We start from the raw sequence: 288358 nt of genomic DNA, 5'->3' as shown, positions 1-288358 counted from the left end.
TGTTATGTTACCAATTCTGTTTATGGTCTACTGATGCTTGGCAGTCTTGATGAACTAAAAGAAAAATAAAGTTAGCTGTTGATTTATCTCTATTACATATGTTATATGTTGAACAATATGCAGCAAGAAATCACTACTCATTATGATATACATAGGAAGCAGTGTTGCTTACAATGAATACTTGTAAAGAAAACTTTCAGAGTTGTTTTTGTTATAACAATTTAAGTCTTTGCTCTGTTTTCCAGTTTTTTTTTTTTTTTAAAGAAATGTTGAAAAATGCAAAAATGATTTTTATTCCTGTTCCTGTCATGTTGATTTTCTATATGCATTGACTCCATGCCTATTTCAGTCATCTTTCATTAGTTTTTAGGACTAAACTTTGCATAATAATTCAAATAATTTAAGAATGCTTTTATACATATTACAAAAAGAGGATAAAACATATTCTGTACTTTCTAGTTTTAATTTTTAAAATAGTCAACAAATTCATGATCATAGGGGTCCATTATAATGCAACTCTATGATTTTCTTAAAATTGTTAATGAAAATGCAAAACTAAAATGCTTAGAATGTTATCTTCACTGTTATGATCACTAATTTATAATTTGAATTATAATTTAAAGAATAAAAGTTAGCTCTGTCTTGATGATAGTAAGTTAAACGGTTTGTGCAGTTTATTACTTTAATATAGGGCACTGAAGATTTGACTCTGCTTGTGTAATTTTAGTGTGCCATATTTGCATGCTTTTCTGCAGTAACAATGCTATAGATAATAATTAAAAAAAAAATAAAATAAAATAAAAATTCATATTTTAAAAACAAAAGAAAGATGACATGATATTGGCAATACATTTATTGCATGTACCCGATTTCATGAAATCAAGAAATTATCAGTTCACCTTATAGCTCCATTAGATTATGAACGTAGTATAGTTTTCTGTTTAATTTTCATATGCAAGATGACAGTTGTTAGTTTTATAATTAGAAATGAAATTGTATTTGTGCATTTAATTATTTACTAAGTAATTTAAAGTTTTCTTTGCAGGAACATTGGGTAGATCTAGTGCCTGAAGATGAAAAAGATGTATTGGATTGGGCAGCCTGTGTTAATGGTGACCAGCTTGTGCTCTGTTATATTCATGATGTTAAGGTGTAGATAATTTTATTGAAAGTTAATTAATTTTTAATGATTCCTAACTAAAAGTATTTTGGATTGTATCATAAAAGGAATTTTGATTAAATGTGCAAAAAATGTAGATTAATATATTTGTTATCCTACCCTGTGCTGTCATCACTTAATGTTTGTGATGTATATTAACTGGTTTTCTTGAGCTTCTTTCTAGTAGAATCCATATAGAGCAGTATTTTTAATATTGCTAGTAATTAGTAATTCTTGAAGTCAGAATAGGTTCTTATTATAATACCCATACAGGCATTAATTAATAGCATTTAATTATATAAAAAATGTATTTAGCAATGCATACTACATAAAAAAAAAGTTGAAGAATGTAGCCAGTTTCCTATATTTTCCCTGCTTGGTCATATCAGAAGCTAGATACCTTTAATGTGTTTTTCAGATTTCTTACACATTAAAGATCTGCAATACGTGTTCACCTGAGAGAAGAAAGCTTCTCCCAACTGCTTCCCCTTTTGTCAGAGATATTTATGTGCATGTTATATGCACAATCTGCTGTCTGAAATACATGTTCTCTGGCCTGTTTATCTATTTGTGGGATAGAAAACCTGACTTTCCAGGAGGAAATGCTTCATTGCTGAATGGTTATTATGGAGATTCCTTGCATCATAGATTTGAATGAAACTGGCTGAGTTATAGGGGATTTTGTCCAGCTATCAGTTCTTCAGTCATTGCAGCACATCCACTCACACTATGTGAAATTCTTTGTCCTTCATTAAATGAATCTTTTGTTATTGTGAATACTCCTGTCTTGCATGATAACAAATATTTCTTGCATTGCATTCAGGTGTGGCACTGATTTCACACCTTTATATCTATAGCAGTAGACCATTTTCTGTTTAATGTAAATTCTAAAATATATTTAGATAAAACATAATTGAAACAAGTTCCTGCATAGCCTGGTGGTAACTTCCACAATACAAGATTGGTAGCAGAAAGACAGAAGTTGATTTTTGCATTACCAAGTTGGAGAACCTATTCTAGAGCTTTTATTTCCTAAGCTTCTTTCCAGGTTAGTTGTTCTTTGATACAGATAACATTTTTCTTTCTTGCAAAAGGGGAACACTGATTTTTAATCATACATTTTAGACAAATTAGAATCATCAATGCCCGTCGGCACCCGATACAGTTTTCACTCACTTCTTTCATCCCTTTCTGTTGATTGCTAAGCGACTCAGCTGTCCATTCCATCCTTTACATCATCTAACCACTCTTGTCTTGCCCCCCCTCTTCAAGAAGGTTTATACTGTTCATTTAACCAAACATCAAGCTTTTGGTGTTCCATCCTGCAGATATGTCCAAAACAACTTTTAAGTTTTCTACATTAGATTCTCTTTCCAATTTATTGTTCTATAGAGTTCTTCATTCATTATATTTTGCATCCATCCATCCCATTTGTAAAGCCTTTGTATAGTGCATTCTTTTGAATGCTAGTATTCACTTAACAGAGTCTTTGTCCATGTCTCACACTTGGTGTCTTTTAAATACTCTACTGGTTTTTAAAAGAAAGAGTTTTTTTCATTCTCCCTTTGGAGAATGAAAAAAGCATTAGAAGATTTTTGAAGAGCATTTATTAGAATTTAATAATAAATGCTCTGAAATGCTGCATAATATATATTCATATTTCATAAAATAATTAATAAACTATTTTTTATTAATTTTAATAAAGTTTTGCTACAAAATGTTCGAACTAAATGATTAAAATAATTTAGACCCGGTGAATTAGGCACTCCAGAAAATGTATAAACTGGTTGTATGAATCTTAATGTTGGGCAGATAAAAAAAATAAATAAATCTTCCACAGTTTGCTGATTATTTGTATTTTTTTCCTACATTATTATGTCAAGTTTTATAGGAAGGAATATTTCAAAGGTTGAAAAGTTGTCATTTAAATGTTAAATATATTTTGTTAATGTTGTTTTTTGGGTGTCAGGATGTCTTAAGCCGGTCTTGTGGATGTCTTTATGGTAGACAATTTTTATTATACAGTGTGAGGCTACTACTCTGTTTGTTTGAAACTTGAAGTGGCTTCAAAAAAGTTCATGTTTAGGCTCTAGAGCAGGCTCCCAGAATGTCTGATATGTTAAATATATTTTGTTAATGTTGTTTTTGGGTGTTAGGATGTCTTAAGCCGGTCTAGTGGATGTCTTTATGGTAGACAATTTTTATTACACAGTGTGAGGCTACTACTCTGTTTGTTTGAAACTTGAAGTGGCTTCAAAAAAGTTCATGTTTAGGTTCTAGAGCAGGCTCCCAGAATGTCTGATATATTAAATGTTAAATATATTTTGTTAATGTTGTTTTTGGGTGTTAGGATGTCTTAAGCCGGTCTAGTGGATGTCTTTATGGTAGATAATTTTTATTATGCAGTGTGAGGCTACTACTTGTGGCTTCAAAAAAGTTCATGTTTAGGCTCTAGAGCAGGCTCCCAGAATGTCTGATGTTTAGTGCACTGGCCTCAAAAAAAAAAAAGGAATACTACTGCATGTGTTTGCTTTAACTACACAGATACAATACATAAATTATTTATTTAAAGATTTCCCAAAGATATAACTTGATTTATGCAAGCCTATTCTGTTTATTTTGATAGAAAGAAAAAGCAAATTCAATTTTCCCACTTATTTTTAGCATGAGAATATCAATTTTCTTTCTTTCTTTCTTTCTTTTCTTTTTTTTTTTTTTTTAAAACTAGCACTTGGAATTTAAGACAAACAGCGAAAATGAGTAATATTTTACAATGAGTAATATTTTGCCTCAAATCTAGGAAGGATATAATTTTCATTGGGAATATGATATTTCCCTCATCACCATGCTTATTCGATGCCTAAAGTTCTAATTAATTTAGAATAATTTATGAATAAATTTAATAAATTTGTGTGCTCTAGTTTGTAAGTTTGGTACATCTTCCCTTAACCTTTAACACTTCCAATTAATACTTTTCCTAATTAATTCCTTTAATACTTTTTAATTTTACTATGTTTGTTGCAATAGTAACAGTGATGCCATATTCAGTATTTTATAATAGATTTTTCTAAGAACAAAAGGCTCCTTTCATTTAGATAATTATAGGAGCCTTTTAAAATAACACAGCCAGCAACAATCTCTAAAGACTCAACCAGTGAAAGCAAGATAAAACATGAGACAGTAGATACTTATAATAGAAAATAAATCAGATAATTTTTTGAATTTTTCGGAAAGTAGTTTTATATTTTACAAATGTCCTCTTTCTCAGTTTCCCCTAAATGATATGAGAGTGGTTCCATAAGTTTCTTGCCTGACTAACTTTTAAAGGTGATAGAAAGAAAACAACTGTCACTTTTCAACATAATCTCCCTTTTCTTCAACACACTTTTCACATCTTTGAATTAACATTTCTATGCCCTTGAAAAAATAGTCTATACTTTTGTCTGCAAAATGGTCTAAAATTGCATCTTTTGCATCATTGTCATCTGCAAATTTTCTTCCTCTCTTCAGTTTTGAGAAGAGGTAGTAGTCACTGGGTGCTAGATCTGGGCTGTAGGGTTGTTGTGAAGCAAGTGAACCATGATTCAGCATTCCTTGTCTCTGCTCCTTCATAACATTGCACAGTTTGTGCAGGAGTGAAGCATAATATTCTGCATTCACGGTAGTATTCCTGTCCTTGAAGTCAATCAAGAGAATTCCCCAGCAATCCCAAAAGATTGTTGCCATGATATTGTTGGTGGACGGAGTGACCTTGGCTTTTCTCGGTGGTGCTTCACCTGATTTGCGTCACTCCATGGATTCTCGTTTGGAAAGAGGATTATAATAAAGGACCGTAGTTTCATCCCCGGTGGCAATGGTTCCAGCATGAAGGAGTAGAGATGAGGAATGCTGAGTCATGATTCACCTGGCATGATTCCTTGGAAAACCTCTAAAAACTTGCAGGAACAGGTCGCATGATGCCCCAATTTCTCTTTTCAGTTCAAAAGGAGCATCATGTGACCTGTTCCTGCAAGTTTTTAGAGTTTTGCCAAGGGAATCATGCCAGGTGAACCATGACTCAGCATTCCTCGTCACTGCTCCTTTATGTTGGAATCCATAATTGACCTTTGTGAATGATGCAAAAGACAGTTGTTATAGAAAGCTCCCAACCTTGCTGATGAGATTTCTTTGAGCCTCAGCCGTCTGTCATTGAGCAGTTCCTCCTCAACGAGAGACATTTTCTTCAGTCATCGCTTCTACAGCTCAACCATTACAAGGATCATCTTTGATGCTCTCTCTCTCTTCCTGGGCCCAACTGTTCAGCCCATTCGTTCATGGTGGAATATGAAGGAGAAGCTTATAAAGACCATAAAGCCCATAAACACCATCCAATGTTTGATAGCAATTTACTTGATTGACACAAGTAAAGAGTTGAAACTGTTACATTAACCTCCCCATAGATGGTACTATCTGTCACACATGGCATTTTAAAATTGGCACGAATTTTGTATGTCAGATCAGAAACTTTTGGAACCTACCTCATAAATTACTGGAAGAAGGGGAATGCCCATAGTTTGGAAATCATTATCCCAATCAGAATAATTAGCTTTTTTTGCATAAATGTGTTAAACGGTAATCGGAAAAACACAAAACTATTCATAAAAATAAGTAGTTCTAAATAGTTTTTAATATAAATAAAATTTTTATAATGTATTGTTGACAATTGATTTCTTCTGTTTGCAGAACATACTTCAACTCCATGAATTGAAAACAGGCATGAAAATAACAGCATTTCCTCTGGAAGTTGGAACAGTTACTGGCTATTCAGGCCGTAAGAAAGATACAGAGGTGAGAGAAAAAAGTGCTTAATGCATTCTTATACAGTGCACTCATCTTTTAACTAATAATTGTTTGGTTATTATATCTGTATATAGATACAGGAAAACCTTGCTTAATGCAATTAATTAATTCATCAATTAATGTGTGCTGAGCGAAATCGTGTTAAGTGAATACAATAAACAATAGAAATAATTATAATTCATCCATCTGTTAGCGTAAATTTGGGGGAAAAAATTACAATATATGCTATATTAGAGGATAAAATCATCAAAGTTAATAAAAATCAATTGCTTAAATTTTTATTTAATGTCTAAACATTTGATTGAGCTCCTTTTTTTATAAACAAAATTAAAGATGTTTGAATCGTGCTTGACTTTTTCATCTTGTCATGCAATTTGCGATAGTTGGTAATTGCTTTATCAAGATTTTGACAGATTTCGAAGCTTCATTCCATATCAGGATCACCATCGAATAAAATTTCCATAGCATGCTCAATGTGATTGAAAACTAGTGGAAGTTCTTTTGCAGTTAGCTTCTTAGTCATGACATTCTCTTCTTGTTCACACTCCTTATCTTCTTCTTCATATGCATGCTGTTCTTCTAGTTGAAGGAGATCATTCTCACTTAAATGTTCTGAATGGAGTCGAGCAAGTTTCTCACATCTTCATTATCCAGTTCATTAAATACAAGTTCTTTTCCAATTGTGATGATTTCTTCAGTTAATGTTAGATCTTGGATTTTGCACACGATAAACTAATATAGGCTTGAGTTTAAAGTTGTCTTTTGCATTGCTTCCTAATAAAAGTGTAAGACAATCTTTAAATACTTTGTATCCTGGTTGAGATGCTTCAGTTTTAGCTAGGAAAGTTTTTATTGGCATACACTTCCAAATGAGACCAATTTCATCGACATTGAATATTTGCCGATTGTCAGCAAATGAACCCGATTAATCACCCTCCTGAATTATCCTTTGGAATTCTTCAGGAAACTTGGCTGCAGACTCTATATCAACACTAGCAGATTTCCCAGTTATTCTTAGGTTATGCAGTCCAGTTCAATTTTTTAAACGGTCAAACCATCCTAAACTCAAATAAAGCTTTCACATTCCTCTTGAAATTTGGTCTCTTTCAATGCCTGAATATTCCCTGTACTAAGAGGTATTCTTTTTTAGTTATAATCCTCAATCCAGAGTGAAAGAAGATGTTCCATCTTGATCATTAAATGGCTTCTATTTTGAGTGATCTGCATGCTTGAAGAAGCAGTAGCAACTTTTCCTTGTTTTTTTTGTATTCTTTGTTCTTATTTGATATAGTCCAAACTGTAGACTCGCTGTATCCCAGGTCTTGCACGATCATTGTATTACTAGCACCACATTCATGTCTTAATGACTTCCAGCTTTTCCGCTTGCTGCAGATTGGCGACAAAAAATTGTGCATAATGTATAAAAATATTGTGTTAACTGATTAATCATTCACTTAAAGCAGGAAATAGTATCATTTCACTCAATCGCACTAACTGATTATCGTGTATATCGAATTTGCGTTAAGCGAGGGTCAGAAAATTTGTATTTTGATCCGTCTTTCTCTCATCCAGAGATTTTTATTAATAAGATTTAGCACCTTTTGGCTTCTTGTATATGAGATATATATAGCTTCTGCATTACTTCAACCTTGGTATCTCTCCTGGATCTGGTTCCCGCTGATGAGATCTCAATAAAGGTCGAAACTGGTGTAGGTAGTTGCCCTTTCCATTATGCATAGCATTTTACATGTCCAGAAGGGGATATTCTTTGCATTTAGGGATACATACTAAGGCAAGTGATATGAAGTCATTAGCCACTATATACAAGTAGCTCAGACGTGAATATATTTCACATGCAAAACATTGTTTGGTTTCTTTGGAAAAAGTATTAAAAACAAAGTGCAGTAAAATCTCAATTTAATGGACCCTGATTCAACGGACTTCGGATTTAATGGACATAATTTGACAAATAAATACAGATAATGAAATAATTAGTAAAAAAATAAATAATACGATGGTTAATCAGAAATGATCGGCAGTTTATAAATTACATCTTTGAATATGTTTGCGTATATTTGTGATATTTCGTGCACATACGTATGCTTTGGTTCGGTAACATAGCGTCAGTAACATTACTAGCACAAAACACGTGGTGTTTAGGCTGTTGCTGGAGTAATTTTTAGTTGAACCGTTATTAATCATTATTAATATCAGTTAATATGGGTTAAAAGAAAACGAGTAAACTTGATGATAGCACAGAAACTTGAGTTAATAAGTAAGTTGGAAAGTGGTGCATCTGTTGCTCATGTTTGTGAACTTTACTGGGTGAAAAAGCAAACGGTTTCGGACATATGCAAAAATAAAGAGAAATTTACTCAGATTTTGCTAAAATATAGTGTTGAGAGCTCCAAAAGTGGTTTCACTGTGGCAGATAAGAAACATGCGAAGTTAGCCAAGCATAACAATTTAGAACAAGGAATTTAAAGTGGTTTGTTCAACAGCAATCTAGTGGCATTGTTGTTCGTGGTGTTGAACTAAGGTCGGCCACTGAAAAACTGGACAACACATGGGCATACAGTTCCAGGCAAGCGATGGGTGGCTTTGGCACTTTCGTAAACACCATGGCATTACGAATAGGCAAACATGTGTGAAGCACTGAGCACAAATATTGAACAAGTCGAGCCCTTCAGAAAATACATCAATGAAGTCATTGAAGCTGAGGGTCTTATTTTGCCTCAAGTTTACAATGCAGATGAGACTGGCCGGCCTGTTCTATCCTGCTGTTCCCGAAAATACCCTTGCAAACAAACATGAGATTAGCACGCCTGGCCACAAATTAATCAAGCAGCGCATTCAGCCCTACTTTGTGCTAATGCCGATGCCATGCATTGCCTCAAGCCGATGATAGTCAGAAGAGCACAAAAGCCTCGCCCTATGAAGAATATTATGAACCAGTTGCCTATCATCTATTCCAGCTCAAGGAATGCCTAGTTTACAAGTGACATTTTTTCTGATTAGTTTTTCAATGCAAAGTTACCAAGAAGAGTTCCTAAAAATCTCTCCTGAAGATGTAAAAGCTATTTTACTTCTTGATAATGCATCAGTCCATCCTAATGCTGAGAAGTTGGTTGGTAGGAATGGAAGAACAAATGTATCTTCCCTCCAAACACCACTTCTATAATACAGGCTATAGACCATGGAGTCAATATTGCCTGCAAGAGGTTGTATAAGAAGAAGTTTCTTGAAGACGTTATGGTTGGGAGAATGAAAACAATCCCAAAGAAGATACAAGAGGAGCCAGGACACTTCAAAATTTGTGCGCACACAACATCAGTCCACCACCACCTTTAATTTTGCTGCCGTTTGGAAGGAGATAAAGACTGCAACATTGGCTAATGGCTGGACCAAGTTATTGAATGGGAGTGAACCAGAATATGATTTCAGATGTTTTGAAACCTCTGATTTCTGTGAAACTTTGATGCAAGCTGGTTATAATATCAGTGGGAATGACATTGAACAATGACTAGACATCGATGATAGGCGACCCAGGCTACCAAATTCTCAGCCAGGAAGAGATTGTTGAAGATGTTCTACGTGGCGATCAGGAGGTCAACAACGAGTAAGAAGAAGAAGTGGTTCCAGCTGGTCTGAAGCTATCAGTGGTTAGAGAACACATGGACGGCATCATTTCGTTCATAGATGCATCTTCAGATCCACAGGTGATTGCTTATTACGAGCATTTTCGACAATTTCGATCGTTAATTATTAAGAAACAGTATAAAAGTGGAAAGCAACTGAAATTTGATGCTTTTTTTCAAGCCCAATCCTCAGTAAAATGGTATTTACATAAAAATGTTCTCATTAAAATATATTAATACTGTACCACTGAAAGTGTTTTGTTTTCAATACTATTCCTAAGATTCGAAATTTAACGGACTTTCGATTTTACGGACAACCCTTAGCCCCTAATGGTCCATTAAATCGAGAGTTTACTGTATATAATTTCTTGAGTTTTTTTTTCTATGTATGAAGGTGTGTTGCCAGTATATTGTGTGAGCACTTTGGGTAAATGTTTGGCTTATTTTATGTGGGTGAATCCACTGGTGCCGACTATGATAATTTCGCATCCCAGGCAGACTATATGTGTGATGACACTGTTTTTTTTTTATATACATAAGTACTTTCTAATTGTATGTTTTTTTTTCAAATTATTAATAATTTCATAACTTCATTATTTCTACTATCATTTTTATTCACTCATATATGCTATATAAAAAAGAACCAAATAAAAATGATTACAAGCAAAAATTATTGAATTTACACTAATTTTAATTTAATCAGTTATAATTTAGATTTTTTTTCTTGATTTTAAATCTGCAAAAGCTTGATTTTAAAGCTGCAAAAATCTCCTCATTGTCGATTGCAAATATGTTTTGATAAGTTTTAATTTGCTAAAACTTCTTTCAGCTGTTGCTACTGTTATAGGAATTGTTAGCAAAATTCTCAGTGTGACCCAGATATTTGGAAACTATATTCTGCAAATCGCTTACATTTAAAAATTGTAAACTTTCTAATGGTGAATTGATATTTTCCAGAAGCAAACTGTCATTTTTTAATTTGAAATTTGTGAATCATTATTTTTATTATTTTTGGAAGGAGCGCAGGCTCTAAGAACCTAGTGCCAGCATTAGTTTTGACATCCTGACGTTTGGCAAAACCCTGGGCAGGTGCCTGATCAGCCTGCCCCTTAATCCAGCACTTGGTGAATCAATGCCATAAACAATGGGACCTAATGGCACATTTTGTTTATTGATTTTTGGTAGCCCATACATTTGGGTGTGTGTGTGGGGGGGGTCTTGCATTTTATGGTTTTAGTTTGTAACTTCCACAAGCCAACAAGTGACCCTTTTAAGGAGCCTTTCCAAACCTCAATAAATTTGGATGCATGAGACTCCCCAAATTTGGGAAGCACTTATTCTTAGATCTCCAGCCCAGTGGCAAAGACTACTCAATTAGTCCACTGAGAGGGTCCATTTAGAAATCTAGATCCAACTTTGGTTGCCTTTCTTTAGTCTCATTTGCCCAGTGTTAGTCCCTTTGTGCACATATCATTGTTCTTGTGATTCCTGATAATGATAATGTAACATTGCCGAAATATAGGAAAGTATTAATTAAATTTAATATATTTAATACAGTAATCCCTCGATTAGTGCGTTTTCGATTAGTGAATCATTTTTTTTTTGATAATCAAATTTGATTAGTGCGCCTATATACATCTTAAAAATAAATGTTACAGATTTTAAAAATTTTCTATCTATACATTTTTATGGCTAACTATTTAAAAAATCACTCACCAGAATGAAATAATTTAGTTACTGATTTAAAACATTTTACAAAGTTATTTTTAATGGCATACTACGCTACTTCCATTTACACTATGTATACCATGTTCCAAATTTTTACCGCCAAAATTTATGTCGTTTGCTATAGTACGTCCACAGATTCGAGACCTTTAGACACTTCTGTGCATGTCATGAAAAGGAGAATCCATTCCGATAATAGGGTAATCAATCTGTCTTCTGGGATGAATTGTTTATTATTACACATCAGAAAATTAACTTCTCTTTTATGATCATTGTAGTTTTTAAAGTGATAACTATTTTGCTTGTATAACAGTTGGGAAATTTTATCTATAAAGCACGTGGTTTCTCGTGTTGGCGACCAATTCGTATGTCCTTCATTTCTTTCTCTCCTTCAATGATAACTTCCAAGAGTTAATTAAATCTCATTCTGAAGAATTGAGTGGTTCCGACCTGCTAAATTTAGATGCGCAGCGGAAAGATCCCGAAGAATATGAAGAAAATTTAACCACTGATAGTCAGCCAAAAGAGATTTCACAGAAACAATTTGAAAATATTTTTCGTACAATTGAAGTTTTTAAGCAGCAATGCTTAAAGGCTGACCCTGATGAAGAGAGAAGCAGTAAAGTTTGCAGAAGAGTAAAAGAGGCAATAGGACCATACCGTCGGTTGTATGAAAAAAAAAGAAACAAAATTCCCTCCAAACTTCATTAGCTCACTTAAGTTTTAAATTCGGTTTTAAAACTATGCGGGATTTAATATCCCCTTAATTTAAGTAATTCATTAGCTCAATTCTTTTGTTAAGAAGTAGAATAATAAAATTTATATTCTGAATATGTTTTATTGTCTTTCAGCTTCATGATTTTCCTTTAACTAGGCCTTGAGACATACCTTAATTCTTTAATAAAAAAAATGAAGGTTCGAAAAAGAAATTTGAGGAACGAATTATACTTTTTCCCATGGGTTATTGTATTCGATTAGTGCATTTTCGATTAATGCGCATGTTTTAAAGAATGCATTAAGCGCACTAATCGAGGGATTGCTGTATTTTATATACATTGTTATTTCCTGAAAAATAATAGTTAAGTAGCTTAATTGTTGAAGATACACATACCGGCCACTGAATTAGAAATCTTTATGCAGATGTACATAGATGTCTTACAGCGTACACCCAAAATACTTGGTCATGTGTGTCACCATGTGTTCTAGGCAACCATTTAAGAATGCTGCTGGTTAGTAATTGTCAGTAGTGTTGATCACAATGGGAAAAAACAAATGATCTTTTGAAGTTCGATAAAGGGCTTATTGTTGGTGGTTTTCTGACTGGAGATGTGATTTTGAAAACAGCAGAGCTGATTGGTTTCTCAAAAGTGAGATATCTTAGGTGTTTAATCAGTGGAAAAATAACTACGTTGTTTGTCTGAGAGACGTAGCTGTGGTCCTAAGATAGTCTGTCAAGAACGATGTCACCATCATCTTGCACAGACAAACAGGACTTTCTCTGTGCAGCAATTGACTGAAGCATTTAATGAAGACTGTTTCCAACTCATATCTCAAGGAATTGAAGCGGATTCCATATAGGCAGTCTCATGCCCATGTGGAATCCATTGATTTATGCGAAGAACTGGAAACTCTTCTATAGTGATGTCAGGAACATTGTGACTGGACATTAGAAGATTGGAAAAAAGTGATGTGGTCTGATGAGTCACGGGCATGCCTTGTTCTGTACTGACAGCAGGCAGAGAGTTTGGTGACCATCACAAAATCCAGATCTGAACCCCATTGAGAATGTAAGGGACATGTTAGAAAATCAGATCTGGGAGCAGTGTTCTTTTCCATCAAATCTGAGCCAGTTAAAAGATTGTCTGGTGAATGCCTGGTTTATTGTAGACATAGGTGCAGTCTAACACCTTGTGGAATCTATGCCAAACCGCATATGTGCTGTTTGGAGGCCCAATATGGTATTAAATAAAAGTTTCTAATTCAGTGGCCAGTATGTGCACTTCACAAGCAAACTTTTGTTTGCTCATATCTGGGTAAAGAATTAAAATAGGAATATAATTTCTTGTCTAGTAACTTACTTTCTGGAAAGTGAAAAAAAAAACTTCCATAAGAATTATCTATGTTTGGTAATTGTTTCATGTTTAGTTTTTCAAGCATAATTTTATGGCTTTTTATTTGATAATGACTAGAAAACATTTTTGGGGGAAAATAGTTTATAATTTAACATATAATTGGATTGGCCTGCTCTGCATGAAAGATTTTTTACAATGTTTGATATGAAATGATTCAGAATTTCGAGTTTCTGTGATCTTCCATTTTGATATTCATGACTTCAGATTAAACTCTAAAATATATTTTTAGTGTATCATGTAAACATGTGTGTATGCGGATATGCACATACCCTTGAGAATGTAGACAAGTAGGTATATTAATGTGTATTTTTTTCCATATTTTTAATCTCTAATAAACATATTTGATATACACTAACAATACTTTTGGATATAAGTAAAGTTTTTTTTTTTTTTTGTATAGATTTTTTATCAGTTCATGTCTTTCTTGACACCAGGAATTATTTATCATTGCGACTTATCCAGAGATTCTCTACAACCAAAGGTAAATTATTATGTGTAAACTAAATATTCCATCTATGGTATATGATTAAAAAAATTAACATTTGTATACATAGAGGAATTGGCATGTGCATGATTCATGTTAGAATGACAAAGAATGAAAATTTAAACACACATTTTATTTTCATTCAGTGCTCCAATTAGTTCATCATCATTGTTTATTCATAACTTAAAAGTATGAATAGCAAAATATACAGAAATATGGATGTAACAACTCTTGGTGGAAATAAGTATTCAGTGAAGGTGAGCTAGGTGCAGTACCTTGGTGCAGTTATTGCCAGTTGGTAAATTTACTAATACGAGTCTCATTGTTTTCATTTGTTGGTCTGTAGGGAGCAGAACTGCTAAGTGATGACCCAAATACTTCTGTTGGTTTTTCTTAATTGATTCTTATAGAAGTATTTGCTTGTTTTCTTCAAGAATGAATGACAGTATTGGGAGTATGGTCTTGTTACATGTCCTAATACTGATCAAATGTATGTTGTCCCAAAGCTCTTGATGATCGATTGCATATTGAGGGTGGTTCAAAATTCCATGTACAAACTTTGAGGGGAAGTAGAGAACATCAAAATCAACCATATTCACATAGGAAAGCATGACCAGAAACACCACCTGAAAGTGATAGGTGGCACTGTTCGCCAGCACTCCAGGTGAGCAATTGGGGAATCCTCGTTCAAGCTTTCGGCATCATACGAAGAACATGCGTCATTTTACGAATGCTGAGATGGCAGACATGCACCTCATTTATGGGTTAGCTGAGAGTAATGGACAAGCTGCTTCATGAATGTATCGCGAAAGGTACCCAAACAGATGTGTACTGCATCACCAAATGTTTGCACATTTGCATCAGAATTTGTGTGACTATGGATCATTCAGGGATCACAGGCATGATGGTGGGTGGCCACGATTGACGTGAAATCCCACCAATGAAGAGGAGGTGTTGCATGCAATGGACAATAATCCAGAGATAAGCACACATGCCATTGCCTCTAGGAGTATCTCGATCCAGTGTATTGTGCGTTTTGCACTCTGAGTCCTTATATCCATTTCATCTGCAATGGGTCCAGTTACTGATGGCCGGAGATTATCCTTGACATGTGGAATTCAATCAGTGGTTTCTGCAGAAAAGTGCCATAGACCTGGATTTCTCAACTTGTGTTTTCACGGATGAAGATTCATTTACTTGCAAAGGGGTCTTCAATCACCACACTGTGTGATTACATGCTGCACAACAATGCTTTGCCATTAATGTATGGGCAGGTATTGTCGCTGACTGTTTAGTTGGCCCATACCTGTTACCACCTTGACTGGACTCCTAGAAGTATCGGACCTTTCTGGAAGAAGTTCCTGGATTAACTGAACAATGTTTCAATGACTGTGCATCAGCAGATGTAGTTCCAACACGACGGGGCTCCAGCCTATTTTGGCATTTCTGTGCGTCAGTATTTGGATGTCTCGATGGCATTGTGGACCCGTCACATGGTCCCCATGCTCACTTGATTTATCGAGCATTGATTTCTTTCTGTGGGGGGGACCCTTAAAGCCATGATGTACGAAATGCCTGTTGCCTCTGACATGGACCTCGTGGCAAGAATCGCCATCGCCGCTTCTAATATCTGGGAAACTCCAGGTATTTTCGAAAATGTATGGCAATCAATGCGTCGTTGGTGTCAGGCATGCATCACTGCTAATGGTCGTAACTTTGAGCACCTGATGTGAAATCATATTATGTATCAAACTACTATTGAACTGTTTAGTTATGCCTAATAAAGTTTTTTACACTACATACTGTCTTGTGTTATTTCTGTATCTTTGTGTCCCTGGTGGTATTTCCGGTCATGCTTTCCTATGTGAATATGGTTGATTTTGATGTTCTCTACCTCCCCTCAAAGTTTTTACATGGAATTTTGAACCACCCTGTATATGCAACCTGACTGGTGGTTTTGCAGACAAAATTTGATGTTTATTGGTGATGAGTTTAATTTATAGATACTAATTATGAAACTGAGCAGCTTTATACTTTTTTTTCACCACATCACTTAGAATGATGATGTACAACCCAAGATATTGAAAATCTGCTTTTTCCACAATATAGTTATTTAATTTAAGGTGTTTTGAATTCATTCACACTGCTTGCATTCACCACCTCCAGAAGCAAGCTTATGTGATTGGAATGCTCCAGATTCCTGACACCAGATGGGTTCTAGCATTATAATGTAACCATAGAAAATATATATGTTTGTTTTTTTAATTAGTGCTACTGTGTAATTTATGTTAGAATTTCTTCATAATATAATTTTAACTCAGTGTACAGTGTCTGTTTGAGTTTGTGGGTGTTAGTTAATGCTATATTGTTATATATTATTATGGTGCAGCTAATGGCATCAAAGTGTAACAAAACAGTGACAGCCATGATATCAGTGTTCACGGAATTTAGTTTTGAAGAATGTGCATGCAACCTATTTGCTGTTGATCATGAGATGTTATGAAAGTGAATAGTTTAAGTGTGAATGAACATTCTTCTTGAATGTTCATGAAAAAGTAAGTGTATCATAGAGAATAAAGAGAGAAATGTGAGGGTGAACAAATTATGAATGATGGGAGTGTGAGCGGGAAAAAAGATAGTTTAAGCGAAAAATGAGAATGGTGAGGTTGCCATAATGAATAAAATATGAGGGTGGTCTGAAAAGTTCTTGGCCTAACAATGAAAAAACGAATTTATAATTTCAAAATTGTTTTTATTTTTCAACGTAATTTCCCTTAAGATTAATGCATTTATTCAAGTGATGCTCCAGCGTCATTATCCCGTCCCTGTAGTTGTTCTCAGTAAGATATGCAACATACCCCCTCTACAGCTGCAGTCACCTCTTGATTCGAAGAAAAACACTGACCAGCGAGGAAGAGTTTTAGTTTTGGGAAGAGATAGAAGTCAGAGGGAGCCAAATCTTGGAAATAGAGTGGATGTTCCAACAATTCATAGTGCAGATCTCTTAATTTTCCCATTGCCAAAACACTTTTGTGGGCAGGTGCATTGTCCTGATGAAAGATGATTTTTTTTCTTCTGCAAACCAGGTCTTTACTCACGAATTTTTTCATCTAGTCTGGTTAAAAGAACAGAATAATATTTATCCTTTTCAAGATAATGAATAAACAAAATGCCTTTAGCATCCCAAAACACCGATGCCATGACCTTTCCTGCTGATGGAACCGGCTTTGGCATTGAACAACCGGCTTCTTTCCACTGTTTTGACTGCTGTTTGGATTCTGGTGTGCAATGGTGAATCCAGTTTTATTCTTGTTAAAATGCTCCAAGCACTGTTTAGAGATTTTCGTGTGAGTGCGTTTTTGATCTGCTGTGGGCACCCATCTTGCACAAAGCTTTTTCGTATGCTATTCTTCATGCAAAATATATCCTACACGTTCTTTTGAAATGCCTATAGTCTCAGTAATTTCAGGCACTGACTCGCCGGTCATCCAGTACCAAATTGTGCACTCGATCAATGATTTCTGGTGGTGTTACACTTTTTGGGCATCCTTCACATGGATCATCTTCAAGGCTGGTACAGCCACGTTTAAACGCGGCAGCTCATTTCTTAATTGTCGAAAATAATGATTTATTTGATTTAATCATTTTAAATCAAATCATTTAAATCATTTTGATTTTAAATGATTTCTGGTGTTGTTACACTTTTTGGGCATCCTTCACATGGATCATCTTCAAGGCTGGTATGGCCACATTTAAACTCTGAAGCTCATTTCTTAATTGTCAAAAATGAAGGAGAAGAGTGCCCATAAACTTTTATGAACTTCAGACAAATTTCTTTTGCCATTAAACCTTCTTTTACAAAGAATTTTATAACCACATGATACTCAATTTTATCCATTTCAAGGGATACAGACAGCTCTAAAAACAAACTACTTGATAGAATGACTTACAATTTCACATGGATGCTTCTTGCCGATAGTGTTGCCATCTATGGTCGAAGCTGAGAACTATTCAGACCACCCTCATAATGCACTTTCATGGAGTCCTATATGCTACCTGAAGGTACATATTAGGTATTTGGTGATGCTGATGATGACTTCATAGGACATGAGCTAGAGTGAGTGGAGAAGCATTTGGTGATGGTGTAGGAGAAAAGAGAGGTGAAAGGGGAAGAGTAAGCAGGACACAGAGTGAAAAGGAAACATGGCAAATGCTGTAAGGTGATTTCATGATCAATAGTGTGTCTGATGAGTATCATGAAATTACTTTTGTCTTGCAAAAATTAAAGATGTCAGTGATGCCGTTGGAATGTAAAGAGAGCATATGAAGGAGTTAATAAATTTTGGCAAGTATGAAGAACTTGAAAGGTAGTAAGTATGAAAAGAGATATGATATGAAAGAGTTACTATGTGAAAAAAAAAAAAAAGTGAGAAAGTAAAGTTTGTGTGTTGCCAAGATTATATTAGTGGAATATAATGTGTTTTTAGTAAGGATATAGAAAATAGAATAGAAGAGAGTGGATATTGCCAATACAAGTGAATTGAGAAGGGTGATGATTGTAAACAGTTGAGGCATAGGTTGTTTAGAAGGAATGGTATTTTTTAGCTATATGGAATGAAGTTGGCGAATAAAAGGACTTCTGTATAATTGATGGACTGCACTTGAATGTTTGGAGTAAGTTGTCTGAGACAGTTTTGTTCAGTAAGAGAATGGAAGTACACAATTAGAGGGAACTAAGGTGTGTGTGTGTGTGTGTGTGTGTGAGAGAGAGAGAGATGAAATGGCAGGATGAAGGTGAGCATTCAGCATTCTTTGGGCAATCATTGAAGTGAGTGAATCAGTGAGAAAGAGCATTTACAGTTTGTAAAGTCTCAGTTCACAATAGGGATCTAAAAGATTTCAAGGTGCATGTGTGCCTAAGGGAAAAATTGCACTTCATGTATGCCTCACCCTTCTTCCTAATGCCAGAAGCATTAGGAAGAAGGATGTGGAGTTTCTGACATCAGTTAACATGACTTGGCAAAAACATTTAGGCATTAGTGAGCCATGATTGATGAAGTAAGGAAAATATTCACAATTCAGAAATCATTTTCCTTATCTCCAGACTTTTTTTTTTTTTTTTCCTATTCCTTAGAAAAGAATGAATTGAATTGCTTATTATTAGTGGAATATAATGTGTTTTTAGTGAGGATACAGAAAATAGAATAAAAGAGAGTGGATATTGCCGATACTAGCAGTACATTGCATCCAACAAGAGTAGAAATTAAGCAGCAAGGTAGGATCAAGTGAGGCAGTGCTGAAGCTACACTGTGTTGACAAAAGTATTTGGGCATGTAGTTGTGGTAAAAAAAAATGTATTTTAATTACATTTCTAGTACTGAGTGGGACCCACCTTTGGCCTGAATGACAGTAACTATCCTTTGGGGCATGCTTTCAACCAATTTCCCCTGATACGCCGCAATGGGAATATTCTTCCATTCCTCACGCAAAGCTACTCCCATTGCTGCGACATTCTAATGCATCCCAAAGATGTTCAGTAGGGTCGAGGTCTGGACTCTGAGCTAACTAATCCATTACTTTAATATTGTTTTGTGGAAACTAGTCTCGGACATGCAATGCAGTATGATATGGAATAACACTGTCATACTAAAACATGCAAGGGTCACTGCTGAAGTACTTCCACAGCATCAAAAACATGAAGTTCTTCAGACTGTCCAGGTAGCCTGAAGTACTTCAGACATCATGGTTTTGGGCACATCCACCAATGGATCAAATCCCATCCAACCGATACACCCCCCCCCCATACTAATTACTGAACCTCCACTAAACTTGGCAGTTGAAATGATGCAGTCTTGCAGGAACCATTCCCCGGGTAATCTCCAAATCCAAACACGATTATCAAAGCAAACCATTTGGAAACAATGTGAAAGACACCAGTCCAAACGTTTGACATTGAGGGGGGGGGGAATTGTTTGCAGCAGTTCTGCCATGGTAACCTAAGGCATGCAACTCTTTGCAGACAGTTCTAGCACTGACAGATGTCCCTGCAGCATTTTTCAGGTTAACTGCGAGATCTGCCACTGATTATGAGCAGGATTCTCGAACATTCTGAGACAGAGCTCGTTGATCTCAGTCAGTGAATGTTGGTGGCCTTCTAGGGTGTTTTCCTGCTGTGGTAGCACCACCAACTTTCCTACAAATGACATAAACAACAGGGGATTTTGGTATACTGAGACAGGTAGCAATGTCACGGACAGAAAGACCACTGATGTGACACCTAACAACCCACATTGGAAATCTGTCAGTTTCAGCTGAACGTGGCATCTAGTACATTGCAAAACATGCTGCACATCCCACCTTTTATTACCATCCTTACTCAGATACTCCCTAAATATTTGCATGTAGTAGGATTTGAAATTTGCATGGCATATAAGGTGTTCAGTTCCTTTTGTCAGCTTAGTGTATATTGTTACATCGTTACTTTCTGCTATTTTTATCTATTTCATCACTCTAGTGCCTTCTAAGATTATCTATAAACTAATTCTCTGGGGCTGTTCCCTTTTTCGGCTCTGACAAAATTTGTTTGATTTGCTGCGCTAGCCAGAGCCTAAAGACAGAAATCTCTTGTCCTAAGGAAGTGTCACCAAATTTGTAAAATAAATTAGGAAGCTATAGATGTCTTAACTTTGCAGTCATGGCCTATTAACTCTAAAACTGTTTGTATATTCCCCTTACGCATAGGTCCGAAATTTAATGATTGGTGAAGTCAGTCTCATGCTTAGATCACACACAGGCTTACATAAGAAAACATATTTATTATATGTTTTATATGGCTAAAAGGATTACAATAAATTAGATACAATACGAGGTTAGCATTCTACCTCAAGCAAAGCAATACTAAAAGGAATGATCTAAATCTCATGCACAACATTCATACTTCAGGCATATAATTCACTATTATATACACAATTCATCTACTAAGTATTTAACATGTTAATCACATACAATTTGGTACGCATATAGTACAAGACTCTATTCTAATTCTGAACTTATGAATTATTAACTAACAATCCCTTTACAATATTCTTGGAACCACACAATACTTGGGTTCTCAGACTACTAGTCCAATAAGGTTAGAGAGTCCCTGAACATGTATTATCTTTTAAAGTTCTCTTTCTTTCAGCCAGGTTCTTATTCCTTCCCTTTCACAAAATTCTTATCAATATAAAGCAAGAAAAGTTGCAGTACGTTACCACTCTGCAGTATTGACGTTGGGAACCTTTCCTCCATCCTTTGTTGTGGGATGTCACTGCTGCTGCAAACTGCTACAACGTGGAGGTCATGCGCTCGTTTCGAAATGGCCACTCTTTCCTACTGGACATTCGCTTATCACGTAGGTCGTTACCGCTTAACTCGACCTTCTTCAAAGGGGATTCCTTTGCTTTCATCGGCACAGTTTCACCAATGGCCCGCGTTTGGGATCTGCCATCATCTTGTGCATAACCTTGCCAGACTTGCGTTACTCAGCCATGGGAGAGTTGAAACTGGTCATCACCGTCTGCATCGCTGGTCTGTACAAGGGAAACAGGAATAGAAAAAAATGTGGGGATACCAGACCTGCGTAACCGTATTTATCTCCCCTATTAGCAGCCTCTTTCCATGCTGGAATCTTATTCACTGGATCCTCCCTATTTGTCCCGACGAGGTGATGTCACTCTGCCGCCTTACAGTGTCTGCTCTTTCGGGGAACACATGCCCCATTCGCCTTCTACGAATACTCTAGCTTCGGGTGTTACGTCACCGATGGTTCGTTAGCCCGCAACCTTTGGACTTTTGTTGGCAGTACTTTCTTGCATAGGACACAGTTTTAATACTAATATTTAAAATAATATTATACTAATCCAAGCATATTATTTCAATAGCATAGTTTCAGATGACATATTCAAATCTAAGACTTATTATCTCATTTTCTATGTTAAACATGACATGCTTTCTGATAAAATGGGCTTGATTGCTAGGAGCATAAGTATGTTCTTATTCAGTGTTGTGCTTCCTGTTAAACTTGTATGAGTGACTCTTTTGTTGAAAGAGTCCTCCATTCAAGATCTAACAATGGTTTGAGATACACTAGGCATTAGGACAAACTTTTTAGTTAATGAATTGTAGTGTCAGTATTTAACCATAGTTTTTATATTTTAAATATTATAAATATGTAATATATAAAATATAACATGTATATATATATATATATATATATATATATATATATATCTATCTTATGAATATTTTTTACTTGATAGTAAAAAAAATATTTATTCAGACATTTGACTTGTTTTGAGAAATAATTGTTTTGCATCATCAATAGTTTATAAAATAAAAAAATTAAGCTAAAAGCAGGCAAATACAATAACGTAAATATTTGAAAAAAGAGAGAACTGAGAATGGAATTCATGCATGTGTTACGTGGATGCTTGATAGTTGTGGCATTATGAATGCAACTGGCATCTGTGTGCACTAGATATTTTACAAGGAGAGGTCCAGTTTAGAGTATGTGATGAGTTTCATTCCGATACACTACATTTTTATTTTTTTTATTAGGTGACTTATGTCTAAGTCATCATTATCTATTCATATATGAATAAGGAAAGATATACAGAAATAGTGATCCTCAAAAAGAAGATTAAGCTAATCAATGAAAAAAGAAAAAGACCAAGTAAACAGATGCCAAAACTGTTTCCTTGGTCTTCCTGTGTCCATTAGTTAGTCTGTAGAGAGCAAGAGTACTGAAAGTAGATGAAGGGTGAAATTGGTGTCCTCAACCATCTCAGCTGACTTTTTTTTTTTTTTTTTTTGATTGCTTCTATTGTATGGCACAAAAAAAAATGAATCCAATGCTGAACTTCGACACCCCTTTCAGTACACATGCTATGGGATATGCCATTCAATTCCATACACATTAATAGAAGTGCACGCGTGGAATTGATTACATTTAGCTATAGCAATGGTGTTGACGTTGGAAGAAAAGACATTGTTGAACATTATTTTCATTCATACGGAGTGGGTAGAGCAAATAGTCCAAGTCTATGACATATTTGTGAGCAGTTTGTTCATCGTTTCCATAATCATGCCCCAAGCAGTAGTGTCACATTGCCTTAATTGAGAGGTTCTGGCATACTGGGAGTGTTCTGCAACAATGCAAAGGGCATTTGGGGAAACCATGGCCTGTTAACACAAATGAGAATCACGGGCATTCGTTGAGGCAGTCACTTCAGAGAATCCTTAAGGAGCTGGGTTTCTTCAAGAATGACAGTATTAGTAATGTATAGCCTATTATTGTTAGAAGGCATGTTGTATCAAAGCTGTTGATATTAACTGTTCGTTAAGTGGTGATGTTCCATGTCTGAGCGCCATATGTAAATATGACTTGACAGGTGGTTTTGTACAGATGAATTTTGGTATTTGTTGTGATGAGATTGGAATTCCAGATAGTAGTTAGACTTTTATGGAACTGAAAAGCTTTGTGTTTTCTTTTCACTATGTCAGTTATTGATGCATGAATCGATGTACTGAAAATCATTTGCTTCTTCAAGAATGATCGTTTAACCTAATATTTCCTTCTATCCTATTCTTTAGTCAGTCAGTGCAACATCATCTGCAATATAGACTTCTTATGTGGGCTTGTCCGGCCAAATCTTTGAGGATGCAGAGACTGAGAAGGCAATCAGGGAGGCCTTCACCTGATTGCAGGGGGATTTTTTTTGCAGCCTGTTTTCTACCCACTTCACCCTGAAGTGGGTAGAAAACAGGCTGAACAGCATCAAGGATGAGAGGAGCTATTAAATATATGAAGAGCAAGCCAGAAGAGTATTGTACAAAAAGCAAGTCAGTTTGTGTGAAAAGAAATTTACCATATAACCCAAAGGCAACCAAAGAAAATTTTTTCATTATGCTGCAATTAAAAGGAGGAATGGAAGTTGAAGAATGACTTTACTGATGCAGATAGTATGCTTTGTAGTTGAAGTAAATGCGATTGTTCAAATAATGAGTGCTCACTTTGCCAAGATCAGTCTTGTGTATGCAACTTAGAACATAGTGCTACCACTACACTGGATGAAGAGAAAGAGGCATGAGAAAGAGTTGCTAGATCTGTTGCATAACCTAAAAAATTTAGCAATAGGAACAGATGGAATATCAGCACATATGCTAAGGAATGCTCAGCTGAACTAGTTAGGTTCTCAATCTGGTTGTATAATTGGAATATTATCTCAGTAAAGGAGCCTCGTAGATCAGTTGGTATAGAAGAAGCCCTTTGATCGGAAAGACCTGGGTTTTGATTTCCCACCATTGAGGAAATTTTATCTGGTCTCTTTCAACTAAAGGTGAGCTAGCTGGTCTCATACTGAGGTGGAGGGTTTTTCACCCTGAAACTCAGGTTTTCCTTCCCTCAGAACAGACAAACTGGTCTCATGAACACACATGGATTTACAGCCATGAATACTTATGACAATATGTGGAAAAGATAGGATCCTCACCAAATGCCGTTACACTCATAGTTAACCATGAGTCACGTCATGGTATTCAACCTCCTAGATAGGAGATGGCACATGAATGGGGTCTCAGTAAAGATTGTACAAGGGTGTTGCAGAAATTGATGTAGCTAACTGCTGACTTATCACTATCTTTAAAATAGTGAAGATGTTAGAAAAGCTAGTAAGAACTTGCATAATGAAAGATGCAAGTTCTTACAAAGCATCACTATACTTTGCAAGGAACAGCATATGCTTATTAATGGTAGGTTATGTCTGAGTAATTTGCTCATAATAATGTTATGGCTGAGTTAAGTAAAGGGTACACCATGCTGCAGTTGGAATTTTCCAAGGCATTTGACAGGATACCACATGAAAAGCTGTTGTATAAATTAGAGGATATAGGATTGGAATATAAACTGTTGGTGTAGATAAGTAGATAACCATGATTACAGCTGTTGGGTATCAGAAAGTAGTATTGGGGGGCAGGATGAGATCTGTCGGTCAGATTTAAAGTGCTCAGTGGTATTCCCCCCAGAGATTAGTCCTTGGACCATTGTTCATTCTCTACATTAATGCTATTAGGATGGATCTGACATGCTAAAATTGTTTGCTGGCAGTGCAAAGATAGGCAAGGAAATTAGAAATGCTCTTAATATGCATCACTTACAAAGTGACTTGAATTGACTGAAACTGTGGCCAAATTATAATGGTTGTCAGTTCACTGTTAATAAGCGTAAAGTTATGCACTTTTGTGAGATTTCCAAAGCATATTATATTGGATTATATGTTTGGAGAAATTGATGAGGCTAGAGAACTCAGAGTTATGATGGATAAGAAGTTAAAATACAAAGGGGGTTGCATAGCAAAGATTGCAAGTACAACTCAGAGGATAATTGTGATGCTGAAATGAATATTGACATGTAAGTACAAAAAAGGCATTTTGCCTCTTTACAAGGCAGACTGATATTACTGCATCTGGCCCATTGTGTGCATATTTGGTCTTTCCTGGGTTTGGAGGAGATGGAGCTGTGGAGAGGGTGCAAAGAACAGTTACAAAGATGATATTAGGATTATGGAGTGTAGATTATGAAGACAGATAGAGAGTATGTGGACTGCACACTTGGGTAAGCAGAAGGAAGCATCATGTTATAGACCTATAAACTTCTGAAAGAATACTCTCAGATGAAAATTTTCATTTTATATTGAATGTGGGAGAGACAAACAAAGATGAAAGTTGAGTTTCTGTGCATTTAAGGAAGAGATGAGAGCTAGATTTTTTTCTCTCAGAGGGCAAAGTGAAACAGCTTGTCTGTTGAAGTAGTGAGTGAATCTAATGTGAATGAGTTGATATTTCTTTAAATTAACACGAAAAACAGGGAATAAGTAATACTATTTATTTAATGCAATATATTTCAGCCTGAATATTACTGGCCATCATCAGTGGTGACAATAGTTAATTACAAATTACAAAGTATAATGCAAACAGTGGATTGATTTGAAAAGTAAGAGCCATGTGATTTTATACATAAAACAGTGCAATGGTATAACTGAAGAAATATTGCAATATTAATTGTTCATTATCTATTTAAAAAATAAAAGGCTTCTTTCAATGGCTTCTCAGAAAGGACCATTCAACAGCTTTTTAATTCCTATAATCCTAGCCCAAATAACAAGGAAACAGTATGTCGAGTTCCAATTCCTTATATTTCTGGCATCTTGGAACCCATTTCCAGAATTCTTAAGTACAATTTAGTGACTACTTTTCTTCCTATCAACAAATTATCAGCATGAGTTTTCATCTTCAAAAGATAAATGGTCTCCTCTAGCTCTCTCTCTTTCTCTCTGGTGTCTACCAAGTTCCTTGTGACTGTCATTCTACTTTGGATGAACTGGATGATCTGTAGAAAAGAGAACATAAGAACACTAATCTTATATCAGCAACAGTAAATCTGAGGAATCTAGCTTGGCACAGCACCGAATAGATACAGACCACATTATCCTACAGTCTGGAACACACTTCATCAATGTTGGTATAAAGTTGAATTTTTGTTAAAAAAAATGCGCTGAGGCATTACTTCACCGTCTGAACTTAAATCAGAATGACTGCCTCTCTCTGTCTAAGATATGAGAAAGTCTTATTCTAGTCACACATCAATAATTTTTTTTTTTTAAATAGCTAATGAATAATTAATATTGCAATATATCCTCAGTTATGCCATTGCATTGTTTTATGTATAATATCAATAAAACCTTATGTCTGGCCTATATAGACTATGAAAAAGCATTTGATTCAGTTAAAACATCTGCAACACTAAAAGCACTTGAAACCCAGGGAACTGAGAAACCATATATTGAAACACTAAAACATATTTACAATAATGCAACTTCTGTAATTAAATTATATAAAAACAGTGAAAAGTTCCCAATACAAAAAGGCATCTGGCAAGGTGACACCATATCTCCCAAATTATTTACAGCTGCACTAGAGGAAGTCTTTAGAAGCCTTGATTTTGAAACAAAAGGAATAAACATAAATGGAGAAAGGCTGCATCATCTGAAATTTGCAGATGATATTGTCCTGATAGCAGATAATCTTGAAGATCTGGAAGAAAAGCTAAATCAGCTAAACAAAGCCTCCAGAGAAATTGGATTAAAAAAAAAATAGAGAAAAAACAAAAATAATGATGAATAAATACATAAACCATAGAACTATCAAAATTGAAAACCATGGAATAGAACAAGAATAGAATATGAAATAGAATATATTTGGGCCAATTGTTATCCTTTGAGGAGTGGCAAAAAAAAAGAGATTGAATGAAGAATTCACCTTGGATGGATGGCTTATGGGAAAATGAAAGACATATGCAGAAGTGACATCCCTATGAGTCTAAAAAGGATAGTTTTCGACCAGTGCATACTTCCTGTCCTAACATACAGAGGAGAAACATGGACTTTAACAGAAGCCCTAAACAAAAAGCTGAGAACAATACAACGTCGCATGGAAAGAAGTATGCTAAAAATAACATTAAGAGATAGGAAGACAAATATCTGGATAAGATTTCAAACAGGTGTCATGGATATTGTAAAATACATTAAACAGGCTAAGTGGAGATGGACCGGCCAGATTGCCAGATGCACTGACAGGAGATGACTAGAAAAACAACAGAGTGGGGACCAATGGATGGAGCAAGACAAAGAGGAAGACCGAGAAGAAAACGAGTGATCTGGAAAATCATGAGGGAGACCTTCGTCCAGCAGTGGACAGAACCAGAAGGTTGAAGAAGAAGATCATGTGGCTCTTACTTTTTGAAATCAATCCATTGTTCGTATTCTACATTTTAATTAGCTATTGTTGCCACTGATGATGGCCTGTAATATTCAGGCTGAAATATGTGGCCTTAAATAAATAGTAGTACGTACTTATTCCTTGTGATTTTTATGTTAATTTAAAGAACCTTCTCATGGTACAATTATCTCTTAAACAACGAGTTGATATTACTTCATTGTATTTATTAATTTACCACCAATTCAAACTCTTGATTTTATCAAGTCCCACTGTCCCAGTGGGCATATTTGAATTATTCAAATTGACAATACATTCAGGATATTTTATGTGGAGGGGGAACATTTACAAATAAGTGCATCTGCTATGGGTTTTCTTCACCTTTCATGTTCTTTGGCTAATTTCTATATGTAACATTTAGATTTTTTTAAACAAAAGTCTATGTCTTTGACTTGTGCCACTATGTAAAGACAGGGAGATCTGTTAACATCTGCCTCAGAGGATACAAGAAATACCTTCTCTATATATCATTCATCATCATCTTCAATTTCCTGATGTGTATCCCCCAAGAGGTGTTCAGGTTACTATGGCAGCACTACATGATTAAATTTACATTATTATTAATCTCCTACCCAAAATTTTCCTCCAAATTAATCTATTGTCAGCACTCCAACATGGTCATATCTAACATTTCATGCTTCTAAGCCACTTCTGACTGAATCAGTCCACCTAAACCTTGGTCATTCTCTGGGTCTCTTTCTTGCCATCTTGTCATCAAACCCCCTGTTTTGCTAACCTTTCCTCACCCATTCTATTTAAATGGCCATACCATCTTAGATTAACATGCTGACACATTCTTGAATGTCACTGATGCTATCTGTTCACTCTACTAATGGTTCTCAGGACCTCCTATCTGTGGTCTCTAGTCTTTGATCAAGTGCTTTATTCTAACCAACTTTCAGATCCATAACTTAAAACTGGTTTGATCTTGTATATTGCTAGGTTAGTGTTTTGGCTAATTTCTCTTTTATTCAATACAAATTTATTCAGCTGGCAACTACTCACCATACCAACTTTGCTTATTCTATTGTCTATTTTCAGATTTAACTTGTCATGTTCACTAAAACTGTGCCTAAACAGTGAGAAATATTTTACTTGTTCTATAGGATCTCTATTCAGATTATAGCTTAAGTTTTTTAAGCTCCTACTTATTTTCATAGATTTGGCCTTTTTATTGCTGATTGTCATGCCAAATTTGTTACAACTAGTATTCAATTTAGTTAGAGAATCCTGGAGACTTGCACTAGATATGTTTAGGAGTACGACATCATCTGCATAAAGCAAAGAGCTAAATTTGACATCTCCAATTCTAATATCAGGCATAATGCCACTTTCTTTCATAAAGTGATTCATATAGATGATGAATAAGAGTGGAGCTAATGTGTATCCGTGTCTTAGCCCTGATTTAACATCAAGCCATCTTCCTGTATTTCCTTCAATTCTAACTGTTGACTGACAGCTTAAATATAGATTATGCATTGCTTTGTATGATGTTCCATTCACTCCATGCAATTGAAGTGTTTTGAAAATCTTTTCTCTGGGCACCTTGTGATATGCCTTTTCCAGATCTATAAAACATAAGTAAAGATGCTTGTCATATTCCCATGATTTCTCAACTATTTGTCTTAAACATGTATTCAAAAAAAGATATTTAATTAGCCAAATATTTCGGTCTGAAAATTGCAGACCATCTTCAGTGGCACTACAAGAACAATTTAAAAAGTACAAGGTGGAATACTAACAATAGATCATTTATAAATAGAACAAGCCGCGTGATGTTATATCACTAAGTATTTTAAAGGGAAATATTTTTAAGCACAGACTTGATTGAATTGAAGATATTAATTAATAATTAAAAAAATTTTTAAGTAACATAAAAATAATGTGAATTAATGAGTTATCCTGATTAGACTTTCCCAGATTTTTGATACAGATATACAGTCATTCCGATTCAGGTTAGGACGATGGAGTAAGGCCTCTATGCTTTCTTTGAATAAACGTTCAAATTTATAGTGGGATCTATGTAAGAGGCGAGTTTTTGACCAAAGGATGTTGTGGTTAGTTTCTATCCCGTGCTGACCAATCCAGATTTTTCGGGTTTGTTGTGATGAATGAAGGATTGATGTTCTTGGATTCTTTTTTCTAAAGAGCATCCAGTTTATCCAAAATAGGACAGATCACAGTTGCAGGGAATTTGATAAACTCCAGGAAGAGACATAGTTGAGCGTTTGTCTTTAGAAGAAGGAAAATGGGAAGATAATTTATTAATAGGTGAATAAGTAGCTGTTAACTCATATTTCTTCAGAATTCTTGAAATAGGTTCTGAAATCCCGGAGATGTATGGAATTGGAACTCGACGTATTGAATCTTTGTTGTTTAGAGGTGGATTATAAGAATCGGGACGATGTTGTGTACTCTTTTCATGTGCTGTTGGATAGTAGAAAGTTCTTTCTGTAGAAAATTAGAAGTAGAACAATTAGTTTTGGCTCTTCTCATTAGACATTTTATGATTCTTTTTTGACAAGGATGATGGGCAGATTCTTTAAGAATATAACGACCTGTGAATGTTGGTTTCCTATAAACTGTAGTTGTAAGAGTATTTGAAGGTGATCGGATGAGGAGAACGTCTAAAAATGATAACTGGTTATTTTTTTCCATTTCCATAGTAAACTTTATACGATGATGTAAAGAATTGATACTGTTTAAAAAAAGAAGGTAAGGAGTCTTTCTTGTGAGGCCATACAGTAAAAATGTCTTCAATATATCTTACCCAAAAGGTTGGTTGAGGGAATATAGATGAGGACTCTTTCTAGATGTTCTAAATAAAAGTTGGCTAAAGCAGGAGAGAGAGGATTTACCATGGCCGTTCCTTCTACTTGGCTGTAAAATTTGTTTTGACAAAAGAAATATCCAGAGTGTATTACATAATCGAATAGAATCTGCCCATCATCAAAAAACAGGAATCATAAAATGTCTAATCAGAAGAGCCAAAACTAATTGTTCTACTTCTAATTTTCTACAGAAAGAACTTTCTACTATCCAACAGCACACGAAAAGAGTACACAACAACTTCTTTTCCGAAAAGAGTACACAACATCTTCTCGATTCTTATAATCCACCTCTAAACAACAAAGATTCAATACGTCAAGTTCCAATTCCATATATCTCTGGGATTTCAAGAATTCAGAAGAAATATGAGTTAACAGCTACTTATTCACCTATTAATAAATTATTTTCCCATTTTTCTTCTTCTAAAGACAAACGCTCAACTATGTCTCTTACTGGAGTTTATCAAATTCCCTGCAACTGTGATCTCTCCTATTTTGGACAAACTGGACGCTCTTTAGAAAAAAGAATCCAAGAACATTAATCCTCCATTCATCACAACAAACCCGAAAAATCTGGATTGGCTCAGCACAGGATAGAAACTAACCACAACATCCTTTGGTCAAAAACTCGCCTCCTACATAGATCCCACTATAAATTTGAACGTTTATTCAAAGAAAGTGTAGAGGCCTTACTTCATCGTCCTAACCTTAATCGGAATGACTGTATATCTGTATCAAAAATCAGGGAAAGTCTAATCAGGATAACTCATTAATTCACATTATTTTTATCTTATTTAAAACTTTTTTAAAATTATTAATTAATATCTTCAATTCAATTATGTCTGTGCTTAAAAATATTTCTCTTTAATACTTAGTGATATAACATCACGCGGCTTGTTCTATTTATAAATGATCTATTGTTAGTATTCCACCTTGTATTTTTTTAAACTGTTCTTGTAGTGCCACTGAAGATGGTCTGCAATTTTCAGACCAAAATATTTGGCTAATTAAATATCTTTCTTGTGAATACGTGTTTACATTATACAATCTTTATGTCACAAGTGTCCTTAAAATATCATATTTGTCTTAAAGTGAAAATCTGATCTTGATAACCTCTGTTTGTCCTGAACCTAACTTCTTCTCTAAGTCTCTCTTCCATAATCTTTCTCATTATCCTTTTTTCAAGTATGCTTGCATAAATCTTACCTGGAACACTTAATATAGAAATTCCTCTGTAATTCTCACATTCAGTTTATTCCCTTTTTTATAGATGGGTACTTTGAGAGCTCTACTCCAATAATTGGGATTTTGACCTTCTGACCAAGTCTTCTGAATTATGCAGTGGAGCCACTGTATAACTTTTATACCTCCATACGTAAGCATTTCTGGTCGAATATCATCCACTCCTGCTCTGCATTTCAAGTGTTTGACGGCTTTTACTACCTCAAGTATTGATATACACTCTTCTTTGCATTCCTCTCGAAAATTTTCTAGTATGGTTCTGTCACTGCTTGGTTCATTTAACAGTCTTTCAAATAATTACTCCAGACATCTGGATATCCTTATCTTCGGTTCATGTCACCTTATCATCTTCGATTTCTTTTTCAGTACTATGTACTCCATTTCTGAACTTTTTTAATAGCCTTCAGAACATTTTACCATCTTCCTGATATTTATTCTGTATTCTTATCAAAGTATCCCCATGACTTTTGTTCGGTTACTTTTACATACAGCTTAGCTCTCCTACATTTTTCTCTGTATTCTTTTAGGGCATCTGATGATCTTGTATACTGCTGACAGCTTATTTGCTAGGAACTTTTGATGTGCTTTCCTCTTTTCCAGGACTGTTTCTTTATTTCTTGTGTCCATCATAGTGTTCTTATTTTCTGGTTGGCCAAGTGGTTAGCGTGTCTGCTCTCCAGCAAAGAGGTTGCGGGTTCAAATCCCACCTAGGGCATGGGTTCTGAAATGTTCTGAATTCTTGTGATTGTCTTTCACCTTCATACATTCATCCAGACAAATATGTATACACTCTTCCAAGATTGAGTTGGTCACCATGGGAGTAGAACTAACCTCCCTCAAAGGGAGAGGCCTTCCAGTAGTGGGGAAGATACAGGCTGTTTTCATTCATTTATAACTTAGCTCTCTTACATTTTTGTAAGAGAGCTAAGTTATAAATTGGAACTTTTGGTATGCTTTCTTCTTTTCCAGGACTGCTTCTTTAACTTCTTGTGTCCGTCATGGGGGAGATTCTTATTTTTCCATCCTTGCAGACAACTTCACCACAGACCTCCCTAGCTGAATCAGTCTGTGTCTTCTTGAGTTTGCCACTGAGACTCCAAGGTTTGATTCTTGTTTTCAATTTGTTTCATTTTTTTTTCAGTAATGTTTGTATTGTTGAGTCTACAATCTACCTATAAAAACTGCTCAACTGTAATTCTTTTTAAAACTTTCTCACATACTGTTCTCTTCATTGTGTTAATCATTTTTATCCTGCTTAGTACTAAGTAATGGTCACCTCCAATTTCAAATCCTCTGTACACTTTTCACACTCCTGAACCAGCATGCTCACTATGAACAATGACTATGCCATTGTTCATAGTGACTTCTTTTTTGTCTTCTTTCCATGTGAATTTTTGCACATTTTCATGTTGAACATGGTGTTAATGACTAGTCTGTCCTGAGCAGAAGTCCAGTAAATACTTACCATTATTATTAGCTTTGCCCTTTTTTTTCCAAATTTTCCCAAAATGTTTCTATATGCCTGGTGGGATTCATTTCCTACTCTGATGTTCAGATCTCTGAGGACCATTTTTTCCATTATCTTTATATCAGCTTCCTGTTCTAATGATGTGAAAAATTCTTTGATTTCCTATTTAGAAGAACCTTTTGTGAGACCATAGGCACAAATAAGTTTCATTGTTCATTTCCCCATTTTGAAGTGCGTCCACATCGCTCTACTCGAAGCTGCCTTCCAATCAAGAAGTTTTTGGTGTTGAATGCTATCGCTATTCCTTCCTTTACTTGATCATTATTGTGTGAATATAACATCCTTATACATATCATTTAGTAAGATATCACCTGTTTTTAGCTTTGTCTCAGTAATGCCAATTATGTTCAGATAGTACTTCTCCAATTCTTCTGCAAGTTCAATTTCTTTTCCATCAATATACTCCTTATATTGATTGTTCCTATCTTCAGTACTTTTGATGTTGGGTTTATTGTTCTTCTTTTGGATGTTGGAGCTTGTTCTAGTAGTTGATTTTTCACTGTTCACCCTGATTCCCTGATGAAACCAGTGGGGGCTTTATTTAACTGGGTGACACCCCAACCAGCATGAAATCTTGTCATGATATCCCCTTATCTTCAGTTTTCATGTCACCTTTATCATCTTTGATTTCTTTTTCAGGATGCTTTACTCCATTTCTGAGCTTCTTCAATAGCCTTCAGAACATTTTGCCACCTTCCTAATATTTATTCTGTATTCTTAACAAAGTCTCCCTTTTTGTTCGTTTGCTTTTACATACAGCTTAGCTCTCCTACATTTTTCTCTGTATTCTTTTAGGGCATATTCATTTGTGGTTTAAGTCAATTTAAGTTAGAGCACAATTTGATTGGCTAAGTTCCAAATTGCCAGCCCATCTTTTGTTCATTCAGTACCCAGTAGATGCATACTAATGAGGTGCACCACGTGAAGGTGAGGATTGGACGTTAGATCAGAATCCTTAGTCAGTTCTCCACATTCCTGAAAAGTGATGCAAAAATCTCCTCTCATTGTTTGGCTTTGATCCTTAAGCAACCTCGGGGGAAAAAAAAAGAAAGAAAACTGAAAATTGCTTAAATATATGGTTAGCAAGAGTATAAGGACTAGATTTTTTGTTTGGAAAGTGGTAAATGAGCAGAATTGGTTGTCAGGGGCAGTTGTGAGTCTTTTGTTGGTGAACAACTTGAAGGAGAGATAGGCACTGTCTTTTGACTCCATGAAGAATATTCTTGTATAATAATAATTATGGCAAATCAGGACTACCAGACCATGCTTTGGACACACTTCAGGTCTCCTCTTGGAATGGGATGGACACTGATGCCAGAAATATCAAAATAAGGTTGTGAAGTTTTGCCATTGCATTGCTTAGCTTGACTTAATCAAAAATTATAGGCATTATTCAGACTTGGTTGCTGAAGGAAAATATTGTTGCAGAAATTTCAGGAATATTTCAGAAAAGATAGAACACAGTGTTGTGGGGTATCTGATGATAACAGTAGAATGACACCTTATGAGAGTAGAAGTTCAGTAGAAGGCAGCTCAGATATAAAAGCTAACAGTAACAAAATATCTAGTCAGTTGCTGCTGCTATAGCCTAGGAATGCAAAGGGAGACATAGATGATATCCATCAGCAAGTTCTGCTATGGTGACAGATTTGAAGTAGAAAAGATCACATTCGGAAAGGAAATGGAACTACCACAGTAGTGAGAGATAATTACCTTAACCAGTCTATCTAGAGTGTAAGTGTGCTGGACCAGGTAACTACTTTGCCTCTAAGTCAGGAAGGACTGGATGATCATGCAGTGTTAACCTGAAATATGACTTAGCATATGGAATTTTTAGTTCAGGAAAGGTTATGGAACCACAAAGCTTGTGATTATGACAAACTAAGGAGGCAGCTTGGAGCAGTGCCATTCTTACAGTGCTGTTATTCCTAATGAGAAAGGTAAAAAGAAAAGCCAAAAACTCATCATGTACATATTTATAAATATGATGGCTTTAATCTTTTGTATGATGATAAAAACCCCTTGCAAAGCACTTGGGCGGGGGGGGGTCTTTCACACAATAATTAGATGTCATTTGAAAGTACTAAGAGGAAGTTTCAGCTAATATACATCTGGTGGATATTCTTGAAAATAGGATTTTCATTTTTTTGAATTGTACAGGAGTTGTTTTGAATATAGAAAAATTTATCTACAAGATTGATATTAATATTGCGTACCTGTTAGTTTAGTCAAACTTATGACGAAAGGTATTAGTTCATTCTGAATTAACATCATAATAAAGGATAAAAATGTTTAGCATTAGAAAAAATAAGTTGACAGATTTTAAGGTAAGGAAAAACTTGCATAATAATAAAATGATACTTTTCTCAGTTGTATTGAAAATTGGGAATCGCAAGCTCTTGATGAAGAACTTGACCTTCATTATAGGAAAATGGGTTTAATTTTTAATGTGTCATTGAGAAATACATTTTGCTGGATATCTGGGGAATGCCCTGTATATTAAAATATGGAGTTATATATTTTAGCATGATCATTAACAGTATTAATCTGTTTTATAAAGGTGTTCAGAGAGATAAAAGTAGATGGTTTTGATTCATCCAAATTCACCACAACTCAGGTCTTCTATTCCAGCAAGGATGGAACAAAAGTGCCTATGTTTATTGTTCATAAAAAGGTAAGTTTGTTATAGGATGCAGCATATTCACAAAAAAAATTTAAAGTCAAGTATTTCTTGATGATACCCAAAGAAATATCAGAACCGAAGTCAATATAATTGTGTGATTGAAGATTAATAAACATCTCATCTAGTTCTTTGTTATATTATGTAACTTTACTTTTCTTTTAGGACTTGCAACGTGATGGCAAGTCTCCTTGCTTATTATATGGATATGGTGGATTTAACATAAGTATTCAACCATCCTTTAGTGTAGCTCGAATTGTTTTTATGCAGCATGTGGGAGGAGTAGTTGCTGTGGCCAATATCAGAGGAGGAGGGTAATTTTTTCCTTTAATGAAACAGCTAATTAATATGGTTATATACAAATTTCATTTGGTGCCAGCTTATTAAGTACACCTATTTAATAGAGATTAGCTTCAGCCTTGACTCTTGGGCCTCATGATCATGAACTCCATGAGGTGTTGAAATCATCTCACGGGGACACTGTCTCTTTCAGACTTGGTCATATTATGTAATTGCCTCATATTTAACTGCAGCAGATCCCTGTTTCCAACATATGTCTGTTTATCTCATAGATTAAGTCCAGTTAAGTTCAGTTCCAGTGACTGTCCTGGGACATTCCTGAAAATTTAGGTTGTAGATGAATTTCAATACCCACTGTGAGACCGTTACCACCATTCTTCTTATTGGAAATCTGATGTGGCTCAATAAAAAGATTGTGTTCAATCCCTAGAACAGGTATTTCTGGCTTACCTAAAGTAGTAATGGTTTACAACCTTTCTTGGGTGAGATTTACATAAATAAATTAATACCTTGGGATGTAGCACTTATACTAGAAGTGACTATTTTTAATGGATAAAATTTGAGCATGAAGTTGACAGTAGTATTCAAGTAGGCTATAGCATTCATATTTCATTCTAGCCATATGGGATACCTCAACAAGTTACCAATAAATATATCCTCCATTTTACTGTCAGCCAGTAGTCTTACTACCAGACATAAATGATCATTGGATTCATGTGTTGTTGCTGCACTATAGCTCTCTATAACATCTGGAATTGGGATCCATTGGACCATGCAACCTTTTCTACTCTGTGTCCTGGCCATTTCACTGTATCTATTATTGCTTGTGTTTTAACTGACTAAAATGGAATTTGATGCCTTCTTCTATACCTTATCCATGACAAGGTTTGAAGCACTGTGTGTTCCAGTATTATTTAATTATTTGGACATGCATATGCACACGTGCAGAATCCATCAGTATCTGCCTACCTGCTTTCATAGCCTGGTATAAGCATGTAATTGGTGGATAATGGAGGGGTGTACTTTATAAACTGGCCAGTGTGTAAACTTTTCTTACTTTTTTTTTTGAATATATCATTATGGATGAGCATTTTATTATTATAGAGAATTTCCCAAAGAAATGTGCCATACATTTCTTCTAGAGAAGAAATGTAATGGCACTTTTCTATGGGAAATTAATTTTTTTTAATTTAATTAAGAATTTAATTAAAGTAAATTTTTCACATCTAGTGAAAAAATGTCATTGAAAATTTAAAGCATAAAAAATATCTTTCTTGTATGAATAAGACTCCTAAAAATGGAAATTGTGTCAGATAACAGAATTGACATAATTAAATTTTACAAATAATGGCCTTAATAGTTCATTATTATTAAGACACCTCCAGGAAGTCAAGGACCTCATGGGAGGCAACATATCACCTGCACCAGATGTCTTACCTTTTATTGAATTCATGCACACTATCTCCACTCACCTCCAAAGTCAATTCATTTCACATACCACACTATGAGAGAAAAATCTAGTTGTCACTCTCTTCTTCACTGCATTCATTCTCAACTTCCATAGATGCCCTACTGGTATTCTGCATGACACTTTCGAAAGGTTGTAAATCTCACTCATATTACCCCTCTTTCTCCTGTTTGCTAATGTCTACATTCTACAAATTGTCTTCATAATCTGTATTCCAGTGTTTTACATCCTTAACATTCTCCTTTGCCCTCTCTTCAGTGTATCAATATCACCAAGGAAACCAGGAGACCAGACCTATGCACAATAGTCCAAGTGATGTTGTTATCAATGGCAAAATGACTTCCTTATCATTACCTGTCAAGGTCTGTTTCAGCATTGAAATTACCCTCTGAATCGTATCTGCAATCTTTGCTATTATATGGACCTTCAGCTTCAACTTCATTTACCAAGACTCCAGGATCCCTAACGTGTTCAGTTTCTTCTAGCATAATCCCCAGTATAATATGAAATTGGATAAATTAAAGGTGCCAAGAAATTATATTCTTGTTTTAATCCTTTATCAAAGTGTAAGTAAACTATTTTCTATTTGCATCTGAACTATATTCTGGACTGGGCAACTCGTATATAGAGACTAATCACCTTCTGCATTACTTCAACCTTAGTATCACTTATGGGTCTGGCTCTTACTGATGAGACCTCAATAAAGGTCAATACCAGTCTGGGTAGAGACCCTTTCCATAAGGCATAGCATTATACATATCCATAAGGATATATACTTTGCATTATGGGATACTAAGGCAAGTGATGTGAAGTCAATAGCTTCTATATATGAGTTGCCCAGTTTTCTGAAAAATTGTTCAGGAGCAAACTTTGCTTACACTGCGATAAAATATTTAACCAAGAATATAATTTCTTGGCATCTTTAATTTATAAAAATGAAAGAGTTTGAGAACAGGAACCAAACCTTGGAGATTCAGTGGCAAGCATTGAAGAAAACGCTGATTGATTCAGCAAGAGAGGTATGTAGTGAGGTTGTCTGCAAAGATAGAAAAACAGAACTCCATGGTGGACACAGGAAGTTAAACAGGCAGTAAAGGAAAAGAAAAAAGCATATAAAAAGTTCCTGGCAAATAAGTCAGCTTTTGCTCTTAGAGAATACAGAGACAAATGTAAGAAAGCAAAATACCGTGTAAAACTAGCTGAACAAGAGTCATAGGAGGACTTTGGCAAGAACATAGAAAATAAATATCAAGAAGGTGGTAAGATATTCTGGAGGTTGTTGAAGAAGCTTAGAAATAGAGGAAAGAGTGCTGTAGAAGGAGTTAGAGATGATAAAGGTGACATGAAAACAGGAGAAAAAGATATCCTTGAAGTATGGAGTAATTACTTCGAAAAATTGCTAAATGAAACAAGCAGTGATGACAGCACAGTGATAAAAAACACTGACCAGGCATGCAATCAGGAATACATATCCATACTTGAAGTAGAAAAAGCCATCAAAAGTCTGAAATGTGGAAAGGCAGCAGGAGTAGATGATATTCGACCAGAAATGCTGAAGTATGGTGGTATAAAAGTCTTACAGTGGCTGCACTGCATAGTTCTGAATGTCTGGACAGAGGGACAAATTCCCGATGATTGGAGTAGAGCTCTCATAGTACCCATATACAAAAAGGGAAATAAAACTGAATATGAGAATTACAGAGGTATTTCCCTACTGAATGTTCCTGGCAAGATCTATGCAAGTATACTTGAGAAAACGGTTGAGAAGAATTGTGAAAGAAAAGCTTGGTGAAGAACAAGCTGGATTCAGGCCAAATAGAGGCTGTCAGGATCAGATCTTCACTTTACAACAAATAGTGGAGAAATCATGGGAATATAACAAAGATCTGTATTTAAGTTCTGTCGATTAGGAAAAGGCATATGACAAGGTGCCAAAAGAGAGGCTATTCAATATGCTACAGTTTTATGGTGTCATTATATCATGGGGCATTATATCATGCAATACTTAGTCTTTATTTGAATTGTCAGTCAGCAGTTAGAATTGAAGGAAGTACAGGAAGATGGTTTTAATGATAAATCTGGTGTGAGACAAGGATGTACATTATCCCCTCTATTATTCGTTATCTATATGGATCACATTATGAAGGAAAGTGATATTACACATGATATCAGAATTGGAGATGTTAATGTCAGCTCTTTGCTTTATGCAGACGATATTATACTTCTAAATAAATCCACTACAAGAGCGCAAGATTCCCTGACTAAATTGAATAACTCTTGTAATAGATATGGTATGAAGGTCAGCATTAAAAAGACAAAGACAATGAAAATAGGTAGAATTGTTGAAAATGTCAACTGTGTTGTGAATGGGGAACCTGTGGAACAAGTAAAACATTTCAGCTACTTAGGCACGATTTTTACTGAAGATGGTAAATTAATATGGAAATAGACAACTGAATCAACAAAGCTGGTATGGTGGGAAGTCAATTGAATAAATTCATATGGAATAAGAGAGAAATTAGTTGGAACACTAAATTAGCTGTATACAAGACAGTGTTCAAACCAGTTTTAACTTATGGATCTGAGAGCTGGGTCAGAAGTAAAACACTTGACCAAACACTAGAGACCGCAAATATGAGAGTCCTGAGAAAGATTATAGGCATGAACAGATGGCATCAATGGCAATATGATATTAAAAATGAGGATATTAGGAAAGAGCTTGACATTGTCAGCATCCAGGAATGCGTTAGCAAAGCTAATCTCAGATGTTATGGTCACTTAAACAGAATGGGTGAGGAAAGATTAGCAAAACAAGTGTTCTCTGCCAGGTTGGCAGGAAAATGACCCAGAGGAAGACCAAGATATATGTGGATTGATACTTTACAATGTGTCTTAGACGATAGAAATATAAGATCTGAAAATGATAATATTAGAGTCTTGACAAGTAATAGACTGATTTGGAGGAAAATTGTAGATAGGAAGTTAGTAATTATGTAAATTTTTCATGTAGTACTAACATATCCTCTACACCCCTTGAAGGTACATGTCAGGAGTTTAATGATTATGATGATATCATTGGTCACCTTCTTGCCTGACTCTTGCACTGTTCATGAGTTTGCTGGTCATCTTTTCCTTATATACTCTCCACAGCATTTTCTTTTTCTGCAGTCATGCTTAATGACATTACTCATCCTTCTAATGTCTACCTGATTAACTCTCCTTACCTTAGATATACAATTTAATATTACTTCCTCTAAATCTCCCCTTAACTATCCTCCATGCATTACTAACATCCTTCCCTTACAGGATTTTATGCCATGGCATGGCTTCAAGCTTCCTCCTAAGCTTGTAATAATTACCTTCCTGCCTTTTAGTTCCACATATATCCCTTCTTTACAGAATATTCCTCATGTTTTACAATCTCCCAAGTCAAGTTTGCATGGTCACTTTTCCCAAGCGGGGACAATGTGGCCACCTTGGTTAGGAATAGCTCACCTGATCCTATGGATCAGGTGAGCTATCCCTAAGAGTATGGATCACAGGTCCATAATCTTGCGCCCTGTGAGTCCCTTCCATTACATGTTGCTTCAAATAATTCTTTCAGTAGGTTTATAAATTTCATTTCCTTCCTGCCATGTGATATTTCTTCCTTCCACTCTATATCCCTTGTTGAAGTTTCCCATAATAATCACACAACCTGCACTCATTGTATTAATTTGCTGATGCATGTCTTCCAAATCATCCATAGAACCCCCCCAACCTTTAGTAGCAAACAACCATATATTTTGTCTTATTGGCCTTGATCTCACACCAGACTGCCTCAGGCTACAATTCATCTGCTATTATCAGCAGTACTCCCTCTCCTAATACTATCTTCCCTGAAAATACCCTTCACATTCTATTCCTGTAACTACATCATCTGCTGTTAGCCAAGTCTCACTAATGCCTAACTTTTGGCGAGGTTGCACTAACCAATGCCAAAAACTCCTCACTCTTGTTCTGAATATTTCTGGCATTAGTATATAAAAACTGCAGTTCCCTTTAGGTCCACAACCACCTTTACTTTCTGAATTGACTACCCTATTCAATATTTTTGCTTGAGAGACTAGATTCTGCACTTGTTGTTTGTTTTACCACTGATTCACCTTTTTGGTGCTTTCAAACACATTCACCCTAACTTCCACCCTAACATCCACCTTAAGCTTTCCTGAATTTGTGCTTCAGCATGCTCAGTGTGCAAATTTCTCTCTCTCTCTCTCTTTCTCTCGACATTTAACACAAAACTATTTAGGTGCAGTCCATTGTCATTATACAAATCCTTCTTTTCGTCAAACTCAAACCATAGGTCCACAGGTTGCAAGTCCTAAAAGAAAAGTTACATAATATAACAAAGAACTACATTATACATCATTCTTTCTGCATAACCTGTGTATTGATTCGTTTGCTATCAGTTCCCCCCCCTCCTTAGTTCACCTCTATCATAGCAGCAAGAGACTTAGGAACTTCATCTTCTTACTCTTCATTTTTGCTTCATCCAACAACTGGCTCATAGAATACTTCTCACCTCTCAGATCATTAGTGTCAACCAAGACAATTAGTTCTTTTGCCTTATCTTTTTTTTTTTTTTTTTTTTCCCCATCAAGATGCTGTGACTAATATCATTAATTTTTTCACCAGGGAAACATGATTTTGTTACACTTTCATTAAGTACTACTTTGACCATAGTCTCTGTATATAATTTTCTCCTTACCTTGTTTTTCTTGTTTATTTGCATGATCTTGATTTCTACCTCAGACCACTTGCTTCTTTCTCATCTCAGCCCTAATCTCTTGCTGCTTCTGCAACTTTTTGACTTCACGCTTTGTTCTTTGAAGGATAACATGCAATCACACTACTTAAGTCAGTTACGTAAACCTGTATTTCCACAACCACGCATTCAACATTAATCAGTATTAACATTTTCATTCTACTGTCGATACTGTCTACTCTAATAATATTTGCTTCATTCTTGCCACTTAACTGGCACTCACAGCACTTGAATACACTTGTTCACCAGTTTCACTCTCTTTCCATAAATACTGTAATTTTTGCATTGAATACATCACACACACACACACACACACACACACACACACACACACACACACACACACACATTACACTGTACAGATCACCTAACAATGATGTCTTTGCCACCATTGTTCTGCCATACATTGGCTACTGACAATATTGCATTAAAAAAAAATACAGGATTTATTTACAAACTAAATAACCCAGTCCATCATACATCTGTATTTCATGAAACTAGTCAAGTTTAAATAAATATTTATTAGCAAATTGTTCTATGTGGTTTACATACTGGCATTATAGATCATGTCTACCTTCCATAGATGTTCTTGAAATTGGACTTTTTTTTTTTTCTTCCACAATTCGATAAGAGGGTAATGCATCACGATTCAGTTTATCTGTAACATCCATGTTGTACAAAATATTTTTTTTTGACTATTTTATTAGCTCTTGAGACTGCTTTTAAACCTGTTGTAAAAGCTGACATTGCTGGGTCTTGGTTTGCAGAGTGGATGTTGTCTTCATTCTCCAAGTGTGAATTCAAATAATCCTGCTATGGAATGAATATTTGTGAGTGTTTCTGTGTTGATAACTTTCATTGAATGATGCAACACTGTTGTCCTTTCTTTATGTGGAGGCCTGAAGTGCTTGAAAATGTTCTGTGCTTTATTTCCAGTGTAATGGTCCTGAATTATGTAGTCCTTAGCTCATCCATAGTACTAGTAGTATGTACTGTATTTTATGTTCATAGGTGAGAGTTGTTAGTCATCCATCCTCTTATCCAAACTATGATTTTATTATCCAATCCCATATACTTCAGTTTGTGCAACAGTCTTCCATGCTGTATCATGTCAAATGTCTTAGCAAAGTCCAAATATATCATATCATGTCCCTTGTCCAACTCAAACATAACATTATTATAAAACGTGATCAAATTACATAGTATGTTTGAATTTGATATTCATTCGGGTTACTTTAGTTGAAAGAATGAAATCTGTAAACCACAGGGAGTCCTCTATACCCCCTTCCTCCTAATTTGGTCAATAAGAATAAAGGATATTTCTCTATTCTCCCTCAATCTTCTGACCAGAATACTTGACATCCCCCTTCAAATTGCCAATACACTTGACCTCTTCCTAACAAGCTCCCATTCCAGGTTGTTGGTTCTCCTCTTGGTAACTTGGACCACAACCTCATACAAGTCTCTTTTGCCACAAAACTACTTTCATCCACCATTTCACAGTGTCGTGTCCTTTTGCACTACAAGGGTGATGCCAACTAGGAGGACCTCCGTGACTTCTATTCTTCCTTCCCATGGTCTGACTACTGCTTTAGACTGAATAACAGACATCATCCTCAGAGGAATGAAGGCTTTCATCCCTCATTCCACTGCAAACTCTCATCCACCATCCAAGCCTTGGTTCTCAAAAAAAAAGTGTGCCAATGCTGTAAAAGAAAAACCTCTACTTACCACGAGTGGCTCAAGACCAAAACTCTAGGTGCCCACTCTGCAGCTCTCAAACAGTTGTAAAAGAGTCTGAAGTTCAAATCAGACTTTAAAAGGGCCAAATGCTGCAAACTTACCTCTTGACCAAATGGCAGTCGCTCCTTCTGGTCCCTTGCCAAGGCCATTGGGCACAACTTCTGCCTGTCAAGGTTTCCACCACTCTCACATCCAGATGGTACTGTCTTTTGGTGAAGTGACTAACAATACCACTCTCTTTCAAGTCTTACATTGATGACCTGGGCAAAGTTCCCTCCACTCCACAAAGAACAGCTCCTTTTATGTTTCCCACAGTCTTCCGACAAAAGAATCTGAAGAATCCTTAATAACCTGAACACAAACAAGGCATCTGGTCCTGATGGTATCCCACCTATTGCATTAAAAAATTGTGCCCCAGAATTAGCACCTATCCTGTATTGCCTTTTCAATTATCCTATTCAACTGGCATCTACCCAATAACATAGAAACAGGCAGCATCCATCCTATCCCAAAGAAAGGTGAAAAAAATCAACCAATGAACTACCGTCTAATTGCTCTCACTTCTGTTCATCAACAACCAACTCTTGAACCATCTAGAGACATACCAACTAATCAGTGACCAGCAGTATGGATTTCTGCCACTCGTGATCTACAGCTAATCTTGCTTTCACCACCCACCTCTGGACTCAGGCCCTAGAGAAATTTGGAGACTCATGTGGTTGCCGTCAACATTTCAAAAGCATTCGATTGGGTTTAGCACAGGGGCCTACTTAACAAATTGCCATCCTATGGTCTGCCTTCTTCACTTTGCAACTGGATAGCCAACTTTCTCACTGATTGCTCACTAAATGTCATGGTGGATGGTTTACTTTCTTCAGATTTTCCACACCAATGCAAGAGTATACCTCAGGGTTCTGTTCTTTCACCCACTCTCTTCCTTTGTATATAAATGACCTGTTCTCTCAGACTTCCAATCCTATTCATAGCTTTGCTGATGACAGTATGCTCCATTTCTTCTTTTCATTCGACAAACCTTGTAGTGCTCAGATATTAGATTCCTCAAGATCTACCATGACCAGCAACCTGGACTCAGATCTCCTAGCTATATCTCAGTGGGGGAAGGACAACCTTACAAACTTCAATGACACTAAAGCTCAGTTCTGTCTGATCTCTCGCAAGAAAGAGCTCGCATTGCCTCCTCCTTACCTTCAGTAATACTGAGATATCCAATCACAATCAGATTTCTCTTCTCAGACTGACCTACACCTCAGATCTTTCCTGGCACAACTATAACTTCTGCAGCCACCAAAAAACTTGGTGTACTTTTTCGCACAAGACACTACTTCACAGCTGCTAACTCTATATAAAGCTTAAATAAATCTAATCTGCCCAGCCGTGGAATATTGCTCCCATATTTGGAATGGCGCACCACAATCCTCTCTATGATTGCTCAATTCTGTCCAGTAGAGAGCAATCTGGCTAATTAACAACCCCCCCCTCTCTCTCTCTCTCACACACACAGAGAGAGAGAGAGATGTCCAGTTTCTGCTTTGTATCTCTTCTACAGATACTTTCAGGACAGTGATCTGTTGAATCGGCCACTGTTATTCCCCCACTCTCCTCCAAAATCATTAACACAAGAGCCACTGCTAACCGACACCCTTTTACAGTCCATCTTGAAACTCACCAAACCAACTTCACTGCCTCCTCATTCATTCCATCTACTTCTGTCCTTTGGAAGTCTCCCCCACTCTGCCTTCCTCAAAGATTCAAACCTCAGCTGTTCGAGCAAAATGTGAACAGATTCTGCTTTTTTTTTCTATTCCTCTTGCCCACACATGACAATAATGTGCTATAGATCATGTGGCCTTTCGTGTGGGGACCAGATATTAAAAATAAATTTTAAAAAAATATTATTTAAATCTTCTGGATAATACCTTGTTTTTCACCATTCATCACCAACCTTCCTTCTGGATCTGAAACATGGATGATTTTTTGCTTTCTGGCCACGTCCTGAAAATGAATTTTGGCAAGTAGGTAGCATTTCTGACTTCACTTAACAGGCTTTGATTCAAATTTCACTGTAGTATGGATGGTGAATGTCTAACTGGTAGGTGATTTTCCTTGACTGTTATGTATAATTACCCTGTTTTCTTTCTTTCCTTCTTTTTGTATACAACAAATCAGCAGTCTTCATTCACTATTGAAATGCAGGGTGCCTTTCCCAAATATCTAATAGTGTTTACCCTAAACTTGTCCTCACCATTAGGTACATACAATATTTCTTTTTTTCCCTTTCCTGCAGCTTTATAAGAACTTCTCTCATTCAAGTCCACGTACAATTAAATGTTTATAAAAATAGGTCTGCACTTCAGGCTACCATAATAGAGGTTACCATGATAGCATTCTTATTTTTGTATATTGAGCTGTTTCCAAACCTTTGGCACTTTGCCGTTGGTTTGGATATACGTCTCGATATAGGTTCATAATAATCTATATTGTTTACCACCAGCCATTAAAATAAACCTCTGTCTTTTCCTGGTATTTATCATATTCTCTATGAATATTATCTGTTATATTTTGAACATATCCATTACTGAATCACAAGTCTGGGCTCTCTCAGCATTCTGTCAACACAAATTGTCCATTTAAAAAGAGCTCTGAAGCCTGTTACAAATCTCTGATTTAAATTAGAATGATGATCTATTTCTAAAGTTTGGAGGATTCTCATTCTTAACAAATGTAATTAATTTTTACAGTTATGCCTATTTCAATTATCCTATAGCATTTGTGTCTTTATCAGTTAACCAGTTGTATTCTCTTTATATTTTTTATTTATCTACTCTGTCGATGTACTATTATATTCAGCCTGAAATATCTTGTTTACTTTCAAGCAAATCCATTTATATTGTGTTTTTTCTACCTTCATCACTGCCAGTGTAAATGGACTTGGGTCCTAATTGAATGTCCACAATAAGTAAAAAATCTGTTTTTTACTTTTTTTTTTAATATACTGATTGCAGAGTGTGAAAAAGTTATTTTGTTCTTTTGTACAGGGAATATGGAGAGATGTGGCATGATAATGGAAAGCTACTAAATAAGCAGAATGTGTTTGATGATTTCCAGGCAGCTGCTGAATATGTAATAAATAATAAGTATACTTCAAACAAAAGGTAAGATTAAATTTTAGATTTGTTCAGCAAAGCTTTATTGAACATGGAGCAACAGTGATTTTCAGTATTACTTATCTTCAATGCCTAATTAATTATTAGTAAATTTTGAAAAATGCATCAGTGAATCTGCATTGGCTATGCATTGTCTTATCTGTATGGCAACCAAACAATATAAATTACTGTTATTTGCTTTTAACTAGTTAAATTCTACCTCATACTATATAACTTATAAACCTTTACTTCTTTTTTAATTCCACAGTCTGGTGACATTTATTTGAAATGACCAGCAACTTTCTAGCCTGACCTATATTCTTAGAGGTTCCATATTTTATCTCCTGTTATGTACACTTGGCCTTTACCATTGTTATGTAAGAGTGGTAAATGTGAAATCATTTTATAAGTGAGGGAAAATAACTCTTATTTTACTTGTCTCTATGCTTGCATTTTTGTTTAATTATAATTGTTTTCAGTACAAAAAAAGTAAATTAACTAATAATTAAGTTAAGGGGATAATAAATCCCTCATTATTTTAAAGCCAGATATGAAACTCAGAGATCGAAATCTAAGAGTTTCATGCCAAAGAACTATCGGCGAGTTCAAGCGTAAGTCAATACTGGGTAGTACAACACCAGGGCAACTTGGAGCAAAGGTGGAGCAAGCTCCAGCACTATCCTTAATATTTTCTCATAATGTAAAACACAGCTCCTAGGAGATGTATTATTGTTTTACATTATGGAGGGTGCTGAAGTGTCAAAGCTGTATAACTGAGAGGAGACCTCCACATAGCCTTTAAAGGAATGCGGAAAACTGACCAGGGCGTCTGACCTAATGTCCAATCCTCACATTCTCGTGGTGCACACTGTTGGGTATCTACTTCGATACTGAACAAACGAGGATGGGCTGGCAATTTGGGATTTAGCCGACCAAATTGTATTCTTATTGGTTAAACCAAAATAAAAAATGATGGTACGACATGACAAAATTTCATGCTGGCTGGGGCGTCGCCCGGTTAAACAAGGCCCCCATTGTTTTCGCCAGGGAACCAGGGCGAACAGTGAAAAGTCAGCTACTGGAACAAATCTGAAAGTTAGTAATGCTGTAATTTTTTTCATGTAGTACTATCATATCCTGTACACCCCTTGAGGGTACACAGCAGGAATTTGATGATGATGAGGAGAGGTCACTATCCAGACCGGTTTTGACCTTTATTGAGGTCTCATCAGTGAGTAGGTAGATCTGGATAATATCAAGGTTTAAGTGAAACAAATTTACATACCCCTACTATACGAATTGCCAGAACGGTGTACCCATATATTATTACTACAATAAAGAGCCAAGAGGCTATTTTTTTCTGGCGGCGTAAATTAAGTTAAGGGGATAATAAATCCCTCATTATTTTAAAGCCAGATACGAAACTCGGTGATCAAAATCTAAGTTTCATGCCGAAGAACTATCGGCGAGTCCAAGCGTAAGTCAACACCTGGGTAGTACAACACTAGGGCAACTCGGAAACTCTTAGATTTCGATCTCTGAGTTTCGTATCCGGCTTTAAAATAATGAGGGATTTATTATCCCCTTAACTTAATTTACGCCACCAGAAAAAAATAGCCTCTTGGCTCTTTATCGTAACTAATAATTAATTAGGCATTGGTGATGGATAATATTTGAGTTGTTCAGTATATTCAAAGAAGCTACATGAACATTATATTTGGAAATTCTAAATCATATTAAAATTAGCAATTAAATTGAATATTTGAATTCTAACATTTTTTTGAATAGCTAGTTATAAATGTAAAATAGTACAATTATTTATTTTGCATTGCAATTATGTAATCATTAAGTTACTGTTTTAATGAAAAGGAATTTAACAAGAGAGGAAATGGCAAACCTGATAGATTTTTTTTCTTTCATAATGACTAATCATCCAGATATGTTTAAAATTTTGCAAAGTGAGATTATGTCAGTGATTTTGATATTTTATTATGTGTTTTTCAACATGATGTTGCAGTTATTTTCTAATTTGTAGCAGTTTAGTATAAATAAAATATACACCTTCAAATCAAAAAATTAGAATAATCAAAGGAAATGTGTTGAATGATATTTGCAATTCTAATTTATTGCATAGAAAATAATTATTACCAAATATGAATTAGCATCATCTAAATCTACATACTTTGTAGATTATATAACCATGTAAACACATAAAAATGTAATATAAATTACACCTGGTTGTCGACTTACGACCACAAAAAAAAAAAAAAAATAATAATTAATGAATAAATTAATAATAAATCACGCAACTGCACGTACAGTAACTATGGGATATGATAGTTATTGTACGATAACTATCTCTCACATATACTCAGTCGCTTTCAAGCATCTGTTGCGTGTGGTGTATTAATCAAAATTCTACTGAAATACTACCCCATAAAATGTCTAGTAAAAGGAAAATGCCTTCATCTACAGATACGCCAGCTAAGAATTCAAGGAAAACTATTGATTTAGAGTGTAAAATGAAAGTTATCCAGAAGTATTGTTGTGTCCTGAATAACCCAAGAAAAAGAATTACCATTTTTTTTATTTATTCAGGAATAACTTTCTTTGAAAATAGGCAGAGAATGTGGTGTGTTGGCTATAAACTGGAAATGTATATATATGTATATAACACTAAGATAGGAGTAAGAAATTATATAACAAATGAAAGAAAATTGTAAGACCTTACCTGTTATGTATAAGGGTCTGATAGAGAAATTATTTAATGTATTGAATTAATTTAAGAACCCCATTTTATGTGTCATGAGATAGCAAAATCTGTAAGCCAGAGTCCAAGGGTCACCTTTTGATTGTCCAGTGTTACGTGTGCCGGGAGTAGGGGAGAAATTATGAGAAAGAAAGACTAGAGCGCTTTCTAAGAAAACGCGCCAAGAGCACGTGCGATGTAGTGGAAGGAGCTGGATGGCGTGATGAAAACCCACATGACCGCGTTGGCAGGCATCGCGATATACGAGAAACGCCGGAAAGAGCATGAAAACAAAAAGGTCAAGCAACCCCCACTCGAGGCTTTTTTTGGTTCCTGTTTCCTGACCTCTCGGACATTGGTCGAGTCCGCACCTACGGAGAAGTTCCAGGCCGGCCATGGAAGGTATGAGTCGTCTGCCGCAGCGTAAGGAATAGAACTAGCTATTTCCTTGGACTAGGATAGCTATGCTATATTGTGCGATGGAAAAACCAAGTAGATACTGTCCTTCTGGCTAAGTTCCTGAGCCATATCGCCCTTCCCGCTGAGAACCTGGCCATACAGTTGTCGAAGGTGACCAGACGAGTAGCAGACTGAGAAGAAGCCTTGATGCCCAGACAAGGCAGAAGAAAGGAATGAGTATCATTTCAAAGACGGTAATGTAGACGCTTGTATTATGTATTCACGGTTAAGGAATCGTGTGTTTTCCAAAGAACATTTTGTGTAGTGGACTTATTATATGGAACTTTAGGAACTGCCTCCAACTTGGCATAGACCCATCTTTGTTTGAGAACTGTCTGCCTAGAAAGGCTCTATTTAATTTGTATGAATTAATTGTGTTGTGTTAAGTGATATAACTGGTGAGTCACCCACATGAGTGTAGAATGTGTGATAACTTGTGATGAGATAATGTTAGCTTACATATAGAGGTGGTCCAAGCAAATTTGTTCATGTATTTCGTTAGTAGTATGAACCAGAGATCTTACTAAAATTTGATTCAGATTGTGTTGAAATAAGACTTGTATCATTTCTTTAATTAATAAATATGTTTCTTAGTACCTGCCTGATCTGGTTTAGTATATGAATTCAAACAGCCACTCATAAAATTATTATCGAACTAAGCAGGAAGAACCCACGTGTATAATTTAACAAAGCGGACCACGACTGCATGCAAGAATATAGTGAACAGAAGTTAGAAATTTACTGTAGTTTAGTTACTGTGTGTCATTCTGAGAGAGCCATCCTGGATAAGAGTCTCATCTATCCTCGGTATTGGCTGGTGCAGTTAAAAATATAAATTTGTCAATGCTTATCAGGTGGACTGTCTCAGAAGATATGGTTAATGGCCGTGTCTCATTCTAGGACAAAGCCCTAATCATTAAATATCCTACACGTGATTAAACTTAAGACCGGCCAAAGATTTTGCTTGTTAAAAAGGGGAAAGATTTAAGAGAACAACGAGTTAAGTATAGACTAACCTTAAAGGCTAAAAGGGACAAAAATATAGAAAAAGAATATATAACAGTATGAAGGCGAAAAGAAAGTGAATACGATAGCACGTGACTTGAAGTTATCACATTCCATGGTTATCGACGATACTTAAGGACAAAGAAAGAATTCAGGAAGCTGTGAAAGGTTCTGCACCTATGAAGTCTATAATTTTAACCAAACAACGACAGGGACCCATCCACGAAATTGAGAAATTGTTGTTTATGTGGATGGAAGATTTAATACAGAAAAATTTACCCATGAGCCTTTGCACAGTGCAAGAAAAGGCTAGAAGTCTGTTTCATAGTTTAAAATCACGTGCCAGAGACAATTACGCAGAAGATTTTCAGGCTAGTACATGGTTTAAGCGTTTTAAAAAAGTATTTGCTTTGCATAATGGACATGTCACAGGAGAAGCAGGAAGTGCAGATGAAGCCCAAAAATTCATTGATAGTTTCGACTCTTTAATCAAAGAAGAAGAAGGTTATCTACCGGAACAAATATTTAACGTAGATGAAACCAGCTTGCAATGGAAATGCATGCCTAATCGTATGTACATACACCAAAAAGCAAAAACAATGCCAGGATTCAAAGCTTTTAAGGATCGGTTGACTTTGTTGCTTAGTGGGAATGCCGTGGGTTTTAAGCTGAAGCCTTTTCTCATTTATTGTTCAGAAAACCCTTGTGCATTTAAGCACATCAACAAGCACACGCTGCCTGTTTAATACCATCCAAACCCTAAAGCTTGGATGGCTCAAGCACTGTTCGAAGACTAGTTCATGAGCTGTTTTATTCCCCAGGCTCGTGAATATATTGTGTGGAGAGTTATCCTCCCTTTCAAGATTTTATTGATTATGGACAATGCCCCTGGCCACCCTCCTCACCTGGACGACCTTCAACATGATGTTAGAGTGGTTTTTATGCCACCTAACACAACCGCTCTCATTCAACCCATTGATCAGGGTGCTATTTCAGCATTCAAGGCTCGCTACCTCAGAACGATATTCGCACAAGCCATCGAAGCGATAGATTCTGATGCTGATTTATCTTTGCGAGACTTTTTGGAAGCAGTACAACATTCTTCAGTGTATCAAGAATATTTCGACCGCATGGGAATGTGTAACAAAGAATTGTATGTTGGGAATTTGGAAAAAGTGTCTAAAATGTTATGTGAATACATTTGAAGGATTTGAAAAAGGAGAGGAACTGGAAGTGATTACAGAAAAAATAGTTAAACTTGCAAAAAATCTTAAATTAGAATTTGAAATAGAAGACGTAGAGGAGTTGCTAGATTGTGAAATAAAAGAACTTCCGGATGAAGAGTTGATTGAATTGGAAGCACAGAGAGTGTCAGAAGAAAAAGCGAGAGAGGAAGAAGAGGAGCCACAAAAGAAATTCACTGCAAAGAGTTTATCAGATTCTTTTTCACAACTGAATAAAACTCTCGCCAGTTTCGAAGCAATGGACCCTAATGTCGAACGATTCACAAAGGTTGAACGTATCATTCAAGGTGCTGTGCGTTGTTATCGTGAGATATATGAAGAAAAAAAGAAACAAACTGTCCAAACAAAGCTCAGCATGTTCCTCATCTCCGACCTCAACCCAAGAACATGACCCTGATGATCCACAACCCAGCACAAGCAAAGATTAAAAATTGATTTTGTAAATTTCATTTGTATTAATTTTTACATTAATTTTAGATTGTATTTTTGTGTTTACAGTACAGTATGTACAGTATTATTTTTCACATTATGTACAATATACGTAATTATAAATTTAAAAGATTAGAAAGGTTAAAGAATACTGTTAATAAATATATGGCCGACATACGACCAGATTGACTTACGACCTGTCAGCCAGAACAGAAGTCGGTCGTAAGTCGACAACGTTGAAAATATTCACAAAATTATGTATTGTGAATATTTTTAACATGGTTCAAAATATTAGAATAATCCAATTTTTTTGAACTGGTTTTGAGGAGAGCATAAAAATATATTTCAGTAGCTGTGGGACTGACTCGTGTGTGAGCAGTCTTTTGCACGTAGGTTTCAGTTACTCATTTGCTAAACATGTGTTGAATGAGTAATATATCGGAAGCTAAGAAGTTTTGTATAGTGTCTCTACACAAAGAAGGCCAAACTCAACAGTTTAGGAATTGAAATATTCTTGAGAAAGCGTAAGTGGAGTATTGAGACAGTATTCTAATAACTGGATTTTTTGAAATAATCACTGAAATAGTGGTCAAAAGGTAATAACTACATCAAAAGATGAGAGGAGATTGAAGAATATCGTTAAGAAAAACTGCTTCCGAAGTGTAAGGTATTTTCATAGGAGATGGAAAGAATGAGGTGCGAATGCGTTTAAATCTACGATCTTGAGATGACTTCACAAATTGAGTTTTAAAAAGGCAGCTAGAGTGCAATGGTGTAAACAATGACTGTTAGGGTAAAGAGGACTGGGAAAAGGTACTTTTTAGCAAAGAAAGTAGGTTTTCTGTGTCCCATGGTCGTCAAGGGATACATGTTTGCCATTTTAAGCAAGAAGCATTTGATAAAAAAAAATGTATGAAATGCTCTGTATGCAGAGGGTCCAAGTAGGCTGTGTATTGTGTATGAAAGATTTAATTCCAAAGTGTATAAGAAATTCTTGAGCACTTTGTTACTGGCCTCAGAAGAATTATGTGATGGTGATTTCCTTTTCAGCAAGATTTAGCTTCTTGTCACACTTCCAAGACTACTAGTAGATAGCTCAAAGAAAGGCAAATTAATGTAATTCCTTGGCCAGTAAACTCCTTTGAGAATTTGTAGGGGGATTATGAAGAAACGTGTTCAAGAAGTTGTCCCATGAGAAAAAATAAACTTCTTTCTAGTCTGCAGACCATATGGACATGTTTTGATAATAAAAAAAAAACTGAACTGCTAGTAAATAATATGCCCAACTGTTTACAAATGGTCATAAAGGCTAAGGGGGATGCAACAAAGTACTAATTATCACATTGTTTACCTTTGACTCTAATTTTTGTGAATGTTTTCAAATGACATTTTTTCTTATAATTTATATTACATTTTTATGTGTTTGCATGGTTATATAATCTACACAGTATACGTAGATTTATAAGATGCTAATTCATAATTCATATTTGGTAATAATTTTCTATGCAAACACATTTTTTTATTCTAATTTTTTTGATTTGGAGGTGCATTGAAATTAGGAAAGAACAAGGTAAATTTGATTCATTTTGATAAATTACTACCTTTCCTTCGTGCTTACACAGTGATCAGAATACATTTTAAAATTATGGAAACAACTACCGTGTTAGAGTAAGACTTCAGTTGTAGTCTGATGTGTTTATTTTTCTCTCTTCACCAGAGGTCAGGCCAATACTTTTAACGGTTGACCAGTAACCTTTGCATACCACATAGATTGCAGTGCTGCTTGTTTCTTTGTAGATATATATGTATGTATACTCCAGATGATGACCCTAATCATCATTATTTATATTAAACTGAAGTTTTACTCTAACATGGTAGTTGTTTCCTTAATTTTTAAGATATATTAATTTCCTAATGTTTTGATATTCATATTAAGGTCATCATCTTGAATATACACACATAGAGACAAGCATGCATTACATCTGAAACAATATGCCAAAGTGACAGGGATTTGATCAATCATTATTCTACTAGTCTGACCTCTAGTAGGAAAAACAACCTATATCAAAACTAATCCTATTTTCTATAATATGGTCAGAGAACAAATTTGAATTATCTTTATCTTTTAATATAGCAGTATTGATGGCCTAATCAGTAATTTAACATAAGTGTTTGTTATATCAAGGCTAAGATCTTGGAGTACTACAGTCCTAATTATAATTTATAACGACCTCTTAGAACAAAAGGTTATGTGGGTAGAATATGTGCTATCTATATTCTTAGGATTTTTAGACCATCATTATTGTTAAGATTAGGGTGGTTGATTAGAATTTCACAGGCCTCCTTAAATTTGCACTCATAAGTTTTGGTGTGATGTAATTTTTTGTGCGATGATATTGCTATCCATCTCAGTATACCGAAATCCATCATTGCTATGTCATTAATGGGAAAGTACTCCAGTCAATTCTATATAGAGTATTCAGGATGTAATCATAAAAAGCCTGATTTATCGTAGTTATTAAATTTAATGTATCATTTATGTTTCTTTTTTCAAATAGGAAATGTGCATCCAGTCCACTCTCCAACCACTAGGTTCTGGTTGAATCCCACTGTGGTCATGGATGTTTGTGTCTTTATTTGTAAGATGAATTTCATTGCCTGGTGTGATACCATCACCCCACTTATTGGAGACCCGAAGTGGCTTGAAAATGTTCAGTGTTTGGTCTCTAGAACAGGACTTCTGGACCATGTAAAAAAAAATTATAAAATTAATAAAATACACAAAAAAAATCCTTAATACACTCACGGTACTAATGTACAATAGGCCTAGAACCTTTCGTGAATGGAAATCACATTAAACACACACACACACACACACACACACACAGTTGATTCTTGAACAACACAAATCCACTTATACACTGATTTTTTTTCAATAAATATATTGGAAAATTTTTTTTTTTTTGAGATTTGTGACACTTGTAAAAACTCGCAGACAAATTACATAGCCTAGAAATATTGAAAAAGTTAGGTATGTAATGATTGCATAAAACATATGTAGATATTAGTGTATTTTATCATTTACTACCATAAAATATACACAAATCTATTATAAAAAGTTAAAATTTTATCAAAACTTATACGCACAAACACTTACAGACCATACACGTGCCATTTTCAGTCGAGAGAAATGTAAACAAACATAAAGTATTAAATCATTACTGTATAAAATTAACTGTAGTATATACAGTACTATTGTCATAATTTCTTGCCACCTCCTGTTGCTATTGCAGTGAGCTCAAGTGTTGCTAGTATCCACTTAAAACACCATGTGATGCTAAACATCTTTGTGTGAGCAGTTCCTCTCTCCAGTAAATTGCTTATCACAGTAGAAAGTGATTTCACATATTTTTCGTCATGTTTAGTGCAATACCGTAAACCTTGAATAACATCATGAGACCCATACAAAGTTTCACTAGTGATGCTGGAAGTGCTCTCAAGAAGCAGAGAAAAGTCATGACATCACACGTTGATGTCATGACTTTAAAAAAATTTTAAAAAGTTGAATTGCTTGATATGTACCATTGATTGAGGTTGGCAGTTGCTAGCCATTTCAAGATAAATGAATCCAACTTTAAAAAAAAATTGTAAAAAAAAAAGGAAATTCATGAAGTTGTCGCTGTTGCTATGGCAACAGGTGCATAAACCTTGCACTTTATGCAGATACCATTTCATCTTGTATTGAAAATGCAGCTTTTATGTGGGTGTAGGATTGCTATAAGAAAAGAAAGGTGTACGTATAGACTAATATGATTCGAGAAAAAGCGATGTCATTATATGCCAACTTAAAGCAAAAGGAAGGTGAAGGATCTAAAGCTGGAATATTTAATACCAGCAAAGGATGGTTTGATAATTTTAGAAAGCAGTTCCAGACACCATTAAGAAGAAAGTATATCTGCCTGAACAGGTTTTTAATGCAGACTGGTTTCCACAAAACAACGTTGAAGTGTTGGACTGGCCAGCTCAGAGTCCAGACCTCAATCCCATGAAACATCTTTGGGATGAATTAGAATGCAAAATTTGCTCGCTGTCATCAGTATCAGCAATGGATGTAGCTTTGCACGAGGAATGGAAGAATATTCCTGTTGCGATATATCAGTAATTGTTTGAAAGCATGCTCCAAAAGACAGTTGCTGTCATTCAGTTCAAAGGTGGTCCCATTTAGTACTAGAAATGTAATTAAAATGCATTTTTTTTTTACCGCAGCTAGGTGTCCAAATACTTTTGTGAACATAGTGTATATATATATCTACATATGAGGTACACTGAATACAATTATAATAAATTTAGTTTACTCCTTTATCCAAGTGTGTGCAAACAAAGTTTGCGACTGAAAGTATCTTCAGGACTGAGGTGGTACAACACTGGGCGACTCCTTGCAAAGGTGGAGCAAGCTACCAGCACACCGTTTGGCAGCTCCTATAGGAGGAGATGACCTTGCTAATGCTTCTGCCCTGGTATCTTCACTTGGGTCTGGCTCCCACTGAAGAGACCTCAATAAAGGTCAAAACTAGTCTGGGTAGTGGCCCTTCCCATTTAATGCATAACATTATACATATCCACAAGGAGATGTGTTTTGCATTATGGGAGATACTGATATCGAAGTGTTGGTAGCTTGCTCCACCTTTGCAAGGAGTCGCCCGGTGTTGTACCACCTTACCTCAGTCCTGAAGATACCTTCAGGCACAAACTTTGTTTGCACACACTTGGATAAAGGATTAAACTAAATTTATTATAGTCTGACCAAGTGAATACAATTATACTCCGCGGGGGGGGGGGGAATGCTTGGAGGAGGTGAAAAAGTTCTTTAATTTTGTAGGAGGTTTAAAGGTGGTATTAAGGTTGTATTTGTGTGGTATTCTGTTTATCTGATATCCCTTTAATGTATGGAATGGCTGCAGTTTTATTGTGATCTAGTTTATTTTTATTATTAGGTACATTCTTCTGAAGAATTTTGTTGATAGTATTTTTGCTGTAGCCATTTTTTTTTTGATAATTTTTAATTCATGCTTAAGCACTTGTTCTTTGGAGAAATCTTTAAAGTCCTATTTTTAATGTGTTAATAACACTTAGTTTTTGTGTTGGTGGTTGTAGGTGTTTATGTGTATATATTGGCCAGTGTGTGTAGGCTTAAGGTAAACAGTGAAGGAAAGACTGCCAGAAGGAAGACATGATAAGTGTGTCTAGAAATATTCTGAATTTCAATTGTGAATTGTATACATTTATTTGATTTTCTTCTTCCTCTTTAAAGTGCTTTTATCCCACTTGGCGGAGGGTTCGATATGATTATGTGACTGTGGAAAATCCCAACCAGCTTGTTGCAGAGTCTAACATTGAGGAGGGGCAAATTTTTATGACTGTAGATGTATGTGTTCACAGGGATGAAAAACCCAAGTTTCCAGGTGAAAAAACCCTACCTACGTCTGAGACCGACTAACCCTCCTTTAGTCGAAAGAGACCAGAAAAAGGTTCCTCACGCCTTGGATGGGAATCAAACTCAGGTCTTTACAACAAAGATCTTCATCTATACCAACTGAGCTATGGAGGTTCTTGTATACATTTATTTGATAAGGTATATTTGAATAAATATACAGGAATATAAACAGATGTATTCTGAAATGAAACATATTGACATTAGTGAAACTTACTGCATTATTAAGTGTAAGTAGATTATGAAAATGATGAATTATTAGTTCATGCAAGGGAAAGCACAAACAAAGTATACCTTGCCTCTGTGACATCAGATCAGTGTGCTGTTTAAATCGGAAGGAATTCATGAATGAAATTCCATTTGAGGTTCTGATTCTTCTTTGTATAAATTTCATCAGACTTTTTAACATTTACCAAATTTTAGTTATGATCCAAAGAGATTCTTTCATCTATTATCTTTGGCTTCTGCTATACACATTATCAATTTTAATTTAAATAGTCTTTAAATATACAAACATGAAATTTCATTATACAATAAGACTGTTATTCTATTATCATAAAACTAATTTTATTGTGCCTTGCTAGATTAGTTTTATCGTATATCATTTATCCTGTTCTGCAGTAATTGCAAGTTAAATAAACATAGAATTCACCTATTTCTGCAACATTTTTTTTTTCATATTTGCTTTCAAGGAGAGATATAAGCATTATTTATTATTGTTTATTTTTTATTTATTTTTTTCATTTAAATGTAAGCATTATAGCATATATGAGTTAACAGATGCTCTTAACATTTTTTTATTAATAGTATGAATTAATTATTTTACTATTATGAACCATTATCCTATCAACTAATAATGATGAAATTGGCAAAATAAATTGTAATACATCATTTTCACAATCTCTTCTCTCATAACTTTATAAGTAATGTGTTCCCTTTAATATCTTTAATCTTATTTGAGAAAAGAAGTGAAAGAGTATATTTTATCTCATAGTTCTTTAATTTTTAATAGTCTAATAATCAATGGAGGATCAAATGGTGGCCTGCTTGTAGGAGCTTGCATTAACCAACGTCCCGATCTCTTTGCATGTGCCATTGCACAGGTTGGGTATGTATGTATATGTGTGTTTATTATTATTATTATTATTATGACCTCCAAAGAGGACTGCTGACTGGCCTGTAAGCTTTTTTTCCTACCTAGTAGTTTAACAGGCTTCCAGACTGAAAGATATTTCAAAAATATTTTATTATTAATTCACCATTATTCAGAAATCTCAAACCTGCTTAGATAAGAAGCAGAAATAAATCCATGGATGTTCCACTCTTTGCACTATATTTGTAATTTTCTCTTTTCAGCTAAATGTTAGTTTCAGCTTTTAAGTGTTTAAAGAAAATTGTATTTTCACACTAGTAGAGAGCACTGTTCATTTTAAACTTAATTTAACCAGCAGACGTATGGAATAAATTAGTTTACAAGGTAACTCTCTAGAGAAAGACCTCCATCGCTATCATAGTCAGCACCACATGGCTAATGCACTTTAATTTCAGTGAGAAGTACTGCATCTGTGGAAGCATTACTTCTCAAGTTTAATGGACAGCACAAGGAATGAATAAATTCATCCCTTGTGCTGTCCATTAAACCATAATATGAATTTCTTATTAAAGTAAGTTTCACAACTTACTCATGTAACAAAAATTATATATAATTTATTCCACGATATAAGCTAATATACTCGTGATTTATGATTCCTTATTTTGATTCATCTTTTGAATGTAGTTAACAGTCTATCTCCCTGACGATCACATAACACTGGATGAAATATGTTGGAGTTTTTGAATAAATTCTGTATAATTTTAGTTATGTGTGTAAGCTGTGAAACTCACTTTAATATTTCTGGTGCACATGTTCCATTAATGCTATTAATAATATGAATTTCATTTAGCACTTAAGCCTAAATACAACATCAGGAGACTGTTTGAAGTTTCTTATAAATTTGCTGGCATTTGTTTATAGGATTTTAAATATAGTTTTTCACATTTTTTTGCCTTCTTGTAGCTTTTATTCTTGTAATCTTGCTATCAGTTGACTGTCTATCCCAGTCCTTAATTCAACAGTAGTTTTCATGTGATATTCTTTCAAACACCTTTTGCAAAATCTAGAAAAATCACTGTTGTATTATTAGTATATTAAATAATAAACAACACGTAAAAAACCACAGTGATATCTTTAATTAGTAAAAGGACAGATATTTCATACTAAATTAATAGTACATCTTCAGCATCTGTAACAGTAATAGGAATGGAATACAAGCAAAACGTTCGGTGGATCACCTATTAAAATACAATTGTTACCACGTGCTAGGAAATAATAGAAATAACAAATTTAATCTATTAAGATAAATGGTTTTTTACATAAGATAAAAGTCTCCCAGATCTTTGAGAGAGACATACAGTCATTTCTATTTAAATTTGGTCGGTGTAAGATAGTTTCACAACTTTCTTTGAATAAGCGTTCGTATTTGAATCTGCATCTATGGAGGAGAACTGCTTTATCCCACTGGACACTATGAATAGAGTCAATACTGTGCTGTGCCAGACCAGACTTCAGAGGTTTGTTATAATCAATATAATATTGATGTTCTTTTATTCTTTTTTCCAAAGAACGGCCAGTTTGTCCAAAATAAGAGACATCGCATTCGCAAGGTATTTGGTAAACACCAGCCAAAGATAGAGAAGACAGTTTATCCTTTGTAGAAGGTAATAAAGAAGAAATTTTGTTGATAGGAATATATGTTGGAATCAATTGATACTTTTTCAGAATTCTACCTATAGGTTCTGAGATTCCTGGAATGTACGGAATAGGAACTCTGCAGACTGTTGAAGAAACTGTAGGTGTTGGAACATAAGAGTCGAGTATCTGTTGGATTTGATTGGAGTTGTAATCATTTGATTCCATTAACTTTTTAATGATGGAAAGTTCTTGTTGTAAGATTATTGGGGAAGAGCAAACTTTATGTGCTCTATGAATTAGAGATTTAAGAATGCCAAATTTTTGAGAGTTTATTTTTGTCTTCTAGTCCTGATGATATCTCTTCAACTGTTCTCAAACCTTGTGCTCTAGAGTTGGCACCTATTGTGTATCAACTCAATAATGTATTATACATATCTAGTACTTATTGCAATGTATAGAAGCAATCCCATATCCATCCTACTCCAAAAATGGATGATAGATGTCTCTCATCAAACTACCAATCAATTGCCATCACCTCAGTCTTCTCCAGAATAATGGAGAAAGTTATCAATGGCAACTCCTCCACTACTTAGAGGCCATCAATTAATCAGCAATCACCAGTACAGATTCTACCATTCATGATACACAACTTACTTTGTAGCTTACATCACCCACCACTAGACACTTGCCATGGAAAGGTTCAGAGAACTTGTGCTGTCACCCTTGGCATTTCCAAAGCTTTTGGCTGTGCAATAAATTGCCATCCTTTAGTCTCCTTCCTCTGTAATTGGGTAGCCAGCTTTCTCTCTCTTGTTGTTTTTTGCGAGTCATGGTGATGGCTCGCTCTCTTAATGCTTCACCATCAATGCTGGAGTGCCTCAAGGCTCTGTCCTATCACCTACTCTCTTTCTCCTGTTCATAAATGACCTATCACAATCATCAGTATTCCTATCCACATCTTTTCAGATGATAGTACTCTCGACTCATCCTACTCATTTGACAAACTATGAAGGATTATGATAATCCCAGGATACAAGATCATCTACAACCAGGGCCTTAAATATTGATCTTCATATTATCCTTTAATTAGGCACAGACAGTCTTGACTTTTCTCTTGCAAAAGAGATCTCAGCTCACCTATCCTTACTCTCATTAAGACATAAATCACCAGACAAGATCAAATCTCTCTGGTTGGACTAATGTTTACCTTCAGTCTCTCCTGGCTTAAACACATCACATCAATAGCCTCCTCTTTTCTTGAAGCAATTTTACACCCAACCAACTCCTATGTCCAAATTCAACCATGCTTAGAAAACTGTTCATGTGTTTGGGATATGGCAAAACTTCCCTTAAAATGCTGATGAATATTAGGCTCATATTTGATTCCTCTGTTACAGATTTACTTCAGCCTCTATCTCACAGATGCAGAGTTTCAGCACTGTGAGACCAACTAGACCATCCTGGTCTAGTTGGCCAAGATAACATAACCGCTCTTAAGCTAACAATCTGTGGGTTCAGATCCCACTGTATAGACAATGGATGTTTGTGAATGTCTTTTTAGGTGATAAATGAATTACATTACATAGTTGCTTCTGTGGTCAAGTGAATTGGCAACTATCATTCGTCCACTTTCTGTTGCACTTTTTAATACAAGAGCAGCAGCTTTCCAGTATCCCTTTACTGTGCAACTGCAAATGCTCTGAACCTGCTTCTCCTCTTCCTATTTCATTCCATCCACCTTTGTCCTCTGGAACAGCTTTCTTCATGAAGTATTTCCAAACAACTACAACTTGCAGTTCTTAAAACATCAATAAACTTCTATCTCAGTCCTCATTTGCATCCCACATGTGGCACTGGTGTGTTTATAGGTCTCTTGACCTTTCTTGTATAGGATCAACATGAAAAAAATAAATAAATAAACATCATAATTCTTGGTCTAGTTGGCCAAGATAACATATCCACTCTTAAGCTGACAATCTGTGAGTTCAGATCCCATTGTAGACAATGGATGTTTGGGGGGAAAACACCACTCTGTGTGTTGGGTTTTAAAATGATTGACAAAAATAATTCCCATTTGTAGTGCATTAACATTACCAATAATGCTAACACTAAATTATTTCCTTTTTGTTTTTTTTTTACTGGGTGGAATTCAAATAAAAAATAAAGTATATAGTTTCATTTTGTATACAAAACAGTTTGGTCATTTAGGTCACATATTATTGGTACTTCTTTGTCTGATCATTATTGAAATGGATATCTCCTGATGGGGTATGCCGTGGGAGTTGTAAGCACTGGAAACTGGATAAAGAAGCCATGGTCGGTTTTTTTTTTTCTGAATAGAAGATTGACTCCTCGTTAGACCATAGCCAGAGGGAGAATAAAATATTTAACATTATGATAATGATTCAGCTTAAATTACAATTTTAAACATGTATTCCTTACTCATGTAGTATGATCTGTCAGTATTATCTTCCATGTAGAAGTGACAGAAGAAAATTATTTCAAAATAGAAAATTGTTTAATTATTGGATTATCTTATAAAATATTATTTAAAAAAATTAAATAATTAACAATTCAATCTTATGTTTAGTGATGGATAACCTCAGTTTATTCTTTTTTTTTTTTTCCTGTTAATTATTGGCATTCTTATCATAAAGATCCTGTTAGAACTCTAAGTTATACATTTAAAAAAAAGTCATCTTTTTCTTCTTATTTTTTTTAATTTAAGGGTAATGGATATGTTGCGGTTCCATAAATTCACTATAGGACATGCATGGCAATCAGATTATGGCTGTTCTGACAATGAAAAACAGTTCCTTTGTTTATGCAAGTAAGTGGAATTAAATATTATTTTAATTGCATATATCTCAATAATTATATGGAGAAAGTAAATTTAATTATTGTAGTGTTTTAATTGCATTATAAGGATTAGACATGAAGTGAGAACAGATTCCTCTTAGTTCATCATAATTTTTTTTTTTTTAATTAAAGCACATAGAGAAAGCTACTGACACAATGAAAAAGGAAAAGTTGGTCCTTGTTGGGGATCTAAATAGCAGAGTAGGAAGTGATTGTCAGACATACAAAAATATTTTGGGAAAATTTGGAGAAAGAGTACAGATAATAATAATGGCAAATACCTGTTGGATTTCTGCTCAGGACATGGACTGGTTATTACTAACACCATGTTCCAACATAAAAATGTGCACAAATTCACATGGAGAGAAGAGGCTAGGAATAAGAAACGTCTCATTGACTATGTTATTGTTGATAGTGATGTTTTCTCCCTGGTGCAGGACACCAGAGTGTACAGAGGATTTGAAAATGGAAATGATCGCTATTTAGTCTTGAGCAGGATAAAATTGAATTTCATATTGAAAAGAATAACATGTAAGAAAGTTTTAAAGCGAATAAAAGTTGAGCAGCTCTCAGATGCGAACTGTAGACTAAAATACAGAAAGATTATTGAAAAGAAAATGAAAGAGTTTGAGAACAGGAATCAAACCTTGCAGATTCAGTGGCAAACTCTGAAGAAACCATTGATTGATTCTGCCAGAGAGGCATGTGGTGAGGTTGTCTGCAAGGATAAAAAAATCAGAACTCCCTGGTGGACACAGGAAGTTAAAGAGGCAGTGAAGGAAAAGAAGAAAGCATATCAAAAGTTCCTGTCAAATAAGTCAGCTTGTGCTCTTAGAGAATATAGAGACAAATGCAAGAATGCTAAACACTGTGTAAAACTAGCTAAACAAAAGTCATGGGAGGACTTTGGCAAGAATATAGAAAATAAATATCAAGAAGGTGGCAAAATATTCTGGAGGTTATTGAAGAAGCTTAGGAATGGAGGAAAGAGTGCTGTAAAAGGAGTTAGAGATGATAAAGGTGACCTGAAAACAGGAGAAAAAGATATCCTTGAAGTATGGAGTAATTACTTTGAAAAACTGCTACATGACAGTTTTAGGGACGAATTCCCGATGATTGGAGTAGAGCTCTCATAGTACCCATATATAAAAAGGGAAATAAAACTGAATGTCAGAATTACAGAGGTATTTCCCTACTGAGTGTTCCTGGCAAGATCTATGCAAGTATACTTGAGAAATGGTTGAGAAGAATTGTGGAAGATAAGCTTGGTGAACAAGCTGGATTCAGGCCAAATAGAGGCTGTCAGGATCAGATCTTCACTTTACGACAAATAGTGGAGAAATCATGGGAATATAACAAAGATCTGTATTTAAGTTTTATCGATTTGGAAAAGGCATATGACAAGGTGCCAAGAGAGAAGCTATTCAATACGCTGCAGTCTTTATTTGAGTTGTAAGTCAGCAGTTAGAATTGAAGGAAGTACAGGAATTTTTTTTAATGTTAAATCTGGTGTGAGACAAGGATGTACATTATCTATATGGATCACATTATGAAGGAAAGTGGTATTGAACCTGATATCAAAATTGGAGATGTTAATGTCAGCTCTTTGCTTTATGCGGATGATGTTATACTTCTAAATAAATCTGCTACAAGTCTGCAAGATTCTCTGACTAAATTGAATAGCTGTTGTAATAGATATGGTATGAAGGTCAGCAATAAAAAGACAAAGACAATGAAAATAGGCAGAATCATTGAAAATGCCAGCTGTGTTGTGAATGGAGAACCTGTGGAACAAGTAAAACATTTCAGCTACTTAGACACGATTTTTACTGAAGATGGTAAATTAAATATAGAAATAGACAACAGAATCAGCAAAGCTGGTATGGTGGGAAGTCAATTGAATAAATTCATATGAAATAAGAGAGAAATTAGTTGGAACACTAAATTAGCTGTATACAAGACAGTGTTCAAACCAGTTTTAACTTATGGATCTGAGAGCTGGGTCAGAAGTAAAACACTTGACCAAAGACTAGAGACCGCAGATATGAGAGTCCTGAGAAATATTATAGGCATGAACAGATGGCATCAATGGCAATATCATATTAAAAATGAGGATATTAGGAAAGAGCTTGACATTGTCAGCATCCAGGAATGCGTTAGCAGAGCTAATCTCAGGTGGTATGGTCACTTAAATAGAATGGGAGAGGAAAGATTAGTGAAACAAGTGTTCTCTGCCAGGTTGGCAGGAAAACGACCCAGAGAAAGACCAAGATATAGGTGGATTGATACGGTACAAAGTGCCTTAGACGATAGAAATATAAGATCTGATAATGTTGGAGTCTTGACAAGTAACAGACTGATTTGAAGGAAAATTGTAGATAGGAAGTTAGTAATGATGTAATTTTTTCATGTAGTATTGTCATATCCTGTACACCCCTTGAGGGTACATGGCAGGAATTTGATGATGGTTATTTTTGGAGTTGCCAAGAGGAGAGGCAGGATGTTTGGAGAATGAGGATTATCTGGTATTCAGGCACCCAATTTTTGTTAGATTACTGACAGCAAATAATTTGGTTTCCCTTCAGGCTTAATCAATGAAAGTAAATTTTTGAGTTGTGGCTGAACCATCTGAGGCTATGAATCGAGTATATTATGTTTGTAAATTAAATCATGTGTGTTCTTCTGGCCAATTTCATGTAGATATTAGGAAGGAACTTGACATTGTTAGCATCAGCAATGTGAGAGTAGACCTAACCTAAGGTAGTCTTGTGACTTAAAGAATAAGTTACAAAGTTAGCAAAAAACAGTAGCTGCTTGCAAGGGTGGCAGAAAAGACCCACCCTTGCAAGTTGCAGATTAATGCAACTTGTAATTGCAAAGGCAGATTAATGCAATTACAAAACTGCCTTAGAAGAATGAAATATAAGATCAGATCATATCAGAGTCCTGATGAATAATAAGCTGGAGGGAAATTGTTGATGGGAAGTTAGCTTATACAGCAGCATACAAATGTAATAATCTTGCTTCATCTGTATTTATTTCTTTAAGTGTCATAAAATGTCGGCTGTCGCCATTTTGCTATATTCTACTATATCTTATTTTTGCTCACACTCTATAGTCTAACAAATTTATTTGTTTTTTGACTGATCCAGTTAGACTATGTATTCAGTGACAAACTATAAGATTCTAAAGTGAAGACAAAGAAGATATTGTTATTATTCCCCACTAAAGTTAATCTTTACTTTAATTCATCATGGCTTGATCTTAATTTAAGATTGATATACTCAACTTTTCATTACTTAATCTTATGCAGGTTAGAATATTTTAGGGGCAACACATTGACAAAATCAATCCAACGTAATGTTCACAATAGCATATTTATACAATTGAATCACATTTCATAGTTATATACAAATGTCTCTAAATTAGTTTTAGTTCTCCTACACTTCTACTCTTAAAGCCTGAATACAATTTAGTATATCCTATTGATCAAACTTATACAATTTGAATGTAAAGCACACCTTGAGTGACATCGTTACACTAGAAGTACAAGCAGAGACATACTTGAGGTGAATTGTTTGGAATTATTACATATCTACTTATCCTTACAACATTGTCCATTACATGAATCTTTAGTCCACATGAAAATTCTCCAATCTTTCTTCCTTTTTTGCTGGTTCACTCTTGATCTCCCGCTGAACATCTCCTTTGTCTGAGTCATCAATAATTCTGTACCCTCTTGAACCTTTAATTCGGTAATGTGGCGATAACAACCTCACAACAAGTGGTTCCTATACCAGCGATAGACAGCAATCTTCTCGTGGCGGTGGACTCAGGGAATGAACTGGACTCGAAGAACCTCAGGTGTAAGATGCCGCTCTTTCGATGACCGACAGTGGATTTCATGTGATGGTGGACTCGGGTAAGAGAAAGTGAAAACTCCAAGGTGTATGCTGCTTCTCTTTCAATGACCAACAGTGGACTTCATGTGGCAGTGGACTCGGGTAAGAGAAGGTGAATTCAAGACGTATGATGCTTCTGTTTTGATGACTGACAGTGGATCCAGGTAAGAGAAGGCAAAACCCTAAGACCTCTTTCTTTTGACAGCCAGTGGCAGACTGCACGTGGTGGTGGGCCCAGAGAAAGAAGGCAAAACCTTCAGACGAAGTTCTCACTCTAGAGCTTATAAAGGCCTGGACTTCACATTGTGCACATGTCTCTAAACTTCCATTATATGGTCATGCATCAGTATGATGACATCACACTTTGCGTGTCTTTTGAAATTCCCATATATGGACATTTACTAACACAGCTACGTGATGAGTCATACTTCATGCATCACAATTGTTTAACAAAGCTTTGTAATTAAATTATTACATACGAACAGGAACAACTCCAGATGACTGGAAAAGATCAATTATTTTACCTATTATTTATAAAAAAGGTGATAAATCAAATTGCTCAAATTATAGAGGAATAAGTTTAGTGGATTCTGGATATAAAATATACACAGCACTCTTGAAAAAGAAAATAAACAACTATATTGAAAAACATTTAGTAGAAGAACAAAATGGATTTAGAAAGGGTCGATCATGCATTGGTTCAGTCTTCACTTTAAAACAGTTAATTGAAAAAGAGAGAATTTAACCTAAATACTCATATCGTTTATAGATTATGAAAAAGCCTTTGATTTAGTAAAAAGAAATAAGCTCTTTGAAATATTAATTAAAATAGAATTACCTCCACAATTAATAAAAGCATTCGGCAATATTTATAAAAATAACATCATAACAGTGAAACCGAAGACACACCTACAGAGTGGATAAAAATAAATAGAGGAGTAAGACAGGGATGCAGCCTATCTCCAATTCTTTTTAATATATATATAAACGAAATACAAGGATAGTCTGAAAAGTTCTCGGCCTAACAATGAAAAAAAAAAAATTTATAATTTCAAAATTATTTTTATTTTTCAACATAATCTTCCTTAAGACTAATACATTTATTCCAGCGATGCTCCAGCACCATTATCATCCCTGTAGTGGTTCTCAGTAAGATCTACAAAATAGCTGTAGAGGTAGTAAGATCTGCCTCTACAGCTGCAATCACTGCTTAATTTTGAAGAAAAATGCTGACCAGTGAGGAAGAGTTTTAGTTTTGGGAAGAGATAGAAGTCGGAGCCAAATCTGGGGAATAGGGTGGATGTTCCAACAATTCATAGTGCAGATCCCTTAATTTTCCCATTGCGAAAACACTTTATGGGTAGGTGCATTGTCCTAATGAAAGATAATTTTTTCTTCTGGAAACTGGTTTGCAGAAAAATTCTTTTCTCATGAATTTTTTCATCTCATCTGGTTAAAAGATTAGAATAATATTCCCCGGTTATTGTTTTACCCTTTTCAAGATAATTAACAAACAAAATGCCATGACCTTTCCTGCTGATAGAACCGACTTTGTCTAATTTGTCACTGAACAACCGGCTTCTGTCCACTGCTTTGACTGCTGTTTGGATTCTGCTGTGTAATGGTGAATCCAAGTCTCATCCATAGTAATAAATCGATGCACAAAATCAGTTTTATTCTTGTTAAAACGCTTCAAGCACTGTTCAGATTTTCATGCGAGTGCATTTTTGATCTGCTGTGAGCAAATTTTCCCCTTTTGTGCAAAGCTTTTTCACATGCAATTCTTCATGCAAAATATATCCTACACGTTCTTTTGAAATACCTATAGTCTCAGAAATTTCATGCACTTTGACTCGTCAGTCATCCAATACCATATCATGCACTTGATCAATGATTTCTGGTGGTGTTATACTTTTTGGACGTGCTTCATGTGGATCTTCTTCAAGGCTGCTATGACCATGTTTAAACTCGGCAGCCCATTTCTTAATTGTCAAAAATGAAGGAGAAGAGTGCCCATAAATTTTATGAACTTCGAATGAATTTCTTTTGGCATTAAACCTTCTTTTACAAAGAATTTTATAACCTCGTGATACTCAGTTTTATCCATTTCAAGGGATACAGACAACACTTTTGCTTCAGACAGCTGTATAAAACAAACTACTTAATAGAATGACTTGCAATTTCACATGGATGCTTATGACAGATGTACCAACTTAGGAAAAAAAAATCTTGTTGATAGTGTTGCCATCTATGGTTGAGGCTGAGAACTTTTCAGACCAATCTCGTACTAAAAGAATTGCAGTGTATCAATAATACAAGAACACAACTGAAACAAATTACTATCTAAATACATTACTATATGCAGATGACCAAATTTTAATCGTTAACAAAGAAGACAAATTACATTTAGCTCACTACAATCTTGACAGAATTGTTGCCAAATACGGCATGAAAATATCTTCCGAAAAAAGAAAAAACAAAGTTATGGCATTTAAAGGAGGGAAACAATAAGAAGCAAAATAGTTCTAAACAACAAACCAATTGAACAAGTTGACAATTTTAATTATCTCGGCTGTAATATAAGTTACATTGAAGAAACTGATTCAAAACATAAAATTAGTAAATTCACCAAAACTAGTCATGATTAATAATATTCTCAAGCCAAATTTGGTACAAAGAAATACTAGATTAAGAATATTCAACATTTTAGCAAAATCTGTAATATTATATGGAAGTGAAACAGGGACAATGAAGAAAATAGGTTACCAAAGGATAACATCAGCAGAAATGAAATTTTTAAGAACTGCAGGCTATAGTAAATTAGATAAAAAAAGAATTGCGGATATTTTAAAAGAACTTCAACAACAAACAATGGAAAATTACAGAAACAAATGGATCCAACATGTAAATAGAATGTCTCCAGAAAGATTACCAAAAAAGAATACTAAATTATAAACCAAAAAGGGAAAAGAAGTAGAGGAAGCCCCTTGAAAAGGTGGTGTGAGGCTGGAACAGGCCATTAAACTTAATACCATGGAAGGAAGAAGACATGCAAAAGGATTTATAGTAATAATACAAATAATGACAATTTTTTATGTGTAATTTCCTTAGAAAAACGAACATGATAAATTATTTATCATGTGAGATTTTACACAGAAGTTCTGTCAAGACCATGCATGTTCTAAGAGCTAGACTGCCCCTTTGCCGGAGCCTGTCCACATGGTCTATTATCCCCATTGGATGATGGCCCCTAGCATAAGCCTCATCGTGTAATACTATCATAATATCCTATATATCCGTCAAGGATACACATCCTATACATCCCTTGATAGTACCTCTGCACTCTGCTATATATTTGGACTCCCTGCAGGCATGGTCTGATAGAGTAAATGGCAGCAGGTTTATTCGTCATCTGTTGGGTATCCTCTTGTGTACTATTTAGCCACCAGTCTGTGGAACTGCTTTACCGAGGAAGTGTTGGCTCCTTAATTACAGTGTGTTGAATATGTGCATGAAGGGTTTCATTCCCACTCTGTATGTGAAAGGGAGAGGGTGAGATAGAAACCTTAGATCCTACTCTGGAGATTAATCATGGCAGTAGCCACTTGAATCTTCATTGGGTAAATGACTTTCATTGCATGCAGTTTCATTAGGCGATGAAAGTTGATATGTAGAAGTTCATTTGGCATTTCCACCACCTAGAGCAGTTAGGCTTGTAAGGCAATGTTATTCACCTTGCTAATCACCTCTATTTTCAAGTTTTTTAGTAGCCTTCAGAACAGTTTGCTACAGTAATGGATGTTTATCTTTTATTTTATTCTCAATCTTTCATGTTTATATGCTTTTGAAATGTTTCTCATTTTTACCAATAACATTTTATACGTCAAATCCAGTCAACCTTGATTTTTTTGTTAGGTACTCACCTTTGCATAATATTCGGCTGTCACCAGATGGAGTACAATATCCTGCAGTATTGCTACTCACTGCTGACCATGATGATCGAGTAGTGCCTCTTCATTCAATGAAGTTTATTGCAGAATTACAATATACAATTGGAAGTTCCGAAAAACAGGTAACACTTTAAGCTTTTTAAAAATTGGAATTTGTGAACTAATTGATTGCTTTTACTGCTTTTTTATACCCAATTTATTGTTTCATTTACATTATTCTTGATATTTTTGGTTGCTCTAATCTGAAGTTGTGATTTTGACAGTTTTCTATATCATGGGTAGTATCTTAACCCGAATTGTCTCATTCTTTTATGTATTCATTTCCTGCCATATTTTGTTGAATACTTGATATATCTATTACACTCGGATATCTGATAATTATTTATTTCAGAACAAAAATATGTATGAAAAGACAAAAGTTTTGTTAACCTCCTGTCATTACTAATTAAGACTTCATGGAGTCAGCAGAGTCTACAGGATGTCTAAGTTAAACCAACAGCATATCTGTCATGTTGTTTCTTTAATATCCTTTACATTAACAACATATTTTGACAGTGCAGTCTGCTCAAATACTACTGTATGTATAAAAATATGTCATGAATGTAAATATACACGGCTTGGAAAGACGTCGATAGATATCCCTCATGGGCAAGGTGCATTGTGCCGTGTTTGTAGTTAGTATAAATTGGAGGAATATGATGCTCCCAAGTCAGCACTGTGAGAAGGGAACTAATTGAGTGTAAAAGAGGAGTTGTGATAGAATGCCATGCTGCAGACCTATCAAGTGCTATCCACAATAAACAACCCACCACTCTCACCGAATGTGACCGTAGAGTGCTGCAAAGAATAATATGTAAAAACCACCATTCATCGACTGACATATTGAATGCAGAGTTCCAGGCATCGACCGGAACACAAATCTGCACAGAAACATTCAGAACTGAGGTTCACAACATGGGTTTCCATGGTAGGACCATATATGCAAGCCCCACATTACTTGAACAACATGCAGCATCATCCTGTTGTGCAAAGAGTGTGTGCAATGGACATTGAAGCTTAAAAAGCTGTGTTATAGAGTGACAAATCACACTATACCTTCTACCGAGCAGATGAATGGGTGCAGGTGTGGCAGATGTCTGGTGAATGTCTCTTACCAAAGTGTGTAACCCCAACTATGAAATTCGGAGATGGCAATGTGATGGTATGGTCCTGCTGTTCTTGGTTTGGCCACAGATCTTTGTTTGTGGTGCCACGAACATTGAACTCCGAGAAGTACTAAACATTCTGGATAGTGCAATGCTTCCTAATTTGTGGCACTTCTATGGAACTGACCAGGCTGCTGCTGCTGTAACTGTGTGGTTTGTAGACATGAACATCACCTCACTTAACTGTTCTAACAGATGCCTTCTCAACCCTATTGAACATCAGTGGGATGAACTGGAATGTTGAGTGAGTTCAAGGGATTTCCACCCCACAACAGTTCAGGACCTCATTACATGCCTACTGGAAGAATAGTACAAAATTCCCATTGATCACTATCATACACTTGTGGAAAGTATGCCCCATGAGATTGTTGCAGTCATTGCAGCGAAAGGAGGCCCTACATCTTATTAAGGTGGGTGCCATGGCTGTTTGTTCCTCACACTGTATATATATATATATATATATATATGTCTATGTAAATATATGGAGTTCTCTCCTGTTTATACATTTGTTAGTTTTTCATAAAAAGCAAGATCTCATCCTGTATTTAAAAAAAAAGGAAAAAAAAAAGCCCAAACCTGTCTCTCTGCCTTAACTGCAGTTATACAGATTGGTCTATAATTGAAAAACATCTCTCTCTCTCTCTCTCTCACTCAGCATTACTCTTGTACAATGGAACGATTTTGCTCTTTTTGCAACTCCTCCTTTGGAACTTTCATTTCAACTCCCATTAGACAATTAGATCAAGGGTACATCTGGTTTGTATATTTATGAAAATGTGCATCGTTTAATTCACCTCACAATAGCAAATATAACATATTTATAACTGTATTTTTGAAGGAAATTACAATGTAGACGAATATATTAATATAAATTTAATTATTACTTCTAATATTTCAGCAGAGTCAAATTGCCATCACCAGGGAACACATAATATATGTGCATGCAGGTACTACACTAAGTAATGAGGCTGAAACATGTCAACTGAGAGCAAGTCTAAAGTCCTAAATATAGTATGCCCTGGTTGGCTAAAATGAGCATCCCTGGCTGTTGGACTGAAGTACAAAGGATGGAAGCTACCAAATTTGTTGATGTTAGAGAGAAGTAGATTCAATAGAAATCAACTCCATCTGTTGCAGCAAATATAAATATGAAAAGCTTTTCCTTGAATCTCCTTCTGCCTTAAGAAACTACCAGCTGCTGTTATCTATAAAATAGTGGCTAAAATTACTTATATTATATATGTCCCTTAATCATCAGGCTGGAAAAAAGCTAGGACTGAATGTAAGCAGTTTCTGTGATTATTAGACACAATTTTGCTTAATGGATGCTTAAAGTGGTCAAAGACTTGGTTTATTTTTTCCATCATGCAGTAATTGATGTTTTCAAGTAAGGCATAATGGAAAAACCCAACATTTCTTTTGAGGATACAACTTTAAATGTTATTCTGCAGACCAGATTCTAGTATACTATTGAGTGACTGGTCTGCAGAATAACAGGTTAGCTAATAAATCTTGCTACCATTATTCTGCTAAGTGTGTCTTGAAATAGTTTGGTAGTTGAGGCTACAATTTTCAGTTTGATTCTCCATGGCTTGCTCAACAATAAATTACTGTATATTTCCTTCTGTTTTCAGCTCACTTGAATCTTTGAATCAAATGAATTTGATAGAACAAGGGGTAGGTTTTTAGTCCACAATGATCAAAAAAGTGAGCTGCAAAAATTGAGATGAGTAGGACTTGAAGGTGAAATTTGGGTTTCTGTAAGGTCTGGCTTTGCAGCCTGCAGATGAAAGTGAAAGATCCAAGTTGGCATTAAATACATGTCACTATAGTGTGTCATTACCTATCTTCTGACTTCAACTGGGTTGCTAGCATTCTCTCTTTCTAGTTGCACATATTGTGTGCAGGTAAATGGATCTTTTCAAGTATGGATATGTATTCCTGATGGGAGTTTTCTACCATGATACTGACACTGCTTGTTTTGTTTAGCAGTCTTTCAAAGTAATTACTCTGGACATCTAAAATATCTTGATCTTCAGTTTTCATGTCACCTTTATCATCTCTGATTCCTTTCACAGTACTCTTTCCTCCATTTCTAAATAGCTTCCAGAATATTTTGCCACCTTTCTGATATTTATTATTTATGTTCTTACCAAAGTCTTCCCATGACTTTCGTTTAGCTGTTTTTCCACAGTGCTTCGCTTTCTTACATTTTTCTATGTATTCTCTAAGAGCACAAGCTGACTTACCAGGAACTTTTGATATGCTTTCTTCTTTAACTTCCTGAGTCCACCATGGAGTTCTGATTTTTCTGTCCTTACAAACAACCTCACCACATGCCTCTCTGGCTGAGTCAATCAATGCTTTCTTCAGGATTTGCTATTGAATCTCGAAGGTATGGTTCTTGTTTCCAAACTCTTTCATTTTTTCTTCAATGATATTTGTGCATTTCGGTCTACAGTTCACTTCTGAAAGCTGCTCAAACTTGAATCATTTTAAGCCTTTCTTACACACTCTTCTTTTCAATACGAAATTCAATCTTATCCTATTTAAAACTAAATAGTGATCCCTTCATATTTCAAATCCTCTGTATATTCTTGTGTCCTAAACTAGTAGGAAAACATCGCTATCTACTATAACATAGTCAATGAGACTTTTCTTATTTCTTACATCTTCTCTCCATGTAAATTTGTGCACATTTTTATGTTGGAACATGGTGTTAGTAATAACTAATCCATGTTTTCTCCAAATTTTCCCATGTCCGGTATAAATTAAAGTTACCAAGACATTACGTACTTGGTTTAATCCTTTATCCAAGTGTAAGCAAACAAAGTTTGCACTTGAAATATTTTCAGGACTGGGTCAACTCGTATATAGAAGCTGAAGACTTCACATCACTTGCCTTAGTATCTCATAATGCAAAGCACATATCCTTATGGGTATATAAAGTATATAATTTCTTGGTATCTTTAATTTATAGTATAACCAAGTGGAACAACTTCCAATAACTATGTCTGGTAATCATTTCCTATTCTGCTGTTTAGATCTCCAATAAGGACCAACTTTCCTTTTTCATGCCAGCTGTCTTCTCTAATGCCTCAAAAAATTCCTCCATTTCTTCCTTGGTAAAACCTTCTGTGGGACCATAAGCACAAATATAAGTCTTATTGTGCAATTCCCCATTCTGATATTTACCCACATCACTATTTGAATATTGCCTGCCATTAGAATATTCTCATATTTAGTGTTGAATTCTATGGCTACTCCTTTTTTTCCCTGATTGTTATTGCCAGAATATAACATTTTGTATTTGTTGCTTAGAAAGCTTTAACCTGTTTTTGTCTTCTTGGTTTCAGTCATGCCTATTATGTCTATCTGGTACTTATCCAATTCTTCTGCTAGTTCCATTTTTTTACATTGAAGTTTTTACTTTGTTTGTACTGATGTTGAGTTGGTGCATGTTCTGGGGTTGTGCAGTGGCTGACTTTTCACTGTTTGCCCTGGTTCCCTGACATAAACAATAGGGATCTTGTTTAACTAGGCGATTTCCCCCTGCTGGCATGAAATTCTGTCATATTGTACCATCATTTCATGCCAGCAGGGGGAAGCCAATAAGAATAATACAATTTGGTTAACTAAATCCCAAATTGCCAGCCCGTCCTCATTCATTCAGTATCCAGGTAAAACCTAACAGGGTGCACCACGAGAAGGTGAGGATTGAACATTAGGTCAGAAGCCCCAGTTAGTTCTCCACTTTCCTTAAAAGGCTATATGTGGAAGTCTCCTCATGGGGTGCTTAAGGGAGTACCAGTACTCCCTTAAGCACCCCCCCCCCTGGCCTTTTCCAATTAACTATAAATTCAATACAAAGTTTTGGCAATGGCAGTATGCTACACTCTTTTCTCATTTGACAAGTCTTACATTACACAAATTGTCAACTTCTACAACTCTGAATTCTGATCTTCAGAACCATTCTTTATAGGGTTCTGAAAACTTTGTTAATTTCAGTGCTGGCAAAACTTCACCTTGTCTTATTTTAATGACATCTAAATCTCTAAACAAGATGACATTTCTCTTCTTGGGATAACTCTAACCTTTGGTCTTTCTTAGCATGAAATATAGTGTGTCATGTTTGGTCTTTAGCACTTTTCAGAAACCTTATTCTATTGATGTATAACTTTTTATGAATAGGATTTATTTAATTTCTTCATGCTTGGATACTAATATTTAATATTTCAAGTAGCTAATGTTTTTTACACACCTAAAAATTTCTGCATTGACAGTAGCTTTCAGTGCTATCATCATATTCTAAAGAATTATTTTTTTATTTAAAAAATTGATCATAAGTACATATACAGATTACTGCACATGCACTTAACTTTCATTTATTTTCAGACTAATCCATTAATGATCAGGGTGGACACAAAAGCAGGACATGGACATGGAAAGCCTACTACAAAAATTGTAAGATAATTTTCTTGATTTCCTGTTATTTAATTTTGGACTTAATATTTGACTAAGCTGGGGTAATTTCATCTCACAGAAAATAGCTATGAGTTGTAATTAATGTTGAAATGTAAAATTATTATTATATATTAGATAAACAGAAACTTTAGATTCTAAAGGTAAATGCATGCCCAAAATTTGCAATCAGCAAGCTTCTGTCATATGCATGTACAAAAAACCGTAACAAAACACTGGATAAGTGGTTAAAGAAACAGGAAGATTTAGAGGTCATAATTCTATGGAAAAACTGTGTGAGGGAGGGCTGTGTAGAACATTCCTTCCTGTTTACATAAACAGAAGAAACAGAAATTGGATGCACCATAAGTTCATCTGCTTTTGTGCATTTGACAGTTCTACATTTGCCTCTTTCAAATCAGATGTTTTGCAGCATGAGAAGGGTGCATATTAAATTACTGCAATGAATTATTTTGCTTACAAGAATGCTATTAAAAATACATCTTTTTATAATTGCCCTGGAACATTTTCATACTTGTGAATGTATGGAAATTAAAGACTGAAACTATGTTTTCAGGAACTATCTATGCTCTCATGTCCTATTGCTGCATCACAGCAATAGTAAGTGTACAAAGAGTTTGGAATTTTGTAATTGATGCAGACCGGTTACATTATATATATATATATATCACTTCCATACACAAGAGGTTGCAGAACCTGTAGCAAATTAATGATGTGTGGGATACATCTGGGGAAAGCTGTTCAAGAGAACATAAGCAAGTGGAATGGGAATAGCAGTTGAACTGTGAATACATGTTACTGTTGCTCATATTACAGATTTGGGAGAATTGATGTTAGTTTTGCTGCATAGCATCCATGGGATTTTTATAAAATTAGTAGCCAGACAGATGAAAAGTAATGCCATAAATGAAAAGGAATACCAACTTATTTGGGAACTAAAGTGATGTATACGTGCCAGGAAAGACTAGAGGAAAGTATCAATCCAAGGAGAGAGAGATTTGGTATTCATTGCTTAGTGGAGCATTATAGGTAAGGCAAGAAGAAAAACAAAACTATGTTTCAGAAGCAGCGAAAGTGGCTAGGTTGTTATCATCTCATTGCAGGATGGTATGGAGATCAGTGTTGGAGAATCATAGCTTAAATATCAGGTAGGAATGAAAACTCTCATTCCAAATGGATAATTTCTGTAACATGATCACAGGAAATATCAGATCTGGGAGGGTCAAAGTCACAAAGGTCTTCCTACTTAGCATTGTTGTATTGCCAGAGTTGAAACTTTTATGAGATTATGATCAGTGTATGTGGAAGGAAAACTGGTTAAGAAAAGATCTAAAATATTAGGTAGGTGGAGAGGATTATCCAGTTGGTATTCTGATCAGCAGATAAATCTGTTTTAGGTTGAGTTATAGATATTAAAGTCATCAAGGAAGATTATTACTTCAGTTTCATTGCTTAGACTCAAACAGCGAGGTAATTAAGTGGGGAACTTGAAAGATAAGGAGTCCAACTGGAGCTGTAGCAATAGCAGATGAATGATATAAATCAAAACTTAAGCTAGAGAAGAATCATTTGGATAGTTGAGGTGTGGACTGTGGTTGTTGCAGCTGTAATTTGGGTTCAGTCAAAAATAGTAAGTCAGGTTTAGATGTCTGGATTATTATTTTTTTTTTTTGTATTCATGTTTATTTACTGTTCATATTTGAAAGGTAGGACAAAGAAAGAGCAAGCAATGTGTAGTGGAAGGAGATACTTTTTGGCATGCACATGCCACCTGTGCAGAGAGCATCCATGCTATTACATGATCTCAGTAGTGCTCCTTGCATACTGCTATGATCTTGCAGCCAGCCAAACCTTTCTGCTGTATCCTTAAAAATGGAGAAGGCTCTTGATTTTTCTATATGTTTGAAGAGTGGGAGAGACCGAAGTTGGAACTCCTGCTCTACTGATCAACATAGCATCAGTCAACAGGATAAAAGTGGTATTTCATTAGGTGATTATAGTCATCTACCATTAGTGGGTGTAGTTGCCATTTCCTCCTCCTTTGGAAACAGACTACATCTCCAGAAATGCAAGGTTGACTTGACCGGACAAGTCAACCTTGCATTTGTAGAAGTATTCATAAATATTGCAGAGACAGCATCTTGGATTTGGGAGACAACTTTTACAGATTTTCACTAGAGCAACTGCTTGACAAGAGTTAAGCAGTTTAATCATCTGCAAAAGTTGTCCCAAATCCAAGATGCTGTTCAGTACAAAGCAACAGAATGATAAACAACTCCACTTTATTTATTCCCAAACAAGCTGTCTCTGCAATATTTATGAACACTTCTTACAAACTTTGTTCAGTCGAGTCAACCTGCATCTCTGCTATAGTGAAAAATGGCATTGGTAGCAGATGAGGAATTCCAGCTTTTTTTTGTTGTTGTTGAAGTTACTATAGATATGTCTATACTGGATGTGGAGAGCGAGAGAGCAGCAGTTGATTTTATTTTGATAAGTTAGATCAGAATCAACTGAGGTGTCTTTCTACTGCTTGAGGAAAAAGCATTTAGGATATTAACTATACATCTTGAGATCGTGCTGATTTTTTTTTTTCATTCAAAAAAGTTTTTGGAAGTAACCACCAATGAAGTTTGCTGAGGATTCCTTTATACATCACCTAATTAGGTGCTTAACATTAAGAGGCTTTTCAAACCCATGTTGTTACCAGATAAGATGCCAATATTCAAGACGAGAGCAGAGATTATAGTGCATTTCATGGCTGATTAATGTGACAATGGAATTGATTTTTTTAATTTTTAAAAACATTTCTTTATGTCTTATTTACATATTAAAATAGCTAACAGAAATAAAGACACATTTAGCATATTGCTTTTCATCGATGTAACTGCTTCATTCAGCTGTCTAATCTATAAAATAATATCGAACACTATCATCGGCATACGGCATATTCCTCATGTACACCCTTGCGATGCATAACAGGATATACTACCACATGAAAAGCTTACATTAACATTTCTAACTAACTTACTTACCATACTTTTAAAGTCATTTCCACTGTTCAGCAGTTGCCTTGTAATCCTCCTCTCCATGATTACAAATTTTCTGATTTGTAATCATGGAGATTACAAATCAAAAGCAACTCTATAATACATTACATAATACATCATTGAGTTGTTTAATAGCATTAGGGGCTTGGTTGACACGGTCGTCTACATCTTTCCTTACACGTTCCCAACTTTTTAATAATAGATCCTAAGTATCTGAAATGATTTACTGAAGAAGATCTAACTCTCTGCCTTCTTCACCAAATATTTCATCTTGGTAAAACAATAGTGAATGAATGACACTGTTTTCAGTTTCAATAGCTCTAAATGAATCATTCCAATGTGCGAGCACTGCATCAAGGTAAATCTTAAACTGGATTGGTGACATCCCACATCTTTGTCTCTGCCCTTTATTTGTTACCAGTCCTCTGCACCTTCTATATATTGCTATATTGCTAACTTCTGTTGACAAATTTTCTCTAATTCTGTTATCTCTCAGTGCTCTAGTATGTTGTATCTTATATTTCAGTCTGAGTCACTTCTCATCATTATCAAATTCCTGATATCCTGTACAACCCCTTGAGGGTAGTACAGGATATGATAGTACGATATGAAAAATTTACATCTACAATTTTCTTCCAAATCAGTGTTAAATGTCAAGACTCCAATATTATCAGGTGTTATATTTCTATCGTCTAAGCCACTTTGTACTGTATCAATTCACCTATATCTTGGTTTTCCTCTGAGTTGTTTTCCTGCTAACCTGGCAGAGAACACTTGTTTTATTAATCTTTCCTCTACTATTCTGTTTAAGAGAACCAAACCACCTGAGATTAGCTCTGCTAATGCATTCCTGGATGCTGACAATATCAAGTTCTTTCCTCATTTTGCTTCCTCAGGACTCTCAGATCCATAAGTTAAAATTGGTTTAAACACTGTCTTGTATACAGCTAATTTAGTGTTTTGGCTAATAAAATCGATATAAATTTATTCAATTGACTTCTGACCATACCAGCTTTGTTGATTCTGTTGTCTATTTCCATATTTAACTTACCATCTTCATTAAAAATCGTGCCTAAGGAGCTGAAATGTTTTACTTGTTCTATAAGCTCCATTTACAATACGGTTGATATTTTCATTGTCTTTGTCTTTTTATTCCTGACCTTCATACCATATCTATCACAACAGTTATTCAATTTAGTCAGGGAATCTTGCAGACTTGTAGCAGATTTATTGATAAGTATAACATCATCCACATAAAGCAAAGAGCTGACATTAACATCTCCAATTTTGATATTAGGTTTAATACCACTTTCCTTCATAATGTGATCCATATAGATAATGAATAACAGAGGAGATAATGTACATCCTTGCCTCATACCAGATTTAACATTAAACCATCTTCCTGTACTTCCTTCAATTCTAACTGCTGACTTACAACTCAAAAAGACTAAGTATTGCTTGATATAATGTCCCGTTAACACCATATAACTGTAGCGTTTTGAATAGCTTCTCTCTCTCTCTCGGCACCTTGTCATATTCCTTTTCCAGATCTACAAAACTTAAATACAGATCTTTGTTATATTCCCATGATTTCTCAACTATCTGTCATAAAGTGAAAATCTGATCCTGACAGCCTCTATTTGGCCTGAATCCAGGTTGTTCTTCACAAAGCTTCTCAACTGCTTCTCAAGTATACTTGTATATATATCTTACCAGGAACACTCAGTAATGAAATGCCACTGTAATTCTCACATTCAGTTTTATTTTCCTTTTTGTATATGGGTACTATGAGCTATACTCCAATCATCGGGAATTCGTCTTTCTGTCCAGGCATTCTGAACTATGCAGTGCAGCCACTGTAAGACTTTTATACCACCATACTTCAGCATTTCTGGTCGCCTATCATCTACTCCTGCTGCCTTTCTGCATTTCAAGCCTTTGATGGCTTTTTCTACTTCAAGTATGGAAATGTATTCCTGACTCTATGCCCGTTGAGTGTTTTTTACCACTGTGCTATCACTGCTTGTTTCATTTAGCAATTACTCCATACTTCAAGGATATCTTTTTCTCCTGTTTTCATGTCACCTTTATCATTTCTAATTCTTTTACAGCACCCTTTCCTCCATTTCTAAGCTTCTTTAACAACCTCCAGAATATCTTACCACCTTCTTGATATTTATTTTCTATGTTCTTGCCAAAGTCCTCCCATGACTTTTGTTTAGCTAGTTTTACACAGTATTTAGCTTTCTTTCACAGAAGCTGACTTATTTGCCAGGAACTTTTGATATGCTTCCCTCTTTAACTTCCTGTGTCCACTATGGAGTTCTGATTTTTCTATCCTAGCAGACAACCTCACCATATGCCTCTCTGGCTGAATCAATCAATGTTTTCTTCAGGACTTGCCACTGAATCTCTAAACTTTGGTTCCTGCTGTCAAACTCTTTCTCATTTTTTTTTCAAAAATGTTTGTGTATTTTAGTCTACAGTTCACATCTGAGAGCTGTTCAACTTTTATTCTCTTTAAAACTTTCTTACATGTTCTTCTTTTCAATATGAAATTTAATTTTATCCTGCTCAAGACTAAATAGTGATCACTCCCAATTTCAAATCCTCTGTACACTCTGGTGTTCTGCATCAGTGGGAAAACATCACTATCAATAATAACATAGTCAATGGGACTTTTCTTATTCCTTGCATCTTCTCTCCATGTGAATTTGTGCACATTGTGTTGGTAATAACCAGTCCATGTCCTGAGCAGAAATCGAACAGGATTATTATTATTATCTTTGCTCTTTTCTCCAAATTTTCCCAAAATATTTTGTATGTCTGACAATCATTTCCTACTCTGCTATTTAGATCCCACAAGGACCAACTTTTTCTTTTTCATTGTGTCAGTTGCTTTCTCTAAAGCCTCAAAAAAATTCCTCCACTTCTACCTTAGTAGAACCTTCTGTGGAACCATAGGCACAAATAAGTCTCATTGTCCAGTTTCCCCATTCTCATATTTGCCCACGCCACTCTACTTGAGACTGCCATTCAAAAAGATTTGCCTCATATTTAGTGTTGAATACTATGGCTACTCCTTCTTTTCCTTGATTGGCATTGCCTAAACATAACATTTTGTATTTATTGCTCAGAAAGATTTCACCCGTTTTTGTCTTTTTTGTTTCAGTCACCCCTATTATGCTGATCTGGTACTTATCCAATTCCTCAGCTGGCTCCATTTCTTTGCCATTCAGGCTTCTTATGTTGTGTTGGGGTAAGTTTTAGAATTTGTTCCAGTAGCTGACTTTTTACTGTTTGCCCTGGTTCCATGGCGAAACTGGGACCTTGTTTTACCAGGTGACGCCCCCAGCCGGCATGAAATTCTGTCATGTTGTTTCATCATTTGAAATTTCTCCGCATTCCTTTGAAGGCTATGTGGAGGTCTCCTCTCAGTTAAATAGCTTTGACCCTTAAGCACCCCTGATGCACTAATTAATGATCTAAGTATTAATCTACCTAGATCTGCTTTTCCCTCCCATCCTAGAAATTAACACTTTTGTGACAAATGATAACTAACACCGGGTTTAATAGGCTATAATATAAGAGGAAGATTACCAAAACACCTTTTGCTAATCTTTGTTCTTCCATTCTGTTTAAGTGACCATACCACCTTATATTACCTTGGAATGCTAACAATGTTAAGTTCTTCCTTTCTCAAAACACTATTGTCTTTGGTCAACTGTTTTATTTCTAACCCAGCTCTCAAATCCATTAGCTAAAGTTGGTTTGAATTGTTTCTCGCTTATTCCACATAAACTTATTGAATGAATGACACTGTTGACTCCCTACCATATTAGCTTAAATAGTTGAAATGTTTTACTTTTGCATGTTTCCCATTTAGGATGCATTGTGAGGTTTTCAATGTTCCTACCTATTTTATTATTACTTTTGTCATATCCCCACATTCCCTGAGGGCACAGAGGTCTGACATACATCAATTTACAGGCCAAAATTAACCCTGTGAGAATAGCCAGTCCTCAGCAGAGTGCCAGCAGCATCAAACAATTGGTTCCCTTTCAACTAAACTACTAACCGCACTCAGGCTTGCTTAACTTTTTGTGTGAGCCATTAGGAGACTGCCTTTGCTGGCTATTTTATTATTACTACATGGGCAATTCCATTTAGTTTGGATCTCCTACGATGAGTTTTCAAACTATCCACGTATCTATTGTACCTCTCCTTGAACTTGCTGACTCATCTTCATTTGCCACTCTTCTTCACACCCTCGATTTGCAGAGATGACCTCTTGTTCTTCACTGTGTTGCAATATTTTTTCTTCATTAATCCTATAAAACACTTTTAACAACTTTCAAACACTTTTAGTAGTTTTCAATCAATGATGTAGCAAGCATTTCACAAACCATTCACCATCTTAGTCTCTCTATCAATTCATTTTTAAGAAACCCAGGTGACCAGACCTGAACACAGTGATCAAGATGTGGATGTATAAGAGGAATGATGACCTTGTTACTGTGTTCCTCAATAAAGTACACAGCTTATTTTTTTTTTATCCCAAAGTGCATAACTTGGCACTTTTTCCACATTAAACTAGTATCCATTATCTTTTGCTCATGCTGCCAACCTATTTAAATCATCTATAAGCTCTCTACCATTGCCTTTTAACCATTATCCTATCCAATTTTGCATCATCTGCAGAATACTTCCTTTCAAATCATGTGTATCATTTTTGTACAAATTAAACAGTACTGGTTCAAGCACAGAGCCTTGCAACATCCCAGCCATCTCCTGGACTCTGCTTCTCCACATACTTTTTCTTGGTAACTGTCCATTAGCCAGTTTCATACCTAGCCTCATTTATTCCAGTTTGCCAAACACTTTTGCAAAATCTAGCAGTATCACTAAGGCATGATGAACCCTTCACAGAGCCATGTTGACCCCCATAGAGTATCCTGTTCTCATCCACCCATTCCTGAATTTTGTCTTTGACCGGCTTTTCCTAGATATTTATTGTCTATAATTTGCTATTGCAGTCTTGGAGCCTCCTTGATGCAGAGGAACTATTTTTCCCTCAGTAACATAACCTTATACAGCTGATTTTCATACCAAATTATTACAGCACTTATTCACTTTAGTATGGAATCATGTTTGATATCAGATTTAATGCCACTTTCCATAATAATGTACATCCTTGTCTCACACTTGATTTATGAAACCATCTTCCTGTACTACCTTCAATTCTAATCTGACTTACAACTTAAATACAGATATGGAATGTATTGCTTGATTTGGGTGACTAAAGACAAAAAAAAGTTGCATAGTATAACCTCCACATCAGAGCAGCATGTGGTTTGTCACAATCAATTTGTAAATTGGAGGAATAGGTAGAAGCAGATTTTATGATTGAACTGAGCTTAAAGATAAGTTATTGATATGAGACATATATATACACAAATAATTTAGTTCATCTTAATATCCAAATACTGGTTACAACTACCATACTAATAATGGAAACCTTTCTTTGCAGATTGAGGAATTGACAGATATCTACAGTTTCATAATTCAGACCTTACAACTGGAGTATCATGATTGACACAAGAACTATTTCACTAAAAGTTGAACAGCTGATCAGAATCTTATCTTTAATATTCACAAACTATATAACCAGAGCTGTATTCAGAGATTTAAATACTTGTAGAATTGCTGATCTTGAAAATACATTTGAAAGCATACAAGTTTAAGAAATCTGTATTTATTTGGATGATCTTGTAATATTGATATCTCAGGAAGCATGTGATTAAATACAACAAGTGTTAAAAATGAATTAATAACTTTTATTAATAAAGGGAATGACCTGGATATTGTAAAGTATTCAGTCTTCCACTTTGGTTCTGTCACTAAGCAACCACTTTTCTTGTTTTAACAGATGGGCAGGACAGAATATTTGTAAAAACCAAACTTTTGTCTTGGTTTTTGTGAATAATAACATCGTTGTATTTATATTATTGCACATGTTTTAATGCTGTTTATGCATCTATTATGTATTTATGAAAGATGTGTTTTTAAATAAATAAAAAAGTAATATATCTAATTCAATATTATTGCAGAGTTTTCTAATTTAAAAAACAACTGGTATGTATTCTTCAGCAGATAGGATTCTTCTATGGAAAGTATATGTACAGCAATATCTGTAATATTAAATGCTTTAAGAGAGAGCAAATAACTCAGAATTATAGTTGATATAAAAAATATTACAAAAATTCATGAAGGATTTGAATATACATATAGTAGAAATAGATGTGTTAAGGTCACTTAATGATCAAAGCTAGATAACTATGAGGGGATCCTCATATATATTAAATGCTTTAAGAGAGAGCAAATAACTCAGAATTATAGTTGATATAAAAATTATTACAAAAATTCATTAAGGATTTGAATATACATACAGTAGAAATATGTGTTAAGGTCACTTAATGATCAAAGCTAGATAACTATGAGGGGGATCCTCATATATAACTTAAGGAATGACTGGTTTTCGCTTTCCCATTATTAAGTATTCACTTAGATACTGAATAAATGAAGGATGGACTGATAAGTTGGAATTTAGCTGTGAATGTACTATATATTGTATGTTATTATTTTCACCTTCCCATTATTAAGCATTCACTTAGATACTGAATAAATGAAGGTATTAAATGCTTTAAGAGAGAGCAAATAACTCAGAATTATAGTTGATATAAAAATTATTACAAAAATTCATGAAGGATTTGAATATACATACAGTAGAAATATGTGTTAAGGTCACTTAATGATCAAAGCTAGATAACTATGAGGGGGATCCTCATATATAACTTATAAGGAATGACTGGTTTTCGCTTTCCCATTATTAAGTATTCACTTAGATACTGAATAAATGAAGGATGGACTGATAAATTGGAATTTTGCTGTGAATGTACTATATTGTATGTTATTATATATATATGTTATTATTATATTATATATACTCATGCATTGTGCCATGTCACGAGCTTGTACCCGTTATAAATTGGAGGTATATAATGCAATTGTGTGTCTGGGTGAAATGACTGCGAGAATGGAACTAACGGAGTTCAAAAGAGGCATTGTGATAGGATGCCATGTTGTGGGGGTTTGTCTGTCTGGTAAATTGGACATTCCCAGGTCAACAATCCATCTCATTGATACCATACTGAAATGGAAGTGCAGGGAGTAAAGTGCTACCCACAGTGGACGACTCTGCACATTCACTGAACATAACCATAGGGTGCTACGAAGGATAACGTGTAAAAACTACCATTTGTCGGGAGATGGGTTGAATGTGGAGTTCCGGACATTCACTGGAGTACAAAAAATAAGAACTGAAAACCACATTACTTGAACCACTGAATCATGCTATACCCTCTACTGAGTAGTATGGACAGGTGTAGCAGATGCCTGATGAATGTCTCTCCAGAGTGAATAGCCCAACTATGAAATTCAGAGGTGGCAGTGTGATGGTTATGGTCCTGCTTTTCCTTGTTTGGCCTCAGACCTTTGTTTGTAGAGCACTGAACTCGAGGTATCTGACCATTCTGGACAGATACCAGGTCCCAAATTCCCATGCTCGTGGAAAGTATGCCATGTAGGACTGTTGAAGTTGTTGCAGTGAAAGGAGGTCCTACATCTTATTAAGGTGTTCATCGTGGCTGTTTGTTCCTGGAATCTGTTGACTTCTTTCTAAACAGTGTGTAATATATAAATAAATAACCTATCCCTGTTTTAAGACCTTGTGTGAGTCCAGTTATCCAAATGCTGTGAAACTTTGCAGAAGCAATATCAGAGAAGGGAAAAAAGTTCCAAAAACCAGGGCCGTTGTAAATATCAAAATGCATGGAATTTGCATAGGAGGGTTTAAAAGTTGGACATGGGATTTTTCCCTTCATTCTGCTTGTTAATACAGTGATGGCACTAACCTTGTCCCAACATGTTTGGTGCTTGAAGCTCTACTACCTAAACAATTGTGATGCTGTTGCTGCACTCTGCAAATTTCTTTGCTTGAAAAAATGATGCTGAGGTGCACTATCTTCATGTGTTCAGCGACAAATGATTAGTTGTTTTGAAGAAACAGCATCATAGACCTGGCAGAAGTTGCAAACCAATCAATTCACAGGTGAACAAAGCTGCTACTGCCATTGTGGAGCAGGCCATGAATAACAGCATTGGTTACTGCAGTGCACATGCTATATCAAGACACATGTATGTGCCTTATGCAACTATTTGGAAAATTCTTAACTTCTATCCATTCAAGATAACCCTGACACAGGAATTGCATCTGTAGGACTTTGAAAGTCAACTGATATTCGCATTAACATTCCCTGCCCAACTCGAGTTGGACGCTGCATGGTCGTATATGATTTTGTGGGGAGATGAGGCTCACTTTCACTTGAACAGAGCTGTGAATACCCACAATTGCAGGTCATGGACTATGCATTACTCTCATGCAATCCAACAAGTTCCTTTGCATTAACCCAACGTTATTGTCTGGTGCAGGTTTACAGTTTCGTTTATCATTGGGCTATTCCTCTTTGAGATCATTCGCCAGTCAGGTCCTCTGTTAAGTTACTGTTGAGAAGTATTGTGAGATATGATAAACAATTTTATTCTGCCACAGTTACAGCAGTGCTTGTGCATGGATTTGGTCATTTTCATGCAGGATGAAACCTCTCCACACATTGGTTGATCCATACAGGAGGTTCTTTGAAAACATTACATGGAAGGCAGATCTGAGTGGATGCAAAAAGTTCAGAGAATATAGAACAATAAACTAATGGTCGACCATCTTCACATGCCTTTGATAATTTAAGATGAGGTTGAGTGTTAACACATCCAACAATGGGCTGCTTGTTATCAGGCATTAACAATCCTCTTGATGTGCATCAGAATATACACTATTTGTTGTCAACATCTGTATTAATGATGGTAACTGTTTCAGTTATCGCATCCTTTCCAGATAGTGATACATCCACCATTACAGAAGACTGACAATTAGAAACTAACTTCTGTGTAACACTAGTGTTTATATATGAATGAGGAAGGGAAAGTTAAGTTGATGGCTGGTTAAGCTATGAAAACTCATTAATATCCCCAAGCTCTTCCATTGATCTTGAGTTCACCTATTCCTTCACACAAAGAAGTTTTCTCTGAGGTCTATCTTTTTTTCCATCTACCTAACAGTGATACTTTGCCTCGTGTTGTTTTGGTTGAGGCCCAGTGTGAGGCAAGGCCTGTACTCCTAAGCAAGGATCACATTCAGACTGAAGATGAAAATGATTGTCAAGTAATCCAGCACTGTTAAAATTGGATAATTCATTAGCAGGGGCGGCTCATGCATAGGCACTGTGGAACTGCAACACCCCCAATTTTTCTCGATATATAAATAAATATATTTATTAATTTATTTATATTTGCTTGTATATTTAAGTTTATCATCAATAATTCTATACAATTCTCTTATTTTGTATAAAAAATAATAAAAATCCATCTTGTAGCACTTAGGAGGGCGAAGGATGCTAGCAGCACTGTGTTTACCACAGTGTCATATTGCTACACGCGCAAGCATATGCACATCATAGTGAGATGCGAGCTATTAGCGTAATGCACCACTGTCCATCGCGCAGTTCCACTATTGTTTATATGCAGTTTACGCCAGGAGTAGTGTTCATCATGTTTACTCCGTCTCTTTAAATATTTGGACGTTACAATTAAAGACATAACATTTGTTATAGTTTTTATTTTAGAACATTATTGGGGTTATTGACAATTATGACCTCAGAATTTTTAAATAATATTTTGAATTATACCAAACTATAATTTTATCAATAATAAACAATATTTTTTAAAATTTTTATCATAATTTTGATATTTTATCCAAACACGTATACACTGTACTTACAGTGTGTATGTATATTTCAACAGTTGCAGCACCCCCACGATTTCAAGCCATGAGCCGGCACTGTTCATTAGTACCTGAGATTAATAAAGAATGTTGATGCAAACTATTGGAAGATACAGGGACATGGTTTGAAGTTTCCAGAAGCTCACCTGCAGCCTCTTTAAAACCTGTAGTATTTAAACTTTCAGTAACAGTAAGAAGTGTGGACAGCTGATCTTGCAAGATCAGCTGTCCTTTCACAAGTGCCCTATACAAAAAAAATTCACTATCGCTCTCAGATATGCATAGCTTATGTCCTTGAGAATCACAATAGGATAATTACAAGAATTTTCAATGAATAAATTAAAAAAAAAGGGGGGGGGAGTGCATGCAGATAATACTATCCTGTGAGTCTTTAGGTTCTTACCATCACATAGTCAAGTAACATGTAAGAACTTCCCTAAAAAACAAGTGATCAAACACAGGTAACATACTACTGTGGTGATTAGTCCATTTCAAACAAATAGCCTGAAATCCCATCTTTTTGAAAAATTAAATATAATTATTCAACAGATGACAGCAGCAATGGCAAATAGTTTAATTAGCCTGCTTGTGTTGAGTTAAGCTTAGCCACAAAGCAAAATTTCCAAAACCTCTATTTGCCAATTCCTTAAACCAAATACAACTTCATAGAACTGTTACTTCAAAAATTCTCAAACCATCATAATTAAATGTTGAATTGGATTTAAACGGTATTGATGCGAACACAGATTGGCAAATAATAAAGATTAATAAATAGTTATTTTCTTATCAATCTGTGTTTGCATCAATACCCTTTAAATCCAATTCAACATGTGTGACGAACACATTAGCCTATCCACCATAATCAAATGTTTGACTACGTCAATATCTACTGCCACATTAGTGTGATTAGGCCTAGCAACATTACATATTCAGATCATATATAAACAAAAAAAGTCACTAAATTCATTTGAAATTGCAACTAACATGCTGCCTGTAATAATCACACAAACAAATATTAATAAATTAGTACTACTAAAATCATTACTATGATCACCAGAATATAACATTCAGCATCCTCTATGCTAGCTGATTCAGTTACATTTTAATGGAATGAGCACAGAGAAATAAACAGGTTTAATTGTTTCAATATTTTGTTTATGTCACAGAGACATCTTCAGGAATACAATATTAAAATTGTAATAACACATGCAATAATAAGTAAAAGAAATTAAGCCTGAAGTTCTATGAGGAGTGTCCTCTATGGGTGCTGTTGGGCAGGAGGCCAAAGAATTAGTTTCCCAAATCTTGGAAAGTTTTAATACAACCATATTTAGATTATAGTAGGATGTATTTTTGAAATCTTCTGATTTTAAAAAGTCTTTATAGACTATTTACTGTGATGAAGTATGGCAGTTTTTCTCCATTTGATACACCTATGGGGATCTCTCATAGCACCTTAAATTAGTCTAATTTTTTCCCCTTGTGTTTTTACGATTTTAATATTGTATTCCTGAAGATGTCTCTGTGACAGATAAAATATCAGAACGAACCTATTTAATTATTTCTCTACTGTATTCATTCCATTAAATGCAGTTAAGAGATTTACCAATTCTATGTTAGTTGACTGTATCCCACAGCTGAGGCCTTTTCCCATTATGCACGGCTCCTTACTGTTTTCATCTGGGACTCGCAGCAAGCAGAGAAAGATCATCTACTAGAACAACCCCAACAGAATAAAGACGGGAATGTCAACATGAGTCATCTTTAAATAAGATGATTTATTCAGGTACTAGGGATGAAACAGAGGAGGGCATCAATGTTAAACATACTTTTTAAATAGGAATGTATTTCAAGCAGAGTATGTAGGCAAATTTCAAAATGTTTGTGCAATAGATGAAGAATTTTTCAAGTCTTAAGAGAGAGAGATGGAAGCTGAATTAAAGGAAAATCTGATTCTTGCTGGTGGCCTAAACAGCAGCGCAAATGAATCCCAGCCATATATATATATAGAAATGAAGGATTATTTTCCAAAACATTTGTTTTGCAAAAATCTGGAGCCCAGAACAAAGCATCTCTAGATTTCTTGTCAAAACATCAACTAGTAATTACTAACATAATGTACCAATGTCAAATTGATTTTTTGGGAACTCACAAGAAAGAACTGCTGGTCTGCATGATGAAGTAACCAATATATATTTAAAAAAAAAAAATTTTAAATTTCACTTGAAATGAAATACATTTGACATAAGTCATCATAAATATGCAAACAGTTAATATTTAGACAAAGCATTACAACTAATTCCAGAAATGCTTTATTTTGAAGTTGCATTTCTTGCCTCCAATCATTATAAAAAGAAAACATTCTGTAAATAACCCAGGTTTAATGGTGCACATAATTCTGAAGTGAGTTTTCAAAAATGATCATGACAGTATAAATTTCCTCAAGTCTATGATCCAGATTCAGCTCCATGTAATTCTGTTTTCTGTAATACTGAATTGAAAAGGCTTTTTTCCTGTTCAATTAAAAAAAAAAAAAAAAAAAAAAAAACTTTTTTTAGCACATTTCATTCAGTATATATTTCTTTTACCATTATGTGGTAAAAAAGAAAGTGTTTATTTCAATAAAGCCTATAAGTGTGAGACCATCATCCTGCATATTAGCGGCCTGAAGTAGTTGCATGCTGATGAAATTTATTAGCTAAAGACCTAATCCTCACAGCAGAATTCAAATCTACAACCTGGTAGCTGAAAAGCAGAAATCCTAACAATACGGAATGTAAAATAAAATATTTCTTAACATTCCCTCTCGTTTTGAATAAACTGAGGCCCAGCAATGCATAAACTCGATTTGGATGGTGGAGGTGAAGCAGTGTTTGCTCTTCAAACATAACTGATCAAAGCCATACCAGAGATGCAGTTGATCACTAATCATCATCAGCTTCCTACTGTTGAGAATAAGTGCATAGATGTACATCTATCTATGAAATTATTATATTAGGAGCCAATGGAAAGTAGGATGGGAGAGAGAAGAGCTACTGATCAAATTTCTCTTGAAGAAATGAACTGCAAGTCACTTCTTTTGTTTCTGTATTAAACCACATTAAGCTTTGATCCAATTTCATAATCATGAAATTCTACATTGATTCTATTCAGTTTTCATAAAAATTTGATGTTGAGGATTTTTAATAGTTAGGTTAATAGATCCCTTGCTTGATTGAATATTAGGCATGGTCCAGTTTAAGTACTCATGTTAAAATCTATAGTAATTCTGTGGTAAGAGAGGTGGATCATATTTTATTTAAAGCAGGTTAGATCAAACAGCATTGCTCAATCATCATCTTTAAGTAAAATTACAAAAAAAATAAGTGTTCCTACTAACATAAAACTGGGTTATCTAAAAAGATTAAAGAGGATTTTTTGGTACTTACTACTGCTAAGTTACAGTGATTAATTTTATTAAAGCCCAAACTTGATGGAAAAATCTGTGATCACGGCAACAATGATAGTAGCTGATTAGATTCTAATTATATACTGCATATGATTGTTGCTTTATTAATTTTGGGATCACTTATTAATAATCAGAAATGGTGATAGTATTCATCTAAATACTGGTAGATCCACTGAGCTGAGCAAGACCATAAACTTTGTAATGTTCTTAAAAGAGTGAGAAACAGTACCAAAGAAAATTTATAGCAATCAACTGGATATAGACTGGCATTCCAAGTAATAAAATGAAGAGTGTTCACATAAATTTTAATGGTACTAAAGTGTACCTTGAATGGAATCACATTCTTATATATCAGGGGTGGTCAACTATGTATCCTTTTGGAGCCAAAATCATTCCTTAAGACTTAGAAGAGCCGCAACCTTTGACTGATGCGATGGTATGGGAGTAAGTGAGTGTATGCATGGAGAGGTTGTAACGAGCTTGTAAGAACTGCTTTGACTAATTACACACCTAATTTTAAGGAGCTTACTATGAAAATAGATACAATAAAGGCTTCTCTACTAGTAAATAACTAAAATTATTGTGTTTCGACTTTAAAATCATAATTGTTTGAAGTAAACTTCATTTTAATGTGTTTCAAATTAAACTTTTTCGTTGCAGCAATTTTATTAACAGTTTTTCTCTCTCTCTTCGATCTTTTTATTTTGTTCCTCTTTTTTGTTGTCTAATCATTTTTTCCTAGTATATCATGAAGAGCCATGTGAGCTGCATGCAGCTCAAGAGCAACATTGTGGCCATCCCTGTTATATGTCAATCAATGCACAAAAGCTTAAACAAACTTTTGATTTATATTAACTGCAGAAATTAAGCCACAAATTGTGGGGATTTCTGAGTGTTGACTTGATGTTCATGATAAAGTACATAATGGTAATTATGTCAGAAGAGATAAAAGAGGAGGGGGGGGGCTTCTTATTTTGTTTAGCAGCGACATATTTTGATACATTGTGGTGCAAGGAGTTTGTATAGATGAGGACTAGAGTATGTTACTATAGCAGAGGACAAATTGAAAATATTATAGACCACTTATTAAAGAGATAAGGAATAGTAAAGTATTATTAATGGAAGATACTGATAGAATGAAAGAACTAATAACACAAGAGTTGGAGCAACTTTGTTTTGGTTATCTAAGGCAATATGAATAAGAACCTAATAGAAGTTGCAGGATCTTAAATTTGATAAAAACATACAGAAAATTAGTGGGTTATTTTAATTACTTAGATCCTGCTGTGACAATAATCATTTGACTTTGAAAGTGAAATTAAAACTAAAAGGGAAGGAAATAATTAAAGGTATCAAGAGTAGAAATCAATCATCAAATTCCTGACATGTACCTTCAAGGGATGAACAGACAGCAGTAATATATAAACTTTTCATGTAGTACTAACTTCCTATGAACAATTTTCCAGAACTTCAATATTATCTCTTGGTCTTCTAATGCATTTCTGACTGAATCGATCCATCTATATCATAGTCTTCCTCTAGGTCTTTTTTTTTTTTTTTTTAACCATCTTTGCAAACACCTGCTTTACATTGTCTGCTTCATTCTGTTTAAGTGACCAGACAACTGATATTAGCTGTGCTTATACCTCCCTGAATATTAACAATTCAGATTAAAAATTAAGATTAAAATTAATAATAAAATTTTGTATAACTGAGAGAAGACCTCCACATAGCCTTTAAAGGAATGCAGAGAACCGACCAGGGCTTCTGACCTAATGTCCAATCCTCACCTTCTCGTGGTGCACCCTGTTGGGTATCTACTTGGATACTGAACGGACGAGGATGGGCTGGCAATTTGGGATTTAGCCGACCAAATTGTATTCTTATTGGTTAAACCAAAATATAGAATGATGGTACAACATGACAAAATTTCATGCCGGCTGGGGCGTCGCCCGGTTAAACAAGGCCCCCGTTGTTTTCGCCAGGGAACCAAGGCGAACAGCGAAAAGTCAGCTACTGGAACAAATCTGAAAATAAACCCCAACTCAACATCACCAGAGTTAAAGATCGGTACTATCAATGTAAGAAGCCTGAATGGCAAAGAAATGGAGCTAGCTGAGGAATTAGATAGGTACCAGATAGACATAATAGGGGTGACTGAAACAAAAAAGACCAAAACTGGTGAGATCTTTCTGAGCAATAAATACAAGATGTTATATTCAGGCAATGGCAATCTAGGAAAAGAAGGAGTAGCCATAGTATTCAACACAAAATACGAGGCTAATCTTTTTGAATGGCAGTCAGTCTCAAGTAGAGTAATGTGGGCAAATATGAGAATGGGGAACTGGACAATGAGACTTATTTGTGCCTATGGTCAGACAGAAGGTTCTACTAAGGTAGAAGTGGAGGAATTTTTTGAGGCTTTAGAAAAAGCAACTGACACAATGAAAAATGAAAAGGTGGTCCTTGTTGGGGATCTAAATAGCAGAGTAGGAAATGATTGTGAGACATACAAAAATATTTTGGGAAAATTTGGAGAAAAGAGCAAAGCTAATAATAATGGCAAATATCTGTTGGATTTCTGCTCAGGACATGGACTGGTTATTACTAACACCATATTCCAACATAAAAATGTGCACAAATTCACATGGAGAGAAGAGGCAAGGAATAAGAAAAGTCTCATTGACTATGTTATTGTTGATAGTGATGTTTTCTCCCTGGTGCAGGACACCAGAGTGTACAGAGGATTTGAAATTGGAAGTGATCACTATTTAGTCTTAAGCAGGATAAAATTGAATTTCATATTGAAAAGAATAACATGTAAAAAAGTTTTAAAGCGAATAAAAGTTGAGCAGCTCTCAGATGTGAACTGTAGGCTAAAATACACAAAGATTATTGAAGAAAAAATGAAAGAGTTTGAGAACAGGAATCAAACCTTGGAGATTCAGTGGCAAACTCTGAAGAAAACATTGATTGATTCTGCCAGAGAGGCATGTGGTGAGGTTATCTGTAACGATAAAAAAATCAGAACTCCCTGGTGGACACAGGAAGTTAAAGAGGCAGTGAAGGAAAAGAAGAAAGCATACCAAAAGTTCCTGTCAAATAAGTCAGCTTGTGCTCTTAGAGAATATAGAGACAAATGCAAGAATGCTAAACACTGTGTAAAACTAGCTAAACAAAAGTCATGAGAGGACTTTGGCAAGAATATAGAAAATAAATATCAAGAAGGTGGCAAAATATTCTGGAGGTTGTTGAAGAAGCTTAAGAATGGAGGAAAGAGTGCTGTAAAAGGAATTAGAGATGATAAAGGTGACATGAAAACGGGAGAAAAAGATATCCTTGAAGTATGGAGTAATTACTTTGAAAAACTGCTAAATGAAACAAGCAGTGATGACAGCACAGTGGTAAAAAACAGACCAGGCAAACACCGAGTCAGGAATACATATCCATACTAGAAGTAGAAAAAGCCATCAAAGGCTTGAAATGTGGAAAAGCAGCAGGAGTAGATGATATTCGACCAGAAATGCTGAAGTATGGTGGTATAAGAGTCTTACAGTGGCTGCACTGCATAGTTCAGAAAGCCTGGACAGAGGGACGAATTCCCGATGATTGGAGTAGAGCTCTCATAGTACCCATATATAAAAAGGAAAATAAAACTGCATGTGAGAATTACAGAGGTATTTCCCTACTGAGTGTTCCTGGCAAGATCTATGCAAGTATACTTGAGAAACGGTTGAGAAGAATTGTGGAAGAAAAGCTTGGTGAAGAACAAGCTGGATTCAGGCCAAATAGAGGCTGTCAGGATCAGATCTTCACTTTACGACAAATAGTCGAGAAAGCATGGGAATATAACAAAGATCTGTATTTAAGTTTTGTCGATTTGGAAAAGGCATATGACAAGGTGCCAAGAGAGAAGCTATTCAATACGCTGCAGTTATATGGTGTCAATGGGACATTATATCAAGCAATACTTAGTCTTTATTTGAGTTGTAAGTCAGCAGTTAGAATTGAAGGAAGTACAGGAAGATGGTTTAATGTTAAATCTGGTGTGAGACAAGGATGTACATTATCCTCTCTGTTATTCATTATCTATATGGATCACATTATGAAGGAAAGTGGTATTAAACATGATATCAAAATTGGAGATGTTAATATCAGCTCTTTGCTTTATGCGGATGATGTTATACTTCTAAATAAATCTGCTACAAGTCTGCAAGATTCTCTGACTAAATTGAATAGCTGTTGTAATAGATATGGTATGAAGGTCAGCAATAAAAAGTCAAAGACAATGAAAATAGGCAGAATCATTGAAAATATCAACTGTGTTGTGAATGGAGAACCTGTGGAACAAGTAAAACATTTCAGATATTTAGGCACAATTTTTACTGAAGATGGTAAATTAAATATAGAAATAGACAACAGAATCAGCAAAGCTGGTATGGTGGGAAGTCAATTGAATAAATTCATATGGAATAAGAGAGAAATCAGTCGGAACACTAAATTAGCTGTGTACAAGACAGTGTTCAAACCAGTTTTAACTTATGGATCTGAGAGCTGGGTCAGAAGTAAAACACTTGACCAAAGACTAGAGACCACAGATATGAGAGTCCTGAGAAAGATTATAGGCATGAACAGATGGCATCAATGGCAATATCATATTAAAAACGAGGATATTAGGAAAGAACTTGACATTGTCAGCATCCAGGAATGCATTAGCAGAGCTAATCTCAGGTGGTATGGTCACTTAAATAGAATGGGAGAGGAAAGATTAGCAAAACAAGTGTTCTTTGCCAGGTTGGCAGGAAAACGACCGAGAGGAAGACCAAGATATAGGTGGATTGATACGGTACAAAATGCTTTAGACGATAGAAATATAAGATCTGATAATGTTGGAGTCTTGACAAGTAACAGACTGATTTGGAGGAAAATTGTAGATAGGAAATTAATAATGATGTAATTTTTTTCATGTAGTACTATCGTATCCTGTACACCCCTTGAGGGTACATGGCAGGAATTTGATGATGATGATGATGATTCCTTCTAAATTTTTAATCTCAATCTGCCATCTATTCAATATCCTAATTTTTCTCAGAAAAGTTAATTGCATACAGCTAATTAGTCTTGACTAATTCTTTCTTATTCCATATAGACATATTCAGGTAACTTCGTTCCACACCAACTTTCCATATTTAATTTGACATTTTCACTAAAAATTGTGCCTAAATAGTTTAAAATGTTTTACATGTTCTGTAGGTTCTCCATTTCAGGGTGCAAGCAAATTTTTCTGCGTTCATGTCTATTATCGTAGTTTTGGTCTTCATCACCATCAAATTCCTGATATGTACCTTTTTTTGATGGGGGGGGGGGGAGGAGGTACAGAAAAATTATGATAGTACTACTACATGAAAAAGTTACACCATTACTAACTTCCGATCAATAGTTTTCTTACAAATGAATGTGTTATCTGTCAAGGTTCCAATATTATCAGATCTTATATTTCTGTCTTTTAAGGTGCTTTTTACCGTATCAATCCATCTACATCTAGGTCTGTTTCCTGGCCTGCCAACCTGGCAAAGAACACTTGTTTTGCAAATCTTAATCCTCCCATTCTGTTTAAGTGATCATATCACCTGAAATTAGTTCTACTAACATATTCCTGAATGCTAATAATGACAAATTCTTTCTTAACATCCTCATTTTTAATGTGATACTAATATTGATGCATGCCACCTGTTTCACTCCACTAATCTTTCTCAGAACTCTCATATCAGAAGTCTCCAGTCTTTCATCAAGTGTCTTGAACACTGTCTTGTATACACTAATTTAGTGTTTTGACTAATTTCCTTCTGATTCTCTCTCTCTCTATATATATATAAATTTATTCAGCTGACTTCCCACACCAGCTTTACTAATTCTATTGTCTATTTCCATAATTAATTTACCATCTTCACTAACATTATGCCTAAATAGCCGAAATGTTTTACTTGTTCTATAGGTTCACTATTCAAAATACATTTGATATTTTCAGTATTTGTCTTTTTATTGCTGATTTTCATTCCAAATTTATTACAACAGTTATTCAGTTTAGTCAAGGGAATCTTGCAAACTTTTACTAGATTTATTCAGAAGTATAACATCAACTGCATGAAGTAAAGAGCTAAAAGTAACATTGAAAATTTTGATATCAGATTTAATACCACTATTTCTTCATAATGTGATCCATATAGATTATCAGTGTTGATATCATGCATAAATTCCACTTTCCTTCAACATTGATCCATATAGATGATGAATAACAGTTGAAATAGTGTGTATTACCTAACATCAAGCCATTTCCTGTACTTCCTTTAATTTTAACTGCCGAGTTACAACTTAAATATAGACTGTGTGTTACTGGTACAATATTCCCTTTACCCCATATGATCATAGTGTTTTGAATATTTTGTCATATTCCTTTACCAGAGCTACACAACTTTCCTATAATTTCTGAATTATTTGTTTTAAAGTAGAAATCCGATTCTGAGAACTGTATTTGGCCTGAACCCAGCTTATTCTCCAAAGGTTTCCCCTTCCACAATTTTTCTTGAGTATGCTTGTATCTTTTATATACCTCCATACTTGAGTATTTCTGGTAGAAATATCTACTCCAGATGCTTTCTTACATGTTCAGATTTTTGTTTGCTTTTCTACCTTTAATACTCCTGATTCCATTCTCTTGAATATTCTCTATGACTGTTTTGTCACTTCTTGTTTTATTTAACAGTCTTCCAAAATAATTCATCCAAACATCTACGATATCTTCAATTTTCATCTCTGCTTCCTTTTATAGTACTCTTTCCTCCATTTTTTAGATTTTCATTAGCCTTCAGATCATTTTCTACCTTCCTGATATTTGTCTTCTATATTCTTAACAGTCTTCCCCATACTTTTTTAGCTGCTTTTACATATTTCTTTGCTTTCTTAGATTTTTCTCCGTATTCTTTCAAAGCATATGCAAATTTACTTGCCAAGAATTTTTGATATGCTTTCTTCTTTTCTATGAGTGTATCTAATTCACTGAATTCACTGTAGAGTTCTGATTTTTCTATCCTTGCCTTTACACCAAATGCTTTCCTGGCTATTTTTCATACTGATCTCATACCAAGTCTATATTCACATTCCAAAGGAGATCTACAATGGAATCTGCCATTCTCAATTCACAGTGGACCTATCATGTGAACAGACATAAACTATGGAAAATTTTGGTAAAATATGTTTACTCTTGACATTTCAGGGCATTTGATCAGACACAAAGACCTCAACTATTACACACTCTTTCCTCTCTAGTCATTCAATACATCAGAGCATGCAGCCTCTTTTTTTCTGATTTCCCAAAGCCTGTCACAGGTTTCAGTGCTTTTACATAAGTGACCAACATTCCACAGTTTTGCTGATAACAGCACTCCATTAATTATCTTTCAAGCCAGTTGTGCTCAAATATCACAAAACTATAACACTGTTGATAACTAATTGTTATCAACAGTGTTATAGGTCATGCAAGTTGACCAACTTGCATGACCTTCATTTTAATAAACCCATGCTATTCTCTGCACGTCAGCTTTTGCACCACCCTTCTACGATGGAATTATCATAAATTCTTTCCATCCTATCTGAGCTGAGACTCAAGTTATACAAACATGTCAAAGACCTAATCAATTCAACTGAACAGCATACATAATGATATTCTATCTGTATTGGCAAATTCTTATCCAGGTTATGCAGCAGCTCTTCACTCTCATTCTCATGTAACCCCCTTATCTCATCCAACGTAGTAACAGTACTGTGCACCATGTTACAAACACCTGGTTATATATATGATTGCAAAGATAGTGATACAGTACAGGCCCAGTACTTTCATAATTTTCATATAGAAAGTTAATGCATTCTAAGTAATGATATAATTGATAAGGTTTTAGTAGTTTATTCAATGGAACTTGCTATTACTTTTGTACAGAAAGTGAATCAAGTTATTGAAGTGTTTTGAATGAAAGTAAGATATACCAAGTTCAGTACTTTAGGATGGAAAGAATTTAACTGTGTTATGTTGCTGTTATAAGGAAGCAGTTTTTGTGATAATCCTGTGTGAATTCAAGGTTTTGACCTTCATGAGGTCTCATCAGTGGGAGCCAGACCCAGAAGTGGTGATACTAAGGTGGAAGTGATGGAGAAGTCATATTTCCATATACCTTCCATATACACTGATGAGACCTCAATAAAAGTCGAAACCAGTCTGGGTAGTGACCCTTCCCTTAATGCATAGCATTAAGGAGATGTGCTTTGCATTATGGGATATTGAGACAAGTGATGAGAAGTTATACCAGCTTTGCCCCAGTCATGAAAGATACTTCAGGCGCAAACGTTGTTTGCTTACACTTGGAGAATGGATTAAACCAAGTATATATTTCTTGGTATATGTTCAATTTATAATATAACCAAGTGAAAAACTTTCAACATATATATATATATGTTGAAATATACACACACACTACCCTGCCAACAAATATCTGGACACCACTTGTCTGGCAGGTCATATGTGATGGATGCAGTCAATGTTGGACCACCCTTTGAAGCAATAACCGCTACAACATGTCGTGGAAGGCTGTCTATGCATTTCTGACACTGTTCCTATATATTCTAATATATACTCGGTTTATATTCCATTCAGCCTTCAAATATTCCAACACTTGATGGTAGTTAGTGGCAGGTGGCTTGCACAGGCATATGTGCTGCTCCAGAGTATCCCACATCACTTCAATCAGGTTCAAATCTCTGGGCTGGCCAAGGCAACAGGTTAATACCAATCCTGTGAATCACCTTTGTGTTGTATGCACAGCATGGCATGACACATTGTCCTGCTGGAAGAGACAATCAGTTGCATTCTCATAGAACTCTGCCATCACTCCAGGAAGATGGTTAGCCAGCACCTCCTGGTACCTAGAGGCATTAAGTCTTGTGTCCACACCACATATGGGCCCCATCCATACCTGCAGAACAGAACATTGCCCATACCATGACTCTCCACCACCACAATCATTCACTGTGGGCATGAGACAGTCTTGGTCACATCTCTCATGAGGGCACCTCCAAACCCACACATGTCCATCTGATTGGTGGAGAGTAAGACTCATCACTCCACATCACTTTTGCCCACTGGTCTAGTGCTGATGCTCATGACACTGGAACAGATGCCACAAAATATTCACCTCCATGATGAAAGGCTTCCTCTTCACAGTCTGCCCAAAAAAAAAAACCATCTCAAGAAGAGCATGCTACACTGTTCGTGTTGATGGGCCACACAGAGGTAGAAGGAAAATCTGCTGGGTCCACTGATACATCAGCTGTGATGGCTTGAAGAGTGGTCCTACGAGTCTTCATGACCTCTCAAGGCAATGGCCAATTTGTCATGATTAGAAAGGATATTGGGGGGGGGGGTCTTCCTGATCATGGTGTGACCATTGTAGCACCTTGCTTCTCATATTTCTGTACAGTGGATCATGGATGTCCAGTCAGAACACTGATCTCACAGATGGACTTGCAACTTATATGACACCCCATGATCATGCCTTGTTCAAAATGACTTAGCTGACATGCCTTGGGCATACTGACCAACTGTTCTGCAAAACCTGCTTTGGATGTCTGTTACCTCCTGTTTATAGCAGATCCCATGCAGTGCTTTATAGGAGGCCAGTACATTTAATAAATTACTTAGATTTCAGTATATATGCTATGGTAATCTCCTTCCATTCTTCCAAAAAAAGCATTAGCGAGGATGGTCACTCAAACACTAGTAGGATGAACTGGAACATTGCAATCAATGTTCCAATTCATCCCACTAGTGTTTGATGGAACAGAGATAAATTCTTCAACACCCATCTCATCAAACCATTCCTGCAAAGACCTAATTTTGTGAATGACTGTCATGATGATACAGAAAAGGGCCTTCAAACTTTAGCCATAAGCAAAAGCACAGAATTTTGTCTAGAAAGTCATTATAGGCTGCAGTGTTAGGATTCTCTTTCCCGCCACTCAAACTAAGGGACTCACACTGCCAAACCATGAAAAATAGACCCACACCATGATGTCTCCTCCACCACATTTCACAGTTAGCACAAAACATTCAGGCAAATAGCATTCTCATGGCATCCACTAAACCCAGACTTGTCCATTGGACTGCCAGATAGTGAAGCATGATTTAACACTCTGTGGTAATCTCTATGTGTTTTCACTGCTCCTGAGTCCAACGGCTGTGAACTTTACACAACTCCACTCGATGCTTGGTGTTGCCCTTGACATCAGGAAACATGGAAACCCATGTTCTTTAGCTCCCAATGAACAGGTTGCAGTGTTAGTGTGTTTTCGAGGCATTTCAGAACTCAGTAGCGAGTGTTTCAACCATGAAACACTCACTACCCTGCTTGTTGCAAAATTGGCATCCTATGATAGTGTCACATCAAAAGTCACTGAGCCTCTTTAGCATGGCCCATTTGACTGTTAATGTTTGTCTATAAAAACTGCAAGAGAAAGCATGTGCTTCCTTTTATACTTGTATGTGCCACAGTTGTGATGTATATGGCCATATCCACTAGTACAAAAGGCTGGATATTTTTTTTATCAGATAACGTATATGGAGTACTGTGTGAATAACAGTTACAATAGGTCTCCCACAAAGTCATTAGATCCTAAATAATAATGAAAAAATCTTTTATCACATAAAATATAAAATAAAATACCTTTTGTCACAATAATAAAAAAACTTGAAAAATATAAAAAATGGAATAAAAATATCTAAAAATGTGATCAGTGATCTGCAAAATATTTATTAATTACAATGCTTCTTATTTTCACACAGATCACCCAACATTGACTCAAATGATGCAATAAGAGATTACTGTTTTGTTACCACTACCCCATATAGCTAAGATTTAATTTTAGATGTATGGTTCATTAATAAAAGCAAATAATAACTGTTGATAATTATTCAACAACCACTTTTATGTCTGTAATTTTTATAAATACAAACCAAACGTGATGAACATTATGTATAATTTAAAAATTTTCATATAAAACCAGTGCACACATATAAATGATATAAAGAACACATCTATTGTAATGAACTTACATAAACTTGCAACAAAAGAAAACTGCATGCATATATTAACAATACAAGCAACATATTTTAAAAGCTATTTAAAATTTTAAGATTTAATTACATCAAATTATAGAGCATAAAATGTCACTATCTTCACTGACATTGCAATGAAATATGAAAATATATTAAAACATTATCAAATATATGCTAATAGTTGATAATGTTTAATGCAGCAATGCATTTTAGAAAATACTGAAATATTACAGATTCCCTTAAAATAATTCTAGCATTTGTCCAAGATAAAGGCAGATAGTGAAAGCAGCATTTTTTAAAAATATTTTATTTTTCATGAAAATGCATTATATGCACACAGCTATGAAAATTTCCAAAGTTCTCATTTTAAATGATTATGAATTAAAACCTTGGTTATTTGCAAAAGTGCAAAGGCACTGATAGGTGGGTACCCCAACAATATATATACACACCCTGTGAAAAATATACATATATTAAATTCTTGATTACTATTTACATAAATCCTCAAAGGAAGAACATAAAATACATTTATATATATATATATATATATATATATATATATATAAATAAAAAAGAATGATAGTTATAAAATCTAATTCTTCAATAAACAGTTTGGGCATATTTCATGTTTTAAAATAAATCTTTTAGATAAACATTTCAGAACTTGCTTTTAAAATGCAAAAGGACACTTTACAAAGGAATATCACTTTTGTGCATATTATTTGGAAAATGCTAAAACTGGACTTCAATTTCTAAATTCACATAATCTCAGGATCTTTATTTTAAATTAAATCACATTAAAACATTATTAAAAATTAAATTTACAATATCTTTGTGACTAATATTTACAATGAATAACCACAGCATATTTATACAGATGTAATTAGTAACAGTTCTGCAGAAAATATACGTGGTTGTAGTTGATAAATAACAATGTTTAGTTTATGTATATAATTTTATTTATGTCAGAGAAATTCTATTCTCCACTACTTTCCTCCCATCCTAAGAAACTCTCATACAAATTACGAGGATGCAGAGTAGCTGAAAGAGAATGTTGATAAAGACGACGAGAAACAGAAGCATTTAAGGGTGTTGATTCAATCCTATTATTCTTTCTTGGCGAATCAGGAGAAGCACTGGAATCTTGGTATTTTCTAACAGATTCTGCTAACTTTGATTTCAGTCTTGAAGGAGTGCACCACCTGTAGACACAAACATTTTAGCATATGCAATGCTAGTTTTAAAAGTCTGTATTCTGAAATTTTTTGCTTGTGAAGTCATAAAAGATATTCATTATTAACAATCTCTTTATCATAAAATTAAAATTTAGAATTTCTTGGATTTATAATAATTAAATATAAAACCATAAATATATATATATATGACCATATATTTATGCTCCATATCACTGGAGAAAAATATTCAGAACATAATAAAGTAATGTGGCATGATGCCCTCTGAAAAATTATGAAACATTATGGAATAGACAACAAAATAATACGACTGACCAAATCACTGTACTCATCTTCTGAAATTATGACTGAAATCAAGGGGAATTATAGTACTCCCTTTCCAATGGAGCATGGAGGTGCAAATTATCACCAATGTTATTTAACTGCCTCCCAGAATATGTTGTAAATGAAGCTCTGGAGACCAGTGATATTGGAGTGATGGTAGGAGGAAGAAGAATAAACTATCTAAAGTTTGTGATGATACTGATATAGTGGAAAACTAATAAGACCTTCAAGAAAATCTCCAAAAAATTAGCTTATACTCAAAAAAATGTGGCTTAACCATAAGTACCCCAAAATCAAAAACAATGACAAATATCTATGCTTCTGACCAAGAAAGGAAGGGCTGTAGCAGAAACTGGAAAAATTCTACTTGAAAATACATCTGAAGAAATTGATCAGTTTAAATACCTAGGCAATATCTTTAATTGTCAGATCAAGACAGGATATTAAAACAAAAATTGCAAAAGCAAAATCCAAATAAAAACAGCACTCCAAAAAATAAAACCATTATGGACAGATAACAAGCTTACAATTACTAACAGATTACACTTTATTGACATATTAGTTAATTCAGTACTTCTATACGGAAGTGAAATTTGAACCCTCCTAAAAGAAGATGAAAAGAGGTTGCCAGCATTTGAAATAAAGTGATATAGGTGACTCCTAAAGATACCATACACTGATCACATCAAATTTTGAAGTAAAACAAACAATTAGTTCTTAAGCCAGTCCAAGATTTGAAGGAAACAACTTATGGGGCTTGGTCATATCAGCAGATCAAATGGTCTACCAATGCAAGTTCTTAAAGGACTTATGATGGCAGCTCAAAAAAGAGGAAGACCTAAAATAAACCGAATAGGCAATATAAAAAAATTGGAAAGGTGCTTCACTTAAAGGACTGAGTGGAAGATTTCTGTAAGGGATATTTCTTAATATCTACTCTATGATCTTTTGTGAACTATGGGCATCTCTATACATAAAAATATAACGGAAAAACTCACGTAGAAAAATTATTTAATGGTATAATTTTCGCCCGTGTGTCACAGGCATCTTCAGTACTGAAGATGCCTGTGACACACGGGCGAAAATTATACCATTAAATAATTTTTCTACGTGAGTTTTTCCGTTATATTTTTATGTATAGTTATGTCTACTCACGGTTTACCTCTTTTAAAACTTATGGGCATCTCATTCCTTCAATGGGGTGAAGAAGATATCTCTTTATATGTATAACATACAGGGTGTTCGGGATAAATTTGACATATTTATAATTAATTATATTTTTCCGTAAGTTACATGTATTAACACACACTTCTCTTCATTTAAAAGTTTGGACCCTTCTTCATTCATATACAAGATGTCAGAAAGGATGGATAGCTGGAACCCACCTGAATCATGGAGGAGAATAACTTGTATCATGATGATTCGTGCCCGCCATCAAAATAAGGATATTACGACTGCTGCCCAATGCTCCCTGAATACAGTAAAAACAATCAGGCATGAACTAGAGACTTGCAATGGTGACTACGAGGATGTAGCAAGAAGAAAGATCCCTAGCAGACGATCTGATTGCGTTCGTACAGCAGAATTCCTCGCAAATCTGCAGGAACAGGTGTTGAAGAACCCTGGCATTGGAATTCGGGCTTTGTTCGTGGAGTTGCTAACTGTAGTCAAGCCCTGGATAACAAGGGTAGCCAATGGTAGGCCGTATGTATGGCAGCAGGATTCGGCCCCTTGCCACACCTCTGGGAAAAGTCAAAAATGGTTGTCTGAAAATTTCTACGACTTCACCAGTCCAAATGTTTGGCCTCCAAACTCCCCAGACCTTAACCCCATGGATTATTTTGTATGGGGCGCAGTTGAAAAAGACACCAATCGCACTTCCAGTAATACAAAAGCCCAGTTAATGGATAAAATTAAAACAGTTTTTGCGGCCCTTCCCAGGGAGACTGTAGCATCAGCTTGTTCGAGGTTCCGAAGCAGAATTGAAGCTGTGATCGATGCTAATGGTAGTTATTTTGAGTAAATCTTGTTGATAGTATTGTAATTAACTCTGCCTGTAATGTTTTTTTGTCAATTCATTAAATTTAATAGATACAAAGAAGATTTTCTTTTTCCTTACGAAACTGTCAAATTTATCCCGAACACCCTGTATATATAAACATGTCACAATATATCACAAAGGAGATCCTACATTAAGAACTTCTTTTTACTGCAATGACAGCAGCAATCCTAGGGGATATTTCCATAAGCAGACAATAGCAATCAATGGGAATTTTGGACCATTCTTCCTGTATGTATGTAATGAGGTCCTGGACTGTTGTGGGGGTGGGTGTTTCTTGACCTCAACCGACACTCCAATTCATCCCACAGATGTTCAAATAGGGTTGAGATCAGGGCTCTGTGGAAGCCAGTCAAGTGTGGCGACATGAACCCACATGTCTACCACATGTGGTAGACATGTGGGTTCATGTCTACAAACCACATAGTTACAGTAGCAGCCTTATGACATGGTGCATTGTCTTGCTGACAGAGACACCACAAAGTAGAAAGCACTACATTGTCCAGAATGTTTAGTCTAATATACTATGGCTATTTCTTCTTTTCCAGATCACTGTTAAGTGAATCTTTACATGATCTCACCCACAGCAGGTTGACAATCTCTTGTGTTTAATGCTTATTTTACCAACAGTACTATTAGTATTGCTGATGGGATAAGAATTATATAATCCAGAAACTCTGCTCTAGAGATAGGTCAAGAATGGAACTTTCTCAACCTGCACCTGAATGTCTTCCACTTAAAGTGGAATACAATGATAAAAATCCATGCCAATGTGAAATTCAAAGTTAATGATTTGGAGAGTGAAAGTGCTGTACACTTCAATTATTTAGAAGGAATTCATCAATTTTTAGTCCTTTTTGTTAGCCACTCTTTTTTGCTAAGAAAGATATTAAAAGAATCTTCAATAACCTTGTATCCTTTGGCATTAACAACACTACCAACTGGGATGACCTACAGGCAAGGCCAGTTTTATTATTAGGCAAACCTAGGCAATTGCCTAGGGGTGATGTAGCAAAATCTGGTGCCCCGCCAGATTTTGCTACATAGTTCGGGGAAAAATTACAACCTTGAAAAAAATTAGTAAAATCTTGATTAATAATAGAAAACTAAAATAAGTCAAGCTGTCCTGGTGCTCGCTGATGATCCTACATTATTTTCATCTTTCTCTATTTCTTCCACTCCCCTGCTCTTTGCATACTTAACCTCAAGTGCAAAGATTTTTCTCCTTCTGGCATCTGTCCCAAGATGAGCAGGGAATGATATTATTTTTATAAATAACCACATGTGTAGGTGTACATGTGCTTGTGTGAGTATGACAAAATATATATATATATAGAGAGAGAGAGACAATGTATAAGGGCTCCCTAAATTTTCTTTGCCTAGGGGTATCAGATACTCTCGGACCGGCCCTGCCTACAGGCCTTCTACTCTTCTTTTCCATGGTCAACCTATTATTTTTACTAGTCAGATGCAAGTATTATTCTTTCTCAAATGAAGGTTTTTATTTCCCCACTCCTATTAAAACTCTTGTAAACTGAAATAGCTTAGGACAAAAACTGTATGCCTATGATAAGACACAACTGCAGAACATCAGCAAATCCAAATCTGACTCTGTCAGATTTGGATTTGCTGATGTTCTGCAGTTGTTATTCTGATGTTCTGATCTGGCAGATTTTATAATTCCTGCATAGGAAGATCATATTCAGTAATAAGATATAGTAGAAAGTATGCATCCCATGGTCTTATTGCTAAGAAAGATATCAGAAGAATCTTCAGTAATCTAGACACCAAAACACTTTCTAATCATTATGATGTCTCCCTGCTAACTACTGAAAAGTAATATGCTAAAACTAATCCTGCATTATCTCTACTCAACTGGCATTTATCCCATAGCATAGAAGCAAGTCCATATTCAGGCCATTCTAGAAAAAAATAGTTAATATTAAAAATAAAAAAAAGTAATAAAATTTGCTATACAGATATCAATTTCCCTCACCACATTCCTTTCTAAAATAATGGAGAGGGTCATTAACAATCACCTTCTTCACTACCTGGTACTTCACAAGTTAATTAATAAACCATCAATGTAGATCTACAGTTCTAAATCAAAGTATTATTATTATTATTATTATTATTATTACCAATCCCTGGAAAGAACATGAAAAAGCATCATGAATGGCCTTTGGAGAGAGCTATGAGCAACCAATGCCTTTGACATTTCCTGGCCACTTCACTGAGTTCCTGAGCAAGCCACAGTGCCATCAGCTCAGGAAAGTGTTAATCAACCTTCCTCCCACTTTTTGTAATTAGAAAGCCAGCTTTCTCTTTATTCATTACATATCATAGTGGATACCTTCTATTTAGACTTCACCAATGTACTAGTGCAGCACAGTACTGTTCTGCCACAATGTCAATCCTATACATAAACAACCTTCTTTCTCACTGAACTCAAATCCTATCAAGTTTTGCTAAAGAGAGTATATTCCATTCCTCCTACTCATCTGACCAACTTTACAGTGCTCACATCTCAAGCTTCAAGAACTTCTATGATCAACATTTTAATTAAATACTGATCTTTATACCTTTTTAATGGGGGTAAGACACCGTAGTCATGTCTTCTTTCAGCAGCAGTAAAACCTTACTGTCACCCTATCTTAATCTACATAGACCTGGTGGATAAAGGTTCTCCTCCTCCTTTATGGAGAACTGTTCCTTCTTGACATGGATCACCTTAACTTTTTTTTTTTTATATAAATATCATTAGGGCTTGACTTCAGTGCTGTTATTCCCATGTTATTGCTGCTATGTTTGCATTATTGATTCTTCAGTTATGTTTTCTTGTGCTTCATTTAAAATCTGAATTTAATACTGAAGATGCCCTTGATACCTGGACAAAAATTTTATATAACTAACTCTTCTCTAAGTATTCCATTATTAGCTGCTTTTTTTTGTTTCCCTAAATATGACTATTTGTATTTCAATTCATCAAAAAGTAAAAGTAAGTTTTTTTTTTATCCTCCTTTAATTTAGTCCTTATGGTAAGCACTCTAAAATAAAGCCAATGCTCACTTACAAATAATATATTCTGCAAATTTTGATACATAAATGTCTTTCACCCAACTTTATATTCTATATACTATAAAAATGAACTAAAATTAAGTTATTTCTTTTTTTTTCTGATAAAAAAAAAGAAGCTAAATAACTTAAAAATCTACAGTACATAAGTTTGTGAATGGACTAGATTAGATAAACAAGCAACTAAACAGTCTTTTCAAGACATTTTTGGAACCATAATAAGCAGGACATCTGAATGACTGGACAGGAATTCCACTCTCTAATCAACAGCCTGCAGGCTCAAATCAAACAGTCTATGTTGATTCAATAGTGGTGATCTCCATTGGCTGGTAGCATTTCACCACCTAGCTCGATAATGAGAAGACTACTCTGCTTATTGGAGACTGCAAGTGGCTTTAAAAAAGTTCCCTGTTTGGTCTCTAGAACAAGCTTTTTGAATGATCTAATCCCCTTCAATCTATACTATACTACACCAAAGGTTTACACTCTTCATAGGTGAAATACAAAGAAAAAGGTACATTAGGTGATGAAAATTATCTATCATCATCTAAAACTTCCACAAAAATTTATACCATGGTGGAACTTGAAAGATCATTGCTAACAAAGCAATAATACTATCCACTTGGCCACTAGCCTATATTTTTTACTAAATGTTCTATTTAAAAGATTTGCTTCAGGCATTTTAAGATTGCTAAGTACAACATCTTATAGCACAAAACCAAAAGCATATTTTATTTTAATTTTTTAATGAGAATTCCCATTTGTAAAAGGCTGAAACCTATAGCACAAATACTATCAACAGACTACAAGAATTAGGTAAGCCAGGAGAGCTGAGCTATGGAGAACCAAAATCTGTGCAATTCAGATGCCAAGATAATTGTAACTGCTCACTTAATTTCCCAACCCACGCACCAAGATTGCCATAAATTTAAAAGACTTGCTCTATCTTACTGCAATGATTTTCCAGATAATAACTAATAAGATAAGTGCACAAGTAAACAAGAGAATATACTTCTACAGCAATGCACCATGTTTTCTTTAAAATATTTCAGGTACGCAAAACACAATCATTAATTCTAAGTGGGCCTTAAATATAAAATATTTATTTCAATAATAATTGTAACTGTTATAAGTGCATATCTTAATCATCCTCTATAAATTATTTCCTTACTCACCGTTCCATTGTCTCTTTGTCATACGAACATACAAGATGTTTCCAATTCCAAATATAAGGATAAAGAACAGGATCAATATCAACATCCTCAATAGCTCTCAAAACATCAACATCTAACTTGGAAGGATGCTCACTATATATTATAGAACAAAATCAGAAAAAATATATACACACACATATATATATATATATGCATGTATGTATTATAATAAATCTGTGTATTATGAGAAAATTCTAATTTATGTCTTACTATTAATTATATTTTAAAAAAAAATAAAAAAAGAACACTTTTTTTTTTCCCTATTGGCTATTGAAATAAAAGGATATATACTTTTGCACATCGATTAATGGTTTTCAGAAAGAAACTATAATTAAACATTTTATATATTGTCCATTCAAATTTAATACAAGTAATAATTGAGATGCTTGGAAGCTGTAGTTTCCAGGTTAATTCGATTGAATTAAAACATTTTCAATAAGAAAATACTGTTAAGCTTATAATGAGATGAAATGGATAGTGCATGTCTTAAAAAAGTAGTTAACAATAACCAGAAATGATTAAGTCTTATTCTTGAGTCTTTTTTTTTTAATATTCTCTGTTAGTATATATATATATATTTTTTTTTTTTTGAAGAGCCGGAAGTCGTAGTTGTCTTTGGGAGAGAGATGTTTCATGGGAGAAGGCTGTTCCACAGTGGGGGGGGGGTGGGGGGGGGGGGGGGTGGGGGGGGGGGGGGGTGGGGGGGGGGGGGGGTGGGGGGGGGGGGGGGTGGGGGGGGGGGGGGGTGGGGGGGGGGGGGGGTGGGGGGGGGGGGGGGTGGGGGGGGGGGGGGGTGGGGGGGGGGGGGGGTGGGGGGGGGGGGGGGTGGGGGGGGGGGGGGGTGGGGGGGGGGGGGGGTGGGGGGGGGGGGGGGTGGGGGGGGGGGGGGGTGGGGGGGGGGGGGGGTGGGGGGGGGGGGGGGTGGGGGGGGGGGGGGGTGGGGGGGGGGGGGGGTGGGGGGGGGGGGGGGTGGGGGGGGGGGGGGGTGGGGGGGGGGGGGGGTGGGGGGGGGGGGGGGTGGGGGGGGGGGGGGGTGGGGGGGGGGGGGGGTGGGGGGGGGGGGGGGTGGGGGGGGGGGGGGGTGGGGGGGGGGGGGGGTGGGGGGGGGGGGGGGTGGGGGGGGGGGGGGGTGGGGGGGGGGGGGGGTGGGGGGGGAGAGTGGAAGTAATGTGCATCCTTGTCTCACACCTGATTTTACATCAAACCATTTTCATGTATTTCCTTCAATTTCAATTCTAATTGCAGACTTACAACTTAAATATAGACCATGCACTGCCATGTATAATGTTCCATTTACTCCATATAACTGTAGTGTTTTGAAAAGCTTTTCTCTGGGAACCTTGTTGTATGCCTTTTCCAGATCTACAAAACTTAGTATAGATCCTTGTCATATTCCCACAATTTCTCAACTAAAGTGAAAAATCGGATCCGGACAATCTCTTTTTGGCCTGAATCCAGCTTTTTCTTCTTCCAGTTTCTCTTCCATAATTTTTCTCAGCCTTTATTCAAGTATGCTTGCATAAATCTTAATTGGAACACTTAGTAGAGAAATTCCTCTGTAATTCTCACATTCAGTTTTATTCTCCTTTTTCATAGATGAGAACTATCACAGCTCTACTCCAGTAATCTGGAATTTGACCTTCTGACTAATCCCTCTGAATTATGCAGTGGAACCATTGCAAAACTTTTATACCTCTGTATTTGAGCATTTCTGGTTGAATATCATCTGCTCTAGCTGTCTTTCCAGATTTCAAGTTTTTAATGGCATTTTTTACTTCAAGTATTGATAAATTACTTTGAAAAACTGCTAAATGAAACAAGCAGTGATGTTTCATTTAGCACAGTGATAAAAAATACTGACCAGGCATGCAGTCAGGAATACATATCCATACTTGAAGTAGAAAAAGCCATCAAAGGCTTGAAATGCAGAAAGGCAGCAGGAGTAGATGATATTCAACCAGAAATGCTGAAGTATGGTGGTATAAAAGTCTTACAGTGGCTGCACTGCATAGTTCAGAAAGCCTGGACAGAGGGAAGAATTCCCGATGATTGGAGTAGAGCTCTCATAGTACCCATATATAAAAAGGGAAATAAAACTGAATGTGAGAATTACAGAGGTATTTCCGTACCGAGTGTTCCTAGCAAGATCTATGCAAGTATACTTGAGAAACGGTTGAGAAGAATTGTGGAAGAAAAGCTTGGTGAAGAACAAGCTGGATTCAGGCCAAATAGAGGCTGTCAGAATCAGATCTTCACTTTACGACAAATAGTCGAGAAAGCATGGGAATATAACAAAGATCTGTATTTAAGTTTTGTCGATTTGGAAAAGGCATATGACAAGGTGCCAAGAGAGAAGCTATTCAATACACAGCAGTTATATGGTTTCAATGGGGCATTATATCAAGCAATACTTAGTCTTTATTTGAGTTGTAAGTCAGCAGTTAGAATTGAAGGAAGTACAGGAAGATGGTTTAATGTTAAATCTGGTGTGAGATTATCCCCTCTGTTATTCATTATCTATATGGATCACATTATGAAGGAAAGTGGTATTAAACCTGATATCAAAATTGGAGATGTTAATGTCAGCTCTTTGCTTTATGCGGATGATGTCATGCTTCTAAATAAATCCGCTACAAGTCTGCAAGATTCTCTGACTAAATTGAATAGCTGTTATAATAGATATGGTATGAAGGTCAGCAATAAAAAGACAAAGACAATGAAAATAGGCAGAATCATTGAAAATGTCAACTGTGTTGTGAATGGAGAACCTGTGGAACAAGTAAAACATTTCAGCTACTTAGGCACAATTTTTACTGAAGATGGTAAACTAAATATAGAAATAGACAACAGAATCAGCAAAGGTGGTATGGTGGGAAGTCAATTGAATAAATTCATATGGAATAAGAGAGAAATTAGTCGGAACACTAAATTAGCTGTATACAAGACAGTGTTCAAACCAGTTTTAACTTATGGATCTGAGAGCTGGGTCAGAAGTAAAACACTTGACCAAAGACTAGAGACCGCAGATATGAGAGTCCTGAGAAAGATTAGAGGCGTGAACAGATGGCATCAATGGCAATATCATATTAAAAATGAGGATATTAGGAAAGAACTTGACATCGTCAGCATCCAGGAATGCGTTAGCAGAGCTAATCTCAGGTGGTATGGTCACTTAAATAGAATGGGAGAGGAAAGATTAGCAAAACAAGTGTTCTCTGCCAGGTTGGCAGGAAAACGACCCAGAGGAAGACCAAGATATAGGTGAATTGATACGGTACAAAGTGCCTTAGACGATAGAAATATAAGATCTGATAATGTTGGAGTCTTGACAAGTAACAGACTGATTTGGGGGAAAATTGTAGATAGGAAGTTAGTAATGATGTAATTTTTTCATGTAGTACTGTCATATCCTGTACACCCCTTGAGGGTACATGGCAGGAATTTGATGATGATGATGATGAGTATTGATAAATAGATTTATGTTTGCATTTCTCTTGAAAATTCTCTTGAAAGTATAGACAATTAGGATTTATTAACCCCTTAACATACAAAGACGTCTGTGACATGTCTTTTATTTATTGCACCAAAATTGATTTTGAATTTTGGTTTCACATAAAAATACAACCGAATATAGACGCTAGACAATCTTGTGTCTATTTCCTTTCAGGCCGAGAAAAGTTGCCAACGCGTGTATCAGCTATTTCGTTTGCATTTGCACAAATTCATCATTATTTTTCAAATAATGATGAATTTGAAATCATGATGAAATAATGATGAATTTGAAATGAATTTGATCCAGCAAATCACCCTCGCCCAAAAAATTGGCAGGAAAACGACCGCCTTCTGATTTTTAATTGGTACGTTAAGGGGTTAAACTCCTGTATATGGTATTTTATCCTATGTTCCAAGGACTTTATCAGGGAGAGAAGAGAAGATTGTTTAAAAAATTCATAATGAGTCACATAGCACGTGTTTACTTGCTGATGGTTAGTCGCAACTGAGTTTACACGAGAATGTATTGTTCAGAGGGAGACAAGGGATAGCTTTTGCAAATCAAATACACAGTTATATAACTTATTCATTATTATTTTAATAAAAATGATAATTAGAGTCAGATAATGACATTTACTTCCCAAAACTTTGATAATGGTATCCGATCAGAGTAGTTAAGATTTGTATTGTGTCATTAAGTTTCACGAGTTTCAAGAAACAGATGATCTACTGAATTGAAGAAGCTTGGTTTGATTAAAAAGATCCTCTCTGTCAGTGTCAGTGGCATGATAAGCAAGCCTAGACTTCTCAGATTTTAAGAATTTGATGTAGTTATATTGTTCTTGGTCTTAGCAGAATGGCTTGTCTGTTGAAAATAAAGTTGATGTGAGCAGGTCTCTTGATCACCATCATTTATCCCTGATAAATTATCATCATTTATCAGGGATAAATGATGGTAATTTATTTCTGGTAGATGGTAGAAAAGAACAGTTTCCAAGTTGGTCTGAGGATGATATATAGGTTATTCTTAAGAAGGATCTATGCTATTTGTTCTGATGATCCTTTAAGGTAGGTTGTGTGTGTGTGTGTGTGTGGAAATTCTTTTTACATTAGATTATAGTCTGGTGGGTGGGTGATATCTGTCGAGAGTTTTATAGATGGTGGTTTCATTATATCCATTAGTAGTTAATGTGATTTTTATTTAATTCTTTCAACAGGAGGGAATCAGAAGAAACAGATTGTGTGATCTCTGTACATAATAGTTATGATAATATCTGTCTTCTGTGATGGATGATGATTTGAAAAAGGATGGATATATATCTGCTAGTTAAGGAAGGTTTTTTATCCACAGAAAATTCATTATCTTCTTATGATATCTTCACAGTTTCATGTCACACAGAGACCAAACTATTGAAGCCAGATATTGAGATTGATGGGGGGGGGGATGGTAATGAAGTGTTGAATTTCCATGTGCAGTCCTATCTCACCAGTTTAGCTGATTATTTTATGGAACATCTGGAAAGTCAACTCTTCAGTACCATTTTCCCTTAACCTCATATCTTGTTTCGATTCATGGATGATATGTTTGCAGTCTGGTCCCGCTCAGAGGCTAAATTGCTACAATTTTGCATAAAATAAACTCCATATACTCCTAAAAATAGTCTTTCCTTTCAATAATAATTCCAATAATGCCCGTCTTCTGTGATAGATGATGGTGTCATGAAGGATGGATATACTTGCTAGTGAAGGAAGGTTTATCTATAAACAGAGAATTCAATAATAACTCTAGAAGTAAGAATTATTCAAGTATCCATATTTCTAGAGTTAGTATTGAATTTTCTGTTTACAGAAAACCTTCCTTCACTGGCAAGTACATCCACCCTTTTGATACCATCATCTGTCACAGAAGACAGGTATTATTGAAATTATTATACACTCATCCTGTCTTCTCTTTGATTCCCTTCTTTTGGAAGAATTAAATAAAATAAAAATCACATTGATACATAATTTTGTTTTGTGTAATTTTACCACTACAAATTGAAACAAAAATTGAAATAACTCAGTTCCTTTTAACCAAATTACCAGTCATTATGGATCACATACGCATCCTCATATGCTTCTTATCTATCATATCTTTCAATGTAATATGAATGGTATTACAATTTTAATATGCACTTCGCATCCATGATAAACTTAAAGTCTATAGACGTCTTTGTCGGTAGCGTGGTTAATAGAAATGTTAAATACCACATTTCATTCAGCAAAAGCAGAATTGCTTTGCCAGTAAAAATGATCCAATTAAAACCAAAATTGAATCTTGTGGAAATATTCTAGTGTGTAACATCAATTTCAAATTAAGTTCCATCCATCAGTATGGAGTTATGTATATAATTTGGAAAATTTTGTTCCTGTTTTTGCTCCTACAAATGGGCTGATCTCAGTAAAAATTTGTGATGGATGGCTCAACAGATTTTTTGTAAGGATTTCAGATACCAAATATCATTAAACTAAACCAGAATCCATGAATAACATATATTGTGAGAGGTGGACAGAATAAATAGTTGTTGGAGAAAAGAGCAAAGCTAATAATAATGGCAAATATCTGTTGGATTTCTGCTCTCAGGACATGGATTGGTTATTACTAACACCATGTTCCAACATAAAAATGTGCACAAATTCACATGGAGAGAAGAGGCAAGGAATAAGAAAAGTCTCATTGACTATGTTATTATTGATAGTGATGTTTTCTCCCTTGTGCAGGACACCAGAGTGTACAGAGGATTTGAAATTGGAAGTGATCACTATTTAGTCTTGAGCAGGATAAAATTGAATTTCATATTACAAAGAATAACATGTAAGAAAGTTTTAAAGCGAATAAAAGTTGAGTGAGCATCTCTTAGATGTGAACTGTAGACTAAAATACACAAACATTGTTGAAGAAAAAATGAAAGAGTTTGAGAACAGGAATCAAACCCGGGAGATTCAGTGGCAAGCCTTGAGGAAAGCCCTGATTGATTCAGCTAGAGAGGCATGTGGTGAAGTTGTCTGCAAGGATAGAAAAATTAGAACTCCATGGTTGACACAGGAAGTTAAAGAGGCAGTGAGGAAAAAGAAGAAAGCATATCAAAAGTTCCTGGCAAATTAGTCAGCTTGTGCTCTTAGAGAATACAGAGACAAATGTAAGAGAGCTAAACAGTGTGTAAAACTAGCTAAACAAAAGTCATGGGAGGACTTTGGCAAGAACATAGAAAATAAATATCAAGAAGGTGGCAAAATATTCTGGGAGTTGTTGAAGAAGCTCAGAAATGGAGGAAAGAGTGCTGAAAGGAATTAGAGATGATAAAGGTGACATGAAAACATTGAAAACTAAAAAGATATACTTGATGTATGGAGTAATTACTGAAAAACTGCTAAATGAAACAAGCAGTGATGACAGCACAGTGATAAAAAACATTGATCAGGCATACAGTCAGGAATACATATCCATACTTGAAGTAGAAAAAGTCATCAAAGGCTTGAAATGTGGAAAGACAGCAGGAGTAGATGATATTCCACCAGAAATGCTGAAGTATGGTGGTATAAAAGTCTTACAGTGGCTGCACTGCATAGTTCAGAATGCCTGGACAGAGAGACGAATTCCTGATGATTCGAGTAGAGCTCTCATAGTACCCATATATAAAAAGGGAAATAGAACTGAATGTGAGAATTACAGAAGTATATCCCTACTGAGTGTTCCTGGTAAGATATATGCTAGTATACTTGAGAAACGTTTGAGAAGAATTGTGGAAGAAAAGCTTGGTGAAGAACAAGCTGGATTCAGGTCAAATAGAGGCTGTCAGGATCAGATCTTCACTTTACGACAAATAGTGGAGAAATCATGAGAATATAACAAAGATCTGTATTTAAGTTTTGTCGATTTGGAAAAGGCATATGACAAGGTGTCAAGAGAGAAGCTATTCAATGTGCTACAGTTATATGGTGTAAATGGGGCATTATATCAAGCAATACTTAGTCTTTATTTGAGTTGTAAGTCAGCAGTTAGAATTGAAGAAAGTACAGGAAGGTGGTTTAAAGTTAAATCTGGTGTGAGACAAGGATGTACATTATCCCCTCTTATTAATTATCTATATGGATCACATTATGAAGGAAAGTGGTATTAAACCTGATATCAAAATTGGAGATGTTAATGTCAGCTATTTGCTTTATGCGGACGATGTTATACTTCTAAATAAATCCACTACAAGTCTGCAAGATTCTCTGACTAAGTTGTATAACTGTTGTAATAGATATGTTATGAAGGTCAGCAATAAAAAGACAAAGACAATGAAAATAGGCAGAATCATTGAAAATGTCAACTGTGTTGTGAATGGAGAACCTGTGGAACAAGTAAAACATTTCAGCTAATTAGGCACAATTTTTAGTGAAGATGGTAAATTAAATATGGAAATAGACAACAGAATCAACAAAGCTGGTATGGTAGGAAGTCGGCTGAATAAATTCATATAGAATAAGAGAGAAATTAGGCGGAACACTAAATTAGCAGTATACAAGACAGTGTTGAAACCTGTTTTAACTTATGTATCTGAGAGCTGGGTCAGAAGTAAAACACTTGACCAAAAACTAGAGACCGCAGATATGAGAGTTCTGAGAAAGATTAGAGGCATGAACAGATGGCATCAATGGCAATATCATATTAAAAATGAGGATATTAGGAAAGAACTTGACATTGTCAGCATCCAGGAATGCGTTAGCAGAGCTAATCTCAGGTGGTATGGTCACTTAAACGAATGAGCGAGGAAAGATTAGCAAATCAAGTGTTCTCTTCCACGTTAGCAGGAAAACAATTCAGAGGAAGACCAAGATATAGGTGGATTGATACAGTACAAAGTGCCTTAGACGATAGAAATATAAGATCTGATAATGTTAGCATCTTGACAAGTAATAGATTGATTTGGAGGAAAATTGTAGATAGGAAGTTAGTAATGATGTAAATTTTTCATGTAGTACTATCATATCCTGTACACCCCTTAAGGGTACATGGCAGGAAATTGATGATGATGATGCTATAATGTGTACTACATGGATAGTAACCTTTCTTGGTTTCCAGAGAATTGTTAGTATGTTTATTTTTTGTTTCTTGATTATCCAGCTATTTCTGTTCTCTGTTGAGAAATAGCTAGATAATTGGGTATATCTTGGGGGGGGGGGGGAGGACAGTGTTCAAGAGTTACTAAACTAATCTCTTTTTTTCTTCCTTTTTTGCCATCCGACTTCTAATTAAAATAAGTCTTTTTAACTATTCAGATTATTTGTGAGCGTTGTCCTGGTGCTACCGCAGATTTAAAGAAACAGATAGAAGCCATATTTGAAGGTAAGTTGAATTTTGTTTTATCTTAATATAAATATGTTTATAACAACATATTTTGATAATGAGTATACCTGATTATCAAAATTTGTATACCTCATGACAATGGAGTGTCATGAGGTATACAAATGATGACTTAATTGGTATGAAGTTCTGAAAGAATAATTCATAAAAAATTAGATAAATACTGAATTTGTATTGAAGTATACCATTGTTGTGTCGACTCTCCTATGTTTTGCGCTCTCTTTTATCTCTTATGTGTATATATCACTCTATTCTATCTTTCGCTCAATAATTCCTATTTATTCTTTTCTTATTTCTTGTTTAATACCATTTACTTTAAACTTTTATCTCACTTAATTCAACTCAGGCCGAATCCCTGACAAGAATGAAGCTGTTGGTTTGTGAGATAAAGAAAATGCAAATGGCGGATGCCTATTTCTTTGTCTCAGCACTGGTTCTAACTCCTTATTCAAATTCAGAGAAATTTATTTATTTTTGCTGTGCCATCCTGAATCCTAGATTATACTAAACTTGTATGACCAAGGAGTTAGAATACAGTCAGCATTCACTCTTATCAACTATATTTTTCCAATTTGCAGTCATGACCCAATATTATCTATTCTCCTGCCTTTTGAGGTTCACCAAATTTTATGAGCAAGTGCAATAGGTTCTAAGTTTAGGCAATACAACATTTATATTTAAACAAAACATTTTAATTTCAAGAAAAATACATATAATACAGATTATAACACTGAGTCAATCAAAGCTGGGTAGAGAATTAGCACTCATATATACAATTACTTTATTCTTTCTATAAATCTCAATCTGAGAAACATATTTAATAACATTTAATACACTTAGTCTCATTGTGCTACTCTAGTTAGTCAATTCCATTCTCAATATGAATCAAATTCTATTCACTCACTTTTCTCTGACAATCCTATTCAATATATTTATAACAGACTTAATTAAGAACTAGTAAATCTCTCAAGGTTAATTCATGAAACAACTTTCTATATCTCTTTCAATTTTAGCAGTAATTTCTAGATTCTATCTGCCACATAAACTTTACGTACAATATTCGGTTTCACTCTCAATCTATCATTTTACTGTCCTAAGAGTCTCTCGTAGCACATACAATGAAATCTTCCTAATCATTTCCACTAGATAGAAGATATAAAATTTTGCACCTTACCAATTGCTGGTACGTTACTTTGGCCACTTCCTTATCTCGTCGGATATCTGCCTTTTACGACTACTTTACTTCACGCATTCTCAGGATGTTCACTACGGATTCCCTCTGTACTTCATAGTTGGATGTTTCTGTAGTCTTCCACAAATATAGTCTGCTGGACTAGTTTCCGACTGGCAGGCTTCCTGGTCATTCTTCCGATATCTCCTTGAACAAAGGAAAACTACGTGGAGGCTCCACACCAGCCAGACCTATGAGGACTCAGGAACACAGTAGCAGGAAAACGTCTAAAAAGCCCTGTCTCCAGTGTTACATGCACTCTTAAGCATCGCACCACTCCTTTCTCTTTCGTCATCGACATCTACATCATCTTTTTTCACGGCACTTAGCGCCACACGCGGAATCCTCTCGTAACTTACGGAGTGGGGGGGAAGGCACTGTGCTTACTAATGGATATGCCTGTACACAGTATTACGTGTTTCTGAAGGTGACCATTTCGCATTTTTGAATATTATTTCTCTCCCAGCAATTGTCAGGTACTTACATAGTATTTGAGACTAAGCAGCCATACATAATAAAATTTCACAATACAATATAATATAAAAGACATAAAACTAAATTAAGATTGCTGTATGGAATTTGATTAATTCGTTCTGGAGACCCAAAAAAATAAATAAAAAATTATATAATTTCTTATTACGTTTATTTATAATAACAGTAATACATACATACACAGTCTTGCATTTTCATCAGTCAGAACGACTTGCAATTGACTATCAAGCCTAATATTACTTAATAAATAAATATTTTATTACATCTGCGACTTTCTTGAATGGAGAAAGAACATATTGAAGGTTAATGTCCATTATGTTTACTATGTAGTGACTTTGTTGAATAATATATTAAGCTCTAATCTCTATTACTTTCATGTGCATTATAGTACAATTCTTAAGGAGAAAGAAATAAAAACCTAATTTGTATTACAATAACTTAGTTTTGGGCAACAAGCAAGCTAATAAGAGGACGATCGGTTAATGAACATAATCCGTTCAAAGACGATGTTCGCTACCCGAATTGTTCGTTAACCCATCATCGATTTACCATAGATTTTTATGGGAATTTGATTAATTCGTTCTGGAGACCCAAAAAAATAAATAAAAAATTATATAATTTCTTACTATGTTTATTTATAATAACAATAATACATACATACATACATCTTCTTGCATTTTCATCATCACAATGATATATGCACTTAAACACAAGAAAGATATTTAATTAACCAAATATTTCGGTCTGGAAATAGCAGACCATCCTCAATGGTATTACAAGAACAGTTTTAAAAAAATACAAGATAGAATATTAACAATAGATCGTTAAAAATAGAACACGTCACATGATGTTATATCACTAAGTATGAAACGGAATATTTTGAAGTAGAGACATGATTGGAGAAAAAAAAAATTAATGAGTAATCTTGATTAGACTTTCCCAGATTTTTTATATAGAAATACAGTCATTACGATTCAGGTTGGGACGATGGAGCAAGGCCTCCACGCTTTCCTTTAACAAACATTCAAACCTATAACGGGATCTATGCAAGAGGCGAGTCCTAGACCAAAAGATGCTGTGGTCAGTTTCAATCCCGTGTTGAGCCAATCCAGACTTTTCGGGTTTGTTGTGAAGCATGGAGGATTGATGTTCTTGGATTCTTTTTTCAAGAGAACGTCCAGTCTGTCCAAAATAGGAGAGATCACAGTTGCAAGGAATTTGAGAAATTCCAGGAAGAGATAAAGTTGAGCATTTGTCTTTAGGAGAAGGAAAATGAGAAGACAATTTGTTAATAGGTGAATACGTAGCTGTTAAATCATATTTCTTTAAAATTCTTGCGATAGGCTCTGAAATACTGGAGATATAAGGAATAGGCACTCGACGTATTGAAACTTTGTTGTTTTGTGGAGGATTATAAGAATTGAGATGTTGAGTACTTTTTTCAGAAAAGCCATTGAGTTTCATGTGTTGTTGGATAGTAGAAAGTTCTTTCTGTAGATAATCAAAAGTAGAACAGTTAGTTTTGGCTCTTCTGATGAGGCATTTTGTAATTCCTGTTTTTTGACATGGATGATGGGCTGATTCTTTAAGAATATAACAATGAAATGCCTCATCAGAAGAGCCAAAACTAATTGTTCTACTTTTGATTATCTACAGAAAGAACTTTCTACTATTCAACAACATATGAAACTCAATGGCTTTTCTGAAAAAAGTACTCAACATCTTCTCAATTCTTATAATCCTCCACAAAACAACAAAGTTTCAATACATCGAGTGCCTATTTGAAAGCACGGAGGCCTTGCTCCATTGTCCCAACCTGAATCATAATGATTGTATTTCTATATCAAAAATCTGGGAAAGTCTAATCAAGGTTACTCATTAATTTTTTTTTTTTTTTCCAATCATGTCTCTACTTCAAAATATTCCGTTTCATACTTAGTGATATAACATCATGTGACGTGTTCTATTTTTAACGATCTATTGTTAGTATTCTAGCTTGTATTTTTTCAAAACTGTTCTTGTGATACCACTGAGGATGGTCTGCTATTTCCAGACCGAAATATTTGGTTAATTAAATATCTTTCTTGTGTTTACGTGCATATATCATTCAGTCTTATGTCACAAGTATCCTTAAAACAGCATATTTTCATCAGTCATGTTTTTTTTTCCCCATTTGTGGGACATTAAAGAATCCGTACAATGTCAATTGCTTTTCTCTCTTCTTCAGGATTTTTCGGAAGTGATTAATAGTATTGTCATAGAGATCCCCAAGCCTATTGACCTCAACCTGGTTTGGGTCCATTCTAAGACCGTTGTTCTGACATCCTCCCACCTTCTTGAAAAGATCTTTAATAGCAGATGTTGGCATTGGTCCTCTTTTGTCTTCCTCTTTTTCAGAAGAAAACACATCTCGCTGAGTTTCTTGGTGTTCTTCATTCAAGAGTTCTTCTGTCGTCAGATCATTTTCATGTTTCATTATGAGCTCTTCAATGTCATCTTCATTCACCTCCAATTCCAGATCTCTAGCAGTTGTCACAATTTCATCCATAATTTCAGGGACATCATCTCTGTCTCCTTGAGTGCAGGATGGACACAGCTTTCACCAAGCAGATTTCAACTGTTGTTGAGTGACTTCTGACCATGCGTTTTGAATGAGCCGGATAGCTTCAAAAAAAAAAAAAAACATTGCACTTGATTGAAAAAGTGAAGGATATCATAATAGAATTTCTGACCTACTAGCAAGCCTGTATATAACACCAACCTGTCCACCTGAACAAAAATCATAGAAGTATTAAAGATATATTTCCACTGGACACTATACCATTATTTGAGCATTGCATCAAAACACATTCTTCCAACTCCATGATAAATAGTATGAACAGAAAGAATGCCCATAGCAGTTTTGGCTTGCCACTTTTTTGCTTTTAGCCAACCTGTTTATAGAACCATTTGAAAAACAAACCCTTGGGGACTAGGAATTATGACCTAAACTTTGGTTTGCTTCAGTTTTCAATCTCACTTTTTATCTGATATCTAATATCTGCATCTACACTTCATATCTGAGAGTTGTTTGACTGATAGTCTTTTAAGATCATTATTATATATTTTTCTTTTTATTGATATTAATGTAATTTTAACTTGAAGTGGTGGCTAGTTTTTTTTTTTTTTCTTTCAAACCTTCATATATATTCTTATCTTGAGCCAATTTCTGAAGAATCAATATCATCAAATCAATGGGGCATTTTTATTTTGTTTATTTAGTAATGACTTCAGATTTAGTTTTGTTTTTAATAATGACTAGTTCATGTCCAGTACAGAAATCCAGCAGATATTTATCATTATTATTAGCTTTTCTCTTTTCTCCATATTTTTCTAAAACATTGCAATGTCTGAGATTCTTTCCTCTTCTGCTGTTTAAGTGGTAAACAACACAAAACCACAGATAATATATTCAGAGAAAAAACTGTTTAATGACTAGTTTCATACATCTTATTGCATTCTTATTCAGATTACAAAATTAGGTGTGTGTGTGGGGGGGGAGTTTATACAGGACAATTTCTAAATTAACAACTGTCACACACTGAGAAGTCAGACACATGGCTCATTGTTGCAATGTGCTGTGTAATTTCTGTTATAGCCTAAATAATTACTATGTAGGTCTCTGATATATGCTGACCAAAGCTGGTTTAACATGAGACCTTGGTTTTTGTGGCATTGGGTTGGACATGATAGCATTTCAATGGCTTTATCTTGATGGTGAACCATGATAAACTTTCATTTATCAAACACCAGAAGATACCTGTATACTGCAGCACATCATTCATTCTGTCTAGACATGAGGATCAAAACACTCAAAGACAGAGCATATGCAACATCCAGTGATGACAATGAAAGGCAACAAGAAATAACATATCTCAGAGATGTACTGCTAAAAAATGGCTGTAACCTTAAAAACAATTAATATTATCTTGAAAAGACCATTAACTCCACCGAATTTACAGGAAAAAGATAACTACAAAGGTGTTGTTTCATTGTCCTGTGTTAAAAACATTACAGATAAAATAGTGAATACTCAAGCAATACAACTTAAAAGTTGACATCACTCCATTACATAAAAGTGTCCATGATGTTAAGATCACTAAAGCAGCCTCGCCAACGACGTACAAAATTTTCTGTGTATGCAGCATCTACTATGTTGGAAAGACAGGTCAATCCGGAGAAATCCATCTCAAAGATGTTGAGAGAAAGCTAGCAAATAAATCAGGATTGGCTTTTCATACCACCAAAGAAAAAATTACACAATTTGGCAATGCTATACATTGAATTCAACATTTTTCATATGCAGATTTAAAGAAGAAACTGAAATGCTATGATGTCCAACCTAGGTTCTATTTTAAACCAAGCCATGCATTGGTCAGCATATATCAAAGACCTGCATAGGTAATAAATTATTATAATTTATTAATTATATATAATATATATTTATAGTATATAAGTATAGTTATATATTTATTTATATTTATATATGTATATATTATTTATATATTTATTATATAATAATATATATTTATAGTTTTATAAATTATTAATAAAACCAGTTTACATTGTAAACATCTTATCTTATCAAGTCCATTAGGCTATGACAACTCTGTATATTCAACATCTAGTTGAAGTTCATTCGATATATGACAGTTGTTAATTTAGAAATCTCCCTGTTAATATAAGCTCTTTATTTCTAATTTTGTAATTTAATTTGAGGATGGATATGACGATAAGATTTGTGAAAGTAGTCAGTTTTTCTCTCTGAATGTATTATATGTTAAATAATAATAATCAGCTTTTCTTTTTTCTTTATATCAGTCATCCTCTAATGACAATTTCCATAATTCTTCCGTAATGGATCCTTGTGACCATACACATAAATAAGCCTCATTTCCAATTTTCAAAATTTTTCCACATTTCACTTGAAATTGATTCCCATTCAGGAAGTTTATCTTAATGTTTAGTGCTGAATATTGTAACTATTTCTTCCCTTCATCGATACCTAGTGACTGAATACTTTGATATTAAATGAAACAATTTAATACTGAATAATCTAATACTCTATTAGTTCCCCCCAGATTTTGTTTATTGGTAATTCTTCAATATTTATATCCTAGTGGAGTTTTAATAATTTCTCGATTGCTTTAAGATGTTTTGCACATCACGATATATTACATCCTGATTTTCATTCTTGGATTTCTAAATGGACTTGATATGTTTAGAATGTGAACTGGTTATCTTTCTTAATGTAATATTAGTCTTGCATATATTATTTAACAGATATAATTATAGAGATTATCAAATTTCTTTGAGTACTAATATTTTGCCTCTTAGCAAGGTATCAGGATTAGAGAACTCACAATATGATACAAAGACATACAATGTGTAAGGGCACAAAATCTTCTAGCTGTCTAACAAAATGTTCTGTATCCTAACTTCATTCTCCAAAAGCCATCAAGGGTTGCTTTTGGATCCTTGATTAGGAGTGGTCTAAATAACAAAAGATACATCATAACTTGAAAAAACATTGCTTCAAAATAATCTATCACTTCTGAAGCATTGTATAAATTAAAGATACCAAGAAATTATATACTTGATTTTTTAATCCTTTATCCAAGTGTAAGCAAATAAAGTTTGTGCCTGAAGTATTTTCAGAAACAAACTTTGTCCTTTAAGGTTGTGATTTTTCTCTGTCTTACTGCATGTTTTATCTAGTTTAGTTGTATCTAGTTATGTTTTATCTAGTTTTAACTGTAGACTACTAGATTGTCCATCATAGGCAATAGGTATTTGGCCAAAGCACTGAATATTCGGTTTGAAATTTGGCCAAAATTTGTTCAAAACATTTCTTTATAAAATTTAATTATGTTTTGGCTGAATATTCAGCACGTTGGTCAAATTTAAGAATGAAGTAAGATTAAGAAAACCTGTAATAATACTTCACCTAATCATATAACTACACGAAAATAAATTAATAAATGCACGTGCATTTATTAGTTTCTGCATAGCATGTGATATTGTTTTGATTTGTTGAGAAATTCCAGTAAATGTATAAGATTATTGCTATTTTAGGATCTATATTCTTTCTTAGTCTGCATATTATTGGAAGGTGGAGGGGAATAATAATAATAATAATCATTTTAGGTATTGTTTCTGAGAAAATTCCCATGCTACTCCTCTTAACTTAAACACTATTATTACTGCTATTATAGCCTTAAACGTAGATTAAAAACATAGATTGAAAACCTTAATGATCCCAAAAGAATGGGCGGTTTTCTCTGAAAGTACTCAAATGACTACGTGCTGTTAATTGAAGCCCGACATGCAAAAAAATAGAATGGCTTAACACGCACCAAATACATAATACATACAGTCCCCAATCCTTCAGACATCACCTCCTCACGACCCACACATGACAATTCCATCATAAATCTGTCACACCACATGCTCACACCTGATGAAATCACCATCCTAAACAAAAGACTTAACTTCGCTATATCCCCTAAATACGTACCGAAAAAAGACATCATTATTGAAGTCTAAGCGAAACTTGAAAATGACTAAAAGAGAGATACTATATTCCAAAAAATAAACAACATTATAAATAGCAAAATAATAGTGAAATCCAACATTTCTCCCAACTTTCAAAAAGCCCTATTATCCTTAAAAAAGAACCCAGATATCATGATCACAAAAGCTGACAAAGGAGACACTGTAGTCATCATCAACAAAACTGATTACCCTAACAAAATAACGGCCGTCTTAAATGACCGACACACCTAACAAAAAATCCATAATGATCTCATCCCCGACCTCATAAAACAAATCAACAGCACCCTACACATCTTAAAAAGTCGAAACAAAATAGACAAAACCACAATGAGACACACAACCCCTCCGCACTACATGCACCCCTATATGTTCGGGAACATCAAAACCCACAAAGACGGTTATCCAATACGACCCCCATAGTCTACTACAAGAACACCACCACAGCTCCTTTATCACAATTTGTTGCCAAACTCATCAAACCATTACTTACAACGTCTAACTGTATGATTAAAAATATGGATGACCTATTCCAGAAAATAAATAACATTACTTCATCCCGAGATGACATCCTCACCTCACTAGATGCAACTTCATTATACACTAACATGGATGTCCCCAGGACATTAGACATCGTATACACATTACTCACAGAGGACCACACCCCTACACACACACACACACACACACACACACATACACACAAAATTAACACCAAATGGCATCATTACCTTGATCAAACTCACAATATCTGCCAATTCAACAACTCCATATATATTCAAATGTTCGGTCTCCCAATGGGCCAAAACATCAGTGGATAATTAGCAGAATTATTCCTGGCACACATAGAATCACTACTCTTGCTCCCCCCCCCCCTGCATCACCTTTTATGGCAGATACGTAGACGATATTCTATGCATTGGTAAACTCTCACACATCACCACCTTACAAACATCCCTCAACGATTATAGCAACAGACTAAAATTCACCATGGAAACAGAACAGAACAAATCCATCAATTTCCTAAACCTGACATTAATCAGAACCAACAACAAACTAGCTACGAAGATATTCTACAAATCTACACATATCGGAAACTACCTCCATTTCAATTCATTCCACCCATATTCCGTTAAAAAATCATTATCCTATCACAATTTATCAATGCTTACAAATTCTCTACCAACAGTAATTATCTTAACACGGAATTAAAGTATTTAACACAGGTTTTTAAAAATCGCAACTATCCCACACATCTAATAAACTACGCGAAGAGTACTGCAAAAACCCGTCATGACAACAATACAACCAAAACAGACTTCCTTACACGTATGGTCATCAAATTGCCATACATCCAAAACACAGCCTACAAATACATTTCCAAACACACAGAATATAAGCTAGTATTAACCACGAGCCAAAAATTAGCAAATCTCCTAAAACCCACTAAATCTCTCTCACACAAAGAAATATTCAACCACTACAACGTAGTCTACAAATTTCCTTTTCAAAAAGACTGTGACATCACCTACACTGGCTCTACCATTAGGTCTTTATGGACTAGACTACAAGAGCACTTCTGGAACATCGTAACATCAAAAATAAAAATGAAATACAGAGTACAGGAAAGACAGAAATTGCAGCTCACGCTCTTGAACTGAAACATATCCCGCAAATCGACAAGGCCATAATAATTTTCCCAAACAAAACAACGAAACAATGCTTAGAATATCTGAAACAATTGCCATAAAATGTGATGAAAACTCAATCAACGTCCACTGTTGTTGGACGATCCACAACTTACAAATCAGGCCACGCATCTGACCATTTAGCGACAACAAATGCCCTTATTTGGCAGATTCAACTTGCAGTCATGACATAGCCCTACACTCATTCTGAAAATGTTCCAATGATGGTCAGTCAACAGAAACGGTTCGCAACCCATTAACGTTCTCCCCTGCCCCAGTTTTCCCATAAGTAACCCCCCCCCTCCAAAAGCACCCTTAAACACAATAATATATATATATATATATATATAAAACTGGGTTTCCAATTTATTCTTCCTGTTTCAAACCCTCCCCCCCATGCACGCTCCCTTCCCCCCTTATAAACAACCTTCAACAGGAACATCCTAGAATCAAAACATGGTATGTACAAAATTTTTCCTCTTTTATTTTGCTTCAATACTCACCCATAATGCCCTAAAATATATATATACATTTTTTTTAAAGTAAAATTAGCCATTATTTTGTATTTAAAATAAGGGACACTCCTAAACAAAAACAGGCTATAATAGCCGTAATAATAATAATAATCATTTTATTTTGTAGGACTGTATCTATTACTAGTAAAACTAGTTGGGATGTGGTGTAGTAATTTGTTTTGGTCTGTGATGCCATCAGAGCATATGACTTAAGCTCTGTGTATTGATGATTCATGCCATATTTTGTTCTGAATGGTGATGTGAATTAATATCCATGTGCTAAACTTAGCTTGAGTGCTGGGAGAAACTCATGTTAGAAGTTTAATAGAGTGAAACAGCACCCAAGAAAGGATTAAAAATAGAGACATTGTCAAAGAGTAAAATATGAGACCTCTCTCTCTCTCTCTCACACACACACACACAAAGTAAATGAAATGTGGACAAAAGATGGGACTCCTAACTAGATGGGTCTTCCTCAATGGACACCTGTTGGCTAGAAATCCTAGGATCTGGAAGTAATAATGTTTCTCATATTTTGGAAAGTATTATGCAACCATAAATTAAAGTTTCCAAGAAATTATATACTTGGTTTAATCCTTTATTCAAGTGTAAGCAAACAAATTTTGCATCTGAAATATAATCAGGACTAGGGCAACTCGTATATAGAATCTAATGACTTCACATCACTTGCCTTAGTATCCCATAATGCAAAGCACATATCCTTATGGGTATATATAATGCTATGCATCATGGGAAGGTCACTACCCAGACCGATTTCAACCTTTATTGAGGTCTCGTCACTGGGAGCCAGACCCAGAGGTGATACTAAGGTGGAAGTAATGCAGAAGTCACATAACCAACGAGACCTCAATAAAGGTCAAAACTGGTCGGTAGTGACCCTTCCCATGATGCATAGCATTATATATATCCATAATTCTTTCTTTTAGGGTTACACGGTGATCAGCACTCATATTTGTAGATTTAGGGACTCAAAATCTCAAATCTCAACAAAAATGATGGCTTCACCATTTCAAGAATGTGGAGGACCCATCTACAACCTGTATAACATCCTAAACTAGCATTAGAAAAATTTCCACTACAAGAAGACAACCTGGTGACTTGGTGAAGTGTTTAGAACATTCAATAGCAACTGAAAGAAATCATTTTGTAACTATCCAGAATATTAATACATGAGGACTCTAACAGTTTATTGTAGTTGCATTTATCTATTTATGTGTGTATATATACAGGGTGTTCGGGATAAATTTGACAGTTTCGTAAGGAAAAAGAAAATCTTCTTTGTATCTATTAAATTTAATGAATTGACAAAAAAACATTACAGGCAGAGTTAATTACAATACTATCAACAAGATTTACTCAAAATAACCACCATTAGCATCGATCACAGCTTCAATTCTGCTTCGGAACCTCGAACAAGCTGATGCTACAGTCTCCCTGGGAAGGGCCGCAAAAACTGTTTTAATTTTATCCATTAACTGGGCTTTTGTATTACTGGAAGTGCGATTGGTGTCTTTTTCAACTGCGCCCCATACAAAATAATCCATGGGGTTAAGGTCTGGGGAGTTTGGAGGCCAAACATTTGGACTGGTGAAGTCGTAGAAATTTTCAGACAACCATTTTTGACTTTTCCCAGAGGTGTGGCAAGGGGCCGAATCCTGCTGCCATACATACGGCCTACCATTGGCTACCCTTGTTATCCAGGGCTTGACTACAGTTAGCAACTCCACGAACAAAGCCCGAATTCCAATGCCAGGGTTCTTCAACACCTGTTCCTGCAGATTTGCGAGGAATTCTGCTGTACGAACGCAATCAGATCGTCTGCTAGGGATCTTTCTTCTTGCTACATCCTCGTAGTCACCATTGCAAGTCTCTAGTTCATGCCTGATTGTTTTTACTGTATTCAGGGAGCATTGGGCAGCAGTCGTAATATCCTTATTTTGATGGCGGGCACGAATCATCATGATACAAGTTATTCTCTTCCATGATTCAGGTGGGTTCCAGCTATCCATTCTTTCTGACATCTTGTATATGAATGAAGAAGGGTCCAAACTTTTAAATGAAGAGAAGTGTGTGTTAATACATGTAACTTACGGAAAAATATAATTAATTATAAATATGTCAAATTTATCCCGAACACCCTGTATATATATATATATTTTTTTTTTTTTTTTAATTTTTTAATTTTATTTTATTTAATTTTATTTTATTTATTTATTATTTTTTTTTTCTTTTCTATCACTAGAGGTCAGGCTAGAAAAAAGATTTATTAACTGCGTAGATTTAGCTTACTGATATAGAAAGCATGAGCATGTAGCTTGGTTCTGCATACAGTTGTATTCTTCTGATGATGACCTCGATATAGAGGTCGAAACGTCAAGTTTATTTTATTTGTAATTAATAAAATAATCTGTTTAACACGTGTGTTTTTGAGTCCCTAAATCTACAAATATGAATATATATCCATAAGGATATGTGCTTTGCATTGTGGGATACTAAGGCAAGTGATGTGAAGTCATGAGCTTCTATATACGAGTTGCCCTAGCCATGATTTTATTTCAGGCGCAAACTTTATTTGCTTACACTTGGATAAAGGATTAAACCAAGTATATAATTTCATGGTATCTTTAATTTATAGTATAACCAAATGGGAAAACTTCCAACAATTATGCAACCATATTTATTCAAATTAGGGATTTTTAAGAGCAGCAGCAAATTCTAAAATGTCTTTTGGGGGGTGGGGGGGGGGGGGGGTGGGGGGGGGGGGGGGTGGGGGGGGGGGGGGGTGGGGGGGGGGGGGGGTGGGGGGGGGGGGGGGTGGGGGGGGGGGGGGGTGGGGGGGGGGGGGGGTGGGGGGGGGGGGGGGTGGGGGGGGGGGGGGGTGGGGGGGGGGGGGGGTGGGGGGGGGGGGGGGTGGGGGGGGGGGGGGGTGGGGGGGGGGGGGGGTGGGGGGGGGGGGGGGTGGGGGGGGGGGGGGGTGGGGGGGGGGGGGGGTGGGGGGGGGGGGGGGTGGGGGGGGGGGGGGGTGGGGGGGGGGGGGGGTGGGGGGGGGGGGGGGTGGGGGGGGGGGGGGGTGGGGGGGGGGGGGGGTGGGGGGGGGGGGGGGTGGGGGGGGGGGGGGGTGGGGGGGGGGGGGGGTGGGGGGGGGGGGGGGTGGGGGGGGGGGGGGGTGGGGGGGGGGGGGGGTGGGGGGGGGGGGGGGTGGGGGGGGGGGGGGGTGGGGGGGGGGGGAGATCAAGATCCAGGTGAACTGATACTGTAAGAAGTGCTTTAGAAGACCAAAATATAAGAACTGATGATATTGGAGTCCTGACAGTTAACAGATTGATTTGGAAGAAATTTGTTGATGATGATGTAACCTTTTCATGTGGTAATATCCTCTACACCCAGAGGATAGGGTTTCGCACGCCCGTATTCATGAGTGTGCGAACTGTGCAATGGCACAGGGTCCCACGCCACCGCACAGTTTTTATGTATTTTCTTGGTAAAACAAACACCGAATTTTTCATGAAAATTAATTAAAATTATACTGATAACGGCGCATCGTTCTTTCGTTGGCACTGCACCGCGTTACTGCTCGCCCAGTATCTCATGGCCGGAGCCAGACCGCTGGTCTGGCTCTATTGTTCGATGAAATAACATTAGGATAAACAGTAATTGGTATAGGGAAATAAATTTTAACAAAATTTCATGCCGGCTGGGGCGTCACTCGGTTACACAAGGCCCTTTGTTTTCGCCAGGGAACCAGGGCGAACAGCGAAAAGTCAGCTACTGGAACAAATCTGAAAACAAATCCCAACTCAACATCACCAGAGTTAAAGATCGGTACTATCAACGTAAGAAGCCTGAATGGCAAAGAAATGGAGCTAGCTGAGGAATTAGATAAGTACCAGATCGACATAATAGGGGGTGACTGAAACAAAAAAGACCAAAACTGGTGAGATCTTTCTGAGCAATAAATACAAAATGTTATATTCAGGCAATAACAATCAAGGAAAAGAAGGAGTAGCCATAGTATTCAACACAAAATACGAGGCTAATCTTCTTGAATGGCAGTCAGTCTCAAGTAGAGTAATGTGGGCAAATATGAGAATGGGGAACTGGACAATGAGACTTATTTGTGCCTATGGTCCCACAGAAGGTTCTACTAAGGTAGAAGTGGAGGAATTTTTTGAGGCTTTAGAAAAAGCAACTGACACAATGAAAAAGGAAAAGTTGGTCCTTGTTGGGGATCTAAATAGTAGAGTAGGAAATGATTGTGAGACATACAAAAATATTTTGGGAAAATTTGGAGAAAAGAGCAAAGCTAATAATAATGGCAAATATCTGTTGGATTTCTGCTCAGGACATGGACTGGTTATTACTAACACCATGTTACAACATAAAAATGTGCACAAATTCACATGGAGAGAAGAGGCTAGGAATAAGAAAAGTCTCATTGACTATGTTATTGTTGATAGTGATGTTTTCTCCCTGGTGCAGGACACCAGAGTGTACAGAGGATTTGAAATTGGAAGTGATCACTATTTAGTCTTGAGCAGGATAAAATTAAATTTCATATTGAAAAGAATAACATGTAAGAAAGTTTTTAAAGCGAATTTAAAAGTTGAGCAGCTCTCAGATGTAAACTGTAGACTAAAATACAGAAATATTATTGAAAATAAAATGAAAGAGTTTGAGAACAGGAATCAAACCTTGGAGATTCAGTGGCAAACTCTGAAGGAAAAACATTGATTGATTCTCGCCAGAGAGGCATGTGGTGAGGTTGTGTGCAAAGATAAAAAATCAGAACTCCCTGGTGGAAACAGGAAGTTAAAGAGGCAGTGAAGGAAAAGAAGAAAGCATATCAAAAGTTCCTGGCAAATAAGTCAGCTTTTACTCTTACAGAATACAGAGACAAATGTAAGAAAGCTAAACAGTGTGTAAAACTAGCTAAACAAAAGTCATGGGAGGACATTTTCAAGAATATAGAAAATAAATATCAAGAAGGTGGCAAAATATTCTGGAGGTTGTTGAAGAAGCTAAGGAATGGAGGAAAGAGTGCTGTAAAAGGAATTAGAGATGATAAAGGTGAAATGAAAACATGAGAAAAAGATATCCTTGAAGTATGGAGTAATTACTTTGAAAAACTGCTAAATGAAACAAGCAGTGATGACAGCACAGTGATAAAAAACATTGACCAGGCATGCAGTCAGGAATACATATCCATACTTTGAAGTAGAAAAAGCCATCAAAGGCTTGAAATGTGGAAAGGCATCAGGAGTAGATGATATTCGACCAGAAATGCTGAAGTATGGTGGTATAAAGAGTCTTACAAGTGGCTGCACTGCATAGTTCAGAAAGCCTGGACAGAGGGACGAATTCCCGATGATTGGAGTAGAGCTCTCATAGTACCCATATATAAAAAGGGAAATAAAACTGAATGTGAGAATTACAGAGGTATTTCCCTACTGAGTGTTCCTGGCAAGATCTATGCAAGTATACTTGAGAAACGGTTGAGAAGAATTGTGGAAGAAAAAGCTGGGTGAAGAACAAGCTGGGATTCAGGCCAAATAGAGGCTGTCAGGATCAGATCTTCACTTTACGACAAATAGTCGAGAAAGCCTGGGAATATAACAAAGATCTGTATTTAAGTTTTGTCGATTTGGAAAAGGCATATGACAAGGTGCCAAGAGAGAAGCTATTCAATACGCTGCAGTTATATGGTGTCAATGGGGCATTATATCAAGCAATACTTAGTCTTTATTTGAGTTGTGAGTCAGCAGTTAGAATTGAGGGAAGTACAGGAAGATGGTTTAATATTAAATCTGGTGTGAGACAAGGATGTAAATTATCCCCCTCTGTTATTCATTATCTATATGGATCACATTATGAAGGAATGTGGTATTAAACCTGATATCAAAATTGGAGATGTTAATGTCAGCTCTTTGCTTTATGCGGATGATGTTATACTTCTAAATAAATCCGCTACAAGTCTGCAAGATTCTCTGACTAAATTGAATAGCTGTTGTAATAGATATGGTATGAAGGTCAGCAATAAAAAGACAAAGACAATGAAAATAGGCAGAATCATTGAAAATGTCAACTGTGTTGTGAATGGAGAAACCTGTGGAACAAGTAAAACATTTCAGCTACTTAGGCACAATTTTTACTGAAGATGGTAAACTAAATATAGAAATAGACAACAGAATCAGCAAAGCTGGTATCGTGGGAAGTTAATTGAATAAATTCATATGGAATAAGAAAGAAATTAGTCGGAACACTAAATTAGCTGTATACAAGACTGTCTTCAAACCAATTTTAACTTATGATCTGAGAGCTGGGTCAGAAGTAAAACACTTGACCAAAGACTAGAGACTGCAGATATGAGAGTCCTGAGAAAGATTAGAGGCGTGAACAGATGGCATCAATGGCAATATCATATTAAAAATGAGGATATTAGGAAAGAACTTGACATTGTCAGCATCCAGGAATGCGTTAGCAGAGCTAATCTCAGATGGTATGGTCACTTAAATAGAATGGGAGAGGAAAGATTAGCAAAACAAGTGTTCTCTGCCAGGTTGGCAGGAAAAACGACCCAGAGGAAGACCAAGATATAGGTGGATTGATACGGTACAAAGTGCCTTAGACGATAGAAATATAAGATCTGATAATGTTGGAGTCTTGACAAGTAACAGACTGATTTGGAGGAAAATTGTAGATAGGAAGTTAGTAATGATGTAATTTTTTCATGTAGTACTGTCACATCCTGTACACCCCTTGAGGGTACATGGCAGGAATTTGATGATGATGATGATGATGAATAAATTTTAATATCGTAGCGCTAGAGCGGTAGTATTTGAAACTACTCTAAGATATATAACAATATCGTACAACATAGTGTTAAATAGAGAAAAGTGCACTTTAAAACAGGTGTTTTTAATAATTTCAAAGAGCTTTTTGATTTTAGTTTATGATTTTATGAACAAGTAAGTATATACACGTACTGTCATGGCAATTTTTGTATTTGACATTACTTGCAAAATATCTTAAAAAATATATTTTGTAAACTGGTTTTAGGTTATCTGACATCAGAATTTTTCCTTCAATAGCAGGTTTTCAATTCTATATTAGATTTATTTATTTTCTAATATTATCTATTTTAGATATATTTTATTTATCAGGTAAGTAATTTTGTTTTAATTTATTAAGTTATAATTAAATCTATTGTATTTAATTCTAAAGTATGACTAGTGGTGAGAGAGATTATTATGGGAAGAAAATACCCAAGTGGGCATGAAAAACGAAAGCGAAAACAAGAAAAAGAAGCGGCTGAGGAACGCCAAAGAAATTCACTGTTTAAATTTATGAAGTTGAACTCATATATTTGTTCAGATATATCAGTTGATAACGGGAGTTCTGAAATAACTACAAACAGTTCTTTGGCTTCAACATTAATTAATAATGAGAGTTCTGAAATATTCAAAGGAAGCGGAGAAAATGAAGCGTTTGGTCAAACAATGAGTATTGAAGATCCTAAAACTGTGACACCAGAGGAAGGTGAACTATTTACTATTGATGATCCAGCAACATGGCACAAAATTTTGAACAACGCAACACTAACACAAATTGTACAAAGGGGTCCACCGTCTCCTCCGACTGAAAATGATTTTCCAAAAGATGACAACAAGAGGTGTTTTTCCTCAGCTCACTATGTTAGGACAGTTGCAAATGGAGAGAAGCAAAACAGAAGATGACTTGTATATTCAAACTCTGCCAACTCTATTTTTTGTTTTTGTTGCAAATTATTTTCTTCTGATGATAATTTTTTTATCTAATAATGGCTTTTCTGACTGGCGACATGTAAGTAAAAGATTAAAGTTGCATGAACGAAATCCAGTGCACATGAAATGCATGTATTCATGGGCACAATTGGAATGTAATTTAAAAAATCATAATACAATTGATCAGACAAATCAAAATGTCATAAAATTTGAAGCAGAACGGTTAAGAAATGCTTTAAGACAAATAGTAGCAGCAATTCTTTATTTATCCGAACATAATTTAGCTTTTAGAGGTAATTTTGATACTTTGTACACAACCCATAATGATAATTTTTTAGGAATCATAGAATTAATTGCAGAATTTGATCCACTTTTAAAAGATCATTTAATGCAATGTTTGGAAAAAAAATTATAGGTAAGAAACAAAATTCATATCTATCACCCATTGTGCAAAATGAATTAATTGTTGATATGGGAACCAAAATTCAACAAAATATTGTAAATGTGATATGACAGGCAAAGTACTATTCAATAATTTCATTAATATTTAGATTTTTACATATATTTAAAACACACATTGAAATTCGTGAATACTTTTTGATGTTTTTAACAACTAATGACACTACTGGTAAAGATATATGTGAAAATATAAAATCACTTTTGAATAAATTAAATCTTAAGTTGTCAGATTGTAGAGGGCAAGGGTATGATAACGGAGCGAATATGAAAGGAGTATGTAAGGGAGTCCTTGCTTACATTTTAAATGAAAACGAAAAGGCATTTTATACTCCTTGCGCCTGTCATTATTTAAATTTGATTTTAGGGGATGTCGCTAAATCATCAATTATAGCTATAAATTTTTTTAATGTTATACAAAAAATATATATATTATTTGCTGCCTCAACTTTATGTTGTGACATATTAAAGAAATTTGTTAAACAATTAACAAATCCAAAACCGTTATGTGATACAATATGGGAATGTAGAATAGAATCAGTTAGACCTGTACGTTTTCAAATTCCAGAATTTTTAAATGCACTAAAAGAATTATCTAAAATTGCATCAGATAATACTATCAAAGTAGAAGTGGTTTCAATATATGAACAAATAGATTCATTTGAGTTTATACTAAGCCTTGTAATTTGGTATGAGCTTTTGTCAAAAGTTAATTTAGTAAGTAAAGTATTACAAAATGCAAAAATTCCCATAGACGTAACAACTAAGCATAATAAAGAGTTAGTGCAGTACTTTGAAGAGCAGAGAATATCAGGATTTGATAGCTGTTTTGAGATTGCTAAAGAACTGCCAAATCTATTAGAAATAGAAATTAAATTTAAAGAAAGTCCAGTACGTCAAAGAAAAGTATTTTTTGATTATGAAACGCCTGAAGAATTACACATAGGTGATAAGAAAGATAATTTTAGGATAAATTTCTTTTTGTAATATTAGATATTGCTTACAATCTGTCAAAAAAATATTTGAATTGTATGAAATTCACGAAAAATCATTTGGATTTCTTTATGATATGAAATTAATAAGAAAATAGAGAAAATGAATTGAAATTTTGCTGCAAAAGCTGTATCAAAAATTAAATACAATTATTGATGAATCTGAATTTTACAATGAATTAATTATTTTTAGAAAGATTGTTCCAGAAGATGCACCCATTAATATTTTAAAATTCATAATTGCAAATAATTTGTTGGATATTTATCCAAATATTACTACGACATTTAAAATATTATTGACCAGTCCAGTTACGGTCGCATCAGCAGAAAGGTCATTTTCCAAATTAAAATTAATAAAAACCTATTTGCCATCTTCTATGTCTCAAGAACATTTGTCGTCCCTGGCAATAATATCTATAGAGCATGAAATTGCAAAAAATTTGAATTTTGATAACGTTATAAATGATTTTATTGATAAGCGCATTAGGTTAAATAAAATTTAACATATTAAGATTTCTTTTAAATCTTATACGTTATTATGCATATATTTCATTCTTTATAGTAAAAATGGATTTTTTTTTAATATTTTTATATTATTATGCATATTATTAAATAAATCATTGTTCTGGCGTATTTATAAGATAATGTGTACTTACATAATAAAATAATATATCATGTACATACAAACACATTTCTTTTTTAATTAATTTTGTCCCTTTACTTAAATTGATGCTAAAGAGCACTTATTTATGTGCATAAATATTTTCCATATTTGATTTAATTAATTAATTAACAAGATATCCTTCCATTTAAAATTTCCATAAATGTTACTAACTTTCAGGGACCCACTTTTCCATTTTGCACAGGGCCCCGCAAAATGTAGAAACAGGCCTGTCTATATCTTCCCTGATGAGGTATATGTTAGGAATTTGATGTATGATGAAAATAAGTCTACAGTTCACTTCAGAAAAACATGCTTGTCTTTAATTCTTTTTAGTACTTTATTACATATTTTTCTTTTCAATAAGTTAGTTATTTTTATCCTGCTTAAAACAAAGTGATGAATACTTTCGATTTCTCATCCCCTATACATACTCTTGAATACAAGAATACAAGAATTCTGAGCCAGTATGATGATATCACTATGTTAACATAGTCAGTGAGACTTTCTTTTTTTTCTTGTGTTTTCTCTCTATGTAAATTTGTGCACATCTTTGTGTTGAAACTTGGTATTAATGATGACTGGTCTGTGTCCCGAGCAGAAATCTAGCAAATACTTACTCTCATTATTAGCTTTGCCATTTTCTTCAAATTTTCCCAAAACATTTCTATATGCCTGGGAATTATTTCCTTCTCTGCTGTTTAGATCTTTAACAAGGAATAGTTTTTCTGTTTTCTTTAGTTGCTTTCTCTAATGGCTTAAAAAAATTCTTTACTTCATCCTTATGAGAATCTTCTGTGGGACCATAGCACAAATAAGTTTCATTGTTCAATTCCCCATTTTGAAATTTGCTCATATCTACTTGAAACTGCCTGCCAGTTAAAAGAGCTTATCTTAGTTTTTGGTGTTGAATGCTTGAGGCAGAATCTCACCTCTTAGTCTTCTTTGTCTCAGTGACTAAATATGTTCATGTTGTACTTCTCTAGTTCTTCTGCTAGTTCTCCTCCTTTATGTTGATATTTTTTATATTGTTGATGCCTGTTTTCATTTCTTCTGACAATTTACAATAGCTGACTTTTCACTGTTCACCCTAGTTCTCTGACAAAAACAGCGAGGAGACTTGTTTCACCAAGTTATGCCCTGGACAAAATGAAATTTCATCATGTTTGTTTCTGATTTAAACCAATATAAATATAGTTTGGTTGACTAAGTATTTTGGACACATAGAAAGGATGGAAGGAGAACTTCTCAGAACAGTAATAGAAGGTAAAGTTCCTGGAAAAAGAGGCAGGGGTAGACCATCAATGAGATGGATGGATGGCATGTGTGGAGTGACTGATCTTCAGAGAGTTGAGGCTGCCAGAAAAGCAAACAACAGGACTACATGGCAAGGCCTGGTGTGGAACATCATCGAGCATCAGAGTGACCATATGGCATCTGTAGTTGCCCAGTGAACATAGAGAGAGACTAAGTACCAAACTGCCAACTCATCCTTGTTCATTCAGTACCCAGTGGCTACCTACCAACCTGTAAACCAATATAAAAAATTAGGCAGAAAAATATTATGAGATCTACATATAGTGTTTGTTTTTACACTTTTATTTATATCTTTGTGTTTGATTTTTTGCATACTATTCACATAATGAAATGTTAGCAAATATGTTAATTTTTAAAAGTCTAAATAAATTGATCGAATTACTTAAAACAGATTTTCTTTCCTGGTGGTTCTACTGTCAAAAAGTTAATTTAAAATCATATTAACTCAGTTATCCTTCAATATATTTGATGTTTATTTCATATACAACTTTGAATTGTATAGTTGTATTTTAATTTTTTTATTTAGGTTAACCATCGGCAAATTTTGGATGGAATATTTGAAACTTGTGGTGTTCCCCCAGAGAAGTTTCGTTCTGTTTGTTCTGCAATTGATAAACTAGACAGGGTAAATTACTGTTACTTTTTGCACATATAAACATAAAAATATAAATTTTTATGTAATATTGTGTTATATCTACATGGCTTTTTGAACATAATTTTACTTATATATATATTTGTAATTTGTATACATATATTTTTATTTGTACATATGTATATTTGTATATATATAAAATTGAAGCCAGTGGAAACATTAGGACACTGCTCTCAGCTCTAAAGAGCTTTGTTTAGTTTTGATGAAGAATAAAAGAAATTATCTAGTCTTTCTGTCAAGCAATAATCCTTAGTGCCCCCCCCCCCCAATAGCACAATTGGAAGAAAGATGGGATATTGCACCATTCTGTTGGAAAAGACCTGAATTCAGTTCTTGTTTTGATGAGAGGAATTCCTGCTATCTCCAATCTCATATGAAGGTAGAGGAATTTTTCTTCCAGAAATCCAAGATTTTCATCCTGCATACATTCAAATTTGCTAGAGTACTTGAAATTGGTAGAAAGGTTTATGTGTTGTCAATTCATGCTGAGTATTTTATAACTGTTTTAACTCACAACACAAGGCATAATAAGAAAATAAATAATATATTTGTTTACTTATTTGCTTCAGAACACAAGCATTTTATCACAGTCATGCAAACAGCAACAAATAATTAGTGGTTGGAACAGTTTTAAAATTGTAATGGACAACACAAAGTACTAAAACGAGACATAACAAGAAAAACAACATATTTATTTACTTACTTGCTGATATTAAGCCATTTTTATACCTAGCATCTTCACAGCAATACAGTTTGTCACAGTAACACAAACAGCAACCATTATTTAATGGTGGGAACAATTTAAAATTGTAATGGACAATATAAAGAACTAAAGACCTAAACAGCACTATCTATTATATGAATAAAGAGAGTTTTAACAAGTATTAATTTGATTTTAAAATTACTATCTTCCAGATTTTTGGTAAATCAGGTTTTTAAGTTAAAATTAATACTTGTTAGAATTTATCCAACAATAGATGGTGCTAGTCAGGACATTAGTTCCTTGTGTTGTCTGTTACAATTTTAAACTGTTCTCACCATTAAATAATTGTTGCTATTTGTGTTACTATGACAAACTGTTTTGCACTGGAGATACTGGATATAAAACCAGCATAATGTTAGCAGATAAGTAAATATATTGTTTTTCTTATAATATTATTATTATTAAGAGAGACCTCCAGGGAGTTAGAGATTCATCAAGGGAGGCAACATAATACACACACCAGCTATCTTGAATTCATTCACACTGCTTGCACACACAATATCCAATGGCAATCCATTCCAATCATGCACCACTCTATGAGAGAAAAATCTAGATCTCACCCCCTTCGCGGCATTCATTCTCAGCTTCCAAGGATGCCCCTTATGTCCTTTTCCTACCTCCCATAAAATAAAAATTCCATCAACTGAAATCCTGTATGACCCTTTCAGAAGTTTATAAGTTTCAATCACCCCCCCCCCCCTCTCCTATTTGCTAGTGTCGGCAGTCTACAAATGCTCAATCTGTCTTCATAATCAGTATTCCACAATCCTGATATTATTTTTAGCACTCTCCTTTGCACTCTTTCCATTGTATCAGAAACACAATGGAAACCAGGAGACCAGACCTGCTTGCAATAGTCCAAGTGAGGTCTTATCAAAGCCTTGTAAAGAGGCAAGATAACATCCTTATTTGTACATATCAAAGTTAGTTTCAGCATTGCAATTATCTTTTGAGTTGTATTTGCAATCTTTGCTACATGACCCCTGAACTTTAACTTCCTGTCTGCTAACACTCCAAGATTCCTAGCCTGATCCCACCAATATAATATGCCATTGGACATCTTATCACAAAAAAGTGTATTGCTTTACAATTAGTAACATTGAACTGATAGCCATTTTCACATGCCCACAATTCCAGCTTATTCAAATCATTCTGCATATGAGCTGCATTCCTGATTACCCTATCTATCTTTGCATCATCAGATAGCTGTATGTCGCCTGTCAAATCCTTCCCAGTGTCATTAATGCACAGATTGAATAACAGTGGGCTAAGGACTGATCCTTGCAGTACACCACTGGTAACCTTAAATCTTGCAGACTCACATCAATCATATACCACTTTTTGATATCTGTCAGTATCCATGCTAATATTTTATAATCCAAACCCATATTGTCCAATTTATTCAAGTCTTCCATGATGTAAAAGTCTTAGCAAAATCCAAAAGTATTATGGCATATCCATTCCCCCTTGTCTAGCTTAATGGTAACATTATTATAGAATCTGAGCAAATTGCTAAAACATGACCTTCATGATCTTCCCTTAGTAAACCCATGCTGTTTATTGCAAAGTACAGATTCTTTGTCAACCCATTTCTGAATGCGATCTGAATATGTCTTGTGTTGTGAATTAAAACGCATCAAGGATTTAGGCCTAGCATGGCCTGTTCCGGCCTTAGAAGTCATCGCTGAATCGTTTAAGAGGATGTCCTGGTTTTCTTTTTCCTAATGGCTTGTACTTTAAGCTTGTTTTGGTAATCTTTCTGTTTTCATTCTATGAACGTGTTCTGTCCATTTATGTTTATATTTTTAAATTTTTTCTATTACTGGATCTTGGTTTAATTCTTTCATAATATCTTCGTTTCTTTTGTGATCAAATAGGGTATACTTTGCAGTTTTTCTCATTAACTTCATTTCTGCTGTTGTTAATCTTTATTTATTTGCAGTTTTTCTCATTAACTTCATTTCTGCTGTTGTTAATCTTTATTAAACAGCCAGCCGAAACCTAGCTACAACACAAAATCTAGTTTCGGAATTACAATTAGAGCTATCGAACTATGTTAACCAAGACATTCTACAAACACTTGAAAGAATTACTGACAATTCGGCCAAGCATACCCTGGAAAAGAACAAAGAAAAACTCAAGAAAAAATTTTACAGGTTGAAACAACGGCAAAATATGGCGGCCAATCAGAGGACTTCCTCCCCGAGAAACAACAATGAACAACAAACAAGGGAGACAAGAAGCGACCAACCACCGACAAGCAAGAACCATGTGATCAACTTATCAAGCCACACCCTGAACAACGGCGAAATCACGCTGCTGAATAAAGGACTGAACTACGCAGTAGCACCTAAAAAGGTAAACAAATTAGATTTTATCTACCACATTGAAAGAGGCATCAGATCCCTTCCTAACAACATAGCAGACAAAATACAAAATATGTCCTAAATACCAAGAAAACCATACAGAACAACCTGACTAAAACAGAATTAGCAGCAATTAAATCGTTAAAAGCCAAACAAAACATAATAATAACGAAAGCTGATAAAGGCAGTGCGACTGTTGTCCTTGACAGGTCAACATACATACTGCAAATGAACCAACTAGTAGCCGATAACAACACATATAAAATGGTAAACTATAACCCAACAAAGAGGATAAAGGACAAAACAGAAAAACTATTAAAGTCCGTCACTTCTTGGCCACCAGACACAGTTAAAAAACTCAAACCCCACTACGTCCCCCCCCCAGAATATATGGGGTTCCGAAAATACACGAACAAAATGTGCCACTTCGACCAATAGTGGAAGGAATAGACAGTCCCAATTACCAGCTAGCCAAGAAATTAGCGGCAACACTCAAGGAGTTGGTAGGTCATTCCCCCTCCTACGTAAAAAACACACAACACTTTATAAACATAATCAAAAACATAACACTCGACAAAGACGACTTATTAGTCAGTTTTGACGTTTCTGCCCTTTTCACTAATGTCCCCATCAATGACACAATTCTCCTACTACAGAACAAATTTCTGCCCGACATTACGGCCCTCTTTGCCCACGTACTAAAGTCCTGTTACTTCGTGTGGCAAAACAAATTCTACCTACAAAAGGAAGGTACGGCCATGGGCTCACCATTATCCCCCCCCAATCGCGAACTTCTACATGGAAACCTTTGAGCAAAGGGCTCTTGATTCCGCCACACTTCGACCGACAATCTGGCTCAGATACGTTGACGACGTGTTCGCGATCTGGCCGCACGGTCGACAAACGCTAAACACATTCCTCAGCCACCTAAACAAACAACACGAATGCATACAATTTACCATCGAAATCGAAAACCAAAATTCGCTCCCGTTCCTAGACACACTAGTTACACGTCTTCCTTCAGGCAATCTATCCTTCACGGTCTACCGAAAACCGACACACACAGGCCAATACATACATGCGAATTCATATCACCACCCAGCACAAAAATATGGAGTCATAAACACCCTTAAAAACAGAGCCACAACTATTTGCTCTAACCAGCAGGCCCTGAAACAAGAACTAAAAATCATTAGTGACACATTCATAAACAATGGCTATAACAAAAATACTGTCAATAAAATACTATATAAAACCACAACAAAAACGAATCTAGACTACAGTAAAACTATAGCCATCCCATACATTAAAGGGTTATCAGAAAAAATCAACAGAATCCTACAACACTATAACCTTAATGCCACCTTTAAACCACCCACTAAACTTAAAACCATATTCAGCTCCTCTAAGGACCCTCTCCTCCCATTAGCACATCCTGGAGTCTATTGCATCCGCTGCACCTGTAACTTACCGTACATTGGTGAAACAGGACGGACAATCCCTATACGCAAAAACGAACACATTAGACACATTAAATATAACCATTATGGTGAAGCAGGCCTCTCAGACCACGCACTCAACACCTTACACCAAATCAACTGGAAAAGCACCTGCTCCTTACACCGCACAAAAACATGGTACGAAAGAAAATTTAAAGAATCCTGCGAAATCCTGATAAACCACCCAAATATCAACAATAAAGATGGTATGAAAATTCCAAGGATCTGGATGGCACACATTCAGCCAACCTAATTTGAAAGATTCAACACAAGTCAGGACTCTAGCCAATCTGCTATTATTAGAAACCATTCCACTCCAACTGGCTGGAATGATGTTAATATAATGTATATAGTAGACAACACAAATAATAGGACTTTAGCGTTGATGTATAATTTTTTTTTTTTTTTTTTTTTTTTTTTTTTTTTTTTTTCACCAGAGGTCAGGCCAACAATTGTGGTAGTGGTTAGTCAGTGTCTTTAACGAACCAGTATGATTGTAGTATAGCTTGTTTCCTGTGTATATTTGTACGCTCCAGAAGATGACCTTGACATAAAGGTCGAAACGTCGAATTGTAAAATTTTAGTAATAGTAAACTAAAGTTTTTATTCAAACACGGTAGTTGCCTCCATAATTTCCAAAAATGCATTCGGATCACCGTGCAAGCCTAAAAGAAAGGAATCTTTATTTGTCTTTTTTGTTTTATTGTCCAGATTTCGCTTCCATACATTAAGACTGGTAGGGCTAATGTATTGTATACTTTTAGCTTGGTTTGTTTTTGAACTAGGTTTGGTTTAAATACAGAGTTAATTACTCGTGTTATTTTTAAATATTTTGCAATTTTTACGTTTATATCTTTTTCATTTTCATATGTGATCATACATCATAGGTAGTTAAATGAATTCACCTGTTCTAAGGTCCGCGAGGTTAGCCTAGTGGCTTTGTGCTTCGTAACCATATGCCTGGGGAAGGAGTGTCCTAGGTTCGATTCCTGTCAACGTCGTGAGGAGCTTAAGGATCTTCCTCAGGCATAGCCAAGTTAGCCGGTCTTGGGCGCGGACAGCAGGGTTTTTCCTGCCAGTTTATCTGGTGTTTTTCATCCCGCGAGCAGGCAAACCGGTCTGAGGACACACGGATTACAGTCAGGAATACTGACCCAGCCATAGATCTGATTCGTTAGCCTATGCCGGTTCCAGAGCCCGGATAAAATTTGGGGGGACTAGATGGTACTGTGAACTCCCGTAAAAAGGGGGGAATGCAATATCATCACACGAAATTTATTTATTTACCTGTTCTAAGATCTTGTTATCTATTACTATTTTAGTTCTTGCTGGATCTTGTCCTTTAAAGGCCACAGTTTTTGATTTTTCTGTTGATATTATCATACCATAATCTTTGGATATCTCATTTAGATCTAAAATAGCTTTCTGTAGTTTATCTTCAGAATTTGTAATTATTATTTGGTCGTCGGCAAAGAGGAGAGTGTTTAAGTTAACTGTAGGAGAAAGTTTAATTCCTTGATATAAATTTTTATTCCATTTTATTATTATTTCATTTAAGTAGATATTAAAAAGAGTTGCTGAGAGGGGATATCCCTGTCGGACCCATTGGTTTATCTCTCTCGTATATGATGGCTCGTGATTTAATTTTATTTGTATTTGATTATTTTCATATATATATTTGTGATAGCTTTTAGGATATTATTTGGTATTTGTCTTTCTTTTAATATTTTAAATAATATGTTTCTTTTAACTTTGTCAAATGCTTTTTCAAAGTCAATAAATGCAATATGTGTTTCTAAATTGTATTCTCTTCTATTCTCTATTATTAATTTTAGTCAAAAGACCTGGTCTGTACATGATCGTCCTTTTCTAAATCCATTCTGTACTTCTAGAATAAAGTTTTCGAAATATTTCATTAGTTTGTTATTTAAGATTCTGCTATATATTTTGTAGCAGGAATTTAGTATACTGATACCTCTATAGTTTTTAGGGTCATCTCTATTACCTTTTTTCAAGATAGGAACCACAATTGCTTTTTTCTATTCTATTGGGGGGGGATACCAGTTGAATAAATAATAAGAGTCTTTCTTTGAATCTAGTTCCTGCATATTTATATAGTTCTGAACCTAGTTTATCTTCTCCAGGTGATTTTCCTTTTCTTGTTTCTTTCAGGCTGATTTCTAATTCTTCTTTAGTTATTTCCTTTTCATTTTCGTTAATTGTTTGCCAGTTGTCTTTTTTAAAATATTTGTCTGTCCACAGTTCTGTATAGTAATTTAGAAATTCTTCTAATTTCAATTCAATGTTTAATTTTATGTTTTCTTTGGTATCTGTATTTAAGCGTTTCAAAATCTTATATACATTGGGTCTTATTTTATATAAATCATGTTCTAAATTAGAAACAAATTTATTCCATGATTCTCTATGTCTTTTTCTGACTTCTCTTTTGGCTATGGCTCTTATTCTTTTATATTCTATTTCATCTTCTAATCTTTTACTGCTTAACCATTTGTGATAGGCTTCTTTTTTCTTTTTGATTATTTCTTTGATTGCATCATCCCAGATCTTCAGTTTGTGTGTAGATAGTGGTGTTACATATAGATGGAGGATGAAGTAGTGTAGACAGTGGTTTGTATAGAATGGAGTACCCTCCTGTAATGAGTCCAGTGATTCATCCATCAATATGGATGTTGGCTTTTTGTTGTTACAGATTTCTGTTTGTGAGCATTATATATCTGTTTGCAAAAGAGATGGATGCAATGATGAGCAAAGGTTATGATCAATGGCTTTAGCAATTAACCATAAAGCATGACTCTTATTTTTGAACACAAAGCAAGTTTGTCACACTTGTCATTTTCAAAATAAGATGGTTAATTTTTTTCAGCATTATTCTGATGAGGGGGGAGGGTTGTAAGATTTGGATGAAGAGTAAGCATTTATAGTGGAAGATATTCATTCCACTGAGATTATTTCAGAAATATAAGTATTGTATGCATTTGGATCATACAAATTCAAAATAGCAATTCACCCAGGAAAAAGAGAATTGAAATTTTTGAGATATCTTATTTGGCATATCCCAGAAAGTGACTTAGAATGTTACTGACAAAGGTACTCCACAGGAGAGCATATCTGCACCAATTATTATATGTATTTTCTAGAATACAGCTAATAATTAATTTTTTATATAGTGAAACCTCTGGGATATCCATATCAATGGAATAAAACATATGCCTAACATACAACTAACGAACAATAATAAAAATTGAATTCAAAGGTTGGGAAACTGTTATCCTCAGTTGTATTCAATAATTTATATGCTATATTTTAATTTCAGCCCAGTAGTTTTTAATCCATGAGCACATGACTGTATATACATAGAGGGATTCCAATTTAAGCATGCACACTACTGGTTTTTGAATTCAATTCCTATTATTTAAATTAAGTGGATATTGAATCCAACATTATTTCAAAGCCGAATAGAGAAACTACAAGAGTTTGCTAAGGGCAACTCTTAGTAAAGGTAGAGTAAGCTCTGATCACTATCCTTAGTATTTCCCATAGCAGACATGTATGATGTTATACATTATGGGGGGGGGGGGAGGTCACTACCCAGACCGGTTTCAACCTTTGTTGAGGTCTTGTCAGTGGGAGCCAGACCCAGATGTAAATACTAAGGTTGAAGTGATGCAGAACTTATTCTTTACCATATGAGTTGCCAAAAAAAGGTGTCACATCACAAAAGGCACCAAGAATTACTGAAAAAGAGAGCCAAAAGGCTTAATTTTGGTAATGCAGAATTATTCAAATTAAGTGGATATTTACTATATAACTGGTGGACACAGGAAGTTAAAGAGGCAGTGAAGGAAAAGAAGAAAGCATACCAAAAGTTCCTGTCAAATAGGTCAGCTTGTGCTCTTAGAGAATATAGAGACAAATGCAAGAATACTAAACACTGTGTAAAACTAGCTAAACAAAAGTCATGGGAGGACTTTGGCAAGAATATAGAAAATAAATATCAAGAAGGTGGCAAAATATTCTGGAGGTTTTTGAAGAAGCTTAAGAATGGAGGAAAGAGTTCTGTAAAAGGAATTAGAGATGATAAAGGTGACATGAAAACGCGAGAAAAAGATATCCTTGAAGTATGGAGTAATTACTTTGAAAAACTGCTAAATGAAACAAGCAGTGATGACAGCACAGTGGTAAAAAACACTGACCAGGCATGCAGTCAGAAATACATATCCATACTAGAAGTAGAAAAAGCCATCAAAGGCTTGAAATGTGGAAAGGCAGCAGGAGTAGATGATATTCGACCAGAAATGCTGAAATATGGTGTTATAAGAGTCTTACAGTGGCTGCACTGCATAGTTCAGAAAGCCTGGACAGAAGGACGAATTCCGGATGACTGGAGTAGAGCTCTCATAGTACCCATATATAAAAAGGGAAATAAAACTGCATGTGAGAATTACAGAGGTATTTCCCTACTGAGTGTTCCTGGCAAGATCTATGCAAGTATACTTGAGAAACGGTTGAGAAGAATTGTGGAAGAAAAGCTTGGTGAAGAACAAAATGGATTCAGGCCAAATAGAGGCTGTCAGGATCAGATCTTCACTTTACGACAAATAGTCGAGAAAGCATGGGAATATAACAAAGATCTGTATTTAAGTTTTGTCGATCTGGAAAAGGCATATGACAAGGTGCCAAGAGAGAAGCTATTCAATACGCTGCAGTCATATGGTGTCAATGGGGCATTATATCAAGCAATACTTAGTCTTTATTTGAGTTGTAAGTCAGCAGTTAGAATTGAAGGAAGTACAGGAAGATGGTTTAATGTTAAATCTGGTGTGAGACAAGGATGTACATTATCCCCTCTGTTATTCATTATCTATATGGATCACATTATGAAGGAAAGTGGTATTAAACATGATATCAAAATTGGAGATGTTAATGTCAGCTCTTTGCTTTATGCAGATGATGTTATACTTCTAAATAAATCTGCTACAAGTCTGCAAGATTCTCTGACTAAATTGAATAGCTGCTGGAATAGATATGGTATGAAGGTCAGCAATAAAAAGACAAAGACAATGAAAATAGGCAGAATCATTGAAAATGTCACTGTGTTGTGAATGGAGAACCTGTGGAACAAGTAAAACATTTCAGCTATTTATGCACGATTTTTACTGAAGATGGTAAATTAAATATAGAAATAGACAACAGAATAAGCAAAGCTGGTATGGTGGGAAGTCAATTGAATAAATTCATATGGAATAAGAGAGAAATTAGTCGGAACACTAAATTAGCTGTGTACAAGACAGTGTTCAAACCAGTTTTAACTTATGGATCTTAGAGCTGGGTCAGAAGTAAAACACTTGACCAAAGACTAGAGACCACAGATATGAGAGTCCTGAGAAAGATTATAGGCATTAACAGATGGCATCAATGGCAATATCATATTAAAAACGAGGATATTAGGAAAGAACTTGACATTGTCAGCATCCAGGAATGTGTTAGCAGAACTAATCTCAGGTGGTATGGTCACTTAAACAGAATGGGCGAGGAAAGATTAGCAAAACAAGTGTTCTCTACCAGGTTGGCAGCAAAACGACCTAGAGGAAGACCAAGATATATTTGGATTGATACTGTACAAAGTGCTTTAGATGATAGAAATATAAGATCTGATAATGTTGGAGTCTTGACAAGTAACAGACTGATTTGGATGAAAATTGTAGATAGGAAATTAATAATGATGTAATTTTTTCATGTAGTGCTATCATATCCTGTACACCCCTTGAGGGTACATGGCAGGAATTATCATCATCTTAATCATCATCATGAAATTTCTGCCATGTATCCTCAAGGGGTGTACAGGATATGATAGTGCTACATAAAAAAAATTACATCATTACTAACTTCCTATCTACAATTTTCCTCCAAATCAGTCTGTTACTTGTCAAGACTCAAACATTATCAGATCTTATATTTCTATCATCTAAGGCAATTTGTACCGTATCAATCCACCTATATCTTGGTCTTCCTCTGGGTCGTTTTGCTGCCAACCTGGCAGAGAACACTTGTTTTGCTAATCTTTCTTCGCCCATTCTGTTTAAGTGACCATGCCACCTGAGATTAGCTCTGCTAATGCATTCCTGGATGCTGACAATGTCAAGTTCTTTCCTAATATCCTAGTTTTTAATATGATATTGCCATTGATGCCATCTGTTCACGCCTATAATCTTTCTCAGGACTCTCATATCTGTGGTCTCTAGTCTTTGGTCAAGTGTTTTACTTCTGACCCAGCTCTCAGATCCATAAGTTAAACCTGGTTTGAACACTGTCTTGTATACAGCTAATTTAGTGTTCCGACTAATTTCTCTCTTATTCCATATGAATTTATTCAATTGACTTCCCACCATACCAGCTTTGCTGATTCTGTTGTCTATTTCTATATTTAATTTACCATCTTCACTAAAAATCGTGCCTAAGTAGCTGAAATGTTTTACTTGTTCTATAGGTTCTCCATTCACAATGCAGTTTATATTTTCAATGCTTCTGCCTATTTTTTCATTATCTTTGTCTTGTTAATGCTGACCTTCATACCATATCTATTACAACAGTTATTCAATTTAGTCAGAGAATCTTGCAGACTTGTAGCGGATTTATTTAGAAGTATAACATCATCCGCATAAAGCAAAGATCTGACATTAACGTCTCCAATTTTGATATCATGTTTAATACCACTTTCCTTCATAATGTGATCCATATAGATAATGAATAACAGAGGGGATAATGTACATCCTTGTCCCCATAATGTAATAACATCATACATGCCTTCTAGGAGTTGTGTTTTACATTATAGTAAATACTAAGGATAGTGATAAGAGCTTACTTCACCTTTATTACGAGTTGCCCCTGCCATGAAAGGTTTGCTTACGCTTGGATCTGCAGAAACTTTTATAGTTTTTATATTTGGCACGAAACTCTTGTAGTTTCTCTATTCAGCTTTGAAATAATGTTGGATTCAATATCCACGTAATTTGAATAATTTTGCATCACCGTAGTGAAGCCTTTTGGCTCTCTTTTTCAGTCAATTCCTGTTGTTGTTCATTAGTGTATTGGTGATGTCTTATGATACTTAAGACAGTATTTTGGGGGGGGGGGGGGGTGGGGGGGGGGGGGGGTGGGGGGGGGGGGGGGTGGGGGGGGGGGGGGGTGGGGGGGGGGGGGGGTGGGGGGGGGGGGGGGTGGGGGGGGGGGGGGGTGGGGGGGGGGGGGGGTGGGGGGGGGGGGGGGTGGGGGGGGGGGGGGGTGGGGGGGGGGGGGGGTGGGGGGGGGGGGGGGTGGGGGGGGGGGGGGGTGGGGGGGGGGGGGGGTGGGGGGGGGGGGGGGTGGGGGGGGGGGGGGGTGGGGGGGGGGGGGGGTGGGGGGGGGGGGGGGTGGGGGGGGGGGGGGGTGGGGGGGGGGGGGGGTGGGGGGGGGGGGGGGTGGGGGGGGGGGGGGGTGGGGGGGGGGGGGGGTGGGGGGGGGGGGGGGTGGGGGGGGGGGGGGGTGGGGGGGGGGGGGGGTGGGGGGGGGGGGGGGTGGGGGGGGGGGGGGGTGGGGGGGGGGGGGGGTGGGGGGGGGGGGGGGTGGGGGGGGGGGGGGGTGGATTTTGGGTTTAAGTGAATTTTTTCGTGTAGTACTGTCATATCCTGTACACCCCTTGAGGGTACATGGCAGGAATTTGATGATGATGAAAAAAAAAAAAAAAAAACACTATCATGCTCCATTGCAAAGAAGTTAAAAATAAAAGACCCTTTTTTTAGTATCTGGGTACATTAATCTCCCAAAATACGGGAAATATTAATTCTCAGTGATTCCATGCACCTGGGTATCTAAATGGTGCTCATAGTGGGTGCCCTTACCTGGTAAGGACTGTTTAAACTTGTGTCTGTGTCTCACTTTATTTGTGAGTGTGTGTGTTACGGTATTGTGTTAGTCATACTGTATGTCCTAAAGATATTTTTGTGAATGAGACAAAACACTGGAAACATTAAATATTTGTTTTAATTCCATTAAGCATCTGAGTTCTATCCACTGTTTAAGCCTAAACTCACAAAAAAACTTAATGAATATTACAATCATCACAATATCTCAACTGATTTTCAAGGTTAGTATAGATGATAAAAAATTTGTAATGATCGGAAAATATGATTCAAAAAATGTTACCTCCAGCAATGCATTACTGTGTATATTCTTCAGATGATTTTCTAGTTTTTTCAGCCCTCCTGGAGAAGACAGGTCGCACCATGCGTCCAAAAATTCCCAGTACTCTGTCCATGATACTTTGAATTGCTTAGCTAAATCCCTAAATAATTATACAAAAATAATGAAGTAATTGCTGAAATCAAAATTTCGATTCTAAAAATCAAACAGTCTTTCAAACTTAGGAAAACTAGTAAACAAGGAACTTTCTATAGTTAATTAAAGGAATAGTATTGTATATTTGTAACAAATATTGTATATTTGCTATGGCAAATTTCTCTTAAAACAGCATTTATTGATATGGGACTTTTTGGCAGTTTGTAACAGCAAATGTTAACAGTAAATTATACCACTCATCTTAAGTAAAATGCTTTTGAGATTACGTCTTAACATGGAAAAAATAAAATCAAGTTAATATACAGTGTTTCATTGACAGGCTGATTAAAAAAAGAAACAATTTTCGAACTGCCTACATCACCCCATTGGATTCTAATAACCGTGAACTTTAGGAATCAAATTCACTACAGAAATTTGATTCCTAATTTCCAAAATGATGGGGAATAATAATCATCATGGTCATCATATAACTGACATAAAATCAAAAAATATATTTAAAGAGCAAACTAATTTTAATAATATGGAATAATAATAACAATCTGCCACCCCCCCCACACACACACAGCACTGATGTGCTATAGGTTTCACAGCATCTCATTACTACAGTAAATCTCACTTAATTCAAAGTACAAGTGACAAATTTTCTTCTTAAAATAAAAATGAATTTTAATTAGACAAATATTTTTACAAAGTTATACCTTAGTCTAGCCATAAATACTGTTATAATTTAAACAGTGCATAAACCTTTAATCTATCAGTAAATCATTTACAGCTTTCGGTACATACAAACAAAGTGCATATAGCAGCACACGATGTTTAAAATGTCCCCCTTCCCCCCACACACACCCTTAGCCTGTAAAGCCACATATCGATAGCAGCATGCACAACATCCAACAGAAATGCTACCACTGCTCGTTCCAAATCCAACTTCAGGCTGGCAATGCTGGGATGGCGTTTTTGAAGGCTACTCTCTCAAGCTCCAACCACAACTCAAGTCCAATGGATTCAGATCAGAACACCCAGACAGCCAATCAGATAGTTATATGTGGACAGGCACATTTGCCTCCAACCACTGCTGTGTTGTCCTCACCTTGTGTGCTGGGTCCACTGTCTACTATGGGAAAAAAAAAAAAAAAAGTGCTGTTCGGGGAGGGGGGGGGGGCATATTACAGGCTCCAGCACAGTCACAGTGTCTTGATACACTTTTGGTGGAAGTTTTGACCCCTTTCTCATAGAAATGCACCTTGGATACCCCCCCCCCCCCCGATACGTCACTCTCTCCACCAAACCATCACTGACACAGGGTGAGGACCTCACTGAATCCTGGGTACTATAGTACATGCTGTGTGACCATCTGGGGCATATACCTCATCATTTTGGTGGTTTAACAACTCTTCAATGATAAAAATTTTCTCATCTGTGGAAAGGATATCCCTGTGTCCGTTGTTTGCATATTTCTGGAGAAGAGCCTTTGGATTTTATCACCCTCTGTTGCATAAGTTGTGGTGTTAGGAAGTGTCCAGTAGAACGACGATAAGCTCTCATCCCCAGATCATCAGTTAGCATACACGTGATTTCGTTCTCTGTAAAATGTTCATTTCGCGACATCACTTTCTAGGTTCTTACAGGATTATGGTGGAGGCATGCATCACAACCCTCACAAGCTATTGCGTCCTAATGCAGCATGGTCGATTTGTTCTTTGTTAGTCAGATATGTCATCTGTATTGTTATAATGACTGATTTCACATTATTGACAGGTGGCTGCATTTCAACCTTGTAAAGTGCTAGTACAGCTATACGGTTCTCATAATCTCTCCACTGCATGCTAACCCATACAACTAAACTCTCTCTCACTACTGATAAACAAACAAATGTTGGCTATGCACAGCACCACTAACAGAACAAGGCTTGACACAATTCTGTGGGCAGTGTGTGTGTGTGTGTGTGTTGGGGGGGGGCAAAAGCTGTAACAGTATTTATGGCAAGACTATGTAAGTTATGTTTATAGCTGGTTACTGTATTAAAGTAAACAACTTTCATGGTAATTCCATATATCTTAAAAAAGGCTGTTCATCTTAGTACCTGTGGGTAAGCAGAAAAAGAGATCCAGTGCAGATGGCACTGGATTTCATGATCTAAAGAGTGAATTCTTTAGGATATACATAAGAAGCAAGGCTGTCCAAATAACAGTACTAAACAGAATAAATGAAAAGGAAGGAAAATTTATCTAAGTTTAAAATATGAATGATGAAACAGTGTCAAACAGCTACTGGTATATCTTAGCATAGAGGTTCTCAAAGTATGGTACAAATACCACCTGTTGGTACAGGAGTCACTGCTGTGGTACGCAGTCAACTGATAAAAATTCGAAGTGAAATGTACAAAAATAAGATAATGCAATAGAAAGTCAAAGTTCAAGATATTCATTTTTTTAATGTGATTTATACAACATCTATGAATGTCCAACAAAACATCAGACAATATCTATACATAGAAATCTTTTGATGTAAGGACCACCTTTGAAACAATACTTAATTTTCTTAGAATGTTCCCAATCAACTTATAACAATGCAAAATTCATATTTCTCACACACACGTACGTGCATGCACACACACACACATGCACACACGCATGCACACACACATTAATTCTTTACTCACTACACTGGAACAAATGCGACAACCAGGAAATGCAGGCTCTCAACAACTATGTCAACACACAACATACTTGTATGAGTCAAAATTTTTAATAATGTTGTACACTACTTGGAAAGAAGTCTACCGGCACCCCCATGGGGCAAAGCGCATCGTGCCATTTAACGAGTTTGCAGCCAGTAAAAATTGGAGGAATATGATGCTCCCAAATCAGTGTAACTGTGTCCCAGTGAAATGACTGAGAGAAGGAAACTGACGTAGTTTGAAAGAACTGTGATAGAATGCCATGTTTGTAGGCCTATCTGTTCAGCAAATCATTGATAAACTGGGCAATCTCAGGTCAACAATCATTGATACCATACTGAAATGGAAGTGCAGGGAGTCAACTGAAAGTGAAACCCACAGCAGATGACCCACTACACTTCCTGAATATGACCGTAGGATGCTACGAAGGAAAATATGTAAAAAGCATCATTTGTCAGCCAACATGTTGAATGTGGAGTTCCGAGCATCAACTGGAACATGAATCTGCACAAAAAAAATTCAGAACGAGGCTCACAACATAGGTGTCCATGCTAGGACAATATACAAGACCCATTACCCAAACCAACACATGCAGCATCATCTTCAATGATGCAAGGAGCATGTACAGTGGGATGCAGAAGCTTGGAAAGCTGTGTTATGAAGTAACAAATCATGCTACGCTCTCTACCAAGCAGACTGACAGATATGGGTGTGGCGGATGTCCAGTGAATGTCTATCGGAGCGCATAACCCCAACTGTAAACAGAGGTGGCAGTGTGATGGTATGGTCCTGTTGTTTCTGGTTTGGCCTCAAGACCTCTGCTTGTAGTGTCAAGAACAATGAACTCAGAGAGTAATCTGATCATTTTGAATAATGCAATGCTTCCTACTTTGCAGCATTTCTACAGAACTGACTGTGGTCTCTTTCAGCAAGACAATGCATCATGTGTAGTAAAGGCTGCTGCTGTAACTACATGGTTTGTGGAAACGAATGTCACCACACTTGATTGGCCTCCACACAACCCTGATTTCAACACTACTGAACATCTGTGGGATGAACTGGTTGAAACTTCAGAAAGAATGGTCCAAAATTTCCATTGTATGCTTGTGGAAGGTATGCCATGTAGGATTTCTACAATCATCTCAAGTGCTACATCTTATTAAGGTGGGTGCCATGGCTGTTTGTTCACCACACTATTGTGGCAGTTGACTTCTTTCCAGGCAGTTTATATAAAAAATAAAAATTCAGAAGTAAACTAAACACTGATCTGGATTTATGGCTACAATTAAATCAAATTGAGGTAAATATACAACAGTTATGTTTTGTTTGGACAAGCACCCGTCACATTAAAGACCATATAATTTTGAGCGGGGGCAGCTCGTGCATAGGCACTGCAGCACCTCAATTATTCTCGATATATAAATATAATAAATTTAGTTTAATCCTTTATCCAAGTGTGAGCAAACAAAGTTTGTGCCTGAAAGTATCTTCAGGACTGGGTTAAGGTGGTGCAACACCAGGGCGACTCCTTGCAAAGGTGGAGCAAGCTACTATCACTCCTATCTCAGTATCTCCCATAATGCAAAACACATCTCCTTGCGGATATGTCTAATGTTATGCATTAAGGGAAGAGGCACTACCCAGACTAGTTTCGACCTTTATTGAGGTCTCTTCAGTGGGAGCCAGGTCGAAGTGGAGATACCAGCCAGAAGCGTTAGCAAGGTCATCTCTACCTACAGGAGTTGCCAAATGGTGTGCCACCTTTTTAATAAATTATTCTGGATTTAGAGGAAAATGTTGAAAGTTTATTTTTCACTTGGTTAAAATATAATAAATTTAGTTTAATCCTTTATCCAAGTGTGAGCAAACAAAGTTTGCGCCTCAAAGTATCTTCAGGACTGGGGTAAGGTGGTGCAACACCAGGACGACTCCTTGCAAAGGTGGAGCAAGTTACTATCACTCCTATCTCAGTATCTCCCATAATGCAAAACACATTTCCTTGCGGATATGTCTAATGTTATGCATTAAGGGGAGGGCCACTACACAGACTAGTTTCGACCTTTATTGAGGTCTCTTCAGTGGGAGCCAGGCCCAAGTGGAGATACCAGCCAGAAGCATTAGCAAGGTCATCTGTACCTATAGGAGTTGCCAAATGGTGTGCCACCTTTTTAATAAATTAATTACTTAAAAATAAAAATTATTAAAAAGGTGGCACACCATTTGGCAACTCCTATAGGCAGAGATGACCTTGCTAACGCTTCTGGCTGGTATCTCCACTTGGGCCTGGCTCCCACTGAAGAGACCTCAATAAAGGTCGAAACTAGTCTGGATAGTGGCCCTTCCCTTAATGCATAACATTAGACATATCTGCAAGGAGATGTGTTTTGCATTATGGGAGATACTGAGATAGGAGTGATAGTAGCTTGCTCCACCTTTGCAAGGAGTTGCCCTGGTGTTGCACCACCTTACCCAGTCCTGAAGATACTTTGAGGCGCAAACTTTGTTTGCTCACACTTGGATAAAGGATTAAACTAAATTTATTATATTCTAACCAAGTGAAAAATAAACTTTCGATATATAAATATATTTATTAATTTATTTATATTTGCTTGTAATATTTAATTTTATCATCAACAATCCAATACAATTCTCTTATTTTGTATAAAAAATAATAAAAATCCATCTTGTAGCACTTAGGAGGGTGAAGGATGCTAGCAGCACTGTGTTTACCACAGTGTCATATTGCTACGTGCGAAAGCATATGCACATCATAGTGAGATGCGAGCTATTTGTGTAATGTGGCACTGTCCATCGTGCAGTTCCGCTGTGCGAGTCATGATAGATGGCTTTCTCTCTGTGAGCTTCACCATCAAACAAAGATTTAATTGTAATGTAAATACATAATTTTTACATAATGTAATTACCATAATTTTGATATTTTATCCACTACAGACAGCCAAGAAAAATTAGAAAATATCTTGACCAAGCTGCATCAAACAAGTAACAAATATAATTTAGTAAAGCAAAACTAATGTTAATAGGAAGAAAAAGGGAAGCAATCGAAATGAAAATAGGAAACAATAATACAGAACAAGTAAAGCAGTTCAATTACCTAGGATCAATGATCACTGAAAATCTAGACTATTTCGAAACCATCAAACACAGAATCAATAATGGATGGATAACAATGGGCAGATTACAAAAAATATTGAACAATAAAAGATTAAGCAAAGAACTCAAATTAAAGTATATAAAACAATGATAATTCCCACAGTACTCTATGGCTCAGAATGCTGGATCTTAAGAAAAAAAAGAAACTTATAAATTCAATGCTTTCAAAATGAAATGCCTAAGAAAAATCAATAGAACAAACTGGACAGAAATAAAAACAAATGAAAAAGTCAGAGAAGAAAGTTTCTTAACTTTAAAGAAACAATAATTACAGCACTAAAAAAGAGCCAACTATGCTGGTTATGACATGTTTCAAGAATGAACCCAGAGCGACTACCAAACATATTATTAAATGGTAGAATTGAAGGACAGCCCAGCAGAGGAAGACCAAAAAAGAAATGGATTGACAACATTAAAGAAAGCACCCACTTAAACTCCATAATAGAACTTTATAAAAAGACAGCAGACCAAAAGAAATGGCAAAAATTCATCTTTGAGGAACTCAACCTGCCATGTTGAGAAGAAGAGAAAGAGATCTTTGTATCATCTGCAAACAGCTGTATGTCGCCTATCAAATCCTTCCCAATGTCATTAATGTATTAATTGAATAATAATGGACAAAGGACTGATCCTTGTGGTACACCACTAGTTACTTTAAATCTTTTGATGGGCCAAAACTTTAGTCCACTGAAAGTACAAAGTGTACTATAGGTCAGCAAATAACCTTTCGTGGGTGGGAGTAATATAAACCACCACTCTTTGATATCTGCCAGTCAGCCGTTCTCTTATTCATACTAAAATTTAATAGCCCATTCCATATACTACAATTTATGCAACAGTCTTCCATGATGTATCCCATCAAATGCCTTAGCAAAGTCTAAAAGTAGCATGTCTAAAAGTAGCCATTTTCCATGTCTATCTCAAAGATAACATTATAGAATGTGAGCAAGTTGCTCAAACATGAACTTTCCTTAGTAAACCCATATTATTCATTGTAAAGTATAGATTCTTTGCCAACCCATTTCTGTATATGCGCTCCTAATTTTTTCAAAATCTTCACCACTACTCCAGAGATACTGATAGGTCAATAGTTGGAATCATCAGTCTTTGCACCGCTATTGTGCAATGGGATCTCAACATTCTTTCCCCTCCTGTGGAATCTTGCTGTTTTGAGGTTTCAAATTACATAGCATGGTCAAAGGGACAGTCAGTTCAGCTGAAAACTCTTTTACCATTAGTATTAATATCCATCAGTCCCTATTGTTGTATTCTTATTCACTTTCTGCAACACCTCCAGTACCACCTTCTCATACACCTGGGTTTCTTCATGCAGTGAAGCAGCAGTAGTGAGTGCAATGTTTTATTATTATTATTACATGACACTTCCAAGGAGTCTAAAGACTCATCGAGGGAGGGCACCTACTCTACAACTCTGTATCCACCACTCAATCCACCAACTACAACAAACCTCAAATACACCAATGTCATCTACTGCCCACCACCACCACTAGTATCACAAACATGCCCACAGCAGGATTCAAACTCACAGAGAGCGTATACGTTAACCCCTCGGCCAACCAGGCTGGCAGGTTTTATACACTAGGTTAGTAATGTTTAGTAAAATGGGCACTCATTAGTTGAACAATCTCATCTTCATCTGTCACACACATATATCATCTACATTCAACATAGTTATTCTTTCATACTATTCTATTCTTTCTTTCTATTGCAACATAACGATAGAATTCTTTTGGGTTTTCTTTAGTTTACAGAGCCAGTTTCTTTTCAGACTTACCTTTCCATAGAACAGTTATAACTCTTTTTGCTTGCTCCTTATAATTTTTATAATTGACGACATCCTCATGCAAACAGTATTATTGCCATCTTTTTCTTACAAATCTCTTGCTTAAGATTACACATCCATTTCCTATTTATTTTTTGAACTCATCATATCATCAATAAAGATGCCTACTTTATTGGTGAAGTGCTGGGTCATATAATCATATAATGAACATCAGTAGAACACCAAGATTCTCCCTTTTGCAACTAAATGCTGTCAGCCAATTCTTAATAATGGTACTCACCTTCTCTCCTTTTTATGGACTCTAGAAATCACTGCAGATAGCTAAGACCATTACAGTTATCAAATTATCATATTCTCGAGTGAAGGTTATTTACACATTTTGGAGACCAATGAAACAAGTCTCATTACACTGATATTAAAGTGCTAAACTTCAACACCTGTACCTGCACAGTAAAGACTGCTTTGAGTTTAAACTATGAACTTTTCATAAATATATTTGATACTTCTAAAACTATATTAACATATATGTTAGAAACTTTTACTAAAACTGTAAAAAATATCACCTTCCTATTCTTTCAAGACCCTTTTCTGAATCTTCCAGTCTAATTCTCATCAGATTGCTGAGCTTTGAATCCTGAGATTTTGCAGGAGTCGTTTTCCATTTTTTATAAAACTTTTTTGCCTGTTTAAAATTAGAATATTAAAAGAAAATTTGAACAGAATATAGTTTGCATTTCAGTCTAATTAGTGAAATAATTAATCATAACGCATAATATTGTAACAACAATAAAAAGCATTTAAACAGTAGCCATGAATTTAAATAATTGTTATTAGTTTAAGTCATAATTACTTAAATTTAAATGTTTATACATAAATATTGCTGTTTTGTGTTAGGTGTTTTTTATTAATTTAATCATACTTCCATATTAGGATCTCTTAAAAGTGAAATGTATAACTGACTGGAAGCCTCCGCAGAACTTGTAACAAATACAGAGAACTGGTCAGGTCTTTAATGCCAATGTCCAATCCTTACCTTCCAGTGGTGTGAATGTCACATTACTAAGTATCTACCTGGATGGTGAATAAATGAGGATGGAGGGGGGGGGGGTCAGCAATTTTGGATTTAGCCCACTAAATTGTATTCTGTACTGCTTTAAACCATATATAAGATAATCAAATGTCATGCTGGCTGGAATAATGCCCAGTTAAGTAAGCACCTTCTATCATCATTTTTTTCAGGAAACTTGTTAAATAGTGAAAAGGCTACTAGAAACAAACCTCAAATTCAATGCAAGTGAAAGTAGGGTACCATCAATATTAAAGAGTATGAATGGAAAAAATTACTTATATATTTTATCTTTTCATTGTAGTCAAGTGCTAATTCTTTGGTTATCAATGTAAAACAGAAATATAATGTCAACATAACTGGTATTACCAAAAAGACAGAAGCAGGTAAGATACTTCTAAATACAACTAACTCTCACTATAACAAAGAGCATTATGACAAACTTACATGCTATACTAGATTACTAAAAAGTATTAACCAAAACACCAGAATCACAATATTGTTCTAAAGGAAATTCATTGCTGAAAACTATACTATAACAAACAATTTCTATGGTCTCTATATGTTCAAATACAACAAGAGTCAATTCTAATAAAAGGATGAGATGTTATATTCAGACAACAGTGATCAGGAAAAGGAATATATTATTTAACATAAAGATAAAATTCTTAAATGAGATCTAATTTCAAAATGAGAAACTGAACAATGTAACTTCTAAGTTTTAGTAGGGAAGTAGAAAAATTATTTGAATAATTAGAAATTAGAAATAATTATTATTTGAATAATTAAAAAGGTAGCTGCCATTAAAAAATGTTCCTTGTTTGACATTCAAACAGCAAAATAGGAAATGAATTTAATTCCACCAGTAATACAGAAATGTTTGAGGAAAATCTGAACATTAAAAAAAAAAAATTTAATGATGGTAAATTGGACTTTTGTTCAGGATGTGGACTGTGGTTATTATTAAAACCATTCCGACATAACAGGGACATTCATAAATTCACATGATAAAAATACATAATTTTTTTTTAAAATCTTTCTATTGTTTATGTTATTATTAATACTAATGTCTTCAGATTAGTTCATGTTACATGAATATATGGATTTGAAACATGAAGTTGTCACTGTTTAGTTTTGAGCAGGATAAAAAGATGATCACAGCAAAACAGAGATGAAAATTTTAACACAGAATCAAAACTGAGTAGCTTTCAGACAGGAACTGGGAATAATCAAATATTACTGGGAAAAATTAAAAGTGACTCAACAGAAGAACCATACCTTGAAGAACTGTGACAACAATCTGATTTAACTGATTTGACCAGGGAGGCATGTGGTGAAGTAATTTTCAAGGATAAAAAAAGAGCTTTATATCAGATTCAAGAAGTTAAAAAGGGCAAGGGAAAGAAGAAATCATATTAAAATTCCTGGCAAGTTAGTGGGCAAGCATTCTTGATGAATACAGAGAAAACTGTACAACAGCTAAGTAATGTTTAATAATAGCTAAACCAAAGTCATATGAAACTTTGGTAAGAACATAGAAGATAAATATCAGGAAGGTGGAAAAAATGTTCTGGAGGCTATTGAAAAAGCTTAGAAATACATGAAAGAGAACTGTAAAAGGAATTAGAGATGATAAAGGTGACAGGAAAAACAGAAACTACAGATATTTTGAATATCTAAAGGAATTACTTTGAAAAATTGTTAAACGAAATAAGCAGTAAGAGAGGTAATAGAAAATATTCTATGGAAATGTAATAGGGAGTAAAATGCTAGACCAAAAATGCTCAAACATGCATGTATAAAAATTTAAGTGGCACCACTGCATAATTCAGAAGGCCTGATTTGAAGGTCGAATTCTGAATAATTGGAGGAAAGCTTGCAGTATGTAAAACGAGAAAACTGAACATGAAAATTACAGAGGAATTTTCATAGTAAGTATTGATGGTAAGATTTATGTAGGCATACTTGAGAAGAGGATAAGAAAAATTATAAACGAGAAACTTCACTAAAATCAAGCTGAGTTTTCAAGCCAAATGGGACCTTTCAGGATAAAAGTTTTACAATAAGATAAATGGTCATGAAATCATAATACTATAATCTGCATTTAAGTCTTTAGATCTAGAAAATACACAGAATAAAGTGGCAAGAGAAAAGCACTTCTAAATGTAACATTAGAGCAACACATAGCATATATAAGCTGTAGTAGTAAGCCCACGAAAATCTGCTAACGCCTTTTATTCCCCAAAGTAGGTAAGGACATTGTAGCTCTATCTAATTTTTTGTCAACCAAGGGACAGTCAATGTCAATCTCCACCCTTAACCAATCAGAGATAGCTGGCCCAAGACTCATCAATTTTTAAATAGCATCTGGTGAACAGAGAGAGAGTACTGCAGACGAGCTGCCATCTAATGGTCCCTAACACAATGTGTTGTCTGAAATAATGTAGGTTTTTATGGTCAATTTTCTTGGGTTGTGAGATTAAATACCTGAGTTTCTGGGATTTGGCCATGCCAGATTTGACTAATTCAGGAACCCAGCAGTGAAATTTGAAGGATACACAGGATGATGATTTGATGTAAAATCAGGTTAAAGGTAGATGAATACCAATATTCACTTTAAAAATAGAAGATAGAAGCACAATTCCTTACATGGAGGAGGACTTCCTCTCCTGAATTTTTAAGGAGGCCACAACAGTTGCCCGCTGTATACAAAACCTTAACAGGAACCAAGGACTAATCTTGGCCATTATCTGGAAGACCCTTATCAGATCCTTCAACTCGCCAGAACTGAATTATAGTGCCAACTATAGAATGTTCCTAAATAACAACAAATGATATCATCCACACTCTATGAATGTATTGTACGTGCTCTGTTCTTTGTTTAATATAATTGGAATTGGTCGATTATAGTTTGTAACAGTTTTTTACTTTTTAGTGCCTTACATCAGTTATGTACACTGAAGATGCCAACAGACTTAGCTGGTGAAACTATTTGGTATAACTTAGTTGTTTATTGAAAGTCTATTTTTCACTTGGTTAGAATATAATAAATTTAGTTTAATCCTTTATCCAAGTGTGAGCAAACAAAGTTTGCATCTGAAAGTATCTTCAGGACTGGGTTAAGGTGGTGCAACACCAGTGCGATTCCTTGCAAAGGTGGAGCAAGCTACTATCACTCATATCTCAGTATCTCCCATAATGCAAAACACATCTCCTTGCAGATATGTCTAATGTTATGCATTAAGGGAATGGCCACTATCCAGACTAGTTTCAACCTTTATTGAGGTCTCTTCAGTAGGAGCCAGGCCCAAGTGGAGATACCAGCCAGAAGCATTAGCAAGGTCATCTGTACCTATAGGAGTTGCCAAATGGTGTGCCACCTTTTTAATAAATTACTCTGGATTTATAGAAAGATGTTGAAAGTTTATTTTTCACTTGGTTAGAATATAATAAATTTAGTTTAATCCTTTATCCAAATGTGAGCAAACAAAGTTTGCACCTGAAAGTATCTTCAGGACTGGGTTAAAGTGGTGCAACACCAGGGCGACTCCTTGCAAAGGTGGAGCAAGCTACTATTATGTCATCTTAGGTAGAGATGACCTTGCTAATGCTTCTGGCTGGTATCTCCACTTGGGCCTGGCTCCCACTGAAGAGACCTCAATAAAGGTCAAAACTAGTCTGGATAGTGGCCCTTCCCTTAATGCATAACATTAGATATATCCGCAAGGAGATGTGTTTTGCATTATGGGAGATACTGAGATATGAGTGATAGTAGCTTGCTCCACCTTTGCAAGGAGTCGCCCTGGTGTTGCACCACCTTAACCCCATCCTGAAGATACTTTCAGGCGCAAACTTTGTTTGCTCACACTTGGATAAAGGATTAAACTAAATTTATTAGTTGTTTATTATATGCACTTGATCAATATAATCCCAATAAAAGTCTTTCCAGACGAATATTCACTGTTATTCATCATCCATATGAATCACATTATTAAAGAAAGTAACATTAAGTTTGATTTCAAAATAAGATATCAGTTCTTTACTTTATGCAAATCATATTATACTCTTAAATAAAGTCACTACAGAATTATGAGAACTAAATAACTTTTGCACAGATTTGGTTTACAAATGAGCAATAAAAAGACAAAAGCTATCAAAATAAGCAGGAACATGAAAAACATCAAATGCTTTTTAAATATTGTGCTACTTCAGCACAATATTTGCTGCAAGTTGAAAATTAAATATGGAAACAGGTAACAGAATAAGCAAAGTCTGTTGTAGTGGAGAACGAAATGAATCAATTTATATGCAGTAAGAGAGAAATTAGTCAAAAACACAATATTAGCAATATACAAGACCAGGTTCAAAGCAATTTTACCATATGGATCTGAAAGTTAGGGTGAAAATAAAATTACTTAGTATCCACCTGGATACTGAATAAATCAAGCATGAGTTTGCTTGACAATTTTGGAGCACACTATTCTTAACTGGCTTAAGCCATACATAAGATGAAATGTTGTGCTGGCTGGAATATTGCCCACATACGAGCATTCTTGGGAAAATATAAGAGGTTAACAGATGGTATCAATCAAAATTATAATAAAAATGAAGATATCAGTGGAGTTAAAAAACAAAAACTGACATTACTATTCAAGAAAAGCACAGCTAATTTAAGATTTCATGGTTACATTTACAATGACAAAGGAGAAGTAAGAAAGTTAAGTGTCTAATGTTAGAATACAGGAATAAAACAAAGCAAGATCAAAATCTTGATGAATGATTCAGTTAGTAATGTTTTAGAAGACCAAATATACATGATTTCACATCTGAAGAACTGAAAATAACAGATTAATCTAATTCTTGATAGAAACCTGATAATGATGTTACCCTAATTATATGGTATTATCATATAATTAATCTTGAAGATTAATTATGTGATAATCTGATATGTACTGTAAAAGAGTGCATAGTATCCCTCTTTTACAGTACATATCAGAAAATGGTGATAACTATAATAGCAGTAGTGGTGGTGGAGAGCAAATTATCATTTTTTCCCTCCCAAAAAAGTGGTGGAGGAATTCAAAAGAATGTGGATAGCAAAAATAAGAGAACATATAAATTATATATATCAACAAAGGTATATTTGTAACATGACAAAATGTTTATATTAAAAAAAAATGCATAACTATCCATTCTATATACATATATCACTTTCTCACATAAGAGTCTGCAGAGCTTATGGAAATCAATGCAAAATGTGTGAACAGGGTCAAGAGACAAGTAATCTGTTCATATTATTTTTGAATGGGGACCTTTCCCCCTTCATGGGGAAGGTCAAACCACAAAACAGAAGCAGATGGCATGAAGGAGGAATGAAAGTAATAGGTTCAGTAAGCCAGCAATTCAATTGTATAAAGATGTTGAGCAGCTGCTGCTCATGTTACTCTAAGTTGAGCAGAAATGGGAGGTATAATGGATGCCAGTTTTAGTGAATAGCAATCACGGAGATATCTAAAGAAGAAACACAATGTGGGAAAATAACCAACTGTGAGATGGTGTCAAGAGCAAGTAGAGAGGGACATCAATTAGACAAACTACCTCTTGTGAAGAGAAAAAATAATTTTAGAGAGATCTTAGGTGCAACACCAAAAATGTCAGCACAGTATTCCAAGGATGGGCAAATTTGTGATTTCTACAAAAATTAACTGTAAAGAAATGAATTCAATGAAAAGGATATATAGCCAATGATACTATAGATCAGTGTTTCTCAAATTTCAGATATTCACGTACCCCTTCTTAAATTTTCATTTTTACCAAGTACCCTCCTATGAAATAATAAATAAAGTATATTTCATTGTAAATGTCTATTTTATTTAAATTTATATGTTCATTTAACAAAATATATGATTAATTTTTAATAGAACAAAATCTGGAATAGGTTCCTCTTCATTTCTCATCCATGAAAATCCACATTTCAAGTAAATTTTCTTCTTCTTCCTAGTTAGTTCTCTAGCGATGTCATGGAGATATCTAAAGAAGACAACACCTTTATCAATTTCATTTGATCCAGATACAATATCAACATTTTCTTGTTGCTTACAGCAACATTTATTTGCTATATTGCTCTCTCCACAAGGGGTGTACAGGATATGATAGTACTACATGAAAAAATTATATCATTACTAACTTCCTATCTACAATTTTCCTCCAAATCAGTCTGTTACTTGTCAAGACTATAACATTATCAGATCTCATATTTCTATCGTCTAAGGCACTTTGTACCATATCAATCCACCTATATCTTGGTCTTCCTCTGGGTCGTTTTGCTGCCAACCGGGCAGAGAACACTTGTTTTGCTAATCTTTCCTCGCCCATTCTGTTTAGGTGACCATACCACCTGAGATTAGTTCTGCTAATGCATTCCTGGATACTGACAATGTCAAGTTCTTTCCTAATATCCTCATTTTTAATATGACATTGCCATTGATGCCATCTGTTCACGCCTCTAATCTTTCTCAGGACTCTCATATCTGTGGTCTCTAGTCTTTGGTCAAGTGTTTTACTTCTGACCCAGCTCTCAGATCCATAAGTTAAAACCGGTTTGAAAACTGTCTTGCATACTGCTAATTTAGTGTTCCGACTAATTTCTCTCTTAATCCATATGAATTTATTCAATTGACTTCCTACCGTACCAGCTTTGTTGATTCTGTTGTCTATTTCCATATTTAATTTACCATCTTCAGTAAAAATCGTCCCTAAGTAGCTGAAATGTTTTACTTGTTCCACAGGTTCTCCATTCACAACACAGTTGACATTTTGAATGATTCCCTATTTTTATTGTCTTTGTCTTTTTATTACTAACCTTCATACCATAGCTATTACAACAGCTATTCAATTTAGTCAGAGAATCTTGCAGACTTGTAGCGGATTTATTTAAAAGTATGACATCATCCGCATAAAGCAAAGAGCTGACATTAACATCTCCAATTTCGATATCATGTTTAATACCACTTTCCTTCATAATGTGATCCATACAGATCATGAATAACAGAGGAGATAATGTACATCCTTGTCTCACACCAGATTTAACATTAAACTATCTTCCTGTACTTCCTTCAATTCTAACTGCTGACTTACAACTCAAATAAAGACTAAGTATTGCTTGATATAATGCCCCATTGACACCATATAACTGCAGCGTATTGAATAGCTTCTCTCTTGGCACCTTGTCATATGCCTTTTCCAAATCGACAAAACTTAAATACAGATCTTTGTTATATTCCCATACTTTCTCGACTATTTGTCGTAAAGTGAAGATCTGATCCTGACAGCCTCTGTTTGGCCTGAATCCAGCTTGTTCTTCACCAAGCTTATCTTCCACAATTCTTCTCAATCGTTTCTCAAGTACTTGCATAGATCTTGCCAGGAACACTCAGTAGGGAAATACCTCCGTAATTCTCACATTCAGTTTTATTTCCCTTTTTATATATGGGTACTATGAGAGCTCTACTCCTATCATCGAGAATTCGTCCCTCTGTCCAGGCTTTCTGAACTATGCAGTGCAGCCACTGTAAGACTCTTATACCATCATACTTCAGTAATTCTGGTCGAATATCATCTACTCCTGCTGCCTTTCCACATTTCAAGCCTTTGATGGCTTTTTCTACTTCAAGTATGGATATGTATTCCTGATTGCATGCCTGGTTAGTGTTTTTTACCACTTTGCTGTCATCACTGCTTGTTTCGTTTAGCAGTTTTTCAAAGTAATTACTCCATACTTCAAGGATATCTTTTTCTCCAGTTTTCATGTCACCTTTATCATCTCTAACTCCTTTTACAGCACTCTTTCCTGCATTCCTAAGCTTCTTCAACAGCCTCCAGAATATTTTGCCACCTTCTTGATATTTATTTTCTATATTCTTGCCAAAGTCCTCCCATGACTTTTGTTTAGCATTGTTGCATTTGTCTCTATATTCTCTAAGAGCACAAGCTGACTTATTTGACAGGAACTTTTGATATGATTTCTTCTTTTCCTTCACTTCCTCTTTAACTTCCTGTGTCCACCAGGGAGTTCTGATTTTTTTAACCTTGCAGACAACCTCACCACATGCCTCTCTGGCAGAATCAATCAATGTTTTCTTCAGAGTTTGCCACTGAATCTCCAAGGTTTGATTCCTGTTCTCAAACTCTTTCATTTTTTCTTCAATAATCTTTGTATATTTTAGTCTACAGTTCACATCTGAAAGCTGCTCAACTTTTATTCGCTTTAAAACTTTCTTACATGTTATTCTTTTCAAATCGAAATTCAATTTTATCCTGCTCAAGACTAAACTGTGATCACTTCCAATTTCAAATCCTCTGTATACTCTGGTGTCCTGCACCAAGGAGAAAACATCACTATCAACAATAACATAGTCAATGAGACTTTTCTTATTCCTAGCCTCTTCTCTCTATGTGAATTTGTGCACATTTTTATGTTGGAACATGGTGTTAGTAATAACCAGTCCATGTCCTGAGCAGAAATCCAACAGGTATTTGCCAATATTATTAACTTTGCTCTTTTCTCCAAATTTTTCCAAAATATTTTTGTATGTCTCACAATCATTTCCTACTCTGCTATTTAGATCCCCAACAAGGACCAACTTTTCCTTTTTCATTGTGTCAGTTGCTTTTTCTAAAGCCTCAAAAAATTTCTCCACTTCTACCTTAGTAGAAACCGTAACTTTATCTTTCCTTCTATTTTACTGCAAATAGTATGGCCATCCAAATCAGAGTAAGTGAAAATATTATATATTTTATTTATTATTTTTTTTTAAATTAAAAGATATGCCTTATAAGCTCAAGGAGCTATACAAGCTCGTTTAGAGCATACTTTTACAAACACCCATGCCCACAGTGGGACTTGAACCCACAACCTGTGGGTTGGAGAGCAGGTATGTTATCCACTTGGCCAACAAGGTAAAAACAGTGTGTTTTTACCCGGGAATGAACCAGGGACATTTTGCATCTAAAGCAAACATGGTAACCACTACATGACAGAATCATATTAAAAATAATAGCTGATTTTCAAGAGGTAATACCATTATCAGTGTACGAATAATGAAAGAAAGCTTTTTTTTGGTGAAAAGGGAAAATGATATTAGGAAATGTTTCCATCAAAATCTCAAATCATACCTCATTTGGTGACATGGGACCAGCCAAAGCTTTTACAGTAACATCATGATCTGCTGGACTTTTTGGATTACTCTGAATATAACCAAAAGGAAAAGGACAATCAGGAGATAAGGGGTTTCCTATTGAAGGCTGAGTTGAGTTATCATCAGATCTTAATACAGGAACAAAGCACTTTTCTATTAAAATATAAATGGGAAGGGATGAAAAACTACTTCAGTATATACTCAGTAATATGTAGACTACATAAATTTATAAGATTTACAATTCTGGAATAAGAATATTGACTTAAGAAAGAAATTACAATCAATTTAAACTTTATCAAAATAACCAAAAGATCTTTTTTTTTCTTTTTTCAAATTGCTATAAGGCTAATTCCAAGAATAAATATGATAGATACAAAAGCAGGTAAAAACTTTCACAGGTACGAGGATGGTCTGAAAAGTTTTCGGCCTCAACCACAGATGGCAACACTATCGGTAAGATTTTTTTTTTTTTTTTTTGTAAATAGTTTGTTTATACGGCTGTCTGAAGCAAAAGCGTTGTCTGCATCCCTTGAAATGGATAAAATTGAGTATCAGACAGTTATAAAATTCTTTGTAAAAAAAGGTTTAATGCCTAAAGAAATTCATTTTCAGAGTTCATATAAGTTTATTGGCACTCTCCTCCTTCGTTTTCGACAATTAAGAAATGGGCTGCTGAGTTTAAACATAGCCATACCAGTCTTGAAGATGATCCACGTGAAGGATGTCCAAAAAAAGTGTAACACCACCAGAAATCATTGATCAAGTGCACGATATGGTATTGGATGACCAGCAAGTCAAAGTGCGTGAAATTGCTGAGATTATAGGGATTTCAAAAGAACATGCAGGATATATTTTGGATGAAGAATTGCAAATGAAAAAGCTTTGCACAAGATGTGTGCCGCACTTACTCACAGCAGATCAAAAACGCACTCACATGAAAATCTCTGAACAGTGCTTCGAGAGTTTTAACAAGAATAAAACTGATTTTGTGCATCGATTTATTACTATGGATGAGACTTGGATTCACCATTACACCCCAGAATCCAAACAGCAGTCAAAATAGTGGGCAGAAGCCGGTTGTTCAGCACCAAAGAAGATGAAGTCGGTTCCATCAGCAGGAAAGGCCATCGGTATTTTGGGATGCTAAGGGCATTTTATTTATTAATTATCTTGAAAAGGGTAAAACAATAACCGGGAAATATTATTCTGATCTTTTAACCAGACTAGATGAAAAAATTCGTGAGAAAAGACCTGGTTTGCAGAAGAAAAAAAAAATCATCTTTCATCAGGACAATGCACCTGCCCAAAAGGTGTTTTGGCAATAGGAAAATTAAGGAATCCGCATTATGAATTGTTGGAACATCCACCCTACTCCACAGATTTGGCTCCCTCTGACTTCTATCTCTTCCCCAAACTAAAACTCTTCCTCACTGGTCAACATTTTTCTCTGAATCAAGAGGTGATTGCAGCTGTAGAGGGGTATTTTGCAAATTTACTGAGAACCACTACAGGGACGGGATAATGGTGCTGGAGCATCACTGGAATAAATGTATTAGTCTTAAGGGAGATTATGTTGAAAAATAGAAATAATTTTGAAATTATAAATCCATTTTAATTGTTAGGCCGAGAACTTTTCAGACCAGCCTCGCATATTTTATGAACTTAGAATAAAGTTGTATTTATTCTAAGTTCATAAAACAACACATTGTTTTATGTGTTGATAGCTACTAAAGAGTATAGTAGTTTGCTATGATAAGCCAGTTCACTGTAACAATTTTTGTTACAGTGAACTCATTCTTTTTAATATACTTAAAAAACAAAATATGAAATGAGGATATATGAAGAATTAAAAAATTATGGCAAAATAAAAAGGATATAAACATATAAATACCAAAAAAAAAAGAAATATATAAAAGAATTATTTCATATTAAGATAACCTCTTAAATGTGTTGTTATATACATTATTTTGAAGGTTAAATAGATTATCATGCACAACAAGTAAAAGAAGCAACCATTTTATTACCAATAATTCACCTTTAGTTACCAAGGCATTTTGAAGGTTAGAGGTCAGCAATCTTTCCTGGCCTTGTTGACTATATAATAAGTACTTCTGCTCTACAACCATAAGCAATAAGTTCAAATTCTATTGTAAGCATGGATCTATGTGTATGTATGAATGTCATTAGGAAGTAGAGAAAATCAGAATGTATGATATTCTGATTTTCAGAATGGTCTTTCACTTCTTTTAAAACTTTTTAAGATTGGGGTTTTTCTCCATCATACTGCATGACAGGTGTTAAGGACACACACAATTTACTGGCCACTTTTCCACACCGATTCATAAATACATAGCTTTGGCATTGCTGTTCTTTTAGTTGTATATGGCCAATAAAAGGAAAATTTATATTGTTACTTATCAGAGATGGATTTCATCTTTATGAAATCCTATAAGAAAGGATAGCTTAAATAGAAGTTTATAAGAGGTACTATATATATATATATATATTTTTTTTTATTCTTTCAGAAGTGGCTGTAACATATGAGACTACTACAGTTTTAGAGAGGTCTGTATGTTCTCTGTTAATCTACATGTTATTACTGGTGGTGGGTTGGAGATGTAATCTTTTTATAATAAATTTAGTTTAATCCTTTATCCAAGTGTGAGCAAACAAAGGACTGAATATGGTGTTGTACTACCTTACCGGAGTAGGTGGTACAACACTGGGCAACTCATAGCAAAAGTTGGAGCAAGTTACCAACACTCCTATCCCAGTATCTCCCATAATGCAAAATGCATCTCCTTGAGGATATGTATAATGTTATGCATTAAGGGTTTGGCCACTACCCTCTCTTCAGTGGGAGCCAGGCCCAGAGTTGGAGATACCAGGCAGAAGCAATAGCGAGGTCATCCTTACCTATAGGAGTTGCTAAAATGTGTGCCACCTTTTTTTTTTTTATTAAATTACTCTGGATTTAGAGAAAGATGTTGAAAGTTTATTTTTCACTTGGTTAGACTATAATAAATTTGGTTTAATCCTTTATCCAAGTGTGAGCAAACAAAGTTTGCACCTGAAAACATCTTCAGGACTGAATATGGTGTTGTACTACCTTATCGGAGGTAGGTAGTGCAACACTGGGCAACTCGTAGCAAGGTATAGCAAGCTACCAACACTCCTATCCTAGTATCTCCCATAATACAAAACACATCTCCTTGAGGATATGTATAATGTTATGCATTAAGGGATTGGCCACTACCCTCTCTTCAGTGGGAGCCAGGCCCAGAGTTGGAGATACTAGGCAGAAGCAATAGCGAGGTCATTCTTACCTATAGGAGAAGAGACCTCAATAAAGGTCGAAACTAGTCTGGGTAGTGGCCAATCCCTTAATGCATAACATTATACATATCTGCAAGGAGATGTGTTTTGCATTATGGGAGATATTGTGATAGGAGTGTTGGTAGCTTGCTCCACCTTTGCTACGAGTTGCCCGGTGTTGTACTACCTACCCCCGGTAAGGTAGTACAACACCATATTCAGTCCTGAAGATATTTTCAGGTGCAAGCTTTGTTTGCTCACACTTGGATAAAGGATTAAACTAAATTTATTATAGTCTAACAAAGTGAAAAATAAACTTTCAGTAATCTTTTTATCTTTGCAGAAATGAATCAATTAAGATATATCCTAATTAGATATATTTTAAGATATATCCTAATTAGTTCAGGAATATGGTGTCACTGGAGAAAATACTGCTTAGAATAGGACTGCATGCTAATGTTTCTGTTATGCCATATTTAGAAGTAGGAAGTATGAATTCATATTTATATATCTGTTATCTGTTAGTGAGTGGGATTTGGAGAGGGGGGGGCAGTTTTAATACATTTTAAATTATCACCGTTTTCAAGTTACTAACACATGGTATAAAAACACCAACCTAAAAATTATGACATGAATATTGTTTTGCTACTCTCACCCCCACCTCTATCTTTTTTAAGGAATGATTTGAGGAAAAATTGGTAAGCTCTACTACTTTAAAATACACCTTATGACTGTATTATATTGATGACAAATTTATTTGGCTATATGGCCAGGGCAGCATAATAATTTTTTTGCACACTTAAACCCAAATAAATTAACAGCATAAATGAATAACAACCACTACTTACTATTTCTAGATATTTCAGTCACAAAACTCCCAAATAGCATGCTCTCTCTCTCTCTCTCTCTCTGTCCTGTTATTTAGAGCAACCACACACGTACAAATAGATACCTAAATATTAATTTCCACATGTAGAAGTTTAATGGAGTGAAATAACACCAGTAAAGGATTAAAAATGGTATTTAATTCATCCAGTATTTCATCTCAGGTACAGAGACATCGTCAGGGAGTAGTACAATATGAGACATGCAACACACACACACACACACACACACACACACACACACACACACACACACACACACACACACACAAAAGGCAGCACCAAACTAACTGAAAGAATGTGGATGAAAGAGTAGCCTCAACTAGGTGGGACATCCTATATGGACACCTGTTCGCAGCCTAGGACGTAAACTGGATCTGTAGTATTAGTATTTCCCATATTTTGAGAAGTTTTGTGCAACAATATTTGTTCAAATTAGGCTGATTTTTAATGGAGTGATGTCAACTTTTAAGTTGTATTGCTTGAGTATTTACTATTTTATCTGTAATGTTTTTAACACAGGACAATGAAACAACACCTTTGTAGTTATCTTTTTCCTGTAAATTCGGTGGAGTTAATGGTCTTTTCAAGATAATACTAATTGTTTTTAAGGTTACAGCCATTTTTTAGCAGTACATCTCTGAGATATGTTATTTCTTGTTGCCTTTCATTGTCATCACTGGATGTTGCATATGCTCTGTCTTTGAGTGTTTTGATGAATCCTCATGTCTAGACAGAATGAATGATGTGCTGCAGTATACAGGTATCTTCTGGTGTTTGATAAATGAAAGTTTATCATGGTTCACCATCAAGATAAAGCCACTGAAATGCTATCATGTCCAACCCAATGCCACAAAAACCAAGGTCTCATGTTAAACCAGCTTTGGTCAGCATATATCAGAGACCTACATAGTAATTATTTAGGCTATAACAGAAATTACACAGCACACTGCAACAATGAGCCATGTGTCTGACTTCTCAGTGTGTGTCAGTTGTTAATTTAGAAATTGTCCTGTATAAACTCCCCCCCACACACACACACCTAATTTTGTAATCTGAATAAGAATGCAATAAGATGTATGAAACTAGTCATTAAACAGTTTTTTCTCTGAATATGTTATCTGTGGTTTTGTGTTGTTTACCACTTAAACAGCAGAATAGGAAAGAATCTCACACAACATTGCAATGTTTTAGAAAAATATGGAGAAAAGAGAAAAGCTAATAATAATGATAAATATCTGCTAGATTTCTGTACTGGACATGAACTAGTCATTATTAAAAACAAAACTAAATCTGAAGTCATTACTAAATAAACAAAACAAGAAATGCCCCATTGATTTGATGATATTGATTCTTCAGAAATAGGCTCAAGATAAGAATATATATGAAGGTTTGAAAGAAGAAAAAAAAAATTAGCCACCACTTCAAGTTAAAATTACATTAATATCAATAAAAAGAAAAATATATAATAATGATCTTAAAAGACTATCAGTCAAACAATCAAACAACTCTCAGATATGAAGTGTAGATGCAGATAAAAAGTGAGATTGAAAACTGAAGCAAACCAAAGTTTAGATCATAATTCCTAGTACCCCAAGGGTTTGTTTTTCAAATGGTTCTATAAACAGGTTGGCTAAAAGCAAAAAAGTGGCAAGCCAAAACTGCTATGGGCATTCTTTCTGTTCATACTATTTATCATGGAGTTGGAAGAATGTGTTTTGATGCAATGCTCAAATCATGGTATAGTGTCCAGTGGAAATATATCTTTAATACTTCTATGATTTTTGTTCAGGTGGACAGGTTGGTGTTATATACAGGCTTGCTAGTAGGTCAGAAATTCTATTATGATATCCTTCACTTTTTCAATCAAGTGCAATGGTTTTTTTTTTTTTTTTTTTTTTTTGAAGCTATCCGGCTCATTCAAAACGCATGGTCAGAAGTCACTCAACAACAGTTGAAATCTGCTTGGCGAAAGCTGTGTCCATCCTGCATTCAAGGAGATGGAGATGATGTCCCTGAAATTATGGATGAAATTGTGACAACTGCTAGAGATCTGGAATTGGAGGTGAATGAAGATGACATTGAAGAGCTCATAATGAAACATGAAAATGATCTGATGACAGAAGAACTCCAAGAACTCTTGAATGAAGAACACCAAGAAACTCAGCGAGATGTGTTTTCTTCTGAAAAAGAGGAAGACGAAAGAGGACCAATGCCGACATCTGCTATTAAAGATCTTTTCAAGAAGTGGGAGGATGTCAGAACAACGGTCTTAGAATGGCACCCAAACCAGGTTGAGGTCAATAGGCTTGGGGATCTCTATGACAATACTATTAATCACTTCCGAAAAATCCTGAAGAAGAGAGAAAAGCAATTGACATTGTATGGATTCTTTAACGCCCCACAAATGGAAAAAAAAAACATGACTGATGAAAATACGCTGTTTTAAGGATACTTGTGACATAAGACTGAATGATATATGCACGTAAACACAAGAAAGATATTTAATTAACCAAATATTTCGGTCTGGAAATAGCAGACCATCCTCAGGTATTACAAGAACAGTTTTGAAAAAATACAAGCTAGAATACTAACAATAGATCGTTAAAAATAGAACACGTCACATGATGTTATATCACTAAGTATGAAACGGAATATTTTGAAGTAGAGACATGATTGGAAAAAAAAATTAATGGGTAACCTTGATTAGACTTTCCCAGATTTTTTATATAGAAATACAGTCATTACGATTCAGGTTGGGACGATGGAGCAAGGCCTCCGTGCTTTCAAATAGGCACTCGATGTATTGAAACTTTGTTGTTTTGTGGAGGATTATAAGAATTGAGAAGATGTTGAGTACTTTTTTCAGAAAAGCCATTGAGTTTCATGTGTTGTTGGATAGTAGAAAGTTCTTTCTGTAGATAATCAAAAGTAGAACAATTAGTTTTGGCTCTTCTGATGAGGCATTTCATTGTTATATTCTTAAAGAATCAGCCCATCATCCATGTCAAAAAACAGGAATTACAAAATGCCTCATCAGAAGAGCCAAAACTAGCTGTTCTACTTTTGATTATCTACAGAAAGAACTTTCTACTATCCAACAACACATGAAACTCAATGGCTTTTCTGAAAAAAGTACTCAACATCTCAATTCTTATAATCCTCCACAAAACAACAAAGTTTCAATACGTCGAGTGCCTATTCCTTATATCTCCAGTATTTCAGAGCCTATCGCAAGAATTTTAAAGAAATATGATTTAACAGCTATGTATTCACCTATTAACAAATTGTCTTCTCATTTTCCTTCTCCTAAAGACAAATGCTCAACTTTATCTCTTCCTGGAATTTCTCAAATTCTTTGCAACTGTGATCTCTCCTATTTTGGACAGACTGGACGTTCTCTTGAAAAAAGAATCCAAGAAGATCAATCCTCCATGCTTCACAACAAACCTGAAAAGTCTGGATTGGCTCAACATGGGATTGAAACTGACCACAGCAACTTTTGGTCTAGGACTCGCCTCTTGTATAGATCCCGTTATAGGTTTGAATGTTTGTTAAAGGAAAGCGTGGAGGCCTTGCTCCATCGTCCCAACCTGAATCGTAATGACTGTATTTCTATATAAAAAATCTGGGAAAGTCTAATCAAGATTACACATTAATTCTTTTTTTTTTCCAATCATGTCTCTACTTCAAAATATTCCGTTTCATACTTAGTGATATAACATCAAGCGGCGTGTTCTATTTTTAACGATCTATTGTTAGTATTCTATCTTGTATTTTTTTAAAACTGTTCTTGTAATACCATTGAGGATGGTCTGCTATTTCCAGACCGAAATATTTGGTTAATTAAATATCTTTCTTGTGTTTACGTGCATATATCATTGTGATGATGAAAATGCAAGAAGGTGTATGCATGTATGTATGTATGTATTATTGTTATTATAAATAAACGTAGTAAGAAATGATATAATTTTTTATTTATTTTTTTGGGTCTCCAGAACGAATTAATCAAATTCCCATAAAAATCTATGGTAAATCGATGATGGGTTAACGAATAATTCGGGTAGCAAACATCGTCTTTGAATGGATTATGTTCATTAACCGATCGTCCTCTTATTAGCTTGCTTGTTGCCCAAAACTAAGTTATTGTAATACAAATTAGGTTTTTATTTCCTTCTCCTTAAGAATTGTACTATAATGCACATGAAAGTAATAGAGATTAGAGCTTAATATATTATTCAACAAAGTCACTACATAGTAAACATAATGGACATTAACCTTCAATATGTTTTCTCCATTCAAGAAAGTCGCAGATGTAATAAAATATCTATTTATTAAGTAATATTAGGCTTGATAGTCAACTGCATGTCGTTCTGACTGATGAAAATGCAAGACTGTGTATGTATGTATTATTGTTATTATAAATAAACGTAATAAGAAATTATATAATTTTTTATTTATTTTTTTGGGTCTCCAGAACGAATTAATCAAATTCCCATAAAAATCTATGGTAAATATGGTATATGGCGTTAAGTCGGAGTGAAACAAAATATTAAAGAAAATTACATTTCACTCGGACTTAACATTGTTCTCACTCTCTTGGAGCAAGTAATGATTTTTTCAGAAATGAATAAGCACTTGTATAGCAATCTTAATTTAGTTTTATGTCTTTTATGTTATATTGTATTGTGAAATTTTATTATGTATGGCTGCTTAGTCTCAAATACTATGTAAGTACCTGACAATTGCTGGGAGAGAAATAATATTCAAAAATGCGAAATGGTCACCTTCAGAAACACGTAATACTGTGTACAGGCATATCCGTTAGTAAGCACAGTGCCTTCCCCCCACTCCGTAAGTTACGAGAGGATTCCGCGTGCGGCGCTAAGTGCCGTGAAAAAAGATGATGTAGATGTCGATGACGAAAGAGAAAGGAGTGGCGCGATGCTTAAGAGTGCATGTAACACTGGAGACAGGGCTTTTTAGACGTTTTCCTGCTACTGTGTTCCTGAGCCCTCGTAGGTCTGGCTGGTGTGGAGCCTCCACGTAGTTTTCCTTTGTTCAAGGAGATATCGGAAGAATGACCAGGAAGCCTGCCAGTCGGAAACTAGTCCAGCAGACTATATTTGTGGAAGACTACAGAAACATCCAACTATGAAGTACAGAGGGAATCCGTAGTGAACATCCTGAGAATGCGTGAAGCAAAGTAGTCGTAAAAGGCAGATATCCGACGAGATAAGGAAGTGGCCAAAGTAACATACCAGCAATTGGTAAGATGCAAAATTTTATATCTTCTATCTAGTGGAAATGATTAGGAAGATTTTATTGTATGTGCTACGAGAGACTCTTAGGACAGTAAAATGATAGATTGAGAGTGAAACCGAATATTGTACGTAAAGTTTATGTGGCAGATAGAATCTAGAAATTACTGCTAAAATTGAAAGAGATATAGAAAGTTGTTTCATGAATTAACCTTGAGAGATTTACTAGAGTTCTTAATTAAGTCTGTTATATATATATTGAATAGGATTGTCAGAGAAAAGTGAGAGAATAGAATTTGATTCATATTGAGAATGGAATTGACTAACTAGAGTAGCACAAAGACTAAGTGTATTAAATGTTATTAAATATGTTTCTCAGATTGAGATTTATAGAAAGGATAAAGTAATTGTATATATGAGTGCTAATTCTCTACCCAGCTTTGATTGACTCAGTGTTATAATCTGTATTATATGTATTTTTCTTGAAATTAAAATGTTTTGTTTAAATATAAATGTTGTATTGCCTAAACTTAGAACCTATTGCACTTGCTCATAAAATTTGGTGAACCTCAAAAGGCAGGAGAATAGATAATATTGGGTCATGACTGCAAATTGGAAAAATATAGTTGATAAGAGTGAATGTTGACTGTATTCTAACTCCTTGGTCATACAAGTTTAGTATAATCTAGGATTCAGGGTGGCACAGCGAAAATAAATAAATTTCTCTGAATTTGAATAAGGAGTTAGAACCAGTGCTGAGACAAAGAAATAGGCATCCGCCATTTGCATTTTCTTTGTCTCACAAACCAACAGCTTCATTCTTGTCAGGGATTCGGCCTGAGTTGAATTAAGTGAGATAAAAGTTTAAAGTAAATGGTAATAAACAAGAAATAAGAAAATAATAAATAGGAATTATTGAGAGAAAGATAGAATAGAGTGATATATACACATAAGAGATAAAAGAGGGCCCAAAACATAGGAGAGTCGACACAACAATAGTATACTTCAATACAAATTCAGTATTTATCTAATTTTTTAAGAATTATTCCTTCAGAACTTCATACCAATTAAGTCATCATTTGTATACCTCATTATCAAAATATGTTGTTATAAACATATTTATATTAAGATAAAACAAAATTCAACTTACCTTCAAATATGGCTTCTATCTGTTTCTTTAAATCTGCGGTAGCACCAGGACAACGCTCACAAATAATCTGAATAGTTAAAAAGACTTATTTTAATTAGAAGTCGGATGGCAAAAGAGGAAGAAAAAAAGAGATTAGTATAGTAACTCTTTAACACTGTCCCCCCCCCCAAAGATATACCCAATTATCCAGCTATTTCTCAACAGAGAACAGAAATAGCTGGATAATCAAGAAACAAAAAATAAACATACTAACAATTCTCTGGAAACCAAGAAAGGTTACTATCCATGTACTACACATTATAGCATCATCATCATCAATTTCCTGCCATGTACCCTTAAAGGGTGTACAGGATATGATAGTACTACATGAAAAATTTACATCATTACTAACTTCCTATCTACAATTTTCCTCCAAATCAATCTATTACTTGTCAAGACGTTAACATTATCAGATCTTATATTTCTATCGTCTAAGGCACTTTGTACTGTATCAATCCACCTATATCTTGGTCTTCCTCTGAATTGTTTTCCTGCTAACCTGGAAGAGAACACTTGATTTGCTAATCTTTCCTCGCTCATTCTGTTTAAGTGACCATACCACCTGAGATTAGCTCTGCTAATGCATTCCTGGATGCTGACAATTTCCTAATATCCTCATTTTTAATATGATACTGCCATTGATGCCATCTGTTCACGCCTCTAATCTTTCTCAGGACTCTCATATCTGCGGTCTCTAGTTTTTGGTCAAGTGTTTTACTTCTGACCCAGCTCTCAGATCCATAAGTTAAAACAGGTTTCAACACTGTCTTGTATACAGCTAATTTAGTGTTCCGCCTAATTTCTCTCTTATTCTATATGAATTTATTCAGCCGACTTCCTACCATACCAGCTTAGTTGATTCTGTTGTCTATTTCCATATTTAATTTACCATCTTCACTAAAAATTGTGCCTAAGTAGCTGAAATGTTTTACTTGTTCCACAGGTTCTCCATTCACAACACAGTTGACATTTTCAACGATTCTGTCTATTTTCATTGTCTTTGTCTTTTTATTGCTGACCTTCATACCATATCTATTACAACAGTTATCCAACTTAGTCAGAGAATCTTGCAGACTTGTAGCGGATTTATTTAGAAGTATAACATCGTCTGCATAAAGCAAATAGCTGACATTAACATCTCCAATTTTGATATCAGGTTTAATACCACTTTCCTTCATAATATGATCCATATAGATAATTAATAAGAGGGGATAATGTACATCCTTGTCTCACACCAGATTTAACTTTAAACCATCTTCCTGTACTTTCTTCAATTCTAATTGCTGACTTACAACTCAAAAAAAGACTAAGTATTGCTTGATATAATTACTCCATTGACACCATATAACTGCAGCGTATTGAATAGCTTCTCTCTTGGCACCTTGTCATATGCCTTTTCCAAATCGACAAAACTTAAATACAGATCTTTGTTATATTCCCATGCTTTCTCGACTATTTGTCGTAAAGTGAAGATCTGATCCTGACAGCCTCTATTTGGCCTGAATCCAGCTTGTTCTTCACCAAGCTTTTCTTCCACAATTCTTCTCAACCGTTTCTCAAGTATACTTGCATAGATCTTGCCAGGAACACTCAGTGGGGAAATACCTCTGTAATTCTCACATGCAGTTTTATTTCCCTTTTTATATATGGGTACTATGAGAGCTCTACTCCAATCATCGGGAATTCGTGCCTCTGTCCAGGCTTTCTGAACTATGCAGTGCAGCCACTTTAAGACTTTTATACCACCATACTTCAGCATTTCTGGTCGAATATCATCTACTCCTGCTGCCTTTCCACATTTCAAGCCTTTGATGGCTTTTTCTACTTCAAGTATGGATATGTATTCCTGACGGCATGCCTGGTCAGTGTTTTTTATCACTGTGCTGTCATCACTGCTTGTTTCATTTAGCAGTTTTTCAAAGTAATTTATCAATACTTGAAGTAGAAAATGCCATTAAAAACTTAAAATCTGGAAAGACAGCTAGAGCAGATGATATTTAACCAGAAATGCTCAAATACTCAGTGTTTTTTATCACTGTGCTGTCATCACTGCTTGTTTCATTTAGCAGTTTTTCAAAGTAATTTATCAATACTTGAAGTAGAAAATGCCATTAAAAACTTAAAATCTGGAAAGACAGCTAGAGCAGATGATATTTAACCAGAAATGCTCAAATACGGAGGTATAAAAGTTTTGCAATGGTTCCACTGCATAATTCAGAGGGATTAGTCAGAAGGTCAAATTCCAGATGACTGGAGTAGAGCTGTGATAGTTCTCATCTATGAAAAAGGACAATAAAACTGAATGTGAGAATTACAGAGGAATGTCTCTACTAAGTGTTCCAATTAAGATTTATGCAAGCATACTTGAAAAAAAGCTGAGAAAAATTATGGAAGAGAAACTGGAAGAAGAAAAAGCTGGATTCAGGCCAAAAAGAGATTGTCTGGATCAGATTTTTCACTTTAGTTGAGAAATTGTGGGAATATGACAAGGATCTATACTAAGTTTTGTAGATCTGGAAAAGGCATACAACAAGGTTCCCAGAGAAAAGCTTTTCAAAACACTACAGTTATATGGAGTAAATTGAACATTATACATGGCAGTGCATAGTCTATATTTAAGTTGTAAGTCCGCAATTAGAATTGAAATTGAAGGAAATACATGAAGATGGTTTGATGTAAAATCAGGTGTGAGACAAGGATGCACATTACTTCCACTCTTATTCATCATCTATATGAATTACATTATAAAAGAACGTGGCATTAAATCTGATATTAGAATTGGAAATATTGAACTTAGCTCTTTGATTTATGCAGATGATGCTGTACTCTAACACATCCAGCAAGTCTCCAAGATTCTCTAGATAAATTGAATAACAGCTATAACAAATCAGAAATGAAAATTAGCAATAAAAAGACCAAAGCTTTGAAAATAGGCAGTAATATAGAAAACTTCAGCTGAATTCTGAATGGAGAGCTTATAGAGTAAGTAAAATATTTCAGCTATTTAGGCACAGTTTTTAGTGAAGATAGCTTCTGGAAACAGATAACAGAATAAGCAAAGCTGTTATGATTGAGAGCCAGATGAATACATTTATATGGAATAAGAGAAAAATTAGCTAAAACACTAAACTAGCAGTATATAAGTACGAACCAGTTTTAAGTTATGGATCTGAAAGTTGGGTTAGAAATGAAGGACTTGATCATAGATTAGAGAACACAGATATGAAAGTTCTGAAAAACATTAGGGGAGTGAACAGATGACATCATTGGCAGAATCATATCAAAAAATTAAGACATTAGGAAGGAACTTGACATTGTTTGCATTCAAGAATGCTGTCAGTAGGGCTAAACTAAATTAGTATGTTCACTTAAACAGAATGGGAGAGGAAAGGTTAATAAAACAGGCATTTGATACCAAGATGGCAAGAAAAGACCCAGAAGACCAAGGTCTAGGATTGATTCAGTCAAAAGTGCATTAGAAGCATGAAATATGAGATATGACAATATTTGGAGAAAAATTGTTGATAGGACATTAATAATAATGTAAAAACTTAATCGTGTAGTGTCTGAATCATATAGTAGCCTGAACACTACATAATCAGGAAATGATGAATTTTCTATAGATTTATCAGCTGTTATAAAAATAAAATAAATACTGCTCTGTTTGTATGTATATATATATATTTCTTTTTTTTATGATGACTCTGCACAGGAAAGGTCAATAACACTAAGTGCCATGTGTGGGTAAGTGATTAAGAAGAAAGAAGTAGCCTACTAATATGTTTCTTAAAAAGTAGGAGATTGTACTCAGTGGGAAAAATAGCATGGGAGAAATTGTTCCAAAGAATACAGGCAAGTAGAATGAAGGAATAATGGTGGGATAATGTGCATAAGTAAGGTGACGGAGATGCTTTTATTTATTATTTTATTTTTGGTGGCTGTGTAGCCCTGTGGAAATTATTAGTTCAGTAATATTATTAGCACTATTAGTTCAATTTCAGTCACTCAGTGGAGAAACTTTTACTAGGTTTTTTTTTATTTTTTTTTTTTAATCTCCAGTTGGTTCTCATGTTAGGTGATCTCTGGTACAAGCAAGTAGGATATTTTCTCCCAGTAACTCAAGGTATTAAATCCACAATTCAAGAAAATCAACAGCAGAATTCACACCATTTCAGACAATAATATATAGTGTTAAGAACAATGGGGTGGCAGCAGCCATCTGCTATACTCTCCTTTTTGGATACTTATAATATCACCAACAGTCCTGGACTGTTATCAGTGGTGTGTGTGGAGATTGGCTACCCAGAAATTTTCAAAAATTTAGTTAGAGCTAAAATGGCCTTTTCTACTCCCTTAGCAGAATAAAAGGCATTACATGATTTAATTATTATACATTTTTTGCCAATTTATAGTACAAAACAGAACTATTCAGATTTTATATTTTCCATTTTGACTCATCACAATTAAATCAAGATACCATAACAGCACACTGAAGAGGATATTTATTTCTGAAGTCATGGGCAATTGCAATAATTTAATCTGATTTTGAATCAACAATCACAGGTCCTACTGGAATTGCACTATATTTGACTTTCTATGGCCACCATGCAATGCCGTATCATGTTTCTCTTTCACAGGAAAGAGTTAATTTACAATACTTTGGCAATGAATTTAAACATATCATGCAACTAGATGAACCATAATTTAAGTACAGAGCAAAAAACTCAAAACCTTAACATTTGCAACATATCTCTCTCAATCACTTTCTGAACAAGTATGGCAATATGGTATTTTGATACAGGCAATGCACTAGGACTAAGTGAAATGGTCTAACTGATGAAAGTTAGTGAGACCACTATTGGGACCCTTTCTCATTGAATGCCTCAGCTGTATGGGAGTGCTGGATGGCCTGTCTAGTGTGAACATTTTGGCCATCGATAACAGCCAACTCAAAACTGACATGGATCAGGAAAATCAATGTCTATTTATGTCTATATATGAGTAGCTTTATCTCTCTTCATGGTGGACAATAGTTTGGATAATACTAGTGGCTCCACTCCTGACTAGTTGCGATAAAATTCTCTAATAGCAGAATGTAATACAGTGCATGAACAGCAGGGATGAGGATCGAATAGTTAAGGATGAGGGTCACATACTTAACTTACTATGAAAGTTAGCTCTAAGTTAAATAGAAAGATATTGAGACTTGTGCTTGGTCAGATTATCAGAAATTGGTACAGTTCTACTAGAAACATCTGTGGGCAATAGCTGACCTTGCACTGAATGATATGACACTATGCCTGGCAATAATCATATTAGCAATAAGCATAAATCAATAGTAGTATGAATATTGCTAAGGTTCCTAAGGCCATAACTTGAAATAATCAAAAAAGAAAAACCTGGCTGACTTCTTCCAAAACTTTGGCAAGATAGTAACAAATCTAACAACTGATATAATGCTTACTACCTGTACAGTGGAAGAAATAACATTACAAGAAATCCAACAAGTAATACAGCAAAGCAAATCAGGAAAATCCTGAGAAGATGGACTAAATATAGAACTTATAAAATATGCATGCATCCTATTCATCAAACGACTTTTAAAATTATTTAACAATATCTGGCAGTAAGAAAAAATCCTAGAAAGTTGGAATAAGGCAATTATCATCCCAATATATAAAAATGGTGATAAGTGCAACTGTAAAAACTACAGAGGAATAAGTCTTCTGAATACTGGCTGGTTATAAGTTATATGCATGAACAAGGCCGCCGAGAGAAATTTTCAGGCCCGTGACAAGTCTGTGGTCCGGGTCCCATTTAAAAAAGTGCATCACGTTTCTTTAATAAAAAGTCATATAAAACATTAAACATTTATTTAAAAAAGTGTACTATAAATTCAAAATTCGATACATTACATACCATACAAAATACAAACATTAAATAAAAAGAGAAATTTATTAATTTTTATTGCCTCATCCACTTCCTCACTTTATGGTTAGCGAAATCTTTAATCACCTCATCATAATCAATTTTCATTGCCAGGTTGTTCTATTGATAGCAAAGCTAGGCCGTTTAATCTTTCCTGGAGTACTGATGATCTACTGAAGCTCTTTATTGCTGAAAGTTTACTAAACGCTCTTTCAACTTCGGCAACTGTTACTGGTATTGTGCAAAAAATTCTGATTGAAGTACCGTACATATTTCGGGAAAAACACCATGAAGTTCAAATTTATAAATGGTATTTAATAAATATACTCCTGGTATAACATCTTTAAACATGCCATTATAAATTTTTTTTTATAAAAGATACTAACAAATAAATTACTAACAAGATCGAAGCATTCTGGCAGGGAACATTACTGTGAATGCATTTACTAGCTAGCGCAGCTGACTGCAACAACCTTGCACGAACACTTATTGACATCATCACCCGCTATAACTACAGCGATCTGCGCCAAGAGAATCAGTGTCTTCCGGACATTCATGCCGAGCTAAAGAGCATAGCCATCTGTCTAAAACAAAACACAGTATCATAATGAAGGGGAATACAAATCCTTTGATGTTTATCTGCCAGTAAGCGAAACTCTAAGAACTAGAACTAAGATCTATGAGTTTCATACCGAAAAACTATCGGCAAATCCAAGAGTAAGTAACCACTTGGTAGTACAACACCAAGGCAACTCGTATCAAAGGTGGAGCAAGATCCCTCACTATCCTTGATATTTTCTCATAATGTAAAAACACAGCCCCTAGGGGATGTAATACTGTAATTACATTATGAGGAGAGGTCACTACCCAGACTGGTTTCAACCTTTTTTTGAGGTCTCATCAGTGAGTAGGTAGACCTGGAAGATAACAAGGTTTAAGTGAAAAGAACTTACATACCTTCACTATATGAATGCCAAAAAGGTGTGCCTGTATATTATAACATAAAATAAAAGCCAAAAGGCTATTTTTCTGGCAACCTTAATAATAATGAAGGGGATACAAATCCTTTGATGTTTATCTGCCAGTAAGCGAAACTCTAAGAACTAGGACTAAGATCTATGAGTTTCATACCGAAAAACTATCGGCAAATCCAAGTGTAAGTAACCACTTGGCAGTACAACACCAAGGCAACTCGTATAGTATAGTGAAATGAAGTGAAGTATAGTGAAGGTATGCAAGTTCTTTTCACTTAAACCTTGTTATCTTCCAGGTCTACCTACTCACTGATGAGACCTCAAAAAAGGTTTAAACCGGTCTGGGTAGTGTAGTGACCTCTCCTCATAATGTAATTACAGTATTACATGCCCTAGGGGCTGTGTTTTTACATTATGAGAAAATATCAAGGACAGAAAGGGAGCTTGCTCCACCTTTGATACGAGTTGCCTTGGTGTTGTACTACCAAGTGGTTACTTACACCTGGATTTGCCGATAGTTTTTCGGTATGAAACTCATAGATTTTAGTCCTAATTCTTAGAGTTTTGCTTACTGGCAGATAAACATCAAAGGATTTGTATCCCCCTTCATTATTATTAAGGTTGCCAGAAAAATAGCCTTTTGGCTTTTATTCTATGTTATAAAACACGGTATCATTCTCGATATGGAATTATCCTTTATCATTGTTGTATTATTACGAGGATTAAAACCATGCATTATAAACACGGTTATGTGACACATCGTGGCCTTTTCGATACCGGGCCTGTGACAAAAGTTTCAGATGTCCCCCTCTCGGCGGCTCTGTGCATGAACATTAACTTTAAAACTTAAATCATATGTAGAAGATAAACTTTGCGAAGAACAAAATGGCTTTTGAAAAGGACAATCATGAATTGATCCAGCTTTTACATTAAAAATCTTAATGGTAAAACATTACGAATACAACATAGAAATGCAGGTGGCATTTGTTGACTACCAGAATGCCTTTGACAGAGTCTTAAGGCTAAAACTGTGGACCATACTCAAGAATCTAAACATTCCAAATCAGCTGTTTGCTAAAATAACTAACATGTATCAGAACAACCAAATAGCTGTAAGAATCAATGAACAGAGACCAAGGATGTCACCACTGTTATTTAATATCTATATAGATGAATTAATAAAGAAATGAAAGCCAATATAAAATCGGCATTTAAACTGGATCGTGGAACTATACTTAATACCGTTTTGTTTGCAGATGGCCAAATAATCATAGCAAGAAGAAAAGATGAACTCCAAAAATCAATATACAACTTAACATAAGTGCAAAAAAAAATTTGGAATGCAAATATCAACAGACAAAACAAAAATCATGGCTTTTAAAGGACTATTTCCAGTTCAGAAGTAAAAATCATGATTGAAAATAAAATTTTAGAACAAATTAACTGCTTCAAATACCTTGGATGTGCTGTATCATATACAAAAGAAGCTGACACTGACATCAGAATTTCAAATTTTCTAAAGAGAACATGAATAATCAATAATATTTTCAAACTTAACCAAGTTCAAAAGCATACAAGAATAAGAGTGTATAAAGTTTTGGCAAGACCTTCTCTACTGTACTTCTATTCACTGTATGGAAGTGAATTTTGGACCATAAAAACTGCAGAAGAAAAAAAAAAAGAATAGAAACTGGAGAAATGAAATTCTTGCCAAGGACAGCAGAACTATACTCTTTGGGACAAAAGAAGAAGCACAGAAATATGTAAGCAACTAAGAATACACTCAGTATTGGACAAAGTATATGAATACTGAAAGAAGTGGAATGAACATATCAAAAGAATGGACAGCTCAAGATTACTCAAAAAAGACTCTGATACTACCCAGTTGGAGGATACAGAAGTCAGGGATAACCAAAGAAAAGATGGAAAGAGACTGGAACAGGCCACTGGGCCTAAATCCTTGAAAGGATGATGATGAAAAAATTTATCTCAAACTGGATCCAGGTTATTACTGCTCTCATTCCAGTATATGAGACAAATTCTTTTGAAGATTACTTCCTCAAGTTCTCATTGTCAGCAAAGATGACCTGTCACCTTCCAAGAAAAATGCATCTGCAAAACCTATATGAACATTGCAATAATGAGCCATCTCTCTTCTCTCTCACCCTCCACCACTCCACATCAGTAAATATTTGTAGTCAGAAGGACATCAACTGCTATTCGGTTGGAATGACCTAGGTTCAAATCCTGCCTAGGATAAGCACTGATGCATTTCACCTAATGAAGTGTCTCATATGAGGATGGTAGCATGATTTTTATCCTCAGAAACTGTTTTCATCAAAAAAACTAGCCAGAGAATACATACAGCTATCAGACAATACACTGGCCTCAGAGCTGTAGATGCTTCAACCATAATTCCAACAGTGAAGTGGCTTTCATCCTGCAAAAATATTGGCAATCCTAATGAAATTACTGAAGGATGACCACTCATTTGAGATTGCAGCATCTACAAGAATTGGTGAGATGTGCAAAGTGAATAAGACATTTCATTTATATTTTATGACTGGATTAGCTCACAAGAATCATTCTTTAGATTAGTTCACTTCTTGGGACAGTTGCTTTTTCCTATATCAAGCAGCTCATAAGTATGCATTGATGGAAGAAGGAGAGAGGAATAAAATTAAGTCTATTATGCCATTATATTATGTTTGCTATTTGTGTGTGTTCTACAGCCAGTCTATTTTTCAAGATAAAAAAAAAATAAAAAATAAAAAAATTCTGAGGGAGAAATCAAATCTCTTCACAGTATGAAGGCTAGCTATCTTGCCTTCAGTCGAAAAACCCTTATAAAGGTTCTTTGTATTGAGACAATATTCAGACACAAATCTTTCCAACCAAAAAGATGGAGCTGGGTCTCTGTAGCTCATTCAGTATGTATGATTCTCTTTGATTGGAAAGACCTGACTTTGAATCTAGGAGGTTTTTCAACTGAAGGCATCTTAGCTGATTTCTCTGAGAGACTTATGGTTCTTCTTAAAACCTGATGGAGGAGCATCCATCCATACAGTTAGATTAATTGCTGTTGTAAACTTCTTTTCATTTGGTTTATTATTGCGAATTTACTATGAATCACTTTCTAACATCTGAGAAAGTTGGTTGGAACCGAAAATAGTGACTAAATTAACAAGTGATCTAAATGAATGAGTAAATTAAAGAATTGATCTAAAGGCCTTCAAGCTAACTGAACAGCGAACTAATTCAGATCATCGACTTTAAGCAGCCTGTCATTACACATGAGATGGAAATCCAGAAAAGTGAAAACAGAACACACTTTAACTCTACAAATGAACTCATTTGGCAGAAGAATCAAATAAAGACACTCTTTTCCCATTAAAGTAACTATGCGGATGTCTCATAAAACTCAAAATATGCAATGAGGTTATGCATACAAGATAGTCATGATCACCTTTATACGTAGTCAGACAGATATTTGTCTAGTGACTACATATTATAAAGATAGGAAGACAATCACAAATACTTTGAAAACCTGCGTACCTCAATAGATAACTACAAACCAACCAGAAAAATGACTGAGCTACTGTTTGTTTGATGTACAGCTGGAAATTCACTTTTCTGAATTTCCATTTCATGTGTAATGACAGGCTGCTTAAAGTCGATGATCTGAATTAGTTCACTGTTCAGTTAGCTTACAAAGTCCTATAGATCAGTTCTTTAATTTACTCATCCATTTAGATCACTCGTTAATTTAGTCACTATTTTCGGTTCCAACCAACTTTCTCAGATGTTAGAAAGTGGTTCATAGTAAATTCACAATAATAAACCAAATGAAAAGAAGTTTACAATAGCAATTAATCTAACTGTATGGATGGATGCTCCTCCATCAGGTTTTAAGCAAAACCATTTTTTTTAAAAAGTCTATTTTAATTATTTTATTTCTATATTCATTATTTCTTGCTTCAGTGTAGGCTGAGAAGATAAGGCTAGAGTTCTTTTCTTAAGATACAACATACTAAAGTTTTCTTCTGGACTGCCTTGGGAATTTTGAACAGGGTGGGGAATGAAGATTTTCATTCCAGCAAGGGAAATTTTAGAGGTCAAAAGCTCCAGTCAGTTTTTTGTATTCCTCTAATATGCTACATACAGATGTAAAAATAATCATAATTAAAATTCTGAATATTTTTACGAATTGTTTATGTTAAAATGTTTATTATTTTTGTTTTCATAACACGCATTGTTGGCACTTGCGATGTGCCCATTATGGAAATTTTTTTGTCAAAAGTGATAAGTAAAGAAGTTAAAAAATTTATGTAGTTACTGGATTTGATATTTGTACTACTTACAGGAATTTTATTATAATTGAAAATATTAAGTTTTGTGTTTTATGAGGACATTCTCTTGTCGCTAACGGAGACAATGTGTCAGCCATTATACAGTACTTAGTTTCTCGCTTGCCAAGAGGTTTGATGTGTGATTGACAGCTGACAAGGAAAGCATTCGGTATTTGAGTAACGGCTGTAAACAAGAGAGCGTTCGGAAGGAATTTAGAACACAGGCCGGCAGACATTTAGGTTCGGAAGGAACTTAAGTTTTTTAAGTGACAGTCGGAAGAAAATTAATAGTATATTCCGAAAAAGGAATCGTGGAACTATTAAGTTTCAAAGTGGAATAAGTATTGATGAATAAGAGGAAAATATTGCTATATGCATTTTAAACGGAATATTGGAGGAAACACTAATTGAAAGATTAATAGTAGATTCCGAAAAGGGAATCGTAGAACTGTAAGTTTTTTCCCATTGGAAGAGTTAAGACTGTCAATAAGCATTTAGTGAATAAAAGAAGAATTGGCTATTTACATTCTAAAGGAATGTTCGAGAAAAACTCTGATTAGGAAGTTTCATCTGTATTAAGGACACGGATCTGACTATTATTTCTACTGAAGAAAAGAGAAAGAATTAAGTCAGGAAGAATTAATGTGTGTTACATAAGTGATGAGAAAGGATCCTGTAAAAATGAAGAATAGAGTCATATATCTATTGAAAAGGGCCTTGACAGAGAAAGAAACTGGCTATGAACATTCTGTGATTGTGCAAACAAAGTGTTTAGTCTAGTCTTAAGTGTAAGTTTATTTTTAAAAGGCCTTGGATCCAATTAATTTGTAATTATGTAATATTTGTTTGAAGTGTATATATATTGTTTTTGTTATATTAAATGTGTTTATTTTGTATTTTGGTCTTGAGTCAGTGATTATTTGGATTCCGAAAGAAAGAGTTAAGATCATTGCATCAATTGGAGTGAACCCTTGTGCATATAATAACATATAGGTACACTCGGAATAAAAAAAAATAATCGTTAGAAACAGAGATCATCTCTATGGTAGGATTAATAATATTATGATAATATTTATGAATAATCTCCTCAATATAAAAATCCACCAATTATTAACACAGATCTCCTCCGTCATCCAGTTTTGACCTTTTAAGCATCTTCTTTCCTCCCCCCAGCTTGTAATAAAATATGTCATTATGCCACTTGCACAACAACACTTCTGTCTTCACATAATGAACACACACGAAACTGAGAAAGTAAGCATTATACTTGCCTCTTTTGGTTTTTCGCCATATTTATTTTTCCTATTTCTGTCACACATGGGATGTGAAACCAGGATTTCTACAATTTTTAAACTTCCAAACTTAGAAGCAAAATGAAGTGGTGTTTCACAAAGCTGAAAATATAATCAAAAGTTGTACAGAATATTAAGACATGTTAACAAAATAATTTGTTCAAATTTTTCTAATCAAAAAATCAAATCAATACAAATTTAAAATTGGACGTTTACACTTTGTAAAAGTGTAAACGTCCAAACTACCCTGTGTCACTTAACAGGGTAGGTTATGATTTCATTATAACATACTTGAAGTATAAATTCTCTCTCTCTGCATGAAAGCAAGAAAAGCACTTAATGCATGTTTAGCACAGGCTCAATTTCTCAAGATGTAATGGCTGTTGACACTTATTTGTTTTAAATATTAATCTCATGCACAAAAAATAATCAATTTGAATAACCCATAAGTCTCTCAGAGAAATCAGCTAAGATGCCTTCAGTTGAAAAACCTCCTAGATTCAAAGTCAGGTCTTTCCAATCAAAGAGAATCATACATATTGAATGAGCTACAGAGACTCAGTTCTATCTGCAGATAACTAATCTTTAAAGATAAGAAGCCAAAGAGATTAGAATGATTTTCAGCATTAAAACAGTAGTAAGCACAAATATAACAGGAGGGTGCCAAGATTCAACTGTATGATTCATCAACATGATTACTATATATTACAATTCCTCCACATACAACTTAATCATCAATTATGGGACATGGTCAAACACACACATAATTCTAGAATGCTATGTAGAGAGAAAAATCATCACTGACATTTAATGAGCATAACAATGATTCATATTTGACAACTGCATTCAGTTATTCACCTTTAAGAAGTCTTTCACATTTATCAATGCTTTTATTTATATCATTGCATCATTATGTTTAGAGAACATAAGTCTTTACTTTCTCACTCAGTTTTAGAAAACTAAAGTTGTAAAATTCAAATAGCACTAACCAACAGATCTGCAAGTGAAGTATGACAGCTTCCTTTGAATTCCTTCTAATTCACTAAAAGTCCCGTGAGCACAGAGTAAAAAAATTTCAGATGTCATAGATTAAAACTTTTGCATTTCCATCTGAAGAAGATATTAGGTGATTGTTATACACTATTTATAATTATATGTATTTAATTTTTATAATTTAAAAAGTGTATGTATTCTAATTAAATTTTTATTTATTCATATGGAGTTTCCTCCCTTTTTTTGCCCCCTTCTCTTAGGACAGGTTGAGTCCCTCATGAGGGGGTTAAGTATTTATGACTGGAGATCCATGTGTGTAGTAAGTTAAGAGTTTCGATTAATGGTACATTCATGAATAATGAGGTGATATCAAATGGAAAAAAACAAAAGTACTGCACAGAAGCATTTACAAGTCAGAGAGGTTGTTTCTGGAATCAACAGAAGCCCTGAAATACTCTAAACCTCAACAAGTATGGCTATATAAATCTACCAAAGATTTGGGAGACAGTCATCCTAAGACTAAATTAATATCTGTTTTTTTTTTTTTGTTTCAACTTAGATGGCGCCTAATTAGGATTTTAGTCTTTGTGTTGCACGCTACAATTACTCATACTAGTCCCACTGTTACACCGAATTGTGGTTGTCTCACTAATGTAACAAACTTCGTTTGTATGTTCTGAAGATGCTGGATATAATGCCAGCGAAATATTAGTGTTAAGTAAATAAATAGTTATTTTCTTATCAATCTGTGTTCGAATAAAATGTGTGACGAACACATAAGCCTTTCCACACAATTATCTATTCTATTTTATCGCACACCATGTTAAAAAAAAATTTGGCAGCAGTTACCTGACCTTACTCCATAGAGCCCTGATCTCAATAAGGTTAAGATCAGGGTTCTGTGAAGGTCTATCAAGATTGGTGATGTTCATGTCCACAAACCACACAGTTACAGCAGCTTTAAGAATTATTTTTATCCAGCAGTCAAAAACTATTGCAAACAAAATAATCTTAAAATTAAGGCCCTCTTAGTTCTTGACAATGCTCCTGGTCATCCTGCTATTCTGAATGACCTATGTCAAAGTCGTATTTTTACTTCCAAACACTGTCCTTGCTACAGCCAATAAATTAGGGCATAATATCAACTTTCATAGCTAATTATCTATGAAGAACTTTTGTGCAAGCTACAACAGGAAAAAGATGCAATTTCATTGACTGAATTTTGAAAGAATTTTAACATTAGGAAAGCTATTCAAAATATTTATGAGTCACGGCTAGTGAATTGAGGGCTATATAGAAATGTCTTTTCTTTGCAAATGTTTGTGGCTTCAAAAAGCAAGTTGATGCCCTTATTAAAAAAATTAGCATCACTGGAAAGGATCTCAGCTTCAAAGATTCCCCCAATGCAAGAGAATGCCTTTATTTGCATTCATAGCCACTTGCCGATGTTAATCTTATAGAAATGGAGCAACAGCATTCCTATGATGAGAATGAAGAAACTGCAATTGAAGGAGAAGAGTGTGTCACAAAGGAAATTTTGTTAAAGGAACTTGAGCAGATGTTTCAAAATTTGGAAACTGTTAAACAACAAATTATGGATATAGATCTAAATGTAGAAAGAAGCATATTTTCCAAACCCTAGAAAATGGAATTAACTGTTATTGTAAATTGTATTAAGATAAAAAGAAGGCTACAGTGTTCAAAATGATGCTTGATAAATGTTTTTCAAGAAAGTAGCATATCAATTTTTCACTCGTTTTGTAGCTAATTTCTTTAATATATAAACGTTTTTAGTTTACTTGCTTTTCATTATTTTTTATTTATATCAATGCACACAGTTAAAATGTATTTTAAAGGCAGAAATTAAGTCTTCTGATGAATGTTCCAAAACATCATGGATGAATCAGAATTTTTCTCATTGGTTTTTAACTTCAATATATACAATACGCTCTTTGCACAAATCAACTGCATATCGAAGTTTAATTCTGTTACACCAAATTCTGCGTAACATGCAATTACTGTACTAATGGTAGCCATGTTATCACTTGAATGTTTTTTGTTTGAATCATGGTAATGGGCATACACATTAGTTGCAAGTTTTTGGAACAGCTGAGAAACGGTAAGGCAAGCCAGCAAGATAGAGAGGAGAGGAAGAAAATGCTGGAAAGGCGAAACAACTGCCAATTTAAATTCTGTTACCTATTAAAAAGTTTTTATATGCATCTTTATCTACCATCCAAGGAGAAACTGTGAAGTTAATATTGAAGGACAGTACAATGTAAGCCTTCATATATCAGTAAGAATGATATGTGCTCAACAGGGAAGCAAGTGGCTATGTTCAATGAAGCAAGATGGAATATGCAATAAAGTTCTTTCTCTTGGATGTACCTTTTGAACTGCTCAATTAAATGTATTCCTATTGTCAGAGAGGTTATCTTCATGCTTACTTAGAAAGATGTTTTTCAAGAAATTGCTTGCTAGAAGAAAACACGTTATTGTGACACATTCACATGATCACAATAAAAGAAACTGAAGGTCTCGCTTGACTTAATATCCAAGTAAGACCTTAATAGATCTATGGAATTCGAGAGGTAAGACAGACTAAATGAATTACTCATATAAATAAAGATAAAAAAAAGAAATAAATAAAGGAAGATAAAGTGGGACAGTAATGCAATAAATGCTGCAAAAGAAGTTCCCATATAGTCAAGTGAAACTATAGAACTTTTAGCTCAATGCAATATCATTTATTTTATTTGCTTATTTATTTATTTTGTATAGTATTTGATGTTATCCCTCAGAATTTAATTCAACTATGGGAGTCAGAATGAGAGAATTTTCTTTGAGCTCATAGTATGCAATTCTTAGAATAGCTATATAAATATCTTTTGCATTTCCTAATTGCAAACAGAGAATATGATTTTGTCAGATTTCCTTAAAAGAATAAAGAGAATGACTTAATATACTGAACTGTATCTATTATATTATTATTACCTGACACCCCCATGGAGTCCAAAGACTCATCAAGGGAGGGCACCTACTCTAGAACTCTCTGTTTCCACCACTCAGTCCACCAACTACAGTGAACCACATCATCTACACCAATGCCATCCACTGCCCACCACCACCAACCACTAGTATTTATTTTCACAGACATCCACGGCTACGGTGGGATTTGAACCCACAGCCTTTTGGCTGGAGAGCTGATACACTAACCACTAGCCAACCAGGCGGGCATGTTTAGAGTAAATATTTAATTTTTTTTTTTAATACTTGAATTTTATGTTGATTTGAAAATAAATGCACTATCATGAGCAACTCGGACAGCATTCTAACAAAAAAATTTTAGAAAAAAAAATTATATAATTAACTTACTCTCCATGACTGACTACTAACCAAAGAGGTTGAATATAAAGAAAGGTGGAGGTTAACAGCCAGATCATCGAAACTATGAAACAAATGCACCACAACTGTATATTTTAAAGGAAATTACAAAGTAGACTAACATTAACCACAGTGAATTTACTGTGGACAAAATGGCAGGGCAGCCAACATCAGAATTCACTAAACATAAGTACTACATCTGTTTCCATCACTAGTCACTCAAGACTTTCTGACCATGCTTTAGGCTCCCACCATATAATATGCTGGAAGAAGGCCACTCCATACCACCACAGTAAATAAAAATACAACAGACCATTCCTTGAATCTGCCTCAGCCTTAAGAAACTACTCAATCCTCAAGAAATTTGATTGCATGAAGCTTCCATCCCAAATTTTAGCTCTCATCCTCCATACTTTAACCAAACAGCTAATGACATAATTTTAGCTGACTAGGAGGTACCGTTTAGAACTTTAGTTTCATTCTGGTTGCCATACTTCAGTCTCATTACTCATTGTAGTGCCTATGAACAATCTGACTTTCCCAAAATCCTGGAAATATTAATTCAATTAATTGTAGTTAATATCAGTCTATGTTGTAATTTTCTTTAAAAAATAATTATGAATAGCCAACATCCTAACAGCCTTATTACCAAAAATGCACCATTTACTTGTCACTATAAGTTTACAGCTCAGCAATGCTGAGGAAAAAAAAGTATATGACAAAAACAAAATGGTCTATTATAAAGATTTTGACCTTAGTGAAACATGTTCATAAGCCATTAAAGGTTTGTCTTACTCGAAAGAAGATATGCTCAGACATAAGAAAAACACATAGACTGGGAGAATGAAAGGTGTAGCCACAAATTATCATCTCTCTCTCTCACACATACACACACTAGCTGCTTAATTCTGCTTTGTTTTTTAATGTTAAGAAAATTAGTAATTTTTATTAATGGAATGGTAGTCATAGACAGAGAATTTTTTTAATTTTTCACTGATTGTGAGCATGTTAAAATATAAGAAATGAAATAAGGTTAGATATATTCTAAATCCAAAGTGAATGTGGAATGTTAGAATTTTAATAAAAGTATTATTAGTATTAGTGAGTTTTATTAGTAAAAATAAATAAGGGGAACAAGTAGTAAAAATCAATTTTTACTATTTTAGGAGTGGTTAGCGTATCCGCTTTCCAGTCAAAAGGATGCGGGTTCGAATCCCGCCATTGGTATGGACATTTGTGATTGTCTATGAAAATACTAGTGGTGATGGTGGGTGGCAGATGGCATTGGTGTGGTTGTGGTTTGTTGTAGTTGGTGGATTGAGTGGTAGAGAAAGAGAGCTGTAGAGTAGATGCCCTCCCTCGATGAGTCTTTGGACTCCCTGGAGGTGCCGTGTAGTAATAATATATATATATATATATATATATATATATTTTTTTTTTTTTTTTTTTTGTGATTGTCAACATATACAAAATTTGGACTTGTCTAGTTTTGGATTATGAATCAAGTCTGAGTAAAAATTTTAAGACTCACTGAGTCAGATATACTGAGCAAAAAAACTGACCAAAGGGTACTATCAATAAAAAAAAATTTAGGATAAGGTTCTTCTAAATAAATCATTGAAATCTCAATTTGATACATCTTTTTATGGACAGGCATTTAGAAAAGATACTTAATTTTAACAGGATAATAGAAACACATAAGTACCCCCAGTCATATGACACATTCTGTTCCAAACCATCATTGAATATCAAAATCACTGCTTTCTTCCCCCCCCCCCCACAATTGTAGATGTATGTATGTAATAATGTAATAATATTTTTAAGCACTCATATGTGTGTGTGTAAATGATGTAAATATAGCATTAATTTATGAATATTTTGAATAATTATCAAAAATCTACAAGTTATTTTGAATGGCATGGCTTAAGGAAACACAGCAACCACTTAGGTCATCAATCTACAACGTTAAATCTTTTTCCATTTTGGCAATAAGATTGCCACATTTACAGATAACTGTAGCACTTTTCACTTCACCAAGAACTTTATCTTTGTTTGTATGCCTGTGAAAATTACTGTTGTTACAGTAAGTTTAGTCTGCAGTCTATTACAGTTTCGATACACCATTCTCATCACTAAATTTAATCGTTTTAACCTTAGTACATAATGTAATAGATTTATGCATCTTCATCTTTTCATCGCTAGCAACAGAACCCTTACTTTGAATTTTATTTGCCATTATTGGCCATCAGTTAAAAAACTGTATTAGAATTAAACTATTGTGGAGTTAATTAGTTTAGGTTAAAAATTTTGTCTTAAATATCGTTAATTTACTCTTTTGCCCAGTAAGATACACAGCGTAGCACATGGCACCAATGCAAAGCAGAACAATGCCGTCCAAGTCGTCGTCGTCTCTGTTTAAAGAATTTAATCAAAGGGACTCCGTGCAGTGCAATGCCTGCAAAATACATGCATTACCGAAGGCAGCTGGAATTTGGTTAAAGGATTAGTGGTGGGAAAGTGTGCCGAAAATGCCATGAGAGCGAGGTTCAAAAGTGTGTCTCAGGTCACGAGATTGAAGTAGTGGATGGAACTCAAAATACGATTGAAAATTGTGATGTAACGCCAGATAGAATTGAGAGTGAAATTAAATGCGAAAGACACAATTGAAAGCGAGAGTAAAAGTGTTAAACAAAAAAATAGTTTGACTGACGTGAAGAAATGAAGAGTTAGTTGCAATGAAGAAGACAGCTTGGTTGCACGGAGTGATAGCTGGAGTGATTGCAAAAATGTCTAGTGAGTGGATCAGCTGATAACAGAACGAAGTGTAAGATAAGAAAAATTAAGGAGCAAGTGTTATACGGTGATTCAATAGTAAAAGGTGTGATCGATGAGGTTTTGACAAAATCGTGCTTTCCTGGTGCAAAAATTAATGATGTTGGCGAGGCTATTAGAGCTCAAAAGGGTAGGGTGAAAAAAATAATCGTAGTGGTTGGAATAAATGATTTAAAAGGAGAAAAGTATGGCATGATAGAAGACATGAAAGTATTGCTGGAAGTAGCAAAAGAAAGAGTGAAAGAGTTAATATGGTGAATCTGTTGCCACGGTATGAGAGAGAGCAGAGCAGGACCATAATAGCGAATAACTCAATACGCAGATTATGCAAGAGGAGTGATGTAGAGTTTGTGGATGTGCAGAGTGAGTTTAATGGACAGAAGAACTTATACAAGAAGGATGGTTTGCATCTAAATGGATTTGGTGTTTGGAGACTGGAAAAAGTGTTGTTGTTGAATGAAGTGAATGTGCAGAATCAGGGAAACTAGAACTTTTAGGAGGGGGTAAATAAGTTGTTGTTGAGTGGATATGCAGACATCAGTGAAGTAGTTGAGTGTAAGAATGTGTATAATATGCCTAAGTTAGTACCACTGGTAACAAACGAGAATGGGATAGTATAAAGAGTCAGAATAGGGGTGAGCCTAAGGGGCTTTTGCACTTTATGTACACTAATGCCAGGAGCATTAGGAACAGGCAGGAGGAATTTTTGACATTTGTTGGTTCATCCCAGTCAAAGGTTATTAACATTAGTGAGTTAATGGCTAACAGAATATGATGTAGTTAATGGGATAAAATGTGAAGGATACAGTGTGTTCAGGGAGAATAGAGAGAAAAGAATGGGGAAAAAGTGTTATTAATTATAGCTGATGAACTGCAACCAAAGAGAGTAGACGTTTAACTGTGAAAATGGCACATTGGAGGCTATCTGGTGTGAGATTGAGGCCAGCAGAACAAAATATATGGATGGATGCTGCTATGGACCAGGGTATGGAAAAGATGGAGATAGTATGCATCAGCAAATAGATTCAATGAGTGGAAGAAGGTAATTATTATGAAGGATTTCAACTATGGTAACATAGACTGGAAGGAGGAGAGGACACATGGGAAGAAGGAAATGGATTTTATGCAGTTACTAAGGAATTAGGCAATTTGGGATTTAGCTGACCAAATTTTATTCCTATTGGTTAAACCAAAATACAAAATGATGGTAAAACATGACAAAATTTCATGCTGGCTGGGGCATTGCCCGGTTCTTTTCGCCAGGGAACCAGGATGAACAGCGAAAAGTCAGCCACTGGAACAAATCTGAAAACACACCCCAACTCAACATCACCAGAGTTAAAGATCGGTACTATCAACATAAGAAGCCTGAATGGCAAAGAAATGGAGCTAGCTGAGGAATTAGATAAGTACCAGATCGACATAATAGGGGTGACTGAAACAAAAAAGACAAAAACTAGTGTATCTTTCTGAGCAATAAATACAAAATGTTATATTCAGGCAATGACAATCAAGGAAAACAAGGAGTAGCCATAGTATTCAACACAAAATACGAGGCTAATCTTCTTGAATGGCAGTCAGTCTCAAGTAGAGTAATGTGGGCAAATATGAGAATGGGGAACTGGACAATGAGACTTATTTGTGCCTATGGTCCCACAGAAGGTTCTACTAAGGTAGAAGTGGAGGAATTTTTTGAGGCTTTAGAAAAAGCAACTGACACAATGAAAAAGGAAAAGTTGGTCCTTGTTGGGGATCTAAATAGCAGAGCAGGAAGTGATTGTCAGACATACAAAAATTTTTTGGGAAAATTTGGAGAAAAGAGCAAAGCTAATAATAATGGCAAATATCTGTTGGATTTCTGCTTAGGACATATACTGGTTATTACTAACACCATGTTCCAACATAAAAATGTGCACAAATTCACATGGAGAGAAGAGGCAAGGAATAAGAAAAATCTCACTGACTATGTTATTGTTGATAGTGATGTTTTCTCCCTGGTGCATGACACCAGAATCAACAGAGGATTTGAAATTGGAAGTGATCACTATTTAGTCTTGAGCAGGATAAAATTGAATTTCATATTGAAAAGAATGACATGTAAGAAAATTTTAAAGCAAATAAAAGTTGAGCAGCTCTCAGATGTGAACTGTAGAGTTCACATCTGAAAACACACATAGATTATTGAAGGAAAAATGAAAGAGTTTGAGAACAGGAACAAAACCTGGGAGATTCAGTGGCAAGCCTTGAAGAAAACCCTGATTGATTCAGCTAGAGAGGCATGTGGTGAAGTTGTCTGCAAGGATAGAAAAATTAGAACTCCATGGTGGACAGAGGAAGTTAAAGAGGCAGTGAGGAAAAAGAAGAAAGAATATCAAAAGTTTCTGGCAAATTAGTCAGCTTGTGTTCTTAGAGAATACAGAGAAAAATGTAAGAGAGCTAAACAGTGTGTAAAACTAGCTAAACAAAAGTCATGGGAGAACTTTGGAAAGAACATAGAAATAAATATCAAGAAAGTGGCAAAATATTCTGGAGGTTGTTGAAGAAGCTTAGGAATGGAGAAAAGAGTGCTGTAAAAGGAGTTAGATATGATCAAGGTGACATGAAAACGGGAGAAAAAGATATCCTTGAAGTATGGAGTAATTACTTTGAAAATTTGCTAAACAAGCAGTCAGGAATACATATCCATACTTGAAGTAGAAAAAGTCATCAAAGGCTTGAAGTGCGGAAAGGCAGCTGGAGTAGATGATATTCGACCAGAAATGCTGAAGTATGGTGGTATAAAAGTCTTACAGTGGCTGCACTGCATAGTTCAGAATGCCTGGACAGAGAGATGAATTCCTGATGATTGGAGTAGAGCTCTCATAGTAACCATACATAAAAAGGGAAATAAAACTGAATGTGAGAATTACAGAGGTATATCCCTACTGAGTGTTCCTGGTAAGATATATGTAAGTATACTTGAGAAACGGTTGAGAAGAATTGTGGAAGAAAAGCTTGGTGAAGAACAAGCTGGATTCAGGCCAAATAGAGGCTGTCAGGATCAGATCTTCACTTTACGACAATAGTTGAGAAAGTATGGGAATATAACAAAGATCTGTATTTAAGTTTTGTCGATTTGGAAAAGGCATATGACAAGGTGCCAAAAGAGAAGCTATTCAATGCGCTACAGTTATATGGTGTCAATGGGGCATTATATCAAGCAATACTTAGTCTTTATTTGAGTTGTGAGTCAGCAGTTAAAATTGAAGGAAGTACAGGAAGATGGTTTAATGTTAAATCTGGTGTGAGACAAGGATGTACATTATCCCCACTGTTATTCATAATTTAAATGGATCACATTGTGAAGGAAAGTGGTATTAAACATGATATCAAAATTGGAGATGTTAATATCAGCTATTTGCTTTATGCAGATGATGTTATACTTCTAAATAAATTCGCTACAAGTCTGCAAGATTCTCTGACTAAATTGAATAACTGTTGTAATAGATGTGGTATGAAGGTCAGCAATAAAAAGACAAAGACAATAAAAATAGGGAATCATTCAAAATGTCAACTGTGTTGTGAATGGAGAACCTGTGGAACAAGTAAAACATTTCAGCTACTTGGGCACGATTTTTTTGTGAAGATGGTAAATTAAATATGGAAATAGACAACAGAATCAACAAAGCTGGTACGGTAGGAAGTCAATTGAATAAATTCATATGGAATAAGAGAGAAATTAGTCGGAACACTAAATTAGCAGTATGCAAGACAGTGTTGAAACCAGTTTTAACTTATGGATCTGAGAGCTGAGTCAGAAGTAAAACATTTGACCAAAGACTAGAGACTGCAGATACGAGAGTCCTGAGAAAGATTAGAGGCATGAACAGATGGCATCAATGGCAATATCATATTAAAAACGAGAATATTAGGAAAGAACTTGACATTGTCAGCATCCAGGAATGCATTAGCAGAGCTAATCTCAGGTGGTATGGTCACTTAAACAGAATAGGAGAGGAAAGATTAGCAAAACAAGTGCTGCTAAGTTGGCAGGAAAACGACCCAGAAGAAGACCAAGATATAGGTGGATTGATACGGTACAAAGTGCCTTAGACGATAGAAATATAAGATCTGGTAATGTTGGAGTCTTGATAAGTAACAGACTGATTTGGAGGAAAATTGTAGACAGGTAGTAATGATGTAATTTTTTTCATGTAGTACTATCATATGCTGTACACCCCTTGAGGGTACATGGCAAGAATTTGATAATAATGACTAAGGAATTATTAAATGAGACAGTATGTAATGGAATATACTATGGGTTAAGAGTGCTCGATCTAGTAACTGCATCTGAGAATTTGTCTATAACGAATATGACCACCTTGCCAACAACTGGTGAGAGTGATTATATGGTCTTGACCTGGGAGATGGCAAAACATGTCGAATTTTCAGTTAAGGCAGGGTATATGTGGAATTACTGGGCTAGTAAGTATGACAAGCTTAGAAGATTGCTTGGATTGGAGGCATGGCATGTAAAACTGCAAGGGCTGGATGTTGATAGTGCAATATAGCACTTAGGAGGGTGAAGGAGGCTAACAGCACTATGTTTACCACAGTGTCATATTGCTAGTATTTGCTACATGCACAAGCATATGCACAATAATGAGATGCGAGCTATTAGTGTAATGCGGCACTGTCCGTCCCGCAGTTCCACTGTTGTTTATATGCAGTTTGCGCCAGTAGTAGTGTTCGTAGTGCTTACTCCTTCTCTTTAAATATTTCATCATCATCATCATCAAATTCCTGCCATGTACCCTCAAGGGGTGTACAGGATATGACAGTACTAAATAAAAAATTATATCATTACTAGCTTCCTATCTACAATTTTCCTCCAAATCAGTCTGTTACTTGTCAAGACTCCAACATTATCAGATCTTATATTTCTATCATCTAAGGCAATTTGTACCGTATCAATCCACCTATATCTTGGTCTTCCTCTGGGTCGTTTTCCTGCCAACCTGGCAGAGAACACTTGTTTTGCTAATCTTTCCTCTCCCATTCTATTTAAGTGACCATACCACCTGAGATTAGCTCTGCTAATGCATTCCGGGATGCTGACAATGTCAAGTTCATTCCTAATATCCTCATTTTTAATATGATATTGCCATTAATGCCATCTGTTCACGCCTCTAATCTTTCTCAGGACTCTCATATCTGCGGCCTCTAGTCTTTGGTCAAGTGTTTTACTTCTGACTCAGCTCTCAGATCCATAAGTTAAAACTGGTTTGAACACTGTCATGTATACAGCTAATTTAGTGTTCCGACTAATTTCTCTCTTATTCCATATGAATTTATTCAATTGACTTCCCACCATACCAGCTTTGCTGATTCTGTTGTCTATTTCTATATTTAATTTACCATCTTCAATAAAAATCGTGCCTAAGTAGCTGAAATGTTTTACTTGTTCCACAGGTTCTCCATTCACAACACAGTTGACATTTTCAATGATTCTGCCTATTTTCATTGTCTTTGTCTTTTTATTGCTGACCTTCATACCATATCTATTACAACAGCTATTCAATTTAGTCAGAGAATCTTGCAGACTTGTAGCGGATTTATTTAGAAGTATAACATCATCTGCATAAAGCAAAGAGCTGACATTAACATCTCCAATTTTGATATCAGGTTTAATACCACTTTCCTTCATAATGTGATCCATATAGATAATGAATAACAGAGGAGATAATGTACATCCTTGTCTCACACCAGATTTAACATTAAACCATCTTCCTGTACTTCCTTCAATTCTAACTGCTGACTTACAACTCAAATAAAGACTAAGTATTGCTTGATATAATGCCCCATTGACACCATATAACTGCAGCATATTGAATAGCTTCTCTCTTGGCACCTTGTCATATGCCTTTTCCAAATCGACAAAACTTAAATACAGATCTTTTCTTGACAATTAAATTAAATGAAAAAGATTGGCGAAACATGTAAGAGGATAAAATAAAGCTACTTAAATACAGATCTTTGTTATATTCCCATGCTTTCTCGACTATTTGTCATAAATTGAAGATTTGATCCTGACAGCCTCTATTTGGCCTGAATCCAGCTTGTTCTTCACCAAGCTTTTCTTCCATAATTCTTCTCAACTGTTTCTCAAGTATACTTGCATAGATCTTGCCAGGAACACTCAGTAGGGAAATACCTCTGTAATTCTCACATTCAGTTTTATTTCCCTTTTTATATATGGGTACCATGAGAGCTCTACTCCAATCATCGGGAATTCGTCCCTCTGTCCAGGCTTTCTGAACTATGCAGTGCAGCCACTGTAAGACTTTTATACCACCATACTTCAGCATTTCTGGTCGAATATCATCTACTCCTGCTGCCTTTCCACATTTCAAGCTTTCCACATTTCACTTTAAATGTTTGGACATTACAATTAAAGACATAACATTTGTTATAGTTTTTATTTTAGAACATTATTCGTGTTATGATAATGGATTTTATTTTAAGTTATTTTGAATTATACTAAACTGTATAATTTTATCGATAATAAACAATATTTTTGCATGAAATAAAACAAGAATATATTTTATTTTTAAGTAATTTTGAATTATAACAAACTGTATAATTTTATCTATAATAAACAATATTTTTTCATGTATAATTTTTTTTTATTTTTACCATAATTTTGATATTTTATCCAAACACGCATACACTGTACTTACAGTGCGTATGTATATTTCGAAAGTTGCAGCACCACCACCACAATTTCAAGCCACGAGCCACCACTGCCTGTAACTAAAGTCTCCCATCAGGATCATCTTCTTTGTACATGCCCAACTAATTTGCCTAAACATTTGACAATCAGTATTCTCTGCATTCCCTGGCCTATAATAGCATCCTATCATATATACTAGCCTGTTTATTTCAACTTCACACAAAAACAGATTCAAAATTTGTGCATGCAAATTGCACATAGTGACTGAATCAATGAAACAAACTCAGCTCTCATTTCAAATACTCCTTACATTTGTGTACAAACATAACAATTCCTGTGTCCTTGAGACTATTCTACTAGCTCTAACATTCTCTATTCTAGCTGCTATACCACACCTCTCTCTCTCTCTCTCTCTCTCTTTGGTCTGACCACTCTGATTTCCCTGGTCCTGACTCTGATTTCCATTCCTACCTGTCTCATCCTCACCTTGTGCAGTTGCAACATCTTCATCCTCATATCCATCTTCCTCCAGTCATATCTGTTTAATTGTACTACCCTGCTTCACAAGTAAACTCTGAACTTGATGTAATAAATGATCAGAAAATAAATGTTTAGAAAACAACATTCTTTCTAAATGCCCAAAACCAAATCCATTCAAATGAAATCCAACTTTAAACCATTCCAACTTTCCTTCAAATTCACTCCACAGATATACAAATTGAACCTCCCTTTACCTCACACAACTCATCCATTTTACTATTCATTATCTTTACTTTCCTTCTCAATTCACTGTTGTCATATCTGGGAAACAACACACCTATCACTTTTCAAATAACACTATTCTTCTTTACCTGCTGCAACAACGTCCTCAAGTCTCTATCAACTTTTTTTTTTTTTTTTTTTAAATCCCGACCAAGTCAATTGTCCATGACTACCACTAATTTTGATGCCCAGTCTTTCCTTTTCTGCAATGCATCAGTTATTTGCTTCATTGTTCCACCAGGAAAGCTTGTTTTGTGCACTTTATTAATCATTAAACCTCTAATAATCGAGTCCCCATACAGTGATATATGACTATCCTTTGACCTCCTTCTCGTAATACTAACTTCCTCCTTCTCATTCTCATCAGCCAATCTCTTCTTTAAATGTTTAATATCCTCTTCCAGATGTTTCATTTTGCTTTTCATTTTCACTAACTCTTGCCTAAGCTCTTTTACTATGATCCCAACACTTGCTCCCATTTCTAATAGACCTAATCTATCAAGACACTTTTCACAAATGTTAATGCTTCCCTCCTTCTCATTTACACACACAGTTCACAAATCTTTCACATTTTTCAGTGATTACATATAGCAATTTTTGCAATACATCCACTGTGAAAAATCACAGCTAAATCTTCGTACTGAAGCCTTCTATTCCCCTGAAGTGCGTTTCGTTATGGATACCATTTTCAGAAGCAGTATGAACAAACAAGTAGCAAAACACAATATAAACAACAAAAAAATTCCAACAAAACAACAACACTACTGAAGGATACTTGTATCCAAATTGAAAAAAAATGCAGCACAATTTGCAATAAAAATCCACACTATACACTAATTAAAAATACTTTTTTTTATCACAGCTGAAATCTACCACTACATTCACTTGTGACACATTGTAATCTGATTTCCCAAAAGACATTCTTAGCTAATTTAAATTCACCCTCAATTCAGGCCTACTTTACATATGGAATAAGTTGTTCAAACAAATTGAAGAACAACAATGGGCAGTCCTATTTTTCCAGCTTTAGATCATAATTTTATGGAGCATCTAAACATCAACTCTTTCACACTATTTTATCTCAACCTCATTTATGGTTATATTTTGTTGATGATATATTTTCAGTGTGTTCTCACTAGGAGTCAGAATTACTTAAGTTCTTAGAGAAAATAAACTCTTTGTATTCCTGTATCAAGTTCACTATTGAACGTCTCAATAATTATTTAATACTGAATAGCTAAAAATCCTACAAATCTTGTTGAATTTTCAGTTAACTGAAAACCTACCTTTACTGGCAGATGCATTTACTCATCCTCACACCATCATTCATCACAGAAGATAGGTATCATAAAAAGTCTTGTAGACAGAGCACAAAGGATCTGCTTTTCTGATTCACTTCTGTTAGATGAACTGAATAAAATTAAAAGCAATTTGATGTTTAATGGATTTAAAAAATTATTGATAATTATCATCCATCTACCAGACTATGATCCGTCATGAAAAGAAATTCAATATCCAACCTTCAAAGAAGGAACTGCAAAAGAAATAGCACAGATTCTTTGCAAATTCAATCTCAAAAACTGCCTTCCTTCTTACCATCTATAAAGGATACCTTACCACCTCTCTCGCCTTATCAGGTGTCTATTATGTACCCTGCTCATGTCATCTATAATCCTATTATCTCAGCTGCGATGCAAACACGAGTAAGTAGGCACATGCTTTGTGACTCATTCTTATAGTTCGTGTTTTGAATGTAGTTACTGGTCTGTCTCCGTAATGATGTCCATGTTCCACTGGATGAAATATATAGGAGTTTTCCAATAAAGTTCTTTATTTTTTTACGTGTGTAAGCTGCAAAAGTTTCCACAAATAAGTAAGATAATATATAGTTTGTTATATCCTGTCTTACTGTGGACTGACACTGGATGGCCAACTTACTGACTATATTAAAATGACTACTTACTTTCTATAGAAGAGCGTTGCATGTTTCTACAAAGGTAGTTTTTAGTGTACAGTAATAATAAAAAAAAAAAAGATATATATGTTAAAGATACCAAGCAATTTTAAACCTGGTTTTACTCCATTTCCCAAGTAAGCAAACAGACTAAAAGTCAAGTTTGCGCCTGCAATTGATGCAAGTCTAACTGATCCCACAGGTAGTGCAAGACCAGGGCAACTTGTGGTAAAGGTGGAACAAGCTCCGATCACTAATCTTAATATTTACCTTTAATGCCAAAACACATCTCCAAGAAGGGGATGTATGATGTTTTGTATTAAAGGCAAGGGGCCACTACCCAGACCGGTTTCGACCTTTATTGAGGTCTCATCAGTGGGATCCCACTGATGAGACCTCAATAAAGGTCGAAATGCTACTCGAGTTCTTGCCAAGTGTTTTCCAGCATCTGAGGCATTACTAGAGCAACTGCTATAACGATATCCTGTTTCAAATCATCCAAATCTTGAACTTTTCTCTGGTACACAAAGTCTTTAATAAAGCCCCATGCAAAAAAAAGAAAAAAGTCCAACACTCATATCCAGAGATCTAGGCAGCCAGGCAGTTAGGCCTCTCTTCATATCCAGCATCCAGGAAATAGCCATTCTTATGCCGTTCTTGCACATGCACACTAGTGACTTTAAAAGTGTGACAAAATAAATCTTGCAAAGATTTCCTATCGACTGAGCTATAGTTTAAGAAAATAGAATGAGTGATTCTCACATTATAAGCCATTATTTTTGTATGCCTCTAGCCTAGACACCTTGTATTTTCAACTGCCATCATCATGTTCCTGATATGTACATTCAGGGTGTACAGGATATTATAATACATGAGAAATACCTGAATACATGAAAAATACCCAGACCCAGATTGATACAGTAAGAAGTACCTATCAACAATTTTCTTCCAATCTGTTATCTGTCAAGACTCCAATATTATCATATCTTACATTTCCGTCTTCTAAGGCACTTCTTACTGTATCAATCCATCTAGATCCAAGTCTTTTTCCTACCATCCTGGCAACTTGTTTTCCAAGATTTCCTGCACCATTTCTGTTTAAGTGACCAATTAGCTCTGCTAACACATTCCTCAATGCAAACAATGTCCAGTTCTTTTGTAATATCCTAATTTTTAATATGATACTACCTTTGATGGCATATTAACTCTCCTAATTCTTTTCAAAACTCTTATATTATGGTCTCCAGTCTTTGATCAAGTGTTTTATTTCTAACCCAGCTCTCAGATCCTATGTTAAAATTTCACAATAACACAAAGAAAAGAGTGAATAATATACGGGGCTGGTCTGAAAATTTCTCTGCCACGATCATAGATGGCAACATTATCAGCAAGATTTTTTTTTTTTTCTAATATTGGTACATCTGTCATAAGCATCCATGTGAAATCGCAAGTCATTCTATCAAGTAGTTTGTTTTATACAGCTTTCTGAAGCAAAAGTGTTGTCTGTATCCCTTGAAATGAATAAAATTAAGTATCGTGCAGTTATAAAATTCTTTGTAAAAGATGATTTAACAGCAAAAGAAATTCATTCGAAGTTCGGAAAGGTTTATGGGCACTCTTCTCCTTCGTTTTTGACAATTAAGAAATGGGCTGCCGAGTTTAAACATAGCTGTATCAGCCTTGATGATGATCCATGTGAAGGACGTCCAGAAAGTGTAACAACACCAGAAATCATTGATCAAGTGCATGATATGGTATTGGATGACTGGCAAGTCAAAGTGCGTGAAATTTCTGAGACTATAGGCATTTCAAAAGAACATGTAGGATATATTTTGCATCCAGAATTGCAAATGAAAAAGATTTGCACAAGATGGGTGCCACGCTTGCTCACAGCAGATCAAAAATGCACTCACATGAAAATCTCTGAAAGGTGCTTAGAGAATTTTAACAAGAAGAAAACCGATTTTGTGCGTCAATTTATTACTATGGATGAGACTTGGATTCAGCATTACACACCACAATCCAAACAGCAGTCAAAACAATGGACAGAAGCTGGTTCAGTTCTATCAGCAGGAAGGTCATGGCATCGGTGTTTTGGGATGCTAAAGTTTATTTATTAATTATCTTGAAATGGGTAAAACAATAACCGGGGAATATTATTCCGATCTTTTAATCAGATTAGACGAAAAAATTCGTGAGAAAAGACCCGGTTTGCAGAAGGAAAAAATCATCTTTCATCAGGACAATGCACCTGCCCACAAAGGTATTTTGGCAATGGGAAAATTAAGGAATCTGCACTATGAATTGTTGAACATCCACCCTATTCCCAAACTCCCTCTGACTTCTATCTCTTCCCAAAACTAAAACTCTTCCTCACTGGTTAGCATTTTTCTTCAAACAAGAGGTGATTGCAGATCTTACTGAGAACCACTACAGGGACAGGATAATGGTGCTGGAGCACAGCTGGAATAAATGTTTTAGTCTTAAGGGAGATTATGTTGAAAAATAAAAATAATTTTGAAATTATAAATCTGTTTTTTCATTGTTAGGCCGAGAACTTTTCAGACCACCCTCATATTTCAAAGACATCTTTCAACCTGAAAATGACAGGTCATCAAAAGTGCCATCATATAATTGAAAACAAAGACTCTTATACTGGATTTATTCAAGAAGTATAACATCACGTGTATAAAGTAAAGAGCTGAGATTAACATCTCCAATTTTGATATCCGGTTTAATACCACTTTCCTTCAATAATTTGAGTTGCATTCCTGGTGACATACAACTCAAATATATACTATGTGTTGCTCGATATAATATCCCATTTACACCATATAAGTGAAGCATCTTGAACAACTTTTCCCTTAGCATATGCATTTTCCAGATCTACAAAACTTAGAAACAAATCCTTGTTACATATTCATGATTTCTCAACTATTTGCTTTAAAGTGAAATCTCATCCTAATCACCTCTATTTGATCTGAACCAAGCTTCCTTCCACAATTTTTCTTAACTTTAAGTATATTCACATAAATGTTACCAGGTATGGAAATTCCTCTGCAATTCTCACATTTCTCTTTTTATAGATAAGCAGTACAAAAGCTCTACCTCTAATCATATGGAATTGGACCCTTTGACCAGACCTACTGAATTATGCAGTATCACCACTGTAAAACGTTTATACTCCCATAGTTGAGCATTTCTGGTCGAATATCAATCAACTCCAGCTGCCTTTCACATTTCAGGTTTTTTGATAGCTTTTTCTCCCTCAAGTACTGATATGTATTATTGATTTCATTCCTCTTGAACATTTTCTACCATTGTACAATCACTGCTTGTTAGATTTAGTAATCTTTCAACATAAGTAATCTAGGCATCTAGACTATCTTTATCTTCAGTTTTCATGTCACTTATAATATCAAATCTAATTTCTTTCATTGTACTCTTTCCTCTATTTTTTAACCTTTTTTTCAATAACCTCTAGAACATTTTGCCAGTTTCCTGATATTGATTGAAAAAATTTCCTGATATGTTCTTGACAAAATCTTCCTAGGACTTTTGTTTAGCTAGTTTTACACAGAGTTTTGTTCTCTTCCATTTTTCTCTGTATTCTCTCAGAGCAAAAGCTGATGCACTTGCCAGAAATTTTCAATATGCTTTCTTCTTTGCCTTGATTGCCACTTCAACTTCCTGAATCCACCATGGAGTTCTGATTTTTTTATCACTGCAGAAACCTCACCACATGTCTCTCTATATGAATCAATGTTTTCTTCAGGGTCTGAATGAAAGTGTAAGGTCTGGTTCTTGTTTTCAATTTTTTTTTTCAGTTTCCTTAAATAATATTTGTATATTTTAGTCTACAGTTCACCTCTGAAAGCTGCTGACTTTGATTCATTTTAAACTTTTCTTAAACTTTTCTTTTCAATATGATATTCAATGTTATTCTACTCAATACTAAATTGTGATCATTTCCAACTTCACATCCTCTGTACTCATATGTCCCCTGAACCAGCGTAAAAATATCACTATCAAGAATAGCAAAGTCAATGAAACTTTTCTTATTTCTTGCATCTTCTTTCTCCAATGTTTGCCTTAGTTCTGAAAGTGACTTAAGTTTATGAAAATACAACTTTTCTGACATATGAGTTGCTTTAGTACCGCACCACTTAAATTATTAAATTCTGTCCAAGAGCTTATATATTTGTCATTTATTAGCATTTAGCTCAGATAAACCTCCATTAGTCCACAGCAGACAACTGACTGCCTCTTTTATACATAAAAAATTAGCCTTATCACTAATTCTCCTTACAAGCCATAGCCACTCATACTTAAGTCCTACCCATTTCAAATCCTCTACATAAGATCCATTCCTAAACAATTTGGATATCATGGTCAGTTCTGATAAATTGTTATTCTTCATAAATATCCTCCCTAAGACATAGTGGCACTAATAAAAAATATCTCTTGTAACTAGCCATCCATTCTGCTGAAGGCATTGAGCACCACCATCTTGCTTTCTTTGGCTAATTTTTGCTTCAAGCATCTTTTTTTGGGGGAAAAAACCTCTCAGCTACTTTTAAGATTATTATCTATAAATTGATGACACATTATTTAGTCAGAAATATTCCTCTAACTCCTCAATAGCCAACATTTCAGAATTCAGTTTAAGAGAGAAAAATTATCACTATCCCATCAAACATTTCTCAACAACATGGCATTATAAAAGTACTAGCAGCTGACAAAGCCTGTAATCTGTTCTAACTAGAAATCCCTCAAAGTTTGTCACACATTCTTAGCCTATAACTTAGGCTAAGAATGTGTGACATGAGGAAACAGTCATTTAAACATTATGAAGGTTTGATATGACAGTGGAAAAAAAAGACAGAATTTAAGGTAGAAAAGTCGATCTTTAAGACAAGAGGAATTTCCTTTTATGGAGTATGAAAAGGTAAGGGTAATGCACTTTGATCTGGTTATCCAATGAAAGTCATGGAACTACTAGGATTAAAATATTTAAAAAAAAATGAATGATGACAATATATTATGTTTATACTTACTCCTTTATCTGGCATATTCAAATACAGATCGGTGATAAAACATATCCGTTCATTACGAATGGTTTCACTATCATCACCATACAGTAATTGCATGAAGGTGGGATCCTCAATTGTCTGAAGAATAAGTCTGCACATGGTTGGTTGTTTGCTTTTTGATGACACATGTAGAGCATTATATCTAAAACCCTCCTATTAAATTAAGTATATAAAATTAAGTTGTTTGTAAATGTTTTGAATGCATGATTTAGCAATTCTTAATCATATAGAAAACAAAACTGAATTTGTATTTAGGACCTGATGAAAAAGCAAATGCCAAACATATTTCAACATTTGCTTTAGCATTATTCCAAGAAGTCTTTTCACTAAAAACTGTTTGTAGCAGTTAATTATAATAAATTTAGTTTAATCCTTTATCTCAGTGAGAGCAAACAAAGTTTGCGCCTGAAAATATCTTCAGGACTGAATATAGTGTTGTACTAGCTTACCTGGGTAAGTAGTGCAACACCAGGGCTACTCGTAGCAAAGGTGGAGCACGTGTTGCTATGAGTTGCCCTGGTGTTGCACTACTTACCCAGGTAAGATAGTACAACACTATATTCAGTCCTGAAGATATTTTCAAGTGCAAACTTTGTTTGCTCTCACTGGGATAAAGGATTAAACTAAATTTATTATAGTCTAACCTAGTGAAAAATAAACTTTCAGCAGTTAATTATTTTATAAACTATACCATTAATTGTTAATAGGTTAGCTTCAAATATACAATACAGTAGTTCCATAAAATAAACATATAACATTCAATCTGCATTAATATTAATAAAATTATCACAGAAGATGAAAATCTATGATACCACATAGAAAAAGAAAAATTATTCACAGCAGTACTGGAAAAATAGATGGAGAGGAAAAGGAAATAAACAAAGAGAAAGTAGATAGAGTAAAATAATACTAAGAGATAAACAGAAGTGTGCAAGCATAAGAGAAGGAGACTTTTCCTGATCCAAAGGATGGAGTTTTTGTGATAAACTAAATGTATTTGCTGAGACAGAGAATTTGTGTATTCTTTATTTTTGGCCAATGCATAGGATGTGGACTATATTTTCAAATCTTTAATGAAAATTTAAGATAGTACAATAAATTCAAAATATTATCAGTTATAGTTAAATTCAAAAATAAATAACGATCATTCATATATCAGTTAAGGTTATACTACTTACACAGATCAACAAATTAACTTTTTTTTTTTTTAATAAATGAAATTACTAGAGGTGATTCAAATGTATATTGGGGTGATGAATACAGTTCTGCAATCCCAAAAAAATTTTGCCATGCAAGGATTTTTATATATTTTTTCATATACTTTTCAATTATTTTATCATAAATTCGTTTAACTGCCAATCTGTTGCTGCTATCACTCTAAAGGCATATAGACATAGTTTGAAATTAATGGAAAGATGGTTTAAGGGCAACTGAATCTGTCTTGCATCAGGGAGAACCGTAACAAACTCAGGATGTTAAAAGCTCTCATTTAGGCTCAAACATCCTTGAATCTCATTTCTTTATTATTATATCATATTAAATGTTTAAGGCTGTAAAACAAGAGTACACTTGTGTGTGTGTGTGTGTGTGTGTGTGTGTGTAGTGGTTTATTTACGAAAGATAATACAGCAACACATCAATTTTATACTACTTTGGGTATAAAACATAGAAAATAAAAGGTAAGCTCTTCTTTATTACTGCACATTCTAGAGAGTTAATTTGACTATTTCATGATGATTCTGAGAAACCAAAAAAGGTGTAATAAACTGTTATTTTGTTAATATATCTGTATTTTGTATGAAAAAACAAACAGATCTCCAACAACTTCAATTCATAAATGTTTTCTTCAGAAAAGCTGATATCCTACCTGAACTAAATTCTATCATAAGATCAGTATCTTAGTCTTTAGGTGTTCTAGGAGCTGCTTCATCAACACTGCAAGAAATTGCAGTGTTGAAAATAGATTATCCTTCTGCTTCCAACTATGGAAAGGAAGCTATCAACATCAGGAACATACATACATACAGCAGTCAGTGGTTTACCAATTAAAAACTGTTGCCACATGCTAGAGGCATTTCTGATTATATAAACAAAAACAAAATTCCAGCTTCATATTTTGAAACAAAGAGTGGAATCTGTTACTGACAGTAATGATGAAGATGACCTGTAAAAAAAATGAATGTATTTCTAACCCAAAAGAGACATGTTTGTGGAATCTCCCAAAATAAGAAATGCAGTTTTGTTGCATAATAGTAATGATTACTGATCTATAGATTTTATAATGTATGAAAGAGATACGGTGGTGCCTTGGTTAACAACGGTAATCCGTTCCAGGATTACCGTCGTTAACCAAAACCGTCATTATCCAAGCCGCAATTCCCCATAAGATTTAACTGAAAATCGATTAATTTGTTCTGGCTCCTCCCCACAACCATAGTACATATTAAAAATGCAGATAAAATTCATTTAAAATGTCATAAAAATATGGTAAATAACATTTATTTATTATACAGTATATGCATTTGCTACAAAAAAATTAACATTAATAAAATGAATTGTTCATGAAAACAGTTTTTAATTATCAATCTTCACCAGAAGGACAATTGGGCTCATTTCGGAGTTTTTGACAAATGGACCTGTAAAAAACATGTCTAGGGTTGTTTGCCCTTCTGCCTCTTTTTTAAAATGTTTCTGAAAAATTGCACTTTTCATTAAATAGATCTGCAGTTCTGATAACCTCAGATTTGTTTGAATTCCATTTCATAGCAACATTTTGAATCCTCCCACTTTGCCAAAACATTTTTGATTTCATCAATCGTAATTTGTTCTTTCTCTCCAGCCTCATCTTCGGATGAAATTTCCATTTCCTTTACTTCACATTGCTGCTTGAAAAGTTCTTTTTATCTTGTCAGTAGTCAAGTTCTCAGTCATGCATCTCCAATAATTCTTCAACATCTTCTACCTCTACTTCCAAGTCAAGATCATGAGCAGTTGCCACAATATCATTTACCAATTTGTGTCTTTCATCTGAAGTTTCTTCATTACCAAAGGAAGGACACAGTTTCCTCCATGCTGCTTTGAGACATTTCATTGTTGGTTCTTGCCAAGCCTTTACAATTAGCCTAATTGCTATGACAATGTTGAATTCTTCCTTCCAAAATTTTCTTAGGGTTATGTTGGTAGCCTCACACATTTCAAAGCACTACCTGGTAAAAAAAAAGTGCCCTTGTGTAAAGTTTTTTAAAATTTGCAATTATCAGCTGATCCATAGGTTGAATCAGAGATGTAGTCTTGGGAGGAAGAAAAATCACCTTGATAAAATCTAATTCCTCTGGTAGCTCTTCTTGTATGCCTGATAGATGGCCAGGTGCATTATCCAAGGTTAAAATGGCTTTTAGAGGCAGATTGTTTTGCTCAAGATAGGCTTTGACAGTTGGTCCAAACACTTCGCGAATCCAGTCTCTAAATTCTATTCTTGTGACCCAGGCTTTGCTTCCACAAAACACCGAGATTGGATTTAGAAACATTGAACTTTTTGAATGCTCAGGGATTCTCTGAGTGGTAGATTAACATGGGTTTTACCTTGCAATCTCCACTTGCATTTGCTGCTAAAAGCAATGTTAACCTATCATTCATTGGTTTATGCCCAGGAAGTTTTTTCTTCTTTTGTGATAAATGTCCTGTTGGGCATTTTCTTCCAAAATAACCCAGTCTCATCACAGTTGAAGACTTGTTGAGGTAGGTATTCTCCTTCTTCTATAATTCTTGTAAAGCTATTAACAAATTTACCTGCTGCTGCTTTGTCAGCACTAGCTGCCTCTCCATGTCTGACCACACTATGAACTCCTGTTTTTTTTTTTTTAAAGTTGTCAAACCAACCTCTGCTACCTTTGAAATCATCATCTACCTCAGAACTTGATCCCGAAGTCTTCTTTTTCAAATCTTGATAAATCTGTTTAGCTTTCTGACAGATTGCATTTTAAGATGTGGTATCGCCAGCCATTTCTCATTTTTTGATCCAAATTGGTAACAGATTTTCCATTTGCTCAAAAAGAAGTCCTCTGACATTCAACCTTGAAGTTCCCTTAGCAACCTTAGCTACCATAAGTTCTTCTTTCTTAACCAAAACGGTTGATATTGTAGAATGACTGGTTTCATATATTCGAGCTAGCTACATAACTTTCACACCTTCATGATGTTTTGCGATTATTTCTTTCTTCTGTTCAATAGAGAAAATTTTTCTGTTTTTTTTTTTTTTCCCTCACTAGCTTTCTTTTTTGGGACCCATTTTGTCACATGGTAAAAAATTCACTCTATAAAAAAAAGATATGCAAAATACGGTATTATTACAAATTGTACAACACTAAGACAAGGGATACAAAGAACATATCGTCACCTGAAAATAAAAGTAAAAGTTCAAAAAAAAAAAACCTTTTTGAAATAAAAGTTAAATTAAATTCGAAACCTGCAATTTTTGACTTAGTGCATTTTGCTTGTAAGGTGACGATATTAGATACAGCACTTACCGTAACATACACAGATTAGCAGCTTATAGATACAAGGATTATTATACAGATGAGATTTGATTTTGCCTTTTGATGGCGAACGAACAGTGACATGCACCCGCCGATTTATTGTCTATATGAACCAACACAAAAAATAAATGCTTAAATACTCATTTTCATCACAAAACGCATTTATAACCACAAATTTTAAAATAAAGCAACAGTGAACTACAAGAAAAGAAACAATAAACGGAAAACGTAAACAGCTGGCTATGATTGGTCAAACATATCTGAGCTTCACAGCTATGCTGCATGGCTGTTCTCTATTCGACAATGTCTTCCCAATCATGGCTGAGTGTGATCGGAAAATTCCAGTTTTTTAGATCGGATATAGATTCACATAATCGAGAGTCGTTAACCAAAAGCCTGTGGCGTTAACCAAGAAATTTTTTTCTTACAGCCACTTGTCGTTAACCAAGTACGTCGTTATCTGAGGCCGTTATTAACCAAGGCACCACTGTATTTGTAAATGTTCAACTTGATGAAAGTGATATGCTATAAAATATTTGTGGCAATTTAAAAGTAATTTAAATTACCACAGTTATCCTTGCATTCAAAGAAAAAAAAATTAATTCAACTAGTAAGAAGTGACGTGAGAGAGCAAGAGAATAAAGAAGGAGAGACTGAAGTGGTGGTTACGAATGAAGTGGGTAGTATTAGTATAGAGAATGAGAGAACAAGTGTGCAAGGCAAACAAGGAAATGGGGAGGCACAGGGTGGACAGGGGAACATAGCATAAGAAGGTTGATGCTCCAAGAGGATGTGAATGCATGTGAAGACAAAAAAGAGAAGAGGATGAACTGGGATAAAAGAAAAAAACAGTTGAATTTGAAGAAGGTTCTAAGATGAAGAAGTCACAACTAATAAGTAGTATCAGTGAAACTTGTTAGAGATCCAGGAATGAGCTGTTATGTTTATATACAAATGCTGGAAGTGTAAGAAACAAGGCAAATGAAAAAGTTGTATCGATTGAGTCTGATCATCCAAAAATCATTGGAATAATGAGACATGGTTGAAAGAGGATGACATCCTGGTCAGGAAGAGAGATGGAAGGGTATGATGTGTTTTGTTATGATAGAAAGGGTAAAAAAGGGAGGGGGGGGTGCTATTGATGACAGAAAAAGAGTTATGTCCATATAAGATAGAGATGCAAGAGGAAAATAGTGGCAGTGGTTTAGAGGCCGTATGGTATTGATCAAGTTGAACATTCATCAAGTTGAACATTTGCAAACATCTCTTTCATACATTGCAAGATCTACAGAAGAGAATAGAATGAAATACTTATTTGGATGTTATTATAGACTTGATAATGTGGATGGTAATAACCATGACATGTATAATCAAATTAGCTAAGCAAATAAGAGTGATCATTATGGATGATTTTAATTATGGCAATATAGACTGGGATGATGAGATAACAACTCTCAGTCAATAAGATATATTTCTCAAGTATTTGAGAAACAACTACTTCAGGCAGTATGTAACAAAGAGGGCACACTAGGAGTGAGGGTTTTGGATTTGATCATCTCATTAGAGGATGTTGAAGTTATAAATAAGGTGTGAAATCACCCTCCAATTGGTGGGAGTGACCATGAGTGATTTTGTCTGTGGTTGCCAACTATGTGAGGACTTACATGAGCAAAAGGTATATATGGAAATACAAGGCTGGTGATTATGAGGAGCTCAGGAGAGAGATAGCATGTGCAGCATGGAATGAGGAGTGGGCTGGAAAGGAGATCAATGTTGTTTGGGTGATATTCAAGAACTATCTAGTAGAAGCAATGTCTAAATGTATTCCAAGAGTAAGAAGGTTAAATAAGGTAGGTGTGAAATGGATGAAGAGATTAAACACAGAGGAAAAAGGAATTATGGAGACAACATAAGAGGAGTGGTAATAATCAATTCCATGAGGATTACAAACAACAGGCAAGGAGGGTAACTTGGTTGGCAAGGGTAACAAAGGTGAAGTATGAGCAGCAGTTAGCTAATGAAGCTAAAAAAAAAAAAAAAAAAAAAAAAATTATAGGGAATTCTTTTGATGTGTAGCCAGCAAAAAAAAAGAATGATTATGGAAGGATGACATTGGAGAACATGGTATAAGAACAACTGCTGCAGACAATATAGATGAGATATTTGATGAGCAGTTCAGTTGATAAAGGTCTTTCAATCTTGTGAATGTGACATCATAGAGAGTCTGAAAGCATTTGATGATGATGAGGAGGAGAACTTGATGATATATCACTGCATATTCTGAAGAATGTGCCAGGGAGTTGACATCTGCCTTGACATATTTGTTTAATATGGATCTAACATTAGGTCAAGTTCTAGAGTGGAAGGAAAGCAAGATTGTGCTGCTTCACAAAGGAGGTGAAAGAACTCAAATTATAGGCCTATCTGTGTGTTGGATGTTAAGTGTTGGAGAGGCTAGTGAGAAGCAGGATCCAGAATTGGGTTGACAACAGTGGTATTACCTTTGATCGGCAGCATGGATTTGCTAAACGGAAGTCATGTTTTAGTAATCAATTTATTACAATAAGGTCACACTTCACTGGGCTAAGGAGATGGATACACAGTAGTATACTTAAATTTGGCAAAGGCTTTTGATAGATTACCACATGAAAAGTTGATAGTCAAACTAGAGCAAATAGGATTGGATATTAGACTAGTGCACTGAATTGGAGATTAGCTATCTGATAGGTATCAGCAGTTGTGTATGGGGAAGAAATACCCCGAAGAGGAAAGTTACTAGTGGTGTGCCTCAGGGGTCTGTTTTAGGGCCACTGCTGTTTTATCTGTATGTTAATGATACTGGTGAAGTTTTGGATGGGGATATTCAGCTGTTTAGAGATGATGCAAAGTTGGGATGAACTATGAGGAGTAGAGCAGATGTTCTAGCCTTACAAGAACACTTGAATAGATTGAGTAAATGGGCACAGGAGTGGGGATGTCAGTTCAATGTTAAAAAAATGTAAGGTTTTAAAATTTGGGAAACAAAGATGGGATGTAGAATTTGCATTTACACTTGGTGGGGATATATTGTTGGAGGTAGAGGAAATAAGAGATCTTGGGGTGATGGTGGATAAGGATCTAAAATCTAAAATGGATACACTGCCAAAAATTGTTAGGACAACATAATGAATTCTGAAAATGATGTGGAGGACACTGATTTGTAGAAGTACATTCATTAGTGAACCTAAAACCTACACAGGGAAAACAGAGCACACCATCCCAATAAGAAAAGATGAATATAAACACCATACTAAATTCCTCCACTATGGTAAAACAAGCCTGTCAAACCATGCACTTCAAACATGTCGCAGAATCAACTGGAAAGGCACTAAGTGAGATGCTAAAACATCATCCAAATCTAAACAAGAATGATGGCTTAGTAATTCCAATAATCTGGAGTACCCATCTGCAACCTATATAGCATCCAATACACGATGGCAGAACCCCAATGCAAGAAAACTGTGGGGATGTGTTTAATGTAGTTCTGCTATAACACTATTTTTATTTAGAGATTTTTTTCCTCCCTATCATCTATATATTATTATACTGATATGTATAAAAAAAGTATTTTATTTTGTTAATTAAGTTATATTTTCATCTCTCTTTTATTTATTAATTTTTTTTTTCACCAGAGGTCAAGCTGGGTAAATGATTAACAAAGCATTTAGATTTATCTTACTTTTGTATAGTGTCATATAGCTTGTGTCCTGAGAATATGTATGTTTTCCTAATGATGACCTTGATACAGAGATCAAAATGGCAAATGTTATTGTCATAATTATAAGTAAAGTAATTACTCCAACATGTGTGTTTTTGTCTCCATAAATTCTTTACTATGAATGCTGACCACCATGTAACCTTAAAAGAAAGAATTGATATAACACATAATGGCAGCTCATTTTTCTAGCTGCATGACTGAAATGAAACTGACAATGTGATCCTTTTGTAACTCAATGGCAGATATTTAGAAAGAAAAACATTTAAAAGTTATCAATTGTTGTTACAACAATGATGACAGAACTGTTGAAGACATGGCAGGTTGAGTTTTTAATGACTGTTCATTTTTTTTTTTTTTTGTAGGCTTTCAAATAGAAAGAAAAAAAACAAGATTCTAAAGCTTAAAGAGGATAAAAGGGTAGAAGTGAAGATGATTGGTTTATATTATGACTTTTAGAGAAAAAAAAGGCAACTAAAATTGCAGGTGGTTTTGAAATTTCTTAAAAGGAAAACAATGTAGTATTCAAATGAATTATTTCAAATCCAGAAGTTTTATCTCCAATTCTCTGGAAATAAAACTTCTGTAATAAATTCAATGACTCCACCAGTGATCAAATAACCTGACAATGAATAAGATATTTTAAAATGAAAAGTGTAAATTATTCACTGCAAAAAGATATATTCTGAATGCATTTAGAACGAGACTGAAAATTCACTCACCACTTGCTTCTGATAACTTGACTGTGGCGAGTGAGTGAGTGGTTTCTGGAGCCCTGCCAAGTACTTATAATTATTTCTAAATTTGCGTATTCTTAATATCTTTTTATCTTCTTGTAAATTACCTGGGCGGTTGCCAGCAGTGTGAGGACCTCTATAAGAAAAGGGTATATATGGAACTACAAGGGGGGGGGGGTAAGAAGCTCAAGATACAGCTTGTTGGTGTAGCATAGAATGAGAAGTTAGCTGGAAAAGAGATCAATGCAGTTTGGGGGATTTTCAAAAACTATCTAGTAGATGCAATGTCTAAATGTATTCCAAGGGTGAGAAGGTTAAACAAGGTAAGTGTAAAATGGATGAATAAAGAGAGTAAGCATGCAATACAGATTAAAAGGTCATTATGGAGACAGCATAAGAGAAATGGAAATAATCAATTCCATGAGGACTACAAAGACCAGGCAAGGTGGGTGACTTGATTGGTGAGGGTAGCTATGAACAGCAGTTAGCTAATGCAGCCAAAAAGAATCCTAAGAAGTTCATTCGACATGTAGCCAACAAAAGAAAGAATGATTATGGAAGGATGACACTGATTGGAGAAAATGGTATAGAGACAGCTGTTGCAGAAGGTGTGGTGGAGATACTTAATGAGCAGTTCATAAAGGTCTTTCAATCTTGTGAATGTGACATCATGGAGAGATTGAGAGCAGTTGATGATGATGGAGAAGAGAGACTGACTGAGCAAGAGGTATATAGGGAGTTTGAGCAAACCAGTTGTAAATAAGGTTGTGGGACTTGCTAATATATCACCATGTATTCTGAAGGAAGGTGCCATGGAGTTGACGCCAGCCTAGACATTTTTTTTAATACGAGTCTTGCACTGGGTCAAGTTCCTAAGGAGTGCAAGATTGTGCCACTACATGAAGGAGGTGAGTGATAGAACTCAAGCATCAAACTGTAGGCCAATCTGTGTGTCAGGTGTTGTAGTTAAGTTGTTGGAGAAGCTTATGAGAACTAGGATCCAGAATTGGGTTGACAACAATGGTATTATCTTTGATGGATAGCATGGATTTGCTAAAGGGAGGTCATGTTTTAGTAATCTACTTATTTATTACAATAAGGTGACTGTTTCCATGGGCAGAGGAGAAGGATATACAGTAATATACTTAGATTTCGCAAAGGCCTTTGATAGATTACCGCATGATAAGTTGATAGTCAAACTAGAGCGGATGGGATTAGATATTAGATTGGTGCATTGTATTGGAGACTGGCTATCTGATAGGTATCAACAAGTTCTGTATGGGGGAGCGATATCCAGGGAAAGGAAAGTTACTACTGGTGTGCCTCAGGGGTCTGTTTTAGGGCCATTGCTGTTTAACTTGTATATTAATGATATTGGTGAAGATTTGGATGGAGATATTCAGTTGTTTGCAGATGATGCAAAGTTGGGACGAACTATGAAAAGTAGAGAAGATGTTGTGGCCTTACAAGAAGACTTGAATAAATTGAGTGATTGGGAATGGGGACACGAGTTCAATGTTGCAAAATGTAAGGTTTTAAAATTTGGAAAACAAAAATGGATTGCAGAATCCATTTATGCTTGGTGAGGATATATTGTCGGAGGTGGAGGAAATAAGAGATCCTGGGAGTGAGGGTGGATAAGGATCTGAAATTTAGGGGGACACATAGCCAAAATTGTGAAGACAACACAAAGGCTTCTGGGAATGATGCAGAGGACACTAACCTGTAGAAATAGAGAGATTCTTGTTCTGTTGTATAAGGCTTTGATTAGGCCACACATGGACTATTATGCTCAGATTTGGGGCATCGGAAAGGGTCCAGAGGCAACTGTCTAAGGTAGTTTCTAACCTCTGGAATGTTGAGTATGAGGAAAGATTGAGAAGATACAACTTGCAGAGTCTGGTGGACAGGAGGAGGAGGGGAGATATGATAGACATTACAAGTTAATAAGGGGTTGTTATAGGATCAATGCTGGAGAGGTTCTACAGAAAATAGTGGGAGATCAGGGGAGAACCAGAGGTCATCCCTGGAAACTGTATAAAAAGGGTGTGAGTAGGGGAGTGAAAAGCAGGTGCATTGGATTGAACACATGTACTATACCTATCAGGTATAGTACATATGTATGATAAAAGGACCTCCTAGATGAGTCTTTGGCTCCATGGAGTCTTGGGTAATAATAATAATAACAATAAATTTTATTAAATATGCATGTACAGTGATACCCAAAGTTACACAGTAGGTGGGACCAACGAAAAGCGCGTAAGTCGAATTCGCGTAACTCGGGGTATAATTTTGCATGTAATTTATATATACAAACATACAATTGGGACCAAAGGTTTACAAAAACACCTATATTTTTTAAGAAATATAATCATAATTGTAGTTTTTCGTACATAAAAAAAAAAAGTTATTTCGATGTCAATGGTTTCATAAAATCTAATAGATTCGCCTGACGGCATAATGTCTTTTTCTTGTCACGCAAAATTTCTTCATAACAAGCCAGTGATTTTTTTATTCCTTGCCTTGTGGCTACAATTCGTTCCTCGTTAGAATCTATGTCATCCAAAATCTGTAAACCTTTCTTAATTAAGCCGAGACCTTCTGTTAATTTTGCAATTGTAATGTGCTTTTTTGGTAAAACTGAATCTGAGGTTTCGGTCTCTTCAGTAGCGAAGAGTCTCCGATATTGGAGACTGTTCGCTACTGAAGGGTGTCTCCAATATCGGAGACACCCCAACAATCTCCAATAATCCTTACAGCATCTAAAACATTAAACTGTTTCCAAAACCCTTTAACAGACAGTTGCTCATTTTGCCTCATAGCTTCATTCAGACTTGCAAACGAACGCCGTGTGTAATACGCTTTGAATGTTTTTCTTTTCTTGCTAGCTGTAGAAGAATCAGACTTGCTTCTTTTGGACGACATTATTATTTTTTATGTGATAAAATTTTTATCAAGAACATAACATTAAACAATCGCAAGGTTTGTAGACTATAAATTGTGTATGAATGAAGACCGTGCGAAACACGTCAGTGCTTGTTCACAGCATGTGCGACACTGGCGAATGCGGCCGGCACCAGAAAGATATGACTAGTGGTGAGGCGTGACGGGAATACGTACATATAAGAAACCACGTACCTCTGGATTCGTATAAGTCGGGGTATGACTGTACTACTATTTGAATTGTAGATGTTCTTATTTTATTATCATTTCCTGCTCAGGTTCATGTTCAACAACATGTTAAAGCAAAGTAATTCTGCTTCATAAAATCCTATATAGGGAATGCAATGAGAGCGCATTTTCATCTTAGAAGGATAAAAAAACCTCATTTCTTGGAAGGAAAAAACCATGCTACCTCCACATGAACTCATCTGTCTCACCTTCAGTTGATAGTCCTAATGAATCTTCATATCCTAAATAGGATTTAATCCTAAGATTTTACAATCAAAAGACATCATTGAACTATGGATGCTGTTTATATTCAATTTCATTCTAACTGACATTTTTTTATCACTGAATATAGCTAAGCCAAGAGCTATTTTGGCAAACTTGTAACAAAAAATCCTAACATGTTAAAGAATAAAAAAATTTTTAAATGCTATTTCTTAAAACACACAAAATTCCTGTTTGGATCCTAGTTATGAAATTCATGATGAATAATTATCTGAACATCAAACCCTTACCTAATATGAAACCTTGTTCTAATATCCAATTATTCCAAACAGCCAACTTCTCTCCAGAACCAACAGATCAGAAATTATGTTACTCACTATTGTTAATTATTAGCATTTGGTCCACTCTCAAAACAAAACAAAAAAAAAAAAAAAGTATGAACCAGAAAGATTCTTGTTAGGAAGATTCTTGATCAACATATCCAAAGAATAATCTATCATTTCTATATCCTAATCAAAAGATATGCATGTCAATATTAATAAATATTCTTGGCAATCCTGCAGATTCAATAATTTTAGTAACATGCTGTAAATTCTCTTACTTTATTATTATTATTACAACTTTTCATTATCAGCATAAAAAAAAGACTCCTTCCCCTTTCATCATGCCAGATGCTTTATGTTTAAAAAAATGCCTAAATATTCAAACTGAAGCTAAGATAAAGAAATGAAAGGGGTTTTACTCTAGTTGAATGAAATAAAAATAAATGATCTATTCACAAAAACAAACATTTCCAAATAATAAAATTTCTATATACAAATAGATCCTGAGATGCAAACATCTGTACTCACATAAGAAATTTGCTCAGCTCCGCATGCTGCATTGTCCCAGTTCCTATGTATCTCTTGCTGTGAATGCACCTATACAGTGTTATGCTTATTTTCACGTGTTTAGTGTTTTTTTCTAAATATTCACAATGGCTGGTGGTAAACATACCCTTTAATCGAAAAGCAAACCATATTGCAAATATATTGCAATTGATCTAGAGATGAAATTATGGATAATAAAGAAATATGAAGGTGAGCAAAGCTTATCGGGTATAGTACATGTATTCAGTCTTGCAGTATTGACAGTAAATATCATAGTAAAGGATGCCTCGCATATAAAAAGAACATGTTAAAGAACAGCCAGCATGAAAATAACCATAATAACGAAAAAACGTGAAAGCGCACTAAGGGAAATGGAAAAATTGCTTACGATATGGATGGAAGACCAGATGAAATCTTTTTTGTATTTCCATGGTGCTTCCATGGTCACTGCTCCAGAGAATTTGCAAACATCATTTTTCAACTTGCTGTTAGGCCTGTTAAAACAGGAGCAGCTGCTGTCCAACATCTCTTTACAGTACAAGTGCAAACTCATCGAACCTGCTTCTCCTCTTCCTCATTTATTCCATCTACCTCTGTCCTCTGGAACAACCTTCCTCATGATGTTTCCCAACAAGTTCAACCTCAACTCTCTAAGAAGAATGAACAGGTTTCTTCTTTCTCAACCCTCACCTACACCACACACACACACGGCACTGATATGCTAGAGGTTCTTGTAAGTCTTTTGCATGGGATAAATATATATATATATATATATATATCTATAAAAATTTAAAAAGGATGTTTATCATTTTTTTTTTACTATTTATATAGTAAAAAAAAATGATAAACATATGATAAAAAATGATAATGGATGCCTAATTAATTGGGGCAGCTATTTATTTGGGACAAATATTGAATAATGGAAACAAATAAATCGAGAATATAATCCAAAGTTGCTTTGCTTATTTGGGCAACCTTGCCGCTTTATTGGGACAGTTGCTGTAGATGGTGCATGTGTAATGAGTTGCACAGAGAGTGTTGCTGTCAGTCACCGCCGGGATATAGAGTAGAGAGGACATTTTGACAATCTGACAAATATTTTGATAAATTTTAACATTATTTTATTTAACTCGCTTTTTAGTAAACTGTTTAGTAAAAAAACTTTGCTGTTTAGTAATGGATGATTTCAAAATAAAATCTTTTTTTTTTCTTATTTCAGATTTCACTGGATAGTCAAAATTAAAATTGGCATGAATGGTTTTGAAATGTCTTTCTATATTACTTTTTTTTAGAAATAGCCACACTATCATTGCATAATAAACAAATACATTTGCCATTAAGATTGATAAAGCAATCCTCTTCTTCCCAATTGTCATTAAAATAGTACGTTCTTTTCCTTTCACCTTTATCCATTATAAAGGTGAAAGGAAATATATATAAGGGTTAAAAATAATATATAAGGTTAAAAATATCTTTGTAAACAAAGTATTTTATATTTGCACTGAGTAGTGGGAGTGATTCAACAAACACACATACTAAAAAACAAAGGGTTCTAACAATGTTTAGAAGTGGTGTGAAGGGTAGTGAGAGAGGTCACATTGATAACTAGATGACGTCAACAACTCAAACTACTCATGATCAGTGGTCTCTCATCTTAATAGACAAAAATAAAGCAGTTTACAATAATTTCTCTGAGGGCACACTAAAAATTCACTGCAGGTGGCATGACGCTCGCGGGTGCAGCGTTGTCGACTCCCACTTTAAAGGGTTTAGAACTTAGACTTCTGTTTTTTTCAGGAATGGCTAATGAGTTGGGATGCAAAATTGCAATGAAATTCAAGAATAATTCCCTCTGTTGCTGGACAACTGTGAGGCACATCCTCAATTAGATTGTTTGAAAACATTCAACTTGAATTTCTTCCTACTAACACCATGTCCCTGGTATATCCACTGGACATGGGGATCATAAAAAATTTGAAGATGCATTGCATAAGGTTGGTACACTACATCCTTAAAACAACTGAAGAAAATCTACTGATCATCTTCAACGGCCAAAGAAATCAGAGCACGAGTTACCATTTTATAGACAATATAATTTGTTGCAGATAGTTGGCAAGAAGCAAGAAACAAAACAATTCCAAACTGCTTTGCTCATTGTGGTTTTAAGAATTCAGACCAGAAAATGCCAGATATGACTGATAATGAAAATGAAATCATTTTGGAACTGTAACATATCAGCGAAAGTTTTTATGCACTGACTGAATAGCCTTCAATGAAAATGAAGACTGTGAGAATGCAACTGTTGAACAAATTGCAACAAAACACCTAAAGAACTTGGAAGACAAGGAAGGTAATGGATGGCACATCTGAACATGAGTGAGTGACTAACCAAGAAGCAGGAAATTTATTGCTGAATTATGATGCTACTTTATGCAAGAAGATGATGAAGGCAGTCCTTTATCTGAATTAGAAACCTGTGCTGATTTTGTTCAGTTGCAGTTCTAGAAAGGGACACGTCAGGGTACACTTGATAAATTTCTCCAAAATAATTTTTAAAGAAAATATGATTCTTTGATAGATGTCTATGTATAATTAATTTTTTTGGAATACTAACAAATATGTGTCAGTATCTCTTAGTTTGTTTGTTTTTTTTAAATAAAAACATGGTTAACAAAAGGTATACTGAAAGTTTGTCTATTTTTAAACATTTCTAACTTTTTGTGATATTTTAGCTTTTTCCATAAAATTTCGCATAACTGGGACTAATGATCTAGTCCCGATTAACTTGGACTCCACTGTGTGTGTGTGTGTGTGTGTGTGTGTGTGTGTGTGTGTGTGTGTGTGTGTGTGTGTGTGTGTATACCTATATCAGTGGCGTCGTGTGCCCATTTCAGTTGGGTGTGCTGTCATGTTTTCCAGGAAGGGGGGGGGGAGCTTGGAGACAAATAATTACATCAATAAATTTTTATAATTATTGATTTAATTATAAATCAAATCAAATCAATTAAATATAAATCTCCTCGGGAGTGCCCCCCCCCCCCCCCAGCAGATGCCCATGACCGTGGGATTGCATTTTATAGATGTATGAAAGTTTTGAGAGGGCATAGTGCATCAGCACTCATTTTAATTGGTTCAATGCAATTAATTGCAAGATAACTTTGAATACTTCTGCGTAGAGTGGGGGAACAATCTGTTTTATGATTGATTAGAAAACAACAATGCAGGAGAATGCTATATTTGGTTGGTATATTTGAAATACTCAAAGATGAAAATATGTGAACCATCATTTATAAGACGTGAAAATAGGACGAAATAAGTGTGAGTAGAAACACTTTCATTAATGGTAAAGAATAATTAATAATTATCATTTGTGATATGTGTGAACTATAAGTTGCTGGGTAAAGCGAATAGCAAGATACTATAAATTCTAAACATAAATAAGTGAATTTATGATGGCATAATTAAAAAAAAAAAACTTATGAGAGAAAGAGAGTATTTTGCAAGAATAAATATGGTTTGATGGAGCAGCAAATCATCTCGTAAAATTTGTTGCACGTTATGTATATTTCGCTCTGTTTTCCAAGAATTTTATTTTGTTTACTGAGACTCAGTATACATACCATCCAATCATTATCGAAATTATTCACACTTTTGGGAATCCAAAATTCATTATTATTTTTTTTTTTTTTAGTATCAGTAGTCTTATCAATCTCACATGTGCAGGTATTTTGCTGTAGTTCAACAACGTCTTATAATACACAGAATATTCATTTTTCTTCAGGAATAAATATTTTTTAGTGTCTGTTGTTTCTGAAGACTAGAATAAAAATGTCTCTATAACCATTAAAAAACTTTGCAACCTCAACAGATGCTATACTGCACAAGCAAAAGAAAAATTTTCTCCTAACATCCACTTTGAAATTTTCAGTTCCAGAAAACATGTGTAACAGCTGTTTGTAATAAAGCCATTGGATATAGTGACAAGTGACAACATTCAATTGGATTGGTTGACACAATAACCAATCACAGCCACTAGGTGCTGGGTGAGCTCAAAATTCTATTTATTTGGAAGAGCGACAAGGTGAAGATTGTAAGTATCCTGCCATACCATGATAGAGGTGAACTGAGGAGGAGCTCAGTGCTCATGATGTAGGTTGTGTAGAAAGAATGATGTAGGATTTGTAGACCTTGTGGACCTATGGTCTGAGTCTGACAGAAAGAAGGATTTGTATAATGTTGACAGTCTGCACTTAAATGGTTTTGGTGTCAAGTGTGTCTAGAGAGTTCTGTTCATCAAGAATGCTAAGCAAAGTCAAGAAAACATAACCAAACAGGTTGGATACAGGTGAGTGTGTAAAGGCACCATGAGGGTCGGTGAATGTGAATAATCAACAAATGCAGACTCTAGTCTCTCAAGCAAAAACATCGAATAGGTAGTCAATTCAGGAAGTAAAGATAGATGGTAGTGAAAAGCATTGCTACAGTTTCTATATACTAATGCAACAAGTATTAGGAACAACAGCATCCTTTGAATTGGATTTGGCATTGGTTAGTGTAACCCACAAAACGTTTTAAGCATTAATGAGACATGGCTAACAGTAGAAAATGCAATTAGAAGGACAGAATATGAAGAGTTTAGTATTTTCAGGGAGGATAGAGAAGACAGAATAGCAGGAGAGGTACTGCTGACAGCAGATGAGCACATTTTTTCTTTTACTAGCCACATAGTGATTACTAAAAGAAAGATGCTCATGAGGTCAATTCTATCACTAGGTGATGCTGTGTGATGCTATCTCTAGGTGAGCAAAGAGTAGACACACAGATGGACAGAAATTGTACTTAACTTATGCAAAGGATTTGAAGGCAAGGCTATCAGTGGTGCAGGAATCGAGTTTTCTACATTTCACCCTTTCAAAGTCAAACAGACCTGCTCATGATGATTTGCAGGTGTTGCAGAAATTGATGTAAGCCATGAGTGAAGCTGGAGTTTTTTCCCTTAGGCCATTTATGACATGCTGTTTCTCTTGTACTACCTTGGCACACTTTTTTGAAAAGCCATAGTATGGTATTTGGGAAGGAATTTTGAACAGAGTGGGAAATGAAGGCTTCCATTCCAGCACTGATCATTTCATAACACAAGCACAATGAATATCAGCATCTGGAGAACAGGAACACTGAAATGACCATGAAAGGTAGAAGTCTTAGATCTTCCCACTTAGTACTGATGTAGTGCCAAAGGACATGAGGTTATGAATAGTTAAGGAAAGGGTGTTCCATTTGAGATGAAACTTGTGTGAGATTATGAATTATGATTTGAATTACCAGTAGGAGAGGTAACCTCAACAGTGCATCTAAAAAATAAAAAAAAAAAGGAGAGAACTGGTTAAGATCCGGTTTTGGTTGAGTGGAGAGATTGTCAACTAATTTAATTAGTAGATGAACAAAGTGCTTTCAGTCATTGCTAAAACCAAATACTTTAGCTCATTCTCCGCTTTGGTTAGTGAAATCAGAAAAAGTGAACCAGTTGGGGTTGCAGACATTAAAATTACCAAGGAAGATGACTTCACTATTAGAGAATTGAACTGCAGGAAATCAAGCTTCAAGGATCAAGAGGTCAGAATGATTTTCAGAAATGGGGAATGGTAAAGACAGAAGTTGAATGATCCATAATCAGGAAAGGAAATCTTATAGCCACAGAAATTCTAGATTGGGAATCCTCTGGCTAGGAATATCCAGATAAACAAAAAGAGAAGTAATACCCTTGTGGCAAAAGGAATCATGGAGTGTTATCTGGATAGTAGTTGTTATATTAGTAATTTGGGATCTGGTCAAGAACAGGAAATCAGGTCTGAATATCTGTTGGTAATGGTGAACATTTAAGTTGGCATTTATATCACAAATTTGGTAGACAAGGGACTTTTTTTTTTAATGTAAAGTTAAGTTTTTATAACCAGAGTGACACATCTAAGTTTGATATCATGCTCTATACTTCCCATACAGAGGACATCCAGTCTCTATGCCATAACTTGGTTTTGGCTACGTCCTTCTCCTCCCCCACACACATACTACTACTGCACAGCCTCCCAAACAACATTGCCATCATATTTTATCCTGTATATTATCTGGTGGCCACAATGAAGAACTGCTTTCCCCATTGTACTCTCTAAAATGAGAGAGGCTGTGAATATCCACATAATGTTTGGCATACCCTTGAAGGGTATCACTTACAGAGTGCTGAATGTTAGAAGATTGAGAGGACACTTCATGTCCATCCCCATTTGTTCTTATATAATAGAGTTCCATGGTAGTATCCTCTGAAATATCTTTGTAAATCCAGCAACATCACTGTGCAGTCATTTCCCTTATCCAACTCAGATGTCACTTTTTTTTGCAGAAAGTGAGTAAATTACTAAGACAGGGCTTCCTCCCATGCAAAACCAAGCTTTTCACAGTATCATATTCTTATCAAACGCATTCCCAAAATCTTCCCTTAACTTTTCCAATACCTTAATTACCACGCTTGAGATAGTAAGTGATTTATAATTTTCTACCTCAGTCTTGTCGCCTCCTTTATAGAATGGATCTATTTTGTTTTCCCTTTAATGAATGATGTGTGTGCACACACATGCACAGCTTAGAGCGAACATTGGCTGAGACTTAAACAGTTTGGCGAAGGGCAATGCTATTTCTCTGGCACTTTCATGTAGCACTGGACTGATACTCATCTAATCCCATGGCTGTTTCACACTGAAATTTCTATAATCCAAAACACCACATCAATCTTTATTCTCATGTCATTCCTTGTCACATCAGTCACTGCATTATTTCTCTCTGGATGATATACACTTACAAGATAATTCGATAATCAACTACTTTTTCTGTTCTCTACTTACTATCAAAGTTTCATTAAAGTTGTCCTTCCACGATTATTCTTCCTTTCTCATCATGTAACAGTGAAAGAACCCTCTGGGAATTCCTTTGGCCTGCTCAGCTAATTTCCTCTCATAACCTGATTTCGTTTTTCACCATGGTAATCACCCCTCTTGCCCAACTCTCACTTCCTTCTCACTTCACTAGTCTTTCATCTGTTTTATTTGTAATGTAGCTCTCAGAACCACAGAGAATTGCATTAATTATGTAACCATACTGAAAATGAAGATATTAGAAAGGAACTTGATGTAATGTAATGGTTAAGCACATGAGTATACATATAATGTAAAGTGATACGGTCACTTACAGAGAATGGAGAACTTCCAAAACAGGTGTTTGATACCAGATTGAAGAACAAACAGAGGACCAAAATTTAAGTAGACTGATGCACTTAATATTGATTAAGAAGTCTGAAATGTAAGATATAACAATACTAGAAACTTGACAAAACAGGTTAATTCGGAAAAAATTCTGGTGATAGGAAATTAGTAATAATAATTTTAAAAAAAATTATGTAGTACTATCATGTTGTAAAAAGTTTTGTTTTTAGTTTAGCTATTACCCTGCTATTGAATGCACCATTTATAAAAATTTTTCCAATACTTAAAAAGATAATTAAAATAAATCGCATCTTATCTGAGTTCAAAACATACCAGCTAAAAAACCTCTTAAACTCAGCTTTTCTGGAAACTACTTTTCTCTTATGAAAGTCTTGAAAAGGACTAAGTTTCCAGTGCATAGTGAAAGATACAACATTCACACTAGGACAATAACATTGTCAATTTCAAATAATGTCTAGCATTCCTCCTTTAAATGCCTACTAGAAAAATTATATAAAATGTTCTTTCTCCTTCAAGATTCACACCTTTTTTTTCCCTCTTCCTATTCCATGGAAAATTATCAAACACTTAAAATTCTACTTGTTGTACTTAACTTCTATATGAGAAATTTCATTTATTATGCTCTGAAGTTCCTTTAATTTCTTACACAACAGCTAAAAACTTTTAAAACATCTTTTTTCTTAATGAAAGACTACTACTAATAGAACTTTCCACCAACTTCCAAAAATTCTTTCATATCTCTCTCACAGCCATTACCTCCACTGTTTACTAGTTATGTATTTTTATCATCCACGCATGTGCTAGTGTGCATAATACTTCCAGTTTCTGTTCAGTCATGAAGTGAGACAGGTCACCACCACTATATGTTATCTTCACGGTGTTTTGCTTGAAAATGATAACTTTCAGTGAACTAAGTATGTCTTTTTAAATGTACACAAACATTAAATTGTAAGCCTTATTTGGGATACATAACTTACAAGTGAATTTTCTACTTCATTCACTCCATTAAAAAATAAACAATATATGTAAACATGATATATTAATAATGCATAACTACTATATATATATATATATATATATATATAAACAATCAACTGCACTTACTTTTCTACACAGTATAAAAGTTGCTAACAGAAACTAGTAATTTAAAACAGAATTAAGTTTGCTTTTGTTTAATTAAATACTACAGAACATCTGTATTAATATACTGATGTTTACAATCTAATCCTCTGTAACACTTGAGGGTATGTGTGTGTGTGTGTGTGTGTGTGTGTGTATATATATATATATATATCAAGAACTGATGATGAAATTTGTGTTATGAAGAGTGTTTCTATTAACTAACACCATTATGAAAGAATATTAGGCTCTATTTGGCCAATGTTCTCTTATTTGTGTTCAGTGGAATGGGATCAGTTGCTGGATGGGTAGAATATTGACAGTGCATGGGAAGCATTTAAGCAATATCAAAGTGTGTTCCAAGAGTTCAAAGAATAAATAGAATAGGAGTCAAATGTATGTGTAATCTTATTAAGCAAGAGATTCGTATGAAAAGGATGATGCAGAAGGAATACCGTGTGCATAAGGATGATCTCCGTTATGAAAGTTATAAGCAGTACTAGAATAGTCACAATTGTTGTGCAGAAAGCAAAGTCTGAGTATGAAAAGAAAATAGCTCTGCATGCTAAAGACAACCAACAAGAAGTCTATCGATATGCTGCAACTAAAAGAAAGAATGAATATGAAAGAATAACCCTTCTAAATGCAGATGGCATGATGGTTACAGACAGAAGAGGTTGTTCAACTAAGGAGTGCCCATTTTGTTTAAAGCTATCAACCTAGTGTATGTGACATTGAGCTCAATGCTACTTCTTCACTGGATGAAGAAACTCAGGTGTATGAGGACGAGATATTAGAGCTGTTGCACAAACTGAATAAGAATTCAGCAATAGGGAGTGATGGGATATCAGCAAGTGTGCTAAAAGAGTGTTCAGTTGAACTGGCTATTCCTTTGACCAGGATGTTTAATATGAGTCTCAGAACAGGGAAGATTCTGCAGGAATGGAAAGAACGTATGATAATTCCATTGCACAAGGGTGGAGCAAAGACCAATGTATCAAACTATCGACCAATTAGTATCTCAGGAGTGGCAGTGAAAATTTCGGAAAAATTGGTTAGGGCTCGAGTTCAGAAATGGGTTGAGAGTGAAGCTCTACTTTGCAATGAGCAACATGGGCTTACTAAGTAAAGGTTATGTTTTAGTAGGTTGCTCACATTCTATAACAATGTTACCATTGAACTAGACAAGGGGAATGGATACACCATGAATATTAGATTTTGCTAAGGCTTGACAGAATACAGCATGGTAAACTGGAGAATATGGGTTTGGTATTAGCATGGATAAGAGAATGGCTGACTGAAAGATATCAAAAAGTGGAATACAGGGGGTGTGGGTCTGCAAGATTTAAAGTAACGTGGTGTACCACAAGGATCAGTGCTTGGTCCATTGTTATTCAATCTATACATTCATGATATTGGGAAGGATTTGACAAGCAACACACAGCTATTTGCTATTTGCTGTTGATGCAAAGCTACGTAGGGTAATCAAGAATGCTGCTGATATGCAGTACTTGTAGAATGATTTGAATAGGCAGAAATTGTGGACAAGGAAAAATGGATGTCAGTTCTATGTCAGTAAATGTAAAGTCATTCACTTCGGCATGATTAGATATCCAATATTGGTGGGATTATTCTTGAAGAAACTGATGAGGCTAGGGACCTTGGAGTGGTTAGTAGATAGGAAGTTGAAGTACAGGAGCCATGTGGCAAAGATTGCAAATATAAATCAAAAGATAATTGCAATGTTGAAACAAACATTCACATATAAAGATAAGGATGTCATTTTGCCTCTTTACAAGGCCTTGATAAGACCTTACTTGGACTATTGTGCACAGATCAGGTCTTCTGGTTTCTGTTGTGATTCTGATATGTTGGAGAGAGTGCAAAAGAGAGTGTTAAAAATGAATATCAGGATTGTGGAATACCAATTATGAAGACAGATTGAGAATTTGTAGACTGTAGACACTACCAAACAGGAAAAAGAGGAGTGATATAATTGAGACTTACAAACTTCTGAAAGGGTCATACAGGATTTCAATTGATGAAATCTTTAAATTTATGGAGGGTGGGGAAAGGACAAGAGGGCATCACTGGAAACTAAGAATGAATGGCGCTAAGAAGTGGGTGAGGGGATGATTTTTCTCTCATAGAGTGGTGCATGGCATGGTTGGAATGGATTGCCATTGAACGTTGTGTGTGCAAACAGTGTCAGTGAATTCAAGAACAAGTATAGTAGTTGTTGCATATAGTATGTGGCCTCCCTTGATGAGTCTCTGACTCCTTTGAAGTCTCTCTTAATAATAATAATAATTTGCTATTTTATTGCCAGCATTATATTGGCTAGTTCTGAATTTAATATCAGCAGATGAAGCACATAGGAATAGCATTTTTCTCTATAATATTTATCAATATTAAATCAACAAAGCATATTTTTAATGGTTCATACCTAGGAAAAGCTGAGCCTCCATAGCTCAGTCAGGATAGATCAATCGGTATAAATCAACGAAGCATATTTTTAATGGTTCATACCTAGGAAAAGCTGAGCATCCAGTCGGAGGCTCAGTCGGTTAAGATGAAGAAGCCCTTTGGTCGGAAAGACTTGGGTTCAATTCCCGTCCATGATGTGAGGAACCTTTATCTGGTCTCTTTCGATGAAAGGTGAGTTAGCCTGTCTCATACAAAGGTCATAGGAACTTAAGTGCCTGAACCACTGCCACTGACAGATAGATAGACAGACCTATGAAAAACAAACTTCCTACTTCTTGAACTCTAGTTCAACATTTATCTTATACACTAGTTCTCAGCTGTTTCTACATTCATAACATAACTATCTGAAAGATCTCATATAACACACAAATAAAATTACCAGTACAACAAAAATCCCTGACAGGAAGCCATGGTCATCAAAATGAAGTCTTCAATAGAAGACAAAAAATTCCATCCACATTTCTAAAATGAAGAGGAATGATTCAATGACTGGTGTATAAAAAAATTTAAGCTGGCAGTTTTCTAATGTCAACAATACTTTTTCATTTATTGATGTCATTGGTTATCTGCTGCTGCTAAACATTTACAGTATATATATATATATATATATATATATATAAAGCTACATGCCAGTGTGTCAATAAGTTTCTTTATACCTCAACATATTGCTTTCAAATTTGACATTTATTTTGTTAAAATGAATTAACAAAATGTATTAATAGTTTTAAAATAAATTTCTCTTAACATTCTTAAGAGCCTTAATTTATTAATAACAATATTGATATTGTTATTAATGAAAGGTGAGTTAGCCTGTCTCATACAAAGGTCATAGGAACTTAAGTGCCTGAACCACTGCCACTGACAGATAGATAGACAGACCTATGAAAAACAAACTTCCTACTTCTTGAACTCTAGTTCAACATTTATCTTATACACTAGTTCTCAGCTGTTTCTACATTCATAACATAACTATCTGAAAGATCTCATATAACACACAAATAAAATTACCAGTACAACAAAAATCCCTGACAGGAAGCCATGGTCATCAAAATGAAGTCTTCAATAGAAGACAAAAAATTCCATCCACATTTCTAAAATGAAGAGGAATGATTCAATGACTGGTGTATAAAAAAATTTAAGCTGGCAGTTTTCTAATGTCAACAATACTTTTTCATTTATTGATGTCATTGGTTATCTGCTGCTGCTAAACATTTACAGTATATATATATATATATATATATATATATATAAAGCTACATGCCAGTGTGTCAATAAGTTTCTTTATACCTCAACATATTGCTTTCAAATTTGACATTTATTTTGTTAAAATGAATTAACAAAATGTATTAATAGTTTTAAAATAAATTTCTCTTAACATTCTTAAGAGCCTTAATTTATTAATAACAATATTGATATTGTTATTAATGAAAGGTGAGTTAGCCTGTCTCATACAAAGGTCATAGGAACTTAAGTGCCTGAACCACTGCCACTGACAGATAGATAGACAGACCTATGAAAAACAAACTTCCTACTTCTTGAACTCTAGTTCAACATTTATCTTATACACTAGTTCTCAGCTGTTTCTACATTCATAACATAACTATCTGAAAGATCTCATATAACACACAAATAAAATTACCAGTACAACAAAAATCCCTGACAGGAAGCCATGGTCATCAAAATGAAGTCTTCAATAGAAGACAAAAAATTCCATCCACATTTCTAAAATGAAGAGGAATGATTCAATGACTGGTGTATAAAAAAATTTAAGCTGGCAGTTTTCTAATGTCAACAATACTTTTTCATTTATTGATGTCATTGGTTATCTGCTGCTGCTAAACATTTACAGTATATATATATATATATATATATATATATATATTTATATATATATATATATATATATATATATAAAGCTACATGCCAGTGTGTCAATAAGTTTCTTTATACCTCAACATATTGCTTTCAAATTTGACATTTATTTTGTTAAAATGAATTAACAAAATGTATTAATAGTTTTAAAATAAATTTCTCTTAACATTCTTAAGAGCCTTAATTTATTAATAACAATATTGAATGCACAATGAGTTATTCAAATATCATTTCCAACTGAGCAACACCAAGAAAGAATTTGCATATTTTAGTAATAATATTCAACTTAATTATGAAACTGTGTATAAATATGAAATATGAAACTGTGTAAGTGTATAAATATATCTGATAAATCAGATAAATTTATACACTTACCTCAAATATGGAGATAGTTTTAGAAAATTAATAATCAAAAAAAAGGTAATGATTATTATTATATAATGCATTTGTAAGACTGAAACATATCTGTGTTAAAAATCTATTCACCCATACCTTACAATAATATTAAAACTATAAATACCTAATGTTATTCATGTTATAGGCTTAATGGAGTGAAACAAGATGGGGAAAGGATTAAAAATAGTATTTAACATTAGGTCCTAGCACACCTAACATTACATTATGTTAATTCAATAAATTTGTGGCAGTCGCTTTGAATGGTTTTTCTGCAGTTTCTTGAAACAAAGTTTGACTGAATAATAAATAGTTCTTTCCAGTCATGTTTTTAAGAAAGCTGCTTAAAACTTTATAGTATTTTCCAGACCTGGTCCTGCTGTCTTGTGTTGAAGTTGAGAGCACAGGAAAAAATCAAACTGCTTCATGTGCACATCAGCAGATGAATTACTGACAGTTAATCACTTCTAACAACAGTGAGGACTAATTCATATATATTATGAGGAAAAGAAGTGCAGGATTCCAGGTTACATCGATTTGAGTTTTATGGTAAATATCCAGTACTTTTTTATGGTAGCATATATCTGCTTTAAAAAACATATCAAAAACAACTGAAGCTTGGCATCAACTATTTCTAATGAAGAACAGCGTGGACACTGAGTTTTCTGAGTTTTTAAATCATAACTTAAAGCCCCCATAGGCACAATTGCTGTGCTAAAGTGCCTATTGGTGGGATTGTGCTAGAAGAAACTGATCAGACTAGAGATCTTGGGTGTATTAGTAGATAGGAAGTTGAAGTTCAGAGGCTATGTAGCAAAGATTGCAAATATAACTCAAAAGATAATTGCAATGCTGAAACAAACTTTCACAAGTAAAAATAAGGATGTCATTTTGCCTCTTTACAAGGCCTTGATAAGACCTCACTTGGACTATTGTGCACAGGTCTGGTCTCCATTGTGATTCTGATATGTTGGAGAGTGCAAAGGAGAGTGTTAAAAATGATATCAGGATTGTGGAATACTGATTATGAAGACAGATTGAGAATTTGTAGACTGCAGACACTACCAAACAGGAGAAAGAGGAGTGATATAATTGAGACTTACAAACTTCTGAAAGGGTCATACAGGATTTCAACTGATGGAATCTTTCAATTTATGGAGGGTGGGGAAAGGACAAGAGGGTATCATTGAAAACTAAGAATGAATGCTGCTAAGAAGGGGGTGGGGTGAGGGCAAGATTTTTCTCTCGTAGAGTGGTGCGTGGCATGATTGGAATGGATTGCCACTGGATGTTATGTCTGTGTGCAAGCAGTGTGAATGAATGAATTCAAGAACAAGTATAGCAGCTAGTGCATATAGTAGTCTCTCAATGAGTCCCTGACTCCCTGGAGTTCTCTTTCAGTAATAATAAAGGAAATTCACAAAGCAAACTGTCTATTAACAAACATGTCCTATGGTCTCTTAGGCATTTTCTATATAAGAATCAATAGTAGAAGAACTTGTTTCTCTTCTGTTTCTTGTTCTTATGTATATAAGAATCAAAACTGGACATTTTGACTACATTGGGAAACCAATGTAGTCAAACTAGTGTTTGTCATAATCAGAAGAGCTGAAATTAATTCAGTTAATATTAACAAACTCAAATCACTAGAGCAAAATGTATAACAGACTTGTTAACTATCAAAAACTACTGGAAGTCAACCAAAGCTCATAAATACAATGCTGTGGTAAAGGTAATTCACTATAATCTTATGTTTAGAGTTGATTAAATAAGAGATTACTGCATTTCTGTATCTATGATTTCCTTAATAATTATTAAAATAACTGAACTCTAAAGTATTCTTATTCTGATACATCATATTGACTTCACCATCATACATTATAATTTAGTAATTTGTATAATTCAACTGTATATTTGTATGTGGTAGGGGTATTTTAGAGCAGGTGGTGGAGATGAAAAATCTGCAGGTGATGGTAGATAGGGATTTGAAATTTCATGGACATTTTGTTAAAATTGTGAGGACAACACAGTGGATTATAGGAATGATTCACAGAACACTCATGTTAAAAGTAAGGATGTTATGATTCCACTGTACAAGGCTTTGATCAGTTCATATATGGATCACTAGGAACAGATCTGGTTGCCATAGTTTTCAAAGGGATAACGAGATGTTGGAGAGGGTTCAGAGATGATTTGTCGGCTTCCGGTTTATAGAATGTGGAATATGAGGACATATTGAGAGAATGCAAATTACAGAGCTTAATGGATAAAAGGGAGAGGAGAGACATGATCAAGGCATATAATTTGGTAAGGGATAATTACCAGGGGAGAATGAGAGGCTATTGCTGGAAGCTGTATAAAGGCAGGTGTGAGCAAGGGAATGAGGAGTAGATTTTTTGCATGGAGAGTGGTGGGTGATTGGAATGCACTGCCAGAGGGTGTGGCAAGTGCTAAGCCAGTGAATGCATTTAAGTCAAGGTATGATGAACTGTGCATGTGAGTGGGACCTCTCGCAATGAATCTCGTCTGCTTGGAGGTCCGTTGATGATAATAATATCTTCTAAATTCTAAGTAGTTTAACTCAACTTTAAAACTAAATTATAAATCAACTTTCTATCTATTCTCAAGATGCACACAGCTACATTTTCCAGGCTACTATACATACATGTACAACTTATCTACTTAACCATATTAATAATGTAAATGATTAAGAAACTGAGCCTTCAGAGATCTTTATAGCTAAACAAATATCTTTCATTTAGAAAAAAACACTTAAATATATATAACATAAAATCATTAAAACCAATATATACCAAGCTGGCATCAATATATGCACTTCAGATCACAACAAGAAAAACATGAAAATTACTTTCTCTACAATGCCACTTTCAATTATATAATCCAAAAATTTCTGTCCTTTTTTGACAAAAATCTGGAATTTTAGGTTCATGCCTTTGGCAGAACTCCCACTCTCTCTTGAATTCACGCAGGAGGAGATAGAAATCACTCCTACCTGCAGAACAACATTCTGTGATGTAGTTCATCCTGCATCTTAATTAAAGCCTGAGGATCTTAAATAAAGCAGTAGCAAAAGTTTTAACTCATAAACAGAGCTCTACTAAACCCACTTCTATTTAAAAAGACAAAGATTCTTTCGCCATGTCAACTGAGCAAGTCGTATATGGACAAAAACTATACTAAATTTCGCAACTTTATTTCTCATCTCAATCTTTAATTAATTCACATTATCAGAATATTTTTGTGACTTAATTGCTATTAACTATTGGTGGCTGTTCTCATACTGGAATCCGTTTCCAACTTCTAATTTCTGTTGCATCTTCGTGTATTTGACAACCACAATTCTCCTTCTTGATATTCTCTTCTCTCAAACAGCTAATAATCTATGATATCCATTATCATTTCCACTTATGCACTGGTTTCACTATTTGAAATGGTAAGAAAGAGCTTTTCATAGTGCGAAAAGAAAAAAAAAAAGTTATATTTTTTAATTTGTCATGAAAAGAAGAGAAATTATAGCATTTCTTCGTTACATAAGGTTTAAGCACTAAGGTAAGTTCCCCTAATTATTTAAATAATGTAAATAAATGCAATGGTCATTTTGGTGTAGCTCATAACTAAACAGAACGAAACAGTAAAATTTCAAAACTGACTGTTCATATGAACAAATAAATTTTGTTTATAACTAAACAAACTTTCAGTAGCTAAAGGAGGTAAATTGTATCAAAATTCTTTTTTTTCACATTATACTATATTGTGTGCAAAGCATTTTATGTCTGTGATAGCAAAAGGTTTAAAATAGTAAATTTTCTTTAGTCTAACATCAATACTCTGGAGCATTGACTGGGATGCTTTAGTATCTTGTTATAGTGAGAAAGTTCACTCTAGCAGTACAGTGAAAGTTGACTGTGCACAATGACTTAAAAAAGGTGAAAAAAATAAATGGGCTAAGCAAAGAGTGCAAATGTTATTTATCACTGTCACCCCCCCCCATATGTTAATGTTTGGAAGATTACCAAAGTGCATAATAGATGGACAAAACATTAGGAACAAGTGACTACTATGAAGAGTAAACTGTATTTTTTTTTTTTTTTCATTATTATTACGGGTATCTCCATGGAGTCAGTAGACTCATTGCGGGAGACCCAAACTAGCAAAACAATATCTGTCATATCTCTTCTTGAATTCATTTACAGACGAAGAGCTCACAACTAAGTCAGGCAATGAATTCCACTCGTTCACCACACTCTTCTTTAATTTCCAGAGATGACCTCTTGTTCTTCCATCACCATCACACAGCTGAAACATTTCTCCTGCATCAATCCTATAAAAACCTTTCAGTAATTTAAATGTTTCTATCATATCCCCTCTTCTTCGCCTATCAACCAATCTCTGCAATCCACAAGCTCTCAATCTATCAATGTAGGGGGCATTTTTTATATCACTCACCAACTTGGTCACTCTTCTCTGAATCCTCTCCACAGCCTCCTCATCTCCAAGGAATCCAGGTGACCAGACCTGAGCACAGTAATCCAAATGTGGAAGTATCAATGCTTTATAAAGGGGAATAATAACCTCTTTATCTCTGGATGTCAGTGTGTTCCTCAGCAACCAAGTAATCCTATGTGCAATCTTGGACACCTTAGCAATGTGTCCTCTGAACTTCATCTCCCTATCTACCAACACCCCTAAGTCTCTAGCCTCATCAATCTCTTGGAGTACCTTTCCATCAATGTAGTACACAGCTGGTAATCTTTTAATCCCAAAATGCATGACTTCACACTTTTCTACATTGAACTGACATCCATTATCTTTTGCCCATTTTACCAGCTTATTTAAATTATCCTGCAAACTTTCAACATCAGCTTGATTTTTTATTGCGCTACACAACTTTGCATCATCAGCAAACAACTGAATATCTCCCTTTAAGCCATTTCCTATATCATTTATATACAAATTAAACAACATTGGCCCAAGCACAGAGCCCTGAGGCACACCACTGGTCACCTGCCTCATTCTGGACTCAGCTCCTCCATACACCACCTTATGGTATCTCTCCCTGAGCCATTCTCCTATCCATACCACCAATTTAATATCCATTCCCATCTGCTCCAATTTGCGTAACAGTGTTCTATGGGGTATCCTGTCAAAAGCCTTAGCAAAATCCAGAAGTACCACTGTATAGCCTCCTTTGTCCAACTCAAATGTTATTCTATTATGAATAGTTAATAGATTGCTAGGGCAGGATCTACCTTTAACAAAACCATGTTGGCCTCTATAGAGTATCATATCCTGATCCATCCATTCTTGAATTTTGTCTTTAACCAACTTTTCCAATACTTTTACCACTACTCCTGAGATGGTGATTGGTCTGTAATTAACTACCGCAGTTTTAGAGCCACCCTTATGCAAAGGAACCACTTTGTCTAACTTCCACTCCCTAGGGACCATACCAGAGCTCAAACTGCGGTAGGTATTAAATGAGGTATTATATATCCAAGTAAGAGGGGGTTGACAATTCATTTGCACATTCAAGCAACACCCGAGCTGATATTCCATCTAAGCCTACAGCAGTGTTCGCATTTAAATTTTGCAATATATTTAATACCTCTGATTCTTTAGCTTCAATTCTCACATTAGGTATTGCTACAGGTATAGAGATATCCTCACTTGGGTGACAGACTTTTGAAAAGTGATCACTCAGTAACTCGACTATTACATCTGATTTTGTCACCTCAATACCATCAGCACCCACTAAAGTTATCCTTCTGAAGTCATTCTTCCTCTTACTTGCCACATAGCAGAAGAACTCTTTGGGATTACCCTTGATCTCTTTGGCTAAGGTCTTCTCATAATCTGATTTAGCTTTTCTTACTATGCTGGTAACCTTCCTAGCTTGAGCCTTGTACTGCTCATGGATGTACTGGTTGCCTTTCTCCTTGTAAATTCTCCATAACCTTTTCTTTTTTTGCAGATCAAGCTTGATGCTACTACTCATCCATTTAACGCCTGCCTTGTTTGACCTCCTGACCATGGGGACACAATCTGATATTGCTTTCCTCAGATACCCACTGATTTTATCCCATGCACTGCTAACATCTTTCCCTTGCAATATGTTCTGCCATGGGATGGCTGCAAGCTCACTCCGAAGCTTGTTATAATTTCCTAACCTGTAGTTCCATATATACCACTTCTTAACAGAAAAATCCACAGATTTTGCAACCTCCCAAGTCAATACCACATGATCGCTTTCACCAATTGGAGGTAATGAGGACACCTTACTTATGCATATAACCTCTGAACCAATAACCAGGTCCAACACTCTCACACCATGTGTCCCTTCAGTTATGTGCTGTTTCAAGTAATTATCTTGTAGAAGATGTATGAACTCGTTTTCCTTTTTGCTACGTGATATTTCCTCCTTCCAATTGATATCACCGTAATTAAAATCCCCCATAATAATCACCAAGCCTTCACTCATTGCACTAATTTGCTGATGCATGAATTCAATATCTCCCCCTGTACTTCCTGGCCTATAGCAGCATCCAATTATATATTTGGTTGCATTGGTCACTATTTCGCACCAGACTGCCTCAAATGAACTCTCATTCACATGTCTACAATCTTGATATACTACTTTCTTTGGCTGCAACACATCAGCTATCATCAACAGTACTCCTCCCCCTGTTCTATCTTCTCTATCCTCCCTGAAAATACTGTACCCATCACATTCAATTCCAGTGACCACATCTTCTGCTGACAGCCAAGTTTCACTAATGCCTACAACTTTTGGTGAGATTGCACTGACTAATGCCAAAAATTCTTCTCTCTTATTTCGAATGCTTCTAGCATTGGTATACAAAAATTGCAGATTCCCTCTAGATCTTGTACCGGCTTTAGAACTGATATATAAGTCACTAACTTCCGTAGTCCCATGCCGATTTTTATCCCCTCTCTTCTGCAATTTATTCTGCATATAAGGATCAATAAATATACAATCAGTGCTAAAGTTTCTCTCTCTTACACTCAACCTTTTCAATATTAGTTTCCCTGCCCAATAACTTCAACTTGTTCAGAAAACAATAACTTCTTCAATCGCTTATGTCCTTCTATGTTAAGATGCAATCCATCTCTAGCATACAACTGCCTTTTTCCTTCAAATACACTCCAAACATCAACAAATTCCAGACCTCTTTTTTTGTACATTTTTGCAATCATATCATTCATTATCATTGCTTGTCTACTTAACTCGTAATTGTCAAAACGAGGCAGCACACACACTATCCTCCCATTGACACTTTTCCTCTTAACAATATCTAATAATGTTCTTAAATCTTTTCCTACCCGATTTATACTACCTCTCAGGTCATTCGTACCCACCATAACTATCATCTTGTCTGCTTCATGCCCTCTCTTTATTGCTAAAGCCACTTATTCTATTGTCCCACCAGCCAAGCACTCCTCATGCATACCACTCTCCATACCCTTAATCATAGAATCACCATCTATCTTACCACTCTTAAATTCATTCAAGTCCACACTCATGGACTCATTCTCTACACTATTCAGCATGACTCTCCCAGCTTCATTACTCAACGCTCTATTACTTACCCCCCCACTCTCACGACATCTCGTTTCTTGTAGGCCACTTGTGGCTTTATTTTGTTGACTCCCAATCACTCCCATACTATTTATTACTGCATCATTCACCAAAGACTCACCCATATATATAATCCTGTTCTAGTTACTTCAGCTAAAGTAACCTCTATAGTCCTAATTTCTCTGTTTAACACATTAAACTCAGCCTTTAACTTCCAGTATCTCCTTACCGAGCACTTCCTCATGAAGAAGATGAAGGTCATTTTTCATTTTCATAAACTCCCGCCGAAGTTCTTCCACTACGGTCACAATGTCAGCTTCCATTCCTAAATGCTCCAGCCTATCCCAACACTTCTCACATACGTCGACATTTTTGTTCTTCTCATTTAGCCAGACCGACCACAGATCCTTCACATTCTTCGACGCATACATGTAGCAGCTTCCGCAACGCATCCATTGCGAAAAATCTAACGTTGAGCCAGCCTTTCGTGTAGAAGTAGAAGTCCTGAGCACTGCTGACGTACATTTCTTGTTGGATGCCATCTTTATATGTTGAAATAGTGAAACAAACGGCAGTGAAAACACAATATATACAACACAGTTCCAAACAATAACACCACTGGAGGACACTTGTATCTAACCGATGCACAACTGCAGCACAATTTATGACAAAAAGCCACACTATATTTAACTTTAAAAACACGTTTTCTAGACTAGCTAAACACGACCGCCACATTTACCAAGGACACTAGCGCCACCTTTCATGGTGAAGCATGGAGATTATAGCAGTTTTGATTCAACAAGAATGTTTTCAATGTATCTGGGAATGATGTTAAACAACAAACATGTCATGAAATGTCAAATGGTACTACTCCATAAAATACTGTTCAAAAAATTGAAGGATCCGATAGCATTTCTATTAGTATATACATTTTTCTTCTTATCCGAGAGTCAGACTGAACAATAAATCTATATAAATCAAATTATCATTGAACTGCTAAAACAGACCTTAGGTCAATTCACTCTTCATATTTTCCATTTGTTTTAGGATATGATTTTGAAATGGCATAAGCAAAATTGGATGAATGAACTGTATTTGTTAAATCTTCAGCATTCATCATATTAATTTTTATGGGGAAAAAATTGTTAATTTTACTGTTCATTTGTTATCCATTATAGTTTTCAAGCATGCACACACACACACAATCCTCGGCGAATTGCTGAATATATCTGTATTTATACATCAACAATAATTAAATGAAATATGACACTCATACCTGTAATATACATGGGGTATCTCCACTGCTAATCAAATAACGAGGATTTGACCAAACAGCATCCTTGAAATATTCAGCATCACCACATTCAATGGCTTTTCTTAATTTCACAAATTCTTGGCTTCTGAGAGCTTTAAATGGACTTGGTTTTTCACCAACATTAACTTTAAATTACAGAAAAAATAGAAAAATAATTATATTAAAAAATTAAATAAATAAATAGGTTTCTTATTGAAAATCCAGTCTTATTATCTATCATCATTTAATTATATGCTAATAGCACTGGGCAACAAATTTACTTGAATTAATTTATATATTTTTGCCTGAAAGTTAAACTAGATGAGTGTGATTATTTTCAAACATGTTGAATTTCAAAGTTTTACGATGGCTACACTGAATAATTCAGGTCTGGCCAGAAGGTTGAATTCCACATAAATGAGAATTTGACCTATACATGTCATGATGTGCTACATGACATGCAAGGCATTCCAAGATGATGCAATAAGTCCATATATACCTTTTTTTTTTCAGTCAGATGCAGTAGAATAAGAAAAGTGCTTGCAGAAAGACAATGAAACCATCTGTTGTATTTAAAGGTGTACAAATTTAGCAAATGGATTCTATTTCAATGATTATCACTTCCTCTGTCAGAATGTTTTATTGTCATGTAATAATAATGTCATCTTTTTAACTGACTGTTGATGTACACTGAAAAATGATATACATACATACATACAGCAACGTCAAATAACCAGATCACTGATTATCATTCAGTGAAACTGTATTTTTTAAGGAAACTACAATGTACACTAATATACTAACTATACAAATTTAATTAATACTTCCAATATTTTGGAAAGTCAAATTGCCATCATCAGGGAACAAAATACAATAAGTTATATGCATGCAGGCATTACACTAAGTAATGGGGCTGTCCTAAATAGACCCTCCCCTTCCCAGTGGGCTAAATTGGACATCCTTAACTGTTGGGCTGGAGGATGAGAGGTTCCCAGATTTGGGGCACACAAATCTGTGGGAAAATAAATACATGAAGATTAATCTTACACTGATAATATAATAACTGTGCTTTTTGAGGAAATTACAACATATAATGAATATTAATTATAATAACTTTAATTAATACCTCATATTTCAGCAAAGTCAAATTATCATAATCAGGGAACACAATATGATATGTACATGCAGGCACATATCATAATGTGGAATGGGTTGCCAGTCTGTTGGAAGTCATTGTAATCAAGGAGAGATATAATTGATACTGCATGCAGAGTATGAGTCTCCATAATAAATGTCTTCATAGGTTAATTATAGGATAATTATACATAACATGTTCCAGCCACTGTGGGTTGGTGATGCACAATGTATAGCTTCTCCCAATCAAATCAATCTCACTTTCTCACGGTGCAACCTGTTTCCATCAAAGGGAGTCTGGTAACTCCAGCAAGCATTCCTGCTATAAAAGGATGCCATCCCAGTTGGAGTAAATGCCAATCAGATCTACTAGATAATCACCACCTCAGTTAGCAAGGGTCCGAAAGCAACTGTTGCCATGTCATCATCAAATTCCTGATATATACCATCAAGCAGTTTACAGGATATGATAGTACTACATGAAAAATTTACATCATTACCAACTTCCTATCTACAATTTTCCTCCAAATCAGTCTGTTAAATGTCAAGACTCCAATATTATCACGGTCTTATATTTCTGTCTTCTAAGGCACTTTTTACTGTATCAATCCACTTATTTCTTGGTCTTCCTATGGGTTTTTTTCCTGCCAACCTTGCAGAGAACACTTGTTTTGCTAATCTTTCCTCTTCCATTCTGCTTAAGTGACCATACCATCTGAGATTAGCTCTGCTAATGCATTCCTGGATGCTGACAATATCAATTGTCAGCATCTGACAATTGATATTGTCAGATGCTGACAATATCAGTGGAATTGGAATTGGAATTAATATGGTATTGCAATTGATGCCATCTGTTCATAGTCCTAATCTTTCTCAGGAGTCTCATATCTGCAGCCTCTAGTCTTTGGTCGAGTTTTACTTCTAACCTACCTCTCAGATCTATAAGTTAAAATTGATTCAAACACTGCCTTGTATGCAGCTAATTTCTCTCTTATTCCATATAAATTTATTCAGTTGACTTCCCACCATACCAGCTTTGTTGATTCTGTTATCTATTTCCATATTTAACTTACCATCTTCACTAAAAGTCATGCCTAAGTAGCTGAAATGTTTTACTTGTTCTATAAGTTCTCCATTCACAATGCAGTTGATATTATCAATGTTTCTGCCTATTTTCATTGTCTTTGTCTTTTTAATGCTGACCTTCATACCATATCTATTCTTCATATCTATTACAACAGTTATTCAATTTAGTCAGGGAATCTTGCAGACTTGTAGCAGATTTATATAAAAGTATAACATCATCCGCATAAAGCAAAGATCTGACATTAATGTCTCCAATTTTGATATCAGGTTTAATACCACTTTCCTTCATAATGTAATTCATATAGATAAACAGAGGGGATAATGTACATCCTTGTCTGACACAAGATTTAACATCAAACCATCTTCCTGTACTTCCTTCAATTCTAACTGCTGACTTACAACTCAAATAAAAACTAAGTATTGCTTGATATAATGCTCCATTAACAGCATATAACTGTAACGTTTGGAATAGCTTCTCTCTTGGCACCTTGCTATATGCCTTTTTCAGATCTACAAAACTTAAATACAGATCTGTGTTATATTCTCATTTTTTCTCAACTATCCGATTCTGATAGCCTCGAAAATTGACCCGAATCCAGCTTGTTCTTCACCAAGTTCTCTTCCACAATCCTTCTCAACCATTTCTCAAGTCTACTTGCATATATCTTACCAGGAACACTCAGTAGGGATATACCTCTGTAATTCTCACATTCAGTTTTATTTCCTTTTTTATATATGGGTACTATGAGAGTTCTACTCCAATCATCTGGAATTCATCCCTCTGTCCAGGTCTTCTGAATTATGCAGTGCAGCCACTTTACGACTTTTATACCTCCATACTTTAGCATTTCTGGTCAAATATCATCGGCTCCTACTGCCTTTCCACATTTCAGGCTTTTGATGGCTTTTTCTACTTCAAGTATGGATATTTATTTCTGACGGCATGCCTAGTCAGTGTTTTTTACCACTGTGCTGTCATCACTACTTCTTTCATTTAGCAGTTTTTCAAAATAATTACTCCATACTTCAAGGATATCTTTTTCTTCTATTTTCATGTCACCTTTATCATCTCTAATTCCTTTTATAGCACTCTTTCCTCCATTTCTGAACTTCTTCAACAACTTCCAGAATATCTTGCCACCTTCTTGATATTTATTTTCTATGTTCTTGCCAAAGTCCTCCCATGACTTTTGTTTAGCCATTTTTACACATTGTTTAGCTTTCTTACATTTGTCTCTGTGTTCTCTAAGAACACAAGCTGAATTATTTGCCAGGAACTTTTGATATGTTTTCTTTTCCTGTGTCCACCATGGAGTTTTGATTGTTCTATCCTTGCACACAACCTCACCACATGCCTTTCTAACTGAATCAATTAGTGTTTTCTTCAGGGCTTGCCACTGAATCTCCAAGGATCGGTTCCTACTCTCAAACTCTTTCATTTTTTCATGAATAATATTTGTGTATTTTAGTCTACAGTTCACATCTGAGAGCTGCTCAACTTTTATTCTCTTTAAAACTTTCTTACATGTTCTTCTTTGCAATATGAAATTCAATTTCATCCTGCTCAAGACTAAATGGTGATCACTTCCAATTTCAAATCCTCTGTACACTCCAGTGTCCTGCACCTGTGGGAAAACATCACTATCAACAAAAACATAGTCAATGAGACTTTTCTTATTCCTTTCCTCTTCTCTCCATGTGAATTTTTTCACATTTTTATGTTGGAACATGGTATTAGTAACAACCAGTTCATGTCCTGAGCAGAAATCCAACAGGTATTTGCCATTATTATTAGCTTTGCTCTTTTTGGGAAAATTTGCTCCAAATTTTCCCAAAACATTTTTGCATGTCTGACAATCATTTTTGTCTGACATAAAAAAATAAGGAATCCAGTGATGCCATGGAATCCTTGAAAAACAATTATTTTCAATCAATCAAACTTTACTATTCGAGTATTCCATTTGATGAAAACAACTATTTTTCAAGTGATAGGGTTTCTGATATACTTACATATACACATACATGTACAGCTACATAGGTTATATGTATTTAAACTATGTGTAATGTATATATGTACAATAAAGCTTGAAATGAAATTCTAATATTTCTTTTATAGATTTGATGCTAAACTGTTGCATATATAACATGTATACCATGCTTATACAATATATGAAATTTTTTCACTTTTATAATATTGCTTCTGGATGAGGAATATGTATCAGCATGCACCCTCAAAGTATGTGTTAAGCTTATCCAAAGATAACACAGAAAGCCTGAACTCAAATAGTGCTTTTTTTTTAATTATGTCTGTAATGTATGTGATGACACAGAATACATCTGTGTCATTACAGTATAGTGTTTTTTTAGTGTAATTTTCAAGATTTTTTTTTAATGGCAGTTTAACACATCTGGGATACAGAAGCTTAGAGTGGATTGTACATAGTGTATTAATATGTATTTTAGTTGTCTATCTATTTTTCTGATATGCATATGAATGTCTATTCAGTAATTAGCATCAAAGTAGTGTTTTAGCATAATTGGTTACTGGTATAATTATTTGGCTTAGTTAGTCTCATATGTTCTGACAATGAGGTGCAATTAAAGTTCTCATCATCTCTTTGCTACCCAAAGATCAGCTTTATTATTTTACACTGGTATATCTAAAATTATGTTTTGTTTGATCCAAAGAATGTGGCTTGTCTGCAGATTATGATTTTCTTTGTGGCTTTCTTTCAAATTCTAATTTTGGGTTGCTTAAGGCTAGATAACCAGGAGTAAATTCTCACACAGGTCATATGCTACTGGCCAAGATGTCTATAGACATCAAGGTTATCATGTATGCAAAGTGCATATTAAAATTGTAATACCATTGATATTACATTGAAATATGATGGATATGAAGTTTATGAGGATGCATATTTGATCCATAATGGCTGGTAAGGTAGTTAACTAATGTAGAGAAGCAACAGGACTTCTGACATACTAACCTTACTAATCCTTACCTTCAGTAGTGTACCTCATGGTATACATGGATACTAAATGAATGAGAAATTCACAAGATGAATGCCTAAGTTAAGATTCAAACTCACTGCTTGTTAGCTGTAGAGTAGATACACCAACCAGGCCAAGAAATCATATATAGATAATAGGTGATTTATATTGATAGTGTTTTTTGTTTACATCTGAGTATTATTAAGTAATTAGTTACTCAATGATTCTAGTTTATAAGCAACTATTTAATTCATGTAGAAATTTTAGAGGAAGTTTGGTTGCTATAAATAACATTTAATAATAATAATAATAGCTGGCGATTGAAACATACATTATACATTCCTCCCCACCTTGTGGTGGAGAGGGGGAGGAATTCAAATCCAAGAGCCAGTACCCCCAAAAATGATGAAATAGACATCTATATAAGCACATTCAAGTTCAATTACCATTCGTGTTTTTGAATTTCAAGTCACAAGAAAAATGGCATTTATACTGAAGGTGTGTAATTTGTATACATATGTTATTAGTTTAATCATTGAGAATAGATTTCATTTTAACTAAATTATGCAGTCACAGCAGATATACAAAAAAGGAAAGATCATACAGAAGCTCTTTTTCAGTTCCTGATTGAACAGAATTTCCAGAGAAATTTGGATGCCATTCTGCAATTACTTATGATGACTGATACTTATTTATGAAATACTGGAATGATAACTGAGAACACATAAGTAAGCATAATCTGAACAGCTACGCTTACTTTTATCAATCAAAATTGTTTCATTATAAAACATCATAACAGATGAAAAGAGTATAAATTCTGTATTATGAATAGCAGTTAAATCTGTTGTAATTACTATGCTGCTAATCAATAATGATAATCACAATTACCAAATAAGAAAATATAAATCACTCCATTTTTTTTTAATTTATCCTTCAAAAAGGTCAACTTAAAAAAGATTCAAGAGTAAAAATTATTTTTGAATGAAGATATAATGAAATACCACGAATTAAGTGCATTAAAGCAAATAATTTCATTGATATAGGCAGAAATATTTCCAAGAGTTAAATTAGATTATAGGGCACTAACAAGTTTTAATTACTAATTTAAAGAATTACGGCAGTTATTATGGAATTACCATTGATCTCTTAAAATATTTCATAATTATCTAGCTTTTCTCTAACGTTAGATTCAAAGTCTATGAATAAGGACTTGGCACTTCCTTTACCTCTTTGTTTTGTAAGTTGGAGGCCACTTTCAGCTCTAACAGAAAAGTTGAAAGAAACTTTCTTTTATTCAGATTTTTTTTTAATTAAAGAGGCATTCACATAATAATAATGATGATGAGTTCAATGTTTAAAATATATAGTATTGTTTATAGAATAATTTTATAAACACACCATTATTATTACTACTGCATAGGCATCTCTTCAAAATCATTCACTGAAAAGCACTCACAGCTATCTCTAGCAACTCATTCCATTCCTTCACTACTCTCCATATAAAAAAAAAGTTACTCCACCTTGCAAACTATACTCTTCTATAGCATGCTTCTTGGAGAAAGGAAATCCCTTATTCTCTCCCAACCTGTCATGTACAAACTTTCTTCAGCACCTAGTCAGTAACTTATATGTTTTTATTATCATATTGCTACTTACTGCCTATCAAACTTTGTAACCCACAATCATTTGAATCTATCCATATAGGGAGAAGCTTTCCACAGACTAGTCATTTTGATTACATCTAGACCTCACTGTCAGAAATGAAAGAAACCCAGTAAACCAAATGTGTGCATATTAGTCCAGATAAAAAAAAAAGTTATTATCCTTATTTGTCAGTGTGTTCTTAACCCTTTATGAAGTCAGTTGCAGTTTGGTTGATGTCAAAAAATTCCCAAAAAGTTTAAATACAAGAAATGAAATCATGAAACATTGGAGAACAAGGACCTTTACTTCACTCTGATAGCTGTTCATCAGCCACATGCTTATCCATGATACAAACTTCATGTCCATCCACATTTGCTCTATTTTACATAATAAGACTCCACAAGACTTAATCCCCCTGCCATCACTTTCACAAAGCCATGCTTTCTCTCCTGTCTCAACAGAGTATTGTATTTCTATCCACCTATTCCAAATTCTGTCCTTAACCAACTTTTCTAATCTTAACTCACCACTCCTGAGATACTGATCACTATAAGTTGCTACCTATCACTGAACCTGCTGTATAAAACAGAATAATTTTGTCCTTTTTCCATTCTTCAAGTTACCAGTGCAGAGATTTAATTAAACATCACAGTCAGGAGCAGAGCCATTATTCTCTTGCACTTTCTTATAAAACATGGGCCCAATATTCCATCCAATTCCATGGATGTTTTCTGATTGAAATTTCTTAATATCTTAAAGTTCATCCACCTCTGTTCTCATGTCAGTCGGTGTAACATCAGGCTGCATTTTTTTCTCCATCTAGATGATATGCATTCACAAAGTGATCACTCAGTAATTCAACACTTCTTTCTTGTCATCTCCTTACCATCTGCTTTCATTAAAGTTCTCTTTCCATAATCATTCTTCCCTTTCCTTCACAGTAAAAAGAATTCTTTGGAATTCCTTTCAGCCTGCTTAGCTAATTTCCTCATAATCAGACTGTGCTTTCCTTACCATGATGTCTTTCTTACCTGTGATTTGTACTGTTCAGGCACCTGCTGATCACCTTTTATGTATATTCCCTCCACAACATTTTCTTCTTTTGCAATGCTTTCTTGATTATTGTACTCATCCGTTTAATTATAACCCGATTTATCCTCTTGATCCTGGCTAGGCAGTCTGATGATGATTTCCAATGCAATGCTAACAACCAATTAAGTATCATATCCTCTTGCTTCCATTCATGTCACCTTCTAAATTCTTTATGCCTCCAAAAACTATTCACTTTTTTCATTTTTATATTTTAATAGTGGCACTTAACGTTTTAATCTTCATTCTAGAAAAAACACAATTTTATCATAATCATCATGTATGCATTTGATCATTTAATCACAATACTAGCTTCTTACTTTCCCTGTCTGTCCTTCTTTCTCTTTCATACTCTCCTTCAAGTAAAAGACAGAAAGAAAAAAAAGAAAGAAATTATGAATACCATAATTTCTTTCTTTAGAGAGGTGCTATTTTGCTCATTATATCTATGTCACTGTTTCCTTCATTTTTTACTTCTTTCATGTTATTTTGTTTATCCCATCATTTTTATTTTGTTATTTTTATTTCATGTTTATCCCATCATTTTTATTTTGTTAATCTTCACTTACTCCTGTATTTTTTGCTTCATTCTCTAACCATGTTTTTGTACCTTTGGTCAGAAATATTCAGCACACTGCTGCTTTGCTTTAGACACAAAACTCCCTTTCCTAACACTTCTGAGACATTCTCTCACTATTCTTGCTTTCCACCCACAAGTTTCTTATGTTCAATAGCAAATGCATTGTATACAAGTACACACACACGCATATCCACCCACTGCTCAGTATTATATTCTTTAAACATCATGCTAGCAGCAATTATCATTTTATGCTATGGCACTGTCAGCTGCACTTTAAAATATAATAAGGCTTCGAAAGTACCTATAAACTCAAACACTACTTTTTTTTCTTTTTTTTTTAATATAATTCCATCTCATGAAAACCTGTTAGCATATTATACATTAGTATATGCACCGGGTGGGCTGGAGTAGATAATCTGGAAACCCTGCTTCAGAGACCATTCACGAAACTTTTTTCAAGCCACTTTAGGTCTGCAATAAAGAGAGCAGTGGTCTTGCATTGTTCAATGGAATTAAGCTACAACCTAAAATCTTTCACAAACATTCATAACCACACTGGGATTCAAATTTTCAATTGTTATAAAAAGTCTGAAATTATATCCTGTAAAAAAATATTAAATGTAGAAGAACATCAACTAATTATATTAAAAAGATGTATTTAACAAGTGCAGTTATGATTTCTATAGTTTTATCACAAACTAGAAAAAAGATAAATTAAATATTGTATTATTTATAAGTGAATTCATTCCACTGTGATAAAATAATGTGATACATAAATAAGACATACCTAAATTTTCATTAAGTTCAGGAGATGACATTCTTCTTGATAAAGGAGAAAGCAACATTTCAGAAGGTTGGGAAGCAAAACTAATTGCATCCTCTTTATCGTTAAACACTTTAAAACGAGCACCTTTGTATTTTTTAACAGCCATCAAAGCTTCCTTTTTATCCACAAATACAAGAGGAAATTCTAAAAAATTAAAAAAATATGTCAAATCTTCGTTTGTCAAAGAATATATTTTATTTATTGTTTTGTCTAATATTATCCTATTGTTTGCATAATCATCCAGTAATATAATATTCTGTAGAATTTCCATAAGGTAATATTTTACTCCAGAGGATTCTGAACTTTGAATATAATATATTACCAGCCTGGTTGGCCAAATGGTTAGCATATCTGCTCTCCAGCCAAAAAAGCTGTAGGTTCAAATCCTGCCATGGGCATGGATGTTTGTGATTGTCTGTGAAAATACTAGTGTTGTGGTGGGCAGTAGATGACATTGGTGTAGATGAGATGGTAGTTGCAGTTCACTGTAGTTGGTGGATGACGTAGTGGTGTGGGGATGGAAAGCTGTAGAGTAGGTGCCATCCCTCGATGAGTCTTTGGACTCCTTGGAGGTGTCATGTAATAATAATATATACTAATATAATATGCTCCTTTTTTCAAAAATACTGGGTATCAGAACAGGTCACACTTAAGGATTAAAGCTAGATAATTCAGAGGAATATATCTTTGAAGGTTATAGAGAACTGACCAGGTCTTTAGCTCCAATGTGCAATCTTCATCTTCTCATACTCCATTATCAACCTAGTTAATGAACACACAGGAATAGGCAGTGATTTGGAACTTATCTAACCAAATTGCATTTTATATTGGCTTAACAAATACCTAAATATGATGATATATGTTTAAGGGTAATGCAGGCCAGGCCATTCAGTTTAACAGTGAAAAGTCAGCTACTGAACAACCTCAAATTCAACAAAACTGAAGAAATACAGCAGAGGAATTAGAAAAATACCAGTTGATAAAAAGTATGTTATTGTGACTAACAAGATGAAAAATGTTAAAATCTTCCTAAATAATAAGTATATGATGATATTCAGGCACTTTTTTTTCTATTAATCCTACACACAAGAACATAACAGCAAAGCATGTGGACCTACTGTAATATTCAATGCTAAACATGAAGATAAACTTTTCAAATGAGAAAGCTCTTGCAGGCAGAGTGATATAGACAAATTTAATGGTAAATTGAATAGCAGGACTTGTTTGTGTCTACAGACCTAAGGAAAGAAACAGTTAGGAAAAAGCAAAGAAATTTGAGGTACTAGGTGACAAAGAAAAGGAAAAGATAGTTTTTGTTAACATCAATGGACTTAAACTACATAAAAAGAGTTGAATATCAGTCACAGACACAGAAATATTTTGGGAAAATTTGGAGAAAAGAGCAAACCTAATAATAATGGTAAGTACTTGCTCAGGACATGAACTAGTAATTACTAACATCATGTTCAAATATAAAACGTACACATGTTCACATGAAGAGAATGCACACAAAACAAGTCTTCATGACTGCTATTGTTGATAGTCATATTTCAGATTATTCTAGGATAAAAAATTGTAGAGCTACCACCACTTATGTGTTAAGCAGGAAAAGAAAGTGTATTGCATAGAAAAGGAAAATATATGCCAAAGTTTTGAAAAGAATAAAAGTTGAAGAACTGGTGTGAATCGCAGACATATACAAATGTTATTGGTACAAAAACTAAAGAAGTTTGAAAACAAAAGCCAAGTATTACAGAATGAGTGGCAAAACATGAAGTAAACATTGACTGGTTGAAAGAAGAATGTGAAGTTACTGACATGGATAGAAAAATCTGAATTTCATGCACTCAAGGAGTAAAAACCATCCTGGAGAATAAAAAAATCTGATTAATGCAAAAAAAACTTACTCCATGACAAGTCAGTCAGCATGGATGGATCTTAGGGAGGGAAAAAAGAAAGCTGGGTAAAAGTAGATAAACAAAAGTTGTAGTAAGATTTCGAAATACAGAAATGGAGAAAGCTTAGAAATGGATAATGTACTGTAAAAGAGATCAGGGTTAAAAAAGACAAAAACTGAAGATGAACATATTCTAGAAGTGTAAAGTAATTACTTTCAAAATGTATAAAAATTATTTAAAAATTTTACTATTTAGCATTGAGAGAATAGTGGAAAACAGAAGAAACACAGTCTAGAGTGCCTTCCAGTACTGGGAGTAGAAAAGTTTTCAGAATTTGAAATGCAGAAAGGCAGGTGGGAAGAGATAATATTAAACCAGAAATACTCAATCTGGTACGGATCATGTTGATGTTTAGTAGAATAAGCACACATCTACAGATAATAAATTATGCCAATATTTCAGCTGGGTCACCTAGGCATCTTCATGAGCACAAACACTGAGCATGTGCATGCAAGCACACTGGTAAAAAAGCAAACACAGACTGGGTATGAATGGCAGGATCCTGAAGTCCTAACTGGAGTCCTCTATAGGTGCAATGATGGAAACTTGCTGAAGGACTCATGATCAGTCTCCCAGATTTTAGGTAAAGTGAGCAGGCTGAAATATTGAGTTTGGCATATGATGAAATGCCGAGACAGATTCTCTCTCAGATTTATATCTGTTCCTGTAAAAGAGGGAGGTTTTCTCCAATGAATCCAGTGACCAGTATCTATAATGCAGTCTGTTACAAAGAACAGATGTATTGCAAGTAGTGGGTATAGTTCCAGTGTTCTTCCAACCAGATATTTGCTGTTTCTTCATGTATGTCCAAAGCAGGATAGTGTGCAAAAGCAAGGGATGCACCCGACCAAATGATGGTACAGATGATGGAGTGGATCTTTTGGTTAAGAGGATAAGGACAGCTAGTTTTTGGTATGGAATGAAGGAGGTCTGTATGTTATACTTTCTTAGCAGATGTGAAATTTTTGCTCAGGTGTCCTGGATATAGGAAATGGCAATGGATTTTTGTATTCCGAATTTTGGGGAGTGGGATTGGATTTAGAGAATGAACAAAAAGTTTTGCTGATTTTATGAAGAAAAAAGCCATTGGCTAAAAATATTGTCCAGGATGCGACAGATTTTTGTACACTAGTATGGTCAAAATAAACGGTTCTAGAATGATTTGCTAAGGTTTCGATGTGAAAGATGGATGCATACACTTTCCAATGTGGATGGGTTTCCTATAGACAGAGAAGGATAAGGATATGTTTGTGGAAGGGATGCTTAATGAAGAACAAGCTGGATTCAGGACAAATAGAGGTTGTCAGGATCAGAGTTTCACTTTAGGACAAATGACTAAGAAATCATGAGAATATAACAAGGTTAAAGTTTTGTAGATCTAGAAAAGACATATAAGAAGGTGCCAAGAGGAAAGCTGTTCAAAACGTTGCAGTTCATGGTATAAATGGAACATTATATCGAGCAATACATAGTCTCTATTTAAGCTATAAGTTGAGGAGTGTCCAAGCAGTGGTCTGCCAGTCCTTGCCATAGTAATAGTAGTGAAATATCTTTTATGTTCTTCCAGGAGGATGTCAACTTGGCCTACTATGGGCAAATAGGAAGATCAGTAAACATCTGCTTGGAAGAGCATAAAAAATACATTTGCTACTATTACTATGGCAAGTCAGGATTGGCAGACCATGCCTTGGACACTCCTTCACACAGGATTAGATGGAAGAAAACGAATGTACTATTTAGGAGTCATTACAGATCCGAAAGATTCTTTTTGGAGTCAGACATGGCTTTGAAGAATTCTCCTAACCTGAACAAATGTGGTTGCATTAATTTGCCAAAAATTTAGGAGACTGTTATCTTAAGAGCAACTCCCACATAGCTGTAATTTTTTTTACAACATTAGAGGGCACCAAAAATAGGACTTCAGATCTTTTGTCCATTGCAATTGTATTGTTTCACTTACTCACTATCGCATATACAAGTGTGTTGTACTCTGATGATGCTAATTTGAAATTCAATGAAATATAAGCAGTTAAAAATAATTAAAAAAAGACAGTATCATATTAAAAAAGAAAGCTGGGTAAAAGTAGATAAAGAAAATTTAGAGTATTTAGAAATAATACAGAAATGGAGAGTGTATCTCCAATGAGGATATTAGGAAAGAACTTGCCATCGTTAGTAATCAGCATAGCAGAGATAATGGTATGGTCGCTTAATCAGAATGGGAGAGAGGAAAAAAAAAAAAAAAAAAAGCAAAATAAGTGTTCTTTGCCAGGTTAGCACTAAAAAGTCCCAGAGGGAAACCAAGTTGTAGGTGGATTAATACCTTAGAAGACAGCAATATGAGATAATGTTGGAGTCTTGACAGACAACAGATTAATTTGGAGGAAAATTGTTGATTGGAAGTTAGTAATGGTGCAACTTATTTCACGTAGTACTATCATAATATCTTGTACCTCCCCCTAAGAGTGTACAGGAATTTGATGATTATGATGATGATGAGTAACATCAACAGTAGATCTTAAATCTAATAGACAAGCTTAGGTATTGAATGTTATTCACAATTATTTTAATGATATTACAACACCAAATCAACTAAATTATAAAAAAAAAAGATATTTATTAACTGGCTTAAATCTCACTGGATTGCAAACCATCAGAGAACATTACATGTTACAGTTAACAGACAAAAATAAGTAAGTGGCCCAATTCAAATGTATAAAAGATCTCAAGTTCTAATTTGGTGCCCTCTAATGTTGTAAAAAAGAAGTATTACAGATATTTGGGAGTTGATCTTAAGATAGCATATGTTAATAGATGAAGCAAGAGATTTAGGTGGTACACAGAGAGTTAAAGTCCATCATCATCAGTTTCAAATATATATCCCAAGGGGTGTTCAGGTTAGAATGACAGCACTACATGATTAAGTTTATATTATTATTAATCTCCTATGAACAATTTTCCTCCAAATCAATCTATTACTTGTAAACACTTCAATATTGTCATATCTAACATTCTGTGCTTGTAAGGCACTTCTGACTGAATTAATCTGCCCAGACCTTGGTCTTCTTCTGGGTCTCCCTTCCTGCCACTTGGCATGAAATGCCTGTTCTGCTGACCTTTCCTCACCCATATTATTTGAGTGGCTATACCACCTTAGATTAGCTCTGATGACACATTCTTGAATGCTAGAGTGAAAGTTTAGAGGACATATCGAAGGTTGCTAAGGTAGCCCATAAGATTACTTGGCTACTGAAGACATTAAAGTAGAGATAATGAAGTTATTCCTCTTTATAAGGTCTTGATATACCCACATCTGGATTATTGTGCTCAAGTCTAGTCTCCTGAGTTTCTTGGGGATGAGGAAGCAGTGGAGGATTCAGATGCGAGCGACTAAGATGGTGAGTGGTCTGTGGAATGCTCCCTATTAGGATAGAATGAGGGTGTGTGTGGGTTGAAGAAGTTTGATTGATGGGAGAAAAAAGAGGGTATATGATAGAAACATTTAAGTTGCTTAAAGGATTTTAGAGGATTGATGGTGGGGAAACGTTTCAGCACTTGACTAGAGGGGCCAGAACAATGGATCATCCCTGGAAGTTGAATGAATGTGTAGTTAGTAGGGGTGTGAAGGACTAGATTTTTTTTTTGCTTGGAGAGTTGTGAAATGAATGGAATAGGTTGTCAGAGTCATTGTGAGTGCTTTGTCTGTAAATAGGTTCAAGGAGAGGTATGATAGATTGTGGATAGTTTGGGTCTCCCGCAATGAGCCTTCAGACTTCATGGAGGTACCCGTACAATAATAATAATAATAACAGTCTTCCAAATTTTCAACAAATTACTGCAACCATGCTTGTTTAGGTTAGGAAAATGGTTCATAGCCATGGTTGCCTCTAAAAATAATCTTTCTGACCTGTAATGACTTCTACAAAGCACACTGTATCCAAAGAGTGATCTGCTAGTCCTGCCATAATAACATATTTTGATGTTCTCCAAGGCAGATGTTAACAGGTCTTCCTGTCTGTCCATAGTAGGCAAAATCACAGTCACATGGAACTTCATACACTCCAGGATATGCAGGGTGGAGTTTATCCTTAGGAAAGCAGATCAGAGTTGCTAATTTAATATGTGGTTTGAATGTGGTGTGAAGGTTATATTTTATTAGTACTTCGGCTATCTTTTCAGATGTACCTCTGACATAGGGAATAGGAATAGTGGTGTTTGGTTCTTGTGTGTTTGAGGAGGGAAAAGTAAGGGGAAAGAAAATACCATGTAGTATTTTATCTATTTTGTAGGATCAGTAGCCACTGGCTACAGATAGTGTATGTGCTTTAAGAATACCATACTGCTGGGCTGGATGATGAGACTGGTTATGTGGATGTCTGTGTGCGTGCGTGCATGTGTGTGTTGGTTTTCTATAAATAGAAAAAAATAGTAAACCATCTGAAAGCCAGGTGACTAATGTGTCAAGAAAAGGCAAACAGTTATTAGATTCACTTTCTACTGTAGAGTGAATTTTGGCAGTTTAGGTAAGTAAAAAAAGATTCCAAGGTAAGACGTCTTGTCCAGGAGGCCAAATGGCAAACACATCACCAACAAAACATACCCACACTAAGGGCTTGTATGTAGCTAAGTATTTTGTTTTTAAAGTGTTCCATGTAAAAGTTAGCTGGGGGGGGGAGGACTCATAGCAGTACTATTAGTCTAAATTCTTCCTTGCCATGTGAAGTAACCTGTATACATAATCCATTAGCCAACTGATCCTGGCCAGGCCATCCAGGACTACCCATCTTGCCAAAGCAGGGACCAAAGTAGTGCCAGACTATCAGGATTCCCCTCTCTGGATGTCAATGAGTTGCATGGCACAGCAAACATAGCAGTGAGGCATTGGATCCCAGTGATCAGCGAGTACAGAAGAAAGGATAGTAAAAAAGACTCATATGGGAAGTACAAAAAAAAAAAGAGGAAGAATGAAAAGGGCCAGTACCACTAACTGGTGCTCCATAGGAAAGGGTATATGTATGTGTTCTTATGGCCAATTTGCCTGTGCAGGATGAAAAACTCTAGTGTCCATGAGGCGAAAGACTCTGCTACCTCGTATAAGATTGACTAATTCACTTCAACTAAAAAAGATAATGTAAAGGTTTTTCTGATCAGGTAAGTTTTGCCTGTGGCCTATCTCAGCGTTCTATATATAGTTCGCCCACCATTTGTAGATCTCTCCTTGGCATTTTGCCAAGAATAGTCGATTCATGCTGAAGGGGAGAAAGAAATGAAGGATGTACGAATTGGTCGCCAACACGTGAAATCACGTGCTTTCTTGTCTGTCACTGTACTAGTACTAGCTTGATTTTTGTTGTCACTTTTTTTTTTTGCATTATTTTTTTATTATTAATTTATATGATGGATTCAGTACAGTCAACAAGTTCTGTTGTTAAACATTTCAGTAGCTCTTGCAAAAGAATATTGAATAATGTGCTGACATTCTGCGAAAAAGAATCGTCTCCTTGTTCCCCTTTCTCAAGTCATAAAACGTGCAAGTGCAATTGCGGGCGTATCGGGGTCGACTGTTAAAAGAATTCGTAGGGAATCAAAAGGTGAAGGTAAGCCAAAATTTAAATCTCCTAAAAAAAAAAAAAAAGGTGCCAGCGTAAAGAAAACCACCGAAACCGTAGCTTTGAATGATTTTGATGTAGACGTTATAAGAACTATTCACAAATTTTACGTGGTCGAGAAAAGAGTGCCAACTGATCAGAAATTGATTCCTGTGCTTAAAGAAAAAATTAATTTTCCTTGGAAAAGAGAAACTTTAAGGAAAATACTTCATGAAATCGGATTTTGTTAAGTCCCAGAATAAAAGGAAACTTATCATGGAGCAAAGTGACATTGCTTTATCTAGAATGCAGTATTTGAGAGCAATAAGACGTTTCAGGGAGGAGAAAAGAGCGATTGTGTATCTAGATGAAACTTGGATTGATAGTAATTTAACTTATGGAAAATGTTGGCAGTCTAAAGAAGAATTTGGAGTGCTACAAACCGGAAATGCCTCGCGGCGCATAATAATTTTGTGTGCAGTTGGAGAAATGGGTTTTTTACCGAATTCAAACTTACTATACAAAGCCAATTACCATTGGCAAATGAATTCTACGATCTTCGAAAAGTGGGCAGAAGAAAAACTGATTCCAAACCTTCCTAAAAATGCTGTTGTTATAATTGATAACGCTTCATATCACTCTATTCGATTAAACAAAGTTCCAAATTGGTCTAATAAGAAGCAAGTTCTTATGGATTGGCTCTCTGCGAATAATATGTCATTCCCCAGATATGTGAAAAATTGAATTGCTTAATTTGGTCAAAAGAAACTCGCCCACAACTAAACTATTTAAATCGACACGATGCTCAAAGAGCATGGATTTCTAGCTTTGAGGCTACCACCATATCATTGCGATATTAATGCTATTAAGTATGTTTGGGCAGAAGTGAAAAGTTTCATTCGCCATCGCAATATAACTGGGGATATTGACATGTCGAAACTTTTTAAGCTTTCAGAACAGGCGATTGAAAATATTACAGTTCAAAACTGGGGAAAATATTGCTTTCATGTCACCTCATTGGAAAATACATATTGGGACAGAGAATTATCGAAGAATTATGCAAACCGTTGGTGATCAGTTTAAGTGAAAGTGATGGCGATTCGGACACCGATTCAGATGACTATAAAGATTAAAAGGATTTGATAATGGAATTTTTTCCAACCTTTATTTGCATGGGTTTGTTAAAAGAGTCACAACAAGGAATAAATAATTAATCAGTTTAGGACATTAAAGAGTCTCAGTTCTCTCAACTGTAAGTTTAGAATATCTAAGTTCATTTGAAAAAAATTTTTGTTTTTCTGTATAATTATTTTTATTTTATAGAAAACTTTTTTAAAAATAAACTTAATTAAATTTTTGTTTTATGCTGTACCTTTTTTAATTTTGTTAATACTCTACGTACATTTTCCAACTGTTATACAAGCAAAATAGTTACACTTTAAAAACTACAATGTTCGTAAAAGAAAAGCTAAATTTTCCGACCTGTAATAATAAACAAACACATCCCAGAAGACAAATTGATTACCCTATTATCGGAATGGATTCTCCTTTTTCTGACATGTGCAGAAGTGTCGAGGGACCTCTAATCGGTGGGCGAACTATACCAATGTCACTAAATTTAATCATTTTAGCCTTAGTATCTAATATAATAGAGTTACTCATCTTTTTTTTCACTGGAAGCAACCAGCACACTGAATTTTATCATCTATTATTAACAACAACAAAATAAAATAATAGTTATAAACAGTTTATAATTCACAGTGAAACCAAAACACTGATGTAACAAGCAGCAACATAAACAAACAGTTCAAGAAAACTGCACATCAGTTGACTCACTGGAGCAGCATGTAGCTAAAAGCATTGTATGAGCAAATGCAGAGTTGTATACGAGGGAATTAGTCTCATAATCTCATAACGCCCTGGAAAGCGTCATATGAGTGGAAGTTGTAAAGTGAAGCGTTGTATGGCGGGATATTACTGTACCTCTTTTCCACAGTCTATTATTTTTCTCCTAATCCAAGCATTTTTTCAATGAAATAACTGAAATTATTCTTGTGGGAATAAGTACCATTATTACTAACTTCAATCAACCGCCTACCCCTCAACAAAACCTTGGTTCTCTGACATGTACCAAAGCAGTCCAAGACAAAAATTCAACATCAGCATACATTCATACTGCCGGCGAAGGTTGGTCGATTGGTAGAGCCTCTGCTACTAATGGCTCAGTTAAGTAAGTTTGAATGTGGTTAGTAGTTGGAAAGGGACCAATCGTTCGATGCTGTCAGCAGGCTCTCCCTCGATGAGTCTTTGGACTCCCTGGAGGTGTCAAAATAATAATAATTCAATGGCTCAAGTTAAAAACTGCAGCTTCTAACTTAGTTTATACTACCACCCATAAACAACTGTTAAAAACACAAACCTCTTATGTGTCAAATGCAAAATTTTTGCTTCTTGTTCAAATGGAAGTCAAGCTTTTTGATCCCCCAACAAAAACTGTCAGACAAAACTTCTGCCCAACCATGTTTCCACCTCTCTTTGTCTCATCCTGACAGTACAATGGACACATCTCCTAAAGATAAGAGACCTTTTAAAAAAGCATCAGTCTTTTTCTCCACCCATGGAAAATCTCCTCTGCTATTCCACAAACTACTAACAAACATTCCTCCTCTGATCTTTCATCAGGACTTCAAAAAATACTCAATAGCCTTGATACTAATTAGTGTTATGGTTAGATGGTATTCCTCCAGTTGTGTGATTAACTATTAACACCTATCCTGTATTACCATAAGCTTTCATACTCATCTAACATCTACCCAGCAGCACGGAAGCAAACTTTTATCCAGAATGCTCCTAATAATGAAGATAAGAGTCAGCTATTAAGCTATCATCCTACTGCCTTCGTGTAAAACTCTCGGAAGTGATGGAAATCATCAACAAAAAAAAGTTCTTCACTACCTGGAGATCCATCATTAATGAGTGAACAACAGTACAGATTCTGTCATTCACATTCTACATAAGATTTCATCACTAACATTAACTACTATAGTCATAAGCCATGAAATGACTGAGAGAATGTGGTCACTCTTGATATTTCCGAAGTATCTCAATGTGACTAGCATCAAAATATTCTTTCTAAGAAATTACCATCTTATGGTCTCCCACCTGCCCTTTTCAATTAGATAACCAATTAATTAGGACTCTGGTCATTCACTGCATGTCTGGATGGCTTCCTCTCAGATTTCTTTATCAATGCTGGAATACTCCAGGATACTGTACTCTCACCTACTCTTCCCCTGGTACATTAATGACCTTCTCTCCCTAACTTCAAATCTTATCCACAATTTACTGATGAAGATGTAGACAGCTGGCCTGGTTGGTCAAGTGGATAGCATACCTGTTCTCCAATGAACAAGTTGTGGATATGAATTCCATCTCGGGCATGGATGTTTATAAAAGTCTGCTCTGAAGTTTGTATAGCTCCTTGAGTTTATAAGGCTTATCGTTAAAAAAAAAAATTGTAGTACTCAAATAAATGAAGCTTCAAGATCTTCCAAAATCAATTATACACAGATCTCCTCACCATTCTCATCAAGTGAGGTGAAGTTAATTTGGTTAAATTCAATGCTATCACATTTGGAGATGGTGCACCAAAAAATCTCCCTAACAGTTTATGACCACATAAAGAAGAGTGCAATCCACCTAAGAGGTGGTCCTTCTGCCCCCCCCTCCCCCACTCCACTCTCTTTCGAATATTTCTTGTCATTTTTTTTTTCATAAGCACTATGTTTCTCATTATGGATTTTTCATAGATATTTTCATGATGGTTTGCTCCAAATGCTCACCGCCATTCCTCCATTTTCCCTCTAACCAAGTAAGAACATGAGCAATCACTGGTCAATATCCATATACAGTTCAACTCCAAACATATCAGCTTTTTTTTCCTCATCTTCTTTCTTTATTCCATCTATTCAGTTATATATCAGGCTAAACTGAGAAAAACCATCTTCGGAAAGCTGAAACTTAAGTAATTTTTCAAATTTAGCTAATATTAACTAAAGTTTGAAATTTTATTTCAATTTACTGTTTATTTTTTCTGGGTGTATATGACAGATTGAGTTATTTACATTAATGAAAAACTTGTATTTAAAGTAGATATTGTTGGTATGGTGTGAATACTATGTGTAATTTTGTTCAGTGAAGTACGTGTGTAATGTATTTGTCACAAAAGTTGAAAGACCCTGTGGACGGAAAGCAAAGACGGTGAGCAAATATGTAGTAAGTGTTTTCTGGAGTGCATGCCAGCTGGGCAGAGAGAGAGCAAAACACATGATAGTGAAGTAGATAATCCTCAAAATGCTGATAGAAAGTAAGGAGAATAAAGAGGACCTCAATAAGGAAATGGCATGCTTATGTATAGCCCTTCAGAGAAGAAAATTGAAAGAATGCAGCAAAACAGCAAAAGATTAGTAGAGCTGAGAAGAGAAAAAGTAAGAAGTGTGAAGTAAGAAACAAGATCATAAGAATAAACGATTGGATAAAGAGAAAATTTATTACATTGATTCAATTATATGAGGAGTACTTAATAAAAGCATGATTAAATCTTGTTAACCTAGTGCAAAAAAAAAATCAATAATATTAGTGAACAGTCAGGATGCAATAAAGATGAAAAAATTGATTGTTTAGGCTGGCACTAATGATTCAAAAAAGCAAAAAATACTGTATGAGAGAAGATATAAAAGAGTTATTGGGAAAAAAAAAAAAAAAGTGCAAAAAGGGGAAGATTGTTTAAGTTGTGGGGAAGGGTGTACTACTGATGACAGAAGATGAATTGCATCCAAAAAGAGTAGAAAACAGAAGTGTGGATGAAGTTCATTTAAGGCAATCTTGAGTGATTGAGGCCAACTGAACAAAAATATACAAATGGTTTCAGCTATAGAATGGGGGGGGGGAGTTGATGTGGAAGACATGCATCAGCAAATTACACAAGTGCCAAGTCACTGTGCATAATTTGAAATCCCTAAAATTATTTGGGATTTTAACTATCATAATATAGATGCAATAAATTACACAATAACCACAATAATTAACTTTAATGAAATGAAAGTATAGATATTTCATACTGAAAAAATAACAGTCCATCATCAGTGCGTAGAAACAAGCAAATCAAAGAAACTGGAATACAAGGTACACACAGCAGTCAGTGGTTTACCAATTAAAAACTGCTGCCGCATGCTAGAAATTAATATTAATAAATAATATTATTAAAAATTATTTTTGATGGTTTTAAAAGATAAGAATCTCCCAAACTTTTGGGAGATAGAGACAATCGTTCTGATTCAGATTTGGCCGATGTAAAAGGGCTTCGCAACTGTCTTTGAAAAGACGTTCATATTTAAACCTGCTTCTATGGAGAAGACGAGCTTCATCCCACTGGATACTGTGTTTAGTGTCAATATTATGTTGTGCCATACGAGACTTTTGAGGTTTCATGTATTCCATATGATATTGATGTTTTTTTTTTCCACAGAATGGACTGTTTGCCAAAAGTATATTAGATTACATTCACAAGATATCTGGTAAACGCCAGCTAATGATAGAGGTGACAGTTTGTTTTTTGTGGATAACAATGGATGAAAAATTTTGTTGACAGGGAAATATGTGGGTATGGGATAATACTTCTTCAAAATTTTACCAATCGGTTCAGAGATGCCAGAAATATAATTGGCAAACCATTATAAACGACTGCTGTTGGTGATTTACCAAAAGCGTCAAAAAACTTCCAACAGGGAAGTTTTTTGACACTTGGTTAGACTATAAATTATATATTTATTTTAATCCTTTATCCAAGTGTAAGCAAACAAAGTTTGCTCCTGAAGTATTTTTAGGACTGGGGCAACTCAGTCCACCTCTGCCACAAGTTGCCCCAGTCCTGAAGATACTTTGGAGCAAACTTTGTTTGCTTACACTTGGATAAAGGATTAAAATAAATATATAATTTATAGTCTAATCAAGTGGAAAAAAAAACTTCCAACATCTTTCTCTAATCCAGAGTAATTTAATAATAAGGTGTGACACCTTTTGGCAATTGGCATATGGTAATATGACATCTGCATTGCTTCAACCTTGGTATCACCTCTGGGTCTGGCTCCCACTGAAAAGACCTCAATAAAGGTCAAAACCAGTCTGGGTAGTGACCCTTCCCATAACGCATAGCATAATACATGTCTGCAAGGAGATGTGCTTTTGTATTATGGGATACTAAGGAAAGTGATGAGAACTCAGTCCACCTTTGCCACAAGTTTCACTTGGATAAAGGATTAAACTAAATATATAATTTAATAACCTTGTATTCCCATTTCTTTGATTTGCTTGTTTGTATGCATTGATGATGTACTGTTATTTTCAGTATGAAATATGTGTACTTTCATTTCATTAAAGTTAATTACTGTGGTTATTGTGTAATTTATTGTTTTTAGTCATGCCACTGGTACCTTTAAAGATTATCATAATATAGATGAAAAGGAGGAAAGATCACATGGTAGGAAGGAAAAACTCGAATTTATACACCAAGAGAAATTACTTGATGCAGCATGTGATGAAGGAGGACTTAGGGCATGGGTGTTGAATCTAGCATAGGATCAAAAGATCTGTCAATGGCAAAGGTGGCAACATTGCCACCAAATGGAGAGAGTGATCATGCGGTCTTAAGTTTAGAGGTTGTGAAAAAATGGAATTTTCAGTTAAGGAGTATATGTGGAAGTGCAGGTAGATAATTATGGCAACCTTAGGAGGCAATTGGAATAAGAGTCATAGCATAAGAATCTGCAAGCTCTGCAATCAAGGTAAGAATATTAGTAGTACATGGTAGATAGTCAAAGGGCATCTGAAGGAAACAATATCAGACTGCATACTCAAGATCAAAGGATAAATCAGGTTGAAGTGAGGTATATGAATAGTATCATTTAATCAGGATCTTAAAAAAAAAATCATGGTAGAGGATATATAAGAAGAAAGATGATCGGCAAACTCGCCAACAGTACAAGGCTCAGGAAAGAGAGGTAACCAGCATTGTAAGGAATGCAAAATCAGATTATGAAAAGAAATTAGCCAAGCAGAAGAAAGAAAATCCCAGAGTGCTTTCACTATATGACAAGTAAAAGGAAAAATGACTAACAAGTGCATTCTTTAACAAGAATAAAACTTTAACAAGGTGAAAGAAGCAAGTGGAACAGTTGAGTTACTGAGTAACAGGAACTGATATAAGTAAGAATAGAGATTGATGAACTGGATGTACTTAGGATATTGCAGCATCACAATGCAAATATGGCTATGGAATTAAATGGGATATCAGCTCACATTTTATGAGCATGTACAAAGGAACAGGCAATGGCTCTGACTAGACCATTTCTTTGTACAGGTAAAGTTAGGTGTTAGTTCTGGTAAAGTTGCAAGGAAGGCAACTGAGTACAGCTGAGATGGACACAGAAAACAGCTACAGAATGATACTGCTGGATTTTGAAAAGGTGCTTGACAGGATACCATATGGAACTCTGTAACACAAACTGGAAGAAATGAGGAATGGACATGAAAAGGTGTCATGGATATGAGGGTGGCTGATGGACAGATACCGAAAAGTAGTATAGAGAGGAGCAGAATCCAGAAAAAAAAAGTAACTAGTGGTGTGCTGCAAGGTTCAGTGCAGGGACCATTTCTGTTTAATTTGTACATACATGATACAGGAAATAACCAAAAAGGAAATTTTCAGCTGTTTGCTATTGAAGCAAAATTGGACAATAGTTAATCAAGATGATATAGAGAGCTTTCAGGACAATTTAAATAGGCTGAAAGTATGAGCAAAAGTATCAGTTTAATGTGAAAAAGTAAAGTTATGCATTTGGGGATAAAAAAAGATTACATGCTGTGTACTACATTAAGAGAACTGTACTCCAGGAAACTGATGAAGCTAAGGTTTTGGAGATGGTAGTAGACAAATAGTTCAAGTTCAAAAAAGCATACTGTTAAGGTTGCCAGTAATTGAAAAACACACTAACAAGCAGAGATAAGGAAGTTATCATTCATCTTTACAAGGTTTTGATATGTCCACATTTGGATTACTGTGCTCAAGGTATGGTCAGTTGAGTTCCTTGGGAATGAGGAAGTAAAGGAAACGATCCAAAGATGGTGAGCAGTCTGTGGACTGACAACAGTTGAAGGTTTGTGGGTTGTGACAGTTGGTTGATAGGCAAAAAAGAGAATTTGGTTTATTTAGATTTGCAGTCAAAGTAACTCAGGCTATGAAGACAGTGTGTGTGTGTGTGTTCTAATGCCAGTTTGTCTGCTTTGCAGGATGAAAAACTTCAGTTTCTGAAAGGAAAAAACCCTGCCACACCTGTATGAGACTGGCTAACTCACCTTCAGTTGAAAAGCCCTGATAAAGGTTCTTTGTACCCTAGGTCTTTCCAACTAAGTGGTATCAATGAAACTAACTGAACTACAGAGGATCATTCTATGATAAAAACATTTAAGTTACTAAAAGGATTTTATAGAATTGATGCACAGGAAATATTTCAGCACTTGGCTAGAGATGCAGAACAAGAGGTCATCCCCCCAGAAATTGAGTAAGGGTGTAGTCAGCAAGGGTGTGGGAGTAGAATTTTTATGGAAGAGCAGTGAATGAGTGAAATGGGTAGCCAGTTAGGAGTTCTTTTTATGTCAATGAGTTCAAGGAAAGGCATGACCGATATTGTGTGGATAGCATGGGTCTCCCACATGTCTTCAGAGTCTTCAGGCTCCATGGAGGTGCCCATTCAAAAATCATAATAATATCTCTATTCTTTGGAATAATCTTCTCCATACTCATTTTCCCAATAAATACAATCCATGTTTTCTTTGTTGTTGTTTTTTCAAGTAATTTATTAATAGATTCCTTATTTCTCCTTAACCAAACCCACACGACACAACTATGTTATAGGTTTTGACCTCTCATGTGTGCAATTGGTGTTTTAAAAATAATAATAAAACTTCAGTGGTATAAATACTTCATTCCACTTCAAGAGTTAACAAAAACCTCCACTGCAAGAGCACTATGCTACCTAATTTAGACTCTGAAGAAAGGCTAAGTTAGGTAATATAGCACTCATAATAAGTATAATTCACAATTATTTTCAAAATCACTAAGTCTAACTACTCAGTCCAAATTAAAAAATATTGCTTATTACTTTTTTGATTAAGTAATTTTTGCCTAAACAGAAATAAACAAAATAAAACTGAATGCTTACCATCCCTCTCACAAGAAGAAGAATCTTCAGGTACACATATCCCATAATAATGAACATGTAATCCTCCTGATGGGGTGTGAAGAATATCTGGAGATTCCTCATGCTTCTCAGATATAGCTGAATCTGAATTAAGTTTTTTATCATCACTAACCTCAAGCAGTGTCACACTGTTAATGGAATTTAAATCAGCACTACGATTTTTTCTTCTACTATACAAATTACCCATGTTTTATTTTATTTTATTTATTTTTTTAATTTGCAGAAATATTATATCTGCATAAAGAATATGTGTTTTGCTATACTAAAAGTGATAAAAATCTAAAAAAATGTTTTCCATGAACAAAACAAAAAAAAAAGATGAAATTCAGGTGAACAAAATAATTTATGTCAGTTTGCACGACAGCCCACTTCGTCATTTTTTTTTTAATTTCAATCTATAAAACTAGAAAATACAGTTCTTGGGTTCTTGAATCCTTGTGTAACCTGTAAAATAAAACAGTGAAAAAATGCTAACTATATTTTTATGACTATTTAATTCCTGTATATGTGTATAAATAAACAAACATGTATGTTCTCCTACCAATTCAAATTTATACCTCATTCACAAATAATCTTGGCCAAGTCTTCCTCTTATTTATAAGAGGAAGAGAAAACATACAATAAAACCACAAACTTTAGTATATTCTTTAATAGTTATAGCCTTTTATGAAGAAGAAGAAAAAAAATCTTCATAATAATCAAAAGCATGTTGATTTTTGTTTTGTTCAAAGGAAATACAAATAAAATACATACAAAATCAAAGGAGAAACAAGTATAAAGTGCAATGGTTAAAGCAACCTCACCAAAAGTTATAGATTTAGCTAACAGCAGATGACCTAGTTATAGGGATATAATGTGATGGATTTATTATTTTCAGAAAGGATAGCATAGATAGGACAAGCAGTGGGGTACTGCAGATGAACTGCAGCCAACAGTAGGAGTCAGTCAAGCAGATGGCAGTTCAAAAACTGGTTGCTGCTATAGGCCAGGGGTGACAGGGATGATGTGGAAGACATATATCAGCAAATTAGTACAATGAGTGCAGGCTGAGTAATTATTATGGTGACTTCAATTATGGAGATATAGATTGGAAGGAAGAAAGACTGCATGGCAGGAAGGAAATGGAATTTCCTTCCTGTCATGCAATGTCATAAAGTATGAGGAATATTCTGTCAAGAAAGAGTATATGTGGAACTACAAAAGCAGGTGATTATGACAAGCTTAGGAGAATGATTGAAGCTGTGCCATCACATAAAAACCTGCAGAGGAAGGATGTTAATAGTGCATGGGAGGTAATTAACAGACATATGAAGGAAACAATATCAGAGTGCATATCCAAGGGAGGGTTCATCAGGTAGGAGTTAGATAGATGGTAGTATCATTAAAGCATGAGCTGCAAAAAAAAAAAAAAAAAAATGTTATAGAGGGTATAAAAGGAAAAAGATGACCAGTCAGCTCATGAACAGTACAAAGATCAGGCAAGAAAGGTGACCAGAATAATAAGAAAGGAAAAATCAGATTACGAGAAGAAACTAGCCAAGCAGGCCAAAGGAAATCTGAAAGAGTTCTTTCACTATGTGGCAAGAGGAATAATAATATTATTATTATTATGATGTGACACCTCCAAGGAGTCCAACGACTCATCGAGGGAGAGCACCTAATCTACAACTGTCCGTCATACTCCTACCTCATCAACCAATGCCATCTACCACCCATCGCCACTAATATTTTCACAGACAATCACAAACATCCATGCCCACGGTGGGATTCAAATGCAGCCTTTTGGCTGGAGAGTAGATATGCTAACCACTCAGTCAATCAAGCTAGCAAACTATGGAAGAATCACTGTCGAAGATTAACCTTAAAGAATTCTTATGGCAGTGAGATAACAGAAGTAGAGAAAATAGTTGAGTTACTGAGTGACCACTTTGCAAGGGTATATCATATGAGTGAGGTGGCATATGGGACAGGGACTGGTGTAGGAACAGAGATGAATGAAATGGAAGTTCTTACTATACTGCAGAATCTCAATGTAAATACAGCCATGGGGTTAGATGGGATATCGGCTTGAGTTTTAAGAGGAGGAGGAAGGGAATTGGCAATGACTCTGACTATGCTATTTAATTTAAGTCTCAGCTCTGGCAGAGTTCCAAGGGAGTGCAAAAAGAGTAGAATAATTTCTTTGCATAAAGGAGGCTCTAAGACTGCAGCAGCAAATTATAAATCAATCATTATCTCAGGAGTAACCAGTGAAAAAGAGAATTCAGAAATGGGTGGATAAGAATATGATATTCTATGAGGAGCAACATGGCTTTGTGAAGGGTCAGTAATGTCTTAATAATTTACTAATTTTCAACAGAGCAACAAGTGAGTAAGATAAAGTGACTATATGATGATTCTACTGGATTTTGCAAAGGCATTTAACAGAATACCATATGGAACTCTGTTATGTGTGAATTAGAACAAATAGGGATGGACATGACACTGATTATATGGATACGAACATCATATCCATATAATCTAATGGATTATATAGATATGACGGATAGATATTATGGTTGATGGATAGATACCAAAAAATGGTACATGGAGGAGCAGAATCCTGATTAATAGTAGTGTGCCACAAGGTTCTGTGCTAAGGCCACTGCTGTTTAATTTATACATAAATGATACAGCAAGTAATCTGAAGGGAAATAATCAGCTGTTTGTTGATGATGCAAAAATAGGCTGAGTAATAGTTAATCAAGACAACGTGAGGAGCTTGCAGGATGATTTAAATAGCTTTTTTAACATACTGTTATATCAGTATAACTAAAAGATAATGAGCATCAATTTAATGTGGAAAAGTATAACGTTATGCATTTTGGAACAAAAAGATTACAAGCTGTGTACCACATTTGGAAACTGTACTTAAGGAAATTAATGAAGCCAGGGATTTAGGGGCAGTAGTAGATGGAGAGTTGAGGTTTAGAGAGCATAGTGCTAAAATGGTCAGGGTAGACAGAATTACTTGATTTTCACAGAACTCACTAACAATTAAAGATAAGAAGTTGTCATTCTTCTTTATAAAGGCTTGATACAACCACATCTGGTTTACTATGCTCAAGTCAGGTCAACTGGGGTTTCTTGGGGATGAGGAAGTGGAGAGTATCCAGAGGAAAATGACCAAGATGGTTAGTAGTCTGTGGAATGTGCTCTGTGATGATAGATGGTGAGTGGAATGCATTGCCTGAGTATGTTGTGGAGATGTGGACACATTGAATCAGTTTAAGACACAGTTGGATGAGCATTGTATGCAATAGTGAGTACTTCCCGCGATGAATCTCTGACTCCATGGAGGTCGGGTGTTGATAATAATAACAACACTAATGTGTTATATATATATATATATATATATATATATATATATATATAAGATCCTCATTCTTTTAATTTGTAATTGTTGTAATCTGTAAAAGTATAACAGTCAGGTTTTCACTTAAACTAAACTGATCTGATCTACAGTGTTAAATTTTGGTGAATATCTTGAAAATAAAATTTCAATATCTTAACAATCTCATCATCATCAAATTCCTGCCATGTACCCTCAAGGGGTGTACAGGATATGATAGTACTACATGAAAAAAATTACATCATTACTAACTTCCGATCTACAATTTCCTCCAAATCAGTCTGTTACTTGTCAAGACTCCAACATTATCAGATCTTATATTTCTATCCTCATACTATACAATTTCAACAAAATGTATGCACACAACTAACTCCGTCATGTGCATATGAAGATAGTATTAATAGGTGTTTATAAATTATCACAAAACATCTGAAAAACTGTGGGGGAAAAAATTAAGTGGAGAATGTCCTTAATTTCTAAAATGTGAAATTCTTTGAATACTAATAGAGCTAGTAAATATAACTGAAAAAATACAGCAGATATGGTTGATTTATTTACTTGTGTTGCACTTTAAATACAACTAAATAGAGCCATAAGCAAACCTTTCAGCAATTAGTTCAACATCAAGAACTTAACCAAAAAAAAAGGCTACAGTAAAGAGGGGGAGAGAGAGAGAGAGAGAGATGTGTATATGTCAGAGAAGCACCAAAGATATGCTTGTTTAGCAACTTTGAATATTCCTCTAAATTCATATTTCAAACTCATGTCAGAGGTAATGTCACTGCTGTCAAGAAATGAAGCATTATGAGAAAGTGGAGAATGATTATTCAAATACTTTTAACTGAATTCCAATACAAAATTGAAATCTTATCAGGGAACACATGCAGTTTATTAACAGATAAAAACATGTTTGTGATCCACCGGTATTCATGCACAGGCGTTCCTAGTGGTGACGAGAAAGGAAAGAATTCAAGTACATGAAATATTTAAAATGAGTGTGTTAAAATGTAAGTGATGAATTGTGAAAATTTAAGCGACGAAATCATTTAGCCAAACTAGTTTGGCTAAATGAATTCGTCTGCAGTAAAAATTGGTGAATTATTATAATAAAATAATTTTAAATTCTGCACAAGATCTGTTCAATGACATTTCACATTTGGTTAATTAAAAGGTTACAAATAAAGTAAAATTAATCATGTAGTGTCTGTATACTACTTGAGAGAATATATCAGGAAATTAATGAAGATGATCATTAACTTGTTCTAAAATTTTTGTTCGAAGACGCTTTACAAAAAGAAAGAAAAAAAAGTCCTGCGAGATTTAAAGAAGAACTATAAAGTAGCGCGCATACGTTTAAATATGAAGCATGAATTATGATTATATTCTTAAACTATATAATATTAGCATATCTTTAATTAAATAACGTGTGTTTCTTTAAAAAGAAAGATACCTCAAAGAATAATACAGAAAATCTTGCATTGCTAATAATATATCATTTTCTAAAAACATGAGGGCTTTCAATCAAGAGTTACTCAACTACCACCCACCACCATTAAATAAACGCCAAACATGGTTTAGAGTACCACGAGTCGGCGAGATGACCTCATGTTGGCAAAATAGTAAACAATGATGTCATTATTTATAATGTTACTTGATAACAGGGGAGCACATCAAATTATTATTATTATTATAAAATAATAAAAACCCTGCGTATATCAGGAACTACAAGGCATGTGATTATGCCCAGCGTAGGAAGAAGGTTGAAATTGTGCAATCGCTTAAAACCCTACAATGGAAGAATGTTAGTAGTGCATAGGACTTAGTTTAGAGGAATCAACATAAATCGTATAACTAAAACAAGGAGGATTAATCGGGTATGAGTTAGATGTCATTAAGCATGAACTACAGAAAAAGGAAATGCTTTGGATGGCATATAAGGAGAAAGTGACCAGAAAACTCAAGAACAGTACAAGGATCAGAAAAGAAAGGAGATGGGTATAGTAAGGAAGACAAAATCAGATTACAAAGAACAAATTAGCTGATCAGACAAAAGGAAATCCCAGAGAGTTAATTTGTAATGTGACAAATAAGAGAAAGGATGACTCTGAAGCAATAACCTTCATAAGTGTTGATGGCCACGAGGTGACAGAAACAGATAAAATCATTCAGTTATTAACTAACAATTTTGCAAAGGTATATCATCCAAGTGAGGTTAATGCTGTGACAGAGATTTATGTGGTAACTGGGCGTGGATGAATTGGGGGTTTAAGCATGAGCTTAATCTCCAATTAATCAAGAGCTAAGAATTTGCAAAATCTCAATGCAGATATAGCTGTGCAATTAAATAGGATATCAGCTCGCCTTTTTCGGGAATGTCCAATGACTCTGACTGCTCTCTTTAATTTGAATCTCAGCTCTGGTAGAGTTCCAAGAAAGTGGGAAAAAGGCAAAATAATTCCATTGAAGAGCAGAGTCCAGGCTACAGTAGGCGACCAGGTATGCTGCAAGTTCAGTACTACGACCGCTGCTGTTCATTGTGTACAGAAATAATATAGGAAATAATCTGAAAGAAAATTGATATTTACTGCAGATGCAAAATTCGGCACAGTAATAGAGATTCGAGGCAATCTGGAGAGATTGCAGGCTGATTAAAACAGTAGGGTGTCAGTATCGGCATAGATTATGGGTATGAGTTTAACGTAAAGTTATGCAGTTTGGGATAAATAGATAACAAGCTA

The 288358-nt window shown here is 35.1% G+C and overlaps 2 protein-coding genes across 2 annotated transcripts in view; one reads left to right on the top strand and one right to left on the bottom strand.

The window, feature by feature from the left end:
* The window catches only part of LOC150105711 (prolyl endopeptidase), a 156013-nt gene extending 68749 nt beyond the window's left edge, over positions 1–87264 (top strand). The window contains exons 9-19 of the mRNA XM_090395028.1: positions 1046–1150; positions 5882–5986; positions 13894–13974; positions 36008–36121; positions 36293–36441; positions 47502–47618; positions 59999–60094; positions 64446–64547; positions 72394–72550; positions 78029–78097; positions 86696–87264. Coding sequence (XP_090251154.1) covers positions 1046–1150; positions 5882–5986; positions 13894–13974; positions 36008–36121; positions 36293–36441; positions 47502–47618; positions 59999–60094; positions 64446–64547; positions 72394–72550; positions 78029–78097; positions 86696–86761 — 1161 coding nt within the window. The 3' untranslated portion in view covers positions 86762–87264. The remainder of the gene's footprint in view (positions 1–1045; positions 1151–5881; positions 5987–13893; positions 13975–36007; positions 36122–36292; positions 36442–47501; positions 47619–59998; positions 60095–64445; positions 64548–72393; positions 72551–78028; positions 78098–86695) is intronic.
* An 18140-nt stretch (positions 87265–105404) lies between these two features.
* Ankle2 (ankyrin repeat and LEM domain-containing protein 2) lies at positions 105405–287289 on the bottom strand. The gene is made up of 13 exons (XM_090394536.1): positions 287168–287289; positions 282191–282673; positions 265328–265510; positions 255999–256162; positions 220639–220827; positions 198924–199046; positions 186363–186429; positions 175730–175905; positions 166053–166171; positions 157682–157820; positions 126960–126967; positions 113556–113687; positions 105405–106931 (listed from the first exon to the last, which is right to left on the bottom strand). Exons 2-13 carry the CDS (start codon positions 282414–282416, stop codon positions 106706–106708), a joined length of 1752 nt encoding a protein of 583 aa, XP_090250662.1. The 5' UTR covers positions 282417–282673; positions 287168–287289; the 3' UTR covers positions 105405–106705.
* Between the last annotated feature and the right edge of the window lie 1069 nt (positions 287290–288358).

This window comes from Typopeltis vanoorti, chromosome 6, assembly GCF_054136105.1.
Source record: "Typopeltis vanoorti isolate ZY-2024b chromosome 6, IOZ_Tvanoo_1.0, whole genome shotgun sequence".
In the NCBI taxonomy this organism is placed as follows: Eukaryota; Metazoa; Arthropoda; class Arachnida; order Uropygi; family Thelyphonidae; genus Typopeltis; species Typopeltis vanoorti.
Note: the sequence above shows the minus strand (reverse complement) of the source record. Positions and strands in the feature narration are given on the sequence as shown.

What these genes read in the sequence shown, in the direction of transcription:
- Ankle2 (XM_090394536.1), bottom strand. Translation starts at nt 282,416, where the DNA reads ATGGGTAATTTGTATAGTAGAAGAAAAAATCGTAGTGCTGATTTAAAT. An exon ending in GGTCTTGAAAGAATAGGAAG is followed by an intron (nt 157,821 to 166,052) that starts GTGATATTTTTT and finishes ATAATTATTTAG; the next exon opens with GGATTTAGCTAAGCAATTCA. An exon ending in GACAAAGAGACAATGGAACG is followed by an intron (nt 106,932 to 113,555) that starts GTGAGTAAGGAA and finishes TTGTGTCTACAG; the next exon opens with GTGGTGCACTCCTTCAAGAC.